Raw genomic sequence first — 265,990 nt, 5'->3', positions numbered from 1 at the left:
ACACCAGAGATGGAGAGGCAGCAAGTGTGACCAGCGCAGCCTAAGGGGCACAGGCACACATGCAGACACAGACACACACACACAAACCCGCACCTGCACCCACACCCTGGCAGGCAGCAGGCTGGGTGCAGCAGCAAGACAGATGCCAGAAGCGTGGGCGGTGGGGTGTCAGGGAGGAAGGCTCGGGGCCTGCAGTGAGGAGGACAGTGGGAGAGCCAAGGCCAAGGAGTTGGAGCCTGGCAAGGGCTCAGAGCAGCAGGCGCAGAGCCAGGACTGGGCAGGGAGGCCAGCCAGGCCAGGGCAGCTCCCGCACCCACGCCAGTCAGGGAGCTGCATGGAAGGGGGATGGGAGGGGGCAGCAGCAATAGCAGGACAGGCTTCTCACAGGGGGCAGTTGATGAGAGAGGAGATGAAGCTGGGATGGACTGGGGAGAGGGGGCATCGCAGACAGATGGCTTTGTGCTACCAGGAGAGCTCAGTGCTCAGGAGAGGGCAGGAGGCCAGACTGGCCCTGGGCCAGAGTCAGTAGTAGACTATGCCCCCAAAAGACTGCTAGTCTCCTCTGGTCAGGACCCAAGGACTTGATCTCAATATCTTTTATACCCACGCCAAACCTACCCCTCCTCTCTACAGGGTGGAGCTGGGTGGGCACCCCAGGCCATCCTGATCATACCCAATAGCACTGGCCCCCCCTCCCTCTGCTTGGCTCCTCCTCTTGGCCTAACATAATTACAGTCCTCTTGATTGACCCGACGACTTCCCCTTCGCAATCCCTTCTAATCCAAAATCTCCTATTGACTTGGCCCCCAATTCCAACCTCACAGGCACCCAGGCCAAACCCTGACATTTCCCCTTAGCTGCCTCAGCCACCCATCCCGGCCCTCTCACCCCAGCCTCAGTGTCCTGTCCTCACCCTGTGGGCCCTAACTACACAGCCACCAAGTCACTCCCTGTATACAGTCCCCCCCCCTCCGACTCCTCCAGTCTGTCTCTCCCCAGGCCCACTGCGGCTGCTCTCACCCACCACAGCGTGAACACTGCCCCTCTGATGCCACCTCACAAAGCCCTTACTGGTCAGCCCCCTCCATCCCCTCTTCTTCATCTTGGGTACTGCCCACCCCCTCCCTGGCCAGATGCTTGCCCATGCCACTCCCTCCCTCCAAGCCCCTCTAAGGTGAGATGAGAATTGAGAAAGCGGTAGCCTACCTGGGTGACCTTTTCAGTGACGTTGTGGGTCCGCTCCTTGATCTTGGGTGCTATGATCTCCCGGTCACTGGTGGGTGAAGCCAGGAAGGGGTCACCCTTGAGGTCCACAAAGTTGAGGGTGATTTGGGGGATCTTGCTAATGGTGCGGTAGCGCACAAGGTCCGAGTCTGAGGTGGAGTTCAGCAGTCCGCTGCGCAGGGGGTGCATGGCCCCTGGGGTGGAGAGGGAGAGGGAGCTGAGGCCATCTGGCAGGGGTCAGAGGGCAGCCAGGCCATCAGTGGGAAGAGCCAGGATGGACACTGGCCCCCACACAGGTCAGGGCTGCCAGGTATGGGGGGTTCAATGAGGAGATCAGTTCAGGAGACAGGGTTCCAGAACTAGCCAGTCCAACCGCACCCACTCCCTCAACGGATGGAGCCAAAATGAAACTGAGTGTTGACCGGAGAGGGAGAGGCTCCCAGGAAGGGGCTGATCCATGTACAGTAGACCCAACCAGAGAACAGGGGCCGCCGGGGCCCAGGGTGCCTCTCCTGTCCTTCCGACTCCCCTGGTCATCCTCCTACAGGTTGCCCCGGAAAGCCAGATCCAGGGCCTTGTGGAGGCTCTGTGAGCACAGGAACGTAATAGGATGAATGGCTACTTAATGGAATAAAAGGCCACTTAAGGGATTAAATAAGTGGTTAATGGGATTTCCACCTCCTAGGCACAAGCCAAAGGTGTCCTGGTGGCATAGTGGGTTACTCATTCTGCTAACCACAAGGTCAGCAGATCAAAGCCTCCAGCTACTTTGTGGGAGAAAGATGAGGCTTTCTGTCCCTGTGAGGACTTGCAGGCTGGGAAACCCACCAAGTCAGTTCTGCTCCTTCTTATGGGAATCACTAGGAGTCATGGACTGAGGACAGTGCATTTGGCGGGTTGTTTGTTTGGGCACAAGGCAGAGATGGACAGCGAGGAAGCCCAGTGAGGTCCTGACACAGGAAGACGAGGCGGTGGGAGGTAAGCCCGTGGGGCCCCAGGGGCAGTCCCGGGCTGAGCCTCACCGGTGCTGGCATGGCGCGGCGGGGGCGCGGGCAGCGCCCCAGCGCGCATGGCCTCGATGTCGTCCGCCGAGGAGGCACGGCGCACGCTGGCAAAGCTCTCTCTGGAGCGGGTCCGGGCCAGACTGCAACTGGAGCCAGAAGCTTCGGGGTTGAGGCTGTGAGCTAGCGGCGAGTGTGGGCCTGGGGCCGAGGCGGGGCCGGGGGGCAAGTTGGGGCCCACCAGCGCGCGCTGCTCCTCGGTGGGCAGAGGCCCAGCCACGTGGTTGTCGAGGGCCATCATCTCGTCCAGGGCCAGAGACTCGCTGGGCGCTGCGGGCGTCAGATCCACATCCACCACCACGGCCCCTGGGGGCCCCGGGCCCACAGGTCGCACGGACGACTCCCTGGTGGTCAGCGCCAGCAGCGCAGGCAGCTTCAGGCGAAAGGTCTTGGCACGGCCTGTGGGGAGTTGGCGCTGGAGTCCCAGAGCCCCGACCGACCCTCCATCCCACCCCATTGTACACCCAGCGGTAACAATTTTCCAAATATTTCTGGAATCAAATCTTCATCTAAGCATTGGAATCATCTAGACCACTGTTTCTTGAGCAGGCACAGTGGACCCCCATAGCCCTTATTTAATACCACAAGGCTGGATGGTCCCTGCCACCCCCAACCACCCCCCACCCCTACACACACACCCCTCTGCACCATTTGTTAGAGGAGGTGGGAGACAGCAGCATGGGAGAGCGCAGCTGTGGGGGGAAGTCAATGGAGCACCTGTGAATGGGGGTGCCTGCACTACCTCCCCACTGGACCCTCCAGCCCTTCAGCCTTTCAAACCATCTATAAAACAAGTGGCCGGAAATCTTAACATTCGAGAGACAAGGAGTACAATAGTTTGCCGTGAAGGAGGGAACATTAAAGCCCAGGAAGTCATCCAAGGGTGCAGGTGGGGGGTAAGCATCATTAGGGATGAAGAGAGGCCAGCAGGGTAAATAAACCTTCAAAGCCTTTCAGAACCCCTCTTCTAGATCAGCTCAGGTCACCTGAGGGAATGGGAAGCCGTCCAGACTCAGACGTCAGAAACCACACGGAGCAAAACCAGGGTCCATGCATAACAGAGCCTCCTTAAGAAGAGAGGGGGCACACGGAGGTGGCCTGGGCTGTGCAGGCAGGGTGTGCCCCCACAAAGGGCTGCTCAGGAACGGGCTGGAGGCCCGGAGGGGCAGTGCCAGAGGACGACAGGGGGCAACTCAAGTAGATGAACCTAGGAAAGAGGGATTCTCCTGCTCAGGGATCTGTAATGCTGGGCCTTGTTACCTCGCCCCATCTATTCATCCTGGACTAAAGAGGCCCCGGCTGCCTTCTCAGCAGGCTCCCCAAACCTCTGAAAGGTCTTGGGACAACCTCAAGGCCTTCCGGCAGGGAGAGATGTTCCTGAACTAGCCATTGAATTGGGATGCCCTTACCTGCAGCTAACCAGCTGGTGGGGGGGCTGCGGTGATTGGTATCCCGAGCTGGGGAGCCCAGCATGTCTTTCTCCATCACCACCTCAAAGTTGAGGATGAACATGATGACGGCCCCGTCCTCATTCTTCACCGGCACCACGTCCACCAGGCACAGGAAGCAGCTCCCTATGGGTGGGGAGGTACGGGCACTGGGACACTTGGAGACCCTCAAGGGGGCTGAGCAAAACCAGGCGAGGCCCTCCACTTCTACCCAGTACAGCCCCCCACACACCCCACCCCCACAGTTCTCTGCCCTGATGTCCCATCCTAGCGTCCTGCAGGAAAATGGAGTTTCTTCTCCCAATGTGCGTTTGCCAGCAAGCAGACCAGGCACTCCCTCCCCTTCTTCGACTCTGCCCACCTCCTCCCTTCTTTGCCTGGTATATGTTCTCTTGCACTGGCTCGTGACCCTTTCTTCCTTCATGGTTTTGGTTTTTATCATCCAGTCATTTTCCCTCCACCCCTGATCTGAGATCGTTATGCCTTCTCCTTAGTGCGAAGCAGAGTGGTACGGTGGGTAAGGCCACAAGGTTTTTGGACCTAGAATCTCTGGGTTCTGACCTCAGCTCTGGTGTTTGATCACGCGTGTACTTAACCTCCCTGTGTCTCGTTTTCCTCATCTATAGAATGGGGATGATGGTAGTGTTTTCTCATTCGCTGTAAAGGTCCCATACACCTATGCCAGTTAAGTACTTAGAGCCATGTCTGACACACACGAAACAGTATAGGCCAGTTAGCTATTGCTGTGTCTCGGATCCCACTAGATCTGTACTCACGAGCTCTGTACTCACGAGCTGAACTGAGAGCAAGAGTTTTAAAAACTGTATAGCCATTTGGCATTCACAATTGCTATATGTCCACAATGCTATATGCCCACAATGAGCAAGCATGCCGTTACGTGTTCTTCATAAGTACTGGTCTGCACCACTATCGGAAATAACAAAAACTTCACTAGAGAGCTGGCCTGTCTCTCTGTCCTTAACTTGATCCCCTTCCAGTCTGTCCCTGCTCACCAAAGCCCTGCATTCCCGTGATGCCGTTCTCTCCAGAAACCCTTTCCTACAGAACGAAGCCCAATTTTGTCTCCCGCTGCTCCCTGTCTGTTGGAGTGACCCCAACACCCTTGCCTCTGCTGCTAAAGTAGATTCCTGTCAACCTCTCAAGTCTGCCAAAGGTCAAACCCACTGCCTCAGGAAGTCCTCCAGTAAAAACCAAGATGCCCATTAAAATCCATCACTCTCTTCCCTTGGGAGCCCATAACACCCAGAGGTCCCACACTTCCCCAATCTCTTTTCCTTCTCTCAGCTCACCCTTCATTCTCCCACCCTCCTGGAACTTCGGGGGCCTAACTCCCTAGTGCTGGGGCCCGTCTGGCACGGTTTGTCCCTAGTGCAGTACCTGTGAGCAGGTCCCTAGCAGAGGTATTCATGAGGGGCCAGGGGCAGCGGGGAGAGGAGAGGAGGTGCAGGGGAGAGAAACAAGAGGATGCTCCCACTTCCCCTCCCATAACTTCCCTGAGCAGCTCCCCACCACTCTGTCCCCCTCAGACCCAACCCTGATCCAGCCAGCAGCAGGGGCTGATGGTGGTGTGGCTTAGAGTCCAAGACAGTGGCTGGTGCCAATTCCTGGCTCCTGGTGGCAGTGCTTCATGATTCTTCAAGGAAGGGCCCAGGAGGTGGGAGGACCTGCTTTAACACTAGCCTGGAGGAGACCAGTGCAACCAAGGAGATAGGGGCCTGACTCTTGGGGGCAGCTGACCAGGCTAGAGAAGGGTCTACCAGGGAGGAGGCTGAGACAACTAAAAGGGACAGGGTCCTCACAGCTGTGGATTCACCTGTGCAGTGGGGGTCCCCCCCAGAGCCAACTTGGACAGGAGGACACATAGTGCGAAGCCACGGCAGGGGAGGGACTGCGGGGCATGTTCTTCCATCTTGTCCCTTCCATTCACCTCACCAGGTCCCCTCCCCCATTTATCCTCTAGTCTCCTCTGACCCCTAGTCTCGGACACGGCCCCAGTCGAAGCCCAGCTGTGGTGCTGTGAGGCTGCAGGGCCGGCCCAGCTGGGGCCCGTTTGGCACCCAGACAGCCTGCCCGGAGTTTATGCCCTAATATGGTGATGGCCAGCAGCGGCCTGAGCAGTGACTAGCCCTCGTCAGGCCTAAGGAGAGGCCAGAGAGCAAGAGACCTTGGCTTTCGAGACAGCCCCCACCCCAGGGCCCCAGCAACCCAGACTCCCAATCCTTGTTCCTCACCAGGAAACACATCTCAGAAAGCTCCAGAGCTGAGATCCAACCCAAGATGGTCCGGTCTCCAGGACAGCCACAGACATATGACCACAGAAATGGCCTTCTGAATGTGAGACCCTCCTCACCCCACCACTCCTTCAATTCCAGCAGTCTCCGAGAGAAGTTAGAACCGCATGCTGAAGCCCCACCCTGCGCAGGACCAGGGGACCCCAAACTGCCCGCAGGTCTCTTCTCACCCCGCTAGCTCTGCCATGTTTCGGTCAGGTGGCAGAAATGCCAGGGGAAAGCTACACTCTCAGCAGAGGCCTGCCCCGAAACACACGCGTGCGCACACAGCCAGCTCCCTCGGCCTCTCCCTTTGTCGACATTCAGGGAATTGTCCCTTCCCAATAACCCTGTCCGAGCCCGGGCTGTTCCAGAAATGTGACCTGGAGCCTCTGCAGGAGAGTTGAGAGAGACAGATGGGCCGGAGGGGGGGGGGGGGGTACAGGAGGGAGAGAGAGCAGTCTCTACCTCCCAGGACTCTTGGAAGCACTGCCCGCTCTCCTTGCCAGGCAGGCGTTCCCATATCATCCACCCAACCTCTTCCCCATCACGGGCTTCCTCACCCTTAGCCGGCCACACCCTACCATAGGCTAGGCGACCCGGGAGGCAGATCCTGAGCAGAGGTCCCTGAGAGCAGCTGGCAATCACCCAGGTCGGGCCTGGGGCCTGGGCATGGGTTGAGCTGGGGATCCGGCTGGTTGCCAAGCCCAGAGTCCAGTGGAGCACCGGTCAGTGCACTCCCCCCAGTGGAGATGGGTGAGAGAAGCCGGGCTGGGTAGTTAAGAGAAGACCCGGGCCTGGCCGGGCATCTCCGTGCAACAGCCAAGTCCTGCCCATTCCCAGCTGCCCCGGCTCCCAGTCCCTCCTTTCTGCTGTCTGCCCACCTCTGACTTTGCCAAGGCCCTCAGCCCCAATGCCCAGGAACATCAGCCAAATTCTGGAAGGTCCCACCACTGCCCAGAGCCAGGCTAAGGCTGCAGTTCCGGTGAGAACCACTCTGTGGCAGACACAGCCCACACTCCAGTGGCCGGACCAGGAGGCCTGGGGACAAGGACTGGAGGGAGCAGGACCGTCGGGGATGCCCACACAGTGAATCGTGGAGGGAAAGTACACAGCTTTTGGGATTCGATGGCCTTCCCTCATTGAGTCAGAAAGACCCTGAGCAAGCTGCTGGCTCTCCAGAGCTCTGGGGGACTCTGCTGCAAAGTGCAGCCCACAAAGGGACTGGTCTGACGGAAGGCGTGGCCTGACAGACACGCCTGTACGGAACCGCATCTCAGCCCCATCCACAGCCAGTCCCTCTGCCCAGCTCTTCCTGCCTCTCTGGCGATGGAGGCAAGTCAAGGGAGGTCCGGAATGACCACCCCACCCCAGCCCCCATATCCTGCCTCCTCTCAGACCCTCACGGGCTCCAGAGAGGCAGGCAAGGTGTTCACCTGGCCGTGCACAGAGGTCATGAACTCACTGGGGAGGTGAGAGCAGGACCACGGCTTCCGCATTTCAGGTACAGCAAGAACAGAGCTGCATGCATGCATCCGAACACAGCGCTTGGCTGGGCTAACTCATACCCAGCATCCCATGCAGGGTCCAGGGCAACCCACAGGCTCGAACCCAGATCCCTATCTCCGGACACTGCCAGCCTTTGCTGAAGTGGGGAGTCATGACGACGACATGCAGAGAAGGGGCCTATAGGTGACAACGGAGTGTCGCAGGCAAGGTTCTCAGGGCAGAGTCTTGTTTTCCCCACCCGTTGACTAAGGGCAGTTCTACCCACACAAGTGTTCACTGAGTCCATGAGGGAGAAGAGGGCACCAGACGATGCACCAGACCGGCCTGGCCCCTGCCCACACTCAGCCAAGTATTAAATGCATCCCAATATGGTTGCCCAGGGGGAGATGGAGAAGGGACACACGAGGAGCCAAGGGACACAAAGTTGCTCCGCTCCAGGACCCCGGAGGCCACAAGGTACAACTGGAGAGAAGTCGCCTTCCTCCTCCTTGCCTGGGGTGCCAGATGCGACAGCAGATGTGCAAATGCAGGGCTGGGCCCAATCAGGGCGCAGGCCCTACGTGAAGGTGACCTTGGCCAGGGAGCCTTCCTCTGCCCGGCTCCTTCCTTGTTGCTCCTGCAATATGGCTGCCCCGGGACACCCAAAGTCACGCTGAGGGCAGGAGGCTGGGGCTCCCGTTGGCCGTCCGCCCCCAGGAAGAGAGGCTGTCTCCGGCGCAGGGCTGTGCACTGTCAGGCTATATTTAGCCTGGTGGCGGTGACAGTAAAATGCAGAGGGAGCCACTCCTGGCCAGGGGCCACCATGTCACCAACACCCCTCTCATGGGTTGCTGACGCCCTAGGGAAGGGAGGGATATTGAAGGCCCAGGGACAGACAGGGGCCTCCTGAGAGGTCGGCTAGTCCATGTATAATCATGTGTGTGTGTGTGTGTGTGTGTGTGTGTGTGCATGTGGGAAGTATATGTGCATGCACTGTGCATGCATGTGCCTGTGTGCCCATGTATTGCACCTGCTGTGTGTTACATGGTGTGTGCATGTGCACATGGGTATGTGTGTGCTTGGCACACATTTGTATCTGTATGTCTCCATGTAAGAGAGAAAGAGAATGAATATGAAGCCAGTGCTCCTGAGAGATGCAGAGATCGTGTGAACGCTCACTGCAGGAGTTGGGGGGAGCCATGATCCAGACCCCCAATTCTCAGCGGAAGAACATTAACAGACACAGTTTTCTACTGGCCTTCCTGTTTGAGACCTTGGGAGCACTATATCGGGGCACAGGGCCTCTGTGCAGTCATGCCCAAGGCAGTCCTCTGTCCACCCAGGCTCCCACCCACACAAGCCCCGTCACCCTGAACCTGCACCAGTGCGGTGGCCTTATGAGAGTACTCTGCATAGAAAGAAAAGCTCTGAGAGCCAGCCCGGGATCAGCTTCCTGAGGGTCACATACCTCTCTGACTGCCTATCCTTCAGTGCCACAGTCTGTGAACAGAGTGATCATCTGGCCTCCTTCCCAGATCACCAGGCAGGGGACACAAGAGCCTATCTGCCCACGAAGAACTGCCCTCCGGGCTCCACTCTCACCCCCTCCTCCTCTCTGCTTCCTAGAGTTGGTCCTTTGTAGAATCTCCCAGAGCCCCCTGCTGCCCACCACGTTAGTAGAGGCCTGGAAGCCTAGCCCCTCCACTGAGTCTCCCATTCCTGTGCATACAGGCATGGTGAGCCCAAGTCGGGAATGGGGGCTCATTTCTTTGAGTCCAGATCCTGCAGGACCCCTCCATCTGGCCCACGGGGTTCTCTTTCTTCGAGAACTATTCCAACAGTCCATCCTGCATCTAGGCAGGAACTGCATACTAACTGGCTTAGGTGTGAGCTTCCTCTCCCTCTCCCAGGGTCAGATTCTTCTGGCCAGGGCAAAGTCTCACAGGACGTGTGGGTAGGTGTCAAAAGATGAAGCAGGGGAGGGAGTGGGGGTGGCAGCTGGAGGGAATTATGATAGGGACAAGCGTGCTCACAGTTAGAGGCACTGCCTTGTCCGATAACAGGGAATTTTCCCATCTCAGACGCATGAGTCCCTCCACTCGAACTATAGACAGCAGGCTAGATCGCCTGGGGACTGCCCGTCTTTCATGGGCTCGAATCTGATCAACATCGAATCTGATCAACATCGAATCTGATCAACAGCTACCATAGGTCACAGAGACCGGCCCTCAGGGAGTTGCTGGGTGAAGGAGACACTGGAGCAGGCACATCATTGGAGACAAAACTCCTCATCTCTTCTCACTCTGTTCGACTCACACACCCTGCACCACACACACACAGAGAAGGCACACAGAACCACCCTTTGCCCATGACGAGAGATCCAGGGCCCCTTGCCCACCTCTAGTGCTCTGTGAACTTCTGGACCTGGGCTCCCAGCCTGACCCAGCATACCCCAGTGGAGTGGGAGGAGGCCATGATAAAGCTCTGCTCCCATTCCAGCTTGGGGATCTGTCATTGAATGACCCACTGCTTCTTGATCTTTAAACCAAGAGGCATAATCCCTCCCTCATTGACCATCTCAAGGGATACTGGGAAGCACTGATAAAAAAAAATGAGCTCAGGTCAACACCCTCCAAAATCAACGAAATGGCTCACTTGGTCACCTAGAGATATGACAATGATCCAGCTATAAGAGAAGAGTAAACAAAAACAAAACAAGGATGGCTACAAAACCACAGAAACCCTGTTAAGCAAACAACAAAAGTCGAAGCTATTATTTCTCAACATCTCCTCCATCCATACACGTTGCTTTATTGGGGGAGGGGGTCTATACACTTCCGAAGGCAGTGCTGCTCCCTCTCAATTCCTGTCTCCAAAGAATCCTGCACCCTGTGGTCGAGACACACCACTACAGCCATGTCAGCATCCCCAAGGGACTCAAATGGTGTTCCTTTTAAATACACTTTGAGTTTTGTGAAGAACAACAACAACAAGGCCTGAAGGGGGACTGTAGGGTAGATAGGGTAAGGTTCCCAATGAAGTTCCCAACAAAGTCAGGCCCCGTCGTGCTCAGAGAATAAGCCGGTGCATTGTCTGGATGGAAAAACAATTCCTCCATGCAACCTCCCCAGACTTTGTCCCACTGATGCCATTTTCAAAGTCCGTCAGACTTCTTAATAATAAACCCGTTACAGCCCCGTGTCCTTCAAGAAAATCTATCAAGAGTCACTCTTTGAGGTTCTAAAAGTCGGTTGCCATCACCTTCTCAGCTGACCTCTGCCTTGAATTGAACTGGCTCAGCAGATCCCCCTCAGAAGCCACACTCTGATTGGACTGTGCTCTTTCATATTGGTGCATCTGAGACTCATCCCTTTTTAAGTATCCTAGAGACTCGGAGGAGCCCTCGTGGCACAGTGGGTTATATGCTGGACTCCTAATCACAAGGTCAGTTGTTCAAAACCACTAGCCATGCTATGGGAGAAAGATGAAGCTTTCTACTCCAGGGAAGAGTTGCAGTCTCAGCAACCCACAGCACAGTTTCACCCTGTTCTTTAGGGTCCCCGTGAGCTGGAAGAGACTCAACAGCAATGCGTTTGGCTTTCTGGAAGGAGGCTGAGGCAAGTGCATTACTGATTGCAAAGACATGCTTACCAGGCTTTATTCAGAATAAACCCATGCCTCTGTGAACTTGAACCCATGGGCTCATCTCCCTAGAAAACCAGCAGATAAACAGGGAAAACTGACAAGGTTGCCATGCAGAAGATCAGCCCACAAAAGTGCATCTCGACAGCAGCAATAAGCAGTTATAAAACAGAGTGAAAAATAGGATCTCTCACAAAAGCACCAAAAGCATCTAGGAATTAGCCAAGAATGTAAAGAACTCTGAGTGGGGAGGAGAAACAAAACTTTATTAAAAGATATGGAAATTTCTTGATAAAGAAGAGAAAGGCTAGGCTCTTGGATGGGCCAAACGAATAATAGTAAAAAGAGGTCAACACTTTACTAATATTACAAAGAGGTCAATCACCCAAATTAATCTATAAATTCAACCAAATCCTCATCAAGAATGCTGGTAGGGCTTTTCTTTTCAGAAGCTTGAAAAACTTTCCCTAAAGTTCACAAAGAAGAAAAGAGGTTTAGGAATAGCTATGTCAGCCTTTACAGAGAATAAAGAAGGAGGATTTTCCCCTACCAGAGACAGATGCATAAAATGCCACCGTGCTGGTAAAAACGTGGACTTATAGCACGAACAGATGAAATACATACTCGGAACATGACAGAGAGCTCAGAGAGAGAGGGACCCATGGTTGTATCAGAAGTACACCTGTGATAAAGGTGGCACTCCAAATCAATGGAAAAGAACAGGTTGTTTACTAGACAGTGCTGGGAAAATTGGCTCCCTGCATGGAAAAAAAATAACACTTGATCCCTAATTGACACCACAGATATAGGCTCGGGATGGATTAGAGACTCCACTGAGAAAGGTAAAGCAATTAAGTTAAAAGAAGAAAATGCAGACCTCTGTGACCTAGGAATTAGTGACAACACCTCGAATAAAACTTCAAAAGCACTAACAACACAAAAACACAGTGAATTTCTCGTATAGAAATTTTAGTTGTTTGCTGTTTCCCAAACCATGAATAATGAGTGAATCCAGACAGACATCATCAAAATTAAGTACTTTTGTTGAGTGGATGGGACAGATGACTGGATGGGAAAAGACACTCGTAGTATCTCAATTCACCAAGGAATCACTGACTACACTGTATATTGAATATGAAGCCATCGTCATCTGTGTGTCTGGAAACAGGAGGAGCTCCTGAAAATCAACAGGAACAGAAGACAGTGAGCTCAACAGCAAAATTAGCAAAGGATGCAAGCAGACAATTCACAGGAGAGTAAAGCCAAAATGCCATCGAAAGGTGGCACACAGAGCATTTTAGGGCAGTGAAACTTTTATGTACGACACTGTGTCGGCGGGCATATGACACGAGGATTATCATCACCCTGGTGGCGTGGTGGTTCCGTATTGAGTTGTGATCCACATGATCGGCAGCTCAGAACCACCAGCAGCTCCTCGGGAGAAAGACCGGGCTTTCTACTCCCCTTGGAAACTCACAGGGTTCGATATGGATCAATATTGACGAGGTGGCAGTGAGTTTGGTTTGTTTGTGGGGGGCTTTTGAGAGGGCTTTATGGGTCTGCATTAGGAGTCCCAATGGCACCATGAGCACTCGATTGCTGAATCTGGATGTCTGCCGCAGAAGAAAGGCGTCGTCATCTTACAGCCAGTTCTACCTCTATCCTGAGTCAGCTGGACAGCAAATGGGTAACAGGTACAACTGTAAGACTATACAACACAAAGAGTGCATGTGAACGGTACACCTTAGTTATTCATAATGGATTGATGGTGGTTCAACAACTGTAACAAGTGTATCACAGGAGTGCAAGATGTCAAGAGAAGTCACGTGCATATGGAAACTCTAGAACTTTCTACACAATGTCTCTAGAAATCTAAAGTGACTCTAAAAAGGTAGCATCTATTTTTTAAGTTTTATTAGCACTTCATGCACATGTCGTACAATTCCATCATCCAACCATATCAAGAAGCATTGTATACTTGTCACCATACTCAATTCTATAGAACCTATTTTTAAGGACTATCAAGCCTAAGAGATGTTCACACTCACTAGAAATCAAAAAAATGCGAACTAAAATGGCAAGGTATCGCTTTCACCTATTAGATTAGCAGAATTCAGAAAGATAGGTAATGCCTAGTGTGGCCAAGGGATCTGCCCCTGTTGGGAATTTGGCCATGGAGTTGGTCATTCTGGAACGTGGCCTGGGGGGGGGGGGGAGGGCTTCATTGTAGTAAGTGCTCACATACTCGGTGGCCTCGCAGTTCTACAGCTGGATGTGTATCCCAAAACATCCTCACACAAGCCCACAAAGGGCCGTGGTGGAGATGTTCAGGGCAGGGAGTTTCAGATGGTGGCAGGGAGTTGAAGACAATCTGGGGTGGGGGTGGGGGATGTCTCTCCCCAGGAGGGTATGTAAAATGGGATGGGCTTACACCATGGAATCTGAAGCTACTGTCTAGATGTAGGAAGCTCCAGCAACCCAGCTGAACGTCAGGGAACACTTTTGCCCAAGGTAGCTCAATATCATTTCTAGACATGATTTAAACCTGCATGCATCCAAACATAAATGCACATACAAGCACACATTTTAATTAACTATATTTGATTAGTTGAGAGTAATGAGGAGAAAGATAAAAGGAAAGGAAAGATAGAGAATTAAAACAATAACACAAATACTGTGCTCTTAATTATTTGGGTGGAAGGCAGGAGCTAGGGCCAGCAGAGACTTTGGAAGGAAGGGGAGACCGCCAGCAGAAATTATGAGTCAGACAAGGTAAGGCATGCCATGAGGAACAGGGGCAGTAAAGCAGCAGCCCTCAGGCTCTGGGCTGCACTCATTTCCCAAGGGGTGATAGCACTGGCGAAGGCCTTAGGCCATCTAGTGCTGCCCTGCTCGAGACAAGCATAATGAGCCCTGAGCTTAGCTGGCACTGAATACTGCTTTAAAAAGATTTGGCAGTGCTAAAGTGGAACCAGGATATACATAAATCTTAAATCAATGAATAGATTTTGACCTCACACTTAATTGCAAGCCCTAATCTAAGAGCAATCAGTTTTTATGAAGCTGCCCGCCCAACACTTACCCTCACAAAGGGGTCATTGAAGATATGGGTGCTATAGTAAAGTGTGCTGAAGAAAGCAGATGGTGCCTGGCTATCAGAAAGAATAGCATCTGAGATCTTGTCTTAAAACCAGCAGCCATCTAAGTGAGGTGTCACTAAGTCCACACAGGAGCACACCAGCCTGTGTGATTCAAGGATTATAAATAACAAAATTTAAGATCAGAGGAGGGAATGTTCTTAGAGCTTAACTTCTGAGCACCCAGTTTATAGAAGGCTCAGGGTGGCAGTGAAAACCCAAAACCCATTTGGCAGAGTCCCCAAGGGGACTAAGCCTCCACTGAATTCCCTTGAACCAATGACTAGGAATATGAGCAGTCTTGCCTCAGGCAGAGTACATCAGAAAGAGAATTAAAGCAGATATAGGAAGGTTAAAATTTAACATCTTATCACTTGTTTTCCTTTCTTACCCACTTTTAATTTGGTCTAGATTTAAGTATTTTCTGCTTTCTTTTGGATTGAGTTCTTTCTGTATTTTATTTTGTTGTCGTTGATGGGATATTTTTGTATTTTTTCTTTATTTGAAATCTAAGATAGGTAAATCGATAGCAATGGTGACTAGATTCATCATTTCTTAGGGTTATGGCAGGGAGCTGGGTGGGGGGGATGGAGAGCTAATCGTAATGGCACAAAAATGAAGACAATTGATGGTGGTGATGACTGCACAACTCTTTTTAATATACTCAGACCACTGAATTGGACAGGACCTGAGTCATATGTCAATAAAACTGTTTCAAAACAATGGTTTGGCAGCAATCATCTTATTTGCAGAACCTCATTCAACAGCGCATTGACGGTGTCATCACCCCACCTAGCAAATGAGGAATTGAGGCTCTCAGAGAACTCTGACCAAGGTCAGTGACAGACCCAGAGCTAACACTCCATTTGTGTGACGCCCTGGGCCCGTTATCCCCGAAAGGGCCCTCTGGGGGGAAAAAACACCCTGGGCAATGGTACTCAGCACTGAGCAGGACCCTGGAGTTCAACAGGAAAGCTGGCTTCAGGTTCCCTGCCAGCCACCTGCCAGCTGAGCAAACTTCTTAAGTTTCCCTTCTGTGGCATGGTGGTGAGGAATCCTGCCTCTCAGAGGGCTCCAAGGGCCACCTGCCATAACACATGAACCCCCATTGGCACGCTGTGAAGTGCAGACCCAGCGACCATGCCCGTGCTGGGTGTGCAGCTGGCGCAGTTGCCACCCACAGCCCAGCTCTGACCCTCTTTGGCAGCTCTAAAATTGCTGCCCCTCCTCAGCAGGCCTGAGGGTGCCCCTGCTAGGAATTCCAGGAGCTTTTCCCAAGCTCTGCTCAGAGGGCCAGGGCACTTTTTGCTGGGGGTTGTGGGGGGGGCAGCAAGGAGTCAGGAGTGACCTCCGAACCTCTCCCTGGTCCTACCTGTCTCTGGGCCTTAGGACCTCCTCATCCTGGCAACCACTTCTGATCCTTAAAAGAAAAATATTTGTCACCCTCTGAGCCCTGGCATTCCCAGGCCTTTCTCAGAGGGAAAACGAAGGCCCAAAGAGGGAAGGTAGTTTATGCAGGGTCACCCAAGGACTCTTTAACCAGGCCCCAAACGGATACCAAATCAGCTGATTCCCAGGAAAAGCTTCCTCACTACAACATGCACTAGGAGGTGCCTCCCTCCTGGCTCTTGGATTGCAGGGACAATAGGGCACCATGGGAGAGAGCTACTCTCTGCCCCCCTGCAGCTCATCTGACAACCTCACCCAGAACCACAGCCTGGAACGTCAGGGTGGCAAAGGAAAAACCCGGCCTCACCACAAGGCACTGCTAGTCCTGTCTACAAAAGACCAACAAGCAGGTTCATTCCAGGTCAACCACAGCTGATGGAGTGAGGTCTCTACCGAACCCAGGGCAAGGGACCAGGAGGGGCCCCAGGGTGGCAGTGGCTCCCTAGAGCCTCTCCCACCCACAAAGCCTCTGCCCGCCCACCCCTCTTCAGGTCCTGACCCCAAGCCCCTTCTCCCCAGAACAGGGAGGGGGGGGCTGTCTGTTCCACTCAGTGCACTAAGTGATTGGTTACTTTCCCTGATTCCGTCAGTGGTGGAGGGGAGGGCGGCATTGAAAAGAAGTGTGTTGTGGAAGAAAAAGGCCCATTTGCAGCTCCAGTGAGAGTGCTCTCCGGGCAACTTTCAGCCCCACCCCCACCTCCACCCCAGGGCAGGGTGTGTTCAAATGAAAGGGCTTTCTTGGAACCTTTTGAATCACACCTCACAGGAAGCGCCCCTGGGCAGCAAAGAGGCTTGGTCATATCCTATCTCACACCCACTGGCCCTTCGGCTGCCCCATTCCCCAGAGCCCACAGCTGAGCAAAGCAGACAGCTGGAGGCAAATATTTACATATCTCCTCTCAGGCGGGGCTGCAGCAGACAGGACAGTGAGGAGCCACACAGGCGACACTCTCCAGACCCCAGCCTGGGCGGATGACACGGAGAAGCCCCCCAGCAGGCCAGGACACTCCCTTGGTGCCCCACAGATGCTGATGAGGAGCTGCAGGTGGGCAGCTAAGGAGCTCTGACTAGAGGGGGCTCCAAAGCCATCCCACCTAAACCTGCCCCCAAACTGCACCAGGCCCTAACCAGAGCAAAGGGAGCCTCCCCGCCACAGGGCTCCTCTCTCCAGGCTCAATACATCTGTCTCAGTTTCAAGGAGACACAGCAGCAGTGGGGACTTGTGTTCCCAATCTCAAAACATCTAGGCCTCCTCAGTTAAAGCTTCCTCTTCCCTATCCTAGAGACTGGGACTGGAGAAGACAAGGTGGTGGTAGGCTGCAGGGAAGAAGCCGGTAGTCAGAGCAGGGAGTCTGATTTACAAACCCAAAGAAGACATGAGGAAAGCGCAGGAGGTCCAGGAGAAATGGCTTCTGTGGGGAGGATCTTAGCAGGCCCTGCCAAGATCCTGTATGGTAAGGGACTGGACAGCATCTGGGAGGGCAGGGTCTGAGGCGACGGCGACACACCAAGGGACATGAGGGCCATTCCTGGGACTTGTGGATCCCATAGCACAGGCCCTGGGACAAAGCAACTGTGGGCCCCATCCATCCCCCACACTAGCATCTTAAGCTGCTGCGGCAGGGTCCTCTGACCCTGTTGCCATGGCAACCAGCCTGCAGCTGGAGTGGAGAAGCATCAGACTACCCTTCAAAAGCACCCCACTTAACCCCCCCCCCAGGCTCCCAGTGACATAGAGACTAGGCTAGGGCAGTCAGGGGTATGGGAACCACCGCCCCCCCAGACTTGGAAAACAATGGCCCTGAGGGAAAAGGGGCGCCAGGGAAAGAATGTTGGAAGTGTGGAGAGAAGCAAAGAAAGCAATATGGGACAAGGGGATGAGACCAAGGGGACAGAGTGCTGGCCAGGAGGCTGAAACTCCAGGGGATAGAAGGTAGGGAAGCCAGAGGGGGAGGATCCAGAAATGAAGCAGAAATATTGGAGCATGGGCAGAAGTCCCAGGTCAGTGGGCAAGGGCAGAGAGATGGAAACAAAGCATAGAAGAATGGCAAGGGACAGAGAATAGGAGAGCTCACAGGTTGAGGAAGAGCGATGAGGGAGCAGGGGTATGGACCAGCCAGCACCTGCCGCCAACCATCATGGGGCAGCACACCAGGTGATACTGCCTCAGGGCTCTGCTCCTGAATCCATCTTGACCTGACCCTGGGACTGCCTTTAAGGGCCAGCAAGCAGCTCCATAGCCCCTAGGCACCCATGTCTCTCCTCCCAGCCCCCTCCCACCTCCTAGCAGTCCCAGCAACTGAGTAATGGGCTGTCTGGCTCCAGGCCCTGACACTGCACAGAGCTGAGCTAGAGGTATGGACACAGCACAGCTGTCTTGGGTGGTGTCTGCCAGCAAAGGGCCTGCCTCCCTCCCAGCTGACCCTACTTCCCTGGGGCTGAAGCCCAGGGACCCACTCCCCGCTGGTGATCCCAGGAAGAGACCTGTGGAAGGCCCAGACAGAAACAAAAGGTGCCTGCCTCACTCCTCAGCCCACAAACACATGAGCACATGCAATCCTAAGTACACACACACACACACACACACACATACACACACACCACACACACCCCAGGCCCAATCAGTGCAATCTGCACCAAAAATGAGCATTTCAAAATGGGAGGGCTCAGAGCATGGGGAACATAAAGAACCTCTGTCTCCATCCAGGCCCAGGTATCACAGTAGGAGGGGAGCCACTTCGGGGCATGGCTGACCAGCCTGTTGGCCCACCAGCTAGGTGAGAGCCACAGTTGGATTACCCAATAAGCAAGGTAAGCATGAGCTTACTTATGCTTACTTTCTAACCTGTCGTGGACCATTTCACATTTTCTCACCACAACAAAAGATTCTGCTTTTGGAATCAAGGATGCGTTTCAAATGTACAATCCCTAGCAAGGACGGAGCGCCCAGCAAGCCAAGAAAGCACAGTCATCCTGTATTTACTAAGCAGCAGTAAACAGTTTCACTTTTTTTTGTCCCCACCACATCTTTGATTGTGAAATTGGTCGCTGTGGGTTAGTCATTGAGCATAAGTCAGCCTGTGCTTGCTCTGCTTGCTGGGGACTCCAGCCCTGGGATTGAGACGGGCAGGCAGAACTGGCTCGTGAAAGGTTCTCCTGGCTGCAGCCCCGTGTGGAGCAGCCCCGTGTGGAGCAGTCGTGTGAAGAGTGGAAAGAGGCCTGGAGTTGGAGGACATGCCTGAGCCTCACTCCCTCCAGATTCCCTGGTAACCAGACCACTGGTTCTCCGTTTCTTCACCTGTAACTTGAGTGGGTTGTGTTAAATTACCCTGAGGTCACCGTTAATTCCAAGATTCCATGATAACCCTTCTGCAGAAAGGACTCCATGGTCATCCTGGTTAGAGCAGGGAAGAGCGTCAACTGCACTGAGGAAGGCCCCGTGCACACACACCCCAGTCAAAGACTGAAGGCTCTATGTGCCTCTCACCAAGGGCCCAAATTACATCTCACCAGCAGTGGCCACAAGGGCATTGGCATAATGATTTTACAGTTCGAAGCACGCTCTAAAAAGCAGCCTCGTAGCATAATTGTAAGGTTTCCAAGCAGGATTCATTATCTCATTTTGCAGAAGTAGCTCAGAGAAGACATGTCCAGTATTGTATCATTTCAAACAGTAGACCTGGGCCTATGACTCATATGTGTTCTTTTCATTATACCAGTTTCCAAATTTTATAAATGAAAAAAATATTCATGAAGTTACATACAATATGCTGGGAGCTCTGAGGGTGTAGTGGTTATGGATTGGGCTGCTAACTGCAAGGACAGCAATTTGAAACCACCAGCGGCTCTGAGAGAGAAAGACCTACCTTTCTACTGCAGTACAGAATTACAGCCTGCGAGACTCCCCAGGGCAGTTCTTCCCTGTCCCATAGGGTCACTGTGAGTCAGCATCGACTCAATGGCAGTGAGTTTGGTTTGGAATATCCTATATATAGATACACCTGTAACCACTCAAGTGTCATTTTTAATATATGGCCAATTGGGTGGACCCCTGGCCACACAGACATGGGTTCCGTCTCCAGTTGTGCTTCATTCTTGTTTGCTGTGTGACTTTTGGGGATTTGCTTAAATTCGCTGAGCTTCCGTTTCCTTATCCATGCAGAAATGGAAATAGCACTACTTCCCATGGGAGGGTGCCCACACATTGTGTGGAGTCACCAGCCATTGTCAGTTATCTTGATCTTATCTCATGAAAAGATAAGAACACATCTGCTCTGAGAAAAGGCTCAGGGATGCATCAATTTAAAAAATAAAATTTAAAAACCAGACCTTCTGGCGTCCCAGGAGCAGCTCTATTTGCTATGTGATGTCAGTATGCATACCCGCAGACGCAGGGCCACGTGGGCCAACCCTGAACACTCAGGGAACACTGTGTGGCCCAGGGGCCTGGGATACACTCCCTTGGCTTCATTTGGAGTTGGGGCGAGGTGTATTCACTGTATATAGAAGATACGCTCCATGAGGGCAGGAGCCTGCTTGCCTCTTCGCTGCAAAGTCTCCAAGAGCCTGACGCTGGACATGGCTCATATTGTTTAGTAAATGCTGATGGAATGCACGTTGGTGAGCAGCAGGGCTCTTGTCCCGGGGAGCCAACTGTCTTCCCAGAACAGAGCCCACCCCAACGGGGCAAGCCCCGCCCAGGGTTCTGTTTATCTGCTCTCAGGAAGCCCAGAGCAGCTGGGCTGGGAAGCGGCAGCTGAGCAGAGACACCTGGCGCAAAGAGCCGAGGGGGCGGGGTGGGGACCGTGGGCTGTTCCACAGATGAGACAAAGGGAACTGCGGTTGTTGGGTTGCTAGACAGGGCACTCTGTCCAGGTGCAACTGAAGTGCAAGAGAGAGAAACCAAGTGAGTTTTCACTGCGGACTCTGCCCGCCCCAACCCCCCGCCCCCACGACACACCTCACGCCCTCCATCAGTGACTTCTTCCCAGACCGGCCACCAGGAAGGGACGGCCTGAAGCAGGTCAATGCTCAGCGCCCCGAAACCCGTGCCCCGACGTCTGCAGCCTCACCCTACGGATTCACCTGCCCTCTGGTTCCCTTCTGTCATGTTAGTCAGCTTCCGCACACCTACCCAGAGAAGGAGCCAGAGGCTCCAGACCTACAGCCAAGTGATTCCTAGGCTACCTCGAAGACCCATCCCACCAGAGGGCACGTAAGGGACCCAGATCACCGGGCTGGCCCCACGCCCAGGCCACGCCCACAGGCCGGCGCACTGCCAAGGCCGCCCCCCCCCCCCCCACGCCTCCCGTGCAACGCTCCAGACCCGGGGCTGCTTTCCCGCCGCCCACCTCGGGCTCCTGCCCCGCCCCGGCCCCGCCTACCATCCTTCCGGTAAAAGGCGATCTCCACTTTGCGCTCCTCGGCGCCCAGTAGGGCCTGCGCTATCTGCGCGGCGGCGCGGCGCTGCGTGCGCGGCCCGTGCAGGAAATCGCAAGTGCAAGGCCGCTGCATCACCTCGGCTCGAGAGTAGCCGCACAGCTCGCAGAAGCCGTCGTTACAGTAGATGACGGCGCAGTTCTCCACCCGAGCGTTGGCGATGATAAACTTGCGGCCTGGGGGGGGCGGGGAGAAGTGGGCACGTGAGTGGGGGACCCCGGCTTTTCCCATCTTCTGTCACAGCCACCTGGGGATTCCCCAGCCCCAGGGGACACAGCGGGGACTGGGGTCCCCAGCACGAGGCGAGTGCTGCTGGACCCCACCACACAGGTGTCTCTGCGCGGGGCACAGCTTGGCGAGCGTCCCCCCTTCCCCATCCGTCCTGTGGACAGGCTGAGAGCTTCCCCCGGGCAGGCAGCCAACACTCACCCCCGCCCCCTCCGCGCCCGAGCTGAGGCCAGCCTGGGCGGGTGTCTGCAACGCGTGTCAGCAGCCGCAGCGAACGGATAAACACTAGTCCTAGAGAGGGAGCCTGGGGAGGGCCGCGGAGATGGCGCCCGCCCGGGAGCAGCCTCAGCCTCTCTGCTGTTGGTCGCCCTGGCTCTAACTCTTGACCCCCACTCTCTCAGAATGAGAGGCATGAGGGGGGCGCGGTGGCGCTTCCTGGGTCACTCCTTACCCTTGGTCTCCTAGAACCTGTACTTTCTAGGTACGCTTCCTGGCTACCTTGGGTGGGGTGCAGCTATAGAGGATGACGGAAGTGTTGAGCTTCTTACCCGATCTCACTCCGGTAACCCCATAAAATAAATAGGACTGTCCTTATATAAAGAAACGGAGGCTCGGATGGAATGAAGAAGCATACTTAAACCTTGCAGTTTGTCAATGGCAGAACCATGTGTATTTCTATCTGTCTGGCAGAAGGGGAAGGACCAAGTTGAGGGTTCCAGGTGGAAGTCCAAGGTCAGGGAGTACAAAAAGGTCCCTGTAGCTTTGAACCCCAAGGATCCTTGGAGCCCAGCAATGGGCCTGAAACTATTGGCTCACTCATGAAACAGCAGACTGGGGAAAAGGGACCTCCGCCCAGAAACTCTATGCCATCCTCAGATTTGGCCCCACGTAGGAGAGAAGTCCCAGTGGATCCAGTTTAGCTACCCTTGGATCACGGTCCACATCTCCCTGGAAAGCCAGACTGATGGGTGAGCAGCAGGCAGCAGCAACTCCAGCCTGTGCCAAAGGAAAATGCGCCAGGGAGATGAGCTTCTTAGACACACAGAAGTTTCCGGCCACTCTGACTTCTAATGCTGGGGCTTTAACAGCAGTCAGAATCCTGACCCTCTCAGCCCCCTTGGCGAAGCCCTGAGTCTGCAGCTTTGGATAATTCCTTGGATGAGATCCAGGGAGCTGAGGCAGAGGCTCTCTGAGGCAGGTTGTGGCCAGTAGGATCTGGCCTCCAGAAAGTGAATGTTTGGAACTGAGTATTTAGCCCTCCCACCCCCACCCAGATAGTCAAACTCCCAGATAGCCACCAATCCCAGAATCAGGGCCCCAATCACAAGAACAGACTCCTTGTTTTTTGCTCCTATCCACCTCAACCCAAAGCAGTCAGCCCACCAATCACACTAGTTTTGTGACAGAAATCCTCGGTTAAGACAGAGCTAGGCATTGGGCTACTAACCACAAGGTCAGTGGTTCAAGCCCACCAGCTGCCCCATGGGAGAAAGAGGAGGTTGCCTGCTGCCGTAATGATTTTCTATCTCAGAAACTGTGCAACAGAATCAACTGGATGGCAGTGTGTTTCATTTGAGTTTATCGTCCATCCCAGGCCTTAGAAAAAGGGAGTTGTTTGTTTGGGGTTTTTTTCCCCCCAAGTTAAGCCCCCTTCCCCACCCCCACCACATTCCTAAGATGCTGGAATATCAGCACAGAAGAGACCTGAAAGACCACCTCAGTCTGACTACCCCCTCAGAGCTGTGGTAACTGAGATCCAGAGAGGAAGGAGAATCACTCAAGGTCAGAGGTGGGAGAAGCCAGGGCACTGAATGCCAACCCAGTGTGCCACCGTGTGTACACAGTTTCTGGAGCAGGTGGAGAGGGAAGCCCCTGAGCCCCACCCTGCCTCACTCCCTCCAATATCACTATCTCCTCCCTCTTGAGATCACCCTGTTCCTCAGCTCCAGACAATACTTCCCATTGGGCTGGCCCCCTCCCCCCTCCCACCATGGTTATAAGCACAAGTTGTCCTGTGCTCACAGGGTCATGTGCAAGGAATGTCACCCTCTCCCAGCTCCCAGGGCCCTTGGCAATCACACCCTTCCCCTTCCCTCCCGTGCCCATAGACATGATTCCTGGTGTTTGGGCACAGGCAAGCAGAGTGGGTACAAATGGCCACACTCGGAACATTTACCTAGCCTGGAAGCCTCCACTACCAACCAGGTCAGGGGTAAGGATGCTGTCGTTCCTATAAGGAGTCTGGGGGATAACGTGTAGAGCAGAAAGATCGGTAACATAGGGCACTAGAGCCAACCTGTGTACCCTCAAAGTCCAGCTTCAACCCCATGACACCGGCTAACCCCCTGGCCGATAGATCTCCCCACTGCCCATTCAGGGCTAAACTCATGCATGACACACACCGACTCCAGCTCAGAGATACACCCCATATCTTAGCTTTCAGATTCTCACATACAACACACGGTGCACGGAGGGCCCCTCTGGGTTAGTCACTGGTCCTTTGATCCTCGCTCTTTGGACAGCCCTGGCCACGCCACATCCAGGCACCCAGAGTTGGGGATCCCTACACATTCCCATGCCAACTCCCTCAGCTGCGCCCTCAAGATGTTCCCCTCACCCTCACCCCGCACTCCAGGGGCCTGAGACGGACCTTCTGCCTTGCCCCCAACACCGGGTCCCTCTGGTCACAGGCCCGCGGCTCCCAGAGCTCCAAGCCCTGCCTGCCACCCGCGGCCTGTGGCCAGCGTTTCAGGCCCTGTGGCAGCCTCCATTTGATTCGCACTAAACAAGGCAAAAGGGCCGGGCACGCCCCCCATTCACACTCGGGAGAGCTGGACCCGCCCTCAGAGCCCCCTCCCCACATGGCCCCTCCCCCACTCACTTTGGCCTTCAAACTTGCGGATGATGGTGTCCAGGAAGGTATTCTGCGGAGCGACGTGGCCCCTCCGCACAGGCATCCTGAGCCCATGGGCGGGCCGGGGGGGCCCCCACCCACCCCGGCCCGGCCCGGCCCAACACTAGGCTTTGGGTGTTCCCGCCCGGCCGTAGTCCTGGCACTCGCAGCCAAGCTGAACACCTGCGAGGCCGGGACTGTTTTGAGGACGCGGGGCTGGGGGGGCGTCCCGGTTCACCTCCCGGGTCCGGACCTCAGGCCCGGCCTGAAGCTGCCAGACCTCGGGCCGCCCGGCTTTCCGCACACCTGTCTGCCCGCTCCTCTGGGCCGCGGGCCCGTTCTGCCGCCGGTCACCGCGGCGCTCCTCCCTCCCGCTCCCCGGAACGCCCGGCTCCCTCCCGCCCGCCGCGCAGACAGCGGCTCCGGCGCCGGCAGCTCCGGCTGCGCCTGCGGTTCTGCCCAGCCACGGAGGGGTTAACACGGCGCGCGCCCCTGGGCCCAGGCCCCCGCCTCCTGCCCCCCGCCCGACTCCACCGCGCGCCCCAGCACCACCCTCTGCCTCCCCACCGCGCGCGTCTGCCCTTCCCATTGGCTGAGCCTCCCCAGGAGCTCCCCCCACCACCACCCGGCCCCTCGCTCCGCCCAGGAGCCCCGGACGCGCGTGCCCCGAAGAGGTAGGGGAGCCGTGAGGACAGGTGCGAGGGCCGGCCTGTAAGCGGCAAGGGAGGGGCTGCGGATTCCGCCCCCGCCCCTGGATCCGTAGGGCTGCGTAACTCGATCAGAACGGGGAGAACCTTAGGATGGCCAACCACGCCAAGGACCGGCCTAGGCACGCCGCTTGCGCCCAGTCTGTCGATGGGGTAGCTGGGATGAGGACTGGGCCCCTGGGCGGACGGAGACCCGGGAGATGGGAATGTGGAGGCAATCTGGAGGTTCCAGGGCAGCCGCGATCTGAGATAAGGGTCGTGAGATTTAGAAGGGTACGCAACCAGAACAGGGTCGCCCCCAACACACACACACACACACACACACACACACACTCCACCCCACCCACTCTGGGATTGCTCCGGGCTTCCCTGGTAGACGCGCAGAGGGGCATTCTGACACCAGATCCAGTCTCCTGGCTGTGGCATGAAAGACCCCCAAGCGCAAGATTCCAGTTTGGGATTTCCCTTGTGTAAACGGCACGCCCCCTCCCCCGCCTCTTCTGCATCCTCTCCCCCCCCCCCCGCCACCCCACCCCCAGACTGGCCTCCCAGACCCAATCCTCCGGCTCAACTCGGACTCTAGGTTCGGTCGCGGCGGAGGCAACCCAGCCCCACGGAAACCCCTGGCCGTAGCAGCAGGCCCTTCCCCCCTCCAGCTGGCTCGTTCCAGCTGCAGCTCCCTTATTTAGGCAAGGGAGCCTGAGGATGATCAAGGGCAAGCAGGGTGTCTGCCGGCCGCCTGCCCACCGCTGCCTGGGTCTGCATGAGGGACTTCCGGACCGTGATGCCTCCGGCCTGAGCAGCCAAACAGAGCCTACGGTAGCCAGGACTAGCAGACAAGTGTTGACAGCTGAGTGACCAGCGGAGGAGGAGTCAGCAGCTGAACAGCCCAGGCCTGAGTACCCTCCCCCTGTCGCCGAGATCAGAGACCTGTCTAGAAGGACTGGGACCATGTGCTGGCCCCTGAGGGCTTGCAGCTGCCTCTGTCCTTGAAGCAATGGGTGGGTCTTGTCACCAGGGAGACCCATCATGAAACATGGGGGTAGGGAAGGAACAAAGGACAGAGGGGGAAAAAATTTTAAAGCTGAATCTGAAAGGAGTAAGAAAGGCCGAGAGAGATAGAGAGAAAGAGAGAGAGAGAGAGAGAGAGGAGAGAGAGAAAGAGAGAGAGAGAGAGAGAGAGAGAGAGAGAGAGAGAGAGAGAGAGAGAGAGAGAGAGAGAGAGAGAGAGAGAGAGAGAGATCGGTCTTTATGAGACCACCCTACCCAGACTCTGGCCTTCCAACCAAGAGCAAAGAGATGGAAACACTGGGGTCAAATGGACCCACTGACCAGCAGAGGACATCCCCTTTTTCTTTGCTGGTGGGTGAGCAGTGACTCAGGAAGGCAGCCAGTGGGAGAGGAGGAGGTGGCTTTAAAAGATGCTAAAAAAGACCAGAGGCTCTCCTGCCTGTACAGTCATCCTTTAGCTTCCCTCCACCCCAGCGGCTTCCTCACTCACACCCAAGATGCCCAGGGTCTCACACCCAAGATGCCCTCCCTTTCCAACTTCACATCAGACACATCAACACTCCTGGCTACTGGGAGGAGCCCAGTCTATGACTGCCTCAGCCTCCCCTTCCCACCGGAGATTCCTTGATTGCTGGGTTGCCTGTGATCAATCCGGGAAGATTTATATCTGCTTGAAGTATTTCCCCCTCTTCAGCAGGGTATTGAATGTAGAGGGGGCCTGCAGTGCTGAATGGGCATATGGGAAGGGACATTTGGAATCGTCCCCTTCTCTCCGGATCAGAGGGCCACTCATCTGAACCCGCCACCTGTGCTTCCATCAGCGTAACCCGTGTGTGGAGCAGGAATCTGCTTTTTTCCCAAAGGGAGAACATGGAAGTTGGAGGGACCCTTAGGCTTCCCCAAAGAGGAGACATACATAAAGAAGAGGCTGCCTTGACAGTGAAATACACAGAGGCTCCTCCCAGCTCCCAGAAAGAGACAATTAAGGGAGGAAAATAAGTCTAAGGAAAACATCCTGCCCACCCCACTCTGCTCCTGCTCAGCCTGAGGGAGTCAAACCAGGACTCCCAGAGAGGAAAAAAAATTGAAGCCCGCTCCTCCTGAAACCTCCAAGGAGCAGGCAAGGCAAAATGCTGGCAGAAGCCAGATCATTAGAACAAGTGACAGTCACAGAGAACTACAAGGCCGTTCCAGTCAGGTGAATGCAAGCGAGACAGTGTGTGGAGAAATGGTTCCTCAGAAAACCCAGGAGAGGACGAAGCAGCAAGATACTCCCTTGGTGTTCAAGGGGAAATTTAGACTGCATGACAGAAAAGAGATGTTTTCTTTTCTCTATTGGAGGAGAGGAGAATCGAAAAACTGTGTTTTCCCTTTACATGTGGATGCTCGGGTTTGTTGTTAGGAGCAAAGGGAGGGAGGGTGGGACCCCCGTCAAATCTGTAGTCAAGAATCGGACTCCCTTGCCTACAGCTCAGTCAGATGCCAGTGGTACTCTCCACCCCTGGCCCACAACCAACATCTTCTCCCACCAGTCCGGCACTCACCATTGCTCAGACATTTTCCCTGGCTTGGCAGGGTCAAAAGAAGCAAATAAGGTGCTTAAGACTAGGAGGCAAGACTCCTGACTTCTAATTTTGGTTCTGGTAATAGGAAAATCAACAAATGTTTACTGGGACCTTCTATGAGCTGGGCTCTGTGCCAAATGTGATAGGGGAACTGAAGGAATAAGCCAGTATCCCTCCTCCAGGGATTCAGTCTAGTAGAGGCCAGAGAGAGGCAGTCGACAGACAAAACCCAACAATCTGCAGTGCGTGCTGTGGGATTATAATCTCAGCTGGAGAAATCGGGGTGGACCCTGGGAAGGAAGGAATAAATGGTTACAGAGCATTGCAAGTAAAGGGGACTTGAGCCAAAGCACAGAGAGGGGAGGACGGAGAACATGTCAGGGGGAAACTGATGAGACGGCAGTGGAGCAATGGGCTGGAGCAATTGCAGAGAGTAGGGAAGTGCTCAGCTCCTAACCGAAAGGTTGGCTGTTTGAAACCACCAGCTGCTTCACAGAAGAAGATGCGGCCAGCTGTTTCCATAAAGATTTGGGGCCTTGGAACCGCTCTGGGCGCTTCTGCTCTGTCCTCTGTGGCCACTATGAGTTAATGGGATGGCAGCGGGTTGGGTTTGCGGCTTGGAGGAGTATGCACTTGATTCTGTCTGCAAAGGGAGCACATTGAACGGTCTATGAGCACAGCTGAAATGTGTTTTCCATGTATGGGGACGTTCTGTCCATACAGATCCCAGTGGGTATTCAATCAAAGTTTATTGAGTTGGTAAATATGTACAGTCATTGGAGAAATTCAAGTAAACATGAAGTGTTATCTATTGTTACCTAATATTCATACCCCAAACTCAATGACCTAAGTTGACAATAGAGTTTATTTTGCTCATAGGTCTGCAGTTTGGTAAAGGCTCGTGTCAGGATCAGATGCTAGAAGGTTTGATAGTGTGCTTATTCTCCCATTTTTTGGTGGTTGGGCTAGTTGTCATCTAGGATCTCAAATAGGGTTGTGTTCAGAACACCTACCTGAAGTCTTTCCATGTGGCTGCACTGCTTCCCGATCTTATGGTGGCTGGGTTCCAAGGACCAGTGTCCAGGTAAAAAACCAAACAGATGCTGCTTGCCCTCATGAAGAGATCACTGAAAATATGGGTGCTATAGCAAAGTGTGGTGAAGAAACCAGATGATGCCTAGCTATAAGGAAGAATTACATCTGGAGGTCTTAAAGACTTGTCTTAAAACGAGTAGCTATCTAAGTGAGGCATCAACTAAGTCCACATGGAAGAACACCAGTCTGTGTGATCCAAGGAGTGTGAGTTTTAAAAACCCAAATCTGAATGAGGGAATGGCATCAGAGCATAAATTGTGAATCCCTGGTTTGCAGAAGGCTCTGGGTGACAGTGGAAGCCCCAAACCATTGGCAGGGTCCCCACGTGGAGTAAACGTCCAGTGAGTCTCCTGTGACCATATTCAGCGGTATGACTAGCCGTGCTATCAGACAGAAGGCCTTGTAAGGTTGATTGCGGCAGATGGAGTTAGGTTAAAATATAATACCTTATCATTTGGTCTTCCTTGTGAACCATTTTAAAGTTGTTTTGGTTTTATTGTTTTATGCTTTCTTTTGGGTTGCGACTTTCCTATGTTTTCTCTCTTTCTGTGTTGGGTTGGGACTTGTTTGTTCATGTTTTGTTTTGTATGATTTCCTGTAGAGGCAATCCAGGATGGTAGATCGAGAGGCAGAAACCGGGTTGCTAATTGCCTAGGGGCGTGGCAGGAGAGGATTGGAGGGAATGCGGACCTGGTAACAATGAGGATGAAGAAGAAGATGTTCTGGAGTTGACGGTGGTAATGACCACACAAATCTTAATACTGCATGCTTACATTGTATGGCACGGGGAATAGATGCCAATAAAATATTTTTACTGAAATATTTTTAAGACCAAGCAGAAGTGGCATCACTTGTGATGACCATAAAAATCACATCCCATCAATGAAAAGTAGAGGCAAATTTAGGGTCCCCAATCCATAGCATACGCACACTATCACACATAATGAAAAACACGCAGAGCAGAAAGCAGGATAGATGATTGGGACCTCCTAAAAATAAAAAACTTATGTGCATCAAAAGATTTCACCAAATGAGTAAGAAGAAAACCCACAGACTGGGGGAAATGTTTTTGGCAATGACAAGTGACTCTAAAATCTTAGAAAACTCCAACTCAATGAGAAAAAGATGAGTCATCCGATTTTAAGATATGCAAATCTAAACGGTTCACCAAAAAATCATTCAGTTGGCCAAAAACATAAAAAATGCTTGTGATCACTACCTTTCCAAAAGAGGTAAATCAAAATAATGATGCGATACCACCTCAACCCAGAAGTAATATCAAAGCCAAAAAGAATATGCTGGAGAAGTTACAGAGAGAATGTAACCCTCATACCCTGCTGGTGGGACTGTAGTAAAATAATGTATCAAATCATATGAAGCAGTATGGCACATTCTCAAGTAATTGGAAGGAGAAGTATCCTATGATCCAGCGATTGCACTATTTGGCATGTACCCTACAGAGCATAGCATGAACAGACCCCGTGTTCATTGCAGCCCTGTTCACGAGAGCAAGACGCTGGAAACAACCTAAATGCCATGGGTGTAAAATGGATAGTAAATTTTTGTACATACACACAATGGAATACTATACATCATTAAAGAATAAGAACCAAATTGTGAAAGATCTCATGACGTGAATGGATTTGGAGGACACGAGGCTGAATGAAGTTAATAAACCATGAAAGGACAAACACTGTATGAGACCACTATTATAAAAAATATCAAGAAGAGGGTCTCATACCAAAAGAACAGACTTTTATGGTCACCAAGGGTAGGAGGGGAAGGGAGGAAAGGGAAAACATTAGGCTAGGGGAGACAGGTGTTAGCTTGGGTGAAGAGTAAGAAAATGTAATACAAGAAGGAGATGGGGGAAGGAAATGGGGCAAGTTACTGGGAGGTTTCATGCATTTTTAAGTTGTTGAATGCAAACACGAAATGATGACCTGATATGTAAACCCCCCCCCCACCTAATTTACAATAAAAAGTTTGAAACAAGCAAAAATGTCACACCCACAATGGATGGATGGATGGATTGTGATAAGAGTTGTATGCGCCCCCAATAAAATGATATTTTAAAATGTCACACCAAAAAAATTCTGCTGTAATTATGCTCAACCAGTTCCAAGGAAACGGAACATAGACCCCTGCCTCTCAGTAGAAGGGTGTCACGATCATATTGTAAGATAAGTACACGTGATGGAATGTATTGGCACGACCATCTTTGAAAAGTACAGTCTGTCCCTTGACGCTATTCAACAGTCCGAGTGAGAGACGCTGAAGACTTAAGCCAGGTCAGAGGTGATCAAAGGTTGTCTAACTTTAAGAACATCACCTAATCTCATTTTTCTTACCTATGCAATAAGAAAATAAAAAAATAAAATATAATGAGAAAATCATATGAGTTAATCTCTAAGCTCCCTTCTAACTCCAGCAATGAGTGACCCCTGAACTCTACATAACCACACTCCCCACCCATCAATGGTTCCTCCATCAGCCCTCAATATTCATCTTCGTCTCCACCTCCTGCCTCTTCTCTCCCATTCTGGGTGTGTTTAGGACCAATAAGTATTCCATCCCACATATTTCTTTTCCATTGAAGTAGGTGACCCTAAAGGATAGGCGAAAGACCCTCAGGATAAGAATGATCACTCAAAGAGCATTTATTAGTCACCTTATGTGTACCCATCACTGAAAACACACGATGCAATCCCCATCTACAAGGAGTTCATTGTCTCACTGGAAGGAGGAACGAATAGACACAAAATAGCACCAAAACAAGCTTGAATGACACCAACAGCGTATGCAGGAGAGTTCAGAGGAGAGGGCTCTGTGTGGACTGAGATAGCCAGAAGGGCTTCTTGGGGACGCTAGGACATCCTAGATGGCATACATTTTCCCAAGCACAGAGGAGGGAGCTGAACATCTTCATGAAGCAAGATCCCAATAGAAGTCAGGTATGGGTCCTCCCACCAACCTCTACTTACTCCCAAAAGAGAAAGAGGAGAGGCCAGTTTGTTTCCTTTGCTTTAGCACTTCACAATCTTTGATGGAGGAATGGGTCTCAGTGGTCCAGACACAAGAAGGGGCTTCAAGTGAGGACCCAGACGAAACAAATAGTAGAATCTCCACATGGGAGAGGATGGTGGGGAGGGGGGATCTGGTTATAAGAAGGACTAGAAGACATTTACTAGATTTACTAAATTCCTACTATAAACTTAACATTAAAAGCAATAAAAATAGAGGCCTCGTAGAGTTTGTAGAAGAGAACATTGTTTTGATATAGATTGAGGGTTTCTTTTACAGTGGAGAAAAATAGTAAGCAAAGAGAATGCATTGGTTTCACTCTCCCCTAGCTTCACCTCCTAGGGAAGCTGGCTCCAATAAAAAATAAGTTGGCTGGCTGTCCCTTCTCCAACACTGTGGAACTCTGTCTCTGTCCAAGGTGCTGAAAGTCCTCGTCCCAGGTTTGGCAGGAAACCAGGGAGGGCAAAGCAGGTGACCGTGACTGGGACCTTTCTTTGGAAATAGAAACAGTCAATCCAAATGATGAAAAGGGTTTCTGGAACTGGAAGGAGCTCTGGGAGAAATATATGGTGAAGCAAGAGCTGATTTTTCCCATCAGTGCCAAGGAGACCCAAATGTCATATACATTCATTAATGTGCCTTTCTCCTTTACCCCACCAGGGTCATCATGGAAAAGCATATGATTCCATCCTTGCACTTTACTCTTGCAAACCTTGAGGCTTCCTTTGGGATCTTCTGCTGCCTTGTGAAATACCAGAGCTGGTAGGGAATAGTCGTGTGTTAGATTCTAAAGCAGAAATCCCTTCAGGTTATGCCACAGATGAACACCAGCTGGACAAGAAGCCAATCCTCCTGGTTCTCTGTCCAGCAATTTTCCCAGTGTGCCAGATTAGGCCAGAGATTTTATATCACATAGGATAAAAACTAATAGAAATTGGACATTGCAGGTGTGTGTGTGAAAGAAAGAGAGAGAGAGAGAAGTCTAGAGAATTCTAGATAGAATTAGCTCTGTCTCTCCAGAATTAGTCTATGCTTATCCTGCTAAAATTATGAGTCAAAAATCAGAAACTATTCCAGACTGGGCAAAGGCAGAGAGGCCTTGAGACTGGAATATTAACCCAATGATAGCTCAATATTCAAACAGCCGCTAAGCCAACCAATGCCATGACTCAGAGAGAAGCAGTGTCACCTCTCCATCATTCTACCAACCCTGATTCAGCGTCTCCAGTGTGCCTCACATTGGATAAGACCCCTAAAGAAACATAAAATATTCAGACTCTGACCTTAGAAAACTTGAAATTCATGGGGAAGACAAGATGTTCACACATGAATATACTACATCAAAGGAGCCAAATATAAGTCATGGCAACTGACAGAAGAAGTCACAAGGTCTTGGGTTCCAAGTGCCAGAAGTGGTACAGACCAGGAGTGCTTTAACTACCGTCTGGGTAGCAGACTGAAAGGGCAAGGGAATTTTTTACAAAGGAGGAGGGACTAGGGAGAATATGACTGAATCTAGTGTGGTAGGTATATAATCTGTTGTCAATTTGAGACTTAAGAGTGAAGGGGTGAAGGTTAGACTGTCAATCAGGTCACATCTTGATGACCTAATTTGGAAGCACGAAGTAGATAAATAGCTCAGTGGTGGCAGGACACAGATACACTCCCTGTGAGACACTCTCTGCTTCATCTTCATTCTGACAAGACATATGGAGCTACGCTAGAGCCCTGGAGCTGGAGGAGCCACGTGGAGACCCGTGCCAGCACTGAGATGCTTCCACTGCCATTGAATTCAGGAGACTTTCAACCCACTGCCCTGTGATCTTTCTCCATTTGGCATCATTCCATGTGCTTCCTGAGTCAGAAGAGGAATTTATAGACTGGTATCGGACATATGGGCTAATATGGGACTTATGGGCTTGATCTGGACTGGACTGGAATGTTTTCTTAATATACAATTGCTCTTTTATATGAAGCTCTTTCTTATACGCATATGAGTGTCTGTGAATTTGTTTCTCTAGTCCACCTAGACTAACACAGATAGTTCTATTGTGCCAACCTGGCCAATAGGAGCGTGTGGGATTAATCAGGTTGTAGTTTGATTGGAGGGCAAAGAGATAAATGGCTTTGCAAGGCACACCCCCTTCTTCTCTTATCTCTGGTGATCCAAGCGTGCTGGAGCATGCTGCTGCTTTAGCTAGTTCTCTGCCTCAGTCTGTGAACTATGCCACCTATGGGGCAGGCCAACCTGTGGATCGTGTCACTAGAGCTTGAGGATCCTTCAAGACCTGCTTCTCCATGCTGCAGGTGCATAATTTGCTTGAGCTTGAGGCTGGTGGATTCTGTTGCCTTGCATTGCCTGCGATGAATAGCCTATCCAGGCCTGCTTTACTAAGCTGAGCTACTGTTGGTGACCCACCCTGCTGCTTGTTGCCTGTGGGAAGACTCAGCTTGCCTTTCCCCAGGGAGGACTCTGCTGTCTGCTTCCTTGACCTTGGACCCGACAGCCCACATGAGTTGAAGGGCTTCCAGTAGATTAACTGTTCTATGGAAGTGAGTTAAACTAATGCCTCTGTATTTCTTTTTTTCTTATTTTCTTATTTTTTGTTTTTCTTTGACTTTTTTAAAAAACATTTTATTAGGGGCTCATACAACTCTTATCACAATCCATACATATACATAGCCTCTGTATTTCTGTGTGGACTAATTAGCTGTTATATTCCTTCTTGCTGTATAACATTATATATATATATATATATATATATATATATATATATATATATATATATATATATATATATATATATATATATATATTCATAAGGTCCTGCTTTTGTTTGTCTAGAGAGCCCTGCCTAACACACCTAGAATGTTGATCAAGACACCTCATCTCTTGAGACCACCAGAGACCATCAGTTCAGTATGGAACCTTCTCAAGGGAAGCAAAGCTGATGAGCTGAGAATGATGACAGCAGATGTCAAAGTGTGGAGACCTGGAATCTCCAGGAAGCGAGGACTGATTCATTCTCCCCTAAATAAGAAAGGGCCCAGAGTGCTCCCTCATCCCATCCACAGGCAGAACACCATCTAAACCCTACCTCTAGAAACTAGGAATCACCTCACTCTAGAAAAACCTAAGAAGGAATTTGATTGTATGTTTGTTTGAAACAAACTTGCTTGTCACGAAAGACTCCAAGCCCATTTCAGTTTTACTTTTGCTCTTGTTTTTTAAGCCACTTGGACCACTATTTAGAGTTTTTTGTTTGCTTGCTTTAAAAAAAAAAATAAATCATTTTATTGGGGGCTCTTACAGCTCTTATAACAATCTATACACCCATTGTGTCAACATTTGTACATATGTTGCCATCATCTTTTTCGAAACATTTTCTTTCTACTTGAGCCCTTGGTATAAGCTCCTCTTTTTTCCTTGCCTCACCCACCCTTCCACCTTCGTGAATCCTTGATAAATTATAAATTATTTTTATTTTCCTATCTTACACCATCCGCTGTCTCCCTTCACCCACGTTTCTGTTGTTCATCCCCCTGGGGAGGGACAGGTCATACATCAATCATTGCAATTGGTTGCCTCTTTCTCCCCTTCCCCCCCCCCACCTCTCCCCTACCCTCATAGTATTGCAACTAGCTCCTATCTGTACCAATGTACATGCTCCAGTCAAGCCAGATTTGTAAGGTAGAACTGGGGTCATAACAGTGGGGTAGGTAGGGGGTGCATATTAAAGAACTAGAGGAATGTTGTGTGTTTCATTGGTGCTATACTGCACCAGGGCTGGCTTGTCCCTTCCTTGTGACCCTTCTGTGAGGGGATGTCCAAATGTCTATAGGTGGGCTTTAAGTCTTCATCCCAATCCCCCTTGTTCACATTGAAATGATTGTTTGTTTGGAGTCTTCTTGTGCCTGATACCTGATCCTGTGGACACCTCATGATCACACAGGCTGATGTGCTTCTTCCATGTGGGCTTTGTTGCTTCCCTGCTGGATGGACACTTGTTTAACTTTAAGCCTTTAAGACCACAGATGCTGTATCTTCTAATAGCCGGGCACCATCATCTTTCTTTATCACATTAGCTTATTGCACCCATTTTGTCTTCAGTGATTGTGTGGGAAAGGTGAGCATGACAGAATGCCAGGTTGTTAGAACAAAGTGTTGTTGTGTTGAAGGGATATGTGAGTAGAGTCCTAATACCCATCTGCTATGTTAATATTTAACATGTACATAGATCTATATTCCACTATTTAGCTTTGAGGAATAAGGAATCTAGAAGGATTTTTTAATGAGACATACTGTATATATTTACACAGCCCATCTCAAGAAATGAAATAAACAATATCCTGTTAAACCCTCCACTTATGTGGTTTTCTTTCTCCCATCCTTCTTCCCTTCCTCCTCAATACATTTTATTATTAAAATACATGTTGTCAATTAGTTTCCAAGTCATAATGACCCTTGTGGGAGTTACATAATCTGGTGTCAACTTGAGACTATTAAGAGTGAAGGGATGGAGTTTTGCCTGTCAATTAGGTCACAGTCTGATGACTTCATTTGAAGGTGCAATGAAGATAAATCGCTCGCTGGAGGCCAGAGACACTCTCTTCCTCTCCCTGCAAAGTATTTCTGTTGACAAGCCACATGGAGCTACACTGATAAAACCAGAGTCCTGGACCTGGAGGAACCACGTGGAGAACCTCGTCAGTGCTAAAATGCTTCCACCACCACTGTATCCTCAAGACTTTCCACCCACTGGCTTGTGGTCTTCTTGTATTCAGCATTATTGCAATGTGTTGCATGAATCTGAAGAGGAATTTATAGACTGGGATCAGATATATGGGCTAATATCGGCTTTATAGACTTGATCTGGACTAGGCTGGGATATTTTTTCAACACAACCCCAAGTACAACTGGATGAAACACTGCCCAGTCCTGGGCCATCCTCACAACTGTTGTGCTCGAGTCCATTGCTGCAACCACAGTGTTTTGGAATCCAGAAAACAGAATGAGGATATCAGGAATGCCTGAGATTCGTGGAATCTAATTTACTCACCACTGGGTATTACGAGCCTGTGATTCAGTCGGGAGGGTGGACAAAAAGAGAAATGACATGATGACTGGGTACATATCGCAGTCGGAGTCCTGCCTTTTATATTTCACAAAGCAGCAGGGGAGGGGGATCTAAAGGTTGTTTCTCCTCACCCTGGAGTAGGGGTCTGAGGGGCAGAGGACCAGAGAGTTCTGCCCAGATACTGCCCAGTAGGCTTTGTGTCACCTTTGCTGGGCCAGGACTGTTAGTAGTTGAGGTTTAGTAATCCCCCATAAAATGACCTAACATCATGTAATCCGCTTCATAATGGGATCGGCTGTGAGTCGTCAAGCAGTTATAAAGAGATTAAAATGGAGTGCAGCCCCCTTACTCAGGTTACAGCCTCGATGCAATTGAAACCGTGTCCCTGGGGCTGTGGCCTCCTCTTCATGTCAGTACACAGGTGGGAAAGCTTCTGCTGTTTGCTGAATCTGGATCCTGCATCTGGCTCATCAGCTTCTGGTTCTTTGGACTTGAACCATGGCCTGCAGCTGACCTACCTGTCCTGCATTTACGCCCCTCTCCAGTCACAAGCCTGACCTGCTGCCTGCTGTAGTCTGCAGTGTCCTGCCAATCTTGGGATCATCAGCTCCCAAAGCTACTGGAGTCAGGAAAAGTCTCCGGCATAACCTCTACACTATGGAATGCTGACAGGAGTGCTTGCTTCTACAAATGTGTGAGCCACTGGGGGAAATAAATTATTGATATATACACATATATATAATCACTATGTATAGTGATAACCTATAAATAATATAATTAATCATTTATCATACTAGATCATTATAATTAATAACAAGATGTAAATATGTGTGTATATTATATTTATATAAAATCACATGCTTATATAGTGATTGTACATAAATAATTTATATATACATACTGTATTAGACAAGGTTCTCTAGAGAGATAAAACCAGATTGCTGATAATTTTATATATATATATTTATTTATTTATAAAGATAGTTATATATGTAACACAAGAAATGAACTGTCAAATTATATACAGATAGATAGATAATACAAGAAATGAACTGTTAAATTATAAAGCAGTACAAATGGCTCAGTGCAGCTCACTCTTGTGAAAGAGTTGTGAGACACTAGCAGTCCTTCAGGTCTTGAGAGTCACCAGGTAGTCCTCTGCAGAGAGAGCTAGGCTATCCCAGCACAAGCAGCAAACAGCAAGGCAGGTCACCAACTGTCAGCCAGGTCACCAACTGTTAGTCCCCAGTTCCAGAGATGTAAATTCCAATCATGTGGTCTTAAAGGGACCTCAACTTACAGCGACACAGTCCACAGGCTAGGCGTCCCACAGGTAGTGTACTCTGTAAGTTGAGGCACAGAACAAGCAAAGCAGTCACACACTGGTCTGATGATTAAAGAGCGAGAAACAAGAAAGGTGAGGCTCACCGAGCCATTTATCTCTCCGGCCTTCAATTAATCCCAGTTGTGTTTATCGGCCAGGCTGGCACAATAAACTAACTATCTCACGTACATATACACATATACACATTTCTGTGTGTGTGTGTGTGTGTGTGTGTGTGTGTGTGTGTCACTAGTTTGCTTCTCTGGAGTCCCCAGCTCAACATGTATTTTTTTAATATATGTCATGACTGTAGTAATCAGTTTATTACACGGATTAATCGTTCTTGAATATACATGTGCCAGAGGAGCAACTGGGTCTTTAAGTATACACAAGCATTTCCATGAAATGTACTTCCACCCATACATCCAGATGGACCTAAGCAGTTAAAAATAAGATAAACAAGAGCTATCAGCTACGTGTTAACTGAAAACCACATATAAACCAAAGAACATGGAAGATAAAAAGAGAGGCTGAGACACATCCGTGCAATTTGTTCTGCATTGTTTCCTGTTGGGTCTCCCAGCTGCGGTGCACAGGAGGAGAGGATGCATAGTGATAAAAACTGATGCAAGGGGTTATAGGGAATGCAGGCAGGGAGGGGGGGAGCAACCCATAGGGAGGGATCTTGGAAGTAAATCATGAAGGCAGGAGGGGGCACGAGAACTGATTGTGATTGTATAGCTCATTTTACAGGCGATTTAACCATGGGTGGGCTGGGGGGAATTGCTGTGGTGGTGATTGTACAATTCCCCTTGATCTGACTGAATGATTGAACTATGCACTGGTATGATATGTAAATTATGTGCCAATAAAACTGTTGGGGGAGGGGAGAATGAATGAAGGTTGAAGGGGTGGGAAAATACAAAAGATTTGGGAACAAAGTCCATCACACTTTATATGTACAATAGCTCCAATCCATTTAATGTTGACCAGTTAGACATCAAAGTATAAGATATGTGGGTAGAGCTTAATTGAGCGATTCTCAGCCTGTGGGTTGCAACCCCTTTGGGGGGTCCAACGACCGTTTCACAGGGGTGGCCCAATTCATATCAGTAGCACAATTACAGTGATGAAGTAGCAACAAAAATAATTTTATGGTTGGGGGCTCACCACAACATGAAGAACTGTATTAAAGTGTCATGGCTTTAGGAAGGTTGAGAACCACTGGTTTAATCTGACTGGTCATTGACTGATTCTAACTTTCCCCTAGGACAAAGCCAGGCCCTTCAGAACAAAATGAAAACAGAACAACTTCATGTTCTTCACCTGTTTCTCATGACTGGTTGACGTTTAAATAGATTTCACTTAAAAACATTCTCCTACAGGTTAATGAAGTGGTTTTTCCTCATCCAAGCACACACTATATCCACCTCCCCTCACCTTGCTAGGATCCAAATATCAGTCGGTGAAGAAAGCTTTTCAACTCACACCTAGGTTATGCCTGGAGAACTGGCTTGTCACACGCACCCGCTTCTCTGCCAGGAGGCTGTGCTGGTACAGGAGTACAGTATTTCTAGTATTGCTGTTCCCAGGATGTACCATAGGCAGCATCAGTGTATCAGGTGATCACATGCATGGGGAAGATGAAGTGTGAGCTCATAGGAGACAGGCAGATGGAAATCAAAAGGACTTTCTCTTCCAGAGCTCCCCTGTCTATATTTGTCGAGGTAATCCAATCATATCTTGAATTATGCCGCCTACTTCTGAGTGCTTCCCCAAGCTATTTTGTGATACTTTATCTGTTTTGTAGATCTGAGCAACCCCAAGTACTAGGACAGTGGTTCTCAACCTTCCTAATGCCGCGACCCTTTAATACAGTTCCTCATGTTGTGGTGACCCCCAACCATAAGATTATTTTCGTTTCTACTTCATGTTATTTTGCTACTGTTATGATTTGGGCCACACCTGTGAAAGGGTCATTTGACCCCCAAAGAGGTCACAACCCACAGGTTGAGAAGCACTGCACTAAAGGATTGTTTGGATTGGGATCATCCAACACAACAGAGGGACGTGAGCACTTTTGAAAGAGTTAGTGCCGGAGACCCCTGTGACTATAGACTCTCAAGACAAACTCTGCCACAACTGTTAATATTTGGATGGAAAATTCTCACAGTAAATGCAACCATTGGTGGTTTGAAGGAGTATTCTGTCGGGAAATGAATTGTCCAGAAAATATCACACTCTGATCGGGCTGTCACTTGGCCACAATATTGCAGCTTGCCAGTGGAACATAACCATCTCCGACGGGACTGCTGGACACGGGTCCTGTGCCAGGTCATTCAATTCCTGTGGATTCTCTTCAGAGGCAGCGTGGGAGGCGGTGCCCCCCTGGGGTGGGGGTGGGGATGAGGGATGGGGCACTAATAACACTGCCTCCATTTGTCCTGATAACTCTGCCTTCATTCGTATTGCTAACGCTGCCACTCTGAGTAAGGAGGACACGGTTAGATCTATGGCACAAAGTGACAATGCTCATATGCAAAATATCACCAACAGATGAAGTCTGGATGAGGTGCAAGGCTCTGGGTGATCCTGTCTTTCATGTTTTCAGCAACTTGCCAAGGGGAGCAGTACAGGGAAGCTGATTAGTTGTTACTGTTTACAGTAGAGCCCGTGGTAAAGGAAAAAGATGAACTTCAAAGTCGCAGCTCCAGCACCGCATAAAAGATCTCAGATTAACCTCTTGTGTCCCCCAAGAAATCCTTCTTTGTTTTTCTTTCTTTTTTTGCATCATCAAAAAAAGGGTGTTACTGAGCTGGCGCCTGTTTGCTAGTCCGCAGTTCAGGGGTGGGGACCCTTGTGGACAGGCACCTGTGATTTCTGCTGTCTGGTTTGCAGTCCTGTGGCAGGCAAACCACATCCTTCCTGGTGTGATCATGTCATCTCCCTATCAGCAAAATGGGCAACCATCCCCTGGGGCGCTGCAGGGGACCAGAGATATGGTGGCGTGGGGGCTGGGTTTTCTTCTGGGGAAACTCCTGAGGGAACGTTGGAGAGCTAGGTGCTCTGCACAGCTGGTGCCCCGGCCGCTGAGAAAGGGAAGAACTCTGTTTATTCTTTTATTTTGTGGATGCACAGATGAGACCCTGAACACACAACAGACCCTGAACAGAAGATGGTGGGTAAGGAGGGGTGCCCTCCTCTCTCAGGGCTGCCCACGCTGCCACGAGGTGCTGTCCAGCGTCCCTTCGAAAGAAGCTCCCCCTGGCCTTTACTCCTTCTCCTCTGCAGACACTCTCTGGACCTCAGATGCATGCACGCGGCACCGGCCTCTGCTACAGCTCATTGGGGGGGGGGGTGCTCCCAATGGTCCCCGTGGGCTGGTAGGGAGAAGGGGCATGGGAGGGGTGTGCCACTGTGGGGAGGTGGTTGGTGAGCGGGGACACCCCCCCGGGTGGCAATACCTTCCAGAGCTGCATGCAGGCAGTCCTCCCGGGCCGGGTCACGCCCATGGGGCCCCCGCAGGGACCGTACATGGCACCCTGGAGCACGGGGTGAATTGCTTGCTGGCCAATGACTGACCAGGGAGCAGTGGTGACAACGAAGCCCTTGTTCCCCCAGTTCTGACGCTTTCTGGGAGGCCCCGGGGGACCTCCCGCATCTGCAGGTAGGCTTGCTCCCTCGACCAGGCCTTGCGGGGAGTGCAGATGAGCTGCGGGCACCCAGCCTTTCAATGGGCCTGGGGCAAAACTGGAAGGCTCCGCTTCGGCTGCCCCCCCAGTCCTCCCTCGAGGACCTGGGCTAAGGCTTGCTGGCCGCGGTCTGCGTTCACCAAGAATGCTCCAGGCCTCGTCTGGTCTGCTTGATGGCCAGGTCATCAATGAGGTGGCGGTTATGCCCGGCGAGGTGACAGGGCAGGTTCTCGCAGTCACTCGGGCACAGCTCCACCCCGCCCTGCACGTAGCGGCAGCTCAGGTATAAAGATGCCTGCTACAATTGATGTATGCATTCTAATCAGAGTTGTAAGAGCCCCCAATAGAATAATCTTTTAATTTAAAAATTAAAAAAGACGACAATGAAGTGGTGACGTGCAAGGCCTTGGCCTGGACAGCGGCCGCTTGTCCCGCGCACCTGCAACCAAAGCCGAAGAGGACCAGCGTCTCCCTGCAGATTCCGGCTGCTCCCTGGGTCTGCTCCACGCTCCGGCCACGCCGGGCAGAGCCACGGGTTGCGTCCGTAAAGGTTGAGGACGTGGCTGATGGTGGCAACGTCCGTCTCCACGGCCGCGGCCACAGGGCTGTTGCTCACGGTGAGGCCCAGCTGGCCGCAGCCTTGATGTTCACGTGGTCGTAGCGGCTGCCTGTTCGCGCGCGAGGCCTTGAACTTCTCCATGTCTTCCCTGATCAGGGGGTGGGATTGGGGAGATAGTACACCGACGGCTTCGTTTAGCACCTCCTTGAGCCTCTCCTGCGTGGCCTGGGCGTCGCCAAAGGTCATGGTGGTGAGGTCCTCCGGATGCCAGCTCCACCAAGGACCGGAGCTGGCAGAGGACCGTTCATGATCTGGGGGCGGATACCTTCCCAAATCCTGTCCAGTCACTGTCGTCTGACAGTGTGCTTATCCACAAGGGCCATCCTCTAGGGAGCTTTGCAAATCTGATTCAAAGTCAAAACCATCCTCTACAACTGAGGGGGCTGCAGGAGCCTGCATGCATTACGCCACTAGGAATTCAATCTAAATCTGTCCACAGACTCGACAGTTCACAGGCAGGCCCGTATGTCCTCTGAGAGGAACACAGCGTCATTGGGTCACCATACTATAAGACGATACAAACCTTGTCCCTGGGCGCTGGCTTCCAAGCAGAAGGGTGCGCATCCGGAGACAAAGGGGCAGCGGCTCGCTGCTTCAAATGACACCCACACACCCACACACACACCCACACACACACCAGAAGTCCTTACTTCTATAACAGAGGTGGTATTGCTGAGAACCAAAGGCAGAGTCTTATAAGAGTGGCTGAAATTGCAAGGTCGCCGAGTTCTGTCTCAAACTATATTTTAAGGTCTGCCTCAAATTATATTTTAGAGCCCAAATCTCAAATATCATTTAGGGAGAACCGCTCGGGTTGTTTATTTGTTTGTTTGTTTTGAGGAAAAGAAAAAAGACCTGGATGGGGCTTGAGAAGAATATTAAAAGTATCATGAACTGCAAAGGGACAAACAAATCTGTCTTGGAAGAAGGAAGTATAGGCAGAGTGCTCCTTAGGAGGAAGGGTGGCAAGACTTCGTCTTCCTTATTTGGACATGTTATCGGGAGAGACACAAAGACAACAGTGGGCATTGGAAAAGAGGGAGGTGCTCAACAAGGTGGATTGGCGCAGTGGCTGCACCATGGGCTCAAGCATAGGAACCATGTGGGAATGGCATGGAACGGGCAGTGTTTCCTTCTGTAGTACACATGGGTCGCTACGGGCTGGAACTGGCTCCCTAGCACCTAACAACAACAAAAAAGACCAAACACATCATCCAGATGAGGTGATAGCAGCATCCAAGGGTCTGCTGAGATTCAGAGACTTAATTAAGAAAAGGACCTGAGAAGGCAAAGGAAATGATCACAAAAGCATGACTGGCAATAGATCAATGCCTCACAGTTCCAGGAGGGACGGCAGAAGCAGGACCAGGACCGTGATTGGGATGCATATGTCATGTAAGGCAGAATTTCCGAGATTGGTCCAGTGCCCTCTGACCAAAGCAGTCAGGGCATTACTGGTGACCATGTGACCTCAGTTTGGGTGATCTCAGCCACACCCCTGAAAGAGAATGCCCTCCCTAGGCTGGCCTGGTAGAGAGAAAGGGGAGGTAATCCACTTTTCAATGCACTCTGCCTGAGGGCAAGACTGTTCACATCCCCCCCTGGTTAATGGTCAGAAAGAATTCAATGGAAGGTAATTCACGTGGGGACTCTGAAAAAGGATCTGGGACTTCACTGTCAGCCATAGCCTTCTGCAAAGCAAGTGCTCAGGATTTAAGCTCTAGCATAGTTCCCAGCCTCCAATGATGTCAAAGTGAGAGCATGGACTGGGAATAAAGGGCAGCCTGACATTTGGATTGGAAACATGTGGGGGAAACCAGCCCCCACAACTAATCATGGGTTGGGTTCAGTAGCTTCAATTGTATGGTTAAAATATATAAAGGTTACAGTAAAGTATGGAAGATAGGAGAGAAAGGAAAGAAAGTAAAGTGAAGGAGTCAGACACATTTCATAGTAGCATGCTCACCTCCTGGACCGCCATGATCTCAACAGCGCGGGCAGAGAAGACAGGAAATTCCTCTTTATTTCTGGCCAAGGGCCACATATACTTAGGGGGCATGATTACAGATAACCACACACATCACAGGAAGGGGCTGTACAATAGGCATACACATCACAGAAAAGGGATGAGCTAGGGGTGTACACTCTAAAGGAAGAGGAGGGACTAGGGGTACACATGTGAAAAGAAGCGGGACCCTAGACTCCATATGGCAGCCTAACCTTGGTCATCCTTGAGTCGACTTGACCTCCCTGGGCTCTCCTTCAGAGAAACAATGTACTACTATCCTTATCAGAAGGGAGAGGGCACTACTTAGGGCGGGACAGAATAGACAGTCTGAATGCTCTAGATGGCTGATAACCCTTAGGGAGAATAACCTCTGACCTACTTTTGTTGACCTCCAAGTGTATAGTCATTTACCATGTGTTACAAGTGGCTAGGTTTGGTATATATTTGGGGGAGACAACTTGGGATTTGTGCATCCCACAGAAGCATATGGGAACATCATAAAAAAGATGGAGACATTGGGCCCCTAAATCCCATTGAATCACTTCTCTACCTTGGCCTGTGCATACACTCGCAATAAAACCATTAACCCCCACCCACCCATCCACCCTTAAAGAGATTAGCCCAACTATGCAAGTTGATTTGGCACCTGGGCCTGGGGCTGGAGCATTGTCTGAGGCTGATACCTAATAAAATATGTCTGAGAGTTTCCAGGAAACGTCCTCACTACCCATTTTACCCATTATTGCTTCTAGACTTATAACTCAACTTAAGTCCCAATGAGGTTCAAAGGGTGAAGTATAAATGGTGACTCAGGAAGAGATATTCTATATTCCTAAAAAACTGCTCAAACCAAATTCATTATCATCGGATCAACATCAACTCATTGGGAACCCCTTCCCCCAAGGGTTTTCGAAACTGTAACTGTTTAGGGGAATAGAAAGCCCTGTTTTTCTCCCTCAGAGCTTCGGGTAGTATCAAACTACCAACCATGAGGATCACAGCCCAACAAGTAAACACTACACCACCAGGGCTCCCTAAAGAACCAATAGAGTTGTCTCATATGTACACACAGACCCTGGAGACTATGGGTGGGAATTGGAGACTATGGGTGGGAATGATAAGTAAGTATGTAGGAAACGATGCAAGGAGCATAAGGCTGTCGTGGGCTGAGCTTGTGGCTATGGGTCCACCAAGCACAGGACCTTCATTCAGTCAGTACTGGAGAAGAAGATATCCGAAGGCTTAGGGCAATTGGCACATTAGAGTGGATTTGTCCGGGCAGCCCCACACACAGAGTGCCACGAGGATACGCCTTGTACCACAACTGAGGAGCCAATTTGTGAAGGGAGCCCCGGGCTCTCTGCACAGTGCCGTGATTGCGGTTTGCATGTACATCAGATATGACAGTGGGAACTATCCTAGTTGAATTAAGATACTTAATTACAATGAGGCTGATTGATCCCCGTGGTGGTAGAGGACAGGTGGCAGCAATGCGTAATGAACAGCAGAGTCAAAGTGGGATAGCCTGACCTATAAATGCGTGGCCTTGACTACTTGGGTAGGGTGTCCCAAATGAATGAAATAGATGAGAAATATCAAGTAGATATTTCTATTAAATATCTACATGATTTTGGACAAGCAGAAGATCAGGTTAATGGCAGACCAATTCAAACCACCAGTATACAAACATACAACCCCTTGGATGAAGGGAAGGCTGAATCCCTTTGAGGAAAGTCCCACTACATCACCACAAATTTTTTTTTAGCAATTTATTGGGGTTCATACAATTCTTTTCACAGTTCATACATATACATACATCAATTGTATAAAGCACATCTGTACAGTCTTTGCCCTAATCATTTTTTTCTCTTTTCTTCTTTTACATTTTATTAGGGACTCATACAACTCTTACCACAATCCATACATATACATACATCAATTGTATAAAGCACATCCGTACATTCCCTGCCCCAATCATTCTCAAGGCATTTGCTCTCCACTTAAGCCCCTTGCATCAGGTCCTCTTTTTTTTTCCCCCCTCCCTCCCCATTCCCCCCTCCCTCATATGCCCTTGGTAATTTATACATTGTTATTTTGTCATATCTTGCCCTATCCAGAGTCTCCCTTCCCCCCTTCTCTGCTGTCCCTCTCCCAGGGAAGAGGTCTCATGTGGATCCTTGTAATCAGTTCCCCCTTTCCAACCCACTCACCCTCCACTCTCTCAGCATTGTCCCTCACACCCTTGGTCCTGAAGGTATCATCCACCCTGGATTCCCTGTACCTCCAACCCTCATATGCACCAGTGTACAGCCTCTGTCCTATCCAGCCCTGCAAGGTAGAATTCGGATCATGGTAGTTGGGGGGAGGAAGCATCCAGGATCTGGGGGAAAGCTGTGTTCTTCATCGATACTACCTCACACCCTAATTAACCCATCTCCTCTCCTAAACCCCTCTATGAGGGGATCTCCATTGGTCGACACTTGGGCCTTGGGTCTCCACTCTGCACTTCCCCCTTCATTTAATATGATATATATATATACATATATACACATACATATATACATATACACATACATACACACACTTACATCTTTTTTTTTTTTTGCATGATGCCTTATACCTGGTCCCTTGGGCTCCTCGTGATCGCACTGGCCGGTGTGCTTCTTCCATGTGGGCTTATTTGCTTCTGAGCTAGATGGCCGCTTGTTCACCTTCAAGCCTTTAAGACCCCAGACACTATCTCTTTTGATAGCCGGGCACCATCAGCTTTCTTCACCACATTTGCTTATGCACCCATTTGTCTTCAGCGATCCTATCATGGAGGTGTGCAGTCAATGATATGATTTTTTGTTCTTTGATGCCTGGTAACTGATCCCATCACCACAAATTTATTGTTAGTCTTTATCACAGGCTTCTCCAAAAGAAACTATAGCCTTCCACAAGAGTGACTGTTCACTAGGGAGAAAGAAATGATCGTATGTTTCAGGGATTACTGGACACTAGCTCTGGATTGACACTAATTCCAGCAGAGCCAAAAGGCTTGGAAGGCACATCAGCAGGGTGGGGACGTACAGAGGTCAATTTCTTAATGGAGTCTTAGCTCAGGTTCACCTCACAGGTGGTCCAGTTGGTCCTCAGTCCCATCTTATAGCGGTTTCCCAACTCCCTAAGTAGACTATTTGAATAGACACACTCAGCAACTGGCAGAAACCACGTATTGGATCCCTGGCATGTGGAATACGGGCTATCACAGTAGGAAAAATGAATTGGAAACCCCTAGACCTGCTTCTCCCTAGGAGAATAGTAAACCAAAATCAATACCACATTCCTGGAGGGCTTGCAGAGATTAGAGCCTCCATCAAGGACGTGAAGAATGCAGAAGAATGAAGAATGTGGTTCCCACCACAGGCCCATTTAACCCACCTATTTGGCCTGTGCACAAAACAGTGGATCTTGGAGAGTGACCGTGGATGATCTTAAACTTAACCAAGTGGTGACCCCACCTGCCGCTGCTGTTCCAGAGGTGGCTTGATTCCTTGAGCAATCCTAGAGCTTAGTGTACAGCTATAGATTTGATTGATGCCTTTTTCTCAATGCTGTTTTTGAGGGATCACCAGAAGCAGTTTGCTTTCAACGGGCAAGAGCAACAATACATTCTCACCATCCTCCCTCAGATTTATATCAACTCTCCATCACTGTGTCAAAATTCAGTCTGCAGGGATCTTGATCATCTTTGCTTCCATAAAATGTCACACTGGTCCATTGCATTAATTGTAATATGCTGATTGGACCTAGTAAGGAAGAAGGATCAATGACTGTAGACAGCTGCATACAAGAAGGTAAGAAATTACACTCATGAAAATTCAGCAGACTCACATCAGTGAAATTTCTAGCGGTCCCATGAGATAAGGCATGTCAAGATATTCCTACTAAAGTGAAGAAAAGATGATTACATCTGGTCCCTCCTACAACCAATAAGGAGGCGTATGCCTGGTGGGTCTCTTTGGGTTTTAGAGGCTACATATCCCTCATGAGGTGTGCTACAATGCCCATTTATCAATTGACTTGAAAAGCTGTCAGTTTGGAGTAGAGCCGAGACCAAGAGAAGGCTCGGCAACAGGTTCAGGCTGCCATGCAAGCCACTCTGCCACTTGGGTCATGGGCGTAGCCAGCCCCCACAAGTAATCACAGGTTCAACAGGCGCAATTGTACGGTTAAGATATATAAAGATTCCCTCCAGATTCCTTAGCCCTCAAACCTAAACAGTAGTCTGAGTGGCTTAAAGAAAAAAAGAGGAAAGTGAAACTGAAATGGACTTTGAGTCTTGCGACAAACAAGTTCAAACAATAACACACACACACACAAAGATATTTAAAGATTATAGTAAAGTCATAGAGAATGGGAGAGATGGGAGAGAGATAGAGTAACATAAAGAAGTCAGACACATTTCATAGTAGCATGCTCGCCTCAGCTCCTCTTGGTGGTTGGTCCATGTGGAGGTGGGAGGAAAAAGCTCTCGTGAGGTTTTATTTCTAACCAAAGGTTATATATCTTTGGGGGCATGCAAGGCCTCTGATTACAGATAACAACCTGTGTCATAGGAAGGGGTTGTAACACAGGCAATACAAGCAATAGGAGGGGGATGACCTAGGGGTGTATATGCAATAATAAAGTGAGGGAATAGGGGTACATGTGTGGCAAGATGGGCAGACCCTAGACTCAATACAGTGGCCTAACCTTAGTCATCTGTGAGTGGTCCCAGGCTTGCCTTCAGGCTCTCCTTCAAGGAAACAATATCAGAAGGGAGTGGGTCCTACTTAGAATGGGTCAGACTATACAGTCTGGTTGCTCTAGATGGCTGGTACCCTTAAGGAGAATAAGCTCTGACCTACTTTCAATGACCTCCTAGTGGACAGTCATTTACCATGAGTATCAAGTAGCATCGTGGGTTTGGCATATATTTGGGGGAAAGGACTTGAGAGAAATATTTCTGTATCCCACATTGGGCCATATGACCCCACTGGTGATTAAAGTGTCAGTGGCAGAGAAAGATGCAGTTCAGAGTCTTTGAACAGCCTCTCTTTGTGGATCATAAGCAAACCTTTGCCAAACTCTGCCATCCTTCCTTACTCTCCTTTTTCGAAATAGCTTTAGGCTTGTTACACTCACAAAAATTCACCACCAAATCACTCTGTGGTCTGATCTGCCAATAATTAACTAGGTGTTGCCTGACCCACGGAGTCATAAAGTTGGACGTGCCCAGCGCACTCATTAAATGGAAGTGCTACCTATGAGAATGGACTAGAGCAGGATCTGGGACAAAAAAGCTACATGAGGAAGTGGCCCAAATGCTTCTGGTGTCCACTCCTGTCACATTACCTTCCTTCTCTCTGTCTGCACCTATGGCCTCCTCAGGAGTGCCTTGGTTGACCGCGAAGGAGAAAACTGCTTGATTTGCTGGTGATTCTGCAGGTACCTCTCGTGAATGAACAGCAGCATCACAGCCCCTTTATGGGGCTTCCCTGAAGGACAGTGGTGAAAGTCAATCCTCGCAGTGGACAGAGCTTCTAGCAGTACACTTGGTAATACAGTTTGCTTGGAAGGATCAGTGACAGAATGTGTGACTGTACATTGATTCGTTGACTGTGGGAAATGGTTTTGCTGGATGGTCAAGGACTTGAAAGAGATATAATTGATGACAAGGAGTATGAGAAAGAGGTATGAATGGGCCAAAAATAGTGAAAATATGTGTGCCCCATGTGAATGCTCACCAAAGGGTTACCTCTGCAGAGGATTTTAACAATCAAGTGGGTAGGATGGCACGTTCCCCACCCACACTTGTGAGTGTCCAGTGGTGCATGAACAAAGTGGCCACAGTGGCAGAAACGAAGGTTATGAACGGACTCAGCAACATGAGCTTCAACTTACCCAGGATTACTTGGCTACTGCCACTGCTGAATGCCCAATCTCCCAGCAGAAGGGAACAAGATATGGGACCATTCTTTGGGGAAGTCAACCAGCAACCTAGTGGCTAGTTGATTACATAAGATCACTTCCTTCATGGAAAGGGCAATTTTGTGTTCTTACTTGAATCGACTCCTACTCTGGATATTTATTGGTAGCATAGTGGATGTTAATTGGTAGTATGTTGGGCTGCTAACCACAAGGTCAGCAGTTTGAAACCGCCAGGTGCTCGGTAGAAGAAAGATGAGATGTTCTACTTCTGTCAAGAGTTAGTTTTGGAAACTCACAGGGGCCCTGTCCTCTGGGTTCAGAATTAACTCCATGGCAGTGAGCTTGATTTAAGAGAGCACACAATTCTTCTGCCAAAACTATCATTCATGGGCTTACAGAATCTGTATCCACCTGCCTGCTATCCTGCACAGCGTCACCTCGGATCAAGAGCCTCACTTCACAACAAACGGAGTGTGACAATGGGCCAATGCTCATGAAATCACTGGTCTTACCCTGTTGCCCATCATCCTGAAGCAACTGGAGTGATAGAACAATGGAATGACCTTCCAAAGGTACAATTGCCACGACAGCTAGATGACAACACTTTGCAGAGTTGAGGCGATGTTTTCCAGGAGGCTGTCAAGGAGTACGGAATGGGCGATGGAAGAAGGTCATGTAAAATACCAGCATGGCCACGTGACGAGCTGCTGCAGAAACGAGGACTATAATTGTTATGAATATTTCTGCTTTATATGTATGCATCAAATATTTTTGTTGTGTTCACTTAGAAAACTTATTGAACCTCAGGTTTAAAACCAAGAAAGGTGTGCATAGGATTATATTCTCTCACCATACTTATTCAATCTTACTGTCCAGCAAATAATCAAAGGAGCTGGATTATATGAAGAAGAACGCAGTATCAGGATTAGAGGAAGGCTTATTAACAACTTACAAAATGCAGATGACACAACCCTGCTTGCTGAAAGTGCAGAGGACTTGAATCACTTGCTGATGAAGATAAAAAATGGCAGCCTTCAGTATGGGTTACAATTCAATGTAAAGAAGACCAAAATCCTCACAAATGGACCAATAGGTAGCATTATGATAAACGGAGAAAAGGTTGAAGTTTTCAAGGATTTTGTCTTGCTTGGGTCTATACTCAATTCTCATGGTAGCAACAGTCAAGCGATCAAAAGACCTAATGCTTTAGGTAAATCTGCTGCACAGGACCTCTTTAGAGTATTGAAAAGCAGGGATGTTACTTTGAAAACTAAGGTGAACTTGACCTCAACCATATATTTTTGATAACCTCATATGCATGTAAAAGTTGGACAATGAATGAGGAAGACAATGAAGAATCAATTCACTTGAGTCATAATTCTAGTGAAGAATATTGAAGCTGCCAAAAAAACAAATAAAACCTGTCTTGAAGAAGTACAGCCAGAATGCTCCCTAGAAACAAGGACGGTGAGACTTGATCTCACATGTTTTGGACGTGTTATCTTGAAAGACCCCTGACAAGACGGACAGCAATCAGAACCTAGCACAAAGGTGAGGATGGCTCAGAATTGAGCAGTATTTCAGTCTGTTGTGCAGACGGTTGCTATGAGTCCACATAGCCTAACAAAGACATTTTATAAAATATAAAGTGTAAAGTGAGTTTGTGCATTTTTTTGTTGTACACATGTTATATGTATGATGTTCGGTGCAAGTATGAATGTATTGTTGTCTTTGTTTGGAGACTATGTAACATTTAAGGAGATGTATACAAATGCCAATATGACTGGGGTGGACCCTGATAGTAAGGTTTTATGTCAACGTGGGTGGGCCAGGATTGCCCCATCATATGATCAAACACAGTGTAGGCAATTCCATGATGTGTTCTTCTGTAAAGCTGCCAAGCAGTTGTGGGGAGACTTGACCTTTTTAATCTGGTCACAACCTTAATACAATTGAGGAAGATTTCATTCAGGGTTCAGTCTGCTTAGTGTTAATTGACAGTGTATGGAAGGATGCTAGTGCACTTCGATGGCTGGACCCCAATCCTGCATCTGCTATGTTGCCTAAGAATCCCAGGAAGCATCAGTGGTCAGCCAACCTCAGATTCACTCAGCTCTGCATCCACCGGCTTTTGGTCTTCCTGCTTCATCTTCCTACTTCCTGGTCATCAGCCCCTGCCGCTACAGGAGTCAGACGATTTCAGCTACGTCTGGCCCGCAGACTTAGACCAGAGTAGACTTCACTTCTACAACTTTGTGAGTCATTTCATTTTTTAACATAATATTTTTATTGGCATATCTTACTAATTCCAATATATCCCTTCCCTTAACATACAGTTTTGTTGTTCAATCCCATCAGGTGGGGTAATACAATCATCAACGCTAGCAACTCCCCTCTCCCCAGCCCCTCTCTCTGTCCATACCCTCAGGGAATCGTTACTCCTGTCACTGTCCATCAGGGGTCATTTCTTGATATAAATCTCTTGCTATATACATTCAAACGTAACTAGCTTTGCTTCGCTAAAGAACCTGCCTTAGCACAACTGCTACTGGCCCAGGCCCTTCAGGAATGACCATTTGGGTCACCTCACTAGGCAAAGAACCATGATCATTGAAGGCAAAGGGAATACAGAATGGGTGGTACAAGAAGGTAGCTCTCAATATAAGCTACAACCACATGATCACTTTTTAAATTTTTAAAAACTTTTGTTCTCTTTCTTTTCTTTCTAAATCATTTTATTGGAGACCCATACAGCTCTTATCACAATCCATTGTGTCAAGTACATTTGTACATTTGTTGCCATCATCATTCTCAAACATTTTCTTTCCACTTAAGCCCTTGGTATCCATATGGTCAATTTTGAAACAAGGATTGTAATTGTTACGAGTATTTCCTCCTTGTATATGTGCATCAAATATTTTTGTTTTCTTCACTTATAAAAAAGAAGATATAAATGGGGATTGTGAATGTTCTATATATTAGTTGTATCATGTTAGGCATAAGTATGATTTCATTAATGCCTTTGTTTGGAGATTATGTATGATTTAAGAATATGTGTACAAGTACCAAGTTAACAAGGGGTGGACTGGAGTCAGATTTTGTGTCAACTTGCCTGGGCCAGAATTCTCAGCAGTTTGGCCATTGAGGCCTAGTAATCCCTTATGATATGACCTAACATAATACAATCAAATACTTAGTTGGATCTGTGTGAACATTCAAGCAGTTGTAAAGAAATTAAGATGTTCCAAGATAGAAATTTTGTCTCTGGCTTTCTAAATATTGTTGAAGGTCTTTTCTTTCTTACTCATTAAAAAAAAATACTTTTACTGGGGGTTCTTACATCTCTTATCACAATGCATACATTCCTCCAGTGTGTCAGGCACATTTGCACATATGCTGCCATCATCATTTTCAAAACATTCTCTTCCCACTTGTGCCCCTGATATCAGCTCCCCATTTCCTCCCCCTCCCTCCCCTACCCACCCTTCCTCATGAGCCCTTGATAAGTTATAGATCATTTTTTCCATATCTTACATCATCCTCCATCACTCCTCACCCACTTTTCTATTATTCATCCCCCTGGGAGGGGATTCTAGATTGATCCTTGTGATTGATTCCCCCTATGTCCCCTCACCCTCCCCTAATCATCCTGGTATCTCTGCTCTCACTGTTGGCCCTGAGGGGGTTATCTACACTGGACTCCCTGCACTGCCAGCTCTTATCTGTAGCAAGGTGCATGTTCCGGTCTAATCCAATTTGTAAGGTATAATTGAGGTTATGATAGTGGGGGGAAGGAAGCACCAAAGAACTAAATGGGGCAGGGGGAAAGAATTAGAGGAAAGTTGTGTGTTTCATTTGTACTACACTGCACCTGACTGGCTCATCTCTTCCCTGTGACCCCTCTGTGAGGGGATGTCCAATTGTCTACAGGTGGGCATTGGGTCTCCACTACTCATCATTTTTATCATTATTATTATTTCCTTCTTTCTATTTCACTTTGTTTTGTTTCTTGATTGTTTCTGTTAGGTCTCCCAGTTTGTGCAGCACAGAAAGAGTGGATCCAAAGAGACAATACTGATGCATTGGTTTATCAGGAATGGGGGTGGAGAGGGTGAGGGGGGTTGGGACCAAACCATGAATGTGGAAGGGGGAAGGGCAGGCTAGAACTGATTGTGATGAGGCATATACAACTCTTTGTAAAAGAGACTTAACGATGGAAGCGTATGATATCTGAATGTTATAGCAAGAAAACTACTAAAAACAGTAAAGAAACCAAACTTGAAATAAGATATATATGAGTTCCTGGGGCATAGGGGAGGGGACAAGGGGAATAAATGGGAGCTGATATCAGAGAGTTCAAGAAGAAATAAAATGTTTTGAAAATGATGGTGGAATTACATTTGAGCTAATTGAATTATGGAATGTTATAATATCTGTACGAGCCCCCAATAAAATGATTTTTTAAAAAGAAAGAAAGAAATCAAACTTGACCAACAGTTACCATGGTTGAAGGAGGAAGAGTTTTTGCTTAGGGGACATTTAGTTTATGTCAACAGTAGTGAAATCATTTGTAAAATGATATAAATAATTGTACAACACAAAGAAAATTATCAATGGCACTGAATTATGCATGTACATGTTGTCGAATTGGAGAATGTTGTGTTGTATTTTTGCCACAATTAAGAAAATAATTTCACAAATAACAATGAGTATAAGTAACGATTATACAACTCTTCTTGACATGATTGAACTATTGAATTGTATGATATGTGGATGAAGTGCAATAAAACAGTTAAAAAATTAGGATGGAGTGTAACCCCTTACTCGGGTTTCATCCCTGATGCAATTGAAACAAATTTTTCTTAGAGATATTGCCTACAGTCTATAGAACTAGACACTGTGGGAAAGCTTTTTGTCTTTTTCCTGGGCCTGGATCCTACATCCGCTTCATTTATTTCTGATATGTTGGACATGAGCCAACACCCTGCCATACTGCCTGCCCACCCAAGGAGCCATCAGCAGGCAACCATCTGACCTTCCCAGCTCTGGATTCACTCCCCTCTCCAGTCACAAGCCTGACCTGCTGACCTGTCATTCACCTGCCTCTGCAGGCTCATGTCAACATGAGTGCTCCTGCTGATCTTGAGTTCATCAACTCCTAAGGTACTTGAATTATGAGAAGACCCCAGCTTAACATTTTGTGAGGGTAAAGGCCAGCCCCTAACACATCATCATGGGTCCAGTAGGCACAATTGTACAGCGGTAATAAATAAAGATTATAGTAAAGTCATAGAGAGCATGAGAGATAGAAGAGAGATTGAAATAATGGAGTCAGACACATTTTATGGTAGCATGCTCATTTCAGTCTCACTTGGTGGTCCACGTGGAGAGAGAGATTTATTGTTAACCAAAGCTTTTATATTCTTTCGGGACATACAAGCCCCCTAATTACAGGTGAAAACATACGTCGCAGGAAAGGGTTGTGCTATAGGTAATACAGTAATGGGAGGGGGGTGATCTAGGGGTCTCCATGTAATAGGAAAGGGAGGTAATGGAGGTGCACATGTGACAAGATGGGCGGATCCTAGATTCAGGATGGTAGCCCAACTTTGGATGCCACTGAGCAGGTTTGACCTGTCTTCTGTATCTCCATCAAAACTATTATCAGTGGGGTGTAAACCCCACCTACAGGGACCAAACCAGTGACTGCAAGCCTTTAGGGATAAGTAGCCCATTGTCTTTAACACCAGGGAGTGGGCCCTACTTGTGGTGGGACCAGACAGTAGTCTGGCAACTGACTACCTTCAGGGAGGTAACTTGACAATCATTTACCATTAGTTGCAAGCAGTGTCCCAAGTCTAACATATATTTGGGGGAGACAACTTGGGAGAAATCTTTCTGTTTCCCACAACATTTGTCCCATGGAACTCAGAGCAGAAGGGCCTGCTTCTAAAATGGTGTGAACCACTTTTTAGATATGGATAGGGATATGGTTATGGCCATCGATAGAGATAGAGGTGATAGGATAGATGATAAAGATAGATATAGGTAGGTAGGTAGATAGATAGATAGATAGATAGATAGATAGATAGATAGATAGATAGATAGATGGATAGATAGATAATCACTTATTTTGCTTATCTAGAGAACTCAGCCTAACACAGTTGCTAAGAAACTTCCATAGCTGGGCACACTTGATGCTCTCAGTGCCAGTTTCCAAGAAATCTAGCATCACAGCAACCACATCAGAAAGGCAGGTCAACCTAAGGGAGTGAAGGAGAGAAGAAAGGAAGGGAGGGAGGAAGAGAGGGGTGGGGCTGGTCAGACTGACACCTGGCAAGACTCTCTTGACTCTGGGATCATCTTGCAGTCTTACATCCACAGACAGTGTAGCCTATTACACAAGGTCCCCTTGGCTTGACACAAGAGACCTATGACCAGCATTTGGGAACTGTTACCCTGACCCTTCAATTTTCATTCATGATCCAAGAATGAAAGCAATTTCAAGTCACTGTAGATGCTGTAATATTCATATCCACCACTAGTGTTCTCAGGCAAATTAGCTTTAGAGGGGCAGACACAAGATAAGAAGGTGAGTGAATGAGTGAGTCTCCACCATCCCCCACCTCTAGGATCATTGCCATGCAAGAGTGCCTACACACACACACACTCACACACTCCACAAGCACAGAATCTTCAGGGAGGTGATTCAGAAGGAGAAGTTTAATCCTTAAAGGAAATAAAAGCCTGGAGACACCCAAATTGCCCTTCAGGATGTTAATGCAAATCCTCCTGAAGCTCCCTGTGTTAGACTGGGTTGACTTGAGAAACAAATCCAAGGACACTCACATATGTATAAGAGAGCTTTATATCAAGAAGTCTTTATACCAGCTCATATATCAAGCAAACATCCCAGCCGAGTCCAGATCAAGTCCATAAGTCTGATACTAATACATAAATACCTCTTCAAACTCACACGGCCACATGTAACGATGCAGAAAGCAGGAAGATCACAGGCTGGTGGGTGCAAAGTCTTGTGGATCCAATCCCAAGGCTCCACAGGCCTCAACATGGTTCGGGCAGTTTTCAAGAGCAGGGCCTCGACAGCAGGAAGGTGAAGGCAAAGAGCAAGCAGGAGGTTCCCAGGACCCTCCCTCTGAGAAGGTCACAACTACAAGGAGGCACCTCCAGAAACTGTGACCTGATTGACAAGCTAGACTCCACCCCTACATTCTATACATCATGATGACATGAAATGATGTAACTTACCACATTCCCCAAAGCAGAGTCTCCTTTCATTACCAGGGCAAAGTCTTAAGGCTTTCAAAGACCTCTAATCCACATGTCTTTCATATTTCGGAGCCAGGAGGCAAGAGGAGTCTCTTGCACAGAGCCAGGCAGGTCAGGCTGCCCCATCTGGCTCTGCCCTAGGGACCTGTGGGATACAGAACGATTTCTCCCAAGCCCTTTCCCCCAAATGTATGCCAAACCCACGATGCTACTTGATATGCATGGTAAATGACTGTCCACTAGGAGGTCATTGAAAGTAGGGCAGAGCTTGTTCTCCTTAAGGGTACCAGCCATCTAGAGCAACCAGACTGTATAGTCTGACCCATCCTAAGTAGGACCCACTCCCTTCTGATATTGTTTCCTTGAAGGAGAGCCTGAAGGCAAGCCTGGGACCACTCAGGGGTGACTAAGGTTAGGCTACTATATTGAGTCTAGGGTCCACCCATCTTACCACACATGTACTCCTATTCCCTCCCTGTACTGTTGTGTGTACACTCCCAGGTCATCCCCCTCCTACTGCTTGTATTGCCTGTGTTACAACCCCTTCCTATGATGCAGATTGTTATCTGTAATCAGAGGCCTTACATGCCCCCAAAGATATATAACCTTTGGTTAGAAATAAAACCTCATGAGAGCTTTTTCCTCCCACCTCCACATGGACCACCAAGAGGAGCTGAGGCGAGCATGCTACTATGAAATGTGTCTGACTTCTTTAGGTTACTCACTCTCTCCCATCCCTCCCATTTCTCTATGACTTCACTATAATCCTTATATATCTCAACCGTACAATGGCACCTACCGAACCCGTGATTAGTTGTGGGGGGTTGGCTACCCCCACAGGGACCCATAAATGAGATGGGGCCCCTCTTCTCCTCCCCATGTGCCCCGACTGCTAGAACGACCACTCTCACAACAGCCGCTGCGGGATGGCCATGGCCACGGCCAAGCTGTGCTCTCTGTGGTCTTCTGTACAATTCACCACCCGGGTCCATACAGGAAGTAGGGAACCGCCTAAGACTTGCCCTTGGGGTGGGTTCCTTCCAGTCTCTAGCAAAAGCTTCATGCTTATGCAAATGAGTCATGGGCTGGTGTGAACCCATTAACCAAGTGGAGATCACAGGCCTGCCCCATCAGATTCCCCCTCACTGCCCAGAACCCCAGCACTCGAGCTGTTTGGGGAAGTCTGAGCCCCGACTTCCCTCCAACTGCTTCTCAGCAGCTCTCTGCTGCCTCTCTGTGGCTACATCAAGATGCTCAAGACAGGCAACGCCTTCCCTCTTTCCATCACCACATGTCCCAGCTACCCAGACCTCAGCCCACTGTCTCTCCCAAACTTCAAGACCAAACCTTTTGACCTGGAAGTTGAGTAACCCGCTGCCCTCCCAACCTCACAGCACAGCATGAGTTATATCCTGAGGAGGAGGGAGTCTCCCTGGGCAGAGGAAGGGCCCCCTCCTGCACCTCCCACCTCCTTTCCCTCCTTTCCTCTCCACTCCCCACCCAGTCCTTGCCTGCAGGCAGGAAGGAATCGGCTCACAGTCGGGAGGGCGGGGTACTTCCAGCTCTCACTGAACAACCCCTGGTTGGGCTATAAAGAGTCAGGACCTTCCGCTCCTGACACCCTCCACCCTCCCCCTGCACAGCACCCGCCAACCTACTCAAAGGCACCAAGGGCCTGCACTCCCTGCAGAGGGGCCCCCACAGCAGGGCGTGCCCACTGCAAACCTGACCAGGGACAGGGAGGAGGCAGGAGGCAGGAGGGTGTCTGAGGAGCCAGGGAGGATCTCACCTCACTGCCAAGGGCCCACCAAGATGCGATGTGCTCCAGGGGCCACCCTCCCCGAGAGAGGAAACAGAGAAGGCCCCTTTGTGAAGCCTGAGGACCAGGCTCCCAAGCAAATGGTCTCTACATTTTAAAGTTAAATGATCTATTAGTAGATCGTCTGCCCTGCAGGGTCTGAAAAATTGTGTGTGTGTGTGTGTGTGCGTGCGTGCGTGCGTGCGTGCGCGCGCGCGCGCGCAGAAATTGAAGGCGCTCTGAGGGCACGTTGATTAAACTGCTCCGTTGCTAACCAGAAGGTCTACAGTTATTCTTCAGAATGAAGATGTCCATAAAAGCAGTCGGTCATCTAAGACCAAGACAGAAGTCTAGGGCAGAGCCAGAACCGGGCAGCGGGCAGGGCCAGAACTAGAACCGACAAAAGGGCAGGATCAAAACGGGAGCCAGGCAGAGGGCAGGACCAGAACCAGACCAGGAAGAGGTCCCCAAAGGGGAGAAGAAAATCCCCACGCCATCAATATAAAAGTGGAGACCATTCAGAAATGTCACTGCTGAGCCCAAGTCCTCGGGTGGGCACAGGACACATGGGGACACACAGCCCAGCAGCATGGTGAGGAGGAGAGAGTCCTTGTTGTGACAGTTCTCACCTCCCACACTCTGCCTTTGCTGGGGCTTTCCCCTTCTCCTAGAATCCTGCGGTGGCTGGTGCAGCCCCAGATCCAATGGCAGTTCCAAACAGCCGTGTCCCACAGCCCCCCCCTCAATGCCTGCAGGACAGGCCACCCCCACCCCCAACTTCCCTTGTGGCCAGAGAATACTCCCTCTTGAGCCTCATGGCCCAGAAACCCCTAGTCTCAGTAACTCCTTCTCAGGGGGCCTTCCCCACTGGCTCCAGCACCCAGCTTCAAGCTCCTGGAAGGGTGGGCGCACATCTCCCACTAAATGGATTGATGTTGACGAAACACCTACTCAGTGAAGAGGCAGCATCGGGCCCCATAGAATGTCCCCAAGGGAGCAGACCTGGCAGGGCCTTCCAGAGGACACACTTAGCTTGGGAAAGAGTCAGAGGAATGGGACATTCCAGACACGGGGCCAGGGTGACCAAGAACTGCTTAGGGGGGAGCGGGCAGGAGCCGTTTATTAAGGTCTCGGAGAGGAACTTGCTGTGCAACTGGGTTCTCTGGAAAGCACAGATGCCTGTTAAGGTGTTGCCCAGGGAAGGGAAGGAGGGACCCAGGAGCAGCTGACGAGAGCCTTCAAGGCCTGCTGCATCTCTGGCCCTTTGGGAAAGGATTGTAAGGAATCCCAACATACTCTGAGCCTCTCACCAGGCTTCTTGGGAGCCTGGCACGGTCAGGGAAGGTCACTGCCCTTCCCTGGCAGATTCTTGCTAGAAGGCAAGCCCCAGCGGGAGAGGTGCTCCTGGTGCCAGGCCTGCTTGGGAAGCTGAGAGGAAACCCATTTTTCCAGAGCCGAGCACATGGGCAGTGTACACAGGGCAAGTGTGTTGGCGTAGCCTTGGGCTTCGGATGGAACACGAGCAAACTCCCCAAGACGGGAGAGAACATGGACAGAGATCAACTTGTCTGAACTGAACTCTGGAGAAAGGGGCTATTCCAAGGGGTGAAACCAAGCCAGGCTTTCCTCCGCAATCTCCTGCAGCAGTGGTGAAAGTGAGACCGCAGGATCCGGGCTCAGCGCCCAGGCCTGTGTCTGTGTGCTCACCCCACTCCACTCTCCCACCCCACCCCTCAGCCCCAGACAGGCAGCAAGTCTCTCATGTGGACAGGAACATGGGGTACACCGGGGTACAGTCCCAGATGGCCCCACAGCATGGCCTTTCTCCAAAACTATATATCGTGCAACAAGGACAAGTGCTGGAGGTACTTAAAGCCTGCTGGTGCACGTGGCCTGCGTTGGGGGAACGGTAGCCCACCATCTCCCACACACTCTCCACGACTCGGCCCCAAGGCTTCTTCCAGTAGACCCAGCCCTGATTGCTGGTCTCTCAGATGACCTACTGCCTCTGGGAAGCATGTGTCACTGCAGGACGAGGTGGGGGTGGAGACTCTGGGTGGCAGCTTCCTGCTCTTTTGTGTCCCCCCTTTGAGTGAGAGCGAAGAGCGGGAGTGGCAGGGGTTCCAGTAAATTGGGAAGAGATGGGATACCCTGATGCCAGACTCCAGGAAAAAAGGCCACTGTGTCTTTGCTGGGTCAGTGTGTTCAAGGACCCAAGAGGACCTGGGAATGGGCGGTCCAGGGGCACTTAGAGATGGGAAGGTGTGGTCAATGAGAGAGCCTAGAGTGGCCCGAGTGGTCCCTGCAGTCACTAGGAGTCTGGATCCCTCACTGTCTGCTCCTGATACAGGTCTAACTTCTGTTTGGCTTTCGGGAAATGGTTGGTGAGTTATGAGGGTGGGAGGCCTGCCACCTAGGTCTCTCTACTCTAGGGTGTCCCCTCTCTGCCATTCCTCCTGTCCCGGCTCCTACACTCACCCCAGGGCTCTGCCAGGCACCAGGCACCCCCTTATCTGCTGTAGTTCTCGCATCGGAGCTAAAGGTCCAGCCCCAACCCTGTGGGCCAGCGGGCATGAAGCCATGACTGCACAGCCTCCCAACCAGGCTGGTTCCTGTCCCATTGTGTAGGGGACGGGGCGGGGCGAGAATCAGTGCTGGAGAATCCCCTCCCACTGCACCCCCAGCCCCCTCCCTACTTCCTAAGGAAAAAGCCAGGGCTCTGCTCAGAGCAGCAGAGCTGAAGAGCCGTTGACATGGGCAACTTGAAGAGTGTAGCGCAGGAGCCCAGACCGCCCTGTGGCCTGGGCCTGGGCTTTGGGCTGTGCAGCAAGCAGGACCCGGTCTCACCAGCCTCAGAGCCCAGCCAGGCGCCAGCACCTGTGCCTCCGCCTTCGCCGGACCCCAGGTAAGGGCAGTTGCTGCTTGGAGCAGGTGGGCAGAGGTGTGTGATCAAAGCTTCCCCTCGAGGTGGGAGGGCCGGGTAACCACCACTGGCTAGAAGGCTGGCGAAGGGTCGACTAAGGCAGCAGTCAGGGTGGTGGAAGACAGACAAAAGTGGGTGAAAAGGCCCAGCTATGAAATCAGGCCAGAGTTTGAACTCGATCTGCCACAAGGAGCTATGCGATGTTGAGCAAGTTACTCAGCCTCTCTCTGCCCCTGGGCAATGTAAAATGGGGACATGGAACCGCTCAGTCCATGGAGAAGCCGCTTTGGTGGCGTAGAGGGTAAGTCATTGGCCTGCTAACCCCCAGCCGCTCCACAGGAGAAAAAAAGTGGCTTTTGCTTCCGTCATTCCTAGTCCCGGAAACCCACATGGGAAATACTGTCACAGCCACTCTGTCATACAGAGGGAGCTGGGGCTTGGGGATTCCACGAGATCATTGTCAATCTCTCACTCACCACAGGCCATCAACAAACAGTAGTAACTGTTCTTTAACTGGAGAAGAAAAAAGTTAGGATGGGGCTCGTGGAAGTGGGAGTGTTGGGCCAGGGGCCTTAAGCCTGAGAGGAAGCCTGAGGAGGCCCAAGCATTGGGACTGGAGATCAGGCTCCTTCTCCCTCCAGATCGCTCCTCCAGACGACCTTCAGCCCTGCCCAGCTTTGCAGCCCCAGCCCCAGGAAGGGTCCTCCCTAGGACAGAGGTGGGAAAGAGGAGGCACAGGAAGGAGACCAGGCTGGGGCTGCAGAAGAGGGTCCAGAGCCCCCACAGGGAGGGGCTTCAGGCTCAGCAAAGAGGCATACCCTGCCTGAGTCCCTCCCTTCCTCCCCTGGGGCTGGCGGCTCTGGGAGGAAGTGATAAGCTCCCAGGCTTCCCTTCACAGGATCCACTACTATCAGGAGGGTGTGAGTGGGCAGCAGAGATCTGGGCTGAGAAATCCTTTGGCTGTTGCCTCCCTTGGCTTTAAGGAGGCCTGGTGACATGGTGGCTCGGCGTTGAGTGGCAGCTCACCACAAGGTCAGAGATTTGAAACCACCAGCTCCCCCGAAGGAGAAATATGGGGCTTTCTAGTGCTGCACAGAGTTGCAGTCTCAGAAACTCAAAGGGGCAGCTCTGCTCTGTCCTATAAGGTCACTATGAGTCGGCATGGACTCCCCCGCTGTGCCCTTGACAGATACCACCCTTAGAAGGCAGAGGACCCCACGTGAGAGTGGGTGACCTGACTGGGCACTAAGAGGCAAGAAGAAAGCCCAAAGGGAGCAAGCTCCTCCTTCATGATCCTATCCCTGGCTCTCAACAGCCCCCCATTAACCCGGAGCCCGGAGAGGCCCAAGTTCCCTCGTGTGAAGAACTGGGAAGAGGGGAGCATCACCTACGACACCCTGAGTTCCCAGGCGCACCAGGTGAGGTCTGGGTGAAGACTCTCTCCCCTCCCCCACCCCGGGCCCCGAGCTGGCTGGGCTTAGGTTTGCTGGTTCAATGCGAGGACTCAGCCATGATTCTGAGCAGGAAGTTCCCTGAGTTGGACCCTGTCTCTAAAGAGGGGAGATGAGGTGTGAAAAGAACAAGGACTGAGACCAGGTGGCAGGACAAGCCCCTAGTTTCAGGCACCTTTGGTGACTCAACCTCCAGCCCTTGCCCAAGTACTGCATGACCTAGCCCAGTTTCACCCGTATTTCTACTCCCACCCCCTGCCTCAAGACCTCAACCTGGAGACCTCGTTCTGACCTGGTCCGGCCCTGTGCTCTCTACTCCCCACACCACCTCCACCCCATTCTGTCTCAGGTTGGACCCTGCACCCCAAGACACTGCCTGGGCTCCCTGGTGTTTCCGAGGAAACTGCAGAGCCAAGCATCCCTAGACCCCGCATCCCCCGAGAGGCTTCTCCAGCAGGCCCGGGACTTCATCCACCAGTACTACAGCTCCATCAGGAGGTGGGAGCTTACCAGGGACCTGCAGGGTCCCCTTCCCTGTGCCCAGTCCTGCCATTCCCCAGTCCCCAAACCACAGAGTCCTGTGTGCCCTCCCCACCCCACCCAACTTCCTTCTCCCCAGGAGCGGCTCCCAGGCCCACGAGCAGCGACTTCAGGAGGTAGAAGCTGAGGTGGCAGCCACGGGCACCTACCAGCTTCGTGAGAGTGAACTGGTGTTCGGGGCCAAGCAGGCCTGGCGCAATGCCCCCCGATGTGTAGGCCGCATCCAGTGGGGCAAGTTGCAGGTGTGGTTTGCTGGGGAAGTCCCCAGGTGGGGCCAGGGCCCAAAAGATGGGGGGGGGGAAGCTTCTGAGACTTCTCCCATGGGCCCAAACAGCGGGGGAGATCCCCATTCATTGAAGGCAGACTGGAAGAGTCAGGGTGCGAGGGGAGATCTGGGCTTGCCGAGTAAGCGATTGCCTGGCAGGTATAGGTAGATTCAGGGGGGCAGGGGCCCCATTCTGAAAAGGACTCACACTTCTTCCATGTGACCTAGACTGCCCAGGCATCCCCTCACACCCAGCCCCTCCTCCAGGACTCAGAGCTAGTCCAAGGCCACAAGGAGGCACCTCACAGGGGAATGGATTCTATGACCTTGGCCGGATTAGCTGTGACTGGCAACCGAAGGATTTGAAATAAAGTCACAAGGCTTAGAGAATCCCAAAGGAGTTGAGGATTGAATGACTAGAACCCCATCTGACCCTGGCAGAACCTTTTAAGCGTTCAAAGCTTGATTTCAACCTTGATCCCTCCCCACTATGTCCCTCCCCCAGCCCCCAGGCAGCTGCTGACACTGCACCTCTGTCCTTAGTGCCAGGGTCCTCCTCCCTCTGGCAGGATGGGGCACCCCAGCTCTCTCCTGGGCCCCCACTCAGAAGGTTTCTCCAAGCATCAGAATGCCAGGGGACCTGGAGGCCACCTTACCAGCACCCCCACCCCCATCACCGCTGATTGGGGGTGTCACCTAATCAGGAGAAATAAGTGCCTTCCCATTAGTAGCCAGGCTGGCAGGAACCTGGTCCCTCCTCCTACCCAGTGAGGCTCGCTTGTAGTTAGGGGCCCTCTGGTCGATTCCAACACAAGTGGCCTGGTCCGGCACCCTCCTCACAACTGTTATGTTCGGGCCCGGGAGGCAGCCAGTGTGTCCATTTCTCTAGCAAGGGATCCTCCTCGATCGCGCTGACCCTCTACTTTCCCCAGCACGACGTCCTTTCTCCCGAGGGCTGGTCTCTCCTGCTAACATGCCCAAAGTATGTGAGACAGCGCCTCTGTAGGGATAGGCAAAGGCCTATCTGAACAACAAGAGACAAGGAGCTGGCCAGGCTAGGGGGGGGGCAGGGCAGGAGGGGCTCCGTGTGAGGGTTCATGGTCAGGCAGGTTTCTCAGAGGAGGAGAGTCATGACCACCTTGAGCGAAGCCCACCGTTTGGGAAGGTGCCTGGGGAGACCCTCCCTTAGAACTCTGGGCTGCCATCTCCCTTGGGGCTGGGGCTCAAGGCGCTTCCCTCCCTGCTTCCTTCCGGTGGGCCCAGGTGTTTGACGCCCGAGACTGCAGCTCTGCTCAGGAGATGTTCACCTACATCTGTAACCACATCAAGTACGGCACCAACCGTGGGAACATTCGGTGAGTGACTGTCCTCAGCTCGGTCCCCGCCTCCCAGTCCCAGGCAGGGGCAGCAGCCTTGAGCCCACTCTTCCCTCCACAGCTCGGCCATCACGGTGTTCCCACAACGCACCCCCGGCCGTGGAGACTTCCGCATCTGGAACAGTCAGCTGGTGCGCTACGCGGGCTACAGGCAGCAGGATGGCTCTGTGCGCGGCGACCCAGCCAATGTGGAGATCACTGAGGTGGGCACATGAGGGGGTCCCCCCCAGGCAGAGACTGCGAAGGTGACAGTGCGCGTCAGGGCTGAGTGGAGTGGGGCTGGGACAGGACACGGAGCCATCACCACTGCCCTTCCTGCAGCTCTGCATCCAGCATGGCTGGACACCAGGCCACGGCCGGTTTGATGTGCTGCCCCTGCTGCTCCAGGCCCCCGACGAGCCGCCAGAAGTCTTCCCTCTGCCCCCCGAACTGGTCCTCGAGGTGCCTCTGGAGCACCCCACGTAAGCACAAGAAACGCTGGGTCCAAGAGGAGGTGGTTGGCAAGGGGTGGTCTGCCAGGTGGGGCTCCCCCTGGACCTGACTCGCGGTCCCAATGCCGCCCCAGGCTGGAGTGGTTTGCAGCCCTGGGCCTGCGCTGGTATGCCCTCCCGGCAGTAGCCAACATGCTGCTGGAAATTGGGGGGCTGGAGTTCCCCGCGGCTCCTTTCAGCGGCTGGTACATGAGCACTGAGATTGGCACTCGAAACCTGTGTGACCCCCACCGCTACAACATTCTAGAGGTGAGTAGGGCGGTTGGAGGGGTGGGAGGGCCGGGACTTGCCAGTCTCACCATCCCAGGACCAGCTTTGAGAGAAGGTCCGGTGAGAGTTGTCCCCCAACCAAAGCAGAATTGAGACTGAGGGCCTAGGACCTCCCCAAGGACTGGGGTGAAAGGGTGCGTCGGAACACAAGTGGCATGTGCTTCTTTAGGGGGCCAAGATTGGCAGCTTTCCTGATTCTCAAACCTAGGCCGCCATGAGAAGTGAGACATTAAAGCCAGATAGATAAGTGACTGACTTAAGTACCCTCTCTCTTTTGGGGTGCCTCTACAGGCAAAAACCAGAACCAACTGGACCAATGCTTCCCACAGGGGGTGATACCATCCCCTGGGCTGGGGGGAAGGGGGTGGCACTGGCACAATCCAGGTGGGAGGGGGGTCACTGCAAAAGTAGATGGCATACACTTCCTCCTGGATTCTGGGCTAGAGAACCAAAGTGGGTGGTGGCCAGGGCGGGCACCGAGGACTGTCTTCTGAGAAAGAGAGGTAGGCCAAATAAGTTTGGGACCCTACGAACTGGGCAGTCAAGTCTCTGGATGACCACCTGACTTCCCACGTTGGAAAGAATGATGTTCTCTGCCACTCCCTATGGCCGGTGGCCCTCCCAATCCCACATGCACCCCTGCTCCCAGGATGTGGCTGTCTGCATGGACCTGGACACACGGACAACTTCGTCTTTGTGGAAGGACAAGGCGGCTGTGGAAATTAACTTGGCCGTGCTGCACAGTTACCAGGTGTGTGGGCTGAATGAGCCGGTGGGCGGGGCGCTAGGGAGCTGGGGCAGAGAGAGGGATACACTGGGGAGGGCTGAGATGTATAAAGGATCCCATTGTACTTAGGGACCTATGTAGTTCAGCAATATGGAGCCTACTTGTACCCGCCGCCATGGGCTGGGGTCTGATGCTTTGCAGGGGTGCTTTCCCAGGGGTCCTGGGTACAGTGGCTTGGGGGACCCACTGTGTCCTGGGAGCCCCAATACCTTTATCCAGTAAGTCTAGTAATTCGTCAGGGAGCGGATGTTGAATGCGTCCGTGGAGTCTCGAGTTTGGGCTATTTTGGGTTTGAGGGCAGGGAATACCAAGACTGAACTAAGCGTTGCACCTGACCGTGCATGTGGGTGTGTCTGTGGTCTGGAGTTGCAGCTGAGGTGAAGGTGGGAAAGGGGGGTGCCAGCTGCATCTGGGCCTGTCCTCTCTCCCCCCTCCCCTCTCCAGCTGGCCAAAGTGACCATTGTGGACCACCATGCCGCCACAGCCTCCTTCATGAAGCACCTGGAGAATGAGCAGAAGGCGAGGGGCGGGTGCCCAGCTGACTGGGTCTGGATTGTGCCCCCTCTTTCCGGCAGCCTCACACCTGTCTTCCATCAAGAGATGGTCAACTATTTCCTGTCCCCGGCTTTCCACTACCAGGTGCCCACCCGAACTGGCTCCTACTCACCCAGAGCAGCCCTCGGGCTTCTAATCTTCTCTCTGTTCGCCTCTGACCCACCCCGCCCCTTTTCTGCAGCCAGATCCCTGGAAGGGGAGCACAGCCAAGGGCACGGGCATCACCAGGAAAAAGACCTTTAAGGAAGTGGCCAAGTAGGTACCCTAGGAGTGTTGCCCCCCCCACCCCCTCACCTAGGATTGAGCCCCAGGGCAGGGGTCTGGAGAAGCTAACCGCCCCTCAGTACCCAAAGGACTCACTGAGAACGGATTCAGACCCTGCCTCAGTGGCCAGGGCAAGCCCTGCCTCCGTGGCCCTGAGGACCCCCTTGCCCCACCCTCACCCTCAGCGCAGTGAAGATCTCAGCCTCACTCATGGGCACTCTGATGGCAAAGAGAGTGAAGGCAACCATCCTGTACGGCTCGGAGACCGGCCGGGCCCAGAGCTACGCCCAGCAGCTGGGGAGGCTCTTCCGCAAGGCTTTCGATCCCAAGGTAGGTTGAGCCAGAAGGGACAGGTCGGGGAAGACTGGGTCGGGGGTGGGGCTCTCCATGAAGAGCAGCTGTGGGGGGCAGGGTCCCAACTCAAGGCTCCTGAGGAGGCCTGAGCCCTGCCCTGCCAGGAGTATAGCATCCCTCCCTTCACCCCACCGCTGCCCCTTCCAGGTCCTGTGCATGGATGAATATGACGTGGTGTCCCTGGAGCATGAGACTCTGGTGGTGGTGGTGACCAGCACGTTTGGGAACGGCGACCCACCCGAGAACGGCGAGGTAAGGTCGGGCAGGAAAGGGGACACTGGGAGACTCAAAACTTGGGTGGCTGGAGAGCCCAAAGTGAAGGTGCTCCGGGTGCCCACGCCCCAGAGTGAGAGCGTGGAAATGCTGCTGGGGGGTGAAGGCCTTCGCAAAGCCCAACCAGGAAATACGAGGAGACCCCGCTCACTGACCGCTTCAGCTTTTAAACCTCTGCCCTCACCAAAGCAAGGCTCCAACACCTGTCAGACGGCTTGCGCTCACCAGAGCCGACGTGACAAGGAGCCCGCAAACAAGCTACAGCTAGAGTATGGCCAGCAACCGCTTTAGTGCCAACCATCGGGTTCCAAGTTTCTATGTCTCTGGGCCGTCTCAAGCTAGATTCCTTTCTGGCTTCTCTTCGCTAATCCAGATTCATTGTTCTAAGCCTAAAGAGCCCCTCCAAACACCCTAAAATCTGTTTATTGTTCCCTTCAGCCCTGGGTCTGATCGACCTTTCCAAGGAACATCAAATTATTTCTAACTTTCTCTCAGTCTAAAAGTAGCACCCAAGTGGCTGACACCCCTATCAGCCCTAGAAAGTTCCGTCTTAATTCCCCACGCCAAAGCCCTCCAGTCAATGCCTTCCTACCCAAAGCAACTGACCATGGTTCTGGTTTCTGCCACCATGGATACAAACCGAAGCAGATGGTATGTCTGCCTTCCTTCACCCCCCAGAACATTCACTCACCCACATTGTTACGTTGTTACATTGGCTCATGCCTGCCTATTATCGAGTAGTATGCCTTGTAAGAATATACCCACCTTGCATATCCTTTCTCCTGTTGATGAACACCTGAGCTGTTTCCAGTTTTTGCCTAATATGAATAAATTGTTATGAACATTTTTACAAAAGACTTTTGTGGACCAAATTTTTCTCTTGGATAAATACCTATGCGAGGAACGTCCTTTTAAAGTAAAACTGCCAAATAGTCAAGCTGTACCCTTTCAGATTAGTGTGTTTCAATCTATACACATTTTACCTTAAAAAATTAAAAAGTTAAAAGAACAAATTCTCAGAATATATCCCACAGAAAATGAGGTATATTCACGAAAGACAACAGCAAAAATATATTGACAGTGAGATTGTCCACGTTCAACTGGAAACAACTCAAATGAGAATCAACAGTAGACTGGGCAGATCCATCGTGATAGAGTCAAATGCTACACAGCCATGAGGATGAACTGCACGCGACAATCTAGATGAATCTATAACAAAGGGAAAGAAGGCTACATAGAATATGGATATGATTCATTGGGGTGAAGTTCAGAAACAGACCAAATGAATGCATGGTGTTAGAAGGCAGGAGAGTAGTTGAAGGAAGCTTGTATGTTAAAGCCTGCAGAGGACGGGGGGTCCTCAAGGACATGAATCTTGATGCTACTACACAGGTTTGTTCGGTCTGGGAACACCCCGCAAAGCTGCACGTTTATGATGTGCTCTTTTGTACACGCAATGTGCATCTCGACAAAGCATGAAGACACTAAAAGCAGTACATTCAAGCCTCTAGACGGCCGCCCAAACACACCTGCAATGAACAGTTAGATGGTATTCCCTCCAGGATGTGTTTTGCTTTTCCTTGGGAGGTCTACTCGAGGTCGTTCTGAGCCACATTCATGGCAGCAGGCATGATGATTGCATCTGCTGACAGTCTCCGGATCACTCCACATCCCCCAGCCACAATGGAGGTTTAGTGCCGGCTCCCAAGGAGGGATTGCATAAAAGCCTTCAGTACCACTAGCGATCACGGCAACACAGAATGGGAAGTTATTTTCTGCCGATCACACTAGCGAGAGCATGAGCAATGGGTGGCACTGCCTGCCCTGCGGTGGAACTGTCACCTGAGACGGTCCTTCCAGAGGACAATTTGCCTACCTCTGTTAAGTTGTTTAATCCTTCTGACTCAGAGACTCCATTTCTAAGTCCTCCCCTACGGAAATAGGCAAAACAAGAGGCAAATCTCTACTAAGGTGAGGCAGAAAGCATTGCTCATGGGGTTCCAATTCAGACATGCACTTGTTTGTTCTAAGTAGAAAATGGGTGAACGCAGCTCTGCCCTCCGTGGCTGGCTGCGGGCAAGTTCTCTCAGTCAGACTTTGGCATCGTCTCCTTAGGGTGCCTTTAAACAGAGGTCCAGACAGAACTGTGACCGTGGAGGGGATCGGCTGGGCCAGTTAAAATCAAGGCAGGGTGGTCAGCTCAGAAGATGATGGCAACTGAATTTGGGGATTCCAGAAGAGAAATCTTTAATTAATTAATTGTTTTTAACAAAAAAGGTAATTGTGATAGATTTCCTCCAAGGACACAGGATTATCAAGTTGTTATTAGAAAAACTAAATTCTGCATTGTGCTGAAGATTTTTTTTCCTCTCCTCACAATGCACCTGCTGATTCTTCTAGGATAGCAAGGGCTAGCTATCCTATGAGAATTTGTCAAGACACTTACCCCATCCACCTAACACCCCAATTTGGCACCTTCAGACTTCTCTTGTTCTCAAAACCCAAAGGATATTTCAAAAGAACAGTTTGAGTTCCCTGAGGATGGGCGGAACTGCCACACTCACGTTAGGTACACAGAAAAGCACAGAAACTCTCCAGGGAAAGGGCTAGAGAGATGCCCTCGGAAGTGCATCGGCCTAAATGCAAGATAGGCCAAGGAACAATAGCTTCACATTTTGATGTTGTGTTGACCTATGTTTCTATGATTTTGTAGGAATAGTTTTTAAAAAAATCATTTTATTGAGGGCTCATACAACTCATCACAATCCATACATCCATCCATGTGTCAAGCATATTTGTACATTTGTAGCCATCATCATTCTCAAAACATTTGCTTTCTACTTGAGCCCTTGATATCAGCTCATTTTTACCCCTCCCTCCCCACTACCCCCTCCCTCATGAACCCTTGACAATTTATAAATTATTTTGTCATATCTTACACTGTCCGACATCTACCTTCACCCACTTTTCTGTTGTCTATCTCCCAGAGAGGAGATGTGTAGATCCTTGTAATCGGTTCCCCCTTTCTACCCCACCTTCCCTCTACCCTCCCGGTATTGCCACTCTCACCACTGGCCCTGAAGGAATCATCTGCCCTGGAGTCCCTGTGTTTCCAGTTCCTATCTGTACCAGTGTACATCCTCTGGTCTAGCCAGATTTGTAAGGTAGAATTGGGATCATGATAATGGGGGTGAGGAAGCATTTAGGAACTAGAGGAAAGTTGTATGTTTCATCATTGCTACGCTGCACCCTGACTGGTTCATCTTCTCCCCAAGACCCTTCTGTAAGGGGATGTCCAGTTACCTATAGATGGGCTTTAGGTCTCCACTCCACACTCCCCCTCATCCACAATGATAGGATTTTTTGTTCTTTGATGCCTGATGCCTTTGACACTTCATAGTCACACAGGCTGGTGTGCTTGGCTGCTGATGGAAAGGCTTGCAGGCAATTCAAACTCAAGGGGCAGTTCCACAGGAGAAGGAGGTACACAAGAGTTGGTTGACAACAAGGTAAAAACAAAAACAAACAAACAAAACAAGCAGCTCACAGAGCCGACAAATGTAAAGACAATGACCAAGGATCATAAAGTTGAGTGCCTGTCAATAGCTCAGACAACCCTAAAGGGCCGCTCACTTTTTCCGCAGAGCTTTGCAGCTGCGCTGATGGAGATGTCCAGCCCCTACAACAACTCTCCTCGGCCTGAACAGCACAAGTGAGAGGCGGTGGGAGTTCTGAGGGGGCTGCAGGGCAGGGAGGTGTGTGGAGACACGGGAGGAGGGAGGCTGAAGCTCGAAGCTCTCTCCCTCGGTGCTTCAGGCCATTTTCCCAAAAGGCTAGAGGGCAGGTGAGGTGGCACCTGCTGAACAAGGTTCCAACAGACACACCCTCCTCCCTAGAGCCTGCCCCCATCCATTCCTTGGGCCTCTGACAGATCAGACCCAGAAGAGGCTGGTCTTCAACCCCAATCCCCACTTGGCTCTGGAGATACAGGGAGCTGAGCCAGATTGAGAGCAATAGCTGTTCCTGACACCGGGGCCCTGGCTCGGCCTAGGCCCTTCTCCGGTTGCCGGGAACACCTGTCTTTGTCCTCTCTTGCCAGGAGTTACAAGATGCGTTTCAACAGTGTCTCTTGCTCAGACCCCCTGGTCTCTTCCTGGCGGCGGAAGAGAAAAGAGTCCAGTAACACAGATAGTGCTGGGGCACTGGGCACCCTCCGGTATGCTTCTGGAGGGAGGGCTGGGAAGGCAGGCTCCCGGCAAACATGGGCTGGTTCCGGATGGGCCCCCATGACCGCTCCCTTTCCATCAGGTTCTGCGTGTTCGGGCTGGGCTCCCGGGCATATCCTCACTTCTGTGCCTTCGCGCGTGCTGTGGACACTCGGCTGGAGGAGCTGGGTGGAGAACGGCTGCTGCAGATGGGCCAGGGGGATGAGCTGTGTGGCCAGGAGGAGGCCTTCCGCGGCTGGGCGCAGGCTGCCTTCCAGGTGGGCCCCTGAACCTGTCCTTCACATCTGACCCCACTTCCCCCCTCCAACCCCTGGTTCTGGCTTCAACCTGGGAGGCTCTCACCACTGCCTACATCCTTGAGCTTAGCTGTTGCCATCTGCAATGTTGCATCTAGAGGCCTCGCCGCTGCCCTGATTCTGCTTGGCTCCCTGGCCCCTTCCTGCTCCTTCCAACACCCAGCCACTATGGTCAGCTCCCCTAGCCTGGTCCTGCGTGGTGGACAGCATGGCTCCACTAACAATGGCAGGTGCCAGGCTCTGCTGGAGAGCAGACAAGGTGCTGGCAGGGGGAAGCCTAGGTCAGACACCGGCCGAGTCCCCTTAGTGGGCACACAAAGGAGGGGTGCAAGTACAGGCAGGTAGGAGAGAGGATCAGACAGCGGCAAGGTCTGAGATAGAGGCTAACATAGAAGTCAGAAAAGGTCACATCCTCCAGGTCTGTCACTGTCCTAGGCTGAGTTAGTGCCAGCCCACCAGATTGGGACTGGTGTCGAGGAGGAGGGTGCTCTAGGAGGTTGGGGTGCAGGGGCCTTGCTGGTGGAAGTAGAGGGTGCTGGGGGAGAAGGGAGTCAGGCTAGAGAAACAAATGGGACCAGATTGGGAGAGAAGAGGGAACTGACGATGAGACCAGAGGAACCACTGGAGCTTGTGGGATGGGCCAGGAGAAGGATTGAGCCAAAATGACATTTTAGGAACATTATTCAAAGGCAAGAAGAGTCTGCACTCAGAAGGGGGAGGACCAAAGAAGACATATAAAACCACCACCACACCCCCCCCCAAAAAAAAACCTTGTTTAGTGATATGAGAAGGAAGCAGCCCATCCTGGGGAGCTCGTGCCTGACCAAAAACAGATCTACTATAGACAACCCCCCCCCCAGGACCTGCCCCATAGGTCCCACAGCAGCCCCTTGGGCTCAGTGTAAGGACAGACAGACCAGCCAGAGCCTCCCTATAAGCTGTGTCCCATCCAGGAGTTCTTACTATCTGTGCTAAGGACTTTCCATAAAAGACCATATTTCATCTCCACAAGCCAAGGATGAGGAGTCAAACCAAAATCCAGACTCACTCATTCTGCCTCCTAGTGACCCTATAGAACAGGGTAGAACTGCCCCCCTGTGGGTTTCTAAGAAGGAAACTCTTGATGGGAGGAGAAAGCCTCAACCCCAGGCCTAACCACTACACCGCCAGGGGCCCAGGCTGAGGATGAGGGCGAGGGCATGTAAAATGCAAGCAGAAAAACTAGAACTGGAATGAAGATCTGCACAGATCCATTCCCCGAGTGCTATTGTATGACCAGGCCTGTGTTCCAGGAAAGGAGGCAGGGGCTGGGGGCACGAACCATCAACACCAACGAGATAAGTCACTCCCGTGTGGGACCCAAAGGATGTGCTGTGGCCCTTGGAGCCACAAAGGTGCTGAAGTGACAGGGCCCAACCTCAGTGTGAATGTGGCATAAAGGTTCACGGTTTCTCTCCTGCTTCGAGGGGGCTGCCGACCCTATAGTTCTGTGCACCTCCACCCTTGTGGCCCCATCAAATGGAAGGAGACCCAAACTCTGCAGCCATTGAGTGGATGACAATAAAAAGCCACTCGGGATAGGGTTTCCAAGGCTTTGCACATATTTATGGGGTGGCCAGCCTCATCTTTCTCCCGCAGAGCAGCACAACTGCTGAACCGGCATTTTGTAAGTCAGGGCTTATAAGACAGGACCACCAGGGGTGGAAGGAGGGGACTACAAGCCAGCACGAGGGACCCCTTGCTTGGGCTGCTCCTTGGTGGCGGGAGATCCTTGTCCTCATCCACAGCCCCTCCCCTCAACCACCTCAGGCCTCCTGTGAAACTTTCTGTGTGGGAGAAGACGCCAAAGCTGCTGCCCGAGACATATTCAGCCCCAAGTGGAGCTGGAAGCGACAGAGATACAGGCTCAGTGCCCAGGCCAAAGACCTCCAGCTGTTGCCAGGTGAAGTCGGCCTCACCTTGCAATGCAGGGGCCCTGGGATCCCACATTAACCTGGCACTCAGGGTGCCAGGCTCTGTAATGCAGTCTAATCTCTCTCTTCTGTTCCCCCCTCCCCCAGGCCTGATCCATGTGCATAGGCGGAAAATGTTCCAGGCGACGGTCCTTTCCGTGGAGAACCTGCAAAGCAGCAAGTCCACGTGAGGAAGACTGCTTATCCCCACCCTCCCCAGCTGCCCCAGACCCTCCTCTCCCATCGACTGGTCCTTGCTGCCTCTGTTCATGTGCCCCTCTTTCACCCCCAGCCGGGCCACCATCCTGGTGCGGCTAGACACAGAAGGGCAGCAGGGGTTACAATACCAGCCAGGGGACCACATAGGCGTGTGCCCGCCCAACCGGCCTGGCCTCGTCGAGGCCCTGCTGAGCCGAGTGGAGGACCCACCGCCACCCACAGAAGCCATCGCAGTGGAGCAGTTGGAGAAGGGCAGTCCTGGTAAGGGCCACCATATGGTCTCCACAGTGGGCAGCCGGCCTCTCCCAGCTGCCTGCCTCTGGCCCCAGGGCCCACCAGGTTCCTGAGCTGACAGAGGACCGTACTAGCTGGGAGCAGAGCTGGCGCTGCCCACCTCCCGTTAGACTGGCCTGCTTCCTGTCTTAGAACCTCTCCTTTGGCCCCCCTGTACCCACATTCCAAAGCCTCTAGGCTCCTCCAAAGAGTGCTCTGGCAGCCTAGCCTAGCCTGTAGTTGGCATCCAGTCTACCTCTTCCCTACCAGGGCCTGGGTTAAAATAAGGAGCCAAGAAACCCAGCCCAACCCATGCCAGTCTCCCCCCAAACTCACCCAGGCTGTCCAGACAGGCTCCCCATCCATCACTGTTCAGGACCAGTTCTCAAAAACCCCTCACATGGACACAGTGCATCCCACTGATTCCCTCATGAAACTGTCCTCGGCCCAGACCATCTCAAGTTCTGGCTTGTTCCTGAGAGCTCCCCTGTGCACAAACCCCCAGGTGGTCCACCCCCCGGCTGGGTGCGAGACCCCAGACTGCCCCCGTGCACGCTGCGCCAGGCTCTGACCTTCTTCCTGGACATCACATCTCCGCCCAGCCCCCGCCTTCTTCGACTGCTCAGCACCCTAGCTGAAGAGCCCAGTGAACAGCAGGAGCTGGAGGCCCTCAGCCAGGTGGGCATCGACCCCAGGGTGGGGGGAAGGAGGGAGGCCAGGGAAGTCAATCGGCACGTGGCATTGGAGGGCGGGCCTGTCCTCTATTACCTTCCATGCTGTCTTTAGCTGTCTAACTCTAGCAGACACTCCACGACCCAACTGGGGCATTACGAACTTCTCTTTGGCCTCTCAAGGTCTTTAAGAGCCTGGCACAGACATGGGCCTGAGAAGCATTCGCTTGAACTAAAGGGAAGAAATCGTCTCAATGATCAGCTGGTGGGAGACGTTTTTTGGCTAGGGATTGCCAAGTAGGAAGGTCAATGGGAAGGCCTATAGGGTTTCAAGCTCCCTTCCCCCTTCTGCCTGCAGGACCCCCGGCACTACGAGGAATGGAAGTGGTTCCGCTGCCCCACGTTACTAGAAGTGCTGGAGCAATTCCCATCCGTGGCCTTGCCTGCCGCCTTGCTCCTCACCCAGCTGCCCCTGCTGCAGCCCCGGTACTACTCAGTGAGCTCAGCACCCAGTGCCTACCCGGGGGAGGTCCACCTCACAGTAGCTGTGCTGGCATACAGGACCCAAGGTGAGGCTGGGGAGGAGGGACAGGACCGGACCGTAGAGGTGATCTTGGAAGTCAGCGCTCACAGGTCCTGTCCTTCCCAATCCCACAGATGGGTTGGGCCCACTGCACTATGGCGTCTGCTCCACCTGGCTGAGTCAACTCAAGACAGGAGACCCTGTGCCCTGCTTCATCAGGGGGTAAGGAGGCGCTGCTGGGGCAGAGGTGAGGAAGGAGAGAAGGGAAGAAGCAACAGGAAGACTGTCTCTGCCTGTCCAAGCAGGGACCGGAGAAAGTGCCCCAGCAGGCTAGGGACCAATATAAGAAACAACGGTGGGGGTCACGCTGGGTGCGGCCGGGTGCTATTGGAAGCAGGGAGGACCTAGTTAACACTAGCAAGGGTGGGATGTCTGACTAGTCCACTTCTGAACGCTCCTTGAGCCTCCATGCTGATTGGGGCCTCAATAATTTGGACTCCTTCATTTTCTCTGAACCTACAGCTCCCACTGGGACAGCGCTGGGATGAACTAAAAGGCCCTGTGGGTTTTTTTTTTTAAATGTCATGTCTTTGACTTTGGGGATTTAGTCCTGCATCCAGCAGCCAAGAAGAAATACTCAGCAGACCCATATTGAACCAGACTTGTCTTCCACGTCTCTGTAATTTCTGAATCTCCTAAACTGAGACATCAAAATAGTCTTTGATCCAAAATTTTAAACGTTTTTATTGACATATAACTCATACAATTCAGTGGCCTAAGTATCTCTCTCTCTCTCTCTCTTTTTTTTGTCTAAGTGTCTTTAAAAGAGTAGTGCAATCATCCCCACAATCAATTTGAGGACATTTTCTACATTTTGATCTAAATTTAAACTCTAGTTCCTTCAGTCCAATCTCTGGCAACCGCAGGTCCAAGCCAGTACTGCCTGCAAAAACCGCTCTTTTCATAAAAACTTACATAGTGCTTATTGCGAGCCAGGTGCTGTTGTCAGCACTTTTACAATATTACCGTATATACTCGTGTATAAACCGAGTTTTTCAGCTCATTTTCAATGCAGTTTTTGTGGTAAAATGAGGTGCCTCAGCTGATATTTGGGTGGGTTAATACTCGAGTATATATGGTCATTCATTTCTATCAGCTCCTCTCTGGGGCTCCAGCTGTTGAGGATAGGAAGGTTGGGGAAGCCAAGGCGGGGAGGGGGCCTGATGGAAACTCTCTCCCTCCAGGGCCCCCTCCTTCCGGCTGCCTCCTGACCCCAGTTTGCCCTGCATCCTTGTGGGACCTGGCACAGGTATTGCCCCCTTCCGGGGATTCTGGCAGGAAAGGCTGCACGACATAGAAAGCAAAGGTGAGTCTGGAGGCTAGGGACTAGAAATCCTGGGGAGTTTCACTCTCATGGGGCAGGGAAATAGAACGAAGGATGAAAAGGGGGCTTACAAATGTGAAGTTCATTCGATCCGATAGACACACGCCTAGGGACAATGACCCTATTGGTGGAGATTCCTGATGCTGGACACATAGTGGGTGTTGAAACGGATTACGGGCAAAAGGAGGCGAGGGCGCTGGGACCCCAGGCGGATTCCGTACCCCACAAGGGCTGACCTAGGTGTGTCCCACGATCTAAGGAAGACATCCAGTTTACACTCAGGGTGCCCAAGGGTGCATGTCCATCAACAAACACAGGTGGCAATTCAGAGGAAGGCTAAATGTGTGGGAGAAGGCAAGGCTGGGGTAGGAAAGGGCCTGAAAAGAGTTCCAAGACAGCAGCTTTAAGACAAAATCAAAGGAGCGGATCTCTGGGGCTTGTCCCCAGCCTTCTTTGCGCTGCGGTTTACCTCTCTGTAAGTCAGGGATGGAGTCTCTAGGCAAACAGCCTCCAAGTTTGTCCCAGCTGTAAAGGGCGTGGGCTGGTCAGTGGGCAGGGGTGGCTGGGCCCCAGAAGGCTTGTGAGCGTGCCGCGGTGGGTGCCGTTCGCAGGACTGCAGCCTGCCCCCATGACCTTGGTGTTTGGCTGCCGGTGCTCCCAACTGGACCACCTCTACAATGAGGAGGTGCAAGACGCTCAGCAGCGCGGGGTGTTTGACCAAGTTCTCACCGCTTTCTCCCGGGAACCGGACAGCCCCAAGGTGCGGACCCTGAGCACTCCCTCGGGGGTAACCTGGACGACGGGCTCCGAAGGGGGGAGTCCAGGACCTACGTCCAGCCCCTCAGAGCCCACCCAGGAGAACATGGGCCCTGCCCCTCACTGGGACCACGACCTCAAGCCTAGGCTCCCCTGGGCTCCCCGAACCCCTCCGACCCGCCCCATAGTTGGCTTCACCCGTGGGGAGACTTCACCTGCCGCGCTCCCGCCCCCCTCAGACCTACGTGCAGGACCTGCTGCGGACCGAGCTGGCCGCCGAGGTGTACCGCGTGCTGTGCCTGGAGCGTGGCCACATGTTTGTCTGCGGCGACGTCACCATGGCGACCAACGTCCTACAGACGGTGCAGCGCATCCTAGCGGCGGAGGGGGAAATGGAGCTGGACGAGGCCGGCGACGTCATCGGCGTGCTCAGAGTGCGAGGGGGCGGGGCCGGGGCGGGGCCTGATGGGGGCGGAGCACCAGGGGCTCCGCGCGAGCGGAGGGGGCGAGCTGGGCACGGTTCTGAGCCACCTGAAAAAGCTCGGGGTGGGTGAGAAGCCAGGAGGCGGGGGCTGGCAGACGGGCGGGCGGGAGTCCCACTCGGATTGCGAACCGGTTCCAAGGCAGGACCTTCCTCCCCCCGCAGGATCAGCAACGCTACCACGAGGACATTTTTGGGCTCACCCTGCGCACCCAAGAAGTGACCAGCCGCATTCGCACCCAGAGCTTTTCCTTGCAGGAGTCGCAGCTGCGGAGCGCAGTGCCCTGGGCGATTGACCAGCCTGGCCTGGACACACCCTGCCCTTGAGAGCCCTTTTGCTTCCTACGCCAGCCTTAACTTAGTCCACCCTTTTTCTCCCTTAACGAGGTGTTTGCCCACATCTTTCTGGAGTCTGCAGAAAATCGGCCGTATTCCTAGAAAATGTCCCCGCCGCCCCCTGGGGGTTGGACCACGGAGCCCTGGGAGCCTCGTGGGTTATACATTGGGCTGCTAACCGCCAAGATCAGCGGTTGGAAACCACCAGCTGCTCGGCTGGAAAAAGATGAGGCTCTCTTCCCGTACATAGTTAGTCTCGGAAACTCCCCAGGGCAGATCTACCCTGTCCTGTAGGGTCCCTATAAGTCAGAAACAACGTCAGGGAAGTGAGTCGGGTTTGGGGTTAGACTACATTTGGAAGAACCCCTTCCAGCAGCGATACTCCAGGATCTAGTACCTCTTTTGTATAGAATGTTAGCTTTCCTTTACCTCTCGGGATCATCTAGTCTTTAAAACCCAATCCCTACGTCATTTGAGTATTTATTATTAAGGATGAGATGGTAAATAAATACATACATGTATATATGGTACCAGGTATCAATGAGTGATTCTAAGATGTCGAAAAGCACTCTGGTGGTGCAGCAGGTTAAGCATTTGGGGGCTGCTGACAGGTGAGCAGGTTAGAGTCCACCAGCTGCCCCACCGGAGAGAAGTGTTGCCTCTTCCCAGAAATATTTGCGATCTCGGAAACTCCATGGAGCAGGTGTACTCTGTCCTCTCCGGTCCCCAAGACTCAGACTCGGTCTCCACAGCAGTGGATCTGATGGGCTTCAGTGTCTCACACTGCTCTTGCAGACATGATGGGCCCATAAAACAGCAGACGGGAGCGCTTTGTTTTTCCACTTGGAGCACCCTTGTGCTGATGTGAGGTGCCCGTTCTTGGACAGAGGTGTCTGTGTGCACTGGGGCAAGAGCCCACATTGTCTGCACGGATCCAGTTCTCTGGAAAACACTGCTTCCGGCTAGCACTGGCTCCCTTACTCTCTCGGCTGAGGACTGAGGAAACCAGAGACAGCCCTTAATCTCCAGGAATATTGGGGGGGGGGGCAGAAGACTACAGCCACACACATGTGCAAAGAGTCTTTACTGATTTCACACAGGATGAACCCCACCCACTTCCTAAGACATCACAGCAATGTAAACTGCAAAACACCACTCTTAAGGCGCCACTCCGCCCTCTCACCCACCCCACCCACAGAAGTCCATGGGGACTTGAAGGAGAGGCAAGACCTGGCAGGTCCTGGACCTCATTTCCCTGAAATTACTTTGGCTTCCACCTTGGCCCCTACCTATCCTCTGCCTTGAGCATGCTTTTAACTAGTTACAAGTCCTTCCCTGCTGCCTTCCCCATGCCCTCAGGTGTGTGGACCATCTCTAGGACTTGTTTCCAGGGGCTTTGGTATCTCCTGACTCTTCAGTGCTCTCTCCAGTGAGTTCCTCATGGACCCGCCTAACTATGGCATCCCTGGGTCGGCAGTGTGTGGGTGGGGGAAGGCTCTGAAAAGGGCTTGGTGTGTCGTCTAGTTTCTGGTGGCTGGTGAACCTAGGAGACTGTGGGAGGAGAAAGCTGTTCACAACCAGTCCAGGGGTCGACATCCTTCTCACCCCCGATTCCTATTCCTCCAGGACAAGCTCTACCCAATTTCCCTCTGGTTCCATTCTCCCTCCTTAACATTTAATTCGCCTCATCTCCATCCCAAATCAGACCATACTGACCTTGAGGCAGTTTTTTAGTCAGTACTAGGGGCCTGACCAGGTTCCTGATGGGTCTCCTGAAAACCTCCAGGGAACAGGCTCCTAGTCCTCTGCGTTCTCCACTGCTGCCTGGGGCTGGAGGCAGGGCTGGAGCCTGGGGAGACAATCATCATTAGGCAGTATCCCTGATGCCTAGCATCCCCTCAGGTATCTGTTCCCTGCACACCCCAGCTCCTCACCATCACTTGACCAGGATGGCTTCTCCTCATCAGGTGAGACTGGATGTGAGGGGCTGGACCAGCGCCTCGAGAGGGAAGAGGCTGAAGCCTCTCCCCAAGGTTCCTGCTGCTGTTGCTGCTGCTGCTGGTGAAGCTACATGGAAGGGAAGAGGGATCAGGGACTCCTGTTCCTAAGTCTGAGGAGGCGTAGTGGGTTACACATCGGGCTGGTAACCACAAGGACAGCAGTTCGAAACCACCAGCCACTTTGTAAGAGAAAGATGAGACTTTCTAGTCCCATAAAACCCTCTTATCCTGTAAGAGCACTAGGAACTCAGATTTGATGTGATGGCAGCAAGTCCCTGCATCCAATTCTGAGCCCCTACGTGAAGTATGGGAAGGGATTTCAAATGAACCCGCCCTCCTCTGTCTGGCTTCTGTTAGATATTTCCTTCGACTCTGACCCTCTCCCCAGCCTCTGTGGGAATCACCTGTTTTCTTCCCCACATTTCTCTTTGCCGTACCCCTCTACTCACTTGGTGGAGGTAGATAGCATGGAGACTCATCTCAGCAGAAGCAAGGTCAGGGAGCTGGGCCAGCTTCTGGCACCCAGGGCTGACTGGGGACACACACCTGGTGTAGAAGGTGCAATCAGTCTCAAAGACATTCCAGGGTCAGACTCGAGCTCCCCTTTCCAATGTTCCCATAGTGCCTAGATCCCCATTTCCTAGACAATCAGCTCCCACCACCCATACTACCTTCCAGCAGCTCAGATCACCTTGCCTCACCTTGGGTCCTGGCCAATACGGGACATGGAGGCCAGAAAGCTGGCTGTGGCTGCAGCCGGGCAGGGAGCTGTGGGGCTCCGATCCATTGGAGGCAGGAGGGGGTGCACCAGGAAGTTGGCTAGGAAGGTCTCTGGCTAGAGCAAGAGAAGAGGAAAGGGAGAAGACAGTCAGAAGAACAGGCACAAAGGGAGGGAGGTTGAAAGGAGAACGGGCTGGGTTGCACCGATATTGCAGGTTAGTAGCAACAGTGAGCCAAGCAGAAAATGAAGCAGTGAGGGGTCAGGAGGTGGGGAGGTCAGGCGGCCTGGGACTCACTGAAGATGAAGTGGAATCGCTGAGCAGCCCAGGAATGGAGGAACTGCGGGCCAAAGTGGCCCCACAGCTAGCTGCGTCTTGTTGAACTCGGCCCCAGAGATGCCCGAGGAACTTAGAGCTGTGCCCCGGGGGGCGCCATTGAGGATGTGCCAGGGAGAACCTCATTAAGGACAACTCCGTCTTTCCGTCTTCTGCCCGCTGAGCCAGCGAGGCCTCTGTCTGTCCTGCCGAAAGCCACTGGAAGCAAGAACATTCCTTTAGGTGATGGGGACACAGTTTGATCGCTACAGTGGGAACCTGAAGGGGCTGGCTGGACAAGAAACCCGAGCCAAGAAACTGAAGCCCACAGGGGGACAAGCTCAAGTTCTTCCCAAAGCAGAGCACCCACTCCACAGGTCACAGGCCTGTGCACACCCAGTCCCCCAAGTCAGACCCTGGCTGCCTTGGTAGGAAAGCTGTCTCCCTCCAGCCCACCCAGTGATCACCATTCCTGCACGGCTCTGGTGTGAGCCATGTGCCAGGAACCCGTCAGGGTATTCTTCATACATCACCTCCTTCAGTCCTCCCGACGTGCCGTCCTTTTTACAGACCAGGAGGCTAAGGCCCCGGGAGAGCCTGGGACAAGGTTACAGGTGGCACGCGAGGCGCTGGGATAGGAAGCCCCGGTCTGCTTTGAAGGAGGCCAACTCCTAGATGACCATAACACTGTCAGGACGCTGGCGGACGGGCTCTCACCTGAGGGTGGCCGTGGCGCCTCACATCCATGAGGGCAAAGGAACAGATGTCCCCAACCCCGGCCACATCCACAGTGAAGTGATGGAAAAAATCAATAATCTCCTGGGCACGAGGGCTAAGCCAGAAGAAGAGAAAAAGCGGGGTGAGGAGAGGGGACAGGAGCTCCTCCAGGAGGGACACCTACGGGGTGGGATAAAAAAGGGGGGGACCTGCCGTGAAGCGGTTATGGAGGGAGGGGGCCACGCGGGTCATGGAGACCCAGGGGCTCCTGGTGGCCCTCCCCCCAAAAGCGACCCCTCCGGCGCCTTCCCCCCACCCCACCCGCAGCCCCGTCCCTGGCCGCGCGCGCTCACCGCCCGATATGGCAGCAGCCGCGCCATCTGCCGGTAGGAGCCGGCTTTGCCGGAGGCGCCGGCCTCTTCGGGCAGGTAGTGCATGTGGGCCAGGGCCGCCTGGAGGAGGAGCTGCGCCGAGCGGGCCTGGCTCTGCTCCTCCGGCAGGAAGGACCTGCAGGCCGGGCGGGATGGAGAGGGCGCCCCGCGTTAGGAGGGTGCGGGCGGGGCCGCGAGGCGGGGCGCCCCGGGGCATGCGCTCGCACCTGGCCACGGTGGCGACGACGCCGAGCGCCGTCATGGCGGCGAGCACGTGCTCCACGGCGAGCACGTCCTCGTCGTAGACGGTGAGCACGAGCAGCGCGGCGAAGAGCGCGCCGGCGTAGAAGACGGCCTGGCGGGCCAGCAGCACCTGCAGGGGCGCGGGCGGCGCGGCGGCGCGCAGGAAGGCGGCGGCCGGGCGGTAGGCGCGGGCCAGGCGCGCGCGCAGCTCGTGCGGCAGCTCGTTGAAGTGGCGCAGCTGCAGGCGCGCCCAACGCGACCAGCCGCGGACCCCGAGCGCCCCGGGCTGGCGCCGCAGCAGCTCGGCGTGGTGGTAGAAGACGTGCAGCACCTGCCAGGCCAGCACCAGCGGGCTGAGCGCCAGGTTGGCGGCCGCCAGCAGCACCGTGGCGCGCCGCAGGCGCGCGGCCAGGGCGCCCCGCTGCTCGCTGCGCTTGTAGGCGTCGGGCAGCTCCCAGCCGCCGCGGAAGAGCGAGAAGGGGCCGCGGAAGAGAAGTAGGTCGACGTTGAGCGCCAGGCCTCGGCTCATGAAGGCCACCGTCCCTCCGCCGGGCAGCGGGCAGCGGGCGGGCAGCAGGCCTTTGTTGGCCAGGGCCACCTGGTAGTTGATGTAGCGCAGGATGCGGTGGTGGACGTCCAGCTCCGTCAGGGGCCGCGGCTGCACGCACAGACCCCCGCTCCTCTGCAGCGCTAGAAGGCGAGACTGCACCTCTGCCCAGGGCAGGGAACTGAGCTCCTCCTGTGAAAGGGGGGAATGAGGGCCACCAGCCGCCCTCAGCACTCTCTCCCCATTGGTGCTCAAAGCCAACACCCCCAAAAGGGCCATTAAGAAATGCCACAGACTCAGTAGGACCCAAAGTATACTCCTTCTGCCCCCCCCTACCAACGCCCACCTTCCAGAGTGAGGAAGTGTAGGTGTGAAACCTGTCATCTTTCTTGCCTATGTTGACCCAGTCTGCTAACTACTTCCTCTTCTGGATTGCTAAGCCTCGTATTTCCTGTCATTCATGTCCATTAGTCACGTGCTCTGACTTCCTGCCAAGCAGTCCATCAGTCAGTGCTTCCCAGCGACACCTCTCCAGTGAACCCTGCAGGTGTGTGGCCTGACTTCTCAACTCCAGTGTTTGCGCCGTCAGTCAACCCACAGAGGGCAGGGAGTAGCGAGCAGACTGGGGACATTGCCTTTCTGCTTCTCATGACCTGCCAAGTTCTGTTCAGGATCCTATCCACGTGTTGCCTTGGGCCGACTCTGAGACCCCAACCCTGACCTCCTTCAGAGCCTCTTGTCCTGCATCATCCATCACCAGATGAACCTGTGCCTCCTGCTCTTAAAAGCACATTTGGAAGGCTGCCAACCTCATGTCAGCCCTATTTCACTCAGTTTCCCCAGCCTAGTTAGCCAAGTGCCTCCAAGTTGGCTTCTCCAGTTCATTCCTGTGTGCCCCCCTTCCTCTGAAAGGAACAAGGCAGGAAGGAAAAGAGGGAGAAAGGTAACTAGAAGGGTCACAGTCTCTTAGAGGAACAGGGCTCCCCATGACGCTTCCCCACCTCTGCTCAGTACCTGGGGCTCCCTGACTCATGAGGGCCTTCTAAGAACCTCGTGTCCTAGGTTCAGAGCAATGTTTGCTGCAGAAAGCAGCCTTTGAGCTACTCCTTAAAATGAAAAACAGAACTTGGGAGACAAAGCAGAGGGATGTCATCAAGGTGGGAAAGGAAGACAAGGCAAAGCATGACCAGGATTACACTGAAGAGGCCAACCTCATGGTGATGATGCTGGGGGTTGGGGGAGACGAGAGTGTCACATGATAAAAGGCCTTGGATGCCAGACTCAGGGTTTGAACTTGATTCTGGGGTCTCTGGGAGCTACTGAACATCCATGTGGGTAACAGGGAACCCTGGGTCAGAACCATGTTAGAAAGACAGAGCTGGGGGAATGTTTTGTGTGAGGAGTATTTCCAGAAAGAATGCTCTCTGGCATGGGTCTCCTTCCCACTGCCCAGAGACTCGCTGCTTTTCCCTACCTTCCAGCACCAGGGCTTGGAATGCTCTCCCCTCTCCCAATAGCCTATCAAGCCCATCCCCCAAACCCATACATACCTTTTGTTTGTATCACTATAAATCATCTTCAATGATGCATCTAAATACACTAAGAACCAAGCTTGATAAGTGAAGGTACCTCACCTAGCATTAATCAGGGCCCAGGGCAAATGTCAATAAAGCCCCACCCATTTCTGTCCTCTCCTTCGGTACAGCCTCCACTCCTTCCCCTAGCCTCTGGCCACCCAGCTCACCGGGGCAATGTGCAGGGCCTCCCTGTAAAACACCTGGATGTCCCAGTAGCTGAAAAGGTTGCAGACTGAGCGAAGCAGCTGGAACAGCCAGAAGCCTGCAGCCAGGGTCAATAGGAAGACCAGCAGGGGGCTGGATCGGATCCTGTATGGGGTTAGACAGATAAGGGGCGCAGAGAGGTGGGAGCCCAATAGAGAGGCCAGGCTTAGAGAGTCGTGGAGAACTGTAAGGGAGAGAGGGGCTGTCCCTAGACCAGGGATTCTTGAAGTATGGTCCAGGGACATCTGGGACCCTCAGCGGGGTCTAAAAAGTCAAAACTCTCTTTAAATAACACGACGACAATGTTTTATGCACTGTTCGTTCTGGCACGAGTGTTCTGTGTTTTCCAGAAGCTTCGTAACCGTCAAGAAACCAGCACACGGACAGCCAATAATGGAGCACGTGCTTGTCAGTCTTCCATGGTAAAAGGGTTCTCAGTGGAGCCATCCAGTAGGGTAACAAGAAGGAACCCTGGCAGCAGGTTGGCAAGTGCCAGGCTGCCCACTGAAAGATCCACAGCTCAGACCCAGAGTGGTTCCAGAGGAGAACAAGCCCTGGAACTTGCTCCCAAAGAATCCCTCCTAGGAAAGCATGAGTGACAGTTCTGCTCTGTCCTATAGTCTCTGAGTCAACTGGCCACCCACAACACTAAGCATGGGATTACAGATAACCAGCTATCCCTCTCCTAAGTAACATCTGACTAGGATGAAAAAGTTTAAGACCCACTCATCCAAGAACCACGATGTAAACTGTAGGACAAAGAAAGAGGGGCCTCTTGGGGTTTTTTTCCTCTCCCCCATCCTATCTGCCCGCCCCCACCCCAGCCTCCCCAAGCTGTCACTCACTGCTGGACACACTGGGCCGAGGACAGGATGGCATCAGACAAGGTCACTTTACTGTGGAGCAGCCCAGATCTAGTGTGGTTGCTCGGTTGGTTGGCGAAGAGGATGTTGTAATCCACACAGCGCAGAAGGAAGGTCGTGAAGGTGACAATGAAAACGAATTGTCTAAAAGGTATATAAGGAGGAGGCAATATGAGGTTTGAGGGTCAGGCAAGCTGTTGCCCCCAACCCTTGACAAGCTAGGGATTCTCCCCCACCCTGCTAGCCCCTGGGCTGCTCAGAAAATGATGGAGTGAATTAGTACCAGGTACTGTTACAGAAGCAAAATACCAGGAGGATCCCAGAGCCCAGAGGACCAGATCTGGGGCCCAGGATAAGCACTCACCCCAGTTGGAAGACATCCTCCAGCAGGATACAGGCAAAGCCATTCCTCTGATGATAGTTATAGATGTGTCAGGTTCATCAAGGAATAAACCGGAGGCAAGTTGAACCTCTCCTAAGGACACTACCCCCTGGCATTGCCTCCGCCTCTGCCACCCCCACCCTCAGCAAACCCCCAGCTCCCTGCTGAGAAGGGTGCTGATTTACAGAGGTTTTCTGCCAGTCCTGAACCCAAAGGATATCTTGGTGAAGAAGCTGTCCAGGTTCTGGATGTGATGCCAGGAACCTGGGCACAGAAGGGGAGAGTGCTGGAATGTGGCACTCCCGCTTGAGCGAGCGTTTTCCCCTTCCCCCCCTACTGGTTGCCAGAGGACCAGCTTGGCTTGGGTCAGCCAGTGAGCTCCACACCCCAACTCATACCGGCACTGCACTTACCCCGGAGCCCTTCGGGTACATGAAGCAGCGGCTGCTGCTCCTCTCCATGGAGGGGTGAATCTTGGGACCCTTCAGGGTCACAGTCCTCCAGCCTTTCATAGTCCTGTTCTGGGATCAGAGGGCCTATCCGAAGCCCAGGAGGATCCTGAGGGCATCGGCCCGAGGGAGGGGGCATCACCGAGGCCAGGGGAGGGGTGGAATGGGATCCCCAGGACGGGGAAGCAGAGGTAGGTGTCGCAGCAGCTTGCGCCACCCGTGTGGGGGTGGAGAGAACACTGTGGCAAGGCTGAGAAACCTCTGGCACCTGGGTCACTGGACCAGAGGAGCCCAAGGCCGGTGCAAGAAGTGAGGAAGGAGCGCTTCTTGTGTGAGGAGCCGGGGACAGAGGGAAGATAGAGATCCTCCCACCCCCAGGCCCCCAACGTGGAGGCAGAGGAGGAAGAGGTGGAGGCATGGGAAGGAGGGGCACTGATCCTGGCCCCAGGTCTCCCCACCGCCCCCGCCGCCCTCTGTTTCCCCCCCAACCCCTTCGGCTCACCATCAGGCCAGTGGATTCTCTGGAAAGGTCAAGAAGATAGGTGTTGTTCCTGTTTCCACTGCACTCTGGGAGCTGAGCAGGGACTTCAGACAACAACAGAGATAATGACAGCAACAGTAGGTGACTCAAGGGGGCAGACCCAAGGCCTTCCTCACACCCCTTCCAGGGCTACTTGTTGCCAAGCCTCAGGGCCCAGGAACCTCCCAAGATAGGTGGGCTGGGCTCCCAAGAGCGTGCCTGGGTGTGGCATCTTTTGAAGGGCAGTGGCACCTTCTCAACCTGCAGACCTAGAATGGATTTATAAGGGAAAAGCTAGTACAGAGAGAATAACAAGGAAGAGTTGACTCCTCCTAAAAGATTATAAGACCATAGAGCCACAATGTTAACCCTCAAATAATACTAAGTAAATAAATAACAGATGTTAAACCTTTGCTTTTTAGAAATCTTCTCTCTCCTCCATGATTACAGGGATCTGCAGCCAAGTTGGGGAAAACTAAGAGAAATGACTTGAAGAAAGGAAAAGAAACTTGGGGGTTTGAGAAGTGTTTTTATTTTATTGGCAAGAAATGTTTGGGGGAGTATCATGTAGAAAAGTACTGTCCTTTGGAGATTCCATTGTTGTTGGGGTTTTTCCTTCCCCCCCCCCAATTGTAATTTCTGAAACCTTTTTAGAGCCTGACACTCCTGCCCTGACCAGTGTGTAGAGGTGGCTAAGAAGGAGCAATCCACTAGATGTCATTGGCTTTTCAGAATTCAGCAGCAGCAGGGCTGGGGAGATCTCCTGGGGAGCCAGGCTTTGGAAGGATAACTTGGATGCCCTAGGATAAGCTGAGCTGAATTCCTTGTGGCTGCCAACAAGGAGAACGCAGCTCAGGCAGCTGGTCTGGTGGCTTGCCCAACGCCATTCTTGAGGCCCTGAATCACCAGGCTCCCTGATGAAGTGCATTCCTCCGGTGCTGATTCAGTCACCCAGGTGTCCGGGCCTCCAGAACTTAAGCTCAGGGTCTGACTTAAGAAAAAAAATATCAATCAATCAATCAATAAAAAAAGAAACAAAATCAATCAAATAGAGAAAGGGAGGCAGAACTCCCTCCCATTGACCACTGGAAGACCATGGAGATAAGGGAGCTGTACCCTCAGAGACTTAAGACCACCTCTGCCTTCTGTTCCCTTTCTGGGCCTCCTTCATGTGGGAATTGCATCTCAAAATCTGTATCACTTTAGCACTCAGGCTGGAGAAGAGCTGAAAAGAGACCTACCCCTTCTACAGCAGGTATCTTTGTCTTCCAAATGGCATCACCCATTGCTGAGGGGCTGGGCCACTCCTATGATCTTCCAGAGTCATACCTGGATGGGTCCTGTGGGGTTTTTGTCTGCTCTCCCCTACCTAGCTCACCTTGCTATGCCTTATACTCACATGAAGGCCCTTTCCCATACATTAGTTTCCCAAACTGATCCTGGTGCATTTCCCTACCCAGTTGAACCAGAGTCATGGAATGATAGCCCCTCCACCCTTCACCACCTACCTCCACCTCCACCTGATTCAAGGCAATTTACTATAAAGGATACTTTGCCTTGGCAGGTATTGGCGTTGGGACAGAGGGAGCATTAGATGAATGACACAGAGCAACTACTAAAAAAAAAAAAGTCACAGTCCAGTGGGGAAGGCAGATGTGCAAACGCTCAGACATGCCAGTTTGGACTTGAAACCATCTATGGAGAGACAGGTGTGAGGTCGCGCTTTGGCAGACTACAGGATTTCCAAACCAGTAGCCCTCAATCATGTACAGGGTTGGAACCGATAAAATGCACATTGTTTTGGGGTTGCTGTTTTTTTCCCCAAAGGCTCAGGGCTGTCAACTCTAGAGTTGTGACAAATGTGGGAGAACAGGGAAGGTGGTGAGGCACGTATACGTATTTCGAAAAGAAAAGGAGAAAAAAAACACTTCCTGGTCCATTTTTGTTTCTTGCAACACCGGTGACTCAAGTCACCTAGAATTCACCTTGAACCTTAGGTAAACGACCTGGCGACTGCACAGGTACCATGGCTACCCTTGGAGCGCATAGGCACTCTGGCAGCGTCGGGCGGGCGGCAGCAGCCCGGCCCCGCCCCGCCCCGCCCCGCCGGCCCCGCCCAGGGGCGGGCGCATCGAAGTAGGCGTGCCTTTCTGGTTACAGTTCGGGGCGGAGTCGGCTCCAGGGCCGGGTTTGTCCAATCACACCTTGAAATGAGAAGGACACGTCTTTCCTCCAATCAGAGCTAAGGCGCCGGGAGCAAGTCGGGAAGGCGTCGGAGCCAACATGGCGCCCTCGGTGGGTGGAGGGTGAAACGGTCGTGGCCGCCTGCTCCTGCGCTGCCGCCCCGTCATGTTGGCGCACTTGTTTCGGGTCGGGGCTCGGTGCAGCCCTGTGCTAGGCAGGCCGCTCCTGCTACGGATCCATACGTCCACGGCCGTCAGGTAATGAGGGGCCAGCCTGGCCAAGCGCCGGCCGTTGTGGCCGGGGAGGTGGGGCCCTCTGGGAGATGGAGTCCCGACTGCGCGAAGCCAGTCGGGAGCTTCCGGCCCACTCAGGCGGGTGGAATGTCACTCCCCGGGGACTCGGCCTCAATTATTGAAAGCTCTGCTGCTGGCCAGCCGGAGGGCACTCTCGGGGTCAGTGGAAGCGCTCAGCCCCTGTCCACCAGGGGGCACACCTCGCTGCACCGTAGTCATTCAGCCGTCCGCTCGCCTCGGGGCACCTGCCCTCCTCGTTGGAATTGGTTCGGAGGCTTGGACGCTATTTATTGTCGAGGGACATCCAACACAGGTGGTGTCCCCAAGATTCAAAATGACCTGGACAAAAATGGATCCTAGGTCTAGATACTTTCCACAGGGGTAAAAAGTCACCTTAATCACCTACTCGTGTTAATTATAGCAAGGCGCTTTACATACATTGGTTGGGAGTTGAGGCGAGAGGGAGAGGGAGAGGGCGATGGATAAGCAACAATAACCCTAAAGCAACAACTCAAGTGTAAAGCTTTATCGGAAGAGGCTGGTTATTTGAGGGCGGAGCAGACAGTACATTCCCAGGGAGAAGTGGATGTGGAGTAGTCGTATCTTTTGGAAAGCCAAGCTGGAGCAAGCTAAAGTACTGGTGCTGGGAAGTCATCCATCAGTCCTTGGCACGGACTGCCTTTCTCAGAGTCCTTAGAGAACATGAAAGAAGCTGCCAAGTAGCCATGATAAATTATGAAAAGGATTGAAACCTAATTTGGCAAATAGTAAGGTTGTTGATAGTCTTTAAACCAGACAGGAACCCATGAAAAACCATCAAATAATATTGACGTACAGGAAAATAAAAAAATGGATTGCTACAAAGTCATAGAAACCTTTATTAAACAAAAATACTAAACTAGGCTATTGTTTCTCCATATATCTGCCATTTAGGTCTATGTACTTTGGAAGGCAGTGCTTTTTCTTTTAAAAAAAATCATTTTATTGGGGGCTTGTACTGCTCGTCACAATCCATACATCAACTGATTCAGGCATGTTTGTACATATGTTGCCCTCATTCTTTTCTAGATATTTACTTTCTATTGAGCCCTTGATATCAACTCTTTAATATTCTCCCCTCTCTCCCCTTCATAGAGGCCTGATAGATTTAGGTTATTATTTTCATCTCACACCGATTGCTGTCTCACTTCTCCCATGTTTTCTGTTCTTTCCCCTGTAGAGGGGTGTATGGTTATGTGTCGATCATTGCGATCAGTTCCCCCTTTCTCCCTTCCTCTCCCCCTCTTCATCCTACCCTTCTGGTATCACTAGTCCCACTCCTGTTCCTCGATTCTATGTGTTGTGAGCTCCCATTCCTTTCTATACCTGTATAAATGTTCCACTCTAGTCTGGGTTGGGAAGCAGCACTGGGGTCATGGTAGTAGGGGTGAGGAAGTCACAAGGAACCAGAGGAATATAATGTGTTTCATTGATGCTTTACTGTACCCTTGTGACTCATCCCTTCCCTGTGGCCCCTCTATGGGGAGATTGTTCCACTGTCTACAGATGGGCTTTGGATCTCTGCTCCAGCCCCCTTCGTTCTCAACAATATGTTTGTTACGTATCTGCTGATGCCGATTACCTGGTCCCTAAGACTCCTCATGATCACACCAGCGGTGTGCTTCTTCCATGTGGACTTGTTGCTTCACTCCTGAATGGTGGCTTGTGTAACTTCAAGCCTTTAAGACCCCAGACACTATATCTTTTAATAGCCAGGTGCCATCCACCTTCTTCCCCACATTTGCTTATGCACCCGTTTTGTCTTCAGCGATTGTGCCGGAAGGGTGAACATCTCAGACTACTGATAGGTTAGAACAAAGTGTTCTTGTATTGAGGGAGGGTATGAGCAGAGGCCCAAAGTCCATCCCCTACTGCAGTGTATTAAGGAGGTGTTTTTTTCATTTTTCCAATCCTTCCCTGAAGAATTCTGTACTCTTTGATTTATACCCCATCAGAACAACAGTTTTGGCATCTTCAAAGACTCAAATTGTGTTCATTGTAAATATTCTTTGAATTTGGGAACAACAACCAGAAAATGTCTGAAGGGGCCAGATTAGTGCTATAGAGTGCGCGAGGTAGGTTACCCAAAGAAGTTCTCTTAGGACAGACAGCCTTTACTACCCTCAAAGAATAAGTAAATGTGTTGTCATGATAGAAGGAAAATTCCTTGGTGCTGGTGCAATGTGCAATTTTCAGTTTTCTTAGAACATCTCTCTCAGAAAGCCCCTGTGATCTGTGATCATCCAGTGTCCTTCCAGAGAAGCTATCAGAGTTTTTACCCTTTCGGAATCCCCCAAATCGGTTGCCATACTCTCTGAGCTGACTGCTGTGCCCACAGTTTAACTGGCTCAGCAGACTCCCTGGGCACTCACTGTTTTGATTGGCCCTTTTGATTTAAAGCACCCTAATGAGACACACGTCTTACTGAGAGAACTTGTCTGTAGCCATCCGCAGGTCGCAGAGGCATGTTTAAACATGTTTTGCTTGGACTAGAATCCTAGTAGCAATTTTTTTTAACTTCCATATGAGGGGTCAAAAAATTTGTGGGAAAATTCCATTATCATCTTGTTTCATTTGTCATCTGCTTTTCTAAGTCCCCTCAAGTGTGTGTGTGTGTTCATTCATTAACTCGCTACCATCAAGTCCGTGTCAACTCAAAGCAACCACGATAGGACAGGGTGGAGCTGCCCCTGCGAGTTTCTGAGACTGTAACTCTTTATGGGAGGAGAAAGCCCCGTCTTCCTTCTGTGGAGCAGCTGATGGTTTCAAACTGCTGACCTTATGGATCACAGCCCAATGCATAACCACTACCCCACCAGGACTCCTGTGTGTTCATTAGTACAATATAAATGTAATAAGAAATATTAGAGTACATGTTAAAACTAGTATTGTTGGTGAAGCATTTCCATTTCGTTCAATGTACTGTATATACTCGTGTATAAGCCGAGTTTTTCAGCACATTTTTAATGCCATTTTTGTGGTAAAATTAGGTACCTCAACTGACACTCAGTTTGGCTTATACTCGAGTATATACGGTATGTATGTTCATATGTACTAGGTTGCAATGTGTTCTTGTTATGTGCTGTCGAGTTGATTTTGACTCAGAGACCTCATAGATCACAGTAGAAGTGTCCCAGCTGTAATCAGAGTTCTCCAGCTGTAATCTTTTTAACAGTTTTATTAGCACTTCATCCACGTATCATACAATTCAGTGGTTCAGTCATATCAAGAAGAATTGTACAATCTTTACCACTAACAATTTAGAACATTTTCTTCTTCCTTGTACCCATTGTTATTCATGTAATTGGTTTTTGTTTTTTGTTGTTTTATTCTGTTTTTTTAATTTTGGAAAAAATGTGCACAACAAACATCCTCTGAGTCAACAACTTCTACATGTATAATTCAGTGCCATTGATTGTCTCACTCTTATGCTGTACAACCATTATTGATATCCCTCTTCAAATTGTTCTACCACCATTACGGTCAACTCAGTGCCCAAGCATACATACATTCTCAGGCTGGGATCTTTATATGAACAGATCACCAGATCTATTCTCCGAGAGCTGCTGTTGGCTTCAAACTCCCTACCTTGCTGTTAACAGCTGAACTTTTAGCCATTGTGCTGGCAGGGCTCTGTAGAGTTGCAATTTAATATATGTGTATGCCTGTGGACCACACACACACACATAAACCCACTGCCATTGGGTCAATTTCAACTCCTAGTGACTACAAAGGGTTTTTGAGGCCGTAAAGGAGCAGAAAGCCTCGTTTTCCTCTTGCTACACAGCTGATGGTTTTAAACCACTGACCTCGCAGTTAGTCAGTTAGTAGCCCAACGCTTTCCTGACTGCAACTGGGTCCACTTGTTGTGAACCACAGTACGTCTGAAAGTTTGTGAGACACTGTTGTGATCATTCCAATTACTCTGCATCCCTAATGAAGCACGCCTTCGTGCAAACATTTACTGGACATGGATTACGCAGTAGAGCACTTCTACCACAGTGCCGAGGGTCAAGCACATAGGATGCTTCGTCCCCCTGCATGGAGCCCCCTTTGACATGGCGTTACACGCCGGCCTACTTACCCCAAGGCCAGCAGTTTGAAATCACGATGAGACTTTCTACTCCTGTAAAGAGGAAAGACAAAGGGGCAGGTCACTCTGAGTTGGAAACCCACAGGGGCAAACCCACAGGTCACTCTGAGTTGGAATCAACTTGATGGCAGTGAATTTGGTGTGGAGTTTCCCTGCCCTTAAGGAACTTCACGTGTAATAAGGGAAATTGGACAAATTGCACATGGGCCAAAGGAGAGTAAATGCCTGAAAACTTAGGCTAGCCATCAAGAATGCAGAGGCAAACAAAACGTCCGGGCAAAGGGAGCAGGGTAGGGAAGGCATTAAAAAGAAGCGGCCAAAGCACAGGCCTCCTTGAAAGCAAAGGGGATGAGGGGATGAAGTCCTGGGCTCAGATGAAAGACCACCGTGGATGAGGAAGAACCACACTTTCTGCAGAAAGCCTCCATCCTCTCGAGCGTGTATGCTCTTGACTAGATAACCAGCGTCCCTGGCTCCTGCCTTATTCCCTTCCATCCTTCTCTGCTGTGATCAGATGCAGATCACCTCAGAACCAGAAGTGGGCCTCACCTTCTGGATCAACTTCAAATACTTTGGAACACCTTTAATGACTGCCATGACCCCAAGCCTCATCTCTCCTCTCTCTCGTAGGCCAGGCTTCAGCCTTAGATCTTCCACACTTTCTTCAGTTCTTCCTTGCCTCCAGAACCACACCAAACTCACTGCCACTGAGTCAATTCCTATTGGATTCGTAGAACTGTCCCTGTGGGTTTCCGAGGCCATTAAGTGTTTAGACAACTGTTTATGGGAATAGACAGCCTCATTTTTTCATCCACGGAGTGGTTGGTGATTTTGAACTGCCGACCTTTCGGATCTCAGCCTGACGCATAACCACTATGCTTCCATGCTTACAAGCTCTCAGACATGTTTCTCCTTCACCTGGACTTCCCTCTTGCTTTCACCCGACTAGCTCCTGTTCGTCCCTAGGTCTCCTCTGGAAGGCCTTCTCTGACTCCCTCGGACAAGAGGGCAACCTGTGTCCTGTTTGTTCAGTGCCATCAAGTCCGTTTCAACCCACAGCGCCCTTATGCACTACAGAACAAAGCACTGCGCGGTTCTGCCCATCCGCCCCGTTTTTCCGATGCTTGAGCCCATTGTGGAAGCTACTATGTCAGTCCATCTCTTTGAGGCCCTTCCTCTTTTTTGCTACCCTCTACTTTAGCAAACATGATGTCCTTCTCCAGGGACTGGCCTCCTAACATGTCCAAAACACATAAGACAAAGTCTCACCATCCTTGCCTCTAGGGAGCACTCTGATGGTACTTCTCCCAGGACAGATGGGTTTGTCCTTTCAGCAGTCCGTTGTACTGTCAACGTTCTTCTCCAGCACCGCAGTTCATATGCATCGATTCTTCTTCGAAAATAACATGGTCTGGGTCCGTCACACCTTAGTGCTCAAAGTAACATCCTTGCTTTTCAATATTCGAAAGAGGTCTTACCAACAGCTGTTCCTAATCTAACTGTCTTGATCTCCTGACTGCCTAGTTGTGAGCTGTATACTGATGGCTGTGCTCCGTGATCTCCATCAGCAAGCACTTCCAGTCCGCCCGTCCAGCGTATCGCAGGTTGTTAATAAGCCTTCCTGCAATCCTGCTGCTGCGGGTCACTCCTGTCAGCTAGCCTCTCCGTTTGTCCAGCACGCAGACGGAATAAGTGTGGGGAGAGGGTACAGCCCTGCACACCTTTCCTGGTGGTAAAGCGTGCGGTGCTCCTTTGTTCTAGTCACACAACTGCCTCTTGTTGGTGTTCAGGTTCTGCATGCTCTGGAATTCCCGTTCTTGTCAAAGTTACCCACAGTTTGTTATGATCCACAACTCAGGCCATGCACACGCAGGAAGCTTAGTTCATTGGCGTCCCACCACCCCGCAAAGTGTCAACCACTCTGAGGAAGGCCCTCGGTAAGATGGGTGGACACGGCGGCGCAGGACGGGCACTGCTTCAGTCTGTTGTGCATAGGGCTGCTACGGTGGGACTGATTTAGTGGCACCTAACAACACCGCCTTGAGGGCATTCTGTTCTCTTCTCTCTATTCTCACAGCTGAGTACCTGACACTCAGCAGTGTCCCGAATTGTGGTGTCTGCATCCCTATTTCATAGCTGTGGAAGCCAAAGGAAAGGGGCGTGACAATAAGTTATTTGAGTTTCTAGTTTCTTCATCTGATAACAAAGGAATATCTCACCCTTTCTCTTCATACTTTGTCACATGACACTCTGGACACAAAGGGCACTTTGACACTCTGGGCAAGGAGCAGAGACAGGCTAGAGAACAGTAGTCGAAGACAGTCTCGGAGAAGTCACACAATAAAAGAGAGAGACCCTGAATTCTGGAACCAGGTGGCAGGGCTGACCTCTGTGCCAGTTCTCCTGCTTCAGGATAAAGTATACCGTATATACTCGTGTCTAAGCTATTTTTTATCACACTTTTATGCCATTTTTGTGGTAAAATTAGGTGCCTCGGCTGATACTCCGGTCAACTTACACTTGAGTGTATACGGTATTGAAACTCTCCTGGCCCCACCTGATTTTTTTCATCCCCCCGATTAAGATTAACACCATTTCCTCCCAGGGCCGTGAGGACCAAATGTAGTAAGGAGCCTGGTTAGTGCCGCGGACAGTGCCCACACCCGCTCCGGCACCGCCCCTCGCAGACCCAGGGCAGGCCTGCTGCTCTGCCCACTGCTCTGCCGCATCCTGCTCTAGAAAACAAGCTTCTTCCACCTTCACTTTCCTTTTCCTGCTTTCTGGTTTTGTAAATTCTGAAAACATACTGTGTCTGTCTGTCTGTCTGGAAAAACAGCTGGGAGACAGAAGATCCTTCACACCTGCCTCGGTGGGTTGCTGGTCTTTGTCCTAGGAGCGGGTGTTGTGTAAGAACAGTTCCCAGGGCTTGGCCTGAGGATCAAGGAACCAGCTTGGGGAAGCCCCAGGTCAGATCATGTCTTGTTGGCAGTTCAAGGACAGTTGGGAACCTCGGCTCTCAGTGCCTTCTCTCCCCGCAGGCAGTCGGATGGACACCACGGCTCCTACCTCCTCAGTTCCCTGGCTCAGCTGCGGTCCCAGCTATGGCGGCACCTCCTCCGAGCTCCCCGAGCACCCCGACCTCCCAGCCGAAGCCCCCTCTCTGCCTGGCACTGGGTTGGGGGAGTACTGCTGAGCCCTGTGCTGCTAAGGAAGTGCCCCCGCCTCTGCCTTGTGGCGCGTTGTGAGGCAGAAAAGGCCCCTCCTACCCGTGGCAGGCCCCGGGTGGAGGAGTCCTGCTTTAACTGGAAGCTCTTCTGGCAGTTCCTGCGTCCCCACGTGCTGCTCCTGGGGGCAGCCATTGTGGTAAGGTTTTCCCCTTCTGTTCCCATGGCCAGGGGCAGGGAACATGCCAGGAAGTGGTTTATAGCACCCCTATGTCAAAGCAGGACAGGACACCATCTGAGCCTCCCCAAGTCTCCCCAGGGCTGAGCTCCTGGGCGCAGCATGGCTGCGTCTATCCTGGGAGCCTGGGATCTACACAGTGTGGTTGGGTTTGCAGGGTATAAGGTTCTCCCTGGGGCTGCAAGTATGGGGTTCAACTCTTGAGTTGCTGTCGAGTTCAGAGGAGTGGCCAGAGCGTGGCCTGGGCAAAGCTGAAGCCTGGGGCTAGAAAGGCCAGGGCCTGTGTCTGGCTCCCCTTCTGCATTTCAGTACAGCCCCTCTGTCCCCTCAGCTGGCATTGGGAGCAGCGCTGGTGAACGTGCAGATCCCCCTGCTCCTGGGCCAGTTGGTTGAAATCGTGGCCAAGTACACGAGGGAGCATGTCGGGAGTTTCATTACGGAGTCCCGGAACCTCAGCATCCGCCTGCTGCTTCTCTATGGCGTCCAGGTACACAGGGGTCTGGGGCACCCAGAGGACTTGGGAAGTGGGTCCTGAGTGTGCTGACCACTCCAGGGCTGCTGACTTCCATTTACTTTGGAGGAAGGGCCTAAGCACACTGGCCTCCCTAGGGGCTGCTGACCTTTGGGTACCTGGTGCTGCTGTCCCAAATTGGTGAGCGGATGGCCGTGGACATGCGGAGGACCCTCTTCAGCACCCTGCTCCAGTATGTCTGCTTCAGGTTAAAGGGTGGGTTGGGGATCCCCAGAGGGGACAGGGTAGGATGAGTGGTCTTTGGCCTCATACCCCATTAACAGTTCCCTTTCCCCCTGACTTCTGCCCCACTGTCCCATTGCCAGACAAGACATTGCCTTCTTCGATGCTAAAAAGACAGGGCAGCTGATGAGCCGGTTGACAACTGATGTGCAGGAATTTAAATCATCCTTCAAACTTGTCATCTCCCAGGTTAGTGGCTGCAGTACATCTCCCCCTGCCTCACACTCCCCATCCAACTCTGCCCACAGCACTCAACCTCAGCAGGCCATCCCTGCTTTTCAGTGAGGGTGTAGGAGGATATGAGGAAGCTCATGGAAGGGAGCATCCAAGATCAGGATGGGCTGTATCTTCACTGTTTTGAAATACCCTGCCTCCTCCAGAAAAGCTTTCAGGGCTCAGCTTGCCAAGAGCAGCAGTGCTTTGGCCTGCCTCGCCCCGCATGCCTGGCTCCCTGACAAGTACTGAGATGTACTGTGGCTTGTGCTGCATTGCTGGTGTCCTCTTCACCGACCCCTGACCTCTGGTTGCTGTCAGATAATGTCAACTCCTGGCCTGCCGGAGTTCTAGGATAGAAGGAAAAGCAAAGCGGAGTGTTTGCAGGGGGGAATGCCACCCTCTTAGCCCCCGCTTCCACACGAGGCTCCAGTTTCAATACAGTGCATTCACAAGGATCCACCACTGGCTAGTCACTACTTCCTGTCTGCTACTCTTCCCCCCATGGGGTCAAGAGCAGTTCCACCTGTGACCAGTAGGTGGCCACTCAGTCTCCCAGAAGTCAGACTGGTGACCTCGGCCTTGAGTTCAGAGTCTTAGCCTGCTGATCCCTGAAGATGAAGCCCCCAGGTTGTGGTTTTGATGCCAAGTCACCTCCTCTCTCTCCCTCCCTACTTCTCTAGGGACTTCGGAGCTGCACTCAGATGGCTGGGTGCCTGGTGTCCCTGTCCATGCTGTCCACACGCCTCACACTGATCCTAATGGTGGCCACCCCCACCCTGATGGGAGTCGGCACCCTGATGGGCTCTGCTCTCCGTAAATTGTCTCGCCAGTCTCAGGAGCAGGTACCAGAATGGTTTACCCTCATGCCCCACCTCCCCATTTAACTACCCTGTCCTCTTGGGGAGCCCTCCTCTGTCCGGAGCCGTCTTCCTTACTTCCTGGACTCCTTGCAGATCGCCAAGGCAGCAGGTGTAGCAGATGAGGCGCTGGGTAATGTCCGCACTGTGAGAGCCTTCGCCATGGAGCACCGGGAAGAGGAGTGAGGCTTGGGGCAGGGGTAGGGCACAGACAGGGACTTTCCCTTCCCATGCCATCCCCCCCTTCCAAACCACCCAGCCGCTCCTGAGTCCTGAGCTTGGACCTCTCTTACCAGGCGCTATGAAGCAGAGCTGGAAGGGTCCCGCTGGAAGGCAGAGGAGCTGGGCAGAGGCATCGCCTTATTCCAAGGGCTTTCTAACATTGCTTTCAACTGTGAGTGGGCAAGTCCCAGCCTGGGCGGGCCGCTAGTTGATGGGGACGAAAGGAGTACAAGTTTATGGTTTAGGAGCCGGTGGGGGGAGGTCAATGAAAGGCAGTCCCAACGAAGCAAGCAAGGGACACACTGCATCTAACTGATGTTCTTCAGGGACTTCGCTTGACTCAGATTAAGAGACCGTGCTGTGCAGCTGGCTAAAGTGCTAACTAAGCCAAGAAGCGGGGAAGCAGGAGGTTACATGTTTAAACTGTGGGGCACATTGCTGTGGCTCTGAGCAGGAAGCCATGGAGATTTTTGGTGGTTTTATTGTGGTAAATATATACGTAAGGAAGCATTTGCCGTTCAACCATCAGGACATGTATAGTTGAGTGTCAGTTGTGTGCGGCATTTCTTACCTGTCCCCAGGTGTCCACTCACTCATACCTGAAGCTCACGGTCTGGTTTCAGGGTACAACATATAATTGAAGGAGAGCGTTTATTAAGTCATACATACGGAAAAACAAACAACAGACATGTCATCCGCTTGAGAGAGGCCATTAGCACGAGGTCAAGGTGGCCTCCGATGAGTCACTCAGGACACGTGTTAAATAGAGCATGGAATGAAGGAAATTTTGATTTGATTGATGATTTGGGGCAGATTAATACATCACAGGGATGGGTGGGACCAGAAAAGCAGGAACAGGACCGTGCACACTGGGACAGGGACATTGTTGGATAGAAGGACTTACACAATTGGTCCAGGACCTTCTGACCGAGGCAGCCGGGGCACGGCTGATAAGGCATGAGTCATGAGTATGTGACTCGCTGTCATGTCTCTCAAGGACATACAGGGCAAGCCCCTAGGAGAGAGGGGCTTCCTGGAGAGCGGTTGAGGTCATCTGCTTTTAGAGGCGCTCTGCCTGAGGGCAGCATCTACGTCCTGGTTAGTGCTCGGAGGGAATTCAGTGGAGGATCAATCTATGTGCTGACTCCGCAAATGGATGTGGGCTGTCACGGCCACCCACCCATGGCCTTCTGCAAACTGGGTGCTCGGCACTGAAGCTCTCATACACTTCTAAGCACTGAGTGCCCCTTCCCCTCCGTTCCCGGCCTTGGTAGGCATTCATGAACTCCCACCCACTGCATACACTTGCCTATTCTGAATAGGTTTGTAGCGTGTATCAGGACATCACTTCTCCTTAGGGCTCAGTAGTAGTCACTGCGTGTGCGTGCCACATTTTATGTGTGCATGCATCTATCGATTGGCTGCTGTGAGCGGTGCTTCAGTGAACATAGATGTCCAGCTCTATGGGAGCTTGGGTTGGGATATAGTCATAGTGGTACATCGGGAGCTCATATGGGAATTCTGTGTTTCATTGTCTGAGGATCTGTTTTCCACAGCAGCTGGCCATTTTACAGCTTTCCCCGCAACACCCCGGCTCCTCACCAACACCTCTTGTCTACGTCTTCTAGTAGGAGGAGCCATGGTAGCAAAGTAGATTGTACATCGGGTTGCAAACCACACGGTCGTCAGTTTGAAACCACCAGCTACTCCATAGAGAAAAAGAGGCAATCTGTTCCTGAAGAAATTTTTAAAAACCAAAAGCCAAACTCACTGCCATCGAGATGATTCCAACTCCTCGTGACCCCGAAGGACAGGGCCGAACTGTACCTGTGGGTTTACAGGAGTAGAAAACCTCATCTTTCTCGCTCAAAGCAGCTGGTGGATTCACACTGCTGTGCTTGTGGTTAGCAGGTAATGTGTAACCACTGCACCGCCGGGGCTCCTCTAGAGACTGACGGCCCTGGAGACTCATTGGGCCAGTTCTGTTAGGTCCCGTAGGGTCCTGGTGAGTCAGACTTCACTTGGTGTCAGTGGGTTTGAGTTATCTCTGCGAATGGCGAAAGGAGTCCCGATAGCTCAATGCATTGTGCTTGGTGCTGCTAACCCCAAGGTCATCCACTGGAAACCTGAGCCTCTCCAGGATGACACTTTCTGCCCCCCTAGAGCTTGGCTGTCTTGAAAACCCTTGGGGGGGGGGGGGGTGAGTGGACTCCAGAGGGTTGCAGTGAGTCGATGGCAATGAGGGCATGGAGGGTCCTCTCATCACATACTTTGGGTGTGTTAGCAGAAGCAACCAGTCTTTAGAGAAGGAACCACGCGTGGCCCAGGCAACGGTGGGTTCTGTGGTACAGCAGGTTGCTCTGCATTGCACCAGGCTTGGTGGTACCTAACCTCCACTGCAGAGCGGAAGCCCTGGTGGCATGGTGGTTACACCTTGGACTGCTCACCTCACAGTGAGCAGTTCCAACCCACCGGCAACTGTGCAGGAGAAAGATGAGGCTCCCTGCTCCTCTTGAGATGTACAGCCTCACACACACACCCCAGCAGTAAATCTGATTGGATTTGCTGTCAGTGAGTCTGAAGGGCTTTGCTGGGGAGGAGTGCCTTTTATTCCAGTCCATGCTATCATTGATAGATCATTTTCCGTACCTTTCTTTTCAGATTCCTCTTTGTAAACCATCTAGAAGCCCGCCTAACTTTTGTGTACTGATCTTGTACCCTGCCACTTGGCGGGCTTCCTTTATGACCTCTCGTAGCTTCCTGGTGGTCTCTGCGGGGCCATCCTCATAGAGACTCATGCCATCTGCATAAAGGATACATTGTACTTCCTGCTTCCTTATTGGATGCCTTTTATTTCTTTGTCTCGCCTCATGCTCCAGCTTGAGCTTCCCCTACCGCCCTGAGTAGCAGGGTGAGAGCAGACAGCCTTGTCTGGTGCCTGATCTTGAGGCGAAAGTGCTTGGTTGTGGTCCACTGCGCATGGCGTTGGCTGTGAGCTCTCCCTAAGCAGCCCTTCCCTTTTCTTTTTTCAAATCATTTTATTGGGGCTCATACAACCCTTATCACAATCCACACCTGCATCCATTGTGTCAGGCACTCCTGTACATTTGTTTCCTTCATCATTCTCAAACACTTGCTTTCCACTTGAGCCCTTGGTATCAGCTTCTCTTTTTCCCCTCCTTCCCCCACCGTCCCTCCCTCACAAGCCCTTGATAATTTATAGAGTATTATTTTTTCATGTCTTATACTATTGTAGGCGTCCTCAAACTACAGCCCGTGGGCCACAGGTGGCCCACCAAAGACATTCATCTGGCCCGCCAGGTGTTTTTGCCCCATTTGTATTTTTACTTCAAAATAAGATATGTGCCGTGTGCATAAGAATTTGTTCATAGTTTTTATTTTTTTAAACTATAGTCTGGCCCTCCAGTGGATCTGAGGGACAGTGAACTGGCCCCCTGTTTAAAAAGTTAGAGGACCCCTGGTCTAATGTTCCCCTTTACCCACTTTTCTGTTGTCCGTCCCCCAGGGAGGGGGCTATCAAAAACCCTTCAGCTGGGTGAGGAAGGAAACAAAGGCAGGGCATACTAAGTACCAGCACTCGGGACTAACACCTAGTCGGGCCTCTGCTCTCAGCTCAGGGCTGCTTCCCTTCTAATCACGTAACTACTCTGTCTTCTTCCTCATGCAGGCATGGTCTTGGGCACGTTGTTTATTGGGGGCTCCCTCGTGGCTGGACAGCAGCTGACAGGCGGGGACCTCATGTCCTTCCTGGTGGCCTCCCAGACAGTGCAGAGGTGAGTGTGGAACCATTTCCATTCCAAAAGAGCCCCTGCCACCCTCCAGAGCCCTGCTGGGCAGGGGACCAAGTACCAGCCCACTGGCTTAGGCCTGCCCCACAGCCCCAGGCCTGCCCTGCTCCCCTGGTAAGGCTCAGGGCTGGGGTCAGAGCCCAAGGTCTCTCACAAGAGCCCCTCAAAGGTCATTGCGATCCCCCAAATTATTCACTGAATGTATAGTTGGAAATGAGTTGGAAATGAGGCTAGTTTCCATCTTCCAAACAACACAGATTTTTCCCGACCTATTTTTTTGAGAGCTGACCAACCATCCTCCTCTTGGCCTTCTCCAAGCGTAAGAAGCTGACCCCTGGTCCTGTTCACATTTCACCCTCAGCACTGGTTGGTTTACACTGATCTGAAGTTTGCCTGCTCATCTGGACCCTAGCCTCCTTTTTCTGAACTAAGGACCAGCAGTTCCTTTTTATTTTTTCTTCCCCAAACATAGTGTATATATTAAAAGGCTGAAAATCTTATGATAAAGGTAGTATGAAGGCTTTAGTTACTACCAACCATGTTTTAAACACGCGCACACACACAAAACCCAACTGCAGCAAGACAAAATGTTCCTGTAGCCTGATCACAGACATCTTTCCCTGAAGGCAGCCCCTGCCTTGCTCTCTGTGGCCATCACATCCTGGCTGTCAGTGCTGTCTACTGTCCGACCACCTGTGCCTTGATCACCATCCAGCAGCTTGTCATTCATTGTCATTTAGCCCAGACAGACAAATTCCCTTTTTGGACTCTAAACTCAGCAGTCTACCGGAGCCCACCCTGACACCATCCTAGCCCTAATTTCTGCGCCATGTGCCCCGGTCATGAGCCCCTTCAGACTGCCTCTGATCCTGGGCAATCCAACCCCTCTTCCCACCACAAGTGCGGTGTTTCCAGGTGACCCTGGCATGCAGAGGTTCCAGTTGCCATAGAGATGGAGTCTAGAGTGTCCGTCTGCCACCCTTGCCCCCTCAGTGCCCCTCCAGAGTAGTTTTCTGTGAGGTTAGCTTCAGTCTCAGGGATCAGCATTCTAGTCTTGAGGATCCAAAAGAAATGCGCTGTTGTGTGCCTTCAAGTCAATGCTGACTGGAGCAGCCCCAAAGGACAAAGCCAAACTGCCCCCTCGGGCCTCTGAGGCCAAGGCTGTCCTCCCTAGGACCCTGGTGGCATCACGATTTGGAGGCGTTCCAAGTCAGTAATTTGAAACCACCAGCCACTTCTCGGGAGAAAGGAGGGGCTCTCAGTCCCAGAAACCCACAGGCACTTCCACCCCGTCCTGCTGTGCGGCTGTGAGTCGGCATCACCATCGAACCCCCAGGCTCTTGGGAATATCCACTGGCACCCTTAACAAAAGAATCCCGGGGCCCTCAGGTTGACAGTGGGGGGATTCTCTCTCCTGTGACAGAGAGAGAGAGAGAGAGAGAGAGAGAGAGAGAGAGTGTGTGTGTGTGTGTGTGTGTGTGTGTGTGTGTGTGTGTGTGTCCCTGAATGCCCTAGTGCTGACTCCTATCCACCTTCCCTAGGGACCTCAGGGTCAGCTGCCCCCATCGCTTCCCCTTGTGGCTTAGCCCAGGCCCGAGAACAGACTCTGTCCTCACTTCCCCACTGTACTGCTGGCCATGGAACAGGAGTTGATGGTGGATGCAAGTCCAGCCCGACAGGTAGTCCGAATGGCCTCTCCGGCAGCCTGAGGTCCAACCGTTTCCTTTGGTGACCCCCTCCAAGTGCGCATAGCCCCCGGCCCTGGGACCCTTATCACCAAACCGAGAGCCTTCAAAACTTGGAGAAATTGGGTCTTATTTCATTCGAGAAACTGTTTTCTTAATGGGTGCTGCCAGTTCTCCCCAACCACACAAAACAAACAGCACCGCTCTCCAGTCAAGTTCAAGCTCACAGGGACCCTTTAGGATGGAGCAGAACTGCCCCATAGGGTTTCCAAGGCCGTCAGTCTTTATGGAGGGAGCCTGCCACATCTTTCTCCAGAGGAACGCCAGTGCCACCAGTCTGTCCGTCCTAAGTGGTATTTTTCCAGTGCCTGGGGGAAGTGCCGCACAGAACACAGTCCCTTCAGCAGCCCCTTTAGAGGTAGACCTGGGCACCGCCCTGAGAGGACAGGGCTACTGCTGCTAGAACCTGGTTCCCTCGGCCAGCTTCCCGCAGCCATGCCCTGGCCCACGGCCAAGGGACTCGAGCAAGGTCACTGCCACCCTCATGAGTCATGTGCATTTTGGTTTTCAGTTGCTGCCAGGCACCTTGACAAGGCTCCTAATGGCCCCAGAGCCCTTGTGGAGCATCCCCCCCACCCCTCCTTACCCACAGATAGCTCAGGACTGGCTCTGCTTTGCTCCATGCCTCCCCTTCCCCGTGACCAATGCTGGGTCTTGCGAGTTGCCAGAGACAGTTTTTGTGTGGTTTTGTGACTCTTCCCACCCGACCCACCCTGGCCGTGGAAGAAATGAGTCCTGTTCTGGGAGATGGAGATGGAAACACGCTTTCCTCTTCAAGAGAAGACCCTGGATGTGGGGCACACAGTCACATGCACCCATGCTGTCACCAGCCAGCCAAACCACTCAAGGATTGTGACTCATCCTTCTCTAGCCTCAGGCAGCCAAGTATCCTCTCCCACCCTGTCTAGACAGATAAACACACACACCCCATTCCGTACCCAGGCACCCTCCTGCAGAGTGAGCATCAGGGCATTGTGGTTCTGCATTCCCCCAGAGTTTGCTGCACTGTTGTTTACTTTCATTCAAATGGGCATTCATTGTCCACCATGCATCCTCTGGCCAGGATTGTGTGAACACTCCCCACAAGGCCCTGCCCCTTAGCCCCACACCCACCCTCCCATGGGAGCCTCTGCCCTGACCTGAAGTTGGGGAACGAGGTCAACTTTGCCTGGCCAAGGAGAAAGCCAGGGTTCAGAAGAAAGGGGCTTGCTCAGTCTGTCAGTCCTTGCCAGGGGAGAACTCAGTGTTGACTGCACACAACCCGCTTCCCTGCCTCACCCAGCACATCCACCCGCCTCCACAGTGGCCAAAGCTTGCCTGCAGCGCCGGCCTGGCCTCTGGCTTCCTTTTGTGCCCACCATGCTCTCTTTCTTTCAGGTCCATGGCCAACCTCTCTGTTCTGTTTGGCCAGGTGAGTGGGCAGTCATTGGGGGGTGCGAGTGGGGGCCCCCAGGGGTGGTTACTGGTCTGGGCTGGAGTTCAAGAACTGACAAGATGATTTTGAGTATTGCCCCACCTGCCCATTGGCTGGTTGTCAGGGAAGAGAATGCTGGGAATGCCTGAGCCACAGACTGCAGCACACATGGGATCCCTTTCACTGCTGGCCCTGCTGGAGGTGGAGGGGTCGGGGTTGGTGTTCAAGAGATGCTTCTACTGGTCGTGGCTTCCCATCTCCCTTGCCCAGCCCACCTTCCACCCTCTTCCCCTCAATCCGTGAACCTCCCCCAATGTTCTAGACTTCCCACACCTCCCCTGCCTCATTTGCAATTTCCCATTCCTCACAGGTGGTACGGGGACTCAGTGCAGGGGCTCGGGCCTTTGAGTACATGACTCTCAGTCCCAGCATCCCATTGTCAGGGGGCTGCAGCATCCCAAAAGAGGACCTTCTTGGAGCCGTCACATTTCAGAACGTCCGCTTCAGGTCAGCACTTGAGCAGCCCAGACCTGAGACTGCTCCTGGGCCGTGGCCCGGGCCTTGCTTGAACGCCTCCCTGTAAATCAGCCCTCAAAAGAGCACAGTGCGGCTAAGGGGAATTCAGGCGGGGCGGGGCTTGTGGCAAGCTGCCCCGTGGTTCTGCAGAGTAGGGCAAGGCAAGCAGGGACCTTGGAGTCTGGTCTGACTTGGGCCTCTTGGCTTCTCTGCAGTTACCCCTGCCGCCCTGGCTTTGAAGTGCTCAAAGATTTCACACTGACACTGCCCCCTGGCACGGTTGTGGCCCTGGTAGGCCAGTCTGGCGGAGGTAAGAAAACTCAGCACGTGCCTGCCACCACCATGCCTCCTACTCTGGTGACCTTCCCCCCATGCCCTCAGGAGCCACCCTGCCCCTCCCAGAAGCGCTTTCTACTTCCATCGCAGGTTCCTGCCCCACAGAAACCCCTGCAGACCCTGTCTCCCCCACCCCCTCCCGACTCCCCAGGAAAGACCACCGTGGCCTCCCTGCTGGAGCGCTTCTACGACCCCACTGCTGGGGCAGTGCTGCTGGACGGGCACGACCTCCGCACCCTTGACCCCTCCTGGCTCCGCGGCCATGTCATCGGCTTCATCAGCCAAGTGAGTCGTTCCCCCACCTGTCCACCGACACCCACCAGCAGGGTGGCTTCCCATCAAAGGAGGTGCCAGGACACGTGGGTTGCCTGGGAGAGACCTGCACCCTTTGTCACTGCTCGCAGTCAGCCTGGGTCTGAGGCCCAGCTGTCCCAGGACAGCTGTGGCTCTGCCTCTTCCCCATTCCTCCACAGGAAGCAGCTAAGGAGGCAGGACAGCATCTTTAGGAACTAGAGGTGTCCGGGTTCAGAGAAGCCGTGCTCTGGGGACTGGTGGTGGCCACCTTTCCCCTCACTAAAAAGACTTGAGGCTCCTGCCCTGAGATCATAAGGCTGTGGCTGGGTTGTTGTTATTGTTGTTGTTGTTTCCTTGTTTGCAATGAACTCTTTCCATAGCGACAGGTCCGAGCCCCCAGTGAGGTGCCATGCCCCCTTTCCTCTCCCCTCCCCTCCTCTCTCCAGGCCAGCGCACGCTGTCCCAGTCACCTGCCCCAGGGGCTGTGCTGGGTGCCGGAGCAGGAAGCACTTGTGTACATTTGCAGAGGTCCGGACCCGCCCTTCATGTCTGAGTTTCTGCCCGCTGCCCCTCACGGGGGTCCAGGTGGCTCTTGTCCGGCTGAGGAGGCCGCAGTCCCTCGGGGATGTGTCCTGCTGACTGCCCTCTTCCCCGCCCCAGGAGCCAGTGCTGTTCGCAACCACCATCATGGAGAATATCCGCTTTGGGAAGCTGGACGCCTCGGATGCGGAAGTGTATGCAGCCGCCCGGGAGGCCAATGCCCACAACTTCATCACCAGCTTCCCTGAGGGCTACGACACCATTGTGGGTGAGCGCCAGGGCATACTCTGCTCGGTCCCCAGGTGTGGCATTGTGGGGCAGGGTGAGGCGGGAAGCGCCGGGGAGGAAGACAGTTGCTACAGCAGACCAGGTGAGATACGAGCTATGGGCCACGGGCAACAGTTGGTGAGACTGCTGTCAGAGCCCATGGGTGCCCATGACAGAAGCACCAAGCAGCCTGCAAAAACAGGAAGGCTTATTTATTTTATTTTAACCAGGAAAGCAATGAGCAAAGTTGTATTTGCTCAGTTTTGGCATTTGAAGTGTTCTCCAATAACATCTTTGCCTTGAGCATCTTTGCCGTGGTCCTCAACAGCCACACAACTGCAAGCAACCACTTTCTGGGGTGTTCCTTCTCTGTCAGTTGGGCAGAGGCCTGCCCACTCCCCTGGCTCCTTGTTGTCACCCACCTGAATGTGCTTGGTGTGGTGTTCAGCACACTCACTGGATGTGCACGGCTCGTCACACGGATGCAGGCACAGAGATGGGCGTGGTGCTTGTCTAAGGCGCTGCAGCTTCGAGAATCCCATGGGCTCGGCCCTCGTGGAGGAGGGCGGTCCTGGTAAAGCAGTGTCAACCTCCGCTCCACCTCCAGCAGCAGTGTTTTCCCCGGCCGTGGGGGGAGGGGGGGTGATGACAGTGACGGCTGGGACCAAATCTTGAGCACACCCAAGCCTCTGTCTCTGCACAGCTCAGTGGGGAGAGGGAACGAGCAAGACGGGAAGAAGACACTAAAAGACTCTAAAAAGGAGTATGATCGAGGGCCTGGCCCCAGACACCAGGCATCTTGGTATCAAGACACTTCAAAGAGCCCAACAGAGGGCCTCCGTGAACCGAAGAGAAAGAAGTGCAGGGCTCCCTCCTTACGGGTCTCCCCTCCTGGCTCCTGCTTCATCCTGTTCTTGGCTCTTTCAACGTAAAGGCGTAACCTCTCGGGAGCCTGAGGCATGCCTTTGGTAGGGCTGGTCGCTCCTCTGATGACAATGCCAGAGGGTCATACCATGGAAGCTTTGGGTCATCAGGAGATCGTTTTTTGTTTTTTTTTCCCCTCTCACACTTGGGGCTTTGTTTACCATGGCGTGTTTCATGACTTTGCTGCGGAAGGTTCCAGCATCTCCAGACACAGGACTATGGAGCACTCAATGCTTGTGCCTTGGCTTCAGTCTCCCTCCACCTCTACCTTCCCAGGTCTCCTGCCACTCAGCGTTAGTCCATCCTCAGATACTGGGCTCGTAATCTCATCTTGTGACACTTGTTGGCGTCTGACCAGCCCAGACAGGAAGGGCTGTGCGTATGCCCCTCGCCTGGGATGGCTCTTTCTCCTGCCTCTGATCGTCTGGACGCTAAACCAGCCCCTTTGCGGATCTGTGATCACTACATTGGCTAGAGTCATGTTCTCTCTGCCAGCTTGTCACCTCTGCTCGTCCACATGGGTGTTTCACATCCTAAGTCTGGCCTTCTCAGAGTGCCCAAGCGATGACTTCTCATTCTACCACAGCCTGGCTCCTTTCCAGCAGGCCAGGACCAGGCCTTGAATATGCACCCAGCAGCGGAGCCTGGGAGGCCGTAGGCACTGGAGCTCTGGGGACTCTAGTGGGACTGCTCATAGCTGCTAGGCTCTTTCTTGGGGTGGGGAGGGCATCTCTGAATCATCCAGTGAGTGCAGGCTGTGAGCATGGCTGCGGCCACACTGAGCACATGGCTCAGACAGAGCCCCGCCCCCAGAGCTCCTGGCCCAGCTAGAGGACAGTGCTGGGGGCCTGAGTGGCCAAGCTTAGGAGGACACGGTACTCCTTTGCAGAGCACACACTCCAGGGCAGACCAAGACTCAATCCAGGCCCTGCCCTCTTCCTTCCCAGGTGAGCGGGGCACCACTCTGTCTGGTGGCCAGAAGCAGCGCCTGGCCATTGCCCGAGCCCTCATCAAACAACCCAGAGTGCTGATCATGGATGAGGCCACCAGTGCCCTGGACACAGAGTCTGAGCAGGTCGTGCAGGAAGCCCTGGACCGGGCCAGCACGGGGCGCACAGTGCTGGTCATCGCCCACCGGCTCAGCACTGTGCGCAGGGCCCACCACATCGTCGTCATGGCTGGCGGCCGGGTCTGGGAGGTCAGTCTGGGGTGGGGGTGCGGGGAATTGGCTGGCAAGTTGAGCCATGCACAGGGAAATGGGTACTTTGTAGAGCTGGGCGGGGTCTGGGCTGGCCCTTGGGGCTGGGGCTGTATTCTGGAAGTGGCTCCCATGTACTTTCAGAAGCCTCCCTTCCTCCACTCCCTCGGCGAGAGCGCTGGTTCCATCCGTTTGTAGGACTTAAAAAGACAGTGACGTGGAAGGCCTTGGGGGCCAGACAGGCATCCAGCGCATGAGGGATGGACGGGGCAGCAGTGGGGACTCTTTCAGGCTGGTCTGCAGCAGGGCACGGAGACTTCATAGGCTCCGCATTGGCTCCCAGCCCAGCCAGCCCATCAAGGCAAAGCTCAGAGGGGTTGTGCCAGAGCAGTGGTTCTCTACCTTCCTCATGCCGTGATCCTTTCTTACAGACCCCACAAGGTTATTCTCCTTGCTACTTCATAGCTGTAATTTTGCTACTGTTATGAATCATTCGCCCCTCAAAGGGGTCTCAACCCACAGGTTGAGAACCGCTGTGTTAGTCTTAGGAAGTGTGTGGATCGTAAAGAGACTATGAGGTTCAGAGTTTCAGTCTTTCGGCTTTGTACAGGAGGAATCAAATGGCCTTCCAAAATGCAGTGAGACGGGAGGTGGCAGGAACAAAGGAAGGGGCTTTAACCTGTGCACAGACTGCATGGCCTGCCTCAGGGGGAGCACCTCTCACCCTACGTGGTGATGAGTCCTGGGTTGAGAAGCTATACGTGCCCACGAGGGCTTTTTACTCTAGGCTGGGGCTCGGGAGGGGTGACCTGCTGCCCCTTTTCTTCCAGTCTGGGACCCACGAGGAGCTGCTGAAGAAACAAGGACTCTATGCTGAGCTGATCCGGAGGCAGGCCCTGGACTCTCCTCTGACCTCTACCCCACCCCTGAGGGTGCCGACAGGTCACAGGAACCTGTAGGCCTAAGGACAGGTGGCAGCCAGTGGCAGTCTTGACCACAGAGCAGCTGAGGCCAACAGAGGGACTGAGCCCCAGGGCAGTGTACTCCACTGCGACCAATAAACACCTGACGGGGAGCTGGACTGGGCAGCAGTGGGGACACTGCCATCGCACCCACTCCCCTCCTGCTGGCAGGCTTCTTCCTCCCGTCCCGAGCCCTGGGCATCATTGCGCTGATGCAGAGGGATACAATCGAGCTCTGCTGAGTTTCCTAGGATCCTGGTCTGGTCCCTCCCTCCTCTGCCCTTGCCCACACCTTCCACAACCCCTGTCAGCAACACTGCTGAGCCTCCTCCCTCTACCTGTCAGCCTAAAGGTATCAGGCCCCAGCTCCCAAGAAAATTGTCATAGTCTGGATCTGGGAGTGGGTGAAAGCATTCAGACCTGAGGTTTTCTATATGCACAAGTCCGCCTGGCCTGGATCATGTAGTCCTGGACTTAGGAGGGACTGGCTGCCGGGCATCCTCCTCTCACCAGCACACAGCTCCCCTCCTTCCTCCTTTAGCACATCTAGAATTCGCCTTCCTCTCTCCCCCTAGGCCACCTCAATCTCTTCCTCCCCAAGTAGACAGTAGGTCCAGCACTGCCTGGCCCTTTGCTGGTTGGGGTTGGAGTGCCCAAGTCCCATTACTCCCAGCCTAGCCTTGCCCCATGCACCTCACGTCTCCTGGTGAGGTCATGAGCCTGCCTCCCCTCTCCACTAAGAGCCCAGCTCTGGGAAGGAGGCAGAAGGACCAGACTTAGTCAGGGAGGGCGCACAGGGCTCACAAGTACAGATATGTGGGTCTGTCCACACCTACCCTGTCGTTGCGGACACAACTGCCTTGACGGTGAGTTGTCACTGCCAGGCCTTCATCGCAGAGAAAGCAGAGAGGGATCAGGAAAAGGTAGGGGGACAGTCCAAGCAGCTCACCTGTGGGTGAGCATGTGGCTGGGCTCCAAGCTGACACCGAGAGGACTCAAAACAGCACTGTGACAGGCCCGTGTGGGGGGAAACTCCGTGTCCCTGTGCTGCCCAGCGGAAGGAAGCCAGCCCCCTGGTTCATTCAGAGCCATGTAGACCAATGACCGCACTAGTGATTGTGCCCTGGAGAAGCAGGAGGGGATTGCCAGAGCCTGACCCAGGCCAGCCACTTGTCCTGACGCAGAAGTAGCCGGGTGCTGTTTCAGAAAGGCTGGGCTACCTCTAGCAAACGAAGCAGGGGCGCCGGGATCTGGGAGGACGGTCTGGAAGTGGCAGCAGGGACTCAGGTGTGAGTGCCTGAGCAGGGACTCATTTGAGGGGAAGAGGGAGGGCCCAGCTTCTGGGGCCTGATGTGGGTCAAGTAGGAATTGTGCAGCCAAGACAGGGCATCTGCTTCCTGGCCAAGTCAGCAGAGCCTGCCTAGTGGGGAGCAGCAGGGGTGGTGTGTGTGCCTCCCTCACGGCCACTGGCCAGAGCCACCGCTACCCTAGCTAAGACAGCTGATGCCAGACTCGGGGGCAGTCTACATTTGGGAAGAGGACGGAGTGCTGAATCTGTTCCCCCTCTCCACCCCCACCCACTAGGGGCCTAGCAAAACCCCAAGGGAAGTCTCAGGCTGAAAGGGCAGTGCCAGCAATGCGTACTCGTGCCGCAAAGCCTTACTGTTTCCCTCTTGGCTCCCCAACTCTTCTGAAGGGAGGCCTGGCCGTCCTTAGTCTTGGAAGCTTGTTTTTAAGTGTTTGCCGGCAAGTCCCAGCAGGAAGGTCCTTTTGGGGAAATGCTGCTGCCTCAGAAGATGGCACTTCTACAAGAGAAGCCAGGTGGTCCACTCAGTCAACCCTTTGAACACATGAAGCACCTGGCGCAGGCTGCTGAGACAGGGACAGAAGTGGGCTCACGAGCAGTTGGCAGGGCAATGCTCCCTTGGCAGAAGCATGCCTAAAAGGAGCCTGGCTGCTTTGGGTGCTCTCTTGGGCCGAGATAGATGAGGAATATATTTCAGCCAGTAAATATCAGGCTCACAGCGGAGCTCCTCAAAAGACCCAGGCACTCAGAATGGATGCCCAGGCCATGACACTGCAGTCCCCTCCGGGTGGGTGTTTCTAGACTGGCTCCCAGGGGCCCCAAGCCAGGCTGTCACCTTTGGCTAGCCTTACTGCTGCCACACGGCCTCTCCCCTGGGTGACCAACATAGCCTTGTCCCACCTGGGGCCAAGCTTGCAAACAACCCTGCCTCTGGACATCTCGGCCCTTCCCACTGGGAGTCCGCTCAGCCCCAGCCTATCAGTGTGTTCCCTGGGTCATGCTCAGTTCAAAAATACACTAGCTTTGCCCTCTCACGGCCAGTATTTTCAGTTGTCTCGAAAGCAGGCAAAAGCAGGAGCACGAATAAGGACGATGGAACAAATAATTGTTGCCATAGGGTTATGGCCAAGAATATTAAATATTCTGTGGAATGGCAGATGACAACAATTCTGTCTGAGAATAAGTGCAGCCAGAATATCTCTTGGAAGCAAGGATCATGACACTTGACCTCACGAACGTTGGGCCCGTCTATCAATTGGAGGGGTCACTCACTAGATAGAAGGGCCTTGTGCTTAGAAAAGTGAACAGCCAGAACTGAGCAAGAGCCTCGCGGTGGAACAGTGGCTTCACAGCAGTCGGCTCAAACACGGGGACGCTTGTGAGGATGGTGAAGGCTTTCATCCTGTTGTACAAAGGTTTGCTCTCAGTCAGAGCCCACTTGACAGCTCCTAACAACCAGAAGTCACTGCGGCCCAAGCCTTGTAGCAGCCTGCCCCTGGCCTTTCCAAGCTTGTGCAAGGACCACTTCTCTTAGAAAACACTTAGAGCCACTTTGAACTGACTGAAGAGAGTGCAAGTGGTGTCACTTCGATGGAGGAGAATTGTATGACAGCCGTCAAGTCACCAAGGCAAAATCGCCTCTTGAACCAGCGTCCTGTGGGAGCCTGTTTCCTTACCTGCAGAGAGCCCTGCTGGCAACATGGGCTACACACTGACCTGCTAACCACGAAGTCCGTGGTTTGAGCCCTCCAGCTGCTACAGTGCAGAAAGAGGAGGTGGTCTACTCTCAAAGGTTCTGTCACAGGAACCCACTGGGGCAGTTCTCCATTCCCAAGGGCTTGCGATGAGAATGGACTCAGTTATCTCACACCTACATATATTTGTTTCCTGGGGCTATAGTAAACAAAGTACTACAAACCGAGTGATCAAACCAGAAATTATTGTCTCCCAGTTCTGGGGGCCACAAATCCAAATTTGGGCTTGCGCTATGTATTCTGAGGCTTTGAGAGAGGGTCTCTTCATGTGCCCCTCCTCGTTCCTGGTCGCTCCCAGCGTTCCTCGGCTTGAAGCTGCGGTGGCAGAATGGTCCTTTGTCCGTCTTTTAAAATCTTCCCCGTTACCTTTTTTACGAAGACGCCAGTCGAAGGGACAGGACCTGTACTACTTCAGTATGGTCTCACGTTAACCTAACGAGTATCTGCACACATTTCAAACAAGGTCATGTTAACATCTTTCTGAGGCACATAGCATTCTCCTTTTCAGTCCCTCCCACCATCTAAATCTGTGTGCTCACCGTGTGCAAAATACATCCATGCTACCCAGCATCCCCCAAATCTGAGCCCGTTCCAGCCTTAACTCTACATCTCAATCAAGTTTGTCTAGAGGCTGTGATTGTAGTCCATCAAAAAAGAAAGGAGGGCGGTCTGTGGGTCTGTGGGAGCTAAATGTTTCCTCCATCCAAAAGGTAGTGACAGTGCAGCTCGGACAGACAGACATCTCATTTCAAAAGGGAAACAATGGAAGGCAGGGAAAGTGGCCTTGGGTCTCAAGTAAAGCTACTCTATTTCAAAGCTTGAAAACAATCCGCTGTCCTTGGGCTACCTGAGGAGAGACCCAAACTCCTGAAATCACGAGGTTGGTTGCCCTGCTTCCCAGACCCATTCTGGCAGATCGACTGACCTTGAAACTCTTCTCAGGATGAAGCGACCTTTCCTTTTCCTGAAGAATGTTCCTAGCCAAGCAGCTCCATCAGCCTGTTTTCTGCCTGCAGAATCCTATGAAATGTACACTCCACTGCCTTTATTCTTCCCTTCTGTCTAGGCTAATGTTTCTGCTGAGAGCATGGAACCCATAAATCACATGCCGAATCTCTCCTAATCACATGCAAATCATTGTCCAGCCACATACCCTTGCTTTCTCTTCCGATAGACTCAGCGTTTACAGATGGAAAATTCTCCCAAATTTCTAATGCCGGCACTTTTCACCTCGTTCACTTCTGAACTCTTTCCAGTGCCAACTATAAGCAGTAAGGAAAACCCAGGGGACCCCTTCAACATTTGTTTAGTCCTTGTGCTGAATAAGTTTATAACAAATTTTACTTTCCACAAAATGTTACAACTTAATTCAGCCAAGTTCTTTGCCAGTTTATGACAAGGATCACCATTTACCTGGTGCTCAATAACATGTTCATCATTTCCTCCTAAGGTGACCAGACGTCCCGCTTTTGGCGGGACAGTCCCAATTTTTAACAATTTTTCCCACGTCCCGTGGTGTTTTTAAAGTCACGATTTTTGGAAAGAATGCACGACAAGCTAGGGTATACAGTTTTTGGCTGCCATGTGGCTATTTCAGCAGGATATGAGTTTTATCAGTGGTGTCCCGCTTTACCAATGTTAAAATCTGGTCACCTTACCCTAAGGTCTCGCTAAAAGCACATTTTGGTCATGCGGCTAGGAACTTTATAACTCACTTGTTTTTGAATCCTCACCAGAATCTCCTTTAATGTCCTAATTCTATAAAATCTCTTCAAAGCAATCTAGGCTTTTACTGTCAAATGCCTCACAAACTTCCTCTACTCATTAGTCCGCCCCATACATTCCATTAGTCACTTCCACTTACACACTCAGGTACCGGCAGTCCCCAGATTGTAAATGCACAACCATCATTTTTTAGCCAAGCCCTCTAAATCCTATTGTATTAAAAACCCAAAGTACATACAATGATTCATAATAACAGATACTACTTGGCAAATTACATTAAAACAATTATTACTACTGTGTTGGTGTAAGTTTTATGTAGAAGTGCTTCTTGAATGTTTCCCAAGAATAGACAAGTACACCATAACCTCAGATAAATATTTAGTGGGCTTGAGATGTGAACTGTACCTCACTGTTCAACTTACATTCAAATTTGACCTAAACAGACTCATTTGCCATCTGGGAACTGCCTGTATTTGTTAGAGAATTACACCATTTCCCAGTAGCAAGGAATTAGCCTCGTTTCCTAGGGCTACCATAACAAAGTGCCACACCCTGCATGCGTGGACCTTAAGAATAGATATTTATTTATTGCTGCATAGTTCTAGAGACCAGGAGCCCAAGCTAGAGTAACAGCCACGGTTCTTTCCGAGGCTTTGAGGGAGAACTGATCCATGAATCTCTTCCCGGTTCTGGTTGTGCCAAGCTTGCCGCTGTGCTGTCACAGCACCCTTCTGGCTGGCTGCCTTGTATTTTCTCTTTGATAAGGATGTCACTCATACAGGAGCAGCACCCATCCGATTCCAGTGTGACCTCATGCTAACTGACAGCTTCTCCAGCGTCTTCACTTACAAGTGAGTACCAGGCACCAGGAGGTGGGGGTTTTGTGGGACACAATTCAGCCCGTCACACTGTACAAACACGTATTGGTTATCCATCTGTGCGATGATACTGATCACAACATTGCTCGTAATAGACAAGAAGCCTTCCGTGTCCAGCAGCAGGAGCCGAGGTTCACCACGATCACCACGTGAGAGAACGGTGTGGTAGCGTTCTTCAGAGAACCAGTGAGATGGAGAGAGGTGAGCCTTGATATACGCACACACGGGGTCAGGCAGCAGGCTGATGACTCCTTTTGCCCTCCATCCCAAGATTCATCGATCTGGTGATGGGAAAAGTGCAGAGCCGAGAAGAAGGCAGAGACAAGAGTTCTTCAGAGAACTGTATCGCCGACTGGCCGATCACATCCTAAAGAAATGCCCCCTCTCAAACTTCCTGTTTCATGACATTAGATGAAATTGTGAGGCTACTACATTAAATTAGATGGCACGGTGGAGCAGCAACTAGTGTTTGGTGTAGCCATCGGGGATCATGTCGCCTCGCTAAGCTGCCACAGAAAATGACCACAAATGGCTCGGGGCCACTTAATACAAAGAAAGGCGACGAGGTTCTCAGGTGTTCCTGTGGCAAGAGCTCCGAGATGCTTCACAAAGTGACAAGAATGAGACGTGCCCCGTGGGCTCCCCTTTGGGGTCAGGAAGAGCCTCACTGTCCACTGTGACTACTGGGCTCCTGAAGAGGGTTGGGACACGGGTTAGGGGCAGCCCCAGATTGTAGGTGTATCATGAAGGGGCTCCAAGCTAGGGTGTTGGGGGAGTGTGAGAGGTGGTGGGTGAGGGGCTGCATGACTGACCGACTGGCTGGCCAGGCACTGAGGGGGTCCTGAGAGACTAGAATCACAAGAAGGAACTCAGCAGGGACCCTCCAACCAGTTATGTGGGTGCCTACCTGGTGTGGGAAGTGTGTGAGAGCCCTGATCCCTCCCCCACCACACACACACACACACACACACACACACAGTATTATGATCAAGAAGGTCTCTGGCCAGGTGGGCCTGAGCAAGGGAGATAGGCTCTCTCCTACTTGGGGAAAGAGGGTCATCCAGGGAGACAGACACAGGAGCCAGAAGAGGCCAGGGGAGGTGCAGAAAGAGGACACGCAGAGCTGATGCCAACTTCCCACTACTCCGCAGCTTGGTTAGGAGCCAGCCGCTCCGCCATTCGTGAAAAGAGCGAGTGATCCTGGGGAGGGAAGGGGGAAAGAGGTTCAGCTCGGGAGGGACTGGACTTCGGGCCTCACCCGGGGGCTGCCTGGGAGCTTCCACATCCTGAAGGTGCCCCCCGCCCCAACTTACCTCCAGGCTCAACGCAAGCCCTTCCCATGACTGCGGTTTCCTCCTGGCGCCTTTGGGCTCCCTCGATAGCTCGGCCCCCTCCCACTGCCCTAATGGCGCCGCCTGGGGCCCCAGGGACCGAATGCTCTGCCCCTGACCCCCCTCACTGGTGAAACCCAACCCGCTGCAGCAGCTCGGGCAGCACTGCCTCGGCAGAGCAGACCCTGCCTGCCTGCCTGCCTGCCTGCCTGCCTGCCTGCCTGCCTGCCTCCCTGCCTGCCTGCCACAGTGGGCCAGGCTGTGGAGGAGCCCAGATCCAGCGCTGAGCCCCTCGAAGCCAAAGCCCGTTCCTGGGGAAGCACCAGCTGGACCAGCCAGGGCGCCCGTCCACCCCACCAGGCCAGTGCCTCCCATCTCTTGGTCTCAGTGTCTCTCCTCTGCCCCTCTCTAACCCCTTGCCTAACCCGCAGTGACCCTGGCCTGGCCACCTCTGTCCTGCCTCTGTCCCTCAGCCCTCCTGGCCCTAAGACCCACTCCAACCCCATCCCGCTGGGTCTCTAGCTCCGGCCAACAGCCATGAAGCCCAGCTCGGGGCCAGAGGCAGCCCCTCGGCCACCGGCCTCGGACATCCGAGTGTTCGCCAGCAGCTGCACCCTGCATGGCCTGGGCCACGTCTTCGCGCCGGGCGGGCTGACCCTGCGCCGTGGCCTGTGGGCCACGGCTGTGCTCCTGTCGCTGGCCGCCTTCCTCTACCAGGTGGCCGAGCGGGTGCGCTACTACGGCGAGTTCCACCACGAGACCGCGCTGGACGAGCGCGAGAGCCACCTGCTCACCTTCCCGGCGGTCACCCTGTGCAACCTCAACCCGCTGCGCCGCTCCCGCCTCACGCCCAACGACCTGCACTGGGCCGGGCCGGCGCTGCTGGGCCTGGACCCCGCCGAGCACGCCGCCTTCCTGCGAGCCCTGGGGCGGCCCCCCGCGCCGCCTGGCTTCATGCCAAGCCCCACTTTCGACATGGCGCAGCTCTACGCCCGGGCGGGCCACTCCCTGGACGACATGCTGCTGGACTGCCACTACCGTGGCCAACCCTGCGGGCCAGAGAATTTCACCACGGTGAGCTGGCGGCCCCTGCTCTGGTGCCTTCGGAAGTCAGGGACCCTGAGCTGGTTCTGCCCCCCAGGGGGTGGGGTGGGAGATGCCTTCCCCTCTGGTCTGGCTGAGTTTTCCCCACCCCACCAAGAGTTCTCTGTTCCATTCTGGGAGCTCTCCTCCTTGGTAACCTCCCTGCCCCGCTGTGGATGGCAGTGTCTAATGGCCTGGCCCCCTGCCCCTGCATGGGGGGACCTGAGGGAAGGTATATGTGGAAACCCCCGTGGTGAGGAGGAGATGGAGGGGAGGGAATGACGGGGCCTCTATCAGGGTGGAGCCCTCTATTAGGGAGGACTCCAATGTTCAAAGAAGAAACAGAGGAGAGCAGGGGAGGACAGGGTAAGACTCCCAGTGGGGGACCTGCACAGGGGTTTCACCCTCTGGTGCCACCCGGCCCCCTGCATGCCCACCAACAGATCTTCACCCGCATGGGTCAGTGCTACACCTTCAACTCTGGGGCCGATGGGGCTGAGCTGCTCACCACTCCCAGTAGCGGCATGGGCAACGGCCTGGAGCTCATGCTGGATGTGCAGCAGGATGAATACCTGCCCGTGTGGAGGGACACCGGTAGGGGGACATTGGAAGCCAGGGGGTAGCACACCATGGGGAGGGACCTCAGGGCAGGAGCTGTGGGGGGGGGGTCTCATCCCTGGTAAGGTCCCCCCACCCCGAGCAGGTCCTTTCCTGAGAGAAGTGGGCAGGAGTGGTCTGAATTAGCCTGCACAGGGGAGAGGGGTTACAGCCAGAGGTCTGGCCTGGTGGGGGCCTCGGGCCTTCCGGGTCCCTTCCCTGCAGAGGAGACCCCGTTTGAAGTGGGGGTCCGAGTGCAGATCCACAGCCAGGAGGAGCCTCCCCTCATTGACCAGCTGGGCTTCGGGGCAGCCCCCGGCTACCAGACCTTTGTCTCCTGCCAACAGCAGCAAGTATCCTCCTGGCCTGCCCCTCCAGCCCCTCCAAGCGCCCAGGCTCCCCCTCTTCCTGCCGCTCCGCCCTCCACCTGCAGGGGCCTCCATCCCACAGGAAACCATCCCCACTTTTACCTGGTGCCCACACTTCTTGCAGACTCTTCCTTAACCCATCCTCCATAGTTGAACTTCCTGCCCCCACCCTGGGGCGACTGCAGCTCTGTACCTCTAGACCCCCCGGACTTAGAGTTGGAACCCGCTGGGCCCCTGGGTTCCCCCCACCCTCGCCCGGGCCCCCGCTCTCCTTACAGCCTAATGGGCTGTCGCCTGGTCTGCGAAAGCCGCTACGTGACTCGGAAGTGTGGCTGTCGAATGATGCATATGCCTGGTAAGGGGCTGCAGGTGGAGGGAGTGGGGTGGGGGTGGGGTCCGTGCCCCCAGAGGTCTCGGGGGCGCTTGGGAAGCTCCTGAAGCTGCCTCCTCTCCTGGCCCTCATCCTCAGGTGGTGCCCCAGTGTGCAACCCGCAGCAGTACAAAGACTGTGCCAACCCAGCCTTGGGTAAGGGTATCCACCTCTCCCTCTCATCCCCCTCCCTTCCCGAGGGCCCTCACCTGGCTTGTTTCCCATCAGACGCCATGTTGCGGAAGGACTCTTGTGCTTGCCCGAACCCTTGCACCAGCATACGCTACGCCAAGGAGCTCTCCATGGTGCAGATCCCTAGTCGCGCCTCGGCGCGCTACCTGGCACGGAAGCACAACCGCAGCGAGGCCTACCTCCGGTAAGCAAGGCCGCCCTTCCCCTCCGCGGGGGGCGATTGGCAGGGTCTCCACCTCTAGCACCGGCTCTGGTGCTTTGGTCTCTTAGGCCTAGGTGGCAACATGACCCTGGGACCCAGGAACCTTGCAGGCAGCCCAGCCGGTGACCAGTGCGCCTCCCTGACCTTCCCTTCCTCCAGGGAGAACGTGCTGGTGCTGGACATTTTCTTTGAGGTCCTCAATTACGAGATGGTGGAGCAGAAGAAGGCCTATGAGGTGTCGGAGCTGCTCGGTGTGTGCACACCCCGGGTGCCGCCCCAGGCCTGGGGAGGCGTATGCTGCAGGGCCATGAGGGACCACCACCCTTTCTCTGCAGGTGACATTGGGGGCCAGATGGGACTGTTCATTGGTGCCAGCCTGCTCACCATCCTTGAAATCCTGGACTACCTCTGTGAGGTGGGTCAGGGATGGGGGAAGGAGAGAGGGCCACATGACTTTGGGAGGCATGGGGTACAAAGGCCACTCGCCTCCCTGCTTGCCCCCAGGTGTTCCGAGATCACGTCCTAGGATATTTCTGGAACCGCAGGCGCGTCCAGAGACACTCCAACACCAATCTGGTAGCAACTCTCTCCCCTCCCCCTCCTCTCATGCCCTCACCCCGCTCCCAATGTGGGGCTCAGCCCGTTAGTCCCTTTCCAGACAACCTAGCACCCACCTGGCTGGGGGCCAGGAGGAAGGAGTCCGTCCTGCCTCTGACTTGCTCCTCTTCCCACAGCTGCAAGAAGGGCTGGGTGGCCCTCAACCCCACGCTTCCCACCTCAGCCTGGGCCCCAGGTAACGCAAGGATCCCTGAGGTCAAGGGAGGAGGGGCAGAGTCAGTCCAGGAGGGCAGAGTGGCGCAGGGCAGCAGCCTGGCACCCTTGCCCTCCGGTCTGTCTCTCCAGGCCTCCGACCCCTCCCTGTGCTGTCACCAAGACCTTCTCGAACTCCCACCGCACCTGCTATCTGGTCACCCGACTCTAGCCTGGCGCCTCTGTCCTCAGCGCCCCTCCACGCCCAGCTTGCAGATGGACTTGTCATCTTTACCCTAAATAAAGTATGACTGCCCTCTCCTCTCGGTGTCCCGCTGAACGGGACTGTGCACCAGGACAAAACAAGGCCAAGCCCAGCCTGCGCTGGGGGCTGGGCCCCCAAGTCAACCACCATGGACCCGTCTGGGGGAGGATACCGGAGGGAAGGCAGCAGCTGCCTGCCCCTCAGTGTGACTGCGTTTGTCCGACTTGCATCTCAGAGAGCAGAGCGTGGAGGGTGGGGGTGCTCAAAGCCAAACCACAGGGGGCAGGGCACACAGGTGAAGAAAGCTCACTTGGCAGGCCCGGCGACTCCAGGCCTGGCCACACAGCCACAGCTGAGAAAAGACTCTGTCGGATGGACATGAGCAGGGAGAAGGGAAGGGCCGTTCCACTTCCAAGGACACCAGCCGTGGTCCTGCCTCGGACGATCAGATCAGCATCGCTCTCACCCTGGGGAGCCAGAGGCAGCAGCGCTGTCTCTACAGGGCAAACTCCTGCTTCCATAGTCTCCCCACTCTGGCATCAGACCCTCTAGGTTGACAGGTGGGGCTGCTCCTGGGACAGGAGGTCAGCCAATGTCCTCCCTTCCCTTTCCTGCCACGAAGGACCCAGCAGGCTGCTTTCTCCTTCTGCACCCCAGAGGTTGGGGAAAGGCTACCAAGGGAACCAAGGAGGAGTCCTGAGCCGGCAGGCCCGGGACAGGTGGAGACACAGACAGGAGGGTCAGGAGGAGACACGTGGGATGTGGAGACCATAATAAGCAGCCTAGCCTCTGTCTCCCTGTGTGGATGGAGGCCTGTCCTCACTTGCCCAGGCTAGCCCCGGAGCCCCTTGGGAAGGTTCAGGTCCCCCCAGCAGAAGAAGCAGGATACATGCATGAGTGCCACTCCAGCCCTAGCCATGGGGGGTACCGCCCACAGCCTCTCGCCCTGATCTCAGAGCCCCTATAGGACATGCGCCAAGGAATGGATGCTGGGTGTTTGTGAGCTGGAGACACAGTTGCAGAGACACCAACCGCCCCGCCCCCCCACCCCCTCCGCTAACCACTCAACTACCACATCAGCCAGACTGGGAAAGGAGCCAATTTATGAAATTAAATAAAAGTTCATGGAGGAAGGAAAGAACCCAGGCCGGGCACCTCCACCTTTGCTGGGCCCAGCACAGCTGGGGTCCCAGCACCTCGTGAACCCACCCCTCCCTCTCCTCGATGGAGGGGCTTCAATAGGCCAGGCCCCAGCCTGGCACCGGGGGTCTTGGAGCCTAGGGTGGGCAGAAGTCGGAAAAGTAGGGATGCTGCAGGGCTTCTTCTGCGGAGATGCGCTGCACAGGGTTACACTTGAGCAGGTTCTGCAAAGAGGGAAGGAGGGCAGGGCTTAGTTTCTAGAGCTGGGCCACCCCCAGCCCCCCACTAAGTCGCCATGACTCCCACCCCTTACCTGCAGCAAGTCTCTCCCCGTGGCGTTAAGCTTTGGCACGACGTTCACCAGGGACGTGGTAGCCGGGTACATTGGGTAGGGCTGTGGAGGGACAGGGAGTCAGGCCCAGGGGCCTGGGTCAGAAAGGGTTTGGAGGCTGCCACCCCCTCCCCGCCTACTCCCTAATACCTTATAATCTGGAAGTTTGGTCATGGTGGGCCACTGTTCCTCCGTGGGCGTCCCCAGTAGCGTGTCCACGTGGTCAAGGATCACTGAACTGGAGAGAGTCCTATCTGCCTCTTCGGGGGCCACAGGAGTGGCTCTCCCCTCCCCCCACCGGAAAGGGGGCCCCTCACACTCACCCTCATCCTGCTGCCAAGTTGGAATGGGATCAGTCCCCGGCAGGTGCACCCCTCGCCATCAGCCCGGCTGGACAGCGCTTACAATGGGCCAGGCATTTGGCACACCTGAGCTCATGGAACCTAGACCCCCATGTCTGCATGCTTCCTGAGCAAGTCACCCCTTCCCCTCCTCCCACAAAAGCCTGTCCCCCACTTTGGATCTCTAGCCTCAGGAGGTGACTCCTTTGGCTTCTCCCACAGTCTGTGTGTGTGTGATAGGGGCATTCTGGTGGCTCCCCACCTGCTCTGTACCCTCACACGGGGGTAGCCTGGCCCCCCGCAGCCCCTGCCCTCAGCGCTCTGCGCATGGGCTGAGTCCATTGCTGGAGGCTCCGGGAGAAGGGCCCAGGCAGGATATCGAAAGATCCTCTTCAGTTGGTCGTCCACGTCATTGCCAGGGAAGAGAGGCCGCCCGGCATTGGCCAGCTCTGGGGAAGGGGGCGAGGACACGTGACACATGAAAGTCTCCTTCCACTGATACCCTCTGCACCTTCCTCCCGTCCTCCCCATCCCACTCCCTTCCCAAAAGGCGACCCTCCAGACCTGATTTGTCAACCTAAATAGAAAAAAAAAAAAAAGAAGAAGAAACCTCTTCAGAACCCCAGCACCTCTCACCTGCAAAGATGCAGCCGGCTGACCACATGTCGATGGATGTAGAGTACAGCTTGGCTCCAAAGAGGACATCCGGTGGGCGGTACCACAGCGTGACCACCTGGAGAAGACCCCACCCACAGGGACACACACACCCCCTTCCACTTAGAGGGCTGGGGATGAAGTCTGAGGAAGAAGCAGCTTAGAGAGGAGAGAGAAAGTCCTTCTTTGGGTTCTGGCGTGGGCCTGGGAACTGCTCACTGGCCATCCCCTCCCTCTTCCCCCACTCCTCACTGCAGCTCACCTCTGCTGAGTAACATCGGACGGGGATCCCAAAAGCTCGAGCCAGTCCAAAATCAGCCAGTTTCAGCTCCCCGTTCTGAGGGGAGAAGAGGATATGGAGAGAGGTCCCTGGATAGTCTCTTGAGGCAGACTCGCTCCCTTTAGGCCTTCTCCCCACCCTCAATCCCCACTCCAGCCTCCCACCTCGTCCCCCTGGTCCCCAGGGAAGTACCCGATTTATGAGCAGGTTCTGCGGCTTCAGGTCCCTGTGCAACACATTGCGGCTATGACAGAACCCCAGGCCCTTTAGCAGCTGGAAAAGGAATGACTGGGGGCCAGGGGGGAACAGGGGGAGGGGAAGGTCACATCCTGCTGGGAAGCTTTGCCTAACAACAGATGCCACTGCCCCCTCTTGGCCTCTAGTCTAGCCTCTAGTTCCCTGCCTATCTAACCCCCACACTTTGCGCATCACCCAGTCACCAACCAAAGAGGAGCTGCTTTGTAGCATGTTTTGTACAGTAGGAAGAGCACAGTAGCAAACCAGGGTGGTCCCGCGTGTAACTTATAGCCCAGTGGGCCTTCCCACTCTCCATCCAGAGAGCTCTTGCCTACCAGGCCTCACCTGGACACACATGTTAACTCCTAACCAATAACCTGCGTTCTAAGACTCAGCACATTGTTTCCCTGTACCTAGTAGAAAGAACTTAACCTCAGGCCTAGAACAGTGCCCGGCACACAGCAAAGCATTCAACAAATATCTGTTGGCTGAATGAATGTATCCCTTTGAGCGTCTAGGTTTCTCACCTCTCCCGTGTACATAAGATCACTGGCATCCAAGCACTACTGTGTGGGCCCCAGGAGGAGACCATGTGAAAATGCTGGCTAGGCCTGGAGCCCCAAAAAGGTAGAAGCAGGGTTTACCTCTCATACCATAAAAGGGTCTCCTGCTCAGGGGCCAGAATTGGTGCTCAAAGAGCACTTACACTGCATATTGACTCCAGCCCAGCCTCATTGATGGCCCAGGACCCCACACCCCTCACCTTCACAATCTCAGGGTCCAGGTCACCGTTGCAGCTGTCAAAATACTTCTTCAAGTCCTAAAAGAAGGACGGTGTTGGAAAGGGGAGCGGAACCTCTGCCTCCACCTGGATTCTCATACCCCCCTCCTGTACCGTCCTCCAGTCCCTCAACTGACCTGGTCACAGAACTCAAAAACCAAAGTCAGCTTCTTGTCACTATGCAAGACGTCGTGTAGCCTGGGGAGAAAGAATGAAGGGGTCAGCTAGCCAGATGTACAAGGGTGGGCCTAGTACCCTCATATCCAGCCCAGCCCCACTCCAAAACCCCACCTGCCTCCAGCAACCACCCAGGCGAAATCAAACCCCGCCTGTTCCCACACCTGACAATGTTCTTGTGCTTCAGCTCTTTAAGGAGGCAGATTTCTCGAAGGGCAGAACTTGGTACTCCCTAGGAGAGGGGGCCAGAGTGGGCAATCAGGTCCCCTCCCCAGCCCACCCCAGGACACCACCCCTCACCCCAACCTTGGTGGTCCAGTCCTACCTCATCATCATCATCCAACCTCACCCGTTTCAGAGCCACGATCTCATGCGTCTCCCGGTTTTTGGCTTTGAACACGGTTCCATAGGTACCTGTGGGGAGGAGGGCAGGTGTTCAGGGAGGGATTCGGCACCCTGAGAAGGGACACAACATCGTAGTGGATTCTTTCTGAGGCCTGCGGGAATGCGAGGAGGATTTCCGGGTGCAGGCTGAAGGGTAAGTCTAGAAGTTTGAGTGAGGATGTGGCAGGTGGGTAGCAAAGGTGCCTGCAGAGGCGAGATGGGTTTTCCAGAAAGGAGAGTCTATGGCTGCCAGGGGGCAGATATCTATAACAGAGGGTCTGGAAACGGTGAGGAAGGGGCTGGGGGGCCATGGGATCTGCGGAGGTTGGGAATGGAGTGAGGTTCTGAAACTGATGCCCAGAGAGGGGTGCCAAATGCAGAAGGGTTCAGGCTGGGAGTCCGGGTCTGGGGGGTGCTCAGATTCGGCATTGGAGACTGCAAGGAATGCTAATGTAGGGAAGACTGGTGTCAACAGCGAACCGCTGAGGTCAGGGGGCCAGGGCTGCAGCAAGTGCTGAGGTCTCGGTCAAGTCTGCGGACAGACGGCAGAGAAGCTGGGGTTGCAAGGAACGCAGAGGTCTGCAGAAGAATATCTTGCAGGAGCACTTCCTGGTCCCATTACCTTCACCAATCTTCTCCAGTTTCTCGTATTTCTGCATCGCGGCAGTCGCGGGGACCCCTGCGGGCCCTCGCCTCTAAGACTCCAGCCCCGGCTTTGCAGAGGAGCCAGAACCCCAGCCTCCGGCCCTGCCTCGCCCGCCTGCCTGCAGAAGGGCTTCTGGGGCTTGTAGTCCTAGGAAGGAGCAGGTCTCCCTGTAACGCGCGGGTCTACTAACCAAAGAAGACTACAGCCCCCAGAAGGCTACTCCCAGGCTCGCTGCAGCGCTAGACTCCCGGGACTCTGTCCGACCGCGAGGCAAACCTCGGACTTCAGGTCCCATGAAGCATCGCGTATCCGCTTTCCGGCGTCATTGTCGCATCGCCGTGTCCCAGGGTGCTTCGCTCTTCTTACTGCTTTCCTATAGTTACAATCCCTTTTGGGAAGTGCCTCTTTAGAATTGCACATTCTAGAGTGCAGCGGGGGTGGGAATGGGACGCCCCCGTTTCGCCTTTGGAACTTTCCCTAGATCCCGGGATTCGGGTGGCTTTCTGTCCCGATAAGAGGAAATGGTATTTGGTTCCTAACGACTGCCTGGTGGTCGCAGCCCTGTGTCCACCTTTTCCCTGGCTCCCGGTAGTCTGAGGATTGAGCTGGGAAGTAGCTCCGAGGATTGCCTTACTGATGATGACTTCACCGGGAAAAGAGAGACGGTCGTGCCCCTCTCTAAACTGGGATTGACCATACGGAAGAACGATGTAACGTTGTCCGGAGACCCCTCTCTGGGTCTAGTTTATCCGAGACCACCGACTCCAACTGCTGCTTCCTGGTCTAGGCGCGGCCGTCAGCGGAAGAGGGAGGATCCGTTGGTGACAGCGTCTCAGACGGCGGGCAAAGAGATGATGCACGACCTTTTAGTTGATTATAGATTTTCTTGGGCTGCTCTCTAATTGTCTCATGATCACATTTTGGAGGACTCTGAGCTGGGTGAAACGGCAACAGCACCCTTTAACTTTGGGGCCCAAAGTAGATGCTAAACATTAACTATTCGTGTTTGGCTGAACGACACGTCGTGTGCTGTAACCAGTGGCCGATTGAAAAACAAACAAACAATAAGTGAGAGATCACGCCTTATCTGGAAAGATCTATAATTGAGTAACAGAAAGGGCTGCTACCGAGTTGATGCCGATTCGGAGTGACTTGGGAATAGACATTGTGCCCCCGACCATCTTGCGGCTAGCAGGCTAACACTTAGCCCTGCGAACTACCAGAGCTCTTTGGTAAACAAAAAAACAAGACAAACTCACTGCCATACAGTCGATAGCGACTCATAAGGACCCTCCCGGACAGAGCCGGGTTTCTGAGACCGCCACTCTTTACGGGGGCGGAAAGCCTCGCCTTGCTCCTGTGGAGTGCACGGTGGTCTTGAACTGCTGAGTAGCCCACTACACCCCGTGGGCCCTTCTTGCTCCACGCAAGGCTCTCGACGTGGTGGTGATGGCTATGAATCGGGTTCGGGCGTGCGCTCCCGAGTGCAGACTTCCGAGGTCCCCGGGGGCCTCGCGCCGAGGCACCTCGGGAAATGGAGGAGGGCGGGGCGGAGTCCTTAACCAGATGCTGAGGTTAGCTCAGGATAACGGGCATCCAGCCTCCAACTCCCGCTCCCATCGCTCCCGCCCCCGCCCCCTGGGCAAAGACAGGGTTCTCGGAGGCCCTGGACTCGGTGGTTAGTTTTTGCGGAGGAAGGCAGAGATTCTGATACATTTAGAATTCAATTCTTCCGCCCCGAATTTTCTGACCATCCCGCCCGTGTCTCGGTTTTCCTGTCCACGGGATCCCTGATGTGGGGCGGACTCCTTTCTGCACACAGTCGCCGTAATCAATCGGGTGACGAGCAGGCGGCCGGGCCCGCGCAGAGCCGGGGTCCCGAGCCGGGCCCGGGGCGGCGGATTGCGCGCGGGCGCGCGGTGCCCAGCGCCGCGCCCCGGGCCCGGCCGCCTGCAGTGCCGGGCAGCGCCTGGGCGCGCGCCTCGGCGCGGGGGTTCTCTCCGCCCTCCCCCGGCGGGGCCGCGCACGTGGGCTGAAGGGCGCGCACGCAGGGGGCTGGCTTGCCCGCGGCGCGGGGGAAAGTTGAGTTGCGAGAAGTTAGGAACGGTGGGGGCGCGCCCCGGGGTGGGCACGGGGGCGTTGTCGGGGGCGCGTGAGGACTCCAGAGAAGTGGGGGAAAGTCCCTGAGACCCCGGGAGAGCGACGCCTCGAGCTAGCGGGTAAGCGGGTAGGAGGTGGCGGGGGAGGGCCTGGGCCGCGGAGGGAGGAAGGGAGGGAGGGAGGGAGAGGGAAAGGGGGAACCCGGGACTTGGGCGGGGAGGGAGTGGAAGTAAAGGAAAGGGCGGAAACTGGGGTTTGGGGAGCCAGGTTTCAAGGAAAAGGATGGAGAGCCAAGCCGAGTGCATGCTGGTAGCCGGGATCCCGAGGTTGGCTGCTGTAGAGTATCCTAAAATGAAGGTGCCGCGCCCCCTGCCACCTGGAGTGGGTAATCTCAGGGAGGCGCTGCCACCCTTCCCGGACTTGGGCGAGCTCCAGAAGACACCCCTGTCTAACGACTGTCCACTTTATCCTCCCAGTCCGTCCTGGCCACTCAGCCCGGGGGTGGGGGGTGGGGGGTTGCCTGAGGCTTCCGCCCTTGCCCCAGAGGGTTTGGAGGCGGAGCCGGGGGAGGGGGAGTTGAGGGGGGCTGGCAGGTCAGGCTAGGACCAGGGGTTAGGCTCTAGGGTGAGGATGGAGAAGACAAGTCCAAGAATTGACTCTGACTCCTTGGGGGAGGGGCCCGAGTTGGCTGGGCGGGGTGTCTGTGCTTGGAGGTGGGGGGGCGGGCGGGGAGGGCGCTGCCAGAAATCCAGGGATCTTTTCTTCCCTCCAGACCCACAACCAAGAACTGTGGAATGTGTGAATTCATTTTGGGGGTGGGGTGGTTCATGATTAAATAGGGGTCGGGGTGCTAATCCCTTGGGAGGGGGGAGCGATGCTAATCCTTCGGGCCGGTCGGGGCTGGTCCCGGGAATGTGCCCCCACCCCGGATTATCGGCACTGATGCTCTGCACAGAAGCTGCATTGTGTTCTCCAAAAGCAGGGGGGGGGGTGAGGTTAGGGGAAATCAAAGGAGGAAGGGATGTTAGTGGAGCACATCGAGGGCATGGCCTGCATTGGGGCGGGGCACCCGCAGGTGCTCTGGACAGTCTTCCCACCCTCTTTCCCAGTCGGGTGCCCCACCCCCACCCCAGCAACCTCCCTACCTTACCGGAAGTACCCTGGCCTGAAGGTGTGCTCTGAGGGAGGATAGGAGAGTGGTCAGCTGAGTTGGAAGCTGACCAGGAATGTGTTGCCCCAGGCTTCCCACCCTGGACTGACCCCTACTACCGGTATTATTGACCCTGTAACTGGCCTATGTTGCCCCCAAAGTCGCCTTAAATTGGGCCTCTCAACTCCCAACAACAGCAGTATTTCTATCTCCCTAGTGCTTTAGGCGCCCCCCTCCCAAGCTTACCCCACGCTGAATGGGTATCCCAATTTGCACTGCCTTCGCCTCCCCCTCCCTTTTCCCCTCCCACATTCGCAGCTATGCCCTCCTGGATAACCCTACAGTCATGGTCAGGAGGGTGTGAGCCCTGCCACTCCACATTTTCCGTCCTAGGTTAGGGGGAGGAACTCGATCTAGAGGGAACCTGCGCCCACCCCCTCCTTGCCCATCACGTGCCCCTCCTCCTGTATAAAACGGCCCTGCCGGTGTCTGTCATCTGTGAGTTCATTTAGGTTCTTGGCCCTGCCCCACCCCACGGACGCTACTTAACCTCCTTTGCAAAGAGCCTTCCAGGAGACATAGGGCATGGTGGCCCTGTCACCAGGGCGCAGTGCTCCAGGTGACCCCCCTCACCGGATCTTCTACCTCTCCTCCCTCCTCCCTCTCCCCCTCCTGTTGGTCCAAACTGCTGTCCTTGAGCGCCTCTGCTGCCCTCACTCTGGTGTCAGGCCCCTTTCCCTGTGTGCTTGGTTCGTGTTCTCGGCCTGCCCTTCCCTGGGATCCCTTCCCTTCCTGGGATCTCTTGCTGTCCAGTGGGGACCTTAAGTCCTCTGCCATGTGCTCTCCCTCCTCATTCGGCTTGGTCTTGGGGTCTTCTGCGACCTCCTTCCCCTCAGCCTGTTCCCTCTCCCATCTCTCTGCTTGTGCTTCCCTTCGAGTCATATAAACAATGATATTTTGGGCTCTTGCCACCTCTGAGGGCCACTGCAAGGCCCTACATAGTCCAGGAGGTCCTGATGCGGCAACTGGACCCTTCTGGCCACTCAGGAAGCCTCTTCGCAGAGCCTTTGTAGGGGTGCGGATGCCTTCTCCATGGTGAACTGACTCTCTTCTGTCCAGGTTATGCCTCCGCCCTGCTGCCCTGAAAGCCGCAGCGACAGTGAAAAGGGCTAAGATTTGACCATGAGCAGCGTCCCCCGGCGCCCCTCCTCAGGGGCAGACTCCTTTCACACAGTAAGTATTGTGCACCCGCCCTCCAGTGGCTGATGATTGTGGCCACAAGTCCTTCTGCCTCAAGCCCCAGGGGCTGTGTGTGTGTGTGTGTGTGTGTGTGTGTGTGTGTGTAGTTGGTTAGGGGACAGGAGTCAGGCATCCATAGGGGACAACCGGAGGAGGTTGCTGGCGCCCACCCTCCAACTTACATGTAGAAGAGTTGGAGAGATTTACAGTCCAGGGGAAGGGGATTGAGGCTGTTTTTCCTGGAGGTGTGTAATTAACCTCAGCAGGAGAGGAACACCTGGGACCTTGGGTCCCTAACTTCAGCGATTTCTCTTGGAGCCGCCTTGGAAGCAGCTTTCTGGACAGAAATCTGGGCGGAGCACTTGTAGTTGTCTGCCCCCGCCCCCACCTCCATGCACCTGGCCCGCCCCTGCCGGCTCCCACGTGGTAACCGCCCCACGTGGCCCCCTTCCGATTTTCCTTGGGAGTCTAATGATTAACCCTGAGTGCCCCAGTCATCCCCCTTATTGGTCACTTTGGCACGTGACTAGAAGGGGCCCGGACAGGTCCCCTCCCCCTCCCTCCCCAGGTTCATCCTGGCCGACCATGGACTTCCTCTTGCAGCCTCAGGTGCTGGGGGGGAGGGGGGTCCAGACCCTACTTCCCTGCCCCAGGGCTCGCCCCTACACTTGCTCCCCACTCCTTGCTCCCGAGGGGCTGCTTACTGGGACGCCTGGCGGAGCACTCACTCGCAGGGGCTGGGTAGACTGCGGGAATGGGCCTAGCCGGAGCCCCCCCCCCCCAAGGCAGACTCCAGCTCGCACCTCCTCCCCGCTCTCGGCCCTGTTTTCCCCTTTCCCACATCCCTGCCACCTCCAGCTGCTACCGGCCCCACCTCCACCCCGTGTCTTCCCCACCCACCCCAGACCCGCCCTTCTTCCAGCCCTCCGCCCCTTGTTCTTGGCTCTAGCGGCTGGCACCGCCATGGAGGGGGTTCCACACCCCCGCCCTTGGAGATCCCGATGCCCTTCAGATCCAGAAACCCTTGAGCAAATATTTGGTGGTGCCTGGAGCAGAGGCCAGCAGGGGGGTGGAGGGGGGGCCGGACCAAAGCTGCAGGGGCTAGGCAGCAAGCAGACTGCTGGCTAGGCTGAGCTTTCCCAAGGGCTGCTGCCGCTGCCGCCACGCCGCCGCCCGCCTCCGCCACCAGCACCGCAGTCGCTGCCCAGCCGCTGCGGGCCACTGCTGCTCTGCCCCCGCAGGATGACTCAGGTGGGGGAGTGGAAGCGGGGGAGGGGTGGGGCCAGGGCGCTGGCCGAGGGGCCAGCTTGGGCTTGGCCAGCGGGATTGCTTTGGTGGTGAATGGGTGAGCAGGGCTCCACCATCCAGCCAGGTGAAGGTGACGTGCAGAAGTTCCTGTCACCCGCTTTTGCCTGCCTGATGAGGCCAGTAGAGGTCTGTTAGCTCCGCTAGCTGGCCTGCCTCTAGAAGTTGTTTGAGCTCGGCAGCTGTCTCCCCAGACCTAACGGGACTCTTGGCCCCAGCCGCTGCTCTGCTCCTGCGGACCGGGGCGGGCCACACCACAGTTCTGCTGAGACCAAGGCATTCACAGCAGGTCCTTTACAGTGCCTAGAACCCTGGCCATCATGAGTGACTGGGCTTGATGACACCTGGGGGTGTGACTTGGGGGTGAGTCCCTGAATCTTCTGTCTGCCCTTCTCCTCCCCAGCCAGAGCCAGAGAGCCTGAGCCCTGGGCCGCCTGGGTTCCCTGATCAGGAGGAAGATGAACTGCACCGGACGCTGGGTGTGGAGCGATTTGAGGAAATCCTCCAGGAGGCTGGGTCTCGAGGAGGCGATGAGCCGGGCCGAAGCTATGGGGAAGAAGACTTTGAGTGTGAGAAGGGCCGCTGGGGGCACTCAGGCTCCACTACCCAGCTAGGAGGAGCCTGGGAGCCTGGTGGGAGGGGCTAGCGCTATGGGGGCCAAGATGACTGGGCAGGGAAGTTGTGCCTGCCAGCAGCCAAGGCCCCCTCCTCCCCGCAGACCACCGCCAGTCCTCTCATCACATCCATCACCCACTGTCTACCCACCTGCCTCCGGATGCCCGCCGCCGCAAGATCCCCCAGGGTGCAGGACGGAAACCTCGGAGGCGGCCTGGGGCTTCTCCCACCGGGGAGACCCCCACTATCGAGGAGGGTGAAGAAGATGAAGATGAGGCCAGTGAGGCTGAGGGGGCCAGGGCACTTCCACAGCCATCCCCCACCCGCACACCCTCTTTGGTGCAGGTGAGTGGAGGGGAAAGGGCCCTGTGGGCTGCCGTCAGGGCTCCTGGCCCGGCCTGCTGACATTTGGCCCTTCCTCTAGTTCTTCCTCCAGGAGGATGATAGCAATGACCGGAAGGCAGAAAGGACCAGTCCCTCTCCTCCTCCACCGCTGGCCCACCAGGAGGCAGCTTCCTGGGCTACCAAAGGGGCCCAGACTGGGTGAGTGTGTGTCCCCTTTCAGTCAGCAAGTGCTCCCAAGCAGAACCTTCCTGTCCCACTTCGGGGGTGTGGGGGAAAGTCCTAGGCAGTGGGAAGTGAAAGACCGGCCAGCAGCGTCCGGGGAGGGCACAGTTCTGCCGAGAGCTGTGGTGTGTAGTTAGTCAGCCTGACTTCCAGCAGACTGGGGCGCAGATCCTCGCTCTGCCTCAGCATGGGGGGCGGGAGGGGGGCTGTGCAGGTAACGCAACCTTTTGGAGCCTGGTTTGCTTGTCTATAAACCAAGACCAACAGACTGTTCTCACAGCGGCAGTGAGTGTTAAGGAGAGTGGCATGAATGAAGGGTCTTAGTGTTTGGTCCGGGACAGAACAGAACTCACGTTTCTCCCTCCCCGTGTCCCTCTCGGGCTCAGAGCCACATCCAGCATTGGATCAGGCACCGGACTGGGTGACCTCCAAGCACCCTCTGGGGCCCCATGGCCTGGAGAGGAACAGGAGACCCGCTCCTTGTCCTTGGGAAGTTGCCAGTACACTCCAGTTGGAAACCAAGTGTAGCCATGTGAAATGGCACCAGAACAGGTGTCTGTGTGAGCCGGCTTGATTCAAGCCGCGTTAGCACCCACAGCGATAGGCATGTGGAGGTGTTAACCAGAGAAGGCTTCCTGGAGGAAATCACTTTGAACTAGATCTCAAAGTCAGCCCTGCCCCGTATCTGCTGTTATCTGGGTACCAGGTAGTGGGAAGGACTTTGGGGAAGGGAAGGACTTGCCACCCACCTCCAGGGAGGACACAGGTGCGCTGCGAGACGTGGTGCGCCGCAGACCTGGACTCTTACCTGGGGCCAGAGCCTTCAAGGGGGCAGAGGGGGAGCTTCAGCAGAAAGCACGGCATTTAACAATTTGTTGAGCTGGCATGGAGGGTGAGTGCCTACAGAGGAAACCTGGGCAGGAGGGGTTGCCAGGGAAGGAGACCTGGGCTTAGGAACCAGCGCGAGGTTTCGATGTGATACGGTAGAGAGCAGTCGCCCCTTTGGATGGCAGCAAGAGAGAAGGCATTCTAGTTTGAGAGAAAGAAATCGAAGATAGTGTTTGTAAGGGACAAGGACTCTCCAGGGGGGGTGGGGGGGCTCTTTCTCCGGGTACAAAGGCCACATTCAGCACCTTTATTCCATTTCATTAGAGATGAAACCCGCAAGGCCCCGTGGCTAGGGGTGTGCCAGGGCAGGAGGGAGCAGGGGAAATCCACGGGAGACGTCTTATGACGAGCCAGGTTCCACCCTGGGTACTTTTCCAGAGTCTCACAGCACCCAGCACCCCTGAGCTCGGGCTTCTGCTCTGTTTTCCTGGCGAGGAATTTATGGTCAGATCTTGAGTGATTATCAGGTTTGTGCAGCCCGTAAATCGAGCAGTCGGGATTTAAATCCTGGAGGTCAGTTTCCACATGCACAGTGCGCGGGAGTCAGACTCTGGACAGGGTGAGCTAATGCGGTCCCACTCTGCATTTCATTTCCCTGCCCGGGGCCCCTGGAGGTGGGGAGGAGGCTGCATTTCCATCCCCCACCCCCAGGCTGACAGCTGCCCTGTCCTTCCAGAGCCCAGGTGGAAGAAGTGGTGCCTGTAGCCAGTGCCACGGCAGGCGGCGACGACGGGGGTGCTTCGGGGCGTCCCCTGACCAAAGCCCAGCTTGGGCATCGCAGCTACAACCTCCAGGAGAGGAGGCGCATCGGGAGCATGACTGGAGTGGAGCAGGCACTGCTGCCCCGTGTCCCGACGGATGAGAGCGAAGCCCAGACGCTGGCCACTGCAGACCTGGATCTCATGAAGAGTGAGAGCTAACGCCTGGGAGGAGGCCAGCGGAGGGGAGAGGGGTAGGGGAGAAGGGGAGGCCCGACTCGAATCCCTTCTCTCTCCTAGGCCACCGGTTCGAGGATGTTCCTGGGGTGAGGCGGCACTTGGTTCGGAAGAATGCCAAGGGGTCTGTGCCAGGCAACCGGGAAGGGAAGGAGCCTGGGCCCACCCCTCGGGCCCGGCCTCGAGCCCCGCACAAGCCCCACGAGGTACTGTGACCTGCTTCAAGTGCTTCTGTTAGAGCTCCTTGTCTACCTTTCCCTGCTAGCTCGCTCGGCCTTGCTCTCAGAGAAGCGGCCCTGTTGTACACGGGGTTGGCCCTTCACACTTACGCACCGCTCACGGGCACATCTCAGTGGTGCCGTCCACAGTGTGGGCATTGTCGACATGCATGTCATGGCCGAGAGCGAGCCGTGAGGTCTTTGAGATTGGAACAAAAGTCCCCATAACTCAGCAGTCGTGCCCTCTATGTCTGTACGTGCACACCCGCCTCGCTGCGCGGCCCTCGCGCTGGTTCAGACCCGTAGCAACCCTGCTAGAAGTCCTCTTGGGTTTCTAAGACCGTGACTCTGTATGGGAGTAGAAAGCCTCTTCTTTGTCCTTCAAAAGGCTTGTGGGAAAATGCCATTATCATTCCATTCCTCAACCAACTTTTTGAAGCCTCCGTGAGCGAGAGCAAGAAAGAGAGAGATTCTGGTGGTGATGATTAATTAAGTACTTAACTATTAGCCCAAACTGTCGTGGTTCAAACTCACCAGCTGCTTTGTGGGGGAAAGGACTCCTGACCTGCTCCCATACAGATGAAAAGGAGAAGCCAAATTCACTGCCACCGACCCTATGCTGACTCATAGCAACCCTGTTGGGTGGAGTAAACTGTCCCTGTGGGTTTCTGAGATCATAACTCTTTACGAGATAGAAAAACCCGATCTTTCTCCCACAGCGGTTGGTGGTTTCAAACTGCTGACCTTGCAGTTAGCAGCCCAGTGTGTGACCACCATGCCCCAAGGCTCCTCCCATAAAGATTACAGCCTAGAAAAAAGCCAGTGGGACAGTTCTTTGTCATATGAGATCACCATGAGTCAGCACTGATTTGACGATGGTACCCAACAGTGTCATTACACAGATATGGTGACCGTGGAACGTAACTCACTACGAGTTGAGCACCATCCTAATTTTAATTCACACAACAGCCCTTTGAGGTGGGTGTGAGTAGCCCCATTTAACAGACCGGGAGAGCTATGTCTCTGATAGGTTAGTGACTTTCCTAGGGTCCCCTGTTCTACTAGATACCTGACTCTGTGCCCCGTCTGCGGTGCTATAGCCTTGTCCCTATGACTTTCTCAGGGGCCAGTCTCTGGGGACCGCCTCTGGTTCTGCATCCTAAGATGCCCTCTCATCTCACCCTCAGGTGTTTGTGGAGTTGAATGAATTGCTGTTGGACAAAAACCAAGAGCCTCAGTGGAGGGAGACGGCTCGCTGGATCAAGTTTGAGGAGGATGTGGAAGAGGAGACTGAGCGCTGGGGGAAGCCCCATGTAGCCTCGCTGTCCTTTCGAAGTCTCCTGGAGCTCCGCCGGACCTTGGCCCATGGTAACTGCCCTGCACACTGCCCCTCTCACCCCCTACCAACCTGTGCCTCAGGATGTCCTTTTTCCTAGGCCCTGTTCCCTGAGAGCAGATGGCCAAGCGCCCCTCAAACTGATTTTGCACAACCTGGTGTATAACATCACCAGCACCCAGGAGGCACTTGACCGGCTGATCAGGCCCATTGTTGGGTGATTTCAGAGCAGGATTCACACATTCATGCAGCATTTTCAGAAAGCAGCTACATTCTCAGAGAAATGAACCGGTGGTTAAACTGCCTGCGACCCCCGAGGTTGGCTGTTTGAAACCACCAGCCGCTCTAGTCTTGTCAAGAGTTAACCATCTCGGAAAGCCACAGCGAGGTCACCGTGAGTCGGCGTTGACTCGATGTTAGTGAGTTTTTGAGAGGCTAGTGCATTTGGGGTGCTAAGATGTTTAGTTTTGATGGGAGACGGAGACGCTCGGCAGGCCTCTTCTCCATGCTGAGATACGATCTGAACTGGGAAGCTGTTTAAGCTTCACTAACTGGCCAGAGATGGCAGGGCTTAGAGCCCTGTGCCCAGTGTTTCTATTGGCTTGTTCCCTCCTCGTTGGGTGGTTGGGTGTTCGCTCACTCCCTGTGTCTGTCAGGAGGCCTGTTTCTAAGCAGATGAGGGCACGGAAACGTCCTCTTAGAGTTTCCTAACCTAAGAGGAAATAGGCTCTGCATGAGGGTTGAGGGCTTGTCGAGAGATGCAGTGCCAGAGTTGCAAGAGCTTCGTCACCAGGCCTTGTGACCTGTCTGCTGTCCGTCCTAGCGCTGTTGGCTTCCCGTGTCCCCAAAGGTTAACCTCACCAATAAAACTTTATCGTGATCAAATATATCACACACAAAAATGGCGCCACAACCACTCCGAGACGCAGGCGCGGGGCCTGCATTTGCCGTACCGGGCAAGAGTCCTCCTGATCTGCTTATCAGAGATTTCCATCTCCCCCCACAGGAAGCTAGGACATCGTAAGAAGTGACTCCCCATACACGCTTCATGTGAGTGGGGTCATAAATGATTGTCCGTTTGGGGCTGACTTGTTGCACAGAGCACGGTGGCTTCTGACTTGACCCGTGTCCGATGGCGTGCATCAGGCTTCATTTTCCTTTGCGGCCGACTAACATTTTTCGTGTGCTTCTCCGGTCCCATGTTGGCGAATGCTTACGTCGGTTGTTTCCATCTTTGGGCTCCGTTGAAGCGTGCTGCAAATGAGCATGGGGGGTGCGTGTATCGGAGCGCCTGCTGTCAATTCTTTCCAAGACGTAGCAGGAGTGGAATTGCCGCGACGTGACCATTCTGTTTGTGTTTATTATGATTCTTTTTACAATTCTGTTTGTTAGCGCAGGTTATCGACCCATTCTGTGTATTAACTGTTTCAGAAAGCACTGGGCAGTTTTCCACACTGCCCGTGCCACCGGGCATTCCCACCGACACCGCAGAAGGCTTCCTGCGTCTGCACTTGTTGCCGTTGGTGTCTCTGTTAATAGCTATCCCCGGTGGAGGAAGTCGTGTGTCACTGTGGTTTTGATTTGTGTTGTTTCCCACCTAGTCGTCAAGCACCCGTCATCAAAAGGTCGCACCCTGTGAGGCAGTTCTGCTCTGCACACACGGGGTCTCCGTGAGTCAGAACTGACTGACAGCACCATTAGCTGATCCTATGGGACGCCTTTGTTTGTGCTCCTGTCTACTGAAACCCGTTGCCCATGTGTTCATTGGGGTGCTTGTCTTTTTGTTACTGGGTGGTTGAAGCTCCTGATACATGCTGGTTATTAAACACTTACCAGCTCTCTGGGGACCAGATGGCTTCCCATTCCGTAGGTTGCAGCTTCACATTCTTCGTGAGATCACGGGCTACGCAGCCATTCTTGATTTAGAGGAAATCCATTTTACACAGTGTTTTGTGGTGCATGCTTTTGATGTTGCACAAGCCAGCCCAGGAGGGCTAAGATGCTCCACTTCTGATGCCAAATGGTGAGGTGGATCGCCCACCCCAGTCATACCCTACCTGTGCCTGGTGGCAAGCTCGGCTGCTCTTTACTGCTCAGCTCAGTCTCCAGCTGCCCACTCTTCCCTTTCTCAGTCCTAGCCACCGACCTAGTGCTAAATCTTAGGGGACTAGCTGAAAGCTTGGTAGTCCACATGACTCCCTCCACTTCCGACCGGCCAATTTAGGATTTTCCGCTACCCACTCTGAGTACCTACTACAAACCTGGGAGCCCACATGCTCCCCTTCCGATCAGCTGACTCCCCTGCCCCTCTGTCTGGGAATTTGCTGGAATGATTCACAGAGCTCATAGGGACACCCGACCTGTGATAATAGCTTTAATGTAACAATAACCAAAAGGATACAAATCGGGGAACTGGATGAGGTCTGAGAGAGGTCACAGGGCAGAGCTTCTATGTTCCCAAGAGGGAAACACTGTCTTCTATGAATGGCCCCCAACCTCGCCATGTGAGCTTTCACCCCCGGTGTGTCTGTCCTCTGTGGCCATTATTGCTCACATCGTGCCTGGAAGCTTAGCCAACATGAGGCACCCGAGGTGGTCCCTCTGGGTTTGGACAGCCCCCATTTATTAGCCTACATAGAACTGAAAACAAAGGTCCAATTGCTGTCTACCCAAACTGGTTCACCCTTGCTGGGGATTGGCTTTTTTACCCCAGATATACTGAATCAGAATCTGTTTTAACAAGATCCCTTAAGAATCAGCCGGAAGGATTATTACAATGTCTATTCTGCCTCAGTATGTCCGGGATGGAAGCACAAAATCCCGCAGGTGGTCCAGTCTGAATGACTGTCGGAACCCTGTTTTCTGCGAGCTGAATGCACACGGATCTAAGGATCTGCTGTCAAAAACAAGTTCCCAAAGCATGATCCCGGTTTTCCAGTTCTGGCCTTGACGTTACGTCCTTGATCTGTTCTGAGTTGGTTTTCATATGTGGTGTGAGCTATGGATCCAGTTTCACTCTTGGGCATTGGGCTATCCCACTGGTCCCTGCACCGTTTATTGAAGAGACTGTTTGTTCTCCATTAATGAACTTGTGGAGAGTCAGTTGACCAGGGACTTATTTCTGGCCTCTCAGTTCTATTCCATTGTTCGCTATGTCTGTTTTTAACCAGTGCCAGACTTTTGCTTACTGACGCTTTAACATAGAATCCTGGGTAGCGCAGAAGTGTCAGTCCTCTTCCTTTGCTGTCTTTCACAAGATTGTTTGGCTGTTTGGGGCCATTTCTAACTCCATATGAATGGGAGTGCTGACTACTCGGTAGCTTTTATTTATTTATTTTTAATTTTATTGTGAATTAGATGGGGGTTTAAATTTCAGATGAGTTTTTTAAAATCATTTTATTAGGGACTCTTACAACTCTTATTACAATCCATACATTAATTGTATCAGACATATTCGTACATATATGCCATCGTTCTTTTCTAGACATTTACTTTCCACTGAGCCCTTGGGATCAGCGCTTCTTTCTCCCCGCCCCCTCTTGGTCCTTGATAGATTATAGATTGTTATTATTTTCATATCTCACACTGACCGCTGTCTGCCCTCCCCTCTGGTTTCTGTTGCTCTTCCCCGTGGAGGGGTGTGTGTGTGGTTATGTGCCAATCACTGTGATCAGTCAGTACCCCCTTCCTCCCCACCACTACCCCCTTCCCCCTACTCTTCTGGTATCGCTATTCCCACTCCTGTCCCTGGATTCCATGTGTTGTGAGCTTTATCGCGTGTCTATACCTACGTGCATGCTCTGGTCCAGTTGGGGTCATGACAGTGGGGCGTGAGGAAGCCTCAAGGAATCAGAGGTCTATTACGTGATCCACTGGATTCTATCCATTGGTGCTTTCAGAACAGGTTTATAGTCAACAACATAAAATGATTTACCAAACTCCCCAATAGCTTGCCCTACCCGCCCCGCTGGATTTCTCTCCACCCTTTCGTGGAATACTATCTCCCCTCTTCGCCCAAGTGAGGGCACAGAAGGAAAGATGAAGCAATCGGCCAGAAAGGTGGACAGGTGAAGGGGCAGATAGAATTCCACTCCCTGGGGAACCATCAAAATCACTTCCTTTGATAGGGAAACCTTTGTCTTGATTTTTTTCTTTATAACCACGGGGTTTCAGTTGTTTCCATCTCCCTGCTGTTGTACACAGTGCTGCGGTGGACGTGCGGAGGTCTGTTTGTGTTGTCCACGTCAGGGGTTAAACCGGCCAAGGGGATGGTGGTTGTCTGCAGCTGTTCTCTGCGGTTGTTGGAGGCAGTGTCCTGCTCTTGTCCACAGTGGCTCCACGTCGTCTTAGTTCCACGGGCAGTGTTGGGGGCTCTAATCCGCTCCCGTGCTTGTTGTTTTCACTTTTCCCTCAACTTTGTTGTTAATGCCAGGCTGAGGTGGTAGGACTCTCACCGTTGTTTTGATTTGCATCTCTCAGATGGCTCCGTGATGGTGAGCATTTCTTCATGTTTGGATGTCTTCTCTGGTAACTAACTGTCTGCCCATGTCCTTTACCCATTTTTAATTGGGTTATTTATCTTTTTCTTGTGGAGGTGTTGCTGTTTCTATAAATTTTCAGATTAGTCCCTTGTTCCTTGTGTATTTGCCAAAACAATGTCTTCCCGTCCATGGACTCTCTTTCGTCTCTCTGGACTGAAGTCTTTTTATGAACATACATGTCTTATTTTTTGTAGGCTCAGTTATCTATTTTGTTTTCTGTGCAGTTTTTGTTATGGCTGGTTGTATGTTCATGCAACCTGTATTTGAGTCCTTAAATTTGTCCCTGTTTTCTCATTAATGACCATTAGAGCTCTGGGATTTACACTTAGGTTTTTAATCCATTTTGAGTTTGTTTCGGTACATGGGTGAGGTATGAGCCCTGTTTCATTATTCTGCATATGGAGATCCAATTTCCCAACATCATTTGTTCAAGAGATACTCCCGTCTCATTTAATATTGTTCAGCCTTTTGTCGAAGATCAGTGGTCTGTGTATAGGTAGATGAATTTATTTCTGGGCTCCCTATTCTGTGCCATTGGTCTACATGTCTATCATTATCAGGCTGCTTTGACTAATGTGTGATCGTGTTTTTTGCGGTCTGAAAGTGAGAGGCCTCCTGGTGCCTTGCTTATCCTGGGTCTCTTGCCACTCCACATAAAGTTGGGGATTAGTTTCTCCATCTCTTGAAATGATACTGGGCTTTGGATTGTAATTATATGTATAGATTGCTTTGGGTGGAATATTAACATTTTCACAATATTAATCCTTCCTGTCCATGAACATGGAAGAGCCATCCATTATGGAAGTCTCTTGATTTCTTGTAGTAGTGCTTTGTAGGCTTTTTTTTTTTAAGGGGGGCGGGTACAAGTCTTTGGATTCTCGGGCTAGTTTTATTCCTAAGTATTTCATCTTTAAGGTGGCTATTTTATATGGTATTATTTTCCGGGTTTTCTTTTCAGAGCGGTTAATAAATAAGAACCTGATGTTTTGTATGTTGATCTTGTGCCCTGCCACATTGCTGAATCTTTTGATTGTTTCCAACAATTGTTGTCCAGTCTTTTGAAGTTTTCCACGTATAGAGTCATCTCATCTGCAAAGAGAGAGTTTTACTTCTTTGCCAAGTTAGATACCTTTGATTTCTTTTTGTTGTCTAAGACTCTGGCTAAGTCTTCCAGGAGAGTGTTGAATAAGAGTAGTTTGTGATCAAGGACATCCTTGTCTGGTGTCCATTCATAAAGGGAATGTGTTCAGTCTTTTCTCCATGGAGTGAGATGCTAGCCCTCGGTTTTACATGTCAGGCCTTTATCCTTTGTCTTGTTGAGTGATTTCCCATCTGTTTCTGTTTGTGTTTTTTATCAGGAATGAGTGTTGGGTTTGATCAAATGCCTTTTCTGCATCCATTGATATGATCATGTAATTCTTCTGTTTGATACGGTGGACTACATTGTTTTTCTAACGTTGCACCATCCGTGCATGCCTTTCCTATCTTGAATGGGCGTGATGTTTTGTTTTTGTTTAATGATGCTTGTAACTTCTTTATGAAATGGTAGGCCTAGAAGGCTGACTAGCACGTAGAAGCGGTTCCGTAAGTACCTCTTGGCTGTGGTACCTGCAGGGGGTAGCTGAGATGCCAGGCAGAGAGGAGCTCTCTCTCTGGCTAAATGGCCACCTTGTGGACAAGGCCACACATTGCTTGTGTCTTGCTCCAGGGCAGACCTAGATTCTAGAGTGAATGTCAAAGAGAGGCCTTGTGTGCCTGACTAAGGTAGCTTGGATGGGAAGCCCCGGTAGGCTGGTCTCATAACCCCTCTGATCCTTGAATTTTTATGGTGTGGATGGCATAAGGAAATACGGGGGCCAGAGAGGTGGCGTGTCGGCCTTTGACCCCAGAGCCAGATGCGAGCCTCCAGGACTGCACGGAGCCAGGCTGCTCCCTATCCCGCCCCGACTTCCGGATCCAAGAACCCCAGCCATGCCATGCTGTCCTTATTTCAGGGGCTGTCCTCCTGGACCTGGACCAGCAGACCCTGCCTGGCATAGCCCATCAGGTCGTGGAGCAGATGGTCATCTCTGATCAGATCAAGGCCGAAGACAGAGCCAACGTACTGCGGGCTCTGCTGCTGAAACACAGGTGAAGTCCTGCCTGGGGAGGACTCCTTTTGACTCTTTCCCTGATTGGACTACCAGCTCTCAGCTCTTTGCTGCCCTCTGCCCCACCAGCCACCCGAGTGACGAGAAGGACTTCTCCTTTCCCCGGAACATCTCCGCTGGCTCCCTCGGCTCCCTGCTGGGCCATCACCATGGCCATGGTGTGGAGAGCGACCCCCATGTCACCGAGCCGCTCATCGGCGGCGGCGGCGGCGGTGTTCCCGAGACCCGGCTGGAGGTGGAGCGCGAGGTGAGGGGAAGACGGGCTCTGCCGCCTGGTCTGGTCCCAGGGTGCCTAGCTGGGCTGGACTGAGCTCCGCTCCCTCTGCTCCTCCCGCAGCGGGAACTGCCTCCCCCAGCCCCGCCTGCCGGCATCGCTCGCTCCAAGTCCAAGCACGAGCTGAAGCTGCTGGAGAAGATCCCGGAGAACGCAGAAGCAACAGTGGTACTTGTGGGTATGTGGGGCGAGAGTCCAGGGCAGCGGTGGCTTTGGCGTGGCTGGCAGACCTTGGGGCACAGGCTCCGTGGAGCGCCCAGCCTGCCTTGGGTCCTGCTGCTCCGCCCTTACCCGTGACACCCATCTCCCTAGGGTGCGTGGAGTTCCTGTCCCGCCCCACCATGGCCTTTGTCCGGCTGCGGGAGGCAGTGGAGCTGGACGCGGTTCTCGAAGTGCCCGTGCCCGTACGCTTCCTCTTCTTGCTGCTGGGCCCCAGCACCGTCAACATGGACTACCACGAGATCGGCCGCTCCATCTCCACCCTCATGTCCGACAAGGTGAGCTTGCCCACCTCCCTGGACACCGCCTGGGCCCCGGAGCCGAGGCTGAGCAACCACCTTACGCAGCCTCAGGGTACCAGGGGGTTGGGGAGGAATCCCTGGCCCTTTTGGGGGCCTCCACCGACCCCCATCCTGCCTTGGCAGCAATTCCACGAGGCAGCGTACTTGGCAGATGAGCGGGAAGACCTGCTGGCGGCCATCAACTCCTTCCTGGACTGCAGCGTGGTGCTGCCGCCCTCCGAGGTGCAAGGCGAGGAACTGCTGCGCTCGGTGGCTCACTTCCAGCGCCAGATGCTGAAGAAGCGGGAGGAGCAGGGCCGGCTGCTGCCCCCCAGGGCTGGGCTGGAGCCCAAGTCGGCCCAGGACAAGGGTACGGGCCAGGACGGGGCCTGGGGTTGGCGCAAGTGCCACGGGGCTGGTGCAGGGGGCCTTGCCTTGGGGGTGGGGTGGGGGGTGGGCGGGAGAAGCGTCTGCCGGGTCCCTGATGGAAGCCTGGATTGCAGCGCTCCTGCAGATGGTAGAAGCGGCAGGTGCAGCCGAAGACGATCCCCTTAGCCGCACAGGCCGGCCCTTTGGGGGCTTGATCCGTGACGTGCGACGCCGCTACCCCCACTACCTGAGTGACTTTCGAGACGCCCTCGACCCCCAGTGCCTGGCAGCTGTCATCTTCATCTACTTTGCTGCCCTGTCTCCTGCCATCACCTTTGGTGGACTGCTGGGTAGGGGGGAGCGGGTTTGAGGGGGCGGGAGGATGGGCCAGAGACGGGGGTCAGGCTGACAGTCTCTGGACCGGTTCTGCCCCCCAGGAGAGAAGACCCAGGACCTGATTGGGGTGTCGGAGCTGATCATGTCCACGGCACTCCAGGGGGTGATATTCTGCCTGCTGGGGGCGCAGCCGCTCCTGGTGATTGGCTTCTCGGGGCCTCTGCTGGTCTTTGAGGAGGCCTTCTTCACGGTAAGGGCCCAGCAAGGGGTCCAGAGGCTGCTCTCGGTGGGATGCCCCTCTGCCCCATGGCTCTGGCCTGACCGGACCTCCCTGTGCCCCAGTTCTGTGAAAGCAATGACCTGGAGTACCTGGTGGGCCGCGTGTGGATCGGCTTCTGGCTGGTGCTTCTGGCCTTGCTCATGGTGGCTCTGGAGGGCAGCTTCCTGGTGCGCTTCGTCTCCCGATTCACCCAGGAGATCTTCGCCTTCCTCATCTCCCTCATCTTCATCTATGAGACCTTCTACAAACTGGTGAAGGTGGGCAGGCCCTGCTGAGCACCGGGGCTTCAGGACCAGAGGGAGCGGGGTGGAGCCCTGTCCCTTCTGCCCAGATTTGAGGCCAGGGCTTCACATGGAGCTCCAGAGGAAGGACTTCTCTTTTCTTCCTCTTGCCCCTCCACCACCTCCTTCCCCGTCTCCTGGGAGCACACGCACACTCGGGCTTCTGGTCAATCGTTCAAAACGTAACCGTTTCACTACTATGGGTTTTCATGGCATTCTTGTGCCAAATGCCACTCTGTACAGAAGTACCCAGAGAGCAAGGCCGTGATGCCCATTGTCACAATTGGGTCTGACACAACCACGTCTGCTTGAGGGGCCTTCAAGGAGACTGCCACCCATGCCAGGGGTCCTGCTCCTTTCTTCAGAATCTCCCTGGAGTCACTCTGCCCTACTCTCTTCCTGATGCAGGCGACGCCCCCGACCCCTTTCCCTCTTCGCTCTTGTCAGTTGGCATTGCCCAGAGCCGCATCAGCCTCCGTGGCCTGGCTGCCCAGCCGCTCTCTTCCCCCACTTCTGGGGCCCAGCTGAGCGATGACCTGGGCTCCCTGACTGAAGCTCTCGTGTCGTATGTCCCCTCCGCAGATCTTCCAGGAACACCCACTCCATGGCTGCTCCATTTCCAACAGCTCAGAGGCCAGTGGGGGTGGTGAAAATCAGACGGAGGCAGGAGCAGTGCTGGGGCCGGGGAACGGGAGCTCAGCCTGGCAGCCTGGGCAGGACAGACCCAAGGACCAGCCCAACACAGCCCTGCTGTCGCTGGTGCTCATGGCCGGCACCTTCTTCATCGCCTTCTTCCTGCGCAAATTCAAGAACAGCCGGTTCTTCCCTGGCCGGGTGTGTGGGCTCGAAGGCTGAAGGGCGTGCGGGGGAGGGTACCAAGGGGTGGGCCGTGAACGTCCCGGGGCGGCCGGCCTCTGAGCATCCTTGCTGCTCCCAGATCCGGCGGGTGATCGGTGACTTCGGCGTGCCCATTGCCATCCTCATCATGGTGCTCGTGGATTACAGTATTGAGGACACCTACACACAGGTGAGGGAGGCTGAGCCAGGTAGCCAGCGGGAGACTGGGCTGCCGCTGCTGCTACCCCAACCGAGCCTCTTATGAAGCTAGAGGCTAGGTGGACGCCGAGCTTGTGCACGGCATGCCCTCAGCACTGTCCATGCTCACCCCCATCTGCCCTCCCTTCTGCAGAAGCTGAGTGTGCCCAGCGGGTTCTCGGTCACGGCCCCAGAGAAACGGGGCTGGGTCATCAACCCCCTGGGGGAGTCGAGCCCTTTCCCTGTGTGGATGATGGTGGCCAGCCTGCTGCCTGCCATCCTGGTCTTCATCCTCATCTTCATGGAGACTCAGATCACCACGTGAGCGCCCCTGTGGAGGGACAGGGTAGGGGGGCTGGGCAGGAGAATAGCTGTGGGTGTAAAAAGGGAGGGAGCCGCAGGCCAGGCTGTGGGACCGGGCCTTGGAAGGCAAGCTGCCTCTGGTTGGGAAGCTGAATGGACCTTCGAGGGCTTTGGGTGCAGGCTGGCTGCTGGCGGGGATAGCGTCAGCCTATGTAAAGTCCCTCTGCGCATGAGTGCTGGAAGCACAGGGTGGAATCTGGGCGACCCACCTGGCGGTGCCTGCTGGGGCTGTGTGGTTTGAGGATGTGAATCCACTGGTCCGGGGCAGGGGGCACGGACAGGCGACTGGCTAGAGTACTGGGGAGACAAGGGGGCCCGCAGAGCCAGCTGCACATGAATCCAAGTGAGCTCTCTCATCCCCAGGCTGATCATCTCCAAGAAGGAGCGGATGCTACAGAAGGGCTCCGGCTTTCACCTGGACCTGCTGCTCATCGTGGCCATGGGTGGCATCTGTGCCCTCTTTGGTTTGCCCTGGCTGGCCGCTGCCACCGTCCGCTCTGTCACGCATGCCAACGCGCTCACTGTCATGAGCAAGGCTGTGGCGCCTGGGGATAAGCCCAAGATCCAGGAGGTCAAGGAGCAGCGAGTGACAGGGTTGCTGGTTGCCCTGCTTGTGGGTATGTGCCCCTCTTGCCCACTTTTCCCAGCAGAGGCCCTGGCAGGAGGGGCATCCCGAGCCAACCACTTCTTGTCTCTCAGGCCTCTCCATAGTGATTGGAGACCTGCTTCGGCAGATCCCACTGGCTGTACTCTTTGGAATTTTCCTGTACATGGGCGTTACCTCCCTTAATGGAATCCAGTTCTATGAGCGGTTGCACCTGCTGCTCATGCCACCCAAACACCACCCAGATGTCACCTATGTCAAGAAGGTAAGACCCCTTACCCAAGGACCCCTCCCTCTCACCCCAGGCCTCTGCCCATCCTAGTCTACTAATGTTGCCTGGGCTCTGGCAAGCACCCAGAGGTGCCTCCTTCCCCCACCTCTGTCCAACTCCTCGGTGCCAGGGTCTGGACATCGCCTCCAGGAACTGGGGCTAGAAGCTTCTACAGAAACTCATCAGTCTCCCCTGCATCCTGCCACCAGGTCCGGACCCTCCGTATGCACCTGTTCACAGCCCTGCAGCTGCTCTGCCTGGCCCTGCTCTGGGCTGTCATGTCCACTGCGGCCTCCCTCGCCTTCCCCTTCATCCTCATCCTCACAGTGCCACTCCGCATGGTGGTGCTCACCCGCATCTTCACCGATCGAGAGATGAAATGTGTAAGGATATTCCCCGGCCCCACTGTGACCTTCGTTCCCACAGTGCCCACAAAGTCCTGATACCCCCCTCCTCTCCCACAGCTGGATGCGAATGAGGCGGAGCCGGTGCTTGATGAGCGGGAGGGTGTGGATGAATACAACGAGATGCCCATGCCTGTGTAGCCGCCGGTTGGAAGGGATCAGCCCGAGCGAGAGATGGAGAGAGGGACCAGGGGATTGCCACCCAATCCTTCCTCGTTTTTATTTAAGTGAATAATTTAAAGTCCTCACCCCTGCAGTAAAGTGCTTCGGCCCTGGCTTCTTTGTCTTCGTGTGAGGGGGCTGTGGGTCTGGGTGTGTGTGAAAGAGGTGGCGCATGGGGAACCCGTCCCCTCAATGTCCCAGAAACCAGGTGAGCAATGGGGAAGGAGAGGAACTTTAATGAGAACCAAAACAGAAGGGAGCCAAAGTGCAAACTGTCTGCCCTCCACTGGAGTGGGGGTGGGGGCCCCTCAGCCCCCTTCAGGCCCCCAGCGGAGACCCATGGCCTGGAGCTTGTGCCGCAGGTAGTTCTTCAGCTGGGGCAGGCCTCTCTGTGACTCCAGTTCCTCGAAGGGCAGCTGTGGGGAGAGACAGGGTGACCAGGAGGCCTTAGGAGCCAGCTGAGCATCACGCAGGGCAGGGCATCTCTTACCGGCAGGAGCTGGTAGCCCATCAGACCAAGGTGTCTCTCCCTCAGGGCCCTGGAGCCCAGCAGCACCCTGCCATCCCGGCAGTAGTGCCAGCGCTCCCGCAGCATCAGCACCACCCTGGAGGAGGGAGGAGGTCAGGGTCTGCAAGCCCTGAAGGACAGCAGGCCCCTCCTGCCCTGCTTCCCTTACCTTTGGGTAGGGTCTTGGGTAGTAGGGTTCAAGGCTGCCTGACCTTGAGGGCAGGACCTTGGTGGATACGGTAAGAAAGGGTCCTGGGTCCTCACAGGAAGCACAGCTCCATTACTGCTTACACACAGCAGGAAGTCTGCAGAGGGTGAGAGGGGCCACCACTCCGTAGAGCCCCAACCACTCCCCCGTCTGCAGCCCACCCACCTGTGCATACCTGTGCAGTAACCTGGAGGCACAGTCAGGTCCTGGCGGTACTTCTCCTCCCCCAGCAGCTGGCGCAGCCCCTCGGCTACTATGTCCTTGTGACTGAGGGGAAAGGTCCCTGCTGTGAGAAGGCCCGGGTTTTCCCCGAGCTCAATCTGGGTCTAGCCCTGCGGTCTGGGCAAATCCCTTCACTGCCTCAGGCCAATCTTTTTTTGTAGGCCTGTCTTTGTTAAACAGGACAGAGTTCATGGTCCCTTTGGTTTTCCTACTCTTGGACTCAGGGTTGGTTTCCCCCTCCCACCACTCCGTGACCCCTAAGTGCCCCATTTACCTGTACTTGCAGCGGGCACGGTCGGTGATAAGTGGCTGAGGGAAGATGGGTACTTGCTGCCTCCGGGGAAGGCGAGGACCCCGGTATCCTGGGAGCTCTAACTCCACGGCTGTGTCGAGCAGGGAGAGGTAGCGGCGCACAATCAGAGCATGAGGCGTGCCTACAGGGAAGCAGGGACTGGGCACGCTGGGCTGCAGATCCCCAGCCCTGCTCTCCCCACCGCAGCCCGTGGTCAGCCAGCTGCCTTGTCTGCGTACCACTGATGTGGTTGATGAAGCCCGGTGAGAAAACAAAGTGCAGGGCTCGGAAGGGCAGGCACCGCAACTGGCACAGTGACATCAAGATGTTGACCGTGGCCAGCGGGGCCACCCCTGCCTCCCGAGCCAGGATCCTCTCCAGGCAGGGCATGAACTGCTGTTCCAGAGGCAGGTAGTTCAGCCGCCCAAAGGGCAGGACCAACTTCTGTACCACCTGTCAAGGGAAAACAGGTCATTACACAGCTGTGGCAGTGCCCTCAAGCTGATAATGCAGCTGTGACGGCAGAATCCATCCCTCTGCCCCAAACACCCACCACAAGTTACTGTGTCTTGAGTCCCCGGATGAGTCACCCCACAAGCAGAGGGAGACATCACTATGTGGTCTGACTCTGATGACTTCAAGGAAGAAGTGAGGTCATGAAGCCAAGATGGTGTTCCAAGTGCTTTGGGAAACGACAAAGCACTGAGCATCCCAGATGCTCATGGGATTGGGCAGGCCAGGAGGGAGAGCAAAGGCGGTGTCCTGAAGTAAACTGGGCAGTGGGCGGGGCTGGCCCAAATGATGGCTAGAATAACCACAGTGAGCAGGGGTAGGGGGAAGAGGCCATCACACCTTGCTGCTGAGCTGGGCTTCCTGGACCACCAAGAAGTGGGCAATCGCTTCCAGAAGCTGGGGCTCCCGCAAACGGTGCCGGGCCAGATGTTGGGCCAGGAGCACCATTACGTGAGGAGTTAGTTCCTCAGGCTTTGCCTCTGTGAAAAATAGCGTTAAGTTCTGACTCAGCTACGTCCAACATCCTTCAACCAGCTATGTTCCCACTCAGCTAGCCGATATCATCAGTCTCCCCGCCTCCTTGGCCCTGACCCCACCCCCATCCCCACTCCACCTCCCATCCAGCACCTGCCAGGCTACGTATCAGATGCTGCCGTGGGTGCCGCAGGAAATGGGGGCAGCTCAAAGCAGTTTCCAACCTCTGCCCACCAGGGACAGGCTGCGGAGGGGGAGGTGGCTTCTTTGGGGGGAGGCGGAACCTTCGCTCCTGCTCCAGGGCACAAACCAGGGGCCCATCTGCTGGAAAGCCTAAGAGAGAGGGTCAGGAGACGTGGTAGTATGTGGCAATAGGAATGGAGGTCTCCCCCGTTCTAAAAAAGCGGTCTCGTTAGTGGATGTCCAATCTGTCTTGGCTCCATTCCCCATCTGCCAAGTTTGCTGGAGTTGACATGGAAACCCTGGGGGACACTATATGAACATACCATGGGACGCAATCTATCACAAGTGTCTTAACCTGCCCTTATAGAAAAGGCAAGTAAGTTCCCATGTCATGCCGATTCTGACATTTAATAGCTCCGAGAGTGAGACATCAAAGGGAGCCTGGGTGGAACTCACTGGGTGGAACTCACTGCAGGCATCCTGTGGAGTATTTGTCATTCCTGGGTAAAATCCCAAGGAGCCCTAGTGGTATAGTGGCTACTCATTGGGCTGCTAACCACAAGGTCAGCAGTTCAAAACCATCAGCCGGCAGCTCCTCCTGAGAAAGGCTTTCTGCTCCCATAGCTAGTCTCCAAGAAGTTCTACTACCCTGTCTTCTATGCTTGCGGTGAATCAGCATCAACTTGATGGCAGTGGTTGTTTGTTTTTTTTTTTGGGGGGGGGGGGGTAAAAGCCTCCAAGATCAATTTTGTCTTTATCCTCCACCATTCTCTCTCTCTCTCTCCTTTCCCGTTACACCCGTCCCAGCAAGCTCTCCTCCACAAGCCTCTCCTCACCAAGTAAGACGGCGAGGTGCAGACACACGTGGATGGTGTGAATGTCAAAGGAGGAGCAGTTTCGAATGATGAGCTGGCTCAGGTCTTGCAGTGTGACCTGCTCCACGGGAGGGGGTTGTGGCCGAGATCCCATGAGCTGGCCCAGCCGACGAAGTGCCACTGGATAGTGCTGGGCCCGCACCTTGGTGGGGTTCTGGCCCAGCCATCGAAGTAGCTCCCCAGGGGTCCTTGCCTGTTCCAGAAGCCGCTGCAGCCCCTGAACAGGGCCTGTGTGTGGGCCTCCTCCGGAGGGCCAGTTCCCCCACTTGTTAGGCCCTAGGCAGCAGGGCTGTATTGGTGGGAGCAGCAGCAGGCCAGTCAGGCGAGCAGAGGAGGCCTGGGCAGAAAGCAGGACTCGAAGCATGGAGTTGGGTGATGGAGACCCTGAGGGGCGGCCCAGAAAAGGGGGTAAGGCCTTCTCCAAAGGGTAGAAACCTGCTTTCTACTCCTTACCTCACTCGCCCTCCAGAGCTCCTGGAGTCAGAGTGGCCCAGACCTGGGCCCACGGTTCACCCTTCTGCGTGAACTGCTGAGTTCGCCCCCGCCCCACCCCCACCCTTTCCACGTAACACAGGGTTCTCAAAACAGTGCCAAGCCCTGGCCACACGCAAAACTCTGAGGCAAGCGGGCTGGCACTGCCTTCCCAGTTCACCGAGGAGAAGACCAGGGGCCCGAGAGAGAAAGAGGTTGTGCCCGAGGTCGTAGAGCAAGCTGGTGGTTGGCCCGCAGACACACCCTCCGGGTCACCTTCCCCTTCACGGAGAGTGGCACCCAGGCACTGCGGGAGGATGCTCCAGTCCGGGCTTCCATGCCAGGCACTCCCTAGACCAGCTGTGTGACCTTGGGCAAGTGGCTTCGTCTCTCTGCCCGTGTCCCCTGACCCGTGAAATGCGAATGCAGCACCCGCCTGACCCGGCGCCTGCGGAGCCCGAGTGCCCCGCTTTGCACTGGCGCGGAGTGGGCGATGTCAGCGTCCCCTCAACCCACCCGGACCTCGGAATACCGCCGTCACCGTCGCGAACACGCATTCCGCCCCGCTCCCGCGGCCCACCCAGGCAGGCGCCTCCCCTACATGACTCCCCAGGCCCCGCGCAGGTCGCTCTCTCAGTTGGTCTCGGGGCCCGGGAACCGGGTTCCCCCCGCGGCCTCCTCATCGGCGGGCCGCCGAGTCCGCCATCTTCCCAGCAGCCCCCGCACCGCCGCCCCGGACGCCAATCCCAGCTAGTCCCCAGACCGCAGAGACGTGGCTCCCGTCGGGCTCTGCGCGCTCGGGCGCCTTCGCCCCGGCTCCGGAAGTGCGCGCCGGCGGCGGGGCGGGGCCAGGGCGAGGGGCGGGGCCAGAGGCCCGGGCGCCGAGAGCGCGGACACCGGCGGGACTGGGGTGGGAGGAGGCAGACAGGCGCTCGGCCAGAGCCCGTTCTATCCCTTCCTTCCCTTAGGCCCATGGCGAAGGGCGCCCAGGCCGCCGTGCCCACCGTCGTGGGCCCCACACACGCACAGACAGCACGAGTGGAAACTTCACAGTTTTTTAATCTGCACGTGTTCCAGAGAACAACCCTCTCTGCCCTTCCCACAAGGCTCCCAGTCCGTGGGTCCCCAGGTCAGCCCAAGGAGTCTTTGGGGCCACAGGTTGCCAGCTTCTCAGGCAGAGTGCTAAGACGGGTCCAGGGACGTTGCTCGAGCCTGCCCAAAGTCTAGGGGGCAACAGCAGCTGTCCGGCTTGGAAGGGCCTACTGTCAGCGGGGGCCGAGGGCCAGCAGTTCCAGCAGTGGGCTCAGCACCATGGAGGTCACAGGGACGGGCCTCCACCAGCCTCCGGAGTCCTTGTCGGTGTGGGTCGGGCTTCCAGGCCAGGCGGAAGGGGCAGGGAGGCGAGGCCGGCCTGGGCAGGCAGCAGCTCCCACTGGCGCGCGTCCCAGAGGGGCTGGCAGCATTGCCAAGTGCCCGCGGAGGCACTACGGCCAGTATATGGCAAAGGCCACGAGACTGAGGAACAGGGTGAAGCCGGCTAAGCTCAGCGTGGCGGTCTGGGGGAAGTAGGGCCGATACTGGATCTGGCAGTACCAGAGCAGCAGCACCATCAGAAGCAGCAAGGGCAGCAGCAGGCTGCCTATTTCCAGCCCTGAGGGGCCTGGCTCGGACCCCGGTGGGCACGGGGGATGCGGGGGGCTGACCTGTGTGGACACGTGGCAGTGGAGAACGCAGTTGGGAGGCAGGTGAAGGCTGCCCAGGGTTTGGGAATCGTCTCCGAGCACTTGCCCTTGGTAGATGAGACGCACCTGTTGTTCCCGGCCAGGAAACTGGGTCCTGAGGAGAGAGGGCCCTGAGTAAGAGAGCGGGCCTCAGCCAATCCCAGTCTCTGTCCCAGAACCACCAGCCTGCCCCTGCCTGCCCGCTTCCTCTCCACCCCACCCCCCAGCTCGAGGGCTTAGTGGGTCAGTCTGCTTTCAGGGGACAAGGGCTGAGCTATCAGCAAGATCAGGAGGCAGTCTCTGGTAGCCTTCTCAGGTCTGTGATCACCCCATCCTCCAGCATTTTACTTCAATCTTAACCTCACTCTGGCCCTGCTTACCTTTTTAAGGAGCCGATGGTGTCCTGAGGCCAGGCCCTGGCCACCTGCTCGGAATCATTGAGGAACTTCAACCGAAGCATCAGGGGCTCCTGAGGGGGGTCTGGTGGCTGTGCTGTCCCAGGGGAGCCCGTGTCGGGCTCTGGCTGTGCAGCGTGCCCACGGTGTCTCAGGCTGGGGGCCTCGGCTGCAGGAGCTGCTCTTCTGCTGTTCTCAGCGGCTCTCTCGGCTTTGCTGGGCTGTGTTGGAGGTGGGGTCCCTGATGGCTGGGGTAGTGGGTCAGCCCTCTCGGCGGTGGTGTGTGTTGAGACCCAGGCAAGGGCCAGCACCAGGAGGCAGGCCAGCACCGCAAAAAGGATGGTCACCTCATCACCCACCCCTTCAATCAGGGCCATGGCACCCACCTTGCCTGCTGCGCTACCGAGCTGAAGGGGCACAAAGAATCCGTGAGGGGCTGGCTCTCTGGCCTAGAGCCCTCTGAAGTTTAACAGCCTCCTGACCCCACCCCAACTCTCCCATAGCCCCAATCCGTCTGCCACCTGTATCCAGGGAACAGGCTGCTGGTATTTCAGTTGGCACCAACCTTCCCCAAGATGCCCATTCCCATCACCACATCCCAAATCCTAATTTTGAGTAATCTGAGTTCTAGCGCTTTAACCAGCTCCTTAATTCAAGCAAACCCCAGCCCAAGGGAAGGAGAGCCAGGACTTTTTGCGTAAACTCCTCTCCTAAACTCAACTCCCTGGCAAACTTCACTGCAGAGTTGATCTAATCCTCCCTCTACTTCCAAACGTCACTCCGCAGTTTATCGACTACTCTTCTCTGCTTCACCCCAAAGCTGATTTATTCCCTCAAGCTTCTCCAAGGAGGGGAAAGCCTCTGTCCATTCCCCGTTGGTCATTCCTAAGACTTCCCCCCGCCGCGTCAAACGTCAAACTCCGCCCTTTGGCACACCGAAGACTCCGCGCGGTGTCACCCATCACCCTTAACACTCGACCCACACCCACCGGGCAGCAGGCCGCCTCTGCTCCCTCTGCGAGCTTCCCTAAACGGACCCCACGGCCAGACACCGCCCCGGGAACGCGACAGCCTCCCCGCTGCCCCCTCGACACCTCCATCAACCTCCCGACTTCCCGTCCCCGAGCCGCGGAGGCCAAAGCGATGGCGGGGCGGGCACCAAACTAGGAGCCAGGGCGACGGGCAGGCGCGGGCCCGCGCGGTACTCACCGCCGGGCCCCGCCAGCTCCACGACCGACCTGCGGGCACTTCCGGGCGAAGGCGCGGTGGCTCCAGGCACCTGCAGGCGCCCTCCTCCTCGGGCGGCCCGGGGCTTTATGGGAGTTGTAGTCCACGCTCTGGCACAGCCCCGCCCCTCGCGCAACGCCCCCTGCCGACTCGCAGGCTGCCCCCGTGCCGGCTGGTCGCCCAGGAGCGCCCGCGGGGGGCTCCAGGGTCGCGCTAGTGCCCTTAAACTTGAGCTGCAGCTGGGAGTCGCGGAGACTCCCTCCCCCGGCGGCAGCTGGGATGTCAGTCACTTCAGAAACTAGCGTCAGCGGGAGCACGTCAGCGCGCGCGTTAGAGACGGCAGTGAGGAAGGCTCGGGGAAAGACCCAGGGCTCAGTGGGTCCCTACTCGTGTCTATTTCTCTGCCTGAGTGGAAGCCAGAAGATACACCCCGCCTCGAAACGGACCCTTTAGCCATAAACTCTGCTACGGAGTGGCTTCTGACTCAGGGCAACCTTAAGGATAGAAATAGAACTGCCCCAGGAGCAGAACGCTTCGGCTTTCTTTCGTTGAACGGCTGGTGGCTTCCAGTTGGCCCTGCCGTTAGCAGTCTAACTTGTAACCATTGGTGGCTCCTCACGCTGAAGCCCAGAGCCCAGTAATCATGGGCTGCCCTACCATGGCAGGAGGATGCCAGGGCCAAGACTGCCCATTCCCTCTTACTGTGGCCTGGTCCAAACCAAAATCACTGCCACTGAGCTGTGCCTCCTCCTAGAGACCCTGTAGGACTAGGTAGAACTGTGCCTGTAGGTTTCTGGGTTTACGACTCTAGATGGGTGTAGAAAGCCTCTCCTGTCTCTCGAAGAACAGGTGGTGGTTTTGAACTGCTGACTTCATGTTCAGCAACCTACCTCATAACCAATATTCCACGAGGGCTCCTTCATTGGTCCAGTAGGACTGTGGGAAAAACATTGACTTCAAAACCATCTTAAGTGGAGAACCTTTATATCATGTGTCAACTATGTAACCTTCGTGGGTTGTTTAGTGACTTTGAACCCCTTTCTTCATTCCCAAAACACATTTCACAAAGTAGCTGTAAGAAAGAAATTAGATTGTGTGCTCACCTCCCTGTTACGATCTCTGAAGACAAATGGGTGCATAAGCAAATGTGGCAAAGAAAGCTGATGGTGCCCGGCTATCAAAAGATATAGCATCTGGAGTCTTAAAAGGAAAACAAGCAGCCATCTAGCTCAGAAGCAACAAAGCCCACATGGAAGAAGCACACCAGTCTTGTGATCACAAGGTATCAAAGAGGTCAGGTATCGGGCATCATCAGAACAAAAAACCTTATCATAGTGAATGAGAGGGGGCAGTGCGGAGTGAAGATCCAAAGTCCATCTGTAGGTAATTGGACATCACCTTATCGAAGAGTAGCGGGGAGGAGATGAGCCAGTTAGGGTGCAATGTAGCAACAATGAAACATACAACTTTCCTCTAGTTCCTAAATGCTTCCTCCCCCTCCCCCTACTATCATGATCCAAATTCTACCTTACAAATCTGGCTAGACCAGAGGATGTACAGATAGGAACTGGAAACACAGGGAATCCAGGACAGATGATCCCTTCAGGACCAGTAGTGAGAGTGGCGATACTGGGAGGGTGGAGGGAGGGAACTGATTACAAAGATCTACATACACTCCTCCCTGGGGTGACAGACAACAGAAAAGTGGGTGAAGGGAGACGTTGGACAGTGCAAGATATGACAAAATAATAATTTATAAATTATCAAGTGTCCATGAGGGAGGGGGAAGTGGGAAGGGAGGAGCTGATGCCAGGGGCTTAAGTGGAGAAGAAATGTTTTGAGAATGATGAGAGTAATGAGTATACAGATGTGCTTAACAAAATTGATGTATGTATGGATTGTGATAAGAGTTGTATGAGCCCCTAGTAAAATGATTTTTTTAAAATTAGATGATCTACTAAATACATGTGAAAACTAAGGTATTTGGACATAGTAGTTGCTCACCTAGTTTCAATTGCTCCCTCTACCAAGACAAGGCTCAAAAACAAAGTCCCTAGTATGTTACTCTAAAGAGGGTGTGAGCTCCCGTCGGACATAGACTAGCTGATCTCCTTTCTTTGGACTGCTCTAGCCGCAGACACCCCACAGCTTGGGTGACCAGTCATGATTAAAAATAACCTGCCCTGGGTTTCTCGTTATAATCCCCACATGGTGCAGACAGTCAATAAACTCTGCTGCTAACAACAAGTTTGGAGGTTTTTGAAATTATGGTAGCAATTGTACAATGCTGCTTGATGTGATTGAACTATAGAGCTATGTGTACTAGCTCCTAATAAAATGGTTTTGAAAAAAAAAACCCAAAGATGAGAGGTATGAGTCCACTCAAAGACACGTGGAAGAAAGTCCTGGGGATCTATTTCTTCAAATACAGCCATGGAAAACCCTGTGGACCATAGTTCTCCCCTGCATACCTGAAGTGACCTGAATTGAGTAGCTTGATGGCAAGTGATTTTAGAGTCACATAGTACCTGCCTCCCTGTGGAAATTAGCATACCAATTCGTGCTTTGGAGAATGTCAGATTTATAACTTATACAATGAACTTTAATTTCTAGTTCCTTCCCTCCCAGTGGGTTTGAACAACAGTTAACACATAGCTCACTGAGCTACCAGGACTCTTCCCATTTATTATGCAAACATTTCTTGAGTGTATACTATATGCTAGGTGCTGCTGTGCAGGATGCTGGAAATACATTGACCTGGCCATCAAGGGCCTCCTATACTAAGAGAGGAGATAGGCATGCAGACTGTCCATCAGTACTAAGACGGGTGTGTATGCTGGCCACTGGGGCAGTCCTTAGTGTCTCTCTTGGGCTGTTGTCTTGATGTTGATTCTCATGAAGCACATACAAGGGATGCTAGATGTTGCTTCTAGATGTTGCTTTCAGAATTACAGAAAACCAGGGCGAGGTGTGCTGTTCAACCATGTATTTTATAGATGAGGCCCAGAAGGGTATGAGACATCCATCGGGTCAAACAAGTGGAAAACCATAACGGTGTTGACTAACTTGCAGCTGGGTCTTTGGGAGTTACAAGAAACTGAGGAGTGGTGACTGGGTTTGTACTGGGGCTAAGCTGTGGCGTCGGTGCTACTGAGAAAGGGAAGTGGAAGCTTGTGAGGAAAGAACAGCATGTGCAGGCAACGGTGTCAGTGGACATCTGGTCATAGCCATGACAACCTGTTTGACTTGGGCCACTTTTTTAGGAGTTTTAGAAGAGGTTGCTGGGGTTGGGCTCGGACTGGTTAACAGAACTGCACACAACTCTGGTGGTTGGAATGCAGAAGAACTGGGACATTGAAAGGAGATCCCAGGTCCAGAAGGGGTGAATATTAGGAAGACTGGGGTAGACAATGAGGGTGAAAACAAGTAGAATGAAGAGTCATAGGAGCTATGGTGAATCTATTGAAAAGGGTGGGTGAGAATGGTTCATTTCACCCTTTCATTCCTCTATGTACCAATGGAGTCTTGCTTGTTTCAGAGTTCCTGGGTGTGGCAGTTATATAATCTCCTGTCAACTTGTGAAGGGGGTGGAGTCTAGCCCGTCAATCAGGTCACAGCCTGATGACCTCATTGGGAGGCACCATGGAGATAAATAGCTCACTGGAGGTCAGACCCACACTCTCTCTGCTTAGTCTTCCTGCTGACAAGCCAGCAGACAGAGGTAAGCTGATAGAGCCAGAGCCCTGGAGTTGAAGAGCCATGTGGAGACCCACACCAGTGCTGAGATGCTTCCACTGCCACAGGATCCACAAGACTTTCCACCCGCTGGCCTGTGATCTTCCTGCATTCAGCATCATTGCATGTGTTGAGTCTGAAGAGGAATTTATAGACTGGTATCAGACATATGGGCTAATATCAGACTGGGGACTTGATCTGGACTGAGCTGGGATGTTTTCTTAATGTATAATTGCTTTTAATAATGTTCTTTCTTATACACATGAGCCTCTCTAGATTTGATTCTCTAGTCAACCCATAGCACACCAGGGGATCTTTTAAGATAAGCTGGTCTTAAAAAGAGGAGCCCTGGTGGTATAGTGGGTCATGAGTTGGGCTGTGGACCTCAAGGTTAACAGTGGGTTGGAAAACCCACCAGCAACTCTGCCTAAGAAAGATGAGGCTTTCTGCTCCTGTTAAGATTTACAGCTCTGCAGGGAAGGGAGAGGGAAGAGAAATGGGGAGCTGATATCAGGGGCTCAAGTGGGAAGAAAAATGCTTTGAAAATGATGATGGTAGCATATGTGCAAATGTGCTTGACACACTGGATGAATGTATGGATTGTGTTGAGATGTAAGAGCCCCCAATGAAAGTATTTAATAAAATTTTTAAAAGATTTATAGCTTTGGAAACCCAAAGGAGCAGTTCTACTCTCCTTTAGGGTCACTATGAATCAGAATCAACTTAGTGAGTTTGGTTTAGTCTTAAGAGGAGAAGTCTGGAAAGGAAGTGCAAGGCACTGGGAAGTTTGCAAGAGCTCAAAGAAACAGCATTATCTACACAATCTGAAATAGTGGGGCTCCACAGATGCTTGGATAGACATGCAAGCCGAACTCGTGTTAGACCTATATCCAGGTTACTGCCATTGAGCTGATGCCAACTCATAGTGACCTTGCAGGACCGGGTAGAATCTACACCTGTGGGTTTCCTAGCTGGTACTAACTTTGCCGGAGTAGAAAGACCCATCTTTCTCCCATGGAGCTGCTGATCACTTTGAACTGCTGATGTTGGGGTTGCAGCCCAATGCATAGCCACTATACCATCAAGGCTCCAGGGGGGCAAAATTAGGAAACTTTCTTTTTTTTTTAAAACATTTTATTAGAGGCTCATACAACTCTTATCACAATCCATACATATACATACATCAGTTGTATAAAGCACATCTGTACATTCTTTGCCCTAATCATTTTCTTTTTTTTTAAACAATTTATTGGGGCTCATACAATTCTTATCACAGTTCATACATATACATACATCAATTGTATAAAGCACATCTGTACAGTCTTTGCCCTAATCATTTTTTTCTCTTTTCTTTTTTTACATTTTATTAGGGACTCATACAACTCTTATCACAATCCATACATATACATACATCAATTGTATAAAGCACATCCATACATTCCCTGCCCCAATCATTCTCAAAGCATTTGCTCTCCACTTAAGCCCTTTGCATCAGGTCCTCTATTTTCCCCCTCCCTCCCCGCTCCCCTCTCCCTCATGAGCCCTTGATAATTTACAGATTATTATTTTGTCATATCTTGCCCTTCACCCCCTTTTCTGTTGTCCGTCCCCCAGGGAGGAGGTCACATGTAGATCCTTGTAATCGGTTCCCCCTTTCCAACCCACTCACCCTCTACTCTCCCAGTATCGCCCCTCACACCCTGGTCCTGAAGGTATCATCCACCCTGGATTCCCTGTGCCTCCAGCTCCCATCTGCACCAGTGTACAACCTCTGCTCTAACCAGACTTGCAAGGTAGAATTCGGATCATGGTAGTTGGGGGAGGAAACTTTCTTACACATAACCAAACTCCTTGAGGAAATGAGTCACTGGACCTGGGGGACCAGGCCAATATCATCTCAGAGAACACCAAGTTCGAGAAGAAAGTGTTCTACATCCTACTTTGCTGAATAGCCGCAGGAATCTTAAAAACTTCTGAGCAGAGAGGTAAGGTGTGACTTAGTCTCTCCTGTCAGGAGGAAAGCAGAGTGATGAAAACCAAAGCCACCGGAGACAGGCCCAAGATGAAGGATCCGATGGGGCCCAGGGACAACTTACCCGTTACTCTGAGTGGGAATAAATGTGGGACAGAACTCAAAATCCTAAAAGAAACAGGCTTACTGGGGGACCTTACTATGGCCCTTGCCCTTCTGGTCTGGTGGAAATTAGCTCACCTCTGAATTAGAATAACCAACCATGTAACATCAAAGGGCAGCATTCACCCAAGGACAAAATTCAGAGGGTTAGATTTAAAAAAAAAAAAAAAAGGAAGGATGCAAACCGGAAACAATTGACGGTAGATTGCGGAGATTGCGATGGAGTTGAATCAGAATGTGTACGAAACTTTGAATGGAGAACTGTGATCTGCTTTGTAAACCTTCACGATCAAAAAAAAAAAAAAGAGTGATGAGCCCTGGCACGGGGGCGCGGGGGGGGGGCCAAGGGGGATGGGGTCACACCTAGACTAGCTGACCCCGGGGCGGGGCCCAGGAACCTAGGCCACTGTGGAAGGAAAGGTGAGGTCAGGCAGCAGCTGCTGGGCCCTGGTGGGCAGCCTTCCTGGGCCAATCAGCCGCGCTCACACCCGTTCAGGGGTCAGAAACCGCCGCGAGCAGCGCGGAGAGGCGCAGAGGACCGCGCAGGCCGCGGCGGAGCGCGGAGCCACAGGGCCCTTGGGGCGGGCGGGCGGGCGGCCGGAAAGCGGCGCGCAGGAGAGCTGGGGGTGGGGAGGCTAGCAGGCCGCGGCCAGGCGGGCGGGGCGGAGCCAGTCTGAGGGAGGGGCGGGGCCGGGCCGGGGCCGGGGCGGAGCCTGGCCGGGGGCGGGGCGGAGCCGGGCCGCCCAGGCGCTCTCGGGGGCCGCCGTCGCCGCGTGCTGCGGTGCGCGCAGGCGGGCGGGGGCGGCGGGGGAGGGGGCTCGGGTTGCGTGTGCCGGAGCCGGCGGGGGCGGCGGTGCGTGCGCATGACGCGAGGGGTGGGCCGGACTGCGCGCTCCCGGGCCGTTGTTGTTGCTGCCGGAGGCTGGTGGCAGGCGGCTGGCTTGGGGCGCGGGGAAGCTCCCGGTAGCGGCGGCCGCGGCGTGAGCGGCGGCGTCTCCCGGCTCTGCCCAGCCTCTCCCCCTGGCCCAATGCACTAGTCCGGGGCCGTCAGCTCCGTAGTCCGGACCCCGCCAGCCCCGCGCGCCCACTGCCGCCGCCGCCGCAGCGCCGTCCCGGGCCCCCACCGGGCTCCATTCGGACCCCGCGGCTCCGAAGCCATGAACTTCCAGGCAGGCGCGGGGCAGAGCCCGCAGCAGCAGCAGAGCCTCGCGGCTTCGGGGGGCAGCGGCGGCGGCGGCGGCGCAGGGGGCGGCGGGCAATTCGGCGGCGCAGGGCCGGGGGCCGGGGGCGGCGGCGGCCCCTCACCGCAGCTGGCCGGCGGGCCCTCTCCGCAGTTCGCTCTCTCCAATTCGGCGGCCATCCGGGCGGAGATCCAACGCTTCGAGTCTGTGCATCCCAATATCTACGCCATCTACGACCTGATCGAGCGCATCGAGGACTTGGCTCTGCAGAACCAGATCCGGGAGCACGTCATCTCCATCGAGGGTGAGCGGTCCCCGGGGCTGCGGGCGCCGGGCGCAGTGGGCCGGGCCTGGCCACGCTGTCTCCGTCGGGGTCTCAGTGCGCCCGAGGTCTGGGCCACGCGGCTCGCTGGCTTCCTACCCGGCTGCGCAGCAGAGCCGTTGCGCAGGCTTCGCCATGTCTCGTCCAGGGACACATGGGGGCTGGAGGCTGGCCCTGTGGCAGGGACACGTTTTTGCCTCCTCCCAGCGCTCTCGGAGCCGCAGATGCTACTAGGGCTGGGGCCAGATCCGGGCAGGCCTACCTGGGCAGGGTGGCGGCGGTGGAGGGGCCTCGGAAGGCCGGCAGGGGACAGCCGGGAGGGGACAGTGAGGTAGAGGGCATAGGAATTGGAGTCCGTTAGTGGACGACCGCTTTTCCGGGCCTAGCCCTGCGCCGCGCCCTCTTGGCGCACACCCCCCACGCCGCCGCGCCGAGCGGACTGTGGGCCGGGTGTGGCGCGGGCGCCCTCGCCGCAGCCGCGTGGGCGGCCACTCGTCGGTCGGCTCCTTCCCCCGAGTCCCGCCTGCGCCCTGCCCACGCCGCTGCTCTCTCTAGAGAGGCGCCTTAAGTTGCTGCAGGCCTGAGCTGCCGGCTCGGATAGACCCCCAGGCCCAAGGCACCCCTGGCACTGGTCTGCTCGCTCGTGCACCGCCCAGACAGAGAGCCCATCTCTGGGCTTGTGGACCCTGGGCTTGCGGCGATGGAGGGGCAAGGGAAGCCGGTGGCTGCTGCTTAAGTGCCCCCCTCGAAGGGGAGCAGATGGGCTTTGCCCTGGGCCATCTGCGCCCTCCTCCGACTCTATTTGAATAGGGACACCCACCAGCAGGTGGTGGGTTTGGGCCTTCGTGAAAATGCCAGGGAAAGTGCCCGGCCTTTTGGCTGATGACCCCTGCCTTTCTGCTTGGAGGGGGACTCCTGGGATTAAAGGGCTTGAAGCGCTTAGAAACTTTTGTTGTAATTGGTTCAGACGGACTTCCTCTGCTCCTCTGCCAACCCTCTTGTCACTTTCTTTTTCAAGGCTGAGTTAATTGTGAACTAATTAGGTGGCTGGAAAAAAAAACACAACTCCAAAACTTATTAGCATGGATCCTTCTTCATCAGTGACCTAAATCACCCTTGTGGCTGGGGACTTGGAGGGGACATTTGTCTGAGGAGACCTTTTAAATTTTTTTCCCCCTTCCAGGTGAAGAGTATGTGAGAAATGCCGTTCTCTACCATTTTACTGCCCGGTTAGAGGAAGCAAGATAAATTCTGGGTCATCTTTAAGATAAGAGCCCAATCCGTTTTGGAGTGTAGCGCTAATGGGGGCAACCCTAGAAGGTGGGGAGGCAGGGGGAGAACCTTTGGCTCTAGAGCCCTTCCGGTGAGGATAGGCCGGAGATGAGTCCCTGTCTGGTCAGAGTCTCCCTAAGGTAGCCCTCCTAGCCTCAGCTTAGGAGCTCTCCGGTTGGCTGTCTTCTGTTGGCATGTGAGGGCCCTGGCTCCTGACAGTCACTCAAGTTTTTACTGCCATCGTCCAGTGCACTACGACAGACAGAATTTTCCCTTTTGGAGCCCGCCAGCTTCCCCATTGTGGTTTGGAAATACCCTGCTGTTGCATCTGCTTAACTGAGAAATCCTGGGACCCAATGTCTCCTTGTCAGCAGACCCAGCTACTGCTCACACATCCATTCTCCCTCTCGTCATCCTGGTTTTCTGCTTTTGGCAAGGTCTCCCACTTCTTTTTTCCCCTTCTCCCCCTTTTCCCCAGCCTCTCTCCCGGAATGCATCTTTGTTGCCCAGCTCTTTGCGGTGGGCAGGCTTTAAAAAACTTTCTCCAATCTCTGCCCTAGAGCCTTCCTGCAGTAGACCCTGTCTCCATCTGCCAAACCATACTGCTTCTGTCCTGCCAAGCCAACATCCCCTTATTTCTTGGAGGGTCAGGGGCGGCACAGACAGGGTGTTTCCCTGGCTGACGCGAGCCTGGATGGAACTCCTCCTGTCAGGCAGCTGGGCCCGGGTGGAGGTTATTACATAAATGTGCATGTCACCTTGAATGCTAGTCATTGCGTCCACTGGAGTCTGAGCTCAGTCATGGAAAGGAAGGGCATTTTCAGAGAGGTGATAAAGCGTCTCTGTCACTCTGGTTAATATTTTGCCCAATGATGTCTTTGTCCCAGCCCTAAAGGAGACATAGGTGCTGTGCTTGTGGATCTGTCTGGGTTAAATTGGGGAGATGGTGGGCTCAAGTTATCCCGACTGCCCGCTCGGACCCTCGCCTGGATATCTGGCCCCGAGGAGAATGCCGAGACACTCTGGAATTTCTTTGTTTCAGGGCAGGGCTTGAGGGTAGGCAGGCTATTATGAAATGTTTCTGCCCCCTCGAAGGCCAGGGGGAGAGAGAAGACTTGTCTACTTGGTTTTGGGGCAATGAAAGAAACACACCAAGCACTAAAGACTGAGCCCTAGACGGCCCACACGCTGTGCACAGCGTCAGAGCTGGAAGTAGCTGTAGGAGCCATCTTCACTGGTGGGGCAGTCGAGGTGCAGGGCAGGGAGTGATCTAGGAATAGCACAGGGTGTTAGGCAGGACAGTGACGCGCTCCTATCTCCAGCTAGCGGCCGGCCTCCCTGACTGGCTGTGTTTCCTGGCTTTGTCCTAGAAAACCAGGGCTCAGGCCAGGTGGAGGGACAGCTTGGACGCTGGGCTCAGCAAGCCAGGAGCCTGGAGAAGTTGTAGGGAGAAACCACCCTCCAGAGTCTCCCTGTGGCCCTGCACCTGGGGAGGGTGGGTCTAGAGTTTCCCTAGGAGTGCCAGCCAGCGGCTAAGGTGGAGGTGGACGGGATTAGGCATGTGCATCATCTGGTCGCGGCATGAGGAAGGTTGAGAACCACTATATCTAAAGGGACTAAGGAAAAGAGATGTTTGCTGATTGGTTCGACTCTAGGCGGTGCCAGGCCCACTGAGCACCAGCGCTGAGGGTCCCGGCCCCTTAGCCCATTACATTCTCACATTTGCCTGTGGCCTTGCGAAGCTAGGCATTCCGGAGGCTCCCTTCCTGTGGGACGGGACGGGACGGGATGGAGGCCTGGGGCTGGTCGGTGCCGCCCAGTTGGTGCTGACCCAGTGTACCACAGAACGCAACACTGCCCGGTTCTGCGCCATCCTCCCAGTTGTTAGGTTTGCGCTCGTCCTCGCAGCCCCCTGTTTGTCCGTCTCACAGGGGGCTGGGGGGCTGGCTTCCTCCTGTTTGCTGCCCCTCCGCTTTACGGAGCACGATGCCCTTCTCCACGGACTGTGGCTGTCTTTCTTCCAAGACAGTCTTGCTTGTTCTTTGGGTGGTCCAGGGGCCTTTTTTGGTCACGGGGGCCCAGGAATCTGCATTTGTAACCTGGTAATCAGCAGGTTTCGGGGCTGAGGGCCTGGTGAGCTTGGTTATTTAGGACATGGCAGACAGACATGGTGAAAAAGAGCCTGTCCGTGTAGGTGCAGCAGTCCGAGAAAGCCACGTTTGTTCCAGTTACATCTTGTATTAGCTCCTACTGTGTGGCCCAGTTGCATCTAGCACAGTGTAAGCCAGGAAGGAAGAACAGAAAAGGGGGTGGAGGAAAGAGAAAGAGAGGCAGTTGGTGACCCTAGATCCCAGGTTTCGGGTTGGGCACCATTCCCCCCCACCTCTCCAGGTACTGCACCCAGATGGAATGGACCAGCCTAAAGGAGGCACCAGAGGGTGGCTTGGCAACTGGGAGCCACAAAACCCAGATGTTAAGGAAACCAGGGAAAAGGTTAGCAGTTTGGTAAGACTTGTCAAGGCCTCTTTCCTTGGAAGTCCAAGAAGAGAGATGGATAGGATGCCCCCAGTTGGCCGCAGAGGAATCAGCAAGATGGAACACTGCTTTCCCCGACTCAGGCTAATTGACCAAGTGCCATCTCTCTGCCTACAGAAGATACGTGAATAAAACTGTCTTTGCTCTAAAGTAAGGGACCCTGTCGGTGCTGTAGGTTAGGTATTGGGCCGCTAACCACAAGGTGGTCGGTTCAAACCCACCAGCAGCTCCTTGGGAGAAAGATGAAGCTATCTGAACCTATAGGGATACTATGTGTCAGAATCAACTCTGGCAGTGGAGTGGGCTTTATTCTAAATATCTGCCCAACTTCTGTCACATACCTTTCTCTCTCCTTTTCTTCATTCACCTGTGTGCTAGCTTAAGAGCCAGGCAGGTGCCCCAGGCGGAGGGAGCAGGCCTGTGTAGGCAGCTGAGGCAGCAAAGTCTAGGACGGTGTTCAGGGAATAAGTTGGTCCATGTGACTGGAGAATTCACACACACACACACACACACACACACACACACACAGCAGGTGGAGGTGGCAGGCAGGGCCCCGGGTTAAGGTTTTCCTACGCTTTTCCCTGTTTATGTTTACACCCGTCCACGTTCCACACATACACCAGCGTGATCGAGTCCTCCACCCTGCGGGAGGTGGGTGTCGGGGAGGGTTTGATCAGGAGCGAGGCCTCGGGTTGTGTGTGCGCACACATGCAGGAGCTTGGGGGAGACCAGGCAGGAAGCCTCAGTCGGAACTGGCCTAGAGGGGAGACACCAGAGGCTGATTTGGGGTGGTGAGAAGGCAGGTTGGTGAGCTCTTGGTGGTCAGCTGTCAGTGGTCAGAAGTGGAGGGGAAGCAGGTGCCTCTGTCTGAAAAGCAAGGAAGGATTGAGGGAACTGGGTACACTAGATCTCCTGAACACCTTTCTCTGAGTTTTTTTGGCTTGCCCCCCTCCTCGTTCTAATACAAGGGGCAGGTGACTTTTGGAGCATGGAACCGAGCCCTTGGGTTATGGAGTTGGGAAAGGGAGGTGATTCACTTTCGGGATACAGTGGCGAGAGGGGGACTGAACTCTGCAGGGGAACAGCATTTCCAGCAGGGCTGTCTGCTGCAGGCTGTATGAAACCGTTGGCAGCCATCCTAGCCCATCACTGACTTGTTCCACGGGCTTTTTGGTGAGGTGTGCCAATATCACCCTGAGTGGCACGAGGCCACACAGAGTTGGCGATACCAGGGGCTTCGCCTGGTCTTCCAACACTGGGTCTCGAGTTTTCCCCAAGAAAGCTCTATGGGCCTGCCTGGAAGCTCCCACACTCTCGGGAGGTGTTTCTAAGGAAAGGCGCTTTCTGAAATCCACACCGATTTCAAGATTAACTTTTGAAAACTTAGAGGATGTGAGTGGATAACCCCTTATTAAGAGTGGGTTAGGAGTCCTCCTCCCTGCTGTCATTTTCTTCTGGATGTTTGACTCTCCAGTTGACTGTACCTCACGTGTCCCTCCCTGCCACGATGCTTGCTCAAGGAAAAGAGGTTTGGGGGAAACTTTGGGAATGTGAATCTGTGCGTAAGTGACAACAATGGTACTTACTTGTAACGTTCAAGCGAATAAGGATGCAGAAAGAGGTGTCTGCGCTTTTTTTGGGGGGGGTTACATTGATTTATCTAGTAGGGAGTGGTAATCTCAAAAGTCTTTCTCTTCATCAGACGTTTGACCCCCTTGAAGAGCTTCCCGTCTTTGAGCTTGAACCTGGAACTTCACTCCCATCAATAATGTGGTTTTCCTGCTGTAGTGCATTCTGAAGCTCCTCCTCTGAAGAAAACACAATCCAAGCCATTCCTTTGTGGAAGCCAGTGTCTCTGTTAAAAGGCAGATTGCACCTTCGGACCTGGCCAAACTGGGCGAAGTGTTTTCTCAATTCACCCGAGGCCGCCGTCCAGGGGACTTCCCGGACGAAAGCAATGGGTCTGCTAACACTCCTCCAGAGGCCGCCATCTTCACCCTGCAGGACTTTGGGTAGCCATTGGTGTCTGCTCTTGCCATTTGTTCTCTGGCTAGAAGTCTGGGGTGCATTCTTCCATTCTCTTTTCCACGACGCAGCGGTTAAGCACTGGGCCTCCACCCACAAGGTCCGAGGTTCAAATACACCAGCTGTTCTGTGGGAGAAATACGAGGAGGCTGTCTGCTCCGGTAAAGATTTACCGTCTCTTAAACTCAAAGGGGCGTTCTACTCCGACCTCTAGGGTCCCTATGAGTGGGATCGACTCAGTGCAGGGTTTGCAGGCAGACTCCAAGCTGCCCTCTGCGTGAGACGGTGCAGTGTTTCACCGCAGGGGGCTGGTTATTCGGGGAAAGCCCTTTAGCAGTTTCTCTTTTGCTTTTTAACTTTACCTTTTGAAGGGAAACCAGAGGCTAGACCTCCAGGAGGCCCTGCGCTCCTTTGCGAATGTGGTGGCTCTCTGGGACTGGGAATCGAGGTGCCTGCTCTGCCACTGTTGAGGACACCTCATGCAAGTCACCCCAGTGCTCGGTGCCTGGCTTCCTGCTATTGGATCGGGCTGTCTGTATGACGCGAGTTGCGACCACCCAGAGAAGTACTGAAATTGAAATCTCAGCTCCAAGGCCGTGGATCCTGTTGAATCAGAGTCTCTCCGCCACACCAGGCATGAGAAGTATCGAGCTGTCTGCCTTAGTGCGGCACTTTGAGATATATTACTTTAGAGCTCTCAAGGAATTAATAACGAAGATTGTGGGCATAGGCAAGCCTTTTTGTGCCTCAGTTTCTTCACCTGACATTGAAGGGTACAAGCAGAACCTGGCTCACTGGCTTGTTCTGGGCATGGAATGCCCTTACATATGCAGTGTGCCCAGAGCAGTCGGGGTCTGGCGCATGGTGAGATGTGTACCCAAAGGCCTTGTACTGTTCTCGTGAAGGGTGTCTGTTTATTGTGCACGTCCTTGTACATGCGTCTTTGTACACTTGTCTGATTATTTCCTCTGGACAAATCCCCGGAAGACCGTTTGCAGAAGTGTTGGGGATGTACTCTTCTAAGATCTCGCTCTTTACTGCCATCTGACCTTCTAGAAGGGGACAGGAAGGGTTGCTCCTTCCCCCTCCGATCTGATCACCACCCCTCACCCCGATTCAGTACATATATATATAATACATACATATATATATATTTATATCTCGCCTTCCCTTGTTGCTTAGCTGTGTTTACTTGATGACTGGGAAGTCGCTGTTTACACATTTTTTGATCATGGGTACGATTAAGAATTCTATTCATTTTCCACTTGGATTATTACCCTTACTTAGTTTGAGAAAAACAAATCCCTTGATACCCATTTCTTCAAAATAGTTTGCTAGAACTCGGGTGGTATCCTGGTCTCTCCATTTGCTCTGGCTGAACTGAGGCAGCTGTCATCTTGGTTGTGGAAAGGAACCAGGCATGTGTGTGTGTGTGTGTGTGTGTGTGTGTCCCGTGGTTCCCACTGGGGTGCCGTCTTATGTTTTGTTTTGGCCTCTCTGTAGTGTTTACGTCCCCCCTCTTTCTCTCCCGTCAGCATCCGTCTTCGCCTCTGTTGGTGCACGCCTACAGCAATTTCTTTTTGGCATTTGTTTGTTTGTTGAGGGGGAGGCAACATAGACAGGGAGCCCGGCTTCTTGCCGCCTCGGCCCTTGGTCGGTGTGGGTGTGGTGGGAGCCAGAGAGGTCAGCCCTTTGAGGACACCTCCTTCCTCTGCACCCTGAGGAGCCTCAGCCCTTGCCTCTCCCTTCTCGTCCTGGGGTGGTGGGGGGAGAGCTCACCGCACCTTACAAGAGCCAGTTGCTAACTTGCTCTAAAGCTCCCTCTGCTTGGTAATTGCCGCTGCAGTGTTCTGCAGAGACTGTGCCACATGGTAGGAGGAGGCCCGGGCTTGGTCCCTCCTCTGCTGGAGCCGCTCCAGACAGGTCATCGTGTCACCACAACGCACTCACTGTTTTCCATGTCCCATCCTGGCAGTGACCCTCAGCATGGGCTGCTTCTTGAGTTTGTTTGTTACCTCCACTTATGATAAGTCACGTGTGGTAAGTCACAGGAAGAAATTTGTAAACAGGCAAGTGGTCTTGGGAAGCACATGGCATGGAGAAAGGCCCCTTGGCCAACAGACCTGGATTCGCATCCTTGTCTTGTCTCCTAACTCATTTGGTGGCTGTGGCGTAGGGAGACTGGCGGTGGTCACGGGACAGGGACACTGTCTCACTTGTGGGCTGGGGACACCATGCTGGTTGCTGCAGAGACTAGTGTCCAGGAAGGATGCTCTAGTACTTACTGCAGCACTGGTCCCCGAGCTGGAAGACCTCGAAGCTTCTGGGCCCCCTACCCTGCAGGGCCTCTCCTTCAGCCTGCCGCCCGGCCCACCTTGAATCTCAAGGCTTCCCGTCACCCTGCTGGAGATGAGAGCAGCCCAGTCTCATTCTCCTGTTTTTCCATGTGGGGGGAGATGCGGTCCTGCTGGCCTGTGTTCTCTCATCCCTCCCGGGAGTCCCGTCTCTGCCAGCTGGGACTTGGACATGTAAACCTCCCTTCCGCTCAGACCCCAGCTGCCTCTAAGATGCTTAGGGAGAGGTCCCCCTTACTGAGTCCATTCCCTGCCCAGCCCCTCTCTGTGAGGCCATAGGCTTAGAGCAGTGGTTCTCCACCTTCCTCACGCCACGACCCTTTCATACCGTTCATCATGTTGTGGTGGCCTCCCAACCATAATATTATTTTTCATGTTTAATCTTTCTTTAAATCATTTTATTGGGGGCTCGTACTACTCTTATCACAATCCATACATAATCCATTGTGTCAAGCCCATTTATACATTTGTTGCTATCATCATTCTTAAATCATTTGCTTTCTACTTGAGCCCTTGGTATCAGCTCCTCATTTTCCCCCTTCTTCCCCGCCCCCCCCCTAAAATTATTTTCGTTGGTGCTTCCTAAGTGTCATTTTGCTACTCCCAAAGGGATTGAGACCCACAGGTTGAGAACTGCTGGCATAGAGCCACCTCACACGTAGGAGTCTTCATTTACAGGAGGGAGAGGGCTCAGAGAGGCCAGTCAGCAGCCACTAAGTCACGCTGGGCTTGTAGTTCAGCTGTCCAGCTTCCCAGGTCCAGCCCTGCCAGCCTCGTGACCGGTGCCCTCACCAGCTGCTGCACGGGAGTAGATGCACGCTGCCTGGCACGCCGCCCTCACCCCTACTGCCCCAGCCTGGCACAGGACACCCGTCCGGTGGCCCCAGAAAGCTAGTCTTGTTTGATTCCTGCCCTGGGCTTTTGGCAGTTGGGCAACTCCTTGTCTGTCTCTTGTCCTGGGGTGGTGGTCTGTCTGAATGCAGAGCCCAGTGCAGGCAGGGTGGTCCTTGAGTTCCACAGGGGGCCTGCTCTGTAAGTGCTCAATGTCCCAGGGGCTGTTTCAGACAGAGGCTGACTGTTGGCACGCCCACTGCCTGCACATGGTCACAACCAGCCGTCACCTGCGCTGGGGGTTGGGTGGTGTTGCAGCCCCAAGGGAGAGCCTTTAGAAGCCACTAGCCACTCATCCAAGTGTCCGCACAGCATGCTGCCTGATTCTGGAGGCTGCATGGGCCCAGGTGTAGGTTCTGGGTGTGCCAAGGAAAGTTGATGGGGCTGCCAGTGCCCCTCTCGGGCCAAAAGAGGCCTCGCTGGCTTTGTGGGGTGCTCAGGTGACACCAAGAGCTGTCCTTCCTGCTGGCCAGCCAGGGCGCTTGGGTGTGAGGTTCTTAAGCTGCTGCTGCGCTCCCAGAGAGGAGTCTGCACCAGACCCCCCCCCCCCCCAGATGCAACCCTGCGGGGGCAGAGACCCGTTCCGGAGGGGACAGAAGTCTTCTTCCTGAGGTGTGTCGTCTCTTGTAACTCACCGGGGCCCTTCTTGTCTAACTGGAGTGTTTCGACAGCTGGTTTGAGCACCCTGTTGGACTCAGGCCAAGCTGCCCACCCTGGAACAAGGAAGGTATGTCAGGAGCGCTCCTCTGGGGACCCTGAGGGGTCAGAGCTGGGACAGGGTTTCCGGTTCAGGTGCTTCATGCACAAAAAACACGGATCCCTGCTTTTGAAGCACATGGTTTAGATAGGCAACATGTTCCAGGCCTTACACACCAACCAGGCCCCTCAGTGACCTGAGAGGTAAGAAATGCACCTGAGAGGTAAGAAAGAAAGATGGCGGGAGACGTCCACTTCTGGCAAAGAGGTCGCAGTGAGGAGAAGGCATGTGGCCTTGAGTGCTCTGGCCGTGTCCTGGCTCTGTGCTGGAGCAGAGGGGGGGGGGGGGGTGGAGGGGAGAGAGAGAGAGAGAATCGGTATGTAAATATCTGATATGCAGGATGTATTTTCATTGTTACCAATTGACCATAATTAAAGCACAGTGATTCATCACAAAACAATATGTCATTATCTATTGTGAAATATTTATTTCTAATGACAAATAAATGGAATTTTGTCTTGAAGCATGGTGTAGCCTGGGTAACAGTCTTCACACCGGGTGCTCGTATGTGGGCATATCTGCATGTGGGCCGACCCGCCTAGACACGGATAGAGAAGCAAGCAGTGTCTCGGTTCCTAAGACCATCAGAAATATGTGTTTTCCGATGGTCTTAGGCGACTCCTATGAAAGGGTCGTTCGACCCCCAAAGGAATTGCGACCCACAGGCTGAGACCCCTTTCTTAGGTAGAGACAGGTATCCCTGGGCCCTTGGCACATCCTGAGATGTGGTGTTTTTTCTGTGTAGTGGTACTCTCAAACCTGCCTTCCCCAGGGTGCTACCAGAGTCAAAGGTCAAGCGTCCTTCCTCTGCCCTGACCTCAGTGTCATAGCCCCCTCAGAGCGACCGCATGCAGGGGGGACCGTGGAGTGCCGGCCACCCTGCCCTGGGTCACATTGCTCCGGTACCAAGAAGGCTTGTGGATGCGGAAATCAAAGCACTGGTCTCTTAACACTTGTAGGAGAGCATGGCGGAGAGCAAGAGCCAGTCTCTGCCACGGGGCCCAGAGCCGAAGGGTCACCGAGAAGAGCGTGGGGAACGTATGGAAGTAGCGCTGCGGGCAGCTCGTGGCTGGAGGAGGGGTCTCGTTCTGAAGTCGGTTGTCGCGTGTTTTAGACTAGTGGAAAGTGCTTGAATGTATAAGGAGGCGGCTCCAAAGAGTTCAGGGGACTCCTCCAGCCCTTGTCATTTGCTGTCCCCACACATGTTAGAAGCCTCCTTGTACACTTAGGAGTGGACTTGCCAGGATCATATGGCACTTTTGTTTTTGTTTCTAAACACCCCCAAAGTGTTTTTTGTAGCCCACCAGCGATGATGCAGGTCCCTGTTTCTCCAGATCCGTGTGGACGCTTGGAGTCGTCCTCGTGGGGGTGAGGTGGCACCTCCTTGTGGTTTGGGTTTGCGTAGCGTCACTAATGACTTCGTTCTGTGAGTGCTCTTCGCCGTTTGTATTTATTTCTTCTTTGATGAAAGGACTCTGGGCCCGTTGTTTGGCCTTTTGTTACTAAGTTCCAGGAGTTTACTGTCTGGCCTGTAGATGAAACAAACCCTTAGCAGATACACGGTTGCCCCTCCAAATTTTCCCAATCCCTCTTCACTTGTGATAAAATTCTTTCATGACCAAAATTGTTTAAATGTTTAAATAAAAAAAATTTTAAAATACATCGTTGAAAATATGCACAACAAGGGCTGGATAGGACAGAGGCTGTACACTGGTACATATGAGGGTTGGAGGTACAGGGAATCCAGGGTGGATGATACCTTCAGGACCAAGGGCGTGAGGGACGATGCTGGGAGAGTGGAGGGTGAGTGGGTTGGAAAGGGGGAACTGATTACAAGGAGCCACATGTGACCTCTTCCCTGGGAGAGGGACAGCAGAGAAGGGGGGAAGGGAGACCCCGAATAGGGCAAGATATGACAAAATAACGAGGTATAAATTACCAAGGGCATATAAGGGAGGGGGGAAAGGGGAAGGAGGGGGGGAAAAAAAAGAGGACCTGATGCAAGGGGCTTAAGTGGAGAGCAAATGCCTTGAGAATGATTGGGGCAGGGAATGTATGGATGTGCTTTATACAATTGATGTATGTATATGTATGGATTGTGGTAAGAGTTGTTGGAGTCCCTAATAAAATGTAAAAGAAGAAAAGAGAAAAAAATGATTAGGGCAAAGACTGTACAGATGTGCTTTATACAATTGATGTATGTATATGTATGAACTGTGAAAAGAATTGTATCAGCCCCAATAAATTGTTAAAAAAAAACTAACAAGAATAACAAAGTAAAACCGATAAAAATGTCAAAAAAAAAGAAAATATGCACAACAAAACACACCAACTCAACCGTGTCTACGTGTACCATTTAGTGACATTAAGTACATTTTTTTGTCACTTCACTCACTTTCTGAGTTGTTCCTTATTGGCATGAACGTACTCCTCGAGGTCCTCAACGTGGTTTCGCCTTTTAACTTGCCGCTGTGAGCTTGATCCCGTGTGGCTCAAGGCATCCTTCACTGTTCCGCCAAACTGCGGCCGGGTTTTAAGATTCCTTCGGGGGATATTTTGGGCTTTAATCTGGATGATCACAGGGCAACAGTTTCAGGGATCCATCCTCGTTCCCTGGGTCGAGCAAGTCTAGAGTCCATGAGAGTTTGAAGTCTTTTCTCCACGTTGTCCCTTCTGATCAGGATGCTTCTGCAGAATCCTCGGTCACAGAGTTCAGTCCTGGTAGCTGAGTACCACCCAGTTCTTTGGGTCTGGTGACAGAGGAAGCAGCTGTTCACAGAGGCAGTACTGTAGTCCGTATCGGTCTCCTTCCTCCTGTGTGCTCCAGGTGACTGGAGATCAGGTGTGCCTTGGATGGCTCCATGCGAGCTTTTAAGACTCCAGGCGCGATGCAACGAACTGGAAGATTGAACAGAAGCACTAAATCCAAATCCATGTGTTATTATTGCCACATGAAACAATAATCCGAAACCTCCAGCCAAGGTATTCCATTGTGTATAAGTAGTCTCAGTGACTACTCTTTTTATTCCTTTTGTGCGGGGCAGGCGGGACATTGGAAATTTGTTGGCGGTCATTAACACATTACTGACTGTACACAAGTACAGTGTTGCTGTGTCGCTGACTGGTTCCATTAGCTCATGTTTGGTTATGTTGTTGTTAGGAGCATTGAGTCATTCTGACTCATAGGGACCGACCGTATGCATGATGGAAAGAAAAACTGCCCGATCCCGCACAGCTCTTACGATTGTTCCTATGACTGAGCTCATTTTGGCAGCCGCTGTGTGTCAGTCCATCTCAATAAGGGCCTCCCTCTTTCTCACTGCCCTTGCACTTCACCGAGCTGAGAACATGTTCAAAGTAGGTGACACGAAGTCTTGCCCTCCTTGCCTCTGAAGAGCACTCTGGCCTTACTTCTTCCAACACAGATTGGTTTGTCCTTTCAGCAGTCCATGGTACTTTCAGCATTCTTCTCCAGCACCGCAGTTCACACGCATCGATTCTTCCTCAGTCTCCCTTATTCAGTGTCCAACTTTCACATGCGTATGAAGCAATGGAAAAAACCATGGCTCGAGTCAGGTGCACCTTGGTCCGCAAAGTAATCTCCTTGCTTTTCACTACAGTGCAGTGTGTCTTTTGATCTCTTGGCTGCTGCTTCCAGGAGCATTAATTTGTAGATCCAAGCAAGACAAAATCCTTGTCAACTTCAACCTCTTCATTTATCATGATGTTACCTGTTGGTCCAGTTGTGAAGATTTTGGCCTTTGCATCCATACTAAAGGCGACAGTCCTTGATCATCAAGTGCTTCAAGTTCTCCTCATTTTCGGCAAGCAAGGTTGTGTCACCTGCGTATCTCAGGTTCTTTCTCTAATCTGATGCCATACTCATCACGTAAGCTAGCTTTGATTTGCCCGGCACACAGATTGAACAAGTACGGTAAGAGAATGCACCGTGATGCACACCTTTCCTGATTTTAAACCAGGCAGTATTCTTTTGATCGGTTTGTACTACTGCCTCTTGATCCATGTACAAGGTCCTCATGAGCCCAAAGAAGAGTTCTGGAATTCCCATTCTTCTCAAGGATATCCTTAGTTTATCATGGTCCACAGTCTAATGCCATTGTCTAGTCAATACGACACAAGGATACATCTTTCTTGTACGCTCTGACGTCAGCAATGATATCCCTTGCTCAGTGTCCTCTTCTGAATCGGGCCTGAGCCTCTGGAAGTTCCCCGTCAAAGTACTGGGTAATCTTCAGCAAAATTTGCTTGCATGTGATATTAATGATACTGTTCTGTAGTTTGAGCATTGTGTTGGGTCACCTTTCTCCGGAATGGCCTCAAGTAGGAATCTCTCTTCCAGTCAGTTGGCCAAGTAGCTGTCTTCCAAGCAGACATAGATAAGAGAGTGCTCCCAGTGCTTCGTCAGCTTGCTGACGCATTTCAGATGGTGTTCCATCAGTTCCGGGAGCCTTGCTTTTGACAAATGCGTTCAGTGCAGTTTGAACTTCTTCCTTCAGCACCATTGGCTCTTGTTCATAGGCTCCCTCCTGAAGTGGTGGGATGTGGACCAGTTCTTTTTTGGTACAGTGACTGGATTCTTTCCATCTTCTCTCATTTGGATATAGAGAAACACAATTGTAAGGATGAATTTTCTAAAATTGACTCTTAAGACACTCGTACTTCTGCCACCGTTAGTATTGATGGCTGTGCCTCTAATAGTAAAGAGGGCATTGCTAATCCATGACATGCGGTAGCAATCTTAATATGTAAAATGCCACAGCCCGGAGATCACATCTTGATGGGAAGCGAGGCTGTAGGGGTCGTGTAAGTAATACTTTCTGCCGCTTCGTCAGGATGAGAAGCGTAGGGAAGCCAGTAGGTTGGTCCGATGTCCCATGGAAAAGGAAAGAGATGAGCTTCAGGGGTTCAGTTACAGCTCAGGTATTGGATTAAAGATCTCAAAGTTCCCACTTGGGCCCTGAAAGAAAGCCTTATATCTTGTAACAGACCAGATACTACTGGAAACCAAACCCAGTCTTATCATAAAAGTGACTGAATTATAATATCAACTGAATCCCCAAGCTTGCATGGAGTCTGGTGTTAAAGTGAGAGCATTGATTTGGAAGAAATAGACTCTGGAAACCTGGAGTGGGGCCATATGGACAGCTAACCAGGAAGATGGTGATACTGGACCCCTCAATCCCACTGAATCACTTCAGCCAACAGCATTACCCTTCCATCTGAACAGATTTCTCCATCTCTGCTCACTAATCCATTATCAGTAAAACCCTGATCTCCTCTGCCCATGTTGGATGAGGTGAACCCTCCTGCGAACGTTGATCTGGCATCCAGAGCATCTCCTGCAGCAGGTGCCTTACCACACATAGCTGAATGTTCTCAGGATACCCTCCCCACCCACTGTTGCTTCTAGACCTATGAGCAGACTTTGTGGATGACTTCTAGATCAGGTGAATCACTAGAGTAGAATTGATAGCCCCTTAGTTCCCAGACTTGAGTCCATTTACAAATCCCCAGCCCTACGTCCCCTCCACACAGACAAAAATTTATACTGTTAGTCTTTCTCCTAGCTTTTCCCAAAGGAGTATTCTGCCTCTTACAAGAGTTCATTGGGAAAAAGGAAATAATCAAACATTGTGGGGATAACTGGACACTGGCCCTACATTACCACCAATTCCACAAGACTTCAAAGGTTACTGTAGCCCACCAGTCAAGAGTGGGGCACATGGAGGTCAAATTCATAATGGAGACTCAGCTCAAGTGTTGTCAAAGTGCGCCGAGCGGCTCCTTGAACTCGTCCGTAGCGATTCCTGCAGTACCAGAAGGCTTCCTTGGCGTTTCATCCTCGGCAACTGGTAGCACCCGCTTGTGGAATCCCTAATCCCTGACTTGAGGAATGAGGTTCCTTGTGGTCGGAAAAGCCAAGTGGAAACCCTTAGGACGTCCTCTTCCTAGGAGACTCGTAGCGAAAGCAGTACCACACTCCTGGAGGGATGGCAGGGAGACCCGGCGTCGAGGATTTGAAGGATGCAGGAGTGGTGATTCCCACCACGTCCCCATTTGACTTAGACTTATTTGACCTGTGCACAAAACAGGTGACTCGCGGGGCATAGCAGTGGATTGTTGCAAACGTAACCCATTGCAGCTGCTGTGCCAGGTAGGGTTTGACTACTTGAGCAAGTTAATATTTCTCCTGGTATCTGGCATGCAGATACTGGTCTGGCCAATGCTCAAAAACTCCTGGGAAATAGAAGAAATAATCATTTTAAAAAGCTTACAAGTGTCTTGAGTCAAATGAGAGTCAAAGGAGCCTATTAAATCCTTTGGGACACAAGAAAAGCAGGCCTCTTGGCAACTTGGAGCAATAACTGCACAGATCAGCAATGAAGAGAGCCAAGACCAGTACCATTAACCCACATCTTCAACCAGAAGAGTAGCAGAATAAGGTGACAGTCACTTAGGGGAGTGGAACAGATTGGGTCAGAAATGAATGAAACCGAAAATAAAGCAGCAACGACAACAAACCACAGTGGAACCGCCAATAATCAATGCTGGTTATTTGAACAGATGGATAAAACCAGCAAAGCAGCTCCTGGAGGGATCCGCCTCCCTGTAGCACTCCTGGTGGCAGTGGCTGGGAGGGCTGATAGCCACAAGCAGGTGTGGGTATGGAGTGGGGCACAGAGCCGAGCGGATGACCCAGCCCACCGTTCACACTTGTCCTCTCCTGATTCTCTTCCTGGCCCCCATTCAGGTGCCAGGAACTTCCTACACTACCAACCGGAATGCCACGTTTAAGACCCATCTGGAATGGCATTCACAAGATAGACATGTCCCCCCAAGCTACTTTGGACCTCCTGGGAGGCAAGGACAGGCTCTGCCAATATAGGTGCAGTAACACATCCACGCGCCTCTAGGGTTTGTAAGCTCTCCCACCGAGTAGACGTAGCTCCCTGTTGTTTGCTGTTCCCCATCCCATTGGCGTCCCTTCCCCGATGAAACGCCGCCACCCTTCTGACAGTTGTGAGGAGATAATATGGCAAAAGCGAGAGTGACTGGGGGGGAGCCCAGGATCGCTGCTCCGAGATGTGCTGAGATGTTCAGGAGCCCCTAGGACCCGTGCAGCGTGTGGAGGCCCCTGAAACAGCAGTGGAGCGCCTACCTGACAGTGTCCCACGCGGACACTGCATCCCATCTGGACACGCCGCATGCTGGTGTCCCTAGAAAGGAGACAAGGCAATCTTTGAAGAAGATGCTGAGAGTCAGTAACAAAATAGAGGGAAGAAGATAGAAGACTATAACCTTTGACAAAGAACTCATACTATGTTTTTTAATCATTTTATTGGGGCCTCGTACAACTCTTTTATTTTTAATCATTTTATTATTATTAGGAGCTCATATAGCTCTTATCACAATCCATGCATACATCAGTTGTGTAAAGCACATTTGTACATTCATTACCCTCATCATTCTCAAAACATTAGCTCTCCACTTAAGCCCCTGGCATCATGAACCCTTGATGATCATTTATAAATTATTATTTTGTCATGTCTTGTACTGTCCAACGTCTCCCTTCACCTACTTCTCTGCTGTCTGTTCCCCAGGGAGGAGGTTATATGCCGATCCTTATAATCAGTTCCCCCTTTCTACCCCACCCTCACTCCACCCTCCCGGTATCGCCACTCTCACCACTGGTCCTGAAGGGATCATCTGTCCTGGATTCCCTGTGTTTCCAGTTCCTATCTGTACCAGTGTACATCCTCTGGTCTAGCCAGATTTGTAAGGTAGAATTGGGATCATGATAGTGGAGGTGGGGAAAGCATTTAGGAACTAGAGGAAAGTTGTATGTTTCATCGTTGGCTACACTGCACCCTGACTGGCTTGTCTCCTCCCCGAGACTCTTCCATAAGGGGATGTCCAATTGCCTACAGATGGGCCTTGGGTCTCCACTCCACAATCCAACTCATTCACAATGATGTGATTTTTTTGTTCTGATGATGCCTGATATCTCATCCCTTCGACACCTCGTGATCGTACAGGCTGGTGTGCTTCCATGTGGACTTTGTTGCTTCTCAGCTAGATGTCCACTTGTTTACCTTCAAGCCTTTGAGACCCCAGACACCATATCTTTTGATAACTGGGAACCATCAGCTTTCTTCACCACATTTGCTTATGCACCAGCTTTGTCTTCAGCGATCATATCGGGGAGGTGAGCACACAATGATAGGATTTTTTTGTTCTTTGATGCCTTATACCTGATCCCTTCAGCACCTTGTGATCACACAGGCTGGTGTGCTTCTGTGTGGGCTTTGTTGCTTCTGAGCTAGATGGCCGCTTGTTCACCTTCAAGCCTTTAAGACCCCAGATGTTATATCTTTTGATAGCCAGGTACCATCAACTTTCTTCACCACATTTGGTTATGTACCCGTTTTGTCTTCAGGAATTGTGTCAGGAAGGTGAGCACCACAGAATGCTAGTTTAATAGAACAAAGTATTCTTGCATTGAGGGAGTACTTGAGTGGAGGCCCAATGTCCATCTGCTACCTTAGTACTAAACCTATAAATATATGCACATAGATCTATTTCAATGTCCTCATATATAAATTATTTACATATGTACATGCCTTCATTTAGAACTCTATAAAATCCCTTTGCCTTCTAGTTCTTCTATTTCCTTTGACTTTCCTCCTGTCCCACTATCATGCTCAGCCTTCATTTGGGTTTCAGTAATTCTTCTCGGTTACATTGCCCTTGATCAAGCCCTACCAGGCCTCCTACACCCTCCTCACCACTGATTTGGATCACTTGTTGTTCCCTTGTCCCTGAGTTTATTATCACCACTTCCTTTCCCCCCACCTCCCCCTCTCTCATGCCCCCCCGGAACTGTTAGTCCCGTTGTTTTCTCCAGATTTTTCATCCAGTGTATCTTATTTAGACATACCTGCGGAGATAATAACATGCACAAAAAACAAGACAGAGGAAAACCAAGCAACAAAATAAAACAACAACAGCATCAAGCCAATGACAAAAAACAAAACGAAGCACAAACAAGAAAGAAAAACTTATAGTTAGTCCAAGGACTATTTGTTGGCCTTTAGGAGTGTTTTCCAGTCAAGTCTGATGGGGCGCCAAGCCCTGGCCCCAACTTCGTTTCTCTGTTCCCCTTGCTGTTCTGTTTTACGCCCTTAGTGTTTTCCTTGGTTTGGTGGGATCAGAGTGGGCACAATTCCCACACTGTGTCTCTAGTGTTGTCCCCTGTAGGGCCATGGGCCAGTGAGGGATGTCATGTCTCGTAGCGGGGCCGGCCTTCTGGTCCTCTCTGTGGATTGGCTGCTCTGAGCGGGAATATCGTCCTCAAGGCTTGGTGGGTCAGGATGTGCTCCACTCTCTCTTCCTCCCCCTTCATTTGCTCCCGTGTGCTCTGATCAGACATGCCCCTCTCCCGGAGCTGCAGGTTCAGTGCTGTCCTCTGAAATAAATTCTTCTGGGGGGAGGGGAAGTTGTCCACTTAGCTGGGGTTGGGGCCTTATTTTGTACAGGGAGTATTTTCGGGTGTTATAAGACTTTATTTTGACACTATAACTTAACACCTAAAAAAATAAAAGGCTGAGGGACGGGAGGAGGAAGGGTATGCCTTCCCACTCGTTTCTGGTCAAGCATCTTTTGGAGAGTTTCTGGCTCAGCGTAGCACACTCTTCACCTGTCCCCAGAGGAGGTGGATGTTAATTGGAAACTGTTGAAAAGAAAGGGATCGCAGCTCAGGTTCTGCAAGCAAAACAGAAACAAAGACCAAAGTTAAAAGTTGATTGTAAGGTGTACTTAACGTTACCTTAGTTAGAAACCATGGGGAAGTCCTTAGGCTTATACCTAAGGCGGAGCTCTGCTCCTGGCAGGACTGTTGGAATAGACAAGTTTCCCGCGCCTGTCTCACGTGTTGTTTTCTCTGAGTAGTGCATTGCTGTCAGAACCATCAGCCAGTCGCCAATTCGGGAAGCAACCCAGAGCACCCAGGTGTTACATATGAGGCACAGACGGTACCAGGGACAGGTTGCAGAAACACAACCACTCCTGTTTTTACTAACCACTTATATGGCAGATGTCTATTTTACTCAAACTTCCACCTGAATTGGAAGAAAGAGGAATTCGGTGAGACCTCTCTATTGGCTGTTACACCTGGGTGTTTTTCCTCAAGCACTTTGTTTTGTTTTCTTTCTTTGTTAAATGATATTATCAGTATTCGATGCTGAAATATCTAGTCAGGTAACTTTAAACTTACCCATGGATTTTTCTCAGCAGCAGTTGGTTTTCTCAAGAAGATAAACTCAGGATGTCTTTGTCTGCTATTTGACTCAGAACATACATTAGGTATAAAACTTACCAGCAGCAGCCTTTTATGTGTTCAGATTTCTTAAGAAGAGCTTTTTTCGTGTTGGAATAATTTTATCTTTAAGGAAAAGTTCCTGTATATCCCCCCACTCAGTTTCCATGAAATGTTTTCATAATCATGAAATATTGGTTAAAAATTCAAAACTGACATGATTGGGCCTGGAGTGCCCCCCCCCCCCCAATTTGCATCTCTAACAAGATCCCAGATGTAGCTGATCTTGCTCTGCTGGTTCACACACCACAGTGTGTGAACGGATCCAGGTTACTAAGACTAACTCCCGTGTATCGAAAACTTATTGTGGGCTGGCTATTGGTCAACACGTTTAGAATTTGCCGTCTCAGGAACCTTATGGACAGGTTTGGGACCCATTTTATTTTTAAAAATCATTTTATTGGGGGGCTCTTAAAAATCTTACAGCAATCCATCATTCCATGGTATTAAGCACACGCGTACATAGTGATGCCAGCAACATTTCCAAAACCAGGACCCGTTTTAGAGAGAAGAATTTGAAACAGAGAGGTTAAGCCGTCTAGCTCACAAAGTGGTAAAGCCAGGAGTAGAATTCAGGCACTTACCCATCTTACTGTGGCCAGCTCCTGCTCAGGAAGGCGAGAAATGTAAGTATGGATCCTGAAAGTGTCAGCGCGGGCTTTGTATTTATTTATATGTTGCGTGGACAAATTAACTACACTGGCTAGAAAAGTTATAAAACAAACAAACAAAAAACCCAAACTACTGCCAATCTAGTGAAGGGCAAGAAGATGCAATTAACGTGAATGAGAAATGAGATAGGCTATGTCAAAACAGAGTCAGCAGACATAAGCCGTATATAACACTACTATCAAGTACTGTGCTCTAACAGAGTGGAAGAAACTTCAAAACCCTAGGGAAGAGATGGGTGGAACGCCCAAGACCACGCCCCCGAGCCAGCCTTCAGGCCGGGGCTGAACGTGTCCAGTGGGGTGCTTTTGCAGTCCAACAATAGGTCTGTATGGGGAGCAGTAACTGGAGGGAGGCACAGACACTGGACTCATCAGCTGGTTGTGATGAAAAGGGAAGCATTTGCCCAACAACAAAGGTAAGAAAAGTTAGGAAGGAAGGAGAATTGGAAACAGGAACCAGAGGAGGAAGTGGAATAAGAGGGCTGGCAGTAAATAAGATGGGCGGAAAACTGGTTTGCTTCGTGAACCTTCACCCCTTGCGTGCACCAGAAACAGCCTTTTTTTTACAATGATTAAAAAAGAGAAAAACCTTTTCTTATCAGTAATTACAATGGACTATATGGTCCAATCAGAACGCAGAGAATGATAGGATAGACATCTATAGCTGTCTATAAGAGACACATCTTGACCCAAGGACACAAATAAATGGAAAAGGTTGGAAAAAAATACTCCATGAAAATAATTAAAAGAAAGTTTGGATGGTGATCTTAATGTCAGAGAACATAAATATTCAGCCCAAACCTATTAGAAGAGATAAAGAAGGATATGTAATGACAAAAGGGTCAATTCTCCCTAAAATAAAAAAAATGTAATGCGAGGGCTTAAATAATAAGTAGAGAAATAGAATGAAAAGATAATAAAATTAAAAGGTGATAAACTTTTTGAAGCCCCCTCACGTGTGCACCTAACACTGGAGCCCCTCGATATATAGAGTTATCTTTTAAATCATTTTATTGGGGGCTCATATAACTCTTATCACAATCCATACATACATCAACTGTATAAAGCACATCTGCACATTCATTACCCTCATCATTCTCAGAACATTTGCTCTCCATGTAAGTCCCTGGCATCAGCTCCTTGATTTATAAAGTTCTACAGTAGTAGTTGGAGACTTTAAAACATGCTTTCAATAATGGATAGATTCTCTAGAAAGAAAGCGAATGTGGAATAATTTACTCCAGCTAGACCTAAGAGACACATGTAGAACAATCCACCCGATAATGACACAATATACATTCTTCTCTAGTGCATAGGATCATGCTCCAGGATAAACCACATGTTATGTCATAAAGTGAGTCTCGATATATTTAAAAAGACTGGGGAGGGAGGGGAAAAAAAAAAGAGGACCTGATGCAAAGGGCTTAAGTGGAGAGCAAATGCTTTGAGAATGATTGGGGCAGGGAATGTATGGATGTGCTTTATACAATTGATGTATGTATATGTATGGACTGTGATAAGAGTTGTATGAGCCCCTAATAAATTGTTTAAAAAAAAAAAGACTGAAGTAATACAAAACATTTTCTTTGACCAAAATGGCATAAAACAGAAATAGAACAAAAATATGTTTGGAAACTGATTGTGGTCGCAATTATACAATACTGCTTGACGTGATTGAACTGTGGAATGATATGACATGTGTATTAACTCCAAATTAGTAATAAATTAAATATTAACATGTATATACAAACATATAGAAGCTAAATGACAACATTTAACAATGGGTGAGGGACAAAAGCTAGAGAGAAATGACAATAATGAAATGAAACAGAACACCCGTACAAAACTACAAGACACGGTGACAGCAGTTCCTAGAGGGACATGCATAACTGCAGGTGCCACCTGGAGAAAAATGACAGATTTCTTTAGAAATCCAGACATACTGGACCCAAGACTGCCCCCTGGAGATGCTCTCTAAGCCTTAGACCATAACTGTTCCGAGGTCACCTTTTAGGTAAATAGCAGATTGGATCATAAAGTAAAGAATATCACCTGTGAGGACTGTTCTTGTGGGTGACCTCGGAAGGTCAGTAATTACTCTGTGACAACGAGAAGTTAAGGGAGCAGAGCAACTAGATGACTGGAAACAGAACAAGCCATGTCAGGGTACAAATGAGATCCGTGCCGACGTCTTTAAGAGTTCGTAGCTAAGTTGGAATAAACCCATGAATGTGGCAAAGCATAGAGGAGGCAAAGCTGCGTATCTTCTTAGACGTAATCATAACCCTGGAGGGAGTGGGCCGCTGGGCCTGGGGACCAGGACCATAGTCCTGAGGGACATCAAGCTCAATTGTCCAACGCAGCTCACAGAAAATATCCTATGTCCCTCTAGGTGGCAGCTGGGGTCTTAAAATCACGAACAGTCACCCATCGGTCTCTCCATCCAGAGAGAAGAGACTGATGAAAATGGGAAAATGTAATGAAACAATTAGGTCAGCGACTAGCGGACCAGACAGCATCAGTTTCCTCCACCCCGAAACCAGAAGAAGTAGATGGTGCCCCACTATAACCACCAACTGTTAGGAACGGGGTCGAATTAGAAGGAGGGGTCCTGATAAGAGTGGGAGGAAAATGGGAAGCAACACTCAAAATCATGCAAGGACACCAGGCTTACTGGTTGGAGAAAGAGAGGTGAGACCCCAAGACGACCCCTTATTTTAGTGCAAGAGACAATTTACAGTCTGCACCTGCAACAAGTGAAGGTGGCTGTGAGGAAGAATTTATCGGAGGTCCTTTCATCGTGAGGGTAAATTGACATCGCTTCATGGGCACGTAGGAGCTTTCTGTAAGTCTGGTGTTTCTAACCCTGGGGCTGCCTGTACTGGGAATGCCCATTCGTTGTGAAAATGCAACCAATTTCACTGGAGAATTTTGAGTAGAAATGGTTGACTGGGGGAAAAAAATGGTTGACTGGAGAAGTCTGTTTTGAAACTGTGATTGTTGGGTTTGTATCAACTAAAATTCTCAGTGGTTTGGCAGTTACAGCCTAATAATCCCACAAAATGGGACCTCACATGAGAGAATCAACTCTGTGATGGGGTCTGCTGAGAGCAGCCAAGCAGTTATAAGATGAGGGTGGATTGGAACCTCTTACTCAGGGCATATCCCTGATGCAATTAAAATTTCCCTCGGGTGTAGGGCCTGTTTCCTATATCTGTGGACGTTGTAGAAAAGCTTGGTTGATCTTGCTGGATCTGGACCCTGCATGTAGTTCATTGACTTCGGGTTCTTTGGACTTGACCCAGTGGCCTGCCATATTGGCTGCCTGCCCTGGGAGTCTTCAGGGGTCTGCCATCTGACCGGCTGACCTTGGATTCATTCAACACTGCAGTTACCAGCCTGTCACCTTCCTGTCCATCTTGGGTTAGCAGCCTGAGTGGCTGTGTGAGTCAGAAGATATCTCAAGCTTAACAGCTGACTCACAGACTGGGTACCCGCCTGGACTTAAGACTAACTGCTTGTGTAGCGTGTGAGCCGTTTTGGCGACAGGTTTCTTTGTTTGTACACATATGTACGTGTCACTGGCTTTGCTTTTAGAGAATCCAGCTTGAAACAAAATTTTTTTACAGGAGACACAATGGGATAGAAGTTTCTAAAAGACCATGCACCAATAACCTGATTTCTGCAACTCTGAGAAGTAAGAAGCAAATCTAACCCTCAAGCAATCTCTAGATTCAATACAAAACCCATTAAAAAAATCTAGTAGCCTTCTTTGCAGAAACAGAAAAGCCAGTTCTCAGATAGATATGGAAACGTAAAGGGCTCTGGAAAGCCAAAGTAGTCTTGAAGGTGAAGAACACAGTCGGAGTACTCATACGTACCAAATGTCAAAACATTTTAAATCTACCTTAAAAGTGGGTGTGGAGGTATGTCTGACTTCCTCTCACTTCACAAGGAGAAGCAGCATCAGCCCAGAGTTGATTCCTCCGAAGCAGATCTCCATAGGGATCCTCATGGATTGGCCCGATCTTGATTCTTATGACTTCCCTCTGAAGTGGGACAGGCTCTGCTGCTGCCTCTGCTTCCGCCGTTTGACAGTGCTGAGGACACTGAGTGGGGGAGAAGAGTCTCCTCAATAAGTAGCCCTACTCCGGTGTGATTTCCCCAGGGAAAAGAATGAACCTGGGCCCACACCTCACAGTGTGCATGCAAACCAGCTCCACGTGGCCCGAAGGGCAAAATAAGAGCAAAAGCCTTAGACCACTGGTTTTTAGATACGACAGTGAAAGCACAAGCAACCGACAAAATAAATAAATGGGACCAAATAAAAATTTGAATGTCTTATTTGTCAAAAGACTTTTTTACTTTTTTGAAAGGTAAAAAGATAAGCTAAAAGCTACCAGCTGGGAGAATGTTTTCAGAACAAATAGGTCAACAAGAATCTAATAAAAATGTAGCTAAAACGTTAACAACAAAAAGACAGCCCAACTGGGCAGAGGACTTGAAGAGAAGATTTGCATGGTCACCAGACACGTGGAAAGATGTGCTGTGTCTTTGGACATCAGAAAGATGCAAAACAAAAAACACAGTGAGGTACCATTCCACTTGCATTGGAATAAACCAAAAAGCGAAAATGACAAATGTTGGCAAGAACATGGGGGTATTGAAACCCCTACTGTTTCTGGTGGGAATACAGCCAACGTGACAGACAGTGCGGTGGTTATTCATAAAGCTGGACAACACATCGACCTTATGACCCAGCAGTTGCAGGGTACACTCCAAAGGCCTGAAAGCAGAGAGACACAAAGAAGACTTGTATACCAGGGTTCATTTGCAGCTCTGTCCACAGTCACCAAAAGGAAGGAAGACCCTAAATGCCCACCAGCAGATGACCGGGCAAACAAGGTGATGTGTCCGTACAGTGGAATGAATGAATAAATACAACTCAGCAGGTAAGAGGAGTGGATTCTTGACAATGGCTACAGTATGGATGGAGCCTGAAGACATTATGCTAAGTGGACAAAAGAACAGATATTGTTTGATCTCGCTTATATTAAAAGAAGAAGAAGAAAAGTTGGTAACGTCCAGCCTGGTTCAAGTCAGTGGGTCAGATTGGAAGCTGGAGACTTTTCCTGACTTATCAGCTGTTGGGGCTGACAAACCAGGAAGCTGGAAGATGAATGAGAAATCGGAAAGATGACAGAGTAGTAGAGGCAGAGGCAGATTAGTCCGAGTCAGGAGGCAACGTGACAGGCTCCTGATGGCTCCCAGGGTCGAAGGTAGTATGGCGGGCCGTTGGCTCAGGTCCCAAAACAAATTCAGCGTGACAAGCAGAGAGCCAAGTCTTCCCGCAGGCTGCGTAACTGGGATAGGCTGTAGCCCACGGAGGCTTCCCGTGAATTACAGTGGGGGTGGTGTCTGAGAAAGGAGACTGGAGGAGTTGTGTACCTTGTGTTGTGCATTCCTCCGATTTTTAGTTCAATAGGCTCCACAGGGGGTTGACTATGCCTCAGACGGAGCAGAGAGGAAGGACAGTCTATACCTCCTAGCCTGCCTGGTTTCTGAGGAGCTGTCAGCACTGACTCTCATTGATGCCCCTTTTATTTATTTATTTTTAATCGTTTTATTAGGAGCTCATACAAATCTTATCACAGTCCACACATACATTAATTGTATAAAGCACATTTGTGCATTCATTGCCCTCATCATTTTCTTTTTTTTACATTTATTAGGGACTCATACAACTCTTAGCACAATCCATACATATACGTACATCAATTGTATAAAGCACATCCATACATTCTTTGCCCTAATCATTTTCAAAGCATTTGCTCTCCACTTAAGCCCTTTGCATCAGGTCCTCTTTTTTTCCCCCTCCCTCCCCATTCCCCCCCTCCCTCATGAGCCCTTGATAATTTATAGATTGTTATTTTGTCATATCTTGCCCTATCAGGAGTCTCCCGCCCCCCCCCCCCCATTCTCTGCCGTCTGTCTCCCAGGGAGGTCACATGTGGATCCTTATAATCAGTTCCCCATTTCCAACCTACTCACCCTCCACTCTCCCAGTATCGCCCCTCACACCCCTGGTCCTGCAGGTTTCATCCACCCTGGATTCCCTGTGCCTCCAGCTCCCATCTGCACCAGTGTACAACCTCTGCCCTATGCAGTCCTGCAAGGTAGAATTCGGATCATGGTAGTTGGGGGGAGGAAGTATCCAGGATCTGGGGGAAAGCTGTGTTCTTCATCGGTACTACCTCGCACCCTGACTGACCCATCTCCTCTCCTAAACCCCTCTGTGAGGGGATCTCCAGTGGCCGACAAATGGGCTTTGGGTCTCCACTCTGCACTTCCCCCTTCATTCACTATGGGGTGTGTGTGTGTGTGTGTGTGTGTGTGTGTGTGTGTGTGTGTGTGTGTGTGTGTGTGTGTGTGTGTGTGTGATGCCCTTTTAAAGCCACTGAAAGGGCCGAGGATAAGGGAAGCTTGCTCCTGTGGTCACTAGACACCGCTGTCAGGGCACTTCTGTGCAAGGAGAGTAGCTGCTGACGTTCGATGGACCTACTGTGTGTAGCGGTCAGGGCCTGCCGCTGGGAGTGATCGTGTGTGATTCCCGGCCCCATCCTTGCTCTTTGGTCACTGGCATTCCTGGAGTTCTTGCCTGCCGTTGGAGCTCTGCTCTCCCGTCCTGGGACCAGCTCATGGTTTGCCCGCTTTATAATAGCCTACGCAGTGTCTGTGTCCTACCCGGGGGTGCCTCCCTGTGCGCCTCTCCTGGAGTGGCTGCCCCTTCATCCCGAGGTGGCCATGTTGTGCTGCGCCTGTGGGCAGGGCCCTCTGAGCGCATCCTCCCTTGTTCACTGTGTGCATTCAGTCCCCCGCCGAATTCCTGTTCCACATCCTCCCTCCTCAGGGTCCCGAGTTGTCTGTCACCTGCATCTGTTTCACTCAGCGTCTGTCAGACATAGTATCTGTTTTCTTCCAGCTACTTTATAAATTGAACTTCACTGTTTAGACCTTTTATCTATTATGAATTCGTTTTTGTATGTGATCTGAGTCATGTTTTTTTCACTGTTCTTAAAGTGACTATCTAGTTTTGTCACTTATTAAAGAGACTGTTTCTGCCCCCACTGTATGAATTTTGATCTTTTGTTGAAGATTGGTTGTTCATAAATGGGTGCATTTTTTTCTGGGTTCTTAATTCTATTCCCCTGGTTGATGTATCTGTCAGGGAACAAAAGGGGCTGTTTCGACTGCGGTGGCTGTGTCGTATATTTTGATACCAGGGGTTGTACATCCTCCTACTTTGTTCTTCCTAGGTAGTGCTTTGGCCCTGAAAGGCCTCTTTCATTTCCATGTAAAGTTAGTCCTCCGTTTCTCCATTTCGGTAAGTCATGATGGGATTTATGTTGGAATTGCCTCCTCTCGTAGATTGCCCCTGGCAGTATGGACATTTCACTCTCTGAAGTACTCCGGGTCATGGAAGGCCCTCTTCTAGACCAAACCAAGCCGCCTTGAAAGAAGGGCAGCCGGAATGTGCCCGAGAGGTGAGGAAGGTGGGACTTCACCTCACGTGCTGTGGATCTGTGACCTCATGCGTGGCAAAGTCAGGGGTCAGCAAAACAGGGGCGAGGGATCGCACAGTGGCGGTGACTATGGATCCAAACATGACAGCTGTAAGGACCGTCGGGAGCAGGCAGGGTCTCTGTGCTAGGGCTGCTAGGACTGGGGACTGACTTTTACATTTATCTATTTTTGAAACTGACTTGGTGGCACCTAACAACTTCTTTTTTTGTAGTTGCTTGCAGTGTTTTGTAATATTTTATCTTTTTTAAAAATTTAATAATTCCTTTTATTGGGAGCTCTTCCAGCTCTTATAACAATCCATACATCAATTGTATCAAACTCGTTTGTACATATGTTGCCATCATCATTTTCAAAACATTTGTTTTCTCCTTGAGCCCTTGGTATCAGTTCTTTTTTCCCTTTCTTCCCCACCCTCCGTCTCTCATGGGCCGCTGGTAAATTACAAATTATTATTATTTTTATCTCTTATATGTCTACTGTCTCCCATCACCAACATTTCTGTTGTTCGTCCCACAGGGGGGGTGGGTTATACCTCGATCATTGTAGACGGTTCCCCATTTCTCCCCCTTCCCTCCTCACCCTGCCCCCCACCCTCATGGTATCACTACTCCCATTTCTTTTCCTGAGGGGATTATCTGTTCAGGAGTCTGTGTGTCCAGGGCTCTTATCTGTACCATTGTGCATGTTCTGGTCTAGCTGGGTTTGTGAGGTAGAACTGTGGTCATGATAGTGGGGTGTGGGGGTGTGGAGGAAGCATTAAAGAACTAGAGAAATGTTGTGTGTTCCATGGGTGCTATACTGCACCCTGGCTGACTTGTTCCTTCCTGTGACCCTTCTGTGAGAGGATGTCCAATTGTCTATAGATAGGCTTTGGGTCTCCTCTCCAACCCCCATCATTTGCATCAATATATTTGTTTGTTTGGGGTCCTCTGATGCCTGTTACCTGATCCCACTGATACCTCAGGATCACACAGGCTGGTGTGCTTCTTCCATGTGGGCTTGTTGCTTCTCTGCTAGATGCTTGTTTAACTTCAAGCCTTTAAGACCCTTTAAGACCCCGGCTGCTATATCTCTTGATAGCTGGGCACCATCAGCATTCTTCAACACATTTGCCTATGCACTCACCCATTTTGACTTCAGCAAGTGTGTTGACAAGGTGAGCGCCACAGAATGCCAGGTTATTAGAACAAAGTGTTCTTGTGTTGAGGGAGGACTTGAGTAGCGCCCCATGCCTGTCTGCTACATTAATACTCAATATTTAAATATATGTACGTAGACCTATATCCTTATTGATATATTGATATGTTTACATGTGTGCATGCCTATATTTGTACCTCTAGAAATGTCTTTTGCCTGCTAGTTCTTTGCTCTGTTTCTGTTTACTTTCCTCCTGTCGCACCGTCTGTTTGACCTTCCACCGACTCCTCTCGGCGCTATCTCTTGGCAACGCTGCATTCGGTCAACCTGTAGCTCTCATTGCATGAGCGCTTCTCTTTCCCCGTGATGTCCACTTGTAGTGGGCCTTTCTCTGTGTGTGTGTGTGTGTGTGTGTGTTCTGAAGCTGGGATATTACACTTTTACAGGATATTAGCGTTATCATTTCTCCTTCATATTCTGGGTTTTTTAATAGTATTTCTTTTTGCAGGAAAATTGTAGGCAGAGCCTTCAGATTTTGGTGACCATCATCTTTCCTTCTCGATGAGACCCCCATCTCCCTCTGTTTCCACTCTTCTTTTCAAGTCCTGATGGCCAGTGTGGCCTTTCAGTGTCGTGGGAGCATGCACTGACACATCTGTCCACCAGAGAGCGCACTCTTCTTCTCTGGTTATACCTGCACCTCTCTGGGGGAACTTCTGTGGCCACATTTTTTTCTCCCTCTGTGAGAAAGCCCATGTTGGTGGGTGCTGCCATCAGCCCCCATGGGAGCTTCTCTCCCCTGCTCTGAGGGTGCCCTGAGGACAGGGGGAGGACAGACAGGCTTTCATTTGTGCCACCCGGGGGGGTGGGGTAAGCATTGGGGTGGCAGGAGATGGGACAGCCTGCAGGGACCCTGCCAAGGAGCCTTGTCCTTCTGTGCTGTTGCTGAGAACCTGTGCAGCAAACGTGCTCCATCGGGCTCTGTCACAGGCATAGGGCGGCCGCCCAGGCACGTCGTTGACCTTCCTGGTGTTCTCTCCCACGTCCCTTCAGTTCACTGCCTTCCAAGGGGCTTGTCTAACCTCGCAGTTGCTGTTGTCAACTTGATCTCAGCAAATTAAAAGAGTTGGTTTAGGGTTTAAGGAGTATCTCGGTGTGGTCGTTTCAGGGGCTCACTCCAAGTCTCGAGCATGTGAGCGGTCCCCGCCTGCGAGCTGCCTTCTGCCATGGAGGCTCTGGTCAAAATGTCCAGCGGGCCTCCTGCTGTGTGGTGTCCTGGCAAAAGAAGCAGCTGTTCACGGTGCAGGTGCCACATGTTCCATACTTCCTGTTCCGGTTCTCCTTCCCCTGCCGCTCCAGGAAAATGGGGACTAATTGTTGTGTCTCCGATGGCCACTTGCAAGTTCTTAAGACCCCGGCACTGAGCTAGAGCAGAGACACTGCACATGTTAGTGCCCCATGACGATGTGATCTTGAAGCTCCAAACCAAGAAGCCGAGTCTCACGAGGGTTTGGGATTTATATATACCCTGTTGCGCCCCCACCCCACCCCGCCCCCACGCTTTTATTTTTTTGGTTATTGCCTTTAACATATCAAGGCAGTCTTACCGATCTGGCACCGAACATTGTTGGTGGGGTGGGGTGGGGGATGGGCTCCTTCCCAGCTGTGGGAAGGGCAGGGACACTGGGACAAGCCTTATTCAATGTGCCTTTCCTCACTCCCTGACTCGTGTCCACCTGCAGGTTGACACTGCTGGCCTCTGACCCACAGGACCAAGCATGTGTTTCTAGCTGTAGTTCTCACTGGAGGTTTGGGGAGAGTCAGGGCCTAGGCCACTTACACCACCATCTTCCCAGAATTTTATTTGGAAAATGTTGATATCAAAAAACTACAACTTTGGGGGGAAATTATTTTTTCCTTTTATTTATTTATTTTTTTTTAATCCAACATTTTATTAGGGGCTCATACAACTCTTATCACAATCCATACATATACACACATCAATTGTATAAAGCACATCTGCACATTCCCTGCCCCAGTCATTCTCAAAGCATTTGCTCTCCGCCCCTTTTATTTTTTAAAAGATCATTTTATCAGTGGCTGTTGCCACTCTTATAGCAGTTCATACATCAGTTGTATCAGACATATTTATACATAGGTTGCCATCATTCTTTTCTAGACATTTACTTTCTATTGAGCCCTTGGTATCAACTCCTCTTTTTCCCTTCCCCCACCCTCCTGGCCCCTTGATAAATTATAAATTATTCATATTTTCATATCTTACACCCACTGCTGTCTCCCGTCCCCCATGGCATCTGTTGCTCGTCCACCTGGATGTGTGTGTGGGTTTGTTTTTTTTTACAGCGCCACGTGGGTTTATTTGTACAACAAACAGCACAAGAAGACACCAGCGCCATGCAGGCGGCAGCCCAGGGCTCACACCAGTCCCTCTCGCCCTCACAGAGAACTCTACGTTGTGGGAGCCTGGGAGCCTTTGGGAGCTTGAGCTGGGGCAGGGGCGCCTTTGGGAGCTTTTGCTGGAGTCGTGACCTTGGCTGGAGCATCAGCCTTGCTTTGTGCCTTGGCCTTGGGCCGGCAGAACCTCAGATCCTTGGCAATACGTGCCCGAGCCCGCTTGCCAAGCTTGGGGTGGGCAGTGTAGGCCAGTCGGCTGAGCTCGCGGTTGACGCCCATTGGGATCTTGGCCTTGACCTCTGTGGGCTTCACAAGATGGCCTCGGCGCGAGCAGCCGCAGCCTTGGTGTTGTTGGCCTGCATTTTCTTCAGGCCCTTCTTGTTGTGCTTCTTGGGAAGCGCATGTTCCTCAGGAACTTGGGGTCCACCCCCTTAAGAGATTCGTATCGTTGTGACCGGGGTTTTTTGATGCCGTTTCTGTGCCATTTCCGGGATTGGTTGTGCGTGGTGTGGTTCTTGGATTTGGCCATGCCTGCACCGACGCCTGCAGCTCCCGGAATGCCAGGGACCGGAAGCGTGTGTGTGGTTTTTTTGTTGATAATTGCGACCGGTTCACCCTTCATCCCCTCCTGTCCCCACATCCCCCTTATAAATTTTTATTATCATTTCAAGTAATTTGGGTCCTCCCCCATTTGTAGGAATGGTTGTCCCAGCAGTAGACAGGTTGGCACTCGCCCCACCCCCAGCCCCACGGCAGCATTTCCTGATTATGGACACGTGCGTCTTTGTAACTGCCATCCCAGTCTCACACCTAAGAGCAGGAACAGTGGTCTCATAGCATCTTTTGATCTAGAATATGGGTTGGATACAGTAATTTCCCCCATGATGTAGACCTCCTGAAAAAGCAGGGCCACTTTCTGGTGAGATGCCCCTGTTCCCTGTTTTGGGGTGTCGTTGAATGGGCTCCTTCATGCCTCCTGCTCCCCCTGACTGGGAGTGAGGTCTCGAGGCCGAGTCACCTCCAGATCAGCGTGTCTGGCAGATGTACTTCCTACAGCGTCCCATCAGGTCCTGCTTTGTGACATAAATGCTCCTTTCATTCACCTGGTTGGTAAGTGAGCTATGAGGTAGTACTGGGCCTCGTGGAAATGAAGTATTCCCCAACAGCCTTGCACCTCGTGGTGAATCCTTGCCCAAATTATTTCCATCCTCCCCTCCCCCAAAAACCCAACCTCATCACCATTGAGTCAATTGTACCTCACAGCAAGCCGAGAGGGCAGAGCAGAGCTGCCTCCATGACTTTCTGGAGACTGTGACTGTTCACAGGAGTAGAAAGCCTGTTGCCTTCCCTCCGGAGCTCCTGGGTGGGTTCAAACTGCCGACGGTGCCTGAGCAGCCCAGTGAGTAGCGGCTGCTCCGCGGGGCACGTTGGTTCCGTTGTTCTGGCACCACCACGTGGTGTAGTCCTTCTCAAACAGCCGCTGCCGTTCTCCTTCCACAGCACCTCCTCTCCACTCGGCCTCATTGCTCGGCGTGCGTGCTGTCACTTTCGGCTCACGGGGTGTTTGTTGCTGTGGCTCAAATGTTAGAATCGATTAGAAGGTGAACACATTAAATAACAGATCAAAGGACATTTTTGTATGGCAAAAGATAGAGTGGGAGAATTCGCGTACACTCTATGTCTATGTCCCATAAACAGTTAATATACTTCATGGGTTGTACTGGAGTTTAAATTTAAAAGTTTGCAGAAGGCGCTGGATAACTGAAAGCCCCAAATCCGCTTGCTGAGTCCCCATATGGGTTAAGTCTCCATGGAATTCCTCCTGGCCATTAACCAGGACAGTGAACAATCTTGCCCTCAGGCAGAGCGCATTAGAGGGGGTTACTAGAGCCCCCCTAACCAGCCCAGGAAGGGCTGTCCCCTTTAGGGCACCGGTTAGGGGAATCGAATAGTAGGCAAAGTCATGGAAGGCCCTGGACCAATCCTGTAAGCTCTTCTGTCTACCATAATATATGTGTCCCAGTCATGATCCCACTCCCATTTCTGCAGTCCCCCTGCCGCTGGCTGTGCTGTATTGATCTGCAGCCAGTCATGCTTCTGCGACAGTCTTGTCACTCCTGTCCTCTTGAAATCTCCGATTCTCGATAAGCCCTCCATGATGACTTCTTGCTGATGGGCTCCCTCATTCAGATAATCTGCCTCTGGCTTGTCTTTTCCTGCTCTCTGTAAATTATATTTGAGATTTGAGGTTTCCTTTGTACCCTGAAACAACATATAGAATTTCCACAAATAACTAGGGGGAAAAAGATTTTTTAAATCCAAGAGAAAAACAGACAAAGAGTAGGACGAGACAAGAGAAGAGGAAACTCAAGTTATGGAAGAACCAGAGAAGCCCAGCCTTACTGGTCTTCATGGAAATGCCAATCAGGGAGCGCGGAGCAGAGCTCCCCTGTGCGAGCAGCAAACTGCTAGCCAGTCACTTCTGATGCTGGTGGAGGTCTTCCCCGTGGGGGATGAGGGCGTGAACTAGGACCACCTGTTTGGAAAGGCAGTCAGGCGTTATCTGTTAACAGTAAGCATTCACACGCTTTGCTTTTGAGCCCCGCCGTGTTCCTTTTGAGAGCTCACTTCACAGAATGAACGTGCAGTTGCTCACCGTTACTCATTACTGGTGATGTGGTGGTTTCAGTGATGTGTTTTTGACATGTCCTGGTAAGGATGTCAAGGAAATCGGAACCCTGGTACAAACTGGTGGGTTGTAAATGGCGCAGCCACTGTGGAAAATGGTTTGGCAGCCCCTCAGAAAGAAACGCCTAACACTACCCCCTGACCAGCACTTCCAGTCCTAAGGTCTTGAAAGCAAGGACTCAAACATACCTCCGGTATCACCGTTCATTGCAGCACCAGTCACAGAACCCGCTAACTGCCCATCCGTAGGTGCATGGGCAAACAGAACATGCATGGGCATCAATGGAGTATTATTACTCAGCCATGAGGAAGAAAGCCCTGATCCGGGACTCAACATGGATGGACCTTGAAACCACCGTGCCGAGTGAAACGAATCCATCCTATGTCAAATGACGCCACTGTGTGATGCAGATTCTAAAGTAAACCAAATTTCCTAGGCGGGGGCAAAGCCAGGCTCACTGCCACTGAGTGCATTCTGACCCCGGGCGCCCCGAGAAGGAAATGGAGTTACAGCCAAAGCAGTGCTGAGGTGCTGTTGGGACAGATGGAAATCATCCAAACATAGTTCATTGTGGTGATTGCCCAACCTGTGGGTGCAGTTGACGTCACCGATCTGTACGTGTAAGAATGTCGAATCAGGCATGTTGTCGTACAGATGCAATGGCTTCAAGAAAAGATTCACGGAAAAGTGGAATTGAAAAAATAAGAGTTTTCCAACGAGTTTTTGGAGGCCTCTCCAATTCGTCCCACAGTTAAAAGAGGAAGGAAAGATTGGAAAAGAAGGAGGGAAGCCGCCCCAGGGCCTGCAGAGGGCAGTGGTCGGTGACTGATGACGCCTTTCTATTCCATTTGAGGACAGGGAGGAAGGGGCGTGGGCTGCACCTGCTGCTGAGGGTTTCCCCAACAGTACCCGGTCGTCAGGTGACCTGGTGTCCTCAGGTGTCAACCAGCCAGAGCAGACTTGGTGAAATGACAGAGGCAAGTCTGTCCAGGGAAGCTTCATTGTAAAAGAAGGGGATGCATACCGTGGCAGGAAGGGTGTCATAGACCGCCCTGGAGCGTGTCTCTGAGTGTGTTAATGGTAAAAATTGGTGTTGCGGGCAGAGGTGGACTGCATCCGATCTCCTCTGATTTCACAAGGGTGAAGGAGAATCCAGCTCTTCATCGGCCCAAAGTCGATTCCTGTGAGGACACAAGTCCACACGCCAGTCTTCCCGGTTCCGACGGCAGTCAGCCCTCCATGTGCGCTTTCTGACTGCTGGGTTGAATTATTCCTGGCAATAACCACACAAAACTCCCAGACAATACTCCCAATTATGGAGTTTAGTAAGGACGTTTCCAAGTTACAATTTAGGGTCAGAAATGCTCAGGATACAGTTCTCTTCTCACCTGTGCCTGCAGGCAGGCCTCCCTGCTTCCTGGCTTCTCTGCCACATGGACTGCTCTCCAGCAGTGTTTGCATAGGTAAGTGCCCGCGGGGCACGCCGCTCTCTCATACCTGTCAGTCCCAACTGCTCAGCTCCAGCTCCATGAGTGAGCTCCTTGGTGGCTTTGTGGTTATGTGTTTGGCTGCTAACTGCGAGGTCAGCTGTTCAAAACCACCAGTCACTCCAAGGGAGAAAGATGAGGCTTTTGACTTCCTTAAAGAGTTACAGTTTCGGCTCACTCCCTGCGAGACATTCTTATTCACAAGTCACATGGAGACAGGCCGATGGCAGCCAGAGCCTCGCAGCCAGAGCCTTGCAGCTGGAGAAGCCACATGGAGACCCCTGCCAGTGCTGAGATGCTTCTACCGCCACTGGATTCACAAGACTTCCTACCCGCTGGCCTGTGATCTTCCTGCATTTGGCGTCATTGCATGTGTTTCATGTCTTTGTAAACAAACGATGCTGAAACACACCCGTATAGTCTGGACCAGGACTCAGCACAATTAACGCGGATCTCAACGAAGGAATACAGAAAAAAAAAACAACCCATCACCTCTGCAAATGTTGGCAAAGATAACGAACGAGCCTGTTCAATGGAGCGAAAGCCATTGTCATAGTGGTGGGCATGCGGACCTTCACCTTGGAGGCCAGCACAGCTTGAGATGTGCCTGTGAGTGTATGTCTCATCATGATGGTGATTGGCTCATGATCTTCTTCTGCCTCCAAGACTCAGCCTGAAGGACACAAAAAGGGGACGCCAGCTGGTCCATGGGTCATTTTGAAAGCGGCCTGATGGCAAGGGAAGAAACAAAGAAAGAGAAAGAGAGAGAAAGAAAAGAAAGAGTGACAGTGTCAGAAACTCACAGGAGCAGTTCTGCTCTGTCCTTCAGGGTCACCTTGACGGGAATGGAGTCTGAGCTCTGTTAGCCAGCCTGCCTGGAGACACTCCTCTTTCCTCGCTCTGTCGGCCTGTCAGAGCTCTCTGTCTCCTGTGTGAGGAGGTTCAGCCTTCTACCTTGACTCTTCCTTTTTTTTTTTTTTTTAATTTAATTAATCCCTCCCCCAAGTTTTATTGGCACATAATTTACATATCATGCAATTCAGTAGTTGAGCCATCCCGAGGAGAATTGTACAATCACTGCCACCTCCGTTGTAGAGCATTTCCCCTCCCATGGCTAAATCACCTCTAACGTGGGGTGCGCTGCCACCGTCAGTTTTCGATGGCAGTGAGATCCCCCCTTCCTGCTTCTGAGCCACCGCTCATTTCAAACCCAGGTGAATCGCAAACTGACCAGATCCACAGGTCTATACATTCGCAACCCTGCCACTCACCATGTAACCCTGTAATCGTGCCAGCGTCTTCCCCTACCTTTTCCTGCCTAAACCCATTAGGGGAAGAAGAAATGAACTAATCTGCAAGGTCCCACCCAGTCGTTTGGTGGGAATGGCAAAGACCAAATATGAACGGATGGACTGCACGGTGGCTGGGATGTGCATCATTATACCAAAATCAGTGATTGGCAAGGCATCCCCTGTCTTCTTTTGTGCCGCACCCAGAGTCTGAAGATTACTGTGAATCCGTGCTCAAACCTTGTTTGCCCAGGTGGGCGGGCCGCTTTGTGGTGGGACTGGGCGGCTCAATGAAGACAGCCTGCCCTTCACCGGCCTTCCTGCGGCTTCTCACCCAGAACAGTCTTGGGCATCTTTTCTACTGAGTTTTATAAAAGTAACATCGATTAGTCAGTGGTTAAAGATGTAAGGGAATGTATGTTTTAGAAAAATGATAAGGTGGGTGTGTACAGGTAGAGGGGGGAGGCCTGTTGGGCTGAGGTGGTTAAGGAGAGTTGGTGCTGGGTAGACCTGAGGCCTGGCCCCCATTGTTGTCTGAGTAGGGGTCCTGGCTGTCTCTCAGTCCCTGGTTTTGACCTGGAGGATAGGTTCTCAAAGGAGAGTACTGCACAAAATGGCTTTGGAGACCCCCTGGCCCTGAGACCCAGAGAAGGCCACAGTCAGCTACCAGTCCAGAGTGAGTTCCGGTCTCCTTATTCTGGTCCAGGGCATCTTCCAGGATTCTAACCATTCATCCTGTCCAGTCCAGGAGCACATCACCAGGAACCTACCCAAGTCACGTGACCCAGGGGTGCTGGCCCTGCCTGGAGAGACTCTACCCAGACTCTCCAACTCTGAAGGGCAAGGCACTGGCCTCAAGTCCATGATATCCAGATGCCTTTAAATGGGTTCTCTGACTGAGGGCTGCCATGGGCTCACAGGACAGCAAGTGGTCACACTGGAGACAGATCAACCCATACCCACTGCCATCAAGTTCAGTCTGACTCGGCGACACCCTGTAGGAGAGAATAGACTTGCCTCTTGGGGTTTCCAAGAGTCTAAGCCATGGCAGGAACAAACAGCCTCGTCTCTCCCCTGAAGAGCAGCTGGTGGGTTTGAAATGCCAACCTTGTCCTTAGTAGCCCAACACTTAACCAACTGCGTCACCAGGGCTCCTTGGAGACAGATCAAAAAGTGGAATGAAAGTGAAAACCTAAAATGTAGCCCCCAGTTTTGCAAGGTTCTGATTCTGATGCTCATCTGCGCTATGATGTAAAAAAGCCCAGGGGCTGGGAAACAATTGGGTGTTTAAGAGGGAAATTACAAAGCCAAGCCACCTGGGGGTGGCCATGTGCCCAAGATGACCTGCCCTTTTGCCCTCTGGAGAGCTCAAGGTGACATTGTGTCTAGGCCTGGCAGGCCAGCCTGTGTGCCCTTGAATGGAAGAAGCAGTGAAGCCATGAACAGCTCACAGGTGCGTTGAGAGACTGCCCCTGGGGCGAGGAGGGGTCCTGGGGTGGGAGGTGGGCAGCAGAGAGGAACTGGTGGAGTATTCTGGGTCCGGAAGCTCATGGTCTTCTCTGGGGAAAGTGGCTGCGCTCAAGGAGGACAGAGGCCGTGTGCACTCACTCCTCTCTCCCCACGCGGGGTCCTGGGCCTTACTTCCCTCTACCTGCCAGGCCCTTTCCTTGAAGGTTCACGTCTCCAGGGCACCATGGTGCATCCTCCTCTGTAAACAGCACTGTCCCTTGGAGGGACAGCAGCTCCTTCAGTCCCTGTCACATCACCTGTCCCAGGACCTGGGGAGAGGGGGCTGGGGGGATTGTCTTGATAAAAATCAGGGAGGCGGAGCCTCAGAAGGCGGCCAGGAAAGGTGTGTGAGGTGGGGGAGGGAGTTCAGAGGCTAGAGGCGTCTTGTTTTCCAAGTTCTCCAAGCCAGGGAAGCTGCCCAGAGCACTGGAGACCAAGGACTCTTACTAGACAGCCAGGGCCCAGATCCAGCTTCCGCTGCTGGCTTGGAGCCCCAGGCACGTTACTGGGCCTCTGTTCTTCACCTTCCTCATCTGGAAAACGGAGAGAGAGGCTGCCTTTCCCAGAGGGTTCGTGTGAGGACTCAACTGGCAGCTCTGTGTGAAGGGCCCAAAGTGGTAGCTGTCCTGTCCAGTGAGTCCCTGTTGTGATGGGGTGGCCTCTGGCGTGGGCACCACAGGTGGCCTTGTGGTTGGTGCTTCCCCAGGGGCTGCGGTTGGAGTCGGGGGGTCACTGTGCACCCCAGCAGCAGTATGTGCTGCCAAGCCTAGTCCCGTTGGCTAAGGGAAGGGGTGCTAGAGAATTGGTTGGCCAGCAAAGACAGGATTTGCTGCGCATGTGCGGCAAGGAGAGGCCCCGGCACCTCAGGGAGCAGGCAGGTGCAGACTGAGGAGCCTTACATTAAGGTGTGCTCACTACGCTTGCCTAGTGATGTGTGTCTTGGCTGGCCTTCACTCGAGGCCCGTGTTTCCTTCTATAGAGAACCTGTCAACAGCTTCTGAGGGCACGGTCTGAATGTCAGTACGTTGACTGAGACAGCTAAGCTCTCGATCTGAGTGGAGACATACATGCCGCCGCCCCGCACCCCACTCCTGGCCCCCCGGAGAGTTAGCTGCCCCGCTTTGGAAGTCTGTAAGGGAAATACATGTGTTTTTATTACCCACAGGGGTCGCTGTAAGTTGGCATTGACTCGAGGGCACCGAGTTTGGGGTGTGAAGCTTAAGCACCCTGAGCCTTTTGTTGGCAGCACCCCCACCCCCTTACTGAGACCTGCGTCTGTGCATCTAGATTTGAGCCCAGGGTAGCCCCCGGCTGAGCTCTGGGTGGGCAGCACCACCTACCAGCCCCCCAGCCCAATAACCTCGCCCTCCAGCTGGGCGCTGCAGGGCGTACAACTGTCTGGCTGCATTTTATCTGCATATGAAATCACCTCATTTTTGTAAAACTGAGATAAGTGGAAGTGCCGCCACTGCTAATGGCAGGGAGGAGCTCAGAAGCACAGTGCACTTCAGAAGGCCATTAGGCTGAAGGAAGCAGGTTTGGGTTCATTTGACGTAAGCTGGACTGAAGGTTCAGTTTCAGAGGAAGAACGCACCATTTACAAATGTGAGAAGTGCAGGAACCTGTCAACATTGGGCCCAGAAGGCAGTGGGGCTAGGAGTGTGCTTACTGAAAGCTCTGTTCTGGCTCAGGCCCGGTGTGAGGTGTGGATGATGCTGGTGTAACCGCACCGTGCGTAGCAGTTAGCCCTGGCCCGTGCACCTGGGGCCCACACGTTGTCGGGACTCAGGCCACCTCCAGGGTCAGGAGGTACGTGGGGAGCAGAGGAGTGGGCCTGAGTCTTGCCCATGGGTCTCCGGAGCCCACTGAGGTTCCTAGCAGAGTTCTTTGACAGAACGGAATCCAGGAGAAAAAGAAAAGCCAGGATCCAGCAGTCAAGTAGCAGGGCTGGTTCTACAAGCGATTGCAGAACCAGGGTGGGTCTTCACCACCACTGTTGACCCACGGTCTCGACTTTCCCATCCTCTGTCTTGCCCTGGCTGCCCCTGCTCCCACCCATACCCCGCAGGGGCTCAGCCACCCTGGACCTGGGGAACAAGGACAGTGTTCCCAGGATCAGTAGGCATCAGAAGGTACGGGGGAAGTGGGTGCTTCTCACGCATTGAGTGTAACTGCAGGCCTTCTGGGCGTCAGCTGAGGAGTTTAGGAATCTGCAACCCCTGGTGGGAGAGGAGAGGGCCTCCGTCTGCTCTGGACTGCTCTACCACCCCCGGCAGTGCTGGGACTTCACCGCAAAACCCAAATCCACTGCCATCCAGTGGATTTGGGCTGGTAACCACCCTGTGGGCCGGGGTAGGACTGCCCCCGTGGGTTTCCGAGAGTGTACTCTGCATGGGAATAGGAAGCCTCGACTCTCTCCCTCGGAGCAGCTGATGCCTTTGAACCGCTGACCTGGTGCTTAGCAGCCCAATGTGTAATCACCCCGCCCCGCCAGGATTCAGAGCTCCCCAAACGGTGCCCAGGGAGTGAGGAACGTTGTGACTGGACACTGGCCTGGGGATGGGGCGGTGTGTGTGTGGGGGGGCTGGCTCTGCCTGTAATGGAGTCTCTGCCCTGACTAGCCCTGAGCAAGCCTTGTCCCTTCTCTGGTGCCCGGAACTTTAGCTGTTCAGTGAGAGGTAGGAGCAAGTGTGAGTTCTTAACCTGGCACCCGGGCCGATGTAAGCACTCTGGAAGCCTCCTAAGAACCAGCCAGCCAGCCCTGCTTGGGGGCCTTGCTTTCCCGTCCTGCAGCGTTCATAACGTTTATCTGACTTTTTTTAAAGAGAAAAATCATGATCCACAATGGGCCCTAAGGACCTGCAGTCCACTGTAGCTCTGAGGTCTGGGAGATGAGCCTAAGGTGGGGACCTCGACTCGGGGTGCCCAGCCAGAGCTCTGGTGTCACGGAACTGGACCTGTGTCCACGTGGTTCTCTCTTAACTCTGCCGAGGCCCTGGTGGTCCCAGTGCTTACCCTGTGGCCACTGTGGCTGGGAGGGGTGCCTTGGGAAGTGGCTGCCGGTCACACAGCCAACAGGGCAGAGGCCAACTATGACCCTGGCCACCTGAGCACTGGCCTCACATGGGCAGGCGGTGCCACGGTTGTTAGGGTCCGAGTGGTGTCAGAGGGCAGACAAATGTGGGGGCTGGAGGGTGGGGCAGGGGGCATGCAGAAGCTGGACCTGCTTGCAACTGGACCGGCAGATGGCAGTGGGTTGTGGAGCCGAGATTCTGGGAAGCCTAATTCTGCATCCACTGGAAGCCACTAGAGGGCTTTGGCTGGGAAGGGAGAAGCTGATTGTGGTTTTAAAGTCACTGTTGGAAAAATGACAGATTGCTGGGAATCTGGGTGAGGAAGGGTGGAATCCGGGAGCCTGCTAGGAAATCAATAAAGCAGTGAGGCAGGGGAAGGTGTGCCTCCTCTTGGGGAGGAAAAGGGGGGCTCGGGATACTTGAGGAGGTGAAGCCAACAGGACTAATGTGTAGGCTGGAGGTGGGGTAGCGGAGACTACAGCGATTAGACTAGAAAGCCGCCTCCTAGGGCTTTGGCGTGAGCTACTAAGTAGTTGACAATGAGCCGTTTATTACGATGACGCATGCTGGGCATGGAGTAGGTTGGGGGATAGAATTTAGAGGTTAATTGGTGTGTTGCTGCTGCTGGCAGCTCAAGCCCTCTGTGGACCAGCCTGAGAGTATAGAAAGGGCTGTGCCCTACAGCCTGACAGTGGGGGACTTGGGACTGTAGCCAGAAAGGAGCCCCCATACGTAGTCGCTCACCTGGGACTGATGCCAAAGGAGGAAATAGGTTTGTGCTTTTCTTCTGTGGGGGTCTCTGCCTGGCTTTCTGTCATGTTTGTTGATCCTCCAGGACAGAAAAGGTTTGGGGGGCGGGGTAGGAAGAAGAGGAACCTCTTCAAGTTTGGCAACTGATCCCAGCTGACTGAGCCTTGTGCCTGGACTGATGCTGAGTGTGGCCCCTGAGAGTAGCTGTTTTCTCACCGCCACACCCGTGCACTGCAGCCTGCTTTCCCCCCAGATCCTGTGTGTGTGTACTTGTATGTACATGTCTACGGCTGGGCCCCTTTTCCTGTGCACCATCCTGCTGTGGTGCCACCCAGAGTGGCCGGAGGAGGAAAGCGAGCCCAGCTACCAGGCTGGAGCCATGCACCATGCCCGTTGCCTTCTCTTAGTCCCTTAGGCTTACAAAGAATCAGGCTTGTGAATGAGCAGACTCGATTCCTTGGGAGAAGTCATTCATTCCGTGTGTGTGTGTGTGTGTGTGTGTGTGTGTGTGTAAGAGAGCACAATTAGGCAGGCATCTATGAAGACCATTTCCTTACCTGCAGCTTAGTGAAACTGGTCAGCAGAAGCCGGGAGCGTATTCTTTAACTTCACGCCTACCCAAGGACCCGTCTGCGGAACCATTTCTTATGTGGGGAATATCTATCCCAAAGAGAAAAGTGACCTCACCACGATTAATAACTAGTCCCGGAAAATGTAGGAAGTTGACCCCAGGGCCTCTCCAGGCCCATGGGATCCAGACCAGGACTTGTGGGTTTCCAACCCTCACTCCTGCTGCCTACCTCAGCCCAGCCTTCCATAAGTATTCTCCTACCCCAACCCCCTCCGGAATGTGCCGCTCTGATAGCCGTGAGCTTCTGACCTGGAGCAGGAATTCTAACGCTTCCAGGACCCCAGTACTGGGTTTGATTAGGAGAGGAAGCATTATGGGAGTGTAGGTCCTGTAAAGGAAAATGCAAGACCCCTCATCCCGCTGCCACTCCCGAAATGAAATTGGTTCCTCCTGCTTGGCTTCCAGGGTAGAAGGCAGTGTGATGATGTCTCATTTTGTGAGGTATGAAAAGCGGATTAATCTCCAGGGCCTCAGGAGATGGCTGGTGTTCCAAATGCAGTGTCAGTCAAGCATGGGGTTTCCTGCTCCATCCCGGGGTGGGCTGTGGAGTGGCCGGAGTGCCCGGTGTAACCTGCAGCCCTGTGACGAGGAGAGCTCCGTGCTTTGTGTTTCAGGAAACCATAGGCTCGGGGACTCAGAAGTGAGTATTCATCACAGCTGTTGGTTGGTCCAGTTGGGCATGTTATCTTTGGTTTTTTTCCTGCCCTTTGGCAGGATGCTTAACCCAGGCCCGACAGATAACGTATCTTTTATCATCTCCAAAGGAAAAGATGCCTGTCATTAGCTGCATCCTGAGGTCGCATTGAGCAGTTCTCTGTCTTGGCAAGTTTCCATTTCTCACAGTGGCTGAGCAGATGATTATCTAAAGTGGGACGACCACCCCCATTCAGGCACCCCTTTTACAGATGAGGAGACTGGGGGCCAGAGATAGCAAGGGGGCTTGCTTCCTAAATGGCCTGGATGCGGGAAGCAAACTCAATTGCTCACTGCTAAGAAGGATCTTGTAAGGCATGCTTCTGGGGTCCTTCCCCAAATTCCTCGAAACTCCTCATCAGGGATGGCTGCCTTCACGACTCACCTTCTAGCTGTACTTCCACTTTCTCCAAAACCAGGGCCTAGTGTGTGGTGTTCTGGAGGACGGTTCTTTATTGGACCTGTGCCTAATGACAGCTCCTCACCTACTTGCCCCAGTCTTAGGAGGAGCTCAGGGCTGGAATTTCCTGTTTTCTGAGGGCTCCGGGGGCTGCCCGGCCGGCTGGCTGACTCCCCAGCCACCGTTCCAAGGTGTTCCAGACCAGGCTTGCCACCTCTCTCTCCTTCCTGGGCTGGCTCCCGGCCTCTCCAGGTCTGGGCTTGCCGCAGAGAGGTGGAGGAGCCAGGAGCCGAGGGGCTCCGCTGGCCAGACGCCCCGGAGCCCCGAGATCCGCACGGGCCAGCCGTGGCCTAGCCTGGGCAGAGCCCCGCGCCCTTTGCCATGGGCCCGGCCGCCCTTCCCCGGCCCTGAGCATGGATCGCGGCTGGCCGCCGCCTGACAGCTGCCCAGGGGAGCGGCCCTCCGCCTGCCGCCGCGCGCTCAGCCTCTGCGACTCGTTGGACCTGCACAGCGCCCAGGCCCGGCCGCGGAGCGAGTGCCCGGCCGGCGGCTCTGGCGCCCGGAGCCTGCTGCTCGGCCTGCTGCGCCCGCGCCCCAACCGCCGCGGACAGTCGGAGCAACGCGAGCCGCCCGAGCCCGCGCCGCCCTGGCGCGCCCGGCCGCGGCGCGAGGAGCCCGTGCGCCCGCGGCCCGCCAGCATGACGTTCCTGGAGGTGCACCGCGTGGAGCTGGCCGGCGCGGCGGGCGCCGAGCAGGGCCCGGGGCTGGGCCGGGCGGGCAGCGCGGGCTTCCTGCGCGGGGCCTCGCTGTGGAGCAGCCAGCGCTGGCAGGTGCTGCGCGGGGCGCGGCGCGCGGACTCGCCGCGTCGCGGCGGCGGCGGCCTCTCCGCGCTCCGCAAGAGCTTCAGCTTCCGGCTGCGCCGCGGCCAGGAGGTGCGGCGCGCCGAGTCCGAGGCGGGCCCGCTGCCGGGGCCCCCGCGTGCGCGCACCCGCAGCGACGGCGATGCCAGCTCGCTGCACGCCGGCCCGGGCCGCTGCGACCTGCTAGGCCCGGACGCCAGTCGCCCGCGCTCCGCCGCCGGACTTTGGAGACTGCTGGCCAGTCGCTTCCGCCGCGCTGCGCCCGCCGCGCCGTTCTGGAGCCGCCGGGACCCGGCAGCCCCGCTGCTGCTGGGTGGGCAGAGCGCTGCCCCTGACCCGCCGCCACCCAGGCTCGGTAAGCGCCGCCTGGCCCGTGAGACCGGTGTCCCCGAGGACTGGAGACTAGAACACTGAGGACATTGTGAGGAAATGGTGGACTCGGGGGCGGAGGGCGGGCCCTAATTGCGCCTGCCCCAAGTGAGGGGCTTTGCTTGCCTGACATGAGCTGCCCTGGTGGCTGGCTCCCAACTGCAGGGCCAGAGGGGCCTTGAAATTCGGGGGTTGGGGGGGGGGTGTAGCAGAATGGCCAGGCCAGTGCTCTGCGCTCTGATCCACAGCAAAATGGAATAGGACACCAGAAAGGGCTGTGGGATGGGACTGGCACCGTCTGATGTGGCAGAGGGGGACCGAGACTCCCAGGCTCTGCTGCACACCTGACCCTCCGCAGCTGGCTTTGAGAACTAACCTTTGCAAGTGCCTGGGACGCAGCGGTTGCTGGCAGGGCGCCTGGGGAAGGGAAGCTGCCCCTGGCCATGCAGAGAGGGCGCAGGCCAGACCGAAGGAGATGGGCCGACTGCCTGCTGGAGGGCTCTGGGAACATTGCAACTCCGTTTCCCAGACACTGCCCAAGCCAAGGGCAGCCTGCAGAGGTGCTGAGGGCGGTCTGGGAGGCAGGTCTCTGGGACAGAAAGGGTGGCCCTGACTTCTCACCAGAGACTCTGAGGTGGGAGGGCGGGGCAGGGTGGGGTAGCTAGCACCCCATTCGACCTGGCCCTCCCAAGAACAGGGCCAGTAAGGTGCTCCTCCTTCTTCACCCAGGCTCAGGAATGTGGTGGGTGGCCCCACCCTGCTTCAGGTGAGCTGTTTCTACTCGCTACAGGAGGCGGGCCCCCTTGCCAAGTGCCCAGCCCAGTTTGGGTCTGGGCTACAACCAGCTGGGATGGCCACTCACCTGGGTCTCAAGTCTGGGCCCCTGGGGGTGGGCGTGGGGTGAGAGTACCTAGGCCCGGTGTGACTCAAGATGGGAACTAGCTCCCCTGTTGGTGCGGTGCAGTGAGATAAGGGGCAGGCCTGAGACCCGGGGAAGTTAAGCCTGCGTCCCTCACAGTCCTCTTACTGTTAGGACTCTGTTACACTTTTGGCAAAACAGAACTTTCCTGCTGCTCCCTGAGGACTAGGGTCTCCCTGACAGCAGGGTCCTCGGGCCTTGTCCTTGGGAAGGGGACGGTGCTGGACACCGGGAGTGTATGTTAAGGGGGTCGGGGGTGGGGGGGCTTGTCTGTCTATGCGCCGATGGTCCGAATGGGCCCACTGTCTCTCCTGCAGACTCATTTGTGAACAGCCAGGAGTGGACCCTGAGCCGTTCTGTGCCGGAGCTGAAAGTGGTGAGTGAGCAGACAGGAGGGCCCAGACTGAGAGGAGCTCAGGGCACACCCCTCTCTCTGGCCTTTCCCCCACCTTCCCTCTTCTCTCTCTACCTTCAGCCCTGCTCCCTGCCTGCCCTCCCCGCCCTCACTCTGCCTCATGCCTCCCCAATGGCCTCTCCCTCAGGGCATTGTAGGGAACCTGTCCAGTGGAAAGTCAGCCCTGGTGCACCGCTATCTGACTGGGACCTATGTCCAGGAGGAGTCCCCCGAGGGTGAGTGTGCTGGCATCTCTGTTGCCCCCCTTCCCTTTGGCTTGCTGTGGACAGGGCTCTCTGAGCCTCGATCCTTCCCTGCCCCTGTCTCCTATCAGTCACCCTCTTAGTGGGAAACTTCTCCGATCCCTGGGGCTCTCTCCACATTTGACCTCTGACCATGGCCTTTGTTCCCAGGGGGCCGGTTTAAGAAGGAGATTGTGGTGGATGGTCAAAGCTACCTGCTGCTTATCCGAGATGAAGGAGGGCCTCCTGAGCTCCAGGTGACACCCCTGTGTCCTGGCACCCCTGCTTCAGGTTCCCAGTATGGGCGGGGAGGGAGGCAGGCTGTCCTGACAGGGTCTGCCAGAGGGAGCTCCCTGGTCTGGGTAGGCAGGCAAGGTGGTCACGGAGGGTGTGCTCTTCCCCTCAGTTTGCTGCCTGGGTGGACGCCGTGGTGTTTGTGTTCAGCCTGGAAGACGAGATCAGCTTCCAGACGGTCTACAACTACTTCCTTCGGCTCTGCAGCTTCCGCAACGCCAGTGAGGTGCCCATGGTGTTGGTGGGCACGCAAGGTGAGGCTGGACCCTCCCTGGGGCATCGGGGGTGGGGGGGCACCGGGGCTGGGAGGTAGCAGAGAGGAGGGAAGCACCTGGGGACAGAGGTGAGCAGGTAGCTGTAAAACCTGGGTGGGCAGGCATGAGCAACGTCCAGTGCCTCCCACACCATTTCCAGCGTTGATGGAGGGAGACACAGAGCCTTAGGGAGCCGGCCCTATCTGAAGGCTTCCTTGCTCCACATCCACTGGACTGTCCTCCTCCCACCGAATCCTGTGATCCCCGTTATCCTGGAGATGGGAGGGGCCGTAGGGATTATCTTGCCCTCACCTCTTAGGAATGATAAAGGAGGACTTGGGTATCAGAGATGAGCGGGGCTGGCCCATTTCCACTCAGCGTACGGGTGACAGTTGACATAAGGCTCACATTCCTGGCACCGAGTCTCTCACTGTCCCGGTTGCATTCTTGTGTAATGCACCCCCTGTGACCGTCCCCTTCCCCCCAACAGATGCCATCAGTGCTGCGAACCCCCGAGTCATTGATGACAGCAGGGCCCGGAAGCTCTCCACAGATCTGAAGCGCTGCACCTACTACGAGACGTGCGCGACCTACGGGCTCAACGTGGAGCGCGTCTTCCAGGACGGTAACTTGGCGTGGGGCTTGTGACAGCCAGGGCCGGGGGCCATCCCGCCAGGAGAGCTCTGCGGCGTGTGAGGCTCGGCGTCGAGGGGAGGCCTCTGTCGGGGCTGACTGACCCTTCTCCCCGGAGGATATAACCAGCTGCTGTTCCCTGCAGTGGCCCAGAAGGTCGTGGCCTTGCGGAAGAAGCAGCAACTGGCCATCGGACCCTGCAAGTCCTTGCCAAACTCACCCAGCCACTCCGCAGTGTCCACTGCCTCCATCCCAGCTGTGCACCTCAACCAGGTAGGCGCACTTCCTTGCCGCGCACTGTGCACAGCCGCCATCGGCTATGGAAGTCCTTGTCTTTGCACCCCCAGCACCTCCACCTGCCCTGCCCATGGTGCCTGCACGACTGGCCTCACCCGCAGCCTCGCTTCCCATGCCCCCCCTCCTGCTACCCCGCTCCTCCAGTCACTTCTGCTGAGGAAACGTGACTATTCGCTGCAGCTATCCAGCTCTCAGGAGCTCCTTTCCATGGAACCCGCCCTTAGAAGGACAAAAGGAGAAAGGTTGTTTTCGGGCTCAGGACTAGGCCTTGACAACTCCAGACAGCCCCCCCCCCTCCCATTGGTCCCTCCACTCCCCGTGACTTGATGCTTCATGTGATGGAGGACATGCTTGGCAGACCCTTCCCATGAAGCACCATCCCCGCCGTGAGGAGGTGTGTGTGTAGGGACAGTCCTTGCCACAAAGCGATAGCTGGCTGTTGGTACCTCGGGAGGTGTCAGGAAAGGACAGTGGCGACTTTTGAGCCAGGTCTTGGCAGCCTTCGTCAAATCTACCACTTGAGTACCTGCCTGCTTCCTGGGCCCAGTGTGTGGACCTGCAGCTTGTTGCCTAACCACACGCCCCCACCCTACTCCTCTCTCTGAAGCTACAAACCCATGGGCTGGATGGAGGACCAGGTCGGCAACTGCTCAGTGCTAGCACGGCCAAAGGCTATTGCCCTGCCAAAGCTCGGCTGGCAGCCCCTGCTTTCGGAGTGCAGCCTGGCTTGCTTTCTCATGAGCCTCTCCCTGGAGGACTTCTAAGAGCGTGGCAGGGGTTTTCAGAAGCGTGCCCACGTGGACAGAAGGAAGGAGGCATGATGGGTCTGTCTCTCCTGCCTGGGACCAGCTCTACCTGCAACCAGCAGAGTGGGTGCGACTCAGCTGTGCAGCAGGGGCCCTGCCCTGAGTAGGATGAACGGGGAGGACCAGTGGCAAAAAGGCAGTGTTTGCTGTATTTACTCGCTGTGCATGCGCATCCCTGTGGGCACTGAGATTAGTGCGAGGTGACCAAGGAGGGCACTTTGCTCCACTCTGTTGGAAGCCACGTGGGCAGTCAAGGAGCAAGCAGGTGACCCGGTGCTGTGGGTGTGTGCTGAGCCCTGGGGCAGCACCCAGACTGCTGTCAGCCATGTTGTTCCCCGTCCTGTGGCATTTCTTTCTCTACCCTGCAACTTAACACTGGCTGCAAATCTCTCTCTCTCTCTCTCTCTCTCGCTCTCTCGCTTGCACTCTGCCCTTTCCCCGTCACACACACTGCCTTGAAGCAGACTGCATCCTCTAGCACCCAAACCCTGCCCGCCTGCCCATCCACCACCCTCTCTCGCATCCCTGACTTTGGGGGAGTCCAGGGTGACCTGCTGCCTCATTCAGAACTAGCACATCTGTGTGCCTAGCCCCCACAGCCTGCCCGCTCTCCTGCTTGGGCTCCGATGCGGGGCAGAGAGTTCTGGCCCTGTTGCCCCGAGCCCCCACACGAGGGCCTCTGGGAGGAGGGTCTGCTGCCTCCTCCAGGCTTCGGTCTGTGCCTGACTCTCCACCTGAGATTGTCTTAGAAGCTGGGCGTATCTCTGCCACCCGACGTCTTAGGCTGGGCCTGCCGGCCACCCCCGAGAAAGAGCGAGCTCCACTGGACACAGACTAGGCCCCCCTCACCCTGCCCTCCTCTGTCCACTCCTGTCCACCCCCTTGGCCGCACTCAGCAGCCCTCTCTGTCCTTAGGCCACGAATGGCGGCGGCAGCGCCTTCAGCGACTACTCATCCTCAGTCCCCTCCACCCCAAGCATCAGCCAGCGGGAGCTGCGCATCGAGACCATCGCTGCCTCCTCCACCCCCACACCCATCCGCAAGCAATCCAAGCGGCGCTCCAACATCTTCACGGTACGTGACCTGCCCGCCTCCTGGTCTGCCTAAGGCTCGCCCTCCGTCAGGCCAGGGCTCCAGCCCAGGAGGGCAATGGCCAGCCCCGTGCGTGGGGCCCCAGGCCAGGGTGATGCCTCTGTTGACCACAGACACACACACACAGGACCCCAGTCTCCCCCACCCACGCCCCAAGCCACTTTCAGACTGCCCCGCTGAGCCGCCGTGGGGCTCCCGCACCACACCCCACATCCCACCCTACCCCTGTTACACACCTACCTTGTGCACGAAGCCCCTTTCTTTCCTTGAGATCTTGGAATTCCTTTGCCAACCTGAAGAGGTCCTCGAACGTATCTAGTTGAACTTGCCAGCGTGTTTGGTTCAGTAACTAGTGAACTGGAAGCCAGCGAGAACCAGCCCAGGGTTCCACAAAGGGTTAGTTGGCAGAGGTAGCACCAGACAGAGCCAAGCTCTGGGCCCTGGGCCCTAGGCCCCACCCGACTCTTTATCCCATCACCTCACACCACTGAGCAGGGGTGTGCTACACACACCACACACACACACCCCACACACCCCAAGCCCCATCCGACTCTTTCTCCCATCACCTCACACCACTGAGCAGGGGTGTGCTACACACACCACACACACACCACAAACACACCCCAGGCCCCATCTGACTCTCCCATCACGTCACACCACTGAGCAGGGGTGTGCTACACACACCACACACACACACACCAGGCCCCATCCGACGCTTTCTCCCATCACCTCACATTGCTGAGCAGGGGTGTGCTACACACACGTGCACACACACACACACCACACACACCCCAAGCCCCATCCGACTCTTTCTCCCATCACCTCACACCACTGAGCAGGGGTGTGCTACACACACGTGCACACACACACACCACCCCCACCACCACTAGGTCTTTGCCCCCGCCTTGCTGCTCCCCAACTGCCTCTTACTCCCGTTTCAGTTCTCCTGGGATTGTCTTGCCCACCCTCTCTGCCCCCCCCCCCCCCAAGGTTCATGTAACCCAGGGCTTCGATTGTGTCCTCTTTTGGGAAGGCCAGCCCTCCCACGAAGGCGCATCAGAGCCCTAGTACCTCTCCATTCTGCTCTGACTCCATGGGCCCACCCTCAGACCACCCTTCCAGCTGGAATTGGGCTGGACTGTTCCAGGAACCTCAGGCCAGGCCAAGGCGGGTGAGCTGGCCATAGATTCTCAGGAGAACACCAGCTGCTGCCGCCCGCCGCCCTGTGCCACCCCACCTGCCTCTGCCTGCGTGTGGGGCTGCCCAGTGGGGCCCTCTGGCCTCCGTGCCTTCTGGCCCCTATCCTGATCACACACTCCTGCTGCCGCCTGCTCTGCTCGCGTGCTGCTGTGGCTGCCTGCTGGCTGTGCTGCTGTGGCTGCCGCCGCCGCTGTCACCCTGGGCTGCTCTGCCTGGGCCCTGCCTGCCTCTGTTCTGTTGGCACCGTGAGATGCACTGGGCTTTGCCTGTCCCCCAGCCTGCGGGTGCTCCGCGGGTGCTTGTTCCCGACATCACGCCCCAGCCATCTCCCACCGCACCATCGCTGGCCCCCCATCTTCCTCCCTCCCTGCCGTAGCAACCCGGGGCCTTCTGCCCTCTGCTTCATCACCACCTTCACCCGCCAGCCACCTGGCTTTGCCGCCTCTGACCCGCCCTCTGCCGCCTGCCTGGACTGTGGTGACCCCACTCTGCCACCCTTGCTCCCACGAGATCACGGCCCAGCCCTGCCCTCTGGGAGGCCTTTCACTCTCTTCCGCTCCCCATGCAGTTTCTTGCTGTCCACTGTCCCCCAACAGCAGATCTCAAGCTGTGTCTGTCTGGGGGGCGGGGGTGGTCACTGCGGGACCCCGCCCACTCTCTTCCTGGCTCTTCTGGCATCACCCTCCCAGCAGAACTGCGCCTCCTTGGGTACGGCACCTCGTGCACGGCCCACCCTGCGCCCGTGCCTGCCTGTGCTCTGGCTCTGAGCCTTCCTGCCCCGTGGGTGTGGACATGTGCCTGCAGGCACCCACAGCTCTATGGGCTTGTCTCGTCTCTCTTGTCCCTGCGCCCCTCCTCCAGTGGGAGGACAGCCCCCAGACCCCTGACCGAGGGCCACCTGGTGGGGAGCCGTGTTACACCAACCCAGCTGGGCCAGGCTGCACTTGACTCTTCTGTCAGGGACCTGGAGGCAGTGGCCCCTCCCACGCCTCCTTCCTCCTCATTGGGCCAGAGGGGGCAGAGCGCTGGGGTCTGGGCCATGCTGCCCTGGCAGGGCCCCAGCCAGAGTAGGTGCTGTGTGGGACTGCTAGGCGACGTGCCCTCTGTGATCCTTTCCCGTGAAGCCTTGCTGCTCCCTTGGCTCTCCCTTCCTGCCCTGCTGCTGCAGCAGCAGCTACCCTGGGCTCCCTGCGAGGGACCAGCTCCCAAGTGAGTGAGCATGTAAGTGGGTGTATGAGTGAGAGTGAGCCTGCCATCGAGCGGTGGGCATCCCGGCCCTGCCAGGGCATCTGCTCACAGTGCAACTGTACCACTGCTGCTCGTACCTCCTGCTCCGCTCCTGCTCTGCTCCTGCTCTGCTCCTGCTCCGCTCCGCTCCTCTCCTCTCCTCTCCTCTCGTGCTCCACCCTGCCTCTCCCCAGGCGCCTGGGTCTCTGCTGACCGACATGTGCGGGGCTTGAGTGTAACTTGCCAAAATCTCTATTCTTTCGATATTTGCAGATATGCGCCACTGTTTCCAACTTTTCATCAACAAAAAGGCCTTTCCAACTCCTTCCAAATTAGAAGACCAGGTGGTGACACACAGCACCTCTGGACATTGTCCCCTGTCGGGCCGGAGGCGGGCCGGGCCTGGGACTGCTCTCAGATGAGACGCGGCCGCCGCGCTCCCCTCTCCAGAGACCCACAGGAACCTTTGTAACTAACCCCACCCCCAGGGAAAGCTAGGAGCCCTGGAGCCAGCCAGTGGCTGCCTGCGGGGGGCTGCCTGGGGAGGCGACCACAGCCTCCGCCACACCAGGCCGATGCTGCGTGGAGAAGAAGGGAGCTCACCCTCGCGCCGTCGGCCGGCCAGCGTGACTGACGCCAGCGTGACAGCAGCCCCTCCGGGCAGGGGCGGCCATGCGCCTGCTGCAGCCCAGCTGCTCCTAGGGGGTGCCTTCCTGCCCCTCCCTTCCTCCGCTCCTTCCTGCATGGACTACTGCGCACCTGCTCCTGCTCCGGACGCCGCAGTCACCGCCGCCGCCGCTTGCCTTTCCCCCCTCTCTGGCCTCCCTGTTTCCTAGGATCCGCATTCATTCGGGTGGACTGTGTGTGCCCCAAGAGCGTGGCAGGGCGCAGGGCCCCTCCGGGCATCTCTCCTCCCTCCCTCTCTCTCTCTGTCTCTCTCTCTCCGTCCACGGTGCCCATGCACCGTGCTGTGTGGTGCCTGTGCCACAGATGACGGGCCTCCTGGCCGCGTGTTTCTGGACTCTGCCCACCCCACCCCCCGCCCGATCGTTGTGCCCCGTGCCACCGGCCCCTCCTCAACCCCGCCATCCACCTGTCCCAGCCCCCCATTCTTTTACACCCCAGCCCCTGGGCTGCGCGCCTCATGCCCTCGGTATCTCCTGTCCTCGCGCTCTTGTAAGGGGCGGGCCCAGCCCAGTGACCCGTGCTGCTCTGTATGGTGCCGTGTGTAAGAATAAACCCATTGGAATATTCGTGGCCTCTGTTCCTTCCCACCCCCCGCCGCCCCTGCCCACTCACTGCCAGGCCCTGCCCAGGAGGAGGGAGGAAGGAGGGCGGGCTGGGGTTCAGGCGGGCAGTGCCACCCAGCATGCCCCGGGGGCCTTTTGTAATAAGCCGCCTCTCTTCTCTTGCAGTCCCGGAAGGGTGCCGAAGTGGACCGGGAGAGAAAGGCAGCTGAGTGCAAGGTGGACAGCATTGGGAGTGGCCGGGCCATCCCCATTAAGCAGGTCAGTGCACTGTCCGCCCTGTGTCCATGGGGTGGGGGACCTGGGCCTCTGGACTCAGCAGATGGTGGTCCTTTTCTGAGGGAGAGGGGCCAAGCACAGCCCCTTCTGAACGGCAGGTTCCTAGCGCCACATGCTGGGAGTGCATGTCCTCGGTTTCGACCACTGGAGGGCAGCAGAAAGCCGTCTTTCACTCTGACCTGCCCTCCCGGCTGAAGGCCAGCGGTCTCAGGACTTGCTGGGTCTTGCCACCTTTTCCTCCCAGAAAAGCAGAGCAACCCGGGGGGGTGGGTGCTTGGGGGGGGGGGGTGGGTACAGAGGCCATAGCCCTATGTGCAGCCCGACTCCAGAGCTTGAGGCTCCTTCCTGAGCCTCTGCCTGGTGGCTCTTCCACACCAGCTGCCAATGGAGCTTGGGCTACTGAAGGACACTATGTGGCCAGGGGGGGTCTTTGCTCAGAGATACAAAGGGACTTCAAAAGTCTGCAGCAATGACCTTTTAGTTCCATTTTGTTACTAACTTTTTGGTGTGCATACCTCTTCCCCACCCATGCTGTGTGTAAAGGCTACTGGAGGCTGAGCCCCTGGGGTGGGGGGGTGGGTACTGTTCTGGTGCCTGTGCAGGTGGGCTGGGCACAGTGGGTGCGAGTAAGACTTCAGGGACCTGATGGCCTCCTTCTGGCATCTCCTCTCCCTCTCCATGTTGAAAAGGGGCTGTGTGGCCAGGTTGTCGCTCAGAGAGACTGTTGTGGACAGCCTTACAGTGAGCCAATGTGAGGCTAGCTGGGCCCCCCAGGCACTGAGCAGTGGGTGAGATCTGGGGTCTGGGAGGGGGTGTCCCTCCCTGTGATCAGAGTCCCTGTGCTGACACTGGGCTTTCTTAAGTTCAGAGTCATGAGTCCCAGAGGGCAGGATGAGGAACAATGTAGCGACAGACATTCTTGGCTTTTCTGCTTCCCTCCCTTCCTCCAAGTTGTCGCAATACTTATGTCTAGTTGGGTCAGCCTGCCTCCTCTCCCACAGACACCTGTTGATGGTAGGAGGGCACCCAGCCCTGTGCCAGGGGAGGAGTGTGCCCCGGGGCTCAGGCCCAGATGAGGCCCAGGCAGGTGTTTATGTCTCTGTGTGGTGTGTGCAACACACACACACACAGTCGACCCACAGGGAAGCTTCCCCCCCAGCACCTCTGTTCCCTGAGGCTGGGCTGGGGGGGGGGGGGGAGCTGGCTCTTCCTGGCCAGGAAACAAAGCCCTGGGCTAAGTGGTCTGTGGGACTTGGCGCTTGTACATGGGCTTCTGTGCTGACCTGAGGGTCAGTTGGGTCCCTTCCCTGCTCACAGTCTGCATCCTGGGGGCTGGGGAGGGTGGGGCCCCCGCAGAAAGGTTTCTCTGAGCTGAGCCCTGTTGTTGGCTGGGGCTAGGTGTCAGAGGAGGAATGCAGGAGTGAGGTGTAGTGGGTCCTGTCCTTCGCAGCCCCCAGGTGATGGCGCTGTGTGGGGTGGCTAGGTGCAGGTGGCGCTATCTAGGGTGGCAGAGTGCAGGTGGGGCTGTCTGGCCGGGCTCCTGCATCCCAGCCCACTTGCCAAGCCTGTGCCCCCCCCCACTCAGGCCCCCTCCCCTCTGCCACCCCCCTGTCCCTTCTCCCTAGTCTGCTCCTTCCCCTCCCCCCAGCCCCTGCTGGGAGTGGAGATTACATCGCAGTTGCCATTTGCATTCCCAATCAATCCGGACTCCACAATTAAGGCGGCTGGCGGAGCTGGGAGGGAGGCGGGCTGCAGGAACGGGTCCTCTGGGGGCTGTCGCCTCCGCTCAGCTTCCATCCCGCCCCAGATTGCTTCCTGCTTCACTGTGCGCAGCCTGGCCGGGCCAGGGGGGAGCCGGACCCCTGCAGCTCTTAGGCCTCCTCTGAACAAAGATTTGGGAGGGAGTGAGGGAGAGACCTTCTCTTTCTGCCTAGCATTGAGCCAGCTTCCAGGCCCCCAGCTAGGATGGGGGTGGAGAGTCAGCGGGGTGAGTGGGAGGTGCGGGTTGGCGTTAGGTCAGTCGGTCGTTGGTAGGGGAGGGTGTCAGGCTTCAGGCGGGTGCAGCTCCCTGGCCCTCATCAAGTTGTGGGCCTCCTCCCACACCTCAGCTAATGAGCGTCATTACTGCTGGCCGTGGGCTCCAGCCTCCTGCCCAAGGGGAGGTCAAGGTGAAGGGCAGGGAGGAGTCCTGAGTGGGCAGGGATCTCAGTATTCACTCATCCATCCACTCTCACTACGGAGTCAGGAAGTTCCTAAAGTCCCTCAGTCTTTTCCTTATTTCCCTGGGAAGCAGGCCCAGAGGATTTCTGCCATGATGCAGAGCGGGCATGTGAGAGCCAGGCTGGACCCAGGAGGAGATGTCTAGGGAGAGGAGGGCCCATGGGGAAAGAGGTTTCTGGGGGGAGAGAGGGAGTGTGTGTGTGTGTCCAAGAAGGAGTCAGCCTGTTACTGTGAGGAGAGGAGGGCAGGGGCGCCTCCCCACACACCCCAAAAAAAAACCTTTCTTCCCATTTCTGGGGTCAGTGGAGACGAGCCTTCCAGGGGGGTGGGGAGCTTCTTCAGAGCTTGGTGGACACTTGTTCTGGGACTCTCTGCTACAATAAAGGGGCACCTGGCCTGTGACTGGGCTGTCATACCCCAAGGTAGATAGGGGGTGGGGTGGGGGGTGCTATATGAGCTCCTTTAGGGGTCTCAGGCAATTGGTCTGTCTGGAGCATCTCCTAAAGGGTACATCTTCCATAGCCCCTTTGCCTGGGCACAGGGAGCAGGGCTGTTTCCTGTGTAGCTCTGCTCTCAGGAAAGAGGAGGTGGGACTCCTGCTGAAAAGGAGATTGAAATGAAAGTTGCTCTGACCTGCTGGCTTCCACCCCTTCCCCCCAACTCCCTGTTGGGAAGTGGGGTGCCCACTGGGAGACCCTAGCCTGCCTTCCTGTTGACTGCCAACTCTAGAAGCCACAGCTCTGTGCCTGTCCACAGGGGCTGGCTTATACCACGGGTAGAAGGTGGGCTACACCCACCCCTGCCACCCCGACTCTCCCAGTTCCGTCTGCTGGTTACCCAGAGCATGACCCTCCATCCTACGAGAAGCCGTCATAGGGCGTTTGCTATCTGGGTTCTACCTGCCTCCAAATGGGGGCAGATTGTGGCTGCTTCATACCCTCGGGTGGCCCTTAGGGTTGCTCCCCTGCCCCTGCCCCAGCCCGCCCATGGTTTGGAGGGGTGGGGGGCATGTTGGGAACTCTCCAGGGAACGCTGCTGCTTCTCAGCCCGGATGGCCTACCTTTATGGGGCTCCTGTTCCCTCCAGGGCCCCACCCAGCACCAGTTCCCCACCTTGTGTGTGCCTACCTTGTTTGTTTTAGGGAGAGGATGGGGCTGTGGGGGCCAGGGTACCTTTGAGGGGCCAGCATTTAAGGAAGAGAGTCTGTCGGTTGTCAGAAGGAAGAAGAGGTTCTTGTTGGGTATCTCCTGTGTCCTGGTGCAGCCTGCCTCCTCTGCCTGCTCCCCCTAAGTTCCAATGACGGCATTTCTGTGCTCTGCCCAGGCAGGCCCCGGCCCAGCTTTGGGTGCCGACAATGTCCGCGGTCACAATGAGCAGCAGGCCGGGCTGTCCAGGAGCTCTGTCACCCTCTGGGTCTTCTCTCCACCCCACCCCACCCCCGACTGGAGGGAATGGTTGGACAATGCTCTTGCCAGCACTTGCTGCAACTACCCCCTGAATCTATGCGCCTATGAGGACCTGTGTGTCTATGCCACCTTTGCCCCTTGGAGGTGACGTGGGAGTCTTGGGCTGGCGCCTCCCTGCCAGGACCAGCACTGGTGCTGGCTGTCCTTGTTGCTGACATAGCTTCATGCCCCTTGCCTCTGGGGGGTGGGGCAGGAGGGGGCAACTGGTCGAAGGCTCCCAGAAAGGTGGCCCTGAGGCTGATTGCCAGCAGAAGTCAAGCAATGGTAGGTTCTACAGGGCCTTTTGCTCCCCCGGCTCTGCTCTAGATCCTCGTACATTCCTCCATCCAGGCAGGCAGAGGCCCAGGAGCCAGGGGGCTTAGATGAAGAGGCCCCAAGACAGCCAGCCCGTGATTCTGAGCAGAACTCTGTTCTCAGGGCATCCTGCTGAAGCGCAGCGGCAAGTCCCTAAACAAGGAGTGGAAGAAGAAGTACGTGACCCTCTGCGACAACGGACTGCTCACCTACCACCCCAGCCTGCACGTGAGTCCCAGGGGCTGACAGTGAGGGGGTGGGGGTGGATAGGAGGTGGAGGCTGGCCCCAGGAGCCAGGGAGTTGGCAGACATCCGGGATCGTGCGTTGGTCTCTTCATTGGACCAGGAGGGCCCAAGGAGCTCTGTCTATGGCGTGCCAGCACGCTGGCTAGGGAGGCTGATGTGCAATCAGTGGGCCAGGGAGCAGCCTGGCTGGCCACCCATCTGCATTGTCTGGGCAGCTCTGGCTGACTTGCAGCCCTGGCGTGGCAGTCCGGCTTGTAGACCTGGATGGGCAGGTGGGGTGAGGCCCACTCTGCAGGACTGTTGGGAAGACCGTGGGGCCTTGGACAAGTCCCTCATCCTCGGGGTGGGGATGTCTTTGCAACAGGAGGCATCTGGGGGCACATGGTCTGCACCCAAGCTGGGGGGGGGGTTACTGACTATAGAGTAGCCCCCGTGGCAACTCCCCCCACCTCTCCTCTCTCACTCCCCTCCCTGCGTGGCTCCAGCACACAGCTGTCACAGAATCCATCTCTGTCACCACCCCACTGTGGGGCTAATGAGTTCTCCTGCGAAGCCCCTCAAGCACAGCACGGGGGCCAGCCCCACCCCCAGCCCCGAGGCCCTGAGCTTGCTCAAGAGGGCCCCCAGCCTGCCCTCCGCCCTCACCAGAGGCCAGAGAGGCCTACCCTGAGAGGTGCTGGGATCCTGTTTGCCCAGTCTGACTCTTGTCCAAAGAGTTCCGCCCAGACACTTCTACTGAAGAAGGCAAAGCCTGGGTCCCGGCATGAGGATAGCTAGCTGGTCTGCTCCCGTGAGTGCCGCCCTCCCGCCTTCTCATCCTCCTGGCTTTTCCTGCTCCGACCCACCTGGGACTTACTCCCGGCCACACACACACCGTGCCCCCCTGGGACCCTTCACTCCACCAGAAAGGGGCTGCAGTGGTCCGAATGGGCAGCTTTTCTGCACACACAGAGACCTTGTCCCCCAGCGTCCCCTGGGGGAGAAACTGCAGCAGGGTACAGAGGGTTCTTGGGGCACCCAGAAGCCCTGTGCAGGTGTGGAGTACCCTGACCTGTGAAAGCCCCACCTCAATACCTGACGGGGGCAAGGGGAGGAGCCCGTCCCTGAAATCCAAGAGAACCTTGCCTCTCCCAGCCGAAAGAGTGTCCCCCAGGTTGTCCCCGTACCCTCCTGAGGGGTGGCTACCGAGGCACAGCAACGGGCAGGGTGCACTCCAAGAGCCTCCTCCCGGGCGACCTGCACCGAAAGTGGGGCCTCGGCCACTGTCCATCCCCGGCAGCGAAAAGCCCACGCACGTACCATTTTTCCTACGGGGCCCTGCATCCTCCCCTGCCGTCCATTCTGCCGTCACAGTGGACCTTTCCTCTGCTCGGGAGGAAAGGTCCAAGGGGTCTTGGGGCAAGGAGGGAAGGGTGGAGTTGGCCGTTTCATCTTGGGCTTTAGATGGGAAGGAGGGTAAGGGCATGAGGGGTGCCATTTGTGCACAGTTGGGGGTGATCGCAGACTAGACCGAGCTTAGGACTCTAAACCTGTGCCTGACTCAAAGTCCAAGTCCCTGTGGCTCTGACCCTAAACCAGTGCCTGATCCCCCAACTACCTGTGGTTCTGGCCTTAAGTCCCTGTGGCTCTGACCTGTTGCCGCCATTATTCTGCATTTGGCAAGAGGTTCGCTCTTTGGAAGCGGGCGGTGTGCACCCTGTAGAGAGGCGTCGTTACCTTAGCAGGATGTAGGGTAAGTGTTCCTAAGCCCCGGAGACCAGGAGCACGCTCTGCCCGGCACATGTGTGGCTGCACACACTCCAGGGCATGGGACTGGTACAGTTTAGGGGCCCTAGTTTTTGAAACCTGCTCTGGCGACACCCCCAGGCCTCAGCCCAGCCCAGCTTGCCTCTGCTGGCCTGGCCCATGCAAGCTGCATGAGGCCATGGGGACAGCCCTGTGAGAAGAGCCCTGCGTGGTGTGTAATCGGCTGCCACTCACAGGCCACTTGCTAGGTCTCAACATCCCTGCCCAGATAAAGCCCGGAGGCAGCAGGAGGTGCAGGTGGCACCACCTGAATGGTGATGCTGCCAGTTGACCTCCAGTCGATGCCAAGTCGTGGCAGCCTGCCTCACAGGGCAGTGGCTGGTTTGTGGTGTGTTTGCAGTTGATCAACAGGGTGAGCAGCAGGGTCGAGACCTGACTAGCCCATCGCCAGACTGTCCTTCCCCGGGCACACCTAGGGGTGGACTCGCACCCTCGGCCATCCAGTTAGAGCCGAGCATGTGAACCCAGGGGCTGTTCTTCAGCTGCCCACCTCCCCATTCAGAAAACAATGGCGATCCAAACTGGGGGGTTTCTGCAAGCATAAATGTGAAGGCAGAACCCAGGGTGGCCTGTGCCAGGCTAGGGCAGGCACAGGATGGGAACTTCTTCGGTTGGAGTGGAGGGGGATTGCTCACCCCCTTCCTCACTTTCTGTCGCCTTCCTCCATGGCAGCTGTACTCAGGTGCTGTCAGCTGGCCCCTTTGTCCACTTAGCCAGCCAGAGCAAGCTTTTCCATTCGCGGCCATGGAGGCCCTGCCCTTGCCACAGGCAGCCCGGCCTCCTCCTGAGCGCTCTCACACACCAACTTTGGAAAGGAAGGATCCTACGTGTCCTCCCAGGGCGGGCGCTTCTCACCAGGGCCAGGTCTCCCCTGGCGACTGCCGTGTTGGCGGGGAGGCTGTCAGGCCAGCCACTGGGGTGCAGGCAGCGCAGACGGAGGAGGAAGAGCGACCGGCCCGAGCTCCAAGCCCCTTCCTGCCCGGCCGAGAGAGAGCCGCCATCGCCTCCCCATTTTGCAGCCAGTGGAGCCGTTCACACAATCACCTTCTGTTAATTCTATCTGCAACATCAATTAAATTGTTTGTAGAAACTAATTGAATGTGGCTTAATCACACATCTTAATAGCTTTCCACGCTCTGAACTCGTTGTTAATTCCAGTAATAAAACGAGATGAGAACGCTGGCTGGGTAATTAGCGAGGAGGCTGGGGAAGAAATTGCTGTTTGATGGTGGGTAATAAAGGCAGCCGTGGTGACCGCTCTCCAGAGCAGCCCGCCGCCGCCGCCACGCTCCCTGTTCTGCTGACGGAGGGAAACGCTGTCGCTCTGCCCCTGGGTCTCCGGGTCCCTGCTGTTCCTCCTCACTGCCACCCTTCTCTGGGGCCGGGCCCCACCTCGGCATGCAGCCTGGAGCCCCACTGCCCCTGGAGAGGAACAGTGGTGGCCACCCTGCCCCGGCACAAGGTGCCGACCGGGGCTGTCCGTGGAGCTCGAGTTGGACTCTGGGTGCCCAGCCAGGCTGCCTTTCCCGGCAGTTAAGTTCTGGCTCCTTGGCCCCAAAGTGAGTCCCTCCAGGTAGCCCTGTTCTTGGCATAGATAGGGTCAGCTGCTTCCCCCCGTGTGTCCCAAGCCGAGGTCTTCTGGGTCGTCCTGGGGCCTGCAAGCCGTGGCAGCTGCGATGACCTCCTTGTGAACTAGAGCAGACTCAAGCCCCTTCCCCCGCAGGAGCGATTGGCAGCTGTGCCTTTGGCCTGGCTGGCTGTTGACGGTCGTCTGGGGGTGGCCAGGATGATGTGGAGGGGCTGGGGACAAGCTCGTGGGAGAGGTGGGGTGGTCTGGAGCTGTGTGGTGTGGGTTCCGCCGTGGAAATGGAGACTGCGTGCATGGCCAGAGTCGAGAATCGACTGTGAACTCAGAGGGAGACAGGCCCATAGTTGGCCCCGTGGAAGACCAAGTTGCCGGGGAAGGTGTTGCAGAAAGAGTGGGCCCCTGGGATTCTTGCCTTCATTGCCACACCAGGGCCACCTCACTGAATGCACTTGCAATCCACCAAGGCTGGGGAAGAGCCCTTCTTGGCTGAGAAGAGGAGGGTGGGTGTTCACGGACTGTGCCGACTGTGGGGGGGGGGGGGAGGGAAGGGACAGGCTGTGGTTGATTTCTCAGCTCTGTGGTCTGAGACTGAGTTGCAGTGCCCGTCCTCGGGACCCGGCCCAGGGCTGCAGGGCCCGAAACTGGGAAAGGACGCTCTCCCCTCACCACCATGGACGCTCTTCCCCTTCCCAAGGAAGGGCGTCTACCTGTGAGATAAAAGAGCAGCTTCGAGAATAAAGGGCAGCTCCACGCTCATCCAGAAATAGAAAGAGCCCCACTAGCACCTGCCCCCTCCCTCCATCCACGGTGACCCAGGCCTGGACTCAGATGGTCTGGAGGGTACTCTGCGTGCTTATGCACGGAACACCCAGTCCACCCCTGCCCACCTTCCTTTGCTGCTTGGAGGCTGCACATCATCTGTCTACCTGATGGTCCTCAGTGCCCTTCCAGAGCCCAGGACCACCCTGGGGCCCCAGGGGAAGCCTCCGCTCTCCCACTGCCTCTTTCTTTTCTCAGAAGAGTGTGGGTGGGACCCTCTCCTGAGGCTGAGCCAGGGAGGAAATAGGAGAGGCAAGGAATGAGAGGGGGGTGTGCAGGGGCTTCAGGCTGCATTGAGGCCGGCCCCCGAGTGGAAGCATCTCCAGGTACAGTGCCGTGCAGCCCCAGGCAGGCAGTGCTCACTCGGCTCTCAGAGCGGGGGCCTCGGCCCAGGGCTTTTCCGCCTCAGAGGAGAGTGGGAGCCGTGAGCCTTGAGGAGCTGGGGCTTAGGAAACAGACGAGACAGCAGAGGCCCTGCTTTCATTCAGACCGACACTGAGGAGTGGGGACCAAACCTGGGAGTGCAGAATGCTCCCCCTACCCCCATTCAGGTGGCCTGGGAAGGGTAGCCCAGGAGGGGCAGCTCTGGGTGACAAGGAGCAGTCTGGGTGTGAGTCTGGTTCTGCTGCTGTTGCTTCCATGACGTGACCTGGGCAGGTGCACTTGACTCTTAGGCCTCGGTTTCTCCATCTGTGAAATGGGTATAAGAGGCTTCCCTTGTAGCTCTGTTGTGAAGATTCCATGGGGCGAGTCCCGCAGACAACCACAGGCTTCCCTTTAAAGTACACGGCCGTTCCTTGCGGCTGGCCACCAGCCTAGGAGGTGCTGGGTGAGTGGGGTGTCCACAGACGGCCGGCGTGCTGACGGCCAGCCCTCAGGCCCTAGAGCACGCTCTTGTTGCTGTCCAGTGGAACTGACAGGTCACGGCAAGTGTCATAGCCATGTAGGTCCCCTCGGTCCCCGCACCTAGACCCACCGCCTGGCGTTACCCCTCGAGCTGCCCCACCCCCACTCCAAAGCACTCTGAGCCTAGAGTCTTGCTTCTTCCTCTTTCCCTGACCTTCCAGCCCCCGGGCTGCCCTGGGCCCCATGTGCACCGACTGGGCACCCAGACTTTGGCTTTAAAAGCCCTTTCCTTCTCTCCCTCCCCTGAGGGGGAACCCTGACATTGCGCAGGTTAATGCAGGAGACAGGGACACAAGCCCGGCCCTAACGCGTCTTCCTCTCCCGTGGCCTGTAGGATTACATGCAGAACATCCACGGCAAAGAGATCGACCTGCTGCGGACCACGGTCAAGGTGCCTGGGAAGCGGCTGCCCCGAGCTGCCCCAGCCACGGCGCCCGGCACCAGCCCCCGGGCCAGTGGGCTGGAGCGCAGCAGCACCCAGCTGGGTGGGGGCTCAGGTGAGACATGGGAATGGGAGGTGTGCCCGAGGCCCCTCCATACTGCCACCTTCCCTAACACTGCTGCCTGCCGAGTACACGTGTCGGGAGGGGCCGCTGAGCTGGCTTGGGTCTTGGAAACAGGGCTTCACAGCCTCTTGTCTGGGAGGTTGCCAACATCAGGCCCGACCGTCTCCCTTCTGATCTGGAGCAAAAGACAGAGCTAGGCAAGTGCTGAGTGGGGACAAGGACGCTGGCCCAGGTGCGTGGCCTCCCATCACTCGGGGATATGTGGTACAGCATGGTGCCTCTGGCTGAGCGGGAAGCTGAGAGAAAGCAGGCTTGGGGGACAAGGGACAGGGATGCTAGGGGTGAAGAGAACTTGCCGGGAGGTGAGTCTCTGCTCAGAGGCCTTGGAGAGATGCTGCCATGGCCCCACCCACAGACACAGCCTTCCACTGTTCTGGTCCAACCCCTACACCTCAGGAGATGGGGAAGATGGTCTATCCTCGGTGTTCCCTGCTTAGGCCCCGCTCTGCCTCCTCATCCCACGTCCCACTGGCCACACTCAACTACCCAGCTTCCCGAGAGTGGCCCTTCCCATACCTAGCTCTGACCCAGGACCTTCAGTGATGCCTAGAGCCCTTCTTAGGTTCCTTGTGTTGTCCTAGACCACTGGGCCACACTCTTCCCAGGCCAGCAGCAGGTCGTCAGGAAGCTGGCCTGCCTGCAGATGGGAAGGTTTGTGTCCCCTTACCCCAGAGGTCAGTCCTTAGCAGTGTTTTCAGCTCAGGTGTACAGCCATCCTGAAAGGAAATTGCCAGGAGCTGTTGGTTGCAGTGGAACAAGGAGGCCTGCGGTACTTAGGGGACTGGACAGGGATACTCAGGCTCCTACGATGGATGGATGGATGGATGGATGAGACAGAGTGCTCAGGTGTCATGGGGAACACGGGCTAGAGAGAGGACCAGGATCCCAGGCCCCACACCCTGAGTGCACCAGGTGAAAGAGAGAGAGAGAGCAAGAACGGGCCTGTAGGCTTTCTCCTTGCCCAGGCTGCCCAGTGTGGTGGCCCCAGTAGTGGGCTGGGCTAGGCTAGGAATAGCCCCACCGAGTGCTCAGGCCAGGTGCTTTGGGTGGGCTCTAAACATCGCACCCAGTGCCCTCACTCTCTGAGGCTTCCTCCCCCTGGTCGGTGAGGAAGAAGGCCCGTTGAGACCAGCCAGCTTGACCGTGAAGTCAGATAGAAAGCGAGGGAATGGGGGTTTGAGCCCAAGGCCATCGGCCTTCCTCTGAGCCAGCCTGAGCACAGACGCCCGCTGCAACTCGGGGATCCTGGCATTACGTGGTGAGGGGGAGGAGGGAAGCAAAGGAGGCAGTAGCTAGTTCGCTCACGCACAAACAGGTGTGCTGGGAGGGGCCAGCTAGCTGCGCAGACGCACCGCACCTCAGCACTCGGAAGCTCTGTGCTCCGCTGCAGGGAGTTTGTTCTCCAGCAGGGCTAGGAGGCGGGGTGCAGCCGCTCTCTGCGCCGCTCCCAGGGTGTGTCCTTCACTCATAGTAAAGGAGAGGAGGAGGAGGAGGACAAGCCAGAGGCCACGGCTAGGGGCTGAATTGGAAAGCAGGTGGCCAGAAGGTGGTTGGGGCTGTTGTCTTAGGGTGGGAGGCACTAAGCCGAGCTGCCCCCCACCCCTCGTCTGATGCCTTCTCCTGAGACTGCCAAGTGACACAGCGGGAGGGCAGCACGCGCCCAGTGGCCAGGTCCCAGTGCCCACACGTGCCCCACCCTCCTGAGAGCACGTGGACGCGCCTGCCTGCACTGAACACCAAGCACCACACCGACCCCGTGCACACTCACACACATCTCTCACTCACCGGGCGATGTTAACATCTCATTATCTTTGTTACTGTAATTACATTATCCGCTGCTTTATGCAGAATTATCCTCCGAGGACTAATTGATGACTCCATGTTTAATTCATTAATCATTAGCATCAAATTCGACAATTACAGTGCACACTGATTGTGGGATTGCAGGCGTAATGAGGGGAGAATTAACAAAGAACAGGAAAGCACCTCCCTCCCTCGGGGCTTGGGACTGGGGGGTCTGGGGAGAAAGTTGGGGCCTAAAATGCCTCTGGACGGGGTGAGAGGAGAGAAGCAATTGGAAATTCGTTTTTGTTCTTTTTCAAAAAGCCACTGCCGGTGACTGGCTTCCGACTCACAATGACCTCACTTGGGGGTTTTGAGGTTGTGAATCTGCGGGAGCAGAAGCCCTGCAGAGCGCCTGGTGGTGGGTTTGAACCCCTGACCTCATGATTGGCAGTCCAGCAGCTAACCAGGATGGGGTGAGAGATGAGGGGCGAGAACAGCCAGGTAGCCGGAGTGGGGCATAGGGCCCAGAGACAGGTCAGGCATGTGGGCTCGGGTCACGGAGATAGGGGGTCAGTGCGCTGGACATGTGATTCCTCAGTGCTACACTGACGTTAAGCACTAGCTCTGTGTGTGTGTGTGTGTGTGTGTGTGTGTGTGTGTGTGTGTCCATGTCCGTGTCCCTCTCCGGAGTGTTCTGGAAAATGCAAGAGGAACATAGACCCCGCCTTCTGCCTTGACGCATGGCCCGCCCCTGGAGCATTGGGAATGTCTGGCCTGTTCTTTCCCACCCAGCTGCTTCCATTCAGAGCCTCCTGCCCCTGGGCTTTCAGGAACACAATCCTGGGTGTCCCGGCCTGGTTTGAGGCCTACTGCCCAATGCTCCCTAGCTTGGCATCGGAGACCTCTGCCCTGCCTTCCCCCCCGACCTCCAGCACCCGCTACTTCCCCCTGGGCTGTGGTCCCTGCTGGGCTGCAGAAGAGGGTGCTGCGTGGCCCACTGGGGCCTGGGGGCCCTGTGGCTCTCCCCTCGCCTCTCCAGAAGGGAAGCCTAAGAAGGGGCCAGAGCCTGGGGAGCCTATTGTCGGTCAGCCCAGCTCCACCCAAGCGGTGGCACCCTAGAGCCTATGCTCTTCTTCCTTCACGGGGAGCGAAAGATTGATTCTCTCCTGCCCAACGGGGTAATTACTAATACTAATTAGACATAATTACTTGGATTTGATACACTTCTTCCTCGTTAGAATGGCAGCAAAGCTGAGGCTGAGCAGATTGCATATATGGCCAAGGGTGCAAGGGGGTTGGTGGGGGGGTCAGTTCTGGGGAAAACGGGGAAGATAGGCCAAGGCCAAATTCCTGCCTCCTTCCAAAAATTGGGCGGGGGGTGGCCGTCCTGCTTCCTCCCTGTCCCTTTCCTGACTACCAGAGTCATCAGATGGGGCACAGCCTAGAGAGCCTCAGGGATGGAACCCAATGAGTCCCTCCCACACCCCAGTAAGCCTGGCACTAATGGGGTCAGTGCCCTGCAGTGATTCCTCAAGCACCACCTTGTTTTAAAATCCACACACAAACAGACTCCCTGCCATGGATGGGGTTCCAGTTGGAGTGACCCCACAGGACCAAGTAGAACTGCCCAGTGCCGCTAAGCTGCAGAAAGCCTCCCATTTCTCCCGTGGACCGAGGGGTTGGTGGGTCCCATCTGCTGGCCCTGAGCTTCACAGCCCCGGCCCGTAGTCACCAGGGCTCCTTCAGGCAGCCTTGTTCTCCAGCCCCAGGCATCCTGGTGGCTACCCCCGGGTACCTGTCCTGCTACCTGCTCGACCCAGCTGTGCCCCCCCCCTCCACCCACCCCCCAGGTGCTCCCCACTCGGCCAGCAGCACGTGCCTGCACTCCGACCGCCCCCTCGGCGCCTCGGCCCTGGCAGGCCCGCGCCCAGAAGGGCTGCCCCAGCGCTCCTGCTCCGTCTCCAGTGCAGACCAGTGGAGTGAGGCCACTGCCCTGCCCCTGGGCACCCCGCACCCTGGTGAGTGGGGCTTCTCTGTGGGTGCCCCGCTGAGGGGAACTGTACCAGGCAGGATTGGACCGTCAGGATTCAGGCTGTGGCTGATGCTGGTGTCCTGTCTGTGCTCTTGGCTTGCTGCCCTGACTCGTACCCCCTCCCCGTTCTCCCACACCTACCTTGACCTTTCTCGCCTCCTGTACCCACCACTACCCCAGCCACGACTCACCCTGAGCGCCCAACTCTTCCTGATCAGCCCCCCGTGCTGAGGCTCATCAGCTTCCCCACGGGAGAGCATCGGTCTGGGTAGCTGTGTGCTCGAGGTCTCGACACACACACATACACACACACACACACACTCACTCACTCACTCTCACTCCACCTTCTACCAGTTTTCAGTCCTTAATCCAGGGGCTCTCACCCCCACCCTGCTCATCTTCTCTGTGCCAACCCTGTTTGTGTGTTCTGCTCGCCCCTTACCCCCACCCCCGTTGGTTTCGTCTCTGCCCTTCCGTGAGCCTCGCCCCTTCTGCCCATGCCGCCCCATCTGTGGCTAGAGACCCTGTCAGCCGGGAGCTGGGTTCCACCTTGCTTTCCTGTGTACATGCTCGCCTGAGCCAAGGTATGCAGCGGGAGACAGCCACAGGTGTCCCCGCCACCAGTCCTGGGCATGCTTTGAAGGGGGCAGGTGCCTTGGCAGAAGCTTGCTCTCCTGCCCTGCTGGTTTAGCTGGGCAAATAGTAGGGCCGGGCCTAATTGCTGCCCTGGCCCACCCCCTTACCCCCACTGACCTTCCAGAAGCCTCTCCCAGGTCCCCTGTCCCAGTGGAAGCACAAACCCCAGAAGAACTGAGCTCTGAGAGGCCTGGTCTCAGGGGGGAAAGGACCGTGCTGGCATCTGCTGACACCAGGTCCATGCCGCCGCCCCCTTCCTGGGTCCAGGAGCGGAGGGGTGACCAGGGCCCTTCGAGGCTACCAGGTTCCCCCATCCCAGGACTTGTTGGCGTGTGAGGCTCTCGTGGAGTATGGCAGAGGCAGGGAGAGAGGGAGGGAGGGAGGGTGCGTGTCTGCTTCTAATGAAGTTTGACATTTAGTGGTGAGCGCTGGGTGGGGTGTGGGAGACGGGAGCTTGATTAGCCGCTCTAATTGACAGTAATTAGGCAGCTCCCTGATTGTTTCTAATTCTGCTATTAATTGTGAGGAGCGGGGAATGTGATTGAGGATAAATTTGGTGCGGAGCTGCTGGGGCTTCAGCTCCCTGTGAGCTCCTGGGCCCCCTTCCACCCTCCAGGCTGCAGACACCACCGCCCCCTCCCCCCTGTGCCCACCCCTGGGCAGGCCTGTCACCCCTACTTCCTCCACACACTGCTCTCCCAAACGCCCGTCCTCCAAAATTGCTCCACTTTGGGATGGGCAGGCTCTGGGCAGAGCCCCTCACCTTGGGGGAGGCACTCGTGGGGTGGGGGTAGGGGGTGTTGACTGCTCTGGGCCTGACCCAGCCACAAGGCAGAGTGGGGCTCCCAGCAGCTAACTATGGACAAGGCAAGGCCTTGTCTCTCCTGCTGCTCCTGCCCATCCCTCACCTCCGCCTCCACTCTCTCCCACATGTCCCCACCGCTTCTCCTCGGCAGCCGGTGGCCCCGCTGAGATCCTCAGCTCCAGCCCCAAGCTGGAGCCTCCCCCATCTCCTCACTCCAACCGGAAGAAGCACCGGCGGAAAAAGAGCACTGGCACCCCCCGCCAAGATGGCCCCACCAGTGCCACGGAAGGTTAGGGGGCCACCGAGGGAAATGGGGCCGCAGGACGGGCACTGACCTCACAGGCCCAACTTGGTCAGAAAAGCTCTCTACTTTGCCTGCATGTAAGCTCATTTCTGCTCAGCTTTGAATGAAGGCTCAAGTCGGACAGAGAGAGTGCCCACCACACATATTCCTCTCCCAAGGTCTGTGGGCCAGGCACCTACCTGTCGGTCCTCTGTCACTAACTCTGATGAGCAAAACCCAAACCACCTGTCATTGAGTCAACTCGAACTCAGTGACCCTGTGTCGTGTTTCTGCAGCGATTGAGCACACGGGAGCAGATGGCCTCGCTTTCTCCTGCAGAGCAGCTAGTGGGTTTGAACCCGACTCTGCGGATAACAGACCAGTGCCCAGCCCATAGCACTGTTTGGCTTTCTAGGTGGCCTCAGCCACCCCTCAGTCACCTCCAGACTAAGGGGTCCCAAGTCTTTTTTTTTTAATCATTTTATTAGGGGCTCATACAATTCTTTTCACAATCCATACATACATCAATTGTGTATAAAGCACATCTGTACATTCATTGCCCCCATCCTCAAAACATTTGCTCTGCACTTAAGCCCTTGTCATCAGGTCCTCATGGGGTCCCAAGTCTTGAAGAAGACATTTGTCCATAGACCTTTGTCATAGCTTCTAGTTATCCCGGGGGCCCCTGATTTTCCCCGGGGTTCCCTTTAAAATGTCCCTCTTTTCAGTGACTGGAGTGTCTGCTCACAAATAACTTTAACCCACTGGCTCCTGCATCACCTCCTCCACTGACCATCAAGGTCAAGTGTGTGGGTCAGGTAGGCAGAGGTCACCTTCAGGGAATGCCCTTTTCCTGGCAGCTTTTAGCGTAGCTGGGCCCAGCAGCTCAGGGGGGCCATCCCCACATGTGGCCAGGGAGACTTCCGCAGAGTTCGGAGGCTGTGACGGAAGGCGAGGTGAGGGCTGGCTGAATTCCCGGTGGGAAGAGGAGACAGTATCCTCATCTCTCTAGGAAGGCAGCTCTGAGCCCCTGAGATCAGAGTCCAGTTCGAAGGGCCCCAAGGGAAGGTGCCCAGAGACTGCCCTAGTGGAGCTCTGCCTTCCCGTTGGCTTGCCAGCCCCTGCAGGACAGTCGTAGTCCCCTTGGGATGGACCACCCTGGGCTGGTGGCTCCAAGGGCTGAGAGGCAAGTGAGGAGCAAACTCCCATACCTGCCTGGGCTCCTGGCCACCTGTCGTGTCTCCCCTGGATCCCCAGTTCATGGAGGAACCTCTCCTCCCCGCCCCCCCCCCAACTTCTTTGCCCTCCCGCCTGTCTCTGCCAGGGTAGTGGGGGAGGGACTCCGCTCCCAGGGGCCCCACGCCGATGCTGTCAGGAATATTGGGTTTAATGAGCTGCAAAATGAGGCGGCTGCAGCTGACATGTACGGATGGTGCCCACAGCCGCTTCCCCCACCCTCCAGCAATGGCCTCCCAGCACCCACTGCACCTCTGCAGACACATGCTGCCCCTTCCAGGAAGCTCCCCTGCCCACCATTGGCAGGCCAGGGGGCCCAGTCCTCGGTTCCTGTCTTAACCCCTAGGAGACCGCATGTGGCAGAGGAGAGAGGTTGAGGTACACGGTCCAGAGGCTCCCTCTTTTCTCTTCAGCACTTGGCCTAGGGGGCGGGGGGTGGGAATGTAGTCGAGGGAAGATTCAGGGGCGGGTTGCTTCAGCCCCCCCCCGTCCCGCCCACCCCCACAGACACGGAGGAGTCCTTTGAGTTCGTGGTGGTGTCGCTCACGGGACAGACGTGGCACTTTGAAGCCTCCACCGCGGAGGAGCGGGAGCTGTGGGTGCAGAGTGTCCAAGCCCAGATCCTGGCCAGCCTGCAGGGCTGCCGCAGCGCCAAGGACAAGGTGGGGCACCACGAGGCCCTGGGGTGGGGGCTCCAGGCCAGCAGTGCCTGAACTTGTCTCCCTTCCCCCCTCCCCATGCACTGCAGGCCCGAGTGGGGAATCAGAATGCAGCGGCGGCAGTACAAGCCGTCCGTACTGTTCGGGGCAACAGTTTCTGCATTGACTGCGACGCGCCCAGTGAGTAGGGCGTGGACCGAGACAGGGGAGGAGGTGGCAGGGCAGTGTAAAGGTGGGATCTTTAGAAAAGATCAGGAGGCTGTAGGTGGGAGGGGGCTGAGGCAGGGGGAAGCCTCCCCGGACCTTGACCTTGACAGGCCCTGGGATGCCCCTTCGTCCTACCATCTCCTCTCCCTGCTAGATCCAGACTGGGCCAGCCTGAACCTGGGGGCCTTGATGTGTATTGAGTGCTCAGGAATCCACCGGCACCTGGGCGCACACCTGTCCCGAGTGCGCTCCCTTGACCTGGACGACTGGCCCCCGGAGCTGCTGGCTGTCATGACAGCTATGGGCAACGCACTAGCCAACAGTGTCTGGGAGGGCTCCCTGGAGGGCTATGCCAAGCCGGGGCCCGAAGCCTGCAGGTGAGTCGCCACCAATCATGGGGGGAGGAGCTTTGCTGGGCCCCAGGTGAGAGACAGTCCCCAATCTGGAGCCTGTCAGAGTTGCAGTGCCGGTTGCTTTCTTGGTTGCTGGCCCCTGGGGCTCCCCCTCCCTCCCCCCCCCCATCTGTCACTCAGCTCACCCCTCCCAACAACTGGCCCCCTCTCAGTTCTTTCTGAGCCTTATCACAGGTCAGGGGCCAGGAGTTTGCGCATGCGCAGGCGCTATCACCAAGGTGCACCAGAGCCGTGGCCAGCCAGCCGAGATGGGGAGAATAGGTGGTAGATACTGCAGCGGCAGCGTGTCCAGTCCGGCTCCTGCCAATCAGAGTTAGTTCAGATGGCTAGATAAACGCCTCAGGCCTCCGCCATCCCTGCTGGCCCCAAGCACCTCATGTTCTTTCCTCTCAGCTGCCCACCACCTCCACCACCACCAAAACACACACACACACACACACACACACACCACCCCCCACCCCCTCTCGGTTGAGGCCTGAGAGGGTCCTGGGTCTGTCCTCCGCTCCGCTGCATGTGACCATCTTGAACTAACTGCTCCTTGCCCCTCCCCCCCCAATTGAAGCTGGCTGATGCCCTTGGGTGGCCCTTCCCTGTCTGACCCCTGGTGGACTGTGGTTGCAGGGAGGAGAAGGAACAGTGGATTCGGGCCAAGTATGAGCAGAGGCTCTTCCTGGCACCCCTGCCAGGCTCCGATGTGCCCCTGGGGCAGCAGCTGCTGCGGGCCGTGGTGGAGGATGACCTGAGGCTGCTGGTGACCCTGCTGGCCCATGGGTCCAAGGAGGAGGTGAACGAGACGTATGGGGACGGGGATGGGCGCACCGCACTGCACCTCTCCAGCGCCATGGCGAATGTGGTCTTCACTCAGCTGCTCATCTGGGTGAGTGCTGTGCCTGCCTGCCGGGCCCGGCTGCCCTCACCTCTGACCACCTCACCCTTCTCCCACCACCCACCCCTGTTATGCCACTTGGGAAAATGTGCTTTCTCCACAGTACGGGGTAGATGTGAGGAGCCAGGATGCCCGGGGCCTGACTCCCCTGGCTTACGCCCGCCGGGCTGGCAGTCAGGAGTGCGCAGACATCCTGCTCCAGCACGGCTGCCCTGGGGAGGGCTGCGGCTTAGGGCCCACCCCCAGCCGAGAACCTGCCGGTGGCACCCACAGCTCTGCCGAGCTGCACCGCAGCCCCAGCCTTCTATGAGGCCCAGGAAGAGGCCCTGGGGCCTGTGGACTGTTCAGCTTGGCCGCACCCCGCCCGCCACTTTGCACGCTCTGGGAAGACAGGGCTGCAGAGGCTGAGAGCTGGAGACGTGAGAAGAAGGAAGGAGGGAACTGGGGAATCAAGGCAAAGAGGAGATGGAGATATAAGCGGGGGAGAGAGAGGGGGTCTAGGGGAGGTTTGGGATTCAAGTTGCAGCTGGCAGCAGGAGGAGGGGCACTTGGCCCTCAGCCCTGTAGGTGCTATGGAAAAGGGCCGGGGCCCTGTAGAGGTACCTGTGAGGAGAGGGGAGCAGGACCTCTCCTCTCCTCCAGATAGCCTACCTTTCAGCGCCAGTTCCCTGCAAGGCTTCATCCTGAAACAAAAGGGACCCTAGGTTGGGGAGCCTGCTGGGGAGAAGAGAGACAGGAATGATCTCTTAAGTCCCATGTAAAATTGTATATTGGAATATTTATGTTGTGTACATATTTTTGTGTGTGTATGATGAGCCAATAAACCAGGCTGTGTGTAGCCTTGTGTGCCTCTCTCCTCTCTCTCTCTGCCCCTCCAAACCCGCCCCCCATCTCTCCTGTTTCGCCCATCTTTCTCACTTTGGCTCTGAGTTCTCAGCCCTCATTTCTGTGGCAGGAATCCCATGTCATCTCCCTCTCGGCCGCCCACCCCCACCCCGTTGTCACTCCTCCAGCCTTTGCCTGGGGAGGCCTTGGGGGCAGAGAGACCAAAACAGAGGAGACACGAGAACTCTGCTTCCTGCTCACACCACCTTCCCCATTTGCTCCTCCCACCTCCCCAAACCCCTGAGTCCTCTCCAATATTCTAGAGAGTCACCTCGGGACGCAAGCCTGTGCCGCTGACCACTCCCACCCCCAAAGTGAAGGCTGAGCTCCCCTGATCGCAAGTCCACACTGCAGGGGACAAGTTTGGGGAAGGCTAGACGTTTACTGGGGCAGCACCTCTGTCCAGCTGCGGACCCTGCCACAGCGGAAGTCAGCTTGAATTTGAACTTTTCTATTGAGGGGGTGGGGAGAATTGGCTCAAGGCTCACCCCCATCTTGCTAAGCCACCTCTGACTCTTCCTAAGCAAGAAGCCCAGGAGGTTCTTAGGGAAGCCTGCTCAGGGGTGGGGGTGGGGTGAGGGAAGGGGGAATGGGGGTGGGGTGTCTGGGCAGTGTGAGCACCTTCCTGTGTGGCTGAGCACCAGTGATACTTCCCAGAGGCAGCAGTCTGTGACAGTTCCCCTGCCCACAGCTCCTTTTTACGAATCTGACCCAATGGGGACTGAACAGTCAGGCTCATGAGTATGTGTAGAAACGGGTTTGAGGTTTAAGAAAAGACTAGAATTAATCACCTCCTGGTTCCCTGTGGGAAACCAGACTGGCTGAGTACTTCGTACTGTCGTCACAAAGGGACACGGCCTTGTTCCAGCTGCTGACCCTTCCTGCCTGGGCTGTCCTGTGCCCCGGGCAGCACCCAGAGACTCTCTTCCACCCCAGCCTGGTCCCACGTTGAGGAGCTGTCACCTCGATGACCGTGCTCCGTGGGCGCTACAGCTGCTGCCTGATCCAGCTCCTAGGGAGTGCATCTGGAAGGTTCCCTTTGTGGGGTCCAGGCAGGCCTACCCTTGATCTCAGTCAGGTGGGAATGACTGGGCCACATGCTCTGGGCCTGACATTTGGCCCAGGAGCCGGGCAGACTTGCCTAGGTCCAGGCACCCTGGCGGGGAGACCTCAATACCACTGTACGTCTTCCATCTCCACATTGCCTCTGTTTAGTTCCCAAAAGCCAGTCAAGAGACATGGTCTCCCCTATCCTCCCCGAATTCTCCAGCGCCCAAGAAACCAGGCGTGACCAGGATTAGCGCTCTGAGGAAGGTAAGGCGGCTGACCAAGGTCTGTACAATATGATTCACCTGGGACAGACGGCAGGAAGTCAGAGCCGTCTGATCACTGCAGGCCATTGCTAGGAGACCACCTGGGCCTGAATTCTGCAATCCGTCCCCAGTTCCCATGCACACCCCACAGCCAGCCCCCCCAGGTAGAGTTTGGATGAAACAGCACCTTCCCGGGGGAAGGGGAGGGTGGATAGCAAGTGGCTGGAGTTGGTTTTGTTTTTCTCAGTACCACGAAAGCCTCCAGCCATTTCCATCCACTCGTGTCCCTCAACATGCCTGCCCTGCCCTAAACCCTGAGCTCCCCACAGTACAGACCCTCCTGGAGCCAGCCTTTGAGTCTGTGGTGCACCCCCCAACCGTGTTTCTTGGCGTACTGCCCCTTCTGCGTGCCTGTGTGTGTGGTGTGGCAGGAGGAGAGGCCACGAGTCTGTCCTGCCATCAGGGTCCAGAACTGGACACGGGCCTGCTCCCTACAGGTCATCTCTGATGGTCCTTGTGCTGGAACGTCGGTGGGCAGCAGAAATGGACCCTGTGGTCATGCCTTTTACGTGGAAAATAATTTATTAGTGAGTCCACAAGTGGATACGGACAAGACCTTGATCCCGACTCCGACAGCCTCTCCCAAGGGCCAGAGGCCTGGACGTAGTGCCACGTGCGAGACCTCTCCCCCCTGCTGGGCACACCGGAGGCAGGCCCTCTGCCCCATGTGGCAGGGCGGGGAGGGAAGCTGAGCCGTGTCTGGAGACCACGCTGGGCTGGCATGGGTGTGGTGTGGACAAGGGGCAGCGATGGAGGTAGTAGCTTCGATGGGTGAAGATGTAAGAATTGGAATCTCTCAGGAGTCCAGTCGCGGTTACATTGATTAGTCTGTGAGTCCTGATGACAGGAAGGAGGCACCGAGCCCGAGAGACAGGGTGGCCACAGTTGAGAGAGCGGAACTTCCCAGCCCCTTTGGGGGTACCAATAAGTGTCCAATATATACAAGCTTTACACGAAATAAATAAGGAGCTGGCATGAGATTGGCATCACACCCTAGGATTCCCCCCACCAAGGCCTTCGCAGAAGCCTTCCGGGCAGGAGTGTCTGATCCCACCTGCCCTGTGGCCACTCTGATCTGAGCCCCCCTAAGAAGCCCTCAGGCAGCCCGAGGGTCCTGTTCCCAGCAGGCTCTGAGTAGTCTCAGCTGTGCCTTCCCCGGAAGGGCGAGGGTGTCATGTCAGGGCCGGGCCCCCTGCTCCATCTGCTGGTGCTGGCTGCGCACAGCGAACCTGTTGACGTGCACGGGGATGGGCACCACGATCTTGGGGTTCCGTACGGGTTCCCCAGAGCGGCTACTGATGTTGCCGGCTTTGATGCGCTTCCACTTGGCCCTGCGGTTCTGGAACCAGATCTTGACCTGCACCTCGCTGAGCTTGAGGGCGTGGGCAATCTGCGAGCGCTCGGTCAGGGAGAGGTACTTCTTGCAGTGAAACTCCTTCTCTAGTTCCAGGAGCTGCTCACTGGTAAAGGCGGTGCGCCGCCGCCGGCTCTTGCCCCCGGGTGCTGTGGCCCCGGTCCCTGGCGCACCCTCCTCAGCGCCAGTCCCCAGGCCCTCCTTTAGCTGCGGCTTGGGTCCCAGGAGCGGCCCGGGGCCACCGGCCGCTCCGTCCAGGAAGCTGTCCTCCTCGCTGTCGCCAGAGCCCTCCTCCTCCTGCTCGCTGCCAGCGAGGTCGCCCGCAGGAGCTTCCAGCTTCTCCTCGTCGGAGCTGTACACCTTCCCCTCTGCAGCTGGAGGGACAGGACGGCAGAGGGCAGCCCCGTCCGGGGGTGGGGAGAGATTCCGGGGAGACAAAGAGATGGGAAGAAACACAGCACAGGTTTCACTACAGCAAAGCACGGGGAGCAGCCCCCGTGTCCGACCACCACCCGGGCCTCACTCGCCCTACCCGCTCCCAACATCAAGGGTCTGGCAGTCGCCCACTCCTCACCCCTGCCCTTGTCAGCCAAAAGCCTGGTTCTGGCGTGGACCAGGGTAATGGGGAAGGGGGGCTGGGGAGGGGGGCCTGTAGCATGCCTCTGTGGCTCTCTGCCTGAGGGGCCTTCCAGAGCACCTTATCCGCCCACCCCACCACATCCAGGTCCAAGAAACGCTGTCCCAGGACCCTGGGTCTGCAGTTTGCCTTCCGTCTTTCCTGACACCCTGCCCATCCGCGTCTTCAGCCCTTATTTTAAGATGATACCTGTTTCCATCTAACCCCCTTTTCTGCCCAAGGAACCCGGGCAATGCAAACAGCTGCTCTGGGCTCCAGCTCAGAAGGGGTTCCTATTCCCGCTTGGAGCTCGGTGTTCACGGGGAGGACTGAGGGGCAGATTGGAGAAGGGCGGCCAAGAGAAAGGGGGGTATTGGCTAATTGAGATCACCGACCGCGTGTCCTCACAGGCAGAGATCATCCACACATAGTTCAACATCTCAAGGCAGCCACTGACACTGGTCGGAACGACAAATGTTTTCAGTAGATTTGCGTTTTAGAGATTCCCTGGTTCTCTACCCAAAGGATTAGCCTGCAGCCAAGTCCACTCCTCACTGGCAGCTCCTGGGGAAGTGGGTCCCCCTGTCTGTCACCTCCTATGCACAGGCTCGCTCAGGTGCAGGGCACAACTTAGAGTCGAGTAAAATCGCCCTGTGGAACAAGATGGTTCACAGGAGAGTGTGGATAGGACGCCTTTGGGGAGTCAGCTGACCTGACACTCTCCCCTAACACTCCCTGTCAGTCTCAGTACCAACAAGACTCTCCAGCAGCAGCCTAGTTAACTCCTATCCCTGCCCTGTTCCCAGAACTGCCCTCCCTTGGCCCCCCCCTGCAGCCTGAACCCCGCTCCTTAGCTCAAGGACCACATTTTCCGGAGAGAAAACTCCGCCTGTGTCCAACTCCTCCATCAGTCACCCGCTGGACTGGAGGTTACTTTACTACCCTCTTGGGTCCCGCCCCCGCCCCATTCCCATAGCACTTCATTCTCTGTCAAACCTCTCAAAGCCCACGTGGCCAGCCCCAGCATAACCTCAGCCAGCCTGTCCGTGCAATTCCCATTCGTGTGCTTGTCACCAGCTCATGGCCCTTTGTGCTCTCTTCAAAAGCTTGCCCAAGCTTCGAGAACACCCGGCTTCAACGGCTGTCTGTAGATAAACGGATGGCTACAATGCATCCCTCCTAATCAGCTCCCCCATCGCTCTAACATGTCCCAAACCCGAGTCCCTGGTCTTTGCTCCCTAAACCACCATGATTCCCCCGTCACATCTGATGGCAGCTCCAACCCTCCCTGGGGGGCAAGTCCTCTTCTTTCACAATCTGTATCCAGTCCAGCAGCAAAGCCTCCCCAGAATGTGTCCTCTGCTCTCCTCTTGCAAGCCGCCCCCAACTTACCCCTGGCTTGCTGGCTGGCATGTGCAGAGGCAGAGGTGTTCCTCCCAGTTCCCCCAGCTTTATTCCCTTCCTGTTGCTGTCTGTCCGCAGGAATGTCGGCGAGACCCCTCCCCAATTGCCCTTCTTACAGTACAGCCCCGCGACCCTCGTCTTTGCTTTAGTACATCCCACTAACTTGACTCCTTAGCGTTCCTGGCCACTGCTTCCTGTCCAAACCTACCCTCCGTGAGGGTCACTGTTTGCTGCTATCAAAGCCACATGGTGCATAATGGGGTCGGACCACTGTGTTTTCACAGGCTAATGCCCAGAAACGGATGGCCGGGACTCTCTTCTAGTATGACAGATCCGGAAGATTCTGCCCACGCTTGCTCAGCATCACTGCAACACGGCTTCTACAGACTGGGGGGCAGGGGCTGCGCACGCTGCAGGTGCAGCGCTTAAGCCTGGGATCCCTCGTTGCAGGGGGAAAGGCTATCACTGACCCCCAGGCTGGAGTGGGGCTCCCTCACAGATTCTCCAATAACGTCAGTCTTCGAAGGGGCAGGCTGCCACAGCTTTCTCCCACGGAGGAGCCTGGTAGTGGGGGAGCTTCAAACAGCTGGTCCCTTGGCAGCTAAGGCACCACTGGGACCCAGGTCACCCCTTCCATGAGGGGACGGAGAAGGTGTGATGTTTTCAGCAGCTGGGGAAACCTGCTCTCAAGGCAAGTCTGGCTCTGAGTGGCCCGAGAGAGGATTCTGGGGCTGTACACCTTTACAGGAGCAGACAGCCTCGTCTGTCACCTCGGAGCAGTGAGGGCTTGAACTGCCAGAGTGGTAGTCCCAGAGCCACCCCCCACCTCCTTGAGGAGGCCTCCTCCTCCGGTCTCACGCTCTCTGAGAGATTCCCTACACTGAACACCTCCAGGATCTGCTCCCTAGATCCCCGTCCACTTTTAGCTTTCATTGTAAAGCCATCGTTCTTAGAGTGAATGATGACATTGTAAGAAAAGCTTATAAAATCTCAGCCTGACATCCCTATGTTAGCAACAGCTGCTAAAAAGGTAGAACCTGGATTCTGGGGCTCGAAGGATGACATCATTTATTACAGGTCTAAGCACCTGGGGGTGTCCAATAAATCTAGTGTGATGTGATTGAAACGCGGCTCCCAGGTCCCGCAATCTGTCAGGGCCCTCGAGATCAGGCCATTCATCCCATCCTCCCGGCTGAGCATGGCTTACACGCCCGGTGAGTCCCTTCCTTCCTGCAGCAGCTGGAGCGCCCACACCCGCCACAGTCTCCCGGCCTCCTGCAGCCCAGGGGGCAGAGAGGGGGCTGAGCAGTGCAGGCAAAAGTTCCTTCTCCGATCTTGGACCATCATGACGGTGGGGGTGGGGGGCGGCTCTGATATGCAATTCTTGGAAAGAGATGGGGTGAAGCCTCCGCAGAAGGCAGTCCAGCGGGACCAAGGACAGCTACAGCCCAGCCTGGCTCAGCTGGGCAGGAGGCGGCCCGGCGTGGGCAGGAAGCTACCCGCGGAGAGCGTCCACCGTGAGTAGGAGATGCATCCAAAGGGCTGAAATCAGAGCAGCGCAAGCGAGAGAATGCTGCCCCACCCCCACCCCGCACGCGCCGCCTTGTTGCATCGTTTCCCCAAATATTGATGAGTTTGGCGGAAAGCAAACCATTTTGGCTGCCCCGTTCATTCTTTCCGTACAGAGGGTCAGCAAGAAAAGAAGGCCTTGCAGCTGGGCTGACCCAGTAGCCACAAATGCTCAGGGGCCTGGCGGTGTCTCTCTGCGGCCCATGGCTAGGGTCGCCATGAATTAGAACCAGTGTCCACAGCGGCCAGCAACAATGTTTGCTCATTGCTCGGCCAGCAGGAGGGGCCTTTAGAACAGAAGAGCAAGTGATGAAAAAATATCTAGGGAAATTCCCTCCCTCCCCCTTTATAATACAGCAATCATGAAATAGCTGAGGTGACTCGCTTACTGGGTTTCACAAATTAGCTAAGAAATAAATGTAATTGTGTCTAATTTATAATGAATGCTTGTAGTGTAAATAAAATTCACATAGAAAAATGAGCTGGTGACAGGAGGTGAATAGAAGTGAATCTTCTTGATAAACTTTTTATCTATAAATTTAAATTAGAATCATGTGTTTAACAGATAAAATTCCCAGAAAAGTCACTTTCCAACCACATGTGCTATGTGATAGGAATGAAAACATGACCAGCAGAATAAGACTTCTGTGCATTTTTCTTTTTGACATAAAAATACTGAGTCATTTTGGCAAAATAAAATATAAGATTTTTCATTGGAAATTACTGAATGGGTAGAGAGATGCTGACCTTTGTACATGACAGTTATATTACTGGTAATAAGGAGAGCATGCCAAACTTCCGGAAGCTTCTCTATAGGAATTTCAGAGCCTATAGAAGACACAGGTGACCTCTGGGAGGCTAAGTGGATAGAAGTGGGAAGATTGGTGTTCGGAAACCCTGGAAGAGCACGGAAGAGTTTGTGGATGCCACTGCCCCAGATGGGAAGTCACAGGTTTGGAACATGAAGGAAAATGACTGTAGGCAGCACTGGGCCATCAAGGTGTGGCCTTCATGTGACTGTCCCATCTGCCTTGTGGGGGAAACAGAGAGGCCCCTTCCTGAGACTGGGTCCCAAAGGCGAAGAGAGGTGGGGTTAGTGAAACCAGGGTGGGTGTCCTGCGATAAGAAGAGGAAACAGCCCATCACCTTGGGGAGTCACCAAGGATGAAGCACTGCCATCTCCAAACCCTCCCAGAGCACAGGGGTGCCCCTCACTCACCCAGCTATTGGAGCACCTGTCCTTCAGTTATTAAGAACTCCTGCGTCTTTCTTCTCTGTCCTGGCTAGTGGGTTTGAACTGGAGAACCTTGGTGCCCTAGATCTCCAGCCAATGGTCTTCCCAACTTTCCCAGTACAGTATCTTCTCCGCAGCTCCTACTTGAAGTAAAAAGTCCCCGTCCAGATGTCTCACTAGATACCTTCATTGTCAAATCCTTAACAGTCAAGAGCTCTCCCTGGTCACTCTGCTAATTACTCATCTCTCTTAACATCCTCAGGGATTTTTATTATTCCCCTAGGAGAGGCCTCACTCAAAACCCCCAAACTCGGTTCTATACCAAGCCATTTCTCCCACGAGTCCCCCAGACACCCCCCCAAAAAATCCCCACCAGAACGTCCTCCCACTTTCCCAGTGTGACTTGTTTAGAGGATGCAGTGTCCTTTTGATTTGGAAATGGACTCTTCTCATTTCAAAAACAAAAACTGCCGACCGATGGGACAAGTCTGGTTTTCATCCCAGCTGCCTCCAGCTTCTAGACCACCACTGTCTCCTTCCCTCCTCGGTGGCTCCGGGACTCAGAAGTCCCAGCAAAGAGGCAGCCCTGCTGGGTGACAGACATGTCTCTCCCCTCTCCATCTCACTGACCTTCCTCATCACGGATCTTTCCCAGGAGTTCCACTTTCAGGAACCTGCGCTACTTATCTTGCCAACAGGGGAGACTTCCCCCTCGATCCTGAGAGGAACGTGGGGGATCCTGCCTTATTGCTGCCTGAGGTGAATGTCTGCTCTGAGCCTGTTAATGCTCAGTAAGACCCCCTTCCTTGCCCTGCCCCCTAGGAACTGCTTCCCCTCTCCTGAGCTCCACCTTGAGGACCACAAGCAAGTACGTCTTCCCTTAAACCTACAATCACAACCTCCTTGACAGATTCCCGGTTAACCCTACTCCAGATGCTACATACTTGAGAATCCACGGAGGCCCTAACCGGGGATCTGAACACTCGGCCCTTCTACAGCGGGGTCCACTCCTTGTTGTAATAATTGTCCTCCATGTATGGGCACTCCTCTACAACTGAGAACAGTGACCTGGTCCCCAGGATCATTTGGGGGTTCGACCATGGTGGTTTTCAGACATAGATCCCCAGGCCTTTCTTCTGTGCTTATCTTCATCTGAAAGCCCCACGAAACTTGCTCAGTATCCTAGCAACACACGTGCCTCCATGGGGGCCTGGGATTCCCACTGAGAAGCTCTGGGATCCTACCACAGAGCCCTCCCGGCTTCCTGGGCCTCCCTGAGCCTCTCACCAAAGGAGCCGCTGTCGATGTCATAGGACAGAGTGAGGTGATGACACACCGAGAGCCAGGCCTAACACCACCCTCTGCGGCCCGGGACAGGAATCAGCAATGTCCATTTCAGCTTCATGTAGAGTTGAACTGTCACTTGCAGTCCAACGAGGAGTGCTAACTAAATCCAATGTGGTCACTGCAGTGGACAATAATCACCTGGCTCTGGAGGAAGTTGGCCCCGTACCTCATTCCCACACTGTCCCCTCTAAAATGAGGCATGTACACCTATCTTTGCCTGAATGTATGCACAGTAGCACCACATTAAATCCTACCTCCCTGATCTTTACTTGGATCTTATAACATCTACCTAATCCACCTGGGTGTAAGTTCACTTGGCCAATGAGAGAATAAGCTTCACTACTGTGAAAGAATAGCATTCTGGAGAGGATGAAGACGTATTTGGAGGGGCTGGGGACCAGGCCCTGGGTGGAGCACGGTCAGCCTGTGGTCTGTGGAGGGTGCCACACATGGGCAAAGGAAGCGTCAGGAGGCAGAAGGAGCCCAGAGGGTAGCTAGTCTCCTCCTCCCGGGTTCTCCCACCTGCATCTTTCCCCATCAGTGCAAGGATCGCATCCACACCCCAGGATTCCTCGTAAAGAAGTCCTTCCCCCAGGAAAGCCTCCTGTCCATTTCTAGCACAATGTCAGGTAACAGTAACTTCGGGTGCACCTCTAGCGTTTAGGACACTGTACAATAGGTTTCCGTGTGATCCTTAGCTCTGGGGGCTAAGCAGTGTTGCCCTTATTTCACTGATGGGGAAACAGCTGGGTACTTTCCTGCTAGTGGGGGGCCCACACAGTATGGGGAGGAGCCACACAGAAGGGGAGGAGCCAAGAGAAAGGTTGACCAAGCCCAGGGGGCTCTTGTCCCCTCTACCTAACTTTCAGTACTCAATCCTAACGGGGGGCTGAAATCTAATTTCACCCAGCACAGTAGCATGTTCAGAAGAGAAAAAAACTACACAGATACAGATGTCCAAGGAATTGGTGCCTCACCTGGATACATGTCTTGGTATCACTCCCCACCCCGCCCGCCCTTGCTTCATTTCTCACCAGGCACAATTGACCCCCCCCCTCAAAGCTTTCTGGGTCTAGTCAGTTCTAACCCCAGCCTGATCAAGTCAGTCTCTCTCTCTCTCTCTCTCTCTCTCTCATCTGCTGAGCATAAACAGAACTCCAGTAACCCTCCCCAACCCCCAGGTGGCAATGCCTCTCCCATCATCCAGGCAGGCTGCTCCTCAGCGACCACCACAAACCCAGCCCCGAGGACCGCTGGCAACACCACCGCCCGCATCCCAGTCCCTGTGCTGAGAGTGATTTTTAAAATAAGTAAATAAAATAAACATCTCGTGAAAAATGGCATCCTGGTGGATAAAAACAGACTTCCGGAACCGGAAGGAAGCTTCGAGATGACTGCTTCAGACTCCCACCTTTACTGATGGGAAGCTGAGGCTCAGAGCAAGGTGCTTTGGCAAGGTGACTCAGCTACCCACTCGCAGGCGATCTAAGCGTGGCTATGGAATCATCACCATCCTCTCTAGCAGACGCTCTTCTCCCTCAAGACCACGCATCTCCCCTCTCCTTCCAGCCCCTTTGGGCACCACGTCTCTGAGGCCCAGGGTGCCCCACATGGACCCCAGCCTTTGCCACAAGTCAAATCAAGCCAGTCTCCCAGGAGTCCCAGGTCAGTGCTCTCCTGTCTGTCGGTCCTCACGCTCCTAAAGAGCTCTCCTCCATGGCCACAGCGTCTCCTGCAGCTTTCCCACCTGGGGTTCACATGCCCATGAGGGTAGGGAGGGGGCAGCACATGCGGTCTCTTCCCATGACACTGCTACCACACAGGTCACTCTTGTGCTATCACCCCCACACCAAGCCTCTCTTCTCCCTAACCCTCTCCCCACCCCTCCGAGCACATCAATCTTTCTCCCACATTGACTCTGACGGCTTCTTCACGGCATGGCCGGATTGCCAACACCAAACCCAAACATCGTCTCCATCACACGCGCGCGCGCGGGCACACACAGATCCTCCCACCCTGTCCTCACCACACAGGGCCTGGTTTCATCATACACACACACACACACATACATACATACATACACACGCACGCACACGCACATGCACAAAGATCCTCGTACCCTGTCCTCACCACACAGGGCCTGGCGTCATCACAGAGCTGCCTGCCAGTGACCAAGCGTGCTCCTCACACCGGGGACAGTGCCCCATTCCTGCCAAATAAACTCTCTGCTCTAGTCCTGTTCTACTCTACGCTGTGGCTTCTTGGGGTTTCTACTTCTTCAATTCATACTGTTTCACTGCAAAGTGGCGCTGTCCCCTTTTTATGTCCAAGGCAACAGCCTGACCCATAATTGCCTAGGGTAACATTCTTCTCACCGTCAAGCTCCCTCATAACATGCCCTTCCCCCTCCCCTCCGTGACAATCCCGCCTTTCCTCTTATCCCCAGTGCAGGCAGGCTAAGCCTGCCCAGCCCTCCCCGGCTCGCTGCACTATGACCCAAGGTGTCTCAGGGTCCTGCCAATAAAAGGGGTCTCAACCAGGAGGAGCTCCTCACCCCTTTTCACATCACAGGCTACCTCACAGTCTGGTGAAGCCCCTGAATTCCTCTCAGAAGTGTGCCTTTAGGTGCAGCAAGTAAAATGAGGACATTACACCTGCAACCAGTTTTGCTAAAATACCGTTTTAACATATTTTTTTAATGAATTTTTAAAATCTAGTCTTATACAAGAAATTAGGGAATGTTCAGTCTCCCAAAGAGTCTTAAACCTACAATGCTCATGCGTAGCAACTGCCTTCTGAGCTGAACCTACCACGGCGAACGGGCGCTCACGTGAAGGCTTGAGCCACGTGCTCCAGCTCCCGTGCCAGCGGTCCTTCCATTGCCCGAAGTCAACATGATGGGCGCCTTTGTGCCCATGGAACCACCAGAGGCTCTTCCCGCGCAGTCCTAGGAAAACCCGCTCATGTCCTGGATCAGGATCGCTTCCAGGAAGGCGTCCTCCTGTCTCCAACAACAGAAGTCTCGATTCCAAGTCACACAGCCTTTGCCTGCCTTTCTCTCATAAGTAAGGATCCGATCTTGGCAGTCACAGGAATACTTATTTGGAAATGAATGGATGGCTGTCGAAAAGGTTGCCTAGCTATATAAAACCAGGGGGTCGGCTTCCACCAATCATATTCAAGGACCACACTCCTAGGAAACTTCCCTATTTTCCTTTCCAGGCTTCTACATTAACTTTTCATCTGAATTCAGACATTACTGAATTGTTTTCTATTCACTTATTTAAAATCTATTCACTACAATCAATCTCCCAATCGTGTCTCAGCCTACTCTCTCATCTCCTCTATCAACTCGAGTGCAAATGAGTTCTTACCGCCATGCCATCTCTTCCACATCTGTCCAACAACTGCACCAGTGGGTGGCCCCGCCTCCCTTTGTAAACTTGTGCTTCTTGAAGAAAAGGGTGGTTTTAGAGAGCCCTGCTTTCTCATTTTCTTCTGCCTTTCTTCACGGGCAGTTCTTGTCATCCCCCCAATTTAGTGCCGCTCTTCATCCGCCATTGCTGAGACACAGGTTTACACCACACAACAGACTTAGCTCGCCCGTTTCGGAGTGGCGGTCACCTGTCCTTTAGAGTATCACTCTCCTCTTTCCATGAGACCTAGTGGTTTGAGGACACCCTATCCTCCCTGACTCAGAGTGTGACTTCCCCTTTGACCGATTTTGTTGTTGAAAATCTATGCAGCAAAACTTCATACACCAATTCAACTCTTCATACCTGTACAATCCAGCAACGTGGATTACAGTCAAGTCCGGCAGTCGTTCTTAACCTCCTTTTAAAAAAGTGTTGTCCTAGCCCCTTACGGAAGGGTGGCAGGGAGGAGACGAGCCAGTCAGGGTGCAGGTGTAGCAATGATGAAACATACAACTTTCCTCTAGTTCTTAAATGCTTCCTCCCCTCCCCCTACCACCACTATCATGGCCCCAATTCTACCTTACAAATCCAGCTGGACCAGAGCATGTACATGGGTACAGATAAGAGCTGGAAACACAGGGAATCCAGGACAGATAAACCCCTCAGGACCGATATTGAGAGTAGTGATACCGGGAGGGGAGGGGAAGGTAGGGGGAGAAAGGGGAAACCAATCACAATGATCTACATATAACCCCCTCTCAGGGGGACAGACAACAGAAAAGTGGGTGAAGGGAGACAGCGGTCAGTGTAAGACATGAAAAAATAATAATTTATAAATTATCAAGGGTTCATGAGGGAGGGAGGGTGGGGGAGGGAAGGGAAAAAATGAGAAGCTGATACCAAGGGCTCAAGTTGAAAGAAAAGGTTTTGAGAATGATGAAGGCAACAAATGTACAAATGTGCTTGACACAATGGATGGCTGTGTGAACTGTGATGAGTTGTATGAGCCCCATTAAAGTGATTATTAATTTATTAATTAAAATGTAAAGTGTCCTCCTATTACCATAAATGCAAGGCCCCCTAGCCTTTGAGTAGCTGTTGTCAGTTGGATCCCACAGAGATCCTTCGTTCCAAGGCCACTCGGCCAGGCAGAGCATGAGTCATCAAGCCAGTGGATTTGGGTTGGGTTTCAGGTTTCTTGTCTTATTTATAGAAGACTTTAGGAGTTTATAAAAAGTTTTGGATTTATGGCTTACATGTGACCTCCAGGCAATCGTTTTGGGGGATCATCCAGCTTCAATGGATCCAGAAATTTTGCATTCCATGAAATTTTGAAATTCTGCTTTGCGTTTACCTCCCTTTCGATTGGGATTCTGCTACAGAATCTTTGATGAAGATATTCAGTAAAGGGAGCCAGGTACCATCCAGGTCTTCTGGTCTCTTAACAAATGAGGCCGTTGTATTTGAGGAGACATTTAATGATGCATTCCGTTTCTTCCTCCCTCTGTTGTCCCAGGTGAACAGAGATCAATTGCTGGGCTCTGGATGGCTCCCTTCACAAGCTGTAAAGACCCACGCACTTTGCAACAAAGTAAAAAGTAGAAGCACTGGAGAGGAAGGTGGGCTAATTAAGCGCAGGCAAAGCTCTTTCCCCAACACTTCCCTTGCCTCTGTCCTTGCAACTTCCTTAGGTCTATAATCTTGACCATGGTGCCCCTAGCCACTTGAGGCCATGGGGCCACTTGAAAGATGGCCAGTCCAAAGTGACATGCGCCAAGAATATACAATACTGGATTTCAAAAACTTAGTATGAAAGGATATAAAGTATCTCACTCACAATTTTTAGATCGATTAATATTGAGATGGCAATATTTCAAACAGTTTGAGTTCGATGAAATCTGTCGTGAACATTCTTCTCACCTGCTTTTTTCCACTTTTTAACATGGCTACTAAAACTTATTTGGTCATATAGATGGCTTACATTACATTTCTTTTTTTAAAAAAATCATTTTATTGGAGGTTCTTACAGCTCTAATCACAATCCATCCATCCATCCATCCATTGTGTCAAGCCCATTTGTACATAGGTTGTCATCATTTTCAAAGCATTTTATTTCTACTTGAGCCTTTGACATCAGCTCCTCATTTTTATTCTCCTCCCTCCACTCCTTCTCAGCCTTGATAACTTATAAATTATTATTTTTTTACACCAACCGCTGGCTCCTTTCACCCACTTTTCTGTTGTTCGTCCCCCGGGGCTGTTAGATGTCGATCATTGTGATCAGTCCCCCCTTTGCATTTCATTTCCACTGCTGTGCGCTGGTCTATTGGTTTGTACTTTCAAATCTTCCCCACGGGTTCAAATTGTCCTCCTCCTCTATGGTTTCTAGAAGAGAGGGGGAACCCCCCCCTGCTCCCATTATCCCCAAGCTCCAAACCAAGAACAGTTTCCGATCTACTCCTCACAAAGCCTTCTCGGCTACACTCTTCCCTCCCTAGCCTCCTCTGCTTGCCTCCTGATGCAGCTTCCATTTCTGCAATCAAATTCATAATAAGGTTCTGGGTTTTTCCCCCTTCATCGATCCTAGTAGAGAATGTTATGTTTTAAATCAGAATCCAGACCTCACAACAAAAAAGAACTTTACTCGCCATCCTCCCAACTGGCCAGTCGTCACAATAACTTCATTTAAAAGGCTGGCAAGTGGTGAAGCACTAAACCCCAAACGGATAATGCTTTGATTGCATCCATCCCCGCCCCTCCAGCCACACAAGGGCAGCAATGCCTGCCTCTGTAATTTTTAAAGATAGGGTCTTTCTCCCAACTCTTCATGTGGCTGCAACAGCGAGGTCGCCATCCCGTGTTTCTCAGCCAAGAACTCTCTTACTTCACTCCAAACAGTCTCAGGCAATTCCCAAACAGAGTGTGCATTTCCAGCCGTGGCCAGCACCACGGGCCACGCATCATCACTCCCCAGATTAACTTTCTGCCCAGCATTTCTGGAATTGTATTTTCTTTCCTCAACTATTTCAGGGAAAATCCAAACCTGGGAAGGTGGCTGGGTGGAGGGGCTGCCGGCAGTTCTGTGTTGTGAGTGAGGAGGGCCCCCCCCCCCCCCGCAGTCACGGTGAAGCCTCTCACTCACCTGTACAGCCTGTTTCTACTGAAATTCCTCCTCCTTGCTACCCTGCTCAGCAGCCACTGCAACGCCCACCCAGAGGAAGTCAGGGTCTCCCTTCACTCAGCCTGCTCTCCCGGCAAATGGTGTCTCTGCATGTCACTCCTTCCCATCACTCTCAACAGAGACATCTCTTTACCCCAAGCACACCCCAGGCCTCCCTTGTTCTGCATTCCAGTGGCCCATCACTCTGAGTACTGAAAACCTTGAAAGAAAAGGTACGCCTGGTATTAAAACTTCCCCTTGTTTCCTAGGAGGACCCCTCCAACCTTGACACACAACTCTCCCTTCACCTACATCTCAGAGAACCCAGGACAGGAGCCCTTGTGGAAGAGTCCCTTTCTCTCCAACATTCCCATAGACCACTTGGCTCCTCCTCGGTCCTTCCCACCTCAATAGTTCTTCCCTAATCAATATTTCTCTCTGTCCTTTCCCCCCGTTTATTCTTTCCTCTCAATGTCCGATTTGATGGTCAATATTCTGCTTCCAAAAAGGTGCCCCTGTCAATGATATTAAATAAGAGCCAAGTGAGCTTGGGGGTGGGGGCAGGGAGAACAAATCACTTGCTACTCCCCCAAGCTGCCTCCACACCCCACCCCTTCAGCTCATCCCCTTTGAGGCATTGGCTCCTCCTCCAGTCTTCTTTGGTTCTAGGGCTTCCAGCACCCTTATTCTAAGGGCCCACCTTGCTCTCTCTTCACCCTGAGAATATCTGACTGCAGCCACCCCACGGATCCTTTCTGCAAAAGCTCATCTGGCTGGTCATCACTGGCTCCTCACCTCCAACTCCTCCCCAGCCCCACCACCCTCAGCCTTTTCTAGCATTTTCCAGCTGCTCCTTGAGAGATGCTGCTTTGACTTTGGTCTTGGGATCCTTGTAGTCCAACCAGATACAAACAAGAGCAAGGCAGCGGTCTCCCCAAGCTCAGAGCTAAAGGGGGAAGGGAGTGGGGTGGAGTTGACAGCCCCTAGGGCAGTCTTGGGGTCAGGAGGTGTAAGCAGCTCTTTAGACAATCTCTCTAGGAAGGACCCAGACACCTATGAGACTATCAGGAATTGCCCTCTTCTGGCAAAGGACAAAAGGGACTGTGGGATCTCCTTCCTGTCCCAGACACAGGGACCCTCCTCCTCCCCAGGCCCCTTCCCCTTGCTACCATGGGTGTGATTGATGGTTGTGCAGGGGGTAGTCACCCTGGTGCTAAAGCAGTTGAAGCTTTATAGCCCCAGGCTTGCAGACAGTCCACAGGAACTGATCTGTAGGCTTTAAACAGCTGGGAACGCCTGCGCTGCCACAGGTCAGGCGAAAGGAAGCTCTTGGAGCTGAAGGTTAAGGGCCCCAGGTAAGCAGGGCAGTACACCTGCTTATTCGGTGAGGGCGTTTTTTCCATGGAGGCTCAAGGGTGCCTGCACAATCGTCCTGCTTTCAAAATCACCAGTGGATTCTCAGCCCCACGACTCTGAGAGCCGGCTTTTCGCCATCACCTGGCTTTTCAGACCGCTCAGGGCCAGCAGGTCCCAGCTCCCTGCCAGCATCACCTTTCCTGGGATCCCCACCCTGTCCTGCAAGGCTTGCCTGCTCTGTATCTGCCCGTTCGGAAGTAATGAGCTCGCCCCTCTCCCAGCACCCAGAGCCCAGGCCCCGACCCCCGACGTCGGGGGTCAATGCACCCTGCTCTCCGGAGCCAGAGCTGCCTTCCCTGCGGAAGGGACAGACCACAGCCGTCTGGGCTGGCGACCCCCTCGCCCCGGTGTCCTGCTACCATCGGCAGGAATCCCACCCAAGCGGCTTCCCTGAGCCCCGGGGAGCAGAGAAACGGAGGGTTCTGGCCGGAGGCGCGCGGAGCGCTTGGCCCAGGGCCCGCGGGGCCGGGCGGCGGCGGGCAGGGGGCCGGGGTCCTGGGCGAGGCTGCGAGCCCGGGCGGGCGCTGCGGCCAGCTCGCGGGCACTTACCCGGCAGACTTGGGAAAGTGTCGGAGAAGTGCGGCGGCGGGGGCGGCGGCGGCGGCGGCTCGGCCCCCTTGTCCCGCGCCGCGCCCAGCTCGTCGGGCCGCGGGCCGCCCTCGGGGCGCCGGGGGCTGGGCTCGGGCGGCGGCCGGGCGGCGGCGGCGGGGGCCAGCTCCGGGGGCCCGTAGAAGGCGTCGGGCGGCTCGGCGAAGCCGGGCAGCGCGGCCGTGAGCGCCACCATGGAGGGCACGGCGGGGCCGAGGCCCGCGCAGAAGGCGCCGGGCAGGCGGCCGGCGAAGGGCGCGAGCGGCCCGAGCGGGGGCAGGCCGGCGGGCAGCGGCGCGGGCGGCAGCACCAGCGGCCGGTAGGGCACGAGCAGCGGGTAGCCGGCGTAGAGCACGCGCGCGGCGCGCGGCGGCGGCGGCCCGATGAGGGCGTCGATGGAGAAGGCGGCGCCCGGGCCCCCGGCGCGGCCCGCGGGCGTCTGCATGGCGCCCGGTGCGCGGACGCTGTGGCTGCGCGCTAGCGGCTCCCGGCCCGCGGAGGGCGGGGCGGGCGGCGGGCGGGCCGGGGGTGTCGCCCTCCGCACTCATCCATCTTCCTCAAATTACGCTCCGCTTCCTCGCGGCGCCGCCCCGCCCCGCCCGCCGGACCCCCGCCCGCCGCCGCCGCCGCCGCCCGCGGCCACCCGACGGTTAGTAATGGAGATTGATGAGGCCGGACAGCGCCGCTTTGTGAAAGTTTGCCGCGGTCGCGGGGGCTGCTCCGGGGACGCTCCCGCCTCGCCCCTCGGGCTGGCGCGGGCAGGGGCGCGGGCGCGAGCGCGGGCAGGGGTGCGGGCGCGGGGCGCGGACGCGTGGTGCAGGCGCGGAGTACCAGTGTGGGGCGCGGGGGTCTGGGGGCGGGTGCTGTCAGGGGCGCGGGCTCAGCAGGCGGCACCGCCACCGACCCGTCCGGACCCCTGTCGGACCCGCGGGCTGCGTCCCACCACCCTAACCCGCGTAGCCGACTCTGCGAGCCGCCGTGAGCAGGCCCGGCCCCGGTGTGGGACAGACCGCCCGCCGCCCCCCGCGGGACCCGGGTAGAGTAAGGGGTTCGAGGAGCCTACAGGGGGCACGACTGACGGCCACATCGGAAGGGGTTGGCTCTCTCTCGTCATTTTCCCCCTCCTCCCCACCCCACCCTCGGCCCCTACTCTCTCCTGGCTGGGGTGACACCCACCCGCCCACTGCCCTTACTCCCCAGCCGCCTCGGGGGAGGGGTGATTTCCCCGCGTGCCAACACCACACCCAGTGCGATTCGACCCCCTCGCCTTCCCCTGCACCTCTCTGCCCCAAATTCCCTCCCTTCGGCTTTCCTGTCTTCCTCCCACCCGCTTCCTCCCTCTGCGACCAGCTCTTTCCCTTTGCTCATTCTCCAGCCCAGACTGTCTCACTGCAGTTTCGCTTTTATCCGAGTCTCAAGTCTGTCTGTCTCTCGCGGAGCCCCCCTCCCCCTCCTCTGCTATTAACTTCTCTGATTGGCGCCCGGCTCTGGCGCGGCTGATGAGCCCTATTCACTCCCGGGCTCGACACTCTCGACCTGCCCCGGCTGATTGCTGGGGGGCTGGCCCTGGAGCGCTGATGAGCCACAAGGGTCAGCTTCGCTAATTATCCGCTAATTGCAGATGACTCTCTCACCTCCCCCATTCCCAGACACCGAAATGATGGCACCTTTTACTCTCCTCTTCCTCCTGATTCCCAGCAGCGGAGTTTGACAATCAGAGGCAAAAGTCAGAGCACTTGGGCTGGATAGAGCCTCCAGCCTGCGGGGGGTGGAGGGGGGGCTAAGACAGGCAGGGCAGCAGCACTGTCCCTGGAAGGACAGTGGCTGAGCCTCAGGACCAAAGCTAATCGCCTGGAGAAAGCCAGTGTCACTCGGAACCTAGAAGACTATCAAGGACTCAAGTGAGCCAAGGACACGCAGCCTGGTTACACAGGTGGCTGCCAAAGCCAGGGGGGCTTGGAAAGAGTCCGGGTCGAGAGGGGAATTATGTGGTTCAAGTGAGGAGGAAAAAATCCCAAGGCAAAGTGTCCCTAAGTCCCCAGAGCCCAGACAGACCCAGACGGGGAAGGGACACTTGAATGACTCTTGTTCACATCAGTCACACCAGCTAAGGACAAAAGTATGCTTCAGTTGACAGTTCATCAGGGAGGTGAGCCGAGCAGAGAAGTGAGTGCCACTTCATGGACTCCTGATCTACTCTTGACTCCACATTAAAGTCTGTGATACTGAGAAGCAAGGGGCCAGTGGGGAAAAGGTTGCCATGGAGAAAGAAGAGGTTCCGGAACCCCAACTCACCACTGAAGCACTGGGCGACACCCATCCTGCCTTAAGAGAATCTCCAGAACATTCCTTTGATAAATTACCCAAGCACCTCCCTATACCAGCATGGGAGACAGTGTTACAGCGTTCTTAAAGTTTTGAGCAGTCAGATGTTGGGAACATGCTGAAGCTAGTTGACTCAAAACACCACTGAGAGAACTTTGGGCTACAGTACAGGGAACTGTCTGCGTGGCAGAGCGCCAGTCCAAGACGGTATGAAGGTAGAGGCAGTTTTAAGAAGCACTCGTTTTTGTATAAGCAATAAAAGAACATCATAAAAAATTCCAACAGCAGCTCCCTCCTGCTAGTCCCCTCTCCCACTCACCCCACCCGGGCAGTAAAGAGACATTCATAAATCTGTCGCTCACTGGTGGGACAGAGTTGAACATTCATTGTCAAGTCCCTAAGGTTAAAAACCGTTGTGATCTGCACGATGTGTATCATCGGCTCAAACCCAGAGCTTCTGGAGCAGAAGGAGCTTGACCCGATGATTCCCAGCTCAGGCTGGTACAGAGAACCCAGGCAAAAGGCTTTGTCCCCGACAGGTCCCAGGGGCCTGCAGTGAGACCTTTGCAACTTTGAAAGAGCCTGATGCCATGGTGCATGCTAGTCAGATACTGTACTTCATAATTCATTCCCAATCTCATTTACATGTCTTAGTGGGCCAGGGCCCTGGAGGGTGACTTCTGCACAGCCCTGGGCATTGCCGTCACTGGAGGCTATCAATATCTCCTCTGGAGTGGGGCAAGGGACACGTGAATAGCAGAAAACGCGTTTCAAAAGGAGCCCTCTGCACCCTAAAGGACCAAGCAACGCCGCCGAGTGGCCACGAAAGAAGGAACCAGTGGCGCCTACTCTCCCATCAGTACCAAGGACAGAACCTGCCCAGATGCAATCGAAAGGAGGCTCGTTCTTTTTCCGCCCGTTGCCCGTCCAGTGTGTTCCACCTTACAGGACAGGGTAGAACCGCCCCTCAGGGCTTCTGTCCGTGCTGCCGACATGCCAGATGGCAGTCAATCGCTGCAACCACCATGGCTTATTTCTTACCAGGAGACAACGCTGTAGTTTCCTCCTAGTTAGCCGGAGGAGGCTAGCGGGCAAGCGCGCTACCCATTGTCCCCAGCGCGCCCCCAGGTGGCCTCTGCTCTGTCCCGCCCTCTCACTGTCCCCAGGCAGCTGGGGGAGGAATCACGTTTTGAGTCTACACTCTCAGCTTATGCACCTAAATTCCGGGCTTCGTGAGCATCTAATTCCATCATCTGACCTCCCTCGCCTGCCAAGAAAGAACGAAACATCCTCCAACGGAAGGCACCGGAGCAGCGCTGTCTTCCCCTGCACTCTTGGCGGGAGAGGCCACTTGCGCCGGGCAGCGCAGAGCCCTGCTCGCGGCCGCCCTCTGGCGACAGTAGGGCGTCCCTGCAGCCATTAGGGGCGCAATGCGGAGTGCTGCAGCGCTCCCTGGTGGGACTGACGAGAGGTGCCGCGGACGGGGCGTCTGCGCGCGTCCCGGGGGAGGGGCGCCTGGCTGTGCGTGCGGGGGGCTGGCGGGGGCTGTACTTGCGTGGCTTAGTCGAGTGTGGATGTGCGCCGGGACAAGATGTTTCGGCGTCTAGATACTTGAGCCGTGTGTGTGTGTGTGTGTGTGTGTGTGTGTGTGTTGCGTTGAACACAAGCTGTACATGCGTGCGCCCACGAGTGCGCTGGAAGCTCGGTGGTGGGGAGGTCCTCGTCTTCAGTGCAGGGCGGAGTCCTCACGGAGGCGTGAAATTGGTTTGGAGCAAACACATTACAGAAAGCAATTACCAGGGAGAGGTTCTGGGGCCCGCAGGACGAAACTGCTAGGAGGCAGGGGAGGACGCTCCCTGGCACGCCACAGCGTCTCTGTGTGAAGCCTCACCCTGCTCTCTCGGGGAGCTCGCTGAGGTCGGGCAGCAGCCCCCGACCACTCCAGGAGGCCTTCCTTTGATCCCCGGGTGGGCCGGATGAACGCCCTCCCTCCCACCACCTTCCATCCCCAACACCTCCAGGAGAGGCAGCTTCCTCCGTGAGGTCTCCAGGGCAGCCAGGCCTTCCCCTCCCTGCCCTCAGCTCCCACGCCACTCGGCTTTGTGCATGCATTCCGTTGGCTGGTCCTGCGTCCCAACGAGCCGTCCACACACCTGATTCTCAGACCAGCTTGGAAATCTGCGGAGGGCAGGAACGTGTGTCGTTGGCAGCCATTGATTTGCTGATGCCTGCAGTAGGAAGGCCCAGCATGGGAGGAAAACGAAAGCGTCTTCAAGTGTCAGAAACAGGACTTAAAAAAAAAAAAAAAAAGGGAGACTAAAGAGGAGCTGATACCAAGGGCTCAAGGAGTAAGAAAATGTTTTGAAAAGGATGATGGCAACGCATGTACAAATGTGCTTGACACGATGGATGTATGGATTGTTATAAGAGCTGTAAGAGCCCCCATAACATAATTTTTAAAAAGAAACAAACACGACTTTCTCGGGCAAGCTGTCGCATGGAAATGAGTCCCATAATTCCATCCTCTGACTCCAGGCTCACATGTCCAAGTGCCCTTAAACCCAGCCTCTTTTAAATGACCAGTCGGACTCACCCACTGCCATCAGGTCAATTCCAACTCTTACAGCCCCCTAGAGGACGGAATACAACTGCTCCATAGGGTTGTCCAGACTGGAATCCTGATGGAAGCCAATGCCACATCTTTCTGCCCCAGAGGGCGGGTAGTTCCAGCCGCCTAACTTTTAGTTAGCAGTCTCAGCTGTAACCACTGCACTACCAGCGTTCCTAAGGTGACCCGTAGGAATCTCAGATCTGACAGATCCACAGTACACTTCTTGATGCCTTTCTCCCCTTCAGCATCTTGTCAGAAGCCCCTCTTCTGTTCAGCGGCTCAAGCTAATTGGGGTCAATCTGGATATTGCTTCCCTCAGCCCCTCTCACTACCCCCATCAGGTTGGTCCATCAGTTCTCCAAAGATGTCCCCAACTCTCATCACATCTGACCTGAGCTCTTGAGTGGATTACTGGAATAGCCTTTCACCTGGTCTCTGCTTCTCTCTCTCTCTCCACCCCCACTATCTCAAAGGTTCACAGCCCAAAAGTGGTCCTTTTTAACTTTTGGAAACAAGCTCTTTCCCCGGGACAAAGTCCTGCTTTTGTTATATCTTAGAGGAGCCCTGGTGACCATGGGCAAGGTCAGCAGTTTGAAACGACCAGCTGTTCCTCAGGAGAAAGACAGGCTTTCCACTCCCATAAAGAGTTATAGCATCATATATAAACCATATACCATTGGATGGATCTGGGGGCTTGCACTTAATTCTAGCCCCAATCTAAAAATAATTAGTCCTTATGACAAGGCCCTGCTTGTTAGCCCTCTCATGAAGAGATCACTGAAGATACAGGTGCTTTAACAAAGTGTGGTGAAGAAACTAGATGGTACCCGGCCATCAGAAAGAATTGCGTCTGTGGTATTCAAGGCTTGCTGCGGGTATTAAAACAAGCAGCCATCTAAGTGAGTCACATGGAAGAAGCACACCAGCCTGAGTAATGCGAAGATTGTATATACTATCCAAATCTCAAGGAGGAAATGGCATCAGAGCTTAAATTGTGAACACCTGGCTGTCAGAAAGTTCTAGATGACAGTGGAAGCCCAAGATCCACTTGTCCAAGGCCCAAGGGCCACATTTGGATTAAACCTCCAGAGAACCGACCCCCTCCAATCATAGTTGAGGGTGTGAATGGCCCTGTTATCAGACAGAGTACTTATAAAGTCGGTTATGGCAAATGTGGTTAGGTGAGAATCTAATACTTTATCATTTGATCTCATTTTTGACCCATTTTAAAGTTGGTTTTCCTCCTTTTTTTCAATCTTTTCTTTTTTAGGTGCAGAGCAATGCACATGGATTAAGCCCTGGTGAACCCCCTCTGACTATGGACCAGGTTTGTGAACAGTCTTGCTTTGTGCAGAATGCATTGGGAAATGGATTGTTGCAGATACAGGTTAAAATTTAGCACCCTCTTAGTGGATCTCATGATCCATCTGAATTTGTTCCAGTTTTTAATATTTTCTGATTTCTTTTCGATTAAGGTTTGTATCTGTTTTGCTGTGTTACTCTTGTTGGTTTTGGTTTTGTTTCTGTGTTGCATTTTCTGTATATTAAATCCAGGATAGCTAACTCTAGAGAGACGGTAACTGGGTGAATGGTTCCTTGGGGATACGCGGAAACCTCGGTGGTGCTGTGGTTACATGTTGGGTTGTGATCCGAATGGTCGGCAGTTCAAAACCAACAACAACTCTGAGAAAGACTGGGCTTTCTACTCCTGTAGCAGTTGCAGTCTCAGAAACCCACGGGGGTCCCTCTGAGTCAGCACTGGCTTGAAGGCGGTGAGTTTGGGGGGTGGGCAGGGAGGTTGGGAGAAAATGGGAGTTAACAATGGTGAGACCAAGAATGAACTGATTGTGGTGGTTGGTTGTACAGCTCCTGGATACCACCGAGCTATGGAATTGTATGAATGATAGGTGAATTAATGCCAATGAAACTGTTGAAAGGGGGGTAAAAGTGACAGTCTCAGAACCCCCCTGGGGCAGTGGCTATGAGTCGGCACCCACTCAGTAGCAGCAAGGCGTTGTGTTGTTTTACTGAATGCTAATCTTGTTTTAGGGCAGGTTATATTTGGTTAATTTGACAGGCGATTGTTCTAGGTCTGAGCAGGCCCCCAATATTCTCCCATAGAAAGGCGTGGTGATGCTTCGTTGCTTTCCCCACGTTGGCGAACGACCAGGTTCACAGGAACATGCCGCGTTCAGAGAGCTGGGAAGCCACGCAGCCTGAACAGCTCCGTGGTCAGTGCGACATTCACCACGTGGTGCTACCCGGTGCCCGGTTCCAAAAGCTCTCCCACAGCCCAAACAGGATCGCAGGGCCCCTGATGTCGCCACGCCCCCTGGCCCGCTCCTGCAGCCTTGGTGATGATGAATCTGTTCTATTTGCCAAGTTTGGATATTTCGTAGAAGTGGGATGGATCGTACTATCCGGAGCGATCGTTTAGAACCGAAAACCAGCCCATCCCGCTTTCTTAAAGCCCTCTGACCACTTCCAATGCAGGTTGCCTGTTTCTAGCCCCCTAGCCCCTCCCCCAGTCACATTCTTGCTCTTCAGACTTTGGGGTCAATATGACACAGCAGGCTTCCAGTCACCCCATCTAAAACGCCTCCAGCAGTCACCCTCTGTTGCTTTTACATTTCTCTGCACAGCACGTCACTAGCTGATACATGCGTGTCTCCCTCTTCCCTCCAGGAAGTAAACTTTTGTGGAGAATAGAGAGCAAGGACTTTGCCCCCCTCCTTGCCCCCACCGCCCCCCAGATCTGTAGTGCCCAGAACAGTGAATAGGTGTTAACTAAACAAATCAATTACAGGGCCTCTTCCCTGGGATCCAACCCACCCCCGGGGACCAGACAAGTCTGTCTTTCCCAAGAACAGAACTCAGCAGCACTGGTTCCCCAGCACAGAGCTCACCACCGCCTCCTTCCCCCTCCTGGTCTCCATCCCAGGCCTGTGGAGGTGTAGCCGGAGGGTTTCCCCAGTGTCTACTCTTCTTGGTCCCCCCATGGGGAGGCCTGGGGGTGTAGTGGTTGAGTCGGGCTGGGATCCCCAAAGTAGATGGAGCTTTCTACTCCCATAAGCAAGAACAGTCTCTGAGACCTGCAGGGGCAGTTCTGTCCCGTCGTCTCTGTGAGTCCGCATCCACTTGAGGACAATGAGTTTGGTTGAGGTTTGGGTCCCTGGGCTCCAGGTCGGGACCCTCCTCCTGGGGGACTGCTCCAGCCACCCCCTGGCCCTCCACCCAAGCTGGGCCTGAATTCGTCTCCTTGGGTTGCTGTACAGAAAGCCCACACGTGGGTAGCTTTAAAGAACAAACCTTTATTTTCTAACTGTCCTGGAGGCTAGAAGTCCGAATGGGGTCTCACATATGTGGAGTCTTTCCTTTCGGGGAGCCCCAGTGGCCTTTGGTGGCTTGGTGAGCCTCATATGCCACCTGTCTCCCCCAAGGGTCTGTAGCTCTGCCACTAATCTGCTCTATCCTCAAAAGCGATTAGGTTTAGGGCCCACTCTACTCAACAGATCTAATGGACATAAACAAAGAAACTCTTATTTCTCACCAAGATGATATCCACAAGTACAGGGGTTAGGATTCCAACACATTTCGGGTAGGGTGGGGTGGAATGGGAGAGAGACCATTTAACACAGACTAGTGTATCAGCCCTGACACCAGTTCCTATCCCCCTCTCCCCGCCCGCCTTCCACCACCCTATTTGGCACAAGGCATTCGACATTGCACACCTGTGGTGCCTGTGACCAACTGCTCTGGCTCCCTGTAAACCCAGGCCCTCTGCCCCGGGTTTGCAGGCCAGCCCCGCCTGAAAGGCCGTTGTCTGCAGGTTCCTGAGTACGAGGACCCTCAGGGACCTTGCCCTCTCTCAGTGCACAGATACAGAA

The 265,990-nt window shown here is 53.9% G+C and overlaps 10 protein-coding genes and 1 pseudogene across 13 annotated transcripts; 5 read left to right on the top strand and 6 right to left on the bottom strand.

The window, feature by feature from the left end:
* Positions 1-41,439: 41,439 nt before the first annotated feature.
* LOC142449312 (C-terminal-binding protein 2 pseudogene) lies at positions 41,440-42,601 on the bottom strand (annotated as a pseudogene).
* Positions 42,602-62,219: 19,618 nt separating this feature from the next.
* Positions 62,220-80,123, top strand: NOS3 (nitric oxide synthase 3). Its single transcript, XM_075550787.1, has 26 exons — positions 62,220-62,371; positions 63,705-63,807; positions 64,190-64,338; positions 64,460-64,622; positions 65,909-66,000; positions 66,083-66,224; positions 66,343-66,482; positions 66,587-66,761; positions 67,432-67,533; positions 68,014-68,208; positions 68,306-68,379; positions 68,574-68,718; positions 68,890-68,994; positions 72,660-72,727; positions 73,115-73,231; positions 73,324-73,498; positions 75,347-75,479; positions 75,598-75,676; positions 75,782-75,969; positions 76,487-76,659; positions 77,011-77,221; positions 77,310-77,397; positions 78,420-78,541; positions 79,171-79,319; positions 79,555-79,749; positions 79,962-80,123. The coding sequence occupies exons 1-26, from the start codon at positions 62,220-62,222 to the stop codon at positions 80,121-80,123; spliced, it is 3,597 nt and encodes a 1,198-aa protein (XP_075406902.1).
* Positions 80,124-81,856: 1,733 nt separating this feature from the next.
* On the bottom strand, positions 81,857-89,024 carry ATG9B (autophagy related 9B). The gene is made up of 13 exons (XM_075550786.1): positions 88,484-89,024; positions 88,291-88,334; positions 88,053-88,117; positions 87,671-87,832; positions 86,789-86,930; positions 84,482-85,236; positions 84,237-84,390; positions 83,884-84,063; positions 83,149-83,385; positions 82,834-82,967; positions 82,582-82,678; positions 82,067-82,199; positions 81,857-81,981 (listed from the first exon to the last, which is right to left on the bottom strand). Exons 1-13 carry the CDS (start codon positions 89,022-89,024, stop codon positions 81,863-81,865), a joined length of 2,763 nt encoding a protein of 920 aa, XP_075406901.1. The 3' UTR covers positions 81,857-81,862.
* A 2,224-nt stretch (positions 89,025-91,248) lies between these two features.
* On the top strand, positions 91,249-113,287 carry ABCB8 (ATP binding cassette subfamily B member 8). The gene is made up of 16 exons (XM_075550244.1): positions 91,249-91,480; positions 98,687-99,011; positions 99,382-99,537; positions 99,660-99,754; positions 99,888-99,993; positions 100,701-100,862; positions 100,974-101,059; positions 101,174-101,271; positions 104,788-104,893; positions 108,031-108,064; positions 108,438-108,574; positions 108,799-108,893; positions 109,071-109,204; positions 109,874-110,021; positions 111,892-112,142; positions 112,973-113,287. The coding sequence occupies exons 1-16, from the start codon at positions 91,389-91,391 to the stop codon at positions 113,099-113,101; spliced, it is 2,154 nt and encodes a 717-aa protein (XP_075406359.1). The 5' UTR covers positions 91,249-91,388; the 3' UTR covers positions 113,102-113,287.
* A 139-nt stretch (positions 113,288-113,426) lies between these two features.
* ASIC3 (acid sensing ion channel subunit 3) lies at positions 113,427-123,942 on the top strand. Its single transcript, XM_075550245.1, has 12 exons — positions 113,427-118,740; positions 118,863-121,172; positions 121,625-121,775; positions 122,004-122,131; positions 122,297-122,501; positions 122,616-122,672; positions 122,745-122,892; positions 123,070-123,161; positions 123,246-123,325; positions 123,415-123,486; positions 123,645-123,703; positions 123,814-123,942. The coding sequence occupies exons 2-12, from the start codon at positions 120,636-120,638 to the stop codon at positions 123,890-123,892; spliced, it is 1,608 nt and encodes a 535-aa protein (XP_075406360.1). The 5' UTR covers positions 113,427-118,740; positions 118,863-120,635; the 3' UTR covers positions 123,893-123,942.
* Positions 123,943-125,008: 1,066 nt separating this feature from the next.
* CDK5 (cyclin dependent kinase 5) lies at positions 125,009-129,029 on the bottom strand. Of its 2 annotated transcripts, XM_075550242.1 has the most exons (12): positions 128,873-129,029; positions 128,192-128,280; positions 128,031-128,098; positions 127,827-127,887; positions 127,672-127,728; positions 126,864-126,959; positions 126,654-126,728; positions 126,374-126,470; positions 126,117-126,186; positions 125,547-125,607; positions 125,379-125,459; positions 125,009-125,289 (listed from the first exon to the last, which is right to left on the bottom strand). In XM_075550242.1, exons 1-12 carry the CDS (start codon positions 128,907-128,909, stop codon positions 125,203-125,205), a joined length of 879 nt encoding a protein of 292 aa, XP_075406357.1. In that variant the 5' UTR covers positions 128,910-129,029; the 3' UTR covers positions 125,009-125,202. The 2 variants fall into 2 exon arrangements, with proteins under 2 accessions (XP_075406357.1, XP_075406356.1); XM_075550241.1 differs by lacking the exons at positions 125,009-125,289; positions 125,379-125,459; positions 125,547-125,607 and having other exon boundaries at positions 125,643-126,186; positions 128,873-128,944.
* Positions 129,030-130,957: 1,928 nt separating this feature from the next.
* SLC4A2 (solute carrier family 4 member 2) lies at positions 130,958-150,932 on the top strand. 2 transcript variants are annotated; one of them, XM_075550238.1, is made up of 23 exons: positions 130,958-131,115; positions 133,266-133,379; positions 135,094-135,259; positions 135,409-135,650; positions 135,730-135,848; positions 137,437-137,669; positions 137,759-137,901; positions 139,101-139,281; positions 145,785-145,920; positions 146,010-146,187; positions 146,278-146,392; positions 146,527-146,711; positions 146,859-147,084; positions 147,218-147,433; positions 147,521-147,669; positions 147,762-147,956; positions 148,563-148,814; positions 148,918-149,007; positions 149,170-149,336; positions 149,742-149,995; positions 150,078-150,247; positions 150,463-150,636; positions 150,718-150,932. In XM_075550238.1, the coding sequence occupies exons 2-23, from the start codon at positions 133,329-133,331 to the stop codon at positions 150,796-150,798; spliced, it is 3,723 nt and encodes a 1,240-aa protein (XP_075406353.1). In that variant the 5' UTR covers positions 130,958-131,115; positions 133,266-133,328; the 3' UTR covers positions 150,799-150,932. The 2 variants fall into 2 exon arrangements, with proteins under 2 accessions (XP_075406353.1, XP_075406354.1); XM_075550239.1 differs by lacking the exon at positions 130,958-131,115 and adding an exon at positions 131,223-131,322.
* A 103-nt stretch (positions 150,933-151,035) lies between these two features.
* On the bottom strand, positions 151,036-155,354 carry FASTK (Fas activated serine/threonine kinase). Its single transcript, XM_075550240.1, has 10 exons — positions 155,167-155,354; positions 154,056-154,478; positions 153,190-153,369; positions 152,902-153,041; positions 152,289-152,502; positions 152,032-152,191; positions 151,711-151,802; positions 151,497-151,632; positions 151,310-151,424; positions 151,036-151,235 (listed from the first exon to the last, which is right to left on the bottom strand). The coding sequence occupies exons 1-10, from the start codon at positions 155,246-155,248 to the stop codon at positions 151,128-151,130; spliced, it is 1,650 nt and encodes a 549-aa protein (XP_075406355.1). The 5' UTR covers positions 155,249-155,354; the 3' UTR covers positions 151,036-151,127.
* Positions 155,355-155,606: 252 nt separating this feature from the next.
* TMUB1 (transmembrane and ubiquitin like domain containing 1) lies at positions 155,607-158,045 on the bottom strand. Its single transcript, XM_075550237.1, has 3 exons — positions 157,891-158,045; positions 156,667-157,088; positions 155,607-156,401 (listed from the first exon to the last, which is right to left on the bottom strand). The coding sequence occupies exons 2-3, from the start codon at positions 157,056-157,058 to the stop codon at positions 156,050-156,052; spliced, it is 744 nt and encodes a 247-aa protein (XP_075406352.1). The 5' UTR covers positions 157,059-157,088; positions 157,891-158,045; the 3' UTR covers positions 155,607-156,049.
* A 6,621-nt stretch (positions 158,046-164,666) lies between these two features.
* AGAP3 (ArfGAP with GTPase domain, ankyrin repeat and PH domain 3) lies at positions 164,667-239,635 on the top strand. Of its 2 annotated transcripts, XM_075550235.1 has the most exons (18): positions 164,667-165,262; positions 212,305-212,363; positions 212,530-212,617; positions 212,795-212,880; positions 213,030-213,171; positions 213,662-213,796; positions 213,950-214,077; positions 215,823-215,981; positions 219,842-219,934; positions 224,056-224,160; positions 229,632-229,794; positions 233,499-233,666; positions 235,273-235,410; positions 237,148-237,302; positions 237,389-237,479; positions 237,661-237,883; positions 238,541-238,796; positions 238,909-239,635. In XM_075550235.1, the coding sequence occupies exons 1-18, from the start codon at positions 164,935-164,937 to the stop codon at positions 239,113-239,115; spliced, it is 2,724 nt and encodes a 907-aa protein (XP_075406350.1). In that variant the 5' UTR covers positions 164,667-164,934; the 3' UTR covers positions 239,116-239,635. The 2 variants fall into 2 exon arrangements, with proteins under 2 accessions (XP_075406350.1, XP_075406351.1); XM_075550236.1 differs by lacking the exons at positions 219,842-219,934; positions 224,056-224,160; positions 229,632-229,794; ... (5 more) ...; positions 238,541-238,796; positions 238,909-239,635 and adding an exon at positions 218,700-219,686.
* A 2,605-nt stretch (positions 239,636-242,240) lies between these two features.
* Positions 242,241-257,612, bottom strand: GBX1 (gastrulation brain homeobox 1). Its single transcript, XM_075550907.1, has 2 exons — positions 257,129-257,612; positions 242,241-242,791 (listed from the first exon to the last, which is right to left on the bottom strand). The coding sequence occupies exons 1-2, from the start codon at positions 257,610-257,612 to the stop codon at positions 242,241-242,243; spliced, it is 1,035 nt and encodes a 344-aa protein (XP_075407022.1).
* Between the last annotated feature and the right edge of the window lie 8,378 nt (positions 257,613-265,990).

The sequence above is a fragment of the Tenrec ecaudatus genome, chromosome 5 (assembly GCF_050624435.1).
Source record: "Tenrec ecaudatus isolate mTenEca1 chromosome 5, mTenEca1.hap1, whole genome shotgun sequence".
Taxonomy (NCBI): Eukaryota; Metazoa; Chordata; class Mammalia; order Afrosoricida; family Tenrecidae; genus Tenrec; species Tenrec ecaudatus.
This window is presented reverse-complemented; position numbering and strand designations above follow the sequence as displayed.

Coding starts and splice junctions, on each gene's coding strand:
- NOS3 (XM_075550787.1), top strand. CDS start 62,220: ATGGGCAACTTGAAGAGTGTAGCGCAGGAGCCCAGACCGCCCTGTGGC. Junction 63,808..64,189: donor TGAGTTCCCAGGCGCACCAG/GTGAGGTCTGGG, acceptor ATTCTGTCTCAG/GTTGGACCCTGCACCCCAAG. Junction 68,380..68,573: donor ACCTTTAAGGAAGTGGCCAA/GTAGGTACCCTA, acceptor CCTCACCCTCAG/CGCAGTGAAGATCTCAGCCT.
- ATG9B (XM_075550786.1), bottom strand. CDS start 89,024: ATGGTGAGCCGAAGGGGTTGGGGGGGAAACAGAGGGCGGCGGGGGCGG. Junction 85,237..86,788: donor AGGCCCTGCACATTGCCCCG/GTGAGCTGGGTG, acceptor CCCCTTTCACAG/GAGGAGCTCAGTTCCCTGCC. Junction 82,968..83,148: donor GCGATTCCACTTCATCTTCA/GTGAGTCCCAGG, acceptor CTCTTGCTCTAG/CCAGAGACCTTCCTAGCCAA.
- ABCB8 (XM_075550244.1), top strand. CDS start 91,389: ATGTTGGCGCACTTGTTTCGGGTCGGGGCTCGGTGCAGCCCTGTGCTA. Junction 99,994..100,700: donor TCAAACTTGTCATCTCCCAG/GTTAGTGGCTGC, acceptor CTACTTCTCTAG/GGACTTCGGAGCTGCACTCA. Junction 109,205..109,873: donor TCATCGGCTTCATCAGCCAA/GTGAGTCGTTCC, acceptor TCCCCGCCCCAG/GAGCCAGTGCTGTTCGCAAC.
- ASIC3 (XM_075550245.1), top strand. CDS start 120,636: ATGAAGCCCAGCTCGGGGCCAGAGGCAGCCCCTCGGCCACCGGCCTCG. Junction 122,893..123,069: donor CGCAGCGAGGCCTACCTCCG/GTAAGCAAGGCC, acceptor CCCTTCCTCCAG/GGAGAACGTGCTGGTGCTGG. Junction 123,704..123,813: donor CACCTCAGCCTGGGCCCCAG/GTAACGCAAGGA, acceptor CTGTCTCTCCAG/GCCTCCGACCCCTCCCTGTG.
- CDK5 (XM_075550241.1), bottom strand. CDS start 128,909: ATGCAGAAATACGAGAAACTGGAGAAGATTGGTGAAG. Junction 127,888..128,030: donor AAGCACAAGAACATTGTCAG/GTGTGGGAACAG, acceptor CTTTCTCCCCAG/GCTACACGACGTCTTGCATA. Junction 126,960..127,671: donor TGGACCCTGAGATTGTGAAG/GTGAGGGGTGTG, acceptor CCTGGCCCCCAG/TCATTCCTTTTCCAGCTGCT.
- SLC4A2 (XM_075550238.1), top strand. CDS start 133,329: ATGAGCAGCGTCCCCCGGCGCCCCTCCTCAGGGGCAGACTCCTTTCAC. Junction 137,902..139,100: donor CCCCGCACAAGCCCCACGAG/GTACTGTGACCT, acceptor TCTCACCCTCAG/GTGTTTGTGGAGTTGAATGA. Junction 146,712..146,858: donor CCACCCTCATGTCCGACAAG/GTGAGCTTGCCC, acceptor CTGCCTTGGCAG/CAATTCCACGAGGCAGCGTA.
- FASTK (XM_075550240.1), bottom strand. CDS start 155,248: ATGAGGAGGCCGCGGGGGGAACCCGGTTCCCGGGCCCCGAGACCAACT. Junction 152,503..152,901: donor AAGCCCAGCTCAGCAGCAAG/GTGTGATGGCCT, acceptor TTCCCTTGACAG/GTGGTACAGAAGTTGGTCCT. Junction 151,633..151,710: donor GCCTCCAGGTTACTGCACAG/GTATGCACAGGT, acceptor CACCCTCTGCAG/ACTTCCTGCTGTGTGTAAGC.
- TMUB1 (XM_075550237.1), bottom strand. CDS start 157,058: ATGGCCCTGATTGAAGGGGTGGGTGATGAGGTGACCATCCTTTTTGCG. Junction 156,402..156,666: donor ACCATCGGCTCCTTAAAAAG/GTAAGCAGGGCC, acceptor CTCTCTCCTCAG/GACCCAGTTTCCTGGCCGGG.
- AGAP3 (XM_075550235.1), top strand. CDS start 164,935: ATGAACTTCCAGGCAGGCGCGGGGCAGAGCCCGCAGCAGCAGCAGAGC. Junction 214,078..215,822: donor CAGCTGTGCACCTCAACCAG/GTAGGCGCACTT, acceptor CTCTGTCCTTAG/GCCACGAATGGCGGCGGCAG. Junction 233,667..235,272: donor CCTGGGCACCCCGCACCCTG/GTGAGTGGGGCT, acceptor TCTCCTCGGCAG/CCGGTGGCCCCGCTGAGATC.
- GBX1 (XM_075550907.1), bottom strand. CDS start 257,612: ATGCAGACGCCCGCGGGCCGCGCCGGGGGCCCGGGCGCCGCCTTCTCC. Junction 242,792..257,128: donor CACTTTCCCAAGTCTGCCGG/GTAAGTGCCCGC, acceptor CTGTCCCTCCAG/CTGCAGAGGGGAAGGTGTAC.